General features: G+C 44.9%; 1 protein-coding gene across 2 annotated transcripts; it reads right to left on the bottom strand.

Moving 5' to 3' along the window:
- Positions 1–31518: 31518 nt before the first annotated feature.
- Positions 31519–157172, bottom strand: grb14 (growth factor receptor-bound protein 14; the record flags this gene model as incomplete). Of its 2 annotated transcripts, none has more annotated exons than XM_084311636.1 (13): positions 31519–33344; positions 35836–35929; positions 39072–39159; positions 41453–41522; positions 50874–50990; positions 61307–61369; positions 69786–69881; positions 70671–70781; positions 83928–84065; positions 85132–85206; positions 95635–95756; positions 126240–126396; positions 157110–157172. In XM_084311636.1, 13 exons carry the CDS (start codon positions 157170–157172, stop codon positions 33198–33200), a joined length of 1341 nt encoding a protein of 446 aa, XP_084167762.1. In that variant the 3' UTR covers positions 31519–33197. The 2 variants fall into 2 exon arrangements, with proteins under 2 accessions (XP_084167762.1, XP_084167761.1); XM_084311635.1 differs by lacking the exon at positions 157110–157172 and adding an exon at positions 127613–127810.
- Between the last annotated feature and the right edge of the window lie 131186 nt (positions 157173–288358).

The raw sequence follows: 288358 nt of genomic DNA on the forward strand, positions 1-288358 counted from the left end.
CCGGGTTCCTTGATGTAAATCGAACATTTGCCCAGGCTTCTTGCCAATCAAAATCACTTTCCAGGTCTGGTATATCCCTCCTCCAGACAGAGTCTAGGTGGAGGGTTTCATACGAGGACGTTAGTAATTGATGATAAAAATCTGAAACAAAACCTCTCGATGTCTCTCTTTCATAGAAGAATTTGTGGTATCTGTGGTGTTCAATTGGTATCTTTAATGGAACACCGTGAGACTTCAAACATAACAATAACGCGTAAAAATAATGTGTGGACTCGGTCAGATTACATTTTTTGCATATTTCTTCATAACTACAAAAACCCTGTTTGTTAAAAACATCACCTAATGAGTGTATGCCTTGCTTTTCCCATATAGGGAATCTTATAGGTTGTTTTCCAATCAAGAGTGCATTGTTATTGAATAAGGGAGTATGATTATGCCATTTATGTGGGTTAGAATATTTCTTCTGTGTTTCACGCCATATCCGGATCGCATGAGTAATTATGGGGCCAAATTTCCGTTCGCATTGCTTAATTGATAATTTAGTGTATGCTATGTCCTTCAGTCTATGCGGGGCTACTATATTTTCTTCTAAATTTCTCCAGGATACTAATGCTTGGGGTTCAAACCATGTTGTCAATGGTCTTAAAGTGTACGCCTTAAAATAGTGGAAAAAATCTGGAAATGCCATACCACCATCTGCTTTGTTTCTCTGTGCGGTGGATATTTTTATACGTGGTGGTTTGTTATTCCAAATAAATTTGTATGTGGAGGAGTGTAATTTTTTCCAGTAACCCTCTGGAGGGGGTAACGGTAGCATTGAGCTGAAGAAGTTGATTCTAGGTAGTGGGCTCCAGACTAACTTTTTTCACCACCGTCCCAGAACCGTCCCGAAATACAATTTTAACCGTCCCAAAGTGAATGTAACCGTCCCAAAAATCAAATGTAGTTTCTTTACTTTGGTTTTGTCGTCTATAGTTGTTATTGCCATAAGAAACACCATTCAGAGAAGGGGAGAATAAATTGATTTAGTCAAAAGGCTCCCATGGTGGAAAGATTTCACAAGAATAATTATGATTAAAAATAAATATAAAAAAAAAGTGTTTAACAAGGTGCTAGTATAGGGATATTTGGTCACGGTGCTGTTATAGTCAACCAATTGGAGCCATGTTGATTATTCTTTCCATAGGAAAATATATTTAAATGTATTTTATTTCGTTTTAGTTTTTTTTGTTATTACAAATGTGTGTTTATGGTTGAAAATGTTAGAGATAAATAAAGATCAAATCAAATCTAACTGAATAAGTTATCCCTCTTCTAACAAGAAAGAAAAACGTAGTTTAGCTTTAAACTACATAATGTCATTGCGTCCAGAGATTCCACCTTTGATAACTAAGTGGAGTACAGTGGAGAAAGCCTAGGTAAGAGAGATTTCCCTCACCTGATAACACGTTTTTATTTTTTGGAGCGAGATTCATTTGGGGTGTGATGCTGCTGCTGCTGCAGCGCGACTGGCTGCGGAGAGGTGGGTAGGACCTTGGTTAGGGCTGGGCGATATGGCCTAAATATGATATCACGATATTTTCTGACCTTTCGGCGATACACATCACAATGTTTTTCTTTTTTACCCCAAACGATTCATTATGAGGCTTACCAAGACAGTATTTGAGTTTGCAAGCTAACATTAAAGACAAAATAAAATACCCATGCATTTAGCATTTTTATATTATATATTAGATTTAGATTATTGGATTATTAGATTATAATATATTGCATATATTTAGCAATGATATATTATATGATTTAGATATGAAATATGATGAATTGAAAATGGGGGACCCTGATGTAAACAAGACAAAAGTCTTTCTCTGGTCTGCATCCCCTTAACAATTGTATGTATTGAGCTGTACTGTACCCATTCTGCAATATGTTAATAAAGTTTTAAATCAATCAATCAATCAATCAATAGCATTTTAGCATTTTTATGAAACTACTGTATATTTGTATGTCTCTAAATGTTTTGATGAATTGAAAATGGAGGACCCTTATGTAAAAAAGCCGAAAGTCTTTTTCTGGTCTTCATCCTCCTGTACTGTATTGTACCCATTCTGCAATATGTTAATAAAGTTTTCATTCATTCTGACGGACAACAGAATAATTTTGATTGACAGTCGAGTCTGCCAATTACGTCACACCGCTTGCACCCGCCCTGCTGTTCTTAGCACCAATCGGCAAGCGCCATTCGTTTTTGACTTCCTGAATGTCCGGTGTGCTGACATCAACAAAGCTACTTACATTAGCTCCCCGCAACCGACTAGTAGGAGACTAGTGCACCACAGGATGACTAAATGAGCCATAATGATTTTACCTCAACGAATGTTATAATAAAAGCCTTTCCATACATCTGTCTGATTGAAAACTGTATTAACAGACCGCGGAATGGGCATATCTCAACACAGGCTGAGATATGAACGAGTAACGTGTGGACCAGATTGACGCGACACAATCCTATTGGGCAAAACATCACGATATCCACGATACGTTGAAAAAGTGTATTGTTAATGAACTGTACCCGATATTTATATAATAGTCATATCGCCCAGCCCTAACCTTGGTGTTGCAGCGCGACTGGCTGAGGAGTGGTGGGTAGGAGCTTGATGTTGGATTAGCGTATCGCTGCCTTGGGAGACGGAGATAGACATTGGATTCGGCTAATCATGCAACGTTTAGATTCATCATTTGACAGCAATATATGCGCGCACTGACAGTCGGCTAATTTACATTTCCTGTGAAAAAAAAGAAAAAATCCTCCCCGTCCCGGTTGCGTCCCAAAAAAGATTTCTGTTCGTCCCAAATCAATATTTGATCGTCCCCGGGACGACGGGACATCGTTAGTCTCGAGCCCTGGGTAGTACGTCCATCTTAACTATTGATATCCGTGCCTGTACTGAGTTTTTAAGTTTTGACCACCTGTCAAGGTCGTCTTTGATTTTGTTTTGGATTTTTGTGTAATTGTGCTTCACCGTTTGTCTTATGGTGGGGAATATTTCCACTCCCAAACATCTAAAGTGTTTTACCATAGGTATCTCTACTGGGAGGGTTATATATTTTTTTTGCAGGGGCGTTAAGTGGAAGGAAAGCCGACTTCGGCCAATTTATCTTAAATCCCGATAAATCTCCAAAGTCCTCAATCAAATTGAGCAGATGAGGCAATGTGGTGTTGGGGTTTTGCATGAACAGTATTACGTCGTCCGCATTATAAACAAATTTTATGTTGTGTGCCCTTGATTACGATTTGTTCTATGGATTGGGATTGTCTTATATATTGTGCTAAGGGCTCTAATGATAGATCGAATAGTCCGGGACTAAGAGGGCAACCCTGTCTAGCTGAGCGTGATACTGGAAAGATTCCGGAGGTGATAATACCTGTTGTAATCATGGCCGATGGGTCTTTGTATAATACTTTAATCATATCAATGAAACCTTTACCTAACCCCATCCTTTCTAATACTGCCCATAGATACGACCATTCCAACCTGTCAAAAGCTTTCATTGCATCCAGGGACAGCATCACCTTAGGTGTGGTGTCATCCTTGTCAGCATCTAGTACGTGCAGTAATCGTCTTATGTTATCAGTGATCTGGCGGCCTCTTATGAAGCCAGTTTGGTCCGGATGAACTAAAGACGTCATATGCTTTTGTAGTCTGATGGCTAATACCTTAGAGTACAGTTTGATATCGGTTCCGAGGAGGCTTAAGGGTCTATAACTACCGCACTCGGTGGGGTCTTTGTCTTTTTTAAGGAGGACTGTTATGAGTGCAATATTGTCGTTCTTATGGAAGTTCCCCTCCTTGACTGAGTATAAAATCATATTTAGTAATAAGGGTCCAATTATGTCCCAACAAGAGAGGTACATTTCTGGTGGGATACCGTCTCTTCCAGGAGCCTTACCACTTTGCATTTCGGATATGGCCTTCTTGAGTTCCTCTAGTGTGATCGGTGTTTCTAACTGTTTAGCGTCATCCTCTGAACGTTTAGGGAGGTTAATTTGATTAAGATATGTGTCCATTTTGTTTTGATCGAAGGTCGTTTCTGATTTATACAAGTTGGAGTAGAATTCTTTGAATGCCGCGTTTATTTTTTCAGGGTCTGTAACAAGTACTTGTTGTGCTCTAATGGTAGTTATATCTGCAAATTTTGCATTTTGAAGGAAAAGCTATCAGTGAAATCCTTAATCATTCCCTTTACCGACATCCATAATATTCTGGGTTCCTGCACCCAGTTTGCATTCCTCCGTAGGAATAATGTAAGAGCTTCTTTGAGTTGTGTAATGAATTCTTTGTTATTAAGCAGCATCGAGTTAAATCGCCATCTTGGGGCTCGGGAAGATAGTATACCAAATGTTCCTTTTAGGAGTAAATAACAGTGATCTGATAATGCATTGGGTATCATTTCCACATCATAGTTATCAAATAGTCTCTGGGATGCAAAAACATAATCTATTCTGGATAATGTGTTATGTCTCGCAGATCGACAAGAGTACTTTCGGGTTGTGGGGTTAAGTGATCGCCATAAGTCATTTACACCTGTAATCTTTGACCAATCCTTTAATGCATTAGATGAATTATTTTGTTCGTTGGAAAAGGAGAGGTAAGATTTGTCCATCCTTGGATTCCAAATGGCATTAAAATCCGCACCAATTATAAATGAGTAATCGGGAAGGTCTAAGAAACCCACTTCGTACAAATTTGGGGCGTAAACCGCTACCAACGATATTTTCCTGTTCTTGTGTACAATCTTAGCTATAGTTATCCGACCATCTGCATCAGACCATACTCCCTTCAATTCAATATTCAACGTCCGTCTAATGACTATGGCAACACCCCGAGTTCTCGTTCCAAAGGAAGAGTGACTAATGTTATGATATGTGTTGTCCACTAACGTATTTATGTCTTTCTCTAAAATGTGCGTTTCGCTTAGCAGAGCCACGTCAACCTGTTCTTTTTTCATCAGTGTGAGCACGCTTTTGCGTTTGTGTTGATTATTTATTCCCCCAGTGTTCCAGATCATTATATTCAAACTAGCCATAATCTATACATGTTGTTGTGTAGTTGTTGGTAATGCTTCTGGAGTGCGAAGCTACAATAGATATACATCCAACTATTGAGGTCCCGTTGAGAGCCAAGCTTAAAAACATACATATATACAAATAAAAAAAAACCTAATCCCCCCTCCCACCGAGAGTCGTCCAGGACTGTGTTCCATAGACACATCCTACGCGTATGACTCCCTCCCTTAAGCCACTGGGTTGCCCAAAATGAGCTTTGTAACCCTACTCTTCCTATGCTAATTGCCATAGGATCTAAAACGTTCATTCTAATTCAATAGAATGTCGCTTTTGGTCTTGCGCCTTCCCATTAATGTAATAACAATAGTGTGAAAAATTAAAAATATACCTTCATTGATATATTCATTTGAACCTTCTACTAACTTATGTTGGAACCATCAGAAAAAGGAAAAGAGTGGAGAAAAATACTAACACCATAAAAAAAATTAAAAAAATAGCGAGAATTAAAATAAAACTCATCAGAGAAAAAAAAAATTGAATAAAGAGAAAAACAGAGACTTTTAGAGCTACATTATGCAAATCTCTAAATCAGTGGAGTAATTATTTAAAATATTAGAATAACCTTGTCATGCTTATACCTTTAGATGTGGCTGATGTTTTTTTTTAAAGCCTTATTAAACTTCCGTCATTGGATCATATGCTTATTACACACCGGATGTTAATGTTACAGGCCTTCGTTGTAGGAGTGCATTAATCTAGAAGGTTGTAGAATACCCTTGTAAATTCGTAAACACTGCTGTTATGTTCCAGAATGATCTTCCTACCCAGGAGTCATGACCTAATAGTATTTTCCGGAATATTACATTGTGCCCCTGAGCAGTCGAGAGAGGAGTCCAGAATATTCCAGAATGTTCCCAATGTCAATATTGGATTATTGTCTCCTCAGAGACCAGAAGTCTATAAATATAATGCCTTACGAACCGTATTAAACACCTTGTGCCTTGGTGTTGCCAGCATGCATATCATCTGTTGCTTTTGTTGAGCCATGGTAAAGTCATTCTAATAAAAGTACTAAAATACAAAGAGGAAAAAAATTGAGAAAAAGAGAAAGATGAGTAGGCTTATCTGATTCGAGCCTATGTCGCGTCCGGCCCCGGGGGACCAGATCCATGTTGCTTCATGTAATCCTCAGTGTCTTTAGCAGGGGCGGCGGGGGGGAGGAGCTAGCAGGGTCTTAAGCCCCCTCTGAAAAAGGCTTAGCCCCCTCTAAGCCCCCCCTCCCAGTTATGTTTTTTATTTTATATATATATGAAATACATTACGAATGTATTTTAGCGAAGAACTGAGAAATTTGGCAGAGAGACGGCAACATTATCGTGGGTTTGCGTGATGAGTATCTCCACCTCTTTTATTGTGAAGCTGTATCTATCTACCGGACGTCATCAAAAGCATGTCTGTCACTATAGCCAATTGAAATGCTAGAAATGGTCACGTGGACTGGGAGAACCAATGGAATAGTCCCACCGGGACTACACCAATAGTCCCTAACGCACTTTCACTTCCGCGTTCGAGATGCGTGCGAGTTCAAAAAACAAAACAAACATCTTTGGATATAAATAAGAACGATTCGGGGAAATATAACGCTTCTTTTAATAAACAGGAGCCATACATAAAATACGGGTTTATCGCAACAGGTCGGTGATTCTTGCGTGCCGAGCCGACGTCCTCTCTGCATAATATGTGGCGACAACAACAACAACAACAACGAGGCAAGTTGGCAGATAAAGTAGCTGCTGCATTCAACGCCAATCTGGAATTGGAGGGCGGCGAGTGGATATGTGACATGTTTCAAACATTAGCAGGGATTTTGGAGGACTTAACAACAAACAAGGTAGGGTGAGTCGTGTTTGCATGCATTCTGATCTGTTCGTCACCCGCCGCGGTGATCTGACTGCAACAGCTGATCTGCTGTTCATGAATGAATGAAAAACAGATTGCAGAACGGGTACAATACAGTACGGCGCAATACACACAATTGTTAAGGGGATGCAGACCAGAGAAAAACGTTTTTATTTTTTTTCAATATCAGTATATTAAATTAGCCATTGTTTTTGATCCTGGCCCGCCAAGAAACGGCTTGTGGAAAATATGGCCCGTGGCCAAACCTAATAGCCGACCCCTAGCCTATATTAGCCGGTATTTTGTTTGTTGCATTAAAATTCATTCGCCCCTGCTATAAACAATCCAGCCCCTCCAAAGCTCCCGCGAGGCCAATTATCTGGCGCCGGCGCTGGTCTTTAGGCGTGCGTAATCCGTGCCTAATACCATCTTTCCCCAAGATCGATAGTAGTGCCGGGTACTTAAGGCTTGGTTTAAGACCTCTCTTGTACAATCTCTGCATCACATCCTTGTAGGGGACACGCTGAGCGATGGCCTCCTTGCATAGATCTTCGTAGATAGATATTGAATTATCACCATATTTCAGTTTCCCCCTTTGATTGCGCGCCCCTCTGATGATGGCGTCTCTTATTACTGTCTTGCGCAGAGTAGCAATGATAACCCTCGGACCGTTGCCTCTTTGGTCTCGTGTACCGACTCTGTAACATTGGTCCACTATCGGCGCTGTGGGTAGGGTGTGGTTACCTAGAATATCTGCTAACACAGTTGGAAAACTGTCGTCTGTGCAATTGACTGATTCATCCAGTCCCACAATACGGATATTATTTCGCCGGTATACCTTTGGATCTCGAGCCGCCTCTCCATTGCTTCCTCTTCGATGTCTTGTATTTTCTTCCGAAACGCTTCTTCCACCTGTTTTATCTCCTTCGTTAACTCTGTAAATCCATCGTTAACGGTCTTCTCATTCTCTTGGACCACCAGTGTAATTCCTAGCACCGTATTCTCCACAGCAGTGATTCGCTCGGCCTGTACACTTGGAAATTTTTGAAGAAAAAAATATTCACTGGCATTGTTTTTTTCACAGAGGGAAACATTTCTAATAAAAACAAATATTAAATAATAATAATAATAATACAAATATGTAATAATAAATTTTTTCCCATCTGTATACTAGTGAAGCACTGCCTCACTAGTAGTCATGCAATAACCTCCACTGGTCTACTACTACCTACTATGCTACTATGTCTATATGACTACCTACTATGCTAATGTCTATACTATTACCTACTATGCTAATATGTCTATACTACTACCTATTATGCTAATATGTCTATACTATTACCTACTATGCTAATATGTCTATACTATTACCTGCTATGCTAATGTGTACTACTACCTGCTATGCTAGTATACTAGCTACCTGCTATGCTACTATGTCTATACTACTACCTACTATGCTAATATGTCTAGACTCTATACTACTACCTACTAAGTCTATATTACTACCTACTATGCTAATATGTCTTACTACTACCTACTATGCTAATATGTCTATACTATTACCTACTATGCTAATATGTCTATACTACTACCTGCTATTCTAATATGTCTATACTATTACCTACTATGCTAATATGTCTATACTACTACTATGCTAATATGTCTATAGGCCTACTACTACCTACTATGATAGCATGTCTATAATACTATTACCTACTATGCTAATATGTCTATACTACTACCTACTATGCTAATATGTCTATACTACTACTATGCTAATATGTCTATACTATTACCTACTACCTGCTATGCTAATGTATACTACTACCTGCTATGCTAATATGTCTATACTACTACCTACTATGCTAATATATCTGACTCTATACTACTATCTATAAGTCTATATTACTACCTACTCTGCTACTAAGTCTATTACTATCTACTATGATATGTCTATACTACCTACTATGCTAATATGTCTATACTACTATGCACTCAAGACTGTAGCACTCAAGTTCAACACTGTTTGATGAACAATCTTACTTAGCCTTAGCTGCCAGAGTTGTAACCTTCCTGCTGGCTTGTTGTGCAGAACTTGTAAGTGGCTTTGGATAAAAGCGTTCAGCTAAATGACTAAATGTAAATGCAGGCTACTGACCCAGTGGAGTCAAGTATCTAAAAGTAAAGTCCTCACTCATGTTTATGGATGAAAAGTCTGATTCATTAGACTATTTTTTAACTATGTTGTAGCTCACCACCCACCTCAGGGGAAAAAAGGTTGATTACAAAAGAACTTTGAAGTGTAAAACGTTGAAAACTGAGTCCAAGGTCAAGCTCAAATTGAATAATATAACACATTTAAAAACAACGAGGTTGACCAAAGTGCTGCACAATACAAAGTGCAAAAGTACTGTAAATACAATACTAATAAAAATACAACACAAGGTGCACAATGTACACAAACAGAAAAAGTACTGCAGTACTACACATAACAATAAAAAATACAATATAAAACAGTCAAATAGAAACACAGATGTACGGCTCAACCTGAATGAAGAGCCAGTGAGAAGAGGTGAGTCCAACTCTACATGTTTACATGTTGCTGGTGTTACATTGTCCCTGTCTTGCCTTGTTGTGTCAGCATTTTTCTTTCCTGTATTCTGTATTGTATTCTCTCCCATCCTACTCTGTATTTTCCCCACTTTGCCAATAGCAAATTATGTACTTTATAGCCTTAACCACTACGTGTTCTCAAAATGGCGCTGCACCGAACGCCTGCCTTTCTGATCGCTCCGTCGAGACTGTGCTTTCTTTTGTTAAGTTTTATTTGCACCTACTGTTGGTGCATTATATGTGTATGACCGTCAGTCAATCATTGACATTGGATTAAGGAAAACTTACCGATTGGATTGCTCTCTGGATCGGATTGCTGAACAGCAGCAGTGGCCCGCTGAGATCCTTTGTTGTGGCCGTGGCCAAGGCGACAACGTGGAAGAAGAGCCGGCCCGCCGAGATCCTTTGTTGTGGCCGTGGCCAAGGCGACGACGTGGAAAAAGAGCCGGGGTCCGAAACAGACTGAGGTCCAAACGACACAGAACCACATTGCCCAGCATATTGTTGGCCAATGTGCAATCGATAGGAAATAAACTGGACGACATCAGAGCACGGATCCAATTCCAGAGGGACATTCGGGACTGTAATGTCCTCTGTTTCACAGAAACTTGGCTGTCTCCAGATGTCCCGAATCATGCAATAGAACCGGCAGACCACTTCTTTGTCCTCCGCAAGGACCGGACGGCAGAGTCAGTAAGGACGAAGGGAGGCGGCATTGCCTTCATGATAAACAAGGAGTGGTGCGATATAGGCAACGCAAAGGAATTGTCTAACCACTGCTCCCCAGACCTGGAGTTTATCGCAATCAAATGTCGACCCTTCTTTCTTCCGAGAGAGTTGACGTCCATCATCCTCATCGGAGTGTACATCCCACCACACGCGAACACTGGGACCGCACTTTCAAAACTTCACGACGAGGTAAACAAACAACAGATAGCTAGCGTTGACGCTGCCATTGTGGTTCTGGGCGATTTCAACAGCGCACGTCTTAAAAAGGTGTTGCCGAATTTCTATCAGCATGTGACCTGTCCCACCAGAGGCGAGAACATATTAGACCATGTATACTCGCAATTTAAGAATGGGTAAAAGTCACAGGCTCTTAGTCCATTCGGTAAGTCCGATCACGCCGCCATCTTTCTTTTGCCAAAGTATAAACAAAGTCTCAAGCGAACGCCGGTGGTCTCGCGAGAGGTTAAGCGTTGGACCGTGACGTCAGAGGAGACACTCCAAGCTGCACTTGAATGCACAGACTGGAGTGTATTCCGTGATAACACAGCCAATATTAACGAATACACTGAAACGGTGCTTGACTTTGTCTGTACTCTGGTAGAAGAAACAATCCCCTCTACCACAATTAGAATCTACCCAAATCAAAAGCCCTGGGTAGATAAATCCGTCCGTGAGGCTCTGAAAGTGCGCACATCAGCATACAACACCTGGCTGGTGACAGGCAACATGGAAGAACACAAGACGGCAAGATACAACGTCAGGAGAGCAGTAATAGAGGCAAAACGGCGTTACAGGGATAAAGTTGAACTTCAGTTTGAACAGGCTGACTCTAGAGGCATGTGGCAGGGCCTCACAAAGAGTGACACATTCAGCCGAACGCACAATTGGAGGGGGGCTTCCCACCCTCCAGAACATTTACAACAAGCGGTGCAAGGGGAAGGCTAAGAGAATTATTAAGGACTCGAGCCACCCGAACAACTGCCTCTTTGAACTGCTGCGGTCAGGCAAGCGATACCGGAGTCTTAAGGCGAGCACGGAAAGACTCAGAAGAAGCTTCTATCCCCAGGCCATCAGGCTGCTAAACGAACAATAAACACTATGCAACAACCATCAAATGCACACAGCACACACACCCACACGCACACACTCACTTAAACAAACAACACACTGCAGCACCCATGGCCGCCTAGTTATAGTTGAAAGTGGGGGTGCAAGATTTTTTTGTTTATTTTTATTTTTTTACCTTTCTTTTTATTTTATTTTTATTTTTTTGCAAGGGGTGGTTTGGAGGGGGTCCGGCACGGCAGATTTTTTTACATTTAATGAACAACTGTATGTGCAATTTCCTGCAATATAGAGCCTTCAATCTTGACCAAAATAAAGCTGCTCTTTTCACTATAAAACTCAGTTTATATTGCAGTATGATAGCTATAATAATAATAACTTCACTGCGAGGGCTCTTTTAGCTAACGCTAGCTAGGCACGTATGATAGCCAATTACTATTATAATAATAATAATAATAATAACTTTCCCATCCTCCCAAAGCCCCTCCGGCCCCGTTCTCATCCGCAGCACCAACAACAACAACAACAACTAATTGACGCTATCAATAGCCCCAGTGAGCGCGGCGGCTGAATGAATGAATGAATGAAAACTTTATTTAACAGATTGCAGAATGGGTACAATACAGTACGGCTCAATACACACAATTGTTAAGGGGATGCAGACCAGAGAAAGACGTTTGTCTTGTTTACATCAGGGTCCATACTTTCGTGACTGTGCTCAGCACCGAGTGAATCCACAGTTACTTGCTCCTCAATGGGAAACCAACCTAGATTTACCATGAAGGACTGGTTCTGGCCGAACCGTTCGTTATACAAGTATCACAGAGACATTACAAAAGGTGCTCACAGTTGCACGAGGGGTTCGCACAGAGATACGGGATGGTTTGAAAGCTCGGCGTTGCTAATAAATATTTTTAATATTTTTTTATAAACTGCTCAAAGCGGCATTATTTCCGCCGTTGGGTGATCACAGCGCCTGCGCAGTGCGCACCATCCCGTATCTCTGGATTCACTCGGTGCAGCGCCGAGGCTCACCATACGAGAAATATTCAGTTTCAATCTGTTTGCGCATTTAATATACAGTCACAGTGTTCGACTTACGTGATGATTTGCTCCATTTTGATGTAAACGCCGAAGAATAATCCTCACAATGTTATCCAATATCCAGCCTGAATTTTTCAAGGGCTTTCGAAAAAGCCGCCTCCCCCAACATGTCGTATACGTCATGCCGACGAACCGTGGCCCGTGGGCACTGGATCAAACCATTAAAGTGGGGGGTCACACAATCTTTGGAAACTTAAAAACTTGCTATTAAGTGTCATTGCGTATTATTAATTTGATTGAAATTACGTAGTTATGGTTAGATAATATTTATATATTGGGGGGGGGATATATCAATGATCAAAAAGTGAGGGAGCAAAGAGACAAGTTTGCTCCACCAAGTTCAATACTGGTAGAGCACCCGCTTCGCCTGCTCTTATACGTAGGCGTCTATGGCAGCACCCACTCCACACTTTAGATCACACAAACACACTTTATATTTATTGATAAAGGATTTGCACTACAACTCGTACACCTACTGTAAATTGTACCTAAATTGCACCTCATCCCATTTCTGCCTTGCACTATATAATATTGTATATTAGTACACTGCACAGTATTGTATATTATATGGTAACTCAGTTACGTCTATTCTGCATCGAACATTGTACATATGTCTATACTGAACACTGTGACCTCATTTATTTTTTTTACTTCTAATTTACATGCTATACTATGTTATTTTATTTCATACTTATCTTGTCTTGCACAGTCTCTGGAGCGCAACAGTAAGAAGCATTTTGTATAAAAGTATTCTGTACTTCCGTATGACAACTATTAAAGAAACTTGAAACTTGAACTCTCGGCGAGGACACCAGCAGGCGGAGCTGGAGCAGGGAGGCAGTGCTGGCTGAGAGCGTATGCTGGGCGATGACGACCTCTGCCGGACGGGGCGAACTCCCGTAGGCTGCAAGCAGTCAGGTGTAGATCTGGTCGCAGGCAGCCGGGGCAGACTGGTTGCAGGCAGCCGGAGCAGACTGGTTGTAGGTCCACGCGCGTATCTGGGCCCGCACTCTATACCGTCACACTGTAACTACTATAACCCGACTACTAAGGACTCAGATATGTTGTTAGCCGCACGCTACTTATACCGCCACACTACTACTGTAACCCGATACTATGAACGTTAGTGCTTTGTTCTGTACCGTTTGCTCACACACTATCGCTGGTACTTCTAGGATATCACGTCAACTAGCAAGTACTTCCTATCACCCGTCGCTATCCCACGGGGCCCTTCAACATAACTTCTGCAACAGGGCTCTTCCAGAGCACACGCCCGTTGCGACTGTTCATGGTCAAGTTCACTGCCGAAGAGACTCATCTTCCGTCTCTTGCCTCCATATATCTCCTCCCATCTCTCTCCGACACTCTCTGCCTGCTATCGCCCCCTGCTGGTCCCGCCTACTAGCTCCACAGGGAAAAGGATTGTAGAATAGAATCCAGTAATGCCGTTTATAATCCATATTCCAGCGATAGAAGAAGTAGACGCTTGTGTCATTGTTCGTGCGAACATCAATGAAACTAATTAGAATGTCTTGGTGCAGAAAGGGGAGATAAAAAGGCAAGTCAGCAGTTCTGAATAATAGACAATATTTTCAGGCTGCTACACATACAAGACATACAAATATACAGTACTGTTTAAGAAAAAGAGATCATAAAAAAATAATACATCCAAAGGGGAATAAACTGTACATTAAACTGTACACTAAGCTGCACACCATGGGCGATTGAGCCTTCTGCTCGGCCGCATCCATACTGTGGAATGCTCTCCCCAACCACCTGAGAGCACCATAAACTGTTGACACTTTTAAACATGGACTCAAGACCTACCTTTTTAGAGAGCACCACAAACTGTTGACACTTTTAAACGTGGACCCAAGACCTACCTTTTTAGAAAGGCCTTTTTTGTTTTGTTTTATGTCTTATGTATTTTTTTATATATATATATTTTTTTTTCTTCTTTTAACTCTGTAGCACTCTGACATTCTCAGCAATGTAGGGTGCGTTACAAATTAAATGTATTATTATTATTATTATTATTATTACATTGGAGGGGGTTTTGGGATTTTGACATAAAAAAAAAAAAGCAGCCATTTACCGGGGCTTGTTTCTAATTGCGAAACGTGTTTAGTCCCTTGTTTTTTTTTATTATTATATTTTAGCATTTTTACAGCCTTTTCATGGTCACGCAGGACCGACAGAGGAGAGGGCGAACGGGAGGAGAGGTGGGGAGGACATGCGACAAATAACGTCGGGTGATGGGATCGAACCCGGGTCGGCCGCGTAGGTGCGCGCAGCACTATGGTACGCGCCACAAGGGCGCCCCAGTTTAGTCCCTTGTTTGAGCCGAATCTGGGTTGAACATGATTTGTGGAACTCCCTCTGGTGTTGTGGTCGTGGAGTTCACTGACCTTTGGGAAGTATTTCAACATGTACATGGTTATCTTAGTGGTGTAGTGTATCTTGTAGACCAGGCCCATTGCAAGTTGCTGTACTCTGTTGTCTACTCTAAGCCATCCTAGGTTGTCAAAGTGGGCAGGGGTAAGGTGGGTTTTATGAGTAAGGCCAAGCAGTAGTCTGACCAGTTTGTTTTGTGCTGTTTGTAGCCTTGTTTTTAGGGCCTTTGCGGTGCTTTGGTACCATGAGGTGCAAGCATAGTCGTATAACCCTTGAATGAGTGCTCCTGTTAGAGTCTTCAAGGTATTCTTGTTTACCAGAGGAGATCCTGTACAAGAATCTTGTTCGTTGGTTGACTTTTTTTTATTACATTGGTTGCCATTTTGTCACAGGAAAGATTTGCCTCTAGGATGGAACCCAGGTAGGTAATTTCATATTTCCTTGTGACAATATTGTCACCCTGTAACTGAGAAGCCGTTGGCTTGCTGAGTTTGCTATTTGATCCAAAGAGAATGGATTCCCCAGGTGTAATTGTTAACAGAATTCGGCTATAGGGAGACAATAATGTGGTGAAGAGGCATGGTTTCTATCTTGAGCCTTAACTGGCATGGTTTATTATTCACATGGCAGAGCAGTAACGCTACAGGTCTTCTCTCACTGAGAGACTGGGGGAAAGAGAAAGAAGTGGGAGGAGACACCTCTATTTATACTCGCCACCTGGTGGCGTTCCTGAGTGTCTCCGCCTAGAGCGCCCTCTAGTGGAAACAGTTATATATGCAGTTAGATAGTTACTAGTGTAAACAGTTATATATGCAGTTAGACAGTTACTAACAATCCTACACAGAACCTCTGCCTTCAACAGTAATGCTAGTTTGTTATCCAATGTACAGCCCCACCCAACCCCACCCCACCTACCCAACCTCCTCCAACGTACAGTTTCCATGTCAAATGTATGTCAGTATTCCAATGTACAGTGTGTGTGTCCCCCCCCTACCCAACCCCCCCCCCCCCCCCCCCACCTCCAATGTACAGCCCCACCCCACCTACCCAACCTCCCCCAATGCACAGTTTCTATGTCAAATGTATATACTCTTCTTCTGGATTTTTTTAGTATCACAAACAGTACTGTATTTGAAAATCTGGTATGTCATAAATGTATAGATGTAGCAGTACTATCTATCTGTATGTCATGTGTGTCATATGATGAATTGAAAATGGGGGACCCTGATGGAAACAAGACGAAAGACTTTCTCAGGTCTGCATCCTCTTAACAATTGTATGTATTGAGCTGTACTGTACTGTACCCATTCTGCAATCTGTTAATAAACTTTTCAATCAATCAATCAATCAATCAGCGAGCCAGGTGCAGATTCTGCCGAGTTCAGAGCTGAGGGCTTTTTCAACCTGCAACTTGTCCCTGTCAGAGACCAGCAGGGCTGAGTCCGCGAACAGGAACAAGTTGCAGTCACAAGCTGATGACATGTCATTTGCATAAATTAGGAACAGTAAAGGTCCTAGTATGCTTCCTTGCTTCCTCACTGGGAGGGGGGAGGGGCAGTGTACCGTTCACCTCCATCTGTTCTCTCCCCTCCAGGTAGGATTGCATCCAGCTCACTGAACTATCAAAACCAATTGCTTTTAGCTTATCAATCAAAATGGAGTGATTGACAGTGTCAAAAGCCTTTTGGAGGTCCAGCATGACCATGCCGCAGTATTTGCCCGCATTCACCTCGTGTTTGATGTGGTCGTTCAAAAAGAGAAGGCATGTGTCAGTGGAATGTTCTGAAGCCAGATTGGAATTCGTATTCGCTTTTCCGCAAGGTACTTTTCGACCTGTTCGTAGACTATTTTTTCCATAACTTTCTAGATGGAGGTAAGAATAGAAACAGGGAAGTAGTTGCCTGGGTCTAATTTGCTGTCTTTTTTTGTGCAGGGGGGTCACTCTCGCAATTTTGAAATCTTTGTTTTATAGAGAGGTTTATGTGGGTGATGATTGGGGTGATGGTGGCTGCTGAGTCTCTGAGGAATCTGGAGGGGATATTGTCATGGCCAGTGGCCTTGTTAGGTTGATTGGGAAGAGCAGTTTGAGGAACGATGGTGGATTTTCCAACAAGGGGCCTAGACTCAGAACACAGATGGCCCCTTTCCTCGCCGGGTGAAATCCTGTATCCACGGTCCGTTTTGGGCTGCATGAAGCCGGGATGAATTCATTAAAAGGAAGCGCGGTAGTCGTCTCTCCCAGCTGCCATCCCTCCTCTCCACGCAGGCAAATGCCGATCAATGCGCATGGATACATGGAAGGCAGCGTTTAGCAGAGGCAAACAGGTAGGGCCCCCGACACTTCCTCGAAACACTCGCCTGCATTCAGGGGAGATGCATTCAGGGGAGATGGTTTAACACGAAACGCCTGCGGATAAAACAACCCCGATGTCTGACTGCAGCACGGGGGGGGGATCACAATATATTCTGTTTATAAAAGTAATTTATAATCTATAACACAAATTCCCGCTAAAAGGGTAAGAAAACTGTGAAAACCCCTGTAAAAGGAAAACAAGTTTGACTCGGTCATGTTCATTACTTGCATCCTGTGTTATTGATTTGCACATCAATAGGGTAGGTTTGTATGGATCACTTTTCATGTCATCTGGAAATATATTTACCTATTCCACTGCAAGTGTATTTCTCAGTTAATTCTATTGTTGACGTAATTTTTTCCTCATATTTTTATATTCAGCCTATTTTTATATTTATGTCTTTCTTCTATTACCCTGCCCATACCTGTACCTCCCCTCCCCCATACTGCCATGGCGCTTGCATTTCATTGAATCAATAAAGGAATATCTTATCTTATCTATTATTTACAGACCAAATTACAACAATGATACAAAGAGACCCATTTCTGGAGCGTTTGGCAGTATTATGTGGCTTTTGGTGTTGTCGTTAGTAACAAAGTTCGTTTATGATGGGAGTAGAAAAACAGATAGGAATTTGACAATATTCCCTTTTTTGATTAAATGTACAGTATTCATGTGCTTTAAAACAAAAGTCAGAAGTTGAAGGAACACCAGAGGTCTTGCAGTGCCACCTAGTGGTTAGACTCAAACATGTACTTTCAAGTGACATTAAGACAAACACATTTAATTTGGTAAAGGCATAGGCAGGTGTTCTACTGTTTAGCTAATTAAGCATGACAACATCTCACTGGGTGCAACATCCCACATCAAAAGCATTTCCTTTATAAATGAAAAAAAATGGAACATGGAATAAATGGAATTTAGGGACATCATGTAATAATGGTGTAGTCTGCAGTATTAAAACTATTTTTCATCAGTTTTGTTTAACATATTATGCCATTGTGTTTGCATAGGAACTCAGTGGATGCAAAGAGAAGGCTCAAAGATGTGGTGGCACGATAGTTCAGTCAATTAAGAGTTTATATTATTTATTATAAAATTATATAATTCTTCTATATGCCTACTTATACCTGCATATAACACTGTATGATAGCATGTACAATAGTGCTCTATATACCGTATACATTTATTCTTAATGCATATAATATATATATATATATATATATATATATATATATATATATATATATATAATCCTTTTTACATATCTGTAGATACTATATCTATATCTGTACATATCTCTTACCTACTCTTATAGGCCGGGAGCCAGGTCCACCCCTCAGGATGTTTTTTGCTACCTTTTTCTCATTATTATTTCCTGTTATCCCATACCTTGGGCCATCACAAGTTGATAATGACCACCCCCAAATCAGCCCTGTTTGGCCTCAGGGGCCAAAAAACCCTCTTTTTGGGAAAAGCTTCTGGCGAAATTATGTAATTGCAAATATGAGGGTACTGCAACTGCATAAATGTTCAAATAAGTCTGAAACTTTGCATGGTGTATCCTGACACATAGGGGAAAAGTATCAGAATAATACTCTAGGGCTTACTACCTTTCTATTGTCAAATATCACCCTCAGAATACCCCAAAAGACAAAAAAACGTCTGTCCGCCTGACAAATTGTCATCAAAAGTGATAATTTTCAAGTATTTTATTATACATGTTGCTGCTTCACATGGATATAAAAACTTCCCACATTGATAAGCTTCAATTTAAGTCCAAGATGACCTTTCTATCTAGAATATTACACCTGCTATGAGCAAGGTTCTCCATTGTACCTCAAATCGAGAAAATAGAACATATTTATTCTCTTTTTTTCTCCCTTATTTTTTATATCTAAAAAATATATTAAACAAGAGTTGAGACTTAAGTAATGTAATGCTATACTATCTGGAGTTAATTACATGAAAAGTGAACAATGTTACGCCCCCTGGTGGACCGGGGTATCACAGTGCAACATAAAACAGATTGAGCAAAGGAGGGTTCAGTCACAGAAAACCCGGTAACCAAATATGAAATGTATTGAACAAAGTCCAGACAACACAATGAACAAAATGACTAGTGTGCAGTCTGTTATCAAGAAGTAAATAGAATCAACATGACTAAACTGTAGATAGATATTCTATACAGCCAAATGGAGAAAATAAAATACACCTCAAACAAAAAATAGAATACATTTCTTTGGTTCTTAGACCCCTTTTGCTGCTTACTCTATTTGCTGTGATCCATTTGCTGACTATAAAACTATGATGATAATTTTAATTATAATTGTAATCATCATTTTCCTTCTCTTCTTCCTCCTCATCATCATCATCATCATCCATATTTGTATGGATTTCATCTGCTAAGTCATCTTCATCTGTTTCTTCTTCTGCCAAGACATCGACGAGGGCTTTGGGGATGACATCACCCTCACACCACAGTGGTTCTAGCTTACCAGTCTCTGTGTTAATGTGAAATCCATGGTCGAGAGGGGATGGGATCTCCGGGTAGTGCTCATGAGCCCTCTTCCAGACACATGCCTGGAAGTTGACTCTTCTCATGTGCTGTAAGAGGACCCTCTTGCAAGGTGGGAAGGTGGAGAGGTCAACGGAGATACCCTGTCGAAGCTCAAGGCTTGAGCCACATATCTTGACTTTAATCTCTTTTGCCTCATCAACCTTCTTGATTCGACGACTGAAACCATAGAGGCGACAGGTGAACTCTTCAACATCACTGAGAATCCACTCATCAAGCTCCCAAGAGTTCCCCACTTCAGCAAAGATCTGGATAAACTTTTCTGATTCAGAATCTTCATCGGTCGCACCTTCCCTTTGCCATTGAATGCTGATGTGCAGTCAGCACCAATGAATGCATGCAAGGCCAGGAGAGCTGAAATATGTTCCTCTGAGTAATCTTCAGCCAGCTGGTTGATGTTGATAAGTCTATCTCCCATGTCAAAGAGGATGTTGACAGTTGATGACTTGGCATAATACAGGAGGATGAAGAAAATGTCAGTATTTTGCTCTGACTGTTGTGATGTGAGGCCTTTTGGTTTGGATATACTGCATGTAAATGATTACCCTCACATCCATTTCTTCATGTTTTGAACAGATCTCAGGTAGAAACTCTTTAGACATCACTCCAGTATTGCATGCTTGACCAGCCTCTACGAAAATAACAGGCCTTCAGAGGATGTCTTTCATCATATCTTCAGAGCTCCAGTGATCCAGAAGTAAATGAATGAGGGCCTTCTTGTTTTCATCATTTGTGAGAAAACCATTCCAATCAGTGGGCCGATGAACATTTAGCCCCTTCACCATAAAACATTCACCACAACCTCTGTGATCCCTCTCAGCTGATTTTGGTGAATGAAGACGGTCAAGGTAAGTGTCTGTACTGAATACTGTTTCAGCTGCAGCCGGTAGACTTTTGAAGGTGCGCTCTGATATATTCTTCATTGTTCGTGGCACATCACACATGTAGAATGAGGAGTTTCCATCTTGAATGAGAGCACATTGGCTTGGGGAAGGAAGTTAGGCATTCTTAGCATCTTTGATCATGCAGTTCATTCCGTTTGCTTTGTTGGTTTTTGCGGGAAAAAAAGATCGATTGTTGAGATGGAGTATGGCATCAGAGTTTTTTAAATATAAAAAAATAAGGGAGAAAAAAAAGAGAAGAAATATGTTCTATTTTCTTGATTTGAGGTACAGTGGAGAACTTTGGTCATAGCAGGGGTACTATTCTAGATAGAAAGGTCATCTTGGACTTAAATTGAAGCTTATAAATGTGGGCAGTTTTTATATCCATGTGAGGCAGCAACATGTATAATAAAATACTTGAAAATGATCACTTTTGATGACAATTTGTCAGGCGGACAGAATGTTTTTTGTCTTTTGGGGTATTCTGAGGGTGATATTTGACAATAGAAAGGTAGTAAGGCCCAGAGTATTATTCTGATACTTTTCCCCTATGTGTCAGGATACACCATGCAATGTTTCAGACTTATTTGACCATTTGTGCAGTTGCAGTACCCTCATATTTGCAATTACATAATTTCGCCAGAAGCTTTTCCCAAAAAGAGGGTTTTTTTGGCCCCTGAGGCCAAACAGGGCTGATTTGGGGGTGGTCATTATCAACTCGTGATGGCCCAAGTTATGGGATAACTGGAAATAGTAATGAAAAAAAGGTAGCAAAAAACATCCTGAGGGGTGGACCTGGCTCCCGGCCTATTACTAGTTACGCTGCAGGCCAGTATGACTTACTACTACCATAGTGTCATTATACCTGTATCACTGTTAGGGATGGGTACCGAATTCGGTACTTTTGAGGCACCGAACCGAAACACGTCGGTACTACCGAGTATCGAATCAAGTGAGAAACCAAAAAATAAATAATTTCTTTTCTTTTTTTTTTATTATTCTTTTTTTTTAACTGTTTTTTTTTTTTTTTACTTTTTTCTTTTCATGTCAACGTTCACACGCACAATATATGTTTACCTAGGATTTGACTTGATTCAACAACAAAGCAGTCGGAGCAATGACAAGCCGAAAACTGTCGAAATTGTAGTTATTTGAAGTTTGGATTATTTTTTTTACGACTGAGGTAGGTAAATTAAATTTCTTGAGACTAAAGTACAGAAAAAAGGTACCGTTGGGTACCGGTATCGATTCACAGGTACATGGCAAATATATGCCATCACACACACTGGCATTTAAAGGGTTAGAATTATAAAATTAATATGTGGTGTTATGATCAGGGCTGAAGTTGAATAAAAGATTGTATTATTTTCAATCTGACATTACATAAAAACTGAAAATCCATCAAAATCAGTGTTGTTGCTAATCATATATATGCTAGCCTGTTTTTTAACAATAATTTGTGATGCCATCACAAACACTGACATTTAAAGGGTACAAATAAAAAAAATGCCTGCACCAGAATGCAGGAAATTAAGTCTTTGTAACAAGAAATGTCCTGGTGGGGGACCCCCAGACCCCCTGCTTAAAAAGTGGCCTGACGCTGCAGGCCAGTATGACTTACTACTACCATAGTGTCATTATACCTGTATCAGTTAGGAATGGGTACCGAATTCGGTACTTTTGAGGCACCGAACCGAAACACGTCGGTACTACCGAGTATCGAATCAAGTGAGAAACCAAAAAATAAATTATTTTTTTTATTTTGTTTTTATTATTATTATTATTTTTTTTTTTTACTTTTTTCTTTTCATGTCAACGTTCACACGCACAATATATGCTTACCTAGGATTTGACTTGATTCAACAACAAAGCAGTCGGAGCAATGACAAGCCGAAAACTGTCGAAATTGTAGTTATTTGAAGTTTGGATTATTTTTTTTACGACTGAGGTAGGTAAATTAAATTTCTTGAGACTAAAGTACCGAAAAAAGGTACCGTTGGGTACCGGTATCGATTCACAGGTACCGGTACCGGTATTGGTTCAAATGTGAAAGGTATACCCATCCCTAATCACTGTACATATTAATACTACAACTCTGTACATACTTCTGATTAGTATTATTACTCAGTAGTACTAATTTATTTATTTTATACCCAGTTTAATCACCTGCACATTGTATATTATTATTGCACTTTACTGTTACATTTGCACTCTGGTTGGATGGATGCCAAACTTATTTTTGTTGTACTGTACTTGTGCTGTATATGACAATACATTTAAATCAAATCGAATCGAATATAATCAAATGTGTAATTAATTATACCATGCGCTACGAAGACACATTGCTGTGACAGTAAAGGAAGTCATTAACGCGTTAATCAATGCCCACAATGACAGCAAACAAGAACATAAATGATCATGACTTTATATAACGCTGCGTTCACCCGACAGCTCAATCTACAAAAGTAACAATTACAAAATCATAACAGTGCAAACAGACTTTAGGTTTTCTTTTTCTTTATAAAACATTGCAGTCCATGACATTCATTGTTCAATGCACTGCGTTCTCCCTCCTCCTCCTCAAAACATAACGAAACGTCTCACTGACGCCGCCGTGACTCCATTTAAATGTCAACGCCTGTCACACTTTGTTTCACAATGTCTTCGTTTTGTAAAAGTTGATGAATGCTTTTCAGAAACGAAGTGACACAGGCTGCGTTCACACCACAGCCAAAATGGCACTAATCAGATATTTTTTTCATGGCAGTGTGAACAGAACAAATCACATGGAATCTGATATTTTCAATTCTGATTTGAGCCACTTTCATATGTGGTCCTAAATCAGATACAGGTCCGATTTCTTTGCAATGCGACCTTAGTCTGAACAGAATTCATGTGACTTGTGCGTCACTCTATATTGACATTCATCACAGTTCTGCGCTGGCGAGAGTCACTCTGTGAATACAAACATGGAAGAGAGCTGTAATGGAGGTGGTCAGTGGAGGGACAGGGAGGTGTTTCCCTTATACGTATTTGGGGTGATACTTCTGTACAAGCAAAACTATCATACGTATCATAACTGGTCTGTTTGAAAGCATATAGAAAGAAGAAACATCTCTCTTTCACCTCCTCCTCACCACCATTATCATCTGCTCATGAATTATCTAGCCTCCACTGCGACTTATAGATTAAACCAGGGGTTCTCAAAGTCGGGGGCGCGACCCACAGGAGGGTCGCGAGCCGCCGCGGTGTGTGTGTGTGGGGGGGGGTCGCCAGATGATTTCCAAAAAAATATCTAAAAAGAAATCTAATCTATTAGCTTCTATTATCTATTGTTTTTTTGCAGTCAGGCCACTGAACTTAGAAGCAGGCCAGGACAGTGTTTCTAGTTGCAGCAGCGCAATAGTTAGATAGTTAGAGATAACCTAGTTGGGGAACAACCAGGAGATCACTGCAACTCACACAAGTTGGAGAACTCTCTCTCTCTCTCTCTCTCTCTCTCTCTCACACACACACACAAAAGGAGCCGCATGTGATTGGTGGAGGCGGGACCCTTACAAAAAACTGTTGTTGCTAATCATTGACACATGCTAGCCTGTAATCCCCCCCAGAAAAATCTACTTTGCATTTGATATATTGCAAATATATGCCATCACACACACTGGCATTTAAAGGGTTAGAATTATAAAATTAATATGTGGTGTTATGATCAGGGCTGAAGTTGAATAAAATATTGTATTATTTTCAATCTGACATTACATAAAAACTGAAAATCCATCAAAATCAGTGTTGTTGCTAATCATATATGCTAGCCTGTTTTTTAACAATAATTTGTGATGCCATCACAAACACTGACATTTAAAGGGTACAAATAAAAAAATGCCTGCACCAGAATGCAGGAAATTAAGTCTTTGTAACAAGAAATGTCCTGGTGGGGGACCCCCAGACCCCCTGCTTAAAAAGTGGCCTGACGCTGCAGGCCAGTATGACTTACTACTACCATAGTGTCATTATACCTGTATCACTGTTAGGGATGGGTACCGAATTCGGTACTTTTGAGGCACCGAACCGAAACACGTCGGTACTACCGAGTATCGAATCAAGTGAGAAACCAAAAAATACATTATTTTTTTTATTTTGTTTTTATTATTCTTTTTTTTTTTATTTATTTTATTTATTTTTTTACTTTATTTTTTTCATGTCAACGTTCACACGCACAATATATGCTTACCTAGGATTTGACTTGATTCAACAACAAAGCAGTCGGAGCAATGACAAGCCGAAAACTGTCGAAATTGTAGTTATTTGAAGTTTGGATTATTTTTTTTACGACTGAGGTAGGTAAATTAAATTTCTTGAGACTAAAGTACCGAAAAAAGGTACCGTTGGGTACCGGTATCGATTCACAGGTACCGGTACCGGTATTGGTTCAAATGTGAAAGGTATACCCATCCCTAATCACTGTACATATTAATACTACAACTCTGTACATACTTCTGATTAGTATTATTACTCAGTAGTACTAATTTATTTATTTTATACCCAGTTTAATCACCTGCACATTGTATATTATTATTGCACTTTACTGTTACATTTGCACTCTGGTTGGATGGATGCCAAACTTATTTTTGTTGTACTGTACTTGTGCTGTATATGACAATACATTTAAATCAAATCGAATCGAATATAATCAAATGTGTAATTAATTATACCATGCGCTACGAAGACACATTGCTGTGACAGTAAAGAAAGTCATTAACGCGTTAATCAATGCCCACAATGACGGCAAACAAGAACATAAATGATCATGACTTTATATAACGCTGCGTTCACCCGACAGCTCAATCTACAAAAGTAACAATTACAAAAATCATAACAGTGCAAACAGACTTTAGGTTTTCTTTTTCTTTATAAAACATTGCAGTCCATGACATTCATTGTTCAATGCACTGCGTTCTCCCTCCTCCTCCTCAAAACATAACGAAACGTCTCACTGACGCCGCCGTGACTCCATTTAAATGTCAACGCCTGTCACACTTTGTTTCACAATGTCTTCGTTTTGTAAAAGTTGATGAATGCTTTTCAGAAACGAAGTGACACAGGCTGCGTTCACACCACAGCCAAAATGGCACTAATCAGATATTTTTTTCATGGCAGTGTGAACAGAACAAATCACATGGAATCTGATATTTTCAATTCTGATTTGAGCCACTTTCATATGTGGTCCTAAATCAGATACAGGTCCGATTTCTTTGCAATGCGACCTTAGTCTGAACAGAATTCATGTGACTTGTGCGTCACTCTAGATTGACATTCATCACAGTTCTGCGCTGGCGAGAGTCACTCTGTGAATACAAACATGGAAGAGAGCTGTAATGGAGGTGGTCAGTGGAGGGACAGGGAGGTGTTTCCCTTATACGTATTTGGGGTGATACTTCTGTACAAGCAAAACTATCATACGTATCATAACTGGTCTGTTTGAAAGCATATAGAAAGAAGAAACATCTCTCTTTCACCTCCTCCTCACCACCATTATCATCTGCTCATGAATTATCTAGCCTCCACTGCGACTTATAGATTAAACCAGGGGTTCTCAAAGAGGGGGGCGCGACCCACAGGAGGGTCGCGAGCCGCCACGGTGTGTGTGTGTGGGGGGGGTCGCCAGATGATTTCCAAAAAAAAATCTAAAAAGAAATCTAATCTATTAGCTTCTATTATCTATTGTTTTTTTGCAGTCAGGCCACTGAACTTAGAAGCAGGCCAGGACAGTGTTTCTAGTTGCAGCAGCGCAATAGTTAGATAGTTAGAGATAACCTAGTTGGGGAACAACCAGGAGATCACTGCAACTCACACAAGTTGGAGAACTCTCTCTCTCTCTCTCTCTCTCTCTCTCTCTCACACACACACACAAAAGGAGCCGCATGTGATTGGTGGAGGCGGGACCCTTACAAAAAACTGTTGTTGCTAATCATTGACACATGCTAGCCTGTAATCCCCCCCAGAAAAATCTACTTTGCATTTGATATATTGCAAATATATGCCATCACACACACTGGCATTTAAAGGGTTAGAATTATAAAATTAATATGTGGTGTTATGATCAGGGCTGAAGTTGAATAAAAGATTGTATTATTTTCAATCTGACATTACATAAAAACTGAAAATCCATCAAAATCAGTGTTGTTGCTAATCATATATGCTAGCCTGTTTTTTAACAATAATTTGTGATGCCATCACAAACACTGACATTTAAAGGGTACAAATAAAAAAATGCCTGCACCAGAATGCAGGAAATTAAGTCTTTGTAACAAGAAATGTCCTGGTGGGGGACTCCCAGACCCCCTGCTTAAAAAGTGGCCTGACGCTGCAGGCCAGTATGACTTACTACTACCATAGTGTCATTATACCTGTATCACTGTTAGGGATGGGTACCGAATTTGGTACTTTTGAGGCACCGAACCGAAACACGTCGGTACTACCGAGTATCGAATCAAGTGAGAAACCAAAAAATACATTATTTTTTTTATTTTGTTTTTATTATTATTTTTTTTTTATTTATTTTTTTACTTTTTTCTTTTCATGTCAACGTTCACACGCACAATATATGCTTACCTAGGATTTGACTTGATTCAACAACAAAGCAGTCGGAGCAATGACAAGCCGAAAACTGTCGAAATTGTAGTTATTTGAAGTTTGGATTATTTTTTTTACGACTGAGGTAGGTAAATTAAATTTCTTGAGACTAAAGTACCGAAAAAAGGTACCGTTGGGTACCGGTATCGATTCACAGGTACCGGTACCGGTATTGGTTCAAATGTGAAAGGTATACCCATCCATAATCACTGTACATATTAATACTACAACTCTGTACATACTTCTGATTAGTATTATTACTCAGTAGTACTAATTTATTTATTTTATACCCAGTTTAATCACCTGCACATTGTATATTATTATTGCACTTTACTGTTACATTTGCACTCTGGTTGGATGGATGCCAAACTTATTTTTGTTGTACTGTACTTGTGCTGTATATGACAATACATTTAAATCAAATCGAATCGAATATAATCAAATGTGTAATTAATTATACCATGCGCTACGAAGACACATTGCTGTGACAGTAAAGGAAGTCATTAACGCGTTAATCAATGCCCACAATGACGGCAAACAAGAACATAAATGATCATGACTTTATATAACGCTGCGTTCACCCGACAGCTCAATCTACAAAAGTAACAATTACAAAAATCATAACAGTGCAAACAGACTTTAGGTTTTCTTTTTCTTTATAAAACATTGCAGTCCATGACATTCATTGTTCAATGCACTGCGTTCTCCCTCCTCCTCCTCAAAACATAACGAAGCGTCTCACTGACGCCGCCGTGACTCCATTTAAATGTCAACGCCTGTCACACTTTGTTTCACAATGTCTTCGTTTTGTAAAAGTTGATGAATGCTTTTCAGAAACGAAGTGACACAGGCTGCGTTCACACCACAGCCAAAATGGCACTAATCAGATATTTTTTTCATGGCAGTGTGAACAGAACAAATCACATGGAATCTGATATTTTCAATTCTGATTTGAGCCACTTTCATATGTGGTCCTAAATCAGATACAGGTCCGATTTCTTTGCAATGCGACCTTAGTCTGAACAGAATTCATGTGACTTGTGCGTCACTCTAGATTGACATTCATCACAGTTCTGCGCTGGCGAGAGTCACTCTGTGAATACAAACATGGAAGAGAGCTGTAATGGAGGTGGTCAGTGGAGGGACAGGGAGGTGTTTCCCTTATACGTATTTGGGGTGATACTTCTGTACAAGAAAAACTATCATATGGGTCTGTTTGAAAGCATATAGAAAGAAGAAACATCTCTCTTTCACCTCCTCCTCACCACCATTATCATCTGCTCATGAATTATCTAGCCTCCACTGCGACTTATAGATTAAACCAGGGGTTCCCAAAGTCGGGGGCGCGACCCACAGGAGGGTCGCGAGCCGCCGCGGTGTGTGTGTGTGGGGGGGTCGCCAGATGATTTCCAAAAAAAAATCTAAAAAGAAATCTAATCTATTAGCTTCTATTATCTATTGTTTTTTTGCAGTCAGGCCACTGAACTTAGAAGCAGGCCAGGACAGTGTTTCTAGTTGCAGCAGCGCAATAGTTAGATAGTTAGAGATAACCTAGTTGGGGAACAACCAGGAGATCACTGCAACTCACACAAGTTGGATAACTCTCTCTCTCTCTCTCTCTCTCTCTCTCTCTCTCTCTCTCTCTCTCTCTCTCTCTCTCTCACACACACACACAAAAGGAGCCGCATGTGATTGGTGGAGGCGGGACCCTTACAAAAAACTGTTGTTGCTAATCATTGACACATGCTAGCCTGTAATCCCCCCCAGAAAAATCTACTTTGCATTTGATATATTGCAAATATATGCCATCACACACACTGGCATTTAAAGGGTTAGAATTATAAAATTAATATGTGGTGTTATGATCAGGGCTGAAGTTGAATAAAAGATTGTATTATTTTCAATCTGACATTACATAAAAACTGAAAATCCATCAAAATCAGTGTTGTTGCTAATCATATATATGCTAGCCTGTTTTTTAACAATAATTTGTGATGCCATCACAAACACTGACATTTAAAGGGTACAAATAAAAGAATGCCTGCACCAGAATGCAGGAAATTAAGTCTTTGTAACAAGAAATGTCCTGGTGGGGGACCCCCAGACCCCCTGCTTAAAAAGTGGCCTGACTGGGGCTATATTTTGCACTATATTTCCTGGCCTGAATGATTTCCCCAGTCCGGCCCTGGTTAAAAGCCTCCAATGCTTATTAGTGTGTGTGTGTGTTTGAACGTGTGCATGTTTCAACCATACATTTCCATTAAAAAAATAAAAATAAAAATAAAATCTTTTATTTTTTATATACCTCCTATAATAGTGGGGGTCGCGGCTCTCTGACCCCGTTATTTTTGGGTCGCGGCCTGAAAAGTTTTTTTATTGTATTGCTCATTAGCGTGTGCGCAGCGGGTCAGTTCAGGAGCAGTGACCATATATATATGTGAACAGCCAAACAAAAAAATCTGATCTGAGCAATAAATGAGAATTGAGCACCAATGCTTGCAGTGTGAACGCAGCCATAGCATGTCCGTGGGAGTGCACTGCTAGCATTAAAATACAAACCAACCCAGGTTTTCTGCACATTGTTGTACCTGAATCTTTGGAAATATACTATAAAAACACAAATGTCAATATACAATGATTAAGATATGATCAAAGAAAATCTGTCACAATCGATTACCAATCTTACATCTTATGGTTTAAAAATGTGAAATCGTCAAAAGGCAAATATATGTGACGCTCTGCCTACGGAGCAGAACAGACTTGCTTCACTGAGTACATAGTGAATACATTTCAACTAGTGTACAGTGAAGACCAAGGAAGCTGTGCAAGGTCTCTCTCTCTCTCTCTCTCTCTCTCTCTCTCTCTCTCTCTCTCTCTCTCTCTCTCTCTCTCTCTCTCTCTCTCTCTCTCACACTTCCTCACTGGTCGTCATATCTCTCAAAAAAACTAAACAAAATACAAGAATCGTAATCTTAAAAAATACCTGAATACGTAGAGATATGATAACAGGGGAAAAGCATAGAGTGCTTAGATTTTTACCCAGAGGAAACAGGACAGGAGGTTTTGGGGACACAGGACAGGAGGTTTTGGGGACACAGAACAGGAGGTTTTGGGGACACAGAACAGGAGGTTTTGGAGACACAGAACAGGAGGTTTTGGGGACACAGGACAGGAGGTTTTGGGGACACAGGACAGGAGGTTTTGGGGACACAGGACAGGAGGTTTTGGGGACACAGGACAGGAGGTTTTGGGGACACGGGACAGGAGGTTTTGGGGACACAGGACAGGAGGTTTTGTGGACACAGGACAGGAGGTTTTGGGGACACAGAAAAGGAGATTTGGGGACACAGGACAGGAGGTTTTGGGGACACAGGACAGGAGGTTTTGGGGACACAGGACAGGAGGTTTTGGGGACACAGGACAGGAGGTTTTGGGGACACAGGACAGGAGGTTTTGGGGACACCGATTCCCAGCATGACAAGATTACGATACCCTTTGTCCAGACGTCACCTAACGGGACAAATAGCTACACCACACCAGACATTCTACTGTACTCCCACCTCTTGCAGAGACAAGTCGCATTTCTTTCCTCTCTCCCTAGGCCTTCAAGGCCGTTCCTACCGCCGCCTCTACTGCTCATGGAGCCCGACGCTGCTATGCCCTGCTTCGTGCCGGTGGCCGGACTATACTCAAATCAACTCTAAATGGATCTAATCAGTGGATTGCATATTTTCTTCAAGAAGCAGAATAAGGCTAACCCTCTCTGCCTATTGGGACATCATAATTGGGCTACCAACTTGAAAACGTGGTCATTTTTGGATTATCGAAGCTTTTGGACTGCAATAAGAAGATTTTGGATCTGTTTACCGCGCACAGGATCTACCAAAATGAACTGATAAGACACTTGGACACTTGGACTAATAATGCATTCAGTCATTTAGACGGAGTTGTTAAAACTCACTCCACTCAAATCAATAGAGTTATATTTCACTCTATTCAAATCAAATTTAAAGTGACGTGGCTGGGATAAATTGTGCCAGTCAGTCAGCCAAAACAAATTCCTGACCAAGGTCGAAACGGGGAGCTGCTGGAGTCGAAGGCCTCTGGGAGATAAGAGTGGCGAGCGGCTTCCCCACCCAATCCCTACCTCCCCCACCCAGGACTTGGCTTGTGCTGCCAGTCTGTTTGCGGTGGTGAATATGCATATGTTTGTCTCAAAGCTCTGTACCATTATTACTATCTAAAATGTAATAATTGTGGAATATTACTGTAATGAGCTGTATGTGTATGATCCAAGCGTCCTATGATCCTCATAGGAGCATAACAGAAAAAAGCATTCCATGTGAAGGTATTCTGTATCTTTGCATGTCAACTAATAAAGAAACTTGAAACTTGAACTTGGTTAGGTCAACACATTAAAGCTGCTGTCAGTGGTATTTTCTTAGTTAAAACAAGCGGTCTACGTGTTAAAATAATAGCTCTACATTCCGACAGTCATCACTGATATACAGTAGTGTATGGTCAGTAACATGGGTCTCCCAGTCCCTCTGCTCTGCAATGCATTTTCTGGTATCCCTTCCCACTTTAGCCAATCAGGAGAGAGAACTCCACACTGCAAATATGTGCTTGAAACAAGTAAAATAGTCTGCCAGCAAATTTGGCTTGGCAAGATTTCTTGAAATAAGTACCAAAAAATATATATGTAGGGTTCTCTCTCCTGATTGGATAAAGTGGGAAGGGATACCAGGAAATGTATTTTCTGTTTACTGCAGAGTGGAGGGACTGGGAGACCCATGTTACTGACCAGACTATATCATATCTATATCAGTGATGGCTGTCGGAATGTAGAGCTATTTAACACTTATTTTAACAAAGATATAACACTTACAGCACCTTTAAAACTGTAAGATATCAGAAAAAGACTTCCATTGTGTGTAGAGAGTCTGATCAAATGAGCTGCTTTATATAAAAAAAACAAAAGCGTTCAGCTTTACAATATACGTATACAGTACAACGACTCGGGTTTGGACTTCGTACCTTTTTTCTTCATATCGACCCGCTTGGGGTTAACACTTCATTCTACACCAACCTCTGCGACACCTGCTGTGAATTCTGTTCCGACGGTATTGTACTGCGTTTCTCACAATGGGGCTGTCAAGTCGTGACGTATCGACCTTCCAGTTTCTGGGGCCAAGCTTCCTGCGTTGGTGCTGCATCATAACAACCTGTTTGGGGTATGTGCTCCTAGTATCTCCTGCTGTCTGAAGAGGTATGTGTGCCTAGTATCTCCTGCTGTCTGAAGAGGTATGTGTGCCTAGTATCTCCTGCTGTCTGAAGAGGTATGTGTTCCTAGTATCTCCTGCTGTCTGAAGAGGTATGTGCTCCTAGTATCTCCTGCTGTCTGAAGAGGTATGAGCTCCTAGCATCTCCTGCTGTCTGAAGAGGTATGAGCTCCTAGTATCTCCTGCTGTCTGAAGAGGTATGTGCTCCTAGTATCTCCTGCTGTCTGAAGAGGTATGAGCTCCTAGTATCTCCTGCTGTCTGAAGAGGTATGAGCTCCTAGTATCTCCTGCTGTCTGAAGAGGAGCGTTTGCCCCCCCGGACATGAATATACGTGTGGCATCAGATTTAACAACCGAATTGTGTCATTTTCACCTTTTATTTGGAAGGAAAAGAAGATGGAGGACGGGGCTTTAACTACATTTATATCAAAATGAACAGTAGTGGGCGATAAAGAGTGGTTTTCGATTTAGCATCATGGCTGTTGAGTCTGTGTGATGTTTGTTTTAGTCAAGGCACAGGAACACTAGGGGGGGGGGGGTCTCCAGACGGCTGTGATCGTAAGGTGCATGCTGAGGCCCCTGGGGAGCCGTTGCCGCTCATAGGGTGACCCGGGCACAGTGGTGTTTGAGTTTGCAGGGCAGCACGCCGCGGTTGAGCTGGTAGAACTCCACCAGCTGGAGGAGGTCGGTGAAGCGTGTGTGGCTGTCATCCAGGCTGTAGAACACCTCCCCCGCGTCCTCCACCTGGGGGGGGGGGGCACAGAGAGGTCAGGGTCACCGCCGGGTCAGAGAGACCGCCAGGGTCACCGCAGGCACAGAGAGACCGCACCGTCAGGGTTAGCTTCTCGTTCAGAGCGAGGGCATCAGAGAACGTATAGATAAAGCGCTAATCGACCACAGGAAAAAAACTATAAAAAGTTATAGCCATAAGTAACATATTTACGTCTCACGTTTCGTATCTGCAAAAGTCTTATCAACAATGATTGTGGTCGCAGGCGAGTGCTCTCCCGCCACTAGACTAAGACACATAATTTTCATAAATACATCAATATATTACTTATATAACATAACGTACAATATGTACCTTTTTCCTGTGGTTAATAAGTACTTTATTTACATGTTTTAAGAGGGATCAGGCTGGTTAATAACATCAAGATTTTATACCGTTTCCTTGATTTGATTTCAATTGGACTTTAACACTTTGATTGCCCAACCCGAGTTTTCTCGTATTTTCTATTTTTTTTTTTTTTTCGCGATCTGAAATCATATTTCATCAACCAAGTCTACCGTTGGAAAATCAGCCACTCCAGGCGCTCAGATGTGAAAAAAGCGCCCCCTATCGTCTCCCAGATGGTAATTCACCCTTTTGGATTGGACTCAGTGAAAATGAATGAGAAAAAAAAACCTGCACTCCACATTTTACTTCTCACTCACGCAGCCGGGGTCGATCAGCTCCACTCTGGACCCTCAGAGCAGCGGGGATTATGTGTTTTTACAGTATACTCGTGGGATCAATAAAAGGATTGATTTTTTCGAATGGCGATCAGGAATTCGAATAATCCATTTGGATACCATCTGATCTCAGGTAAGGAATCTATGTTACCAGTCTTAGGATAATCAGACCCGTTTTCACGGAGATATAAGCTTTTATGTGATTATGTAATATGGCTGTTTGACTCTAAAGGGGTCCCCACACTGCAAGCGATTTTAGCCAGGCGACCGATTTTTTTAGCGAGCCGACCGACAGAATTGTATCGCCTCCATTGTTATGAATGAGAGAACACACACGGCAGGAGATTTTGAACCGACGGTCGGCAAGCTATTTCTGTCGCCTCGTGAAATATCGCCTCAATCCTATTTTTTGAGGTGACGGCACACGGACAATGAGGAAATAACATGACTTCTACAGTAGAAGTAGTGCAGAAGTTCTACTGGTGTATCATTTGTACACCTTTAATGTATCAATACATTCATTGATCAATAACCTACGTATTATTACCATGCTACTTATGTTCATTATTATTAACGGGAACAATTTAAATAAATAACGTTAGTTTGAGAAGCTATAGTGGCCGCTTGTCATTAACTAATAAATTAACAATGCGCCACGATGCACCTACTAGTGTTTTAATACTCGGGTAACAAAATAAGTTGTGGATGTTGACAGAGTTTAATGTCCAGGCTGCAGCTGAAGGTTTATTGACAATAAGGTTTATTGTCCAAAGAAAATGATGGTTGAGAACAAAACAGTTTGCGTCTTCCGTGAAAAAAACATTCTCTTTCAGCAGCTGCATAACAATACTTGTCCAATCGGTGGTAATGAACGTATCGTAGCGATCAGGCATGCAGTAATGTCAGGAAGAATGAGGAGAGGTTGTATTCGTATAGTGGTTTAATTCCAGCTCAATATGGGTTTTACAGGTTAATACTCCCTCGTAACGCACAACACAGCTACCTGCTATTAAATACGCTCGCTTCACAACAACATAACGGGTCCGTCCTCCTATATCTCCCGGGGGGAAGCAAATAACCACACCCCCAGCTAGACAGAGCGACGGTCGCCCCTGGTGTGGAGGGGCAAGCGATTGTCGTTGAGCAACAGGCGATCGCATCGCCAGGCGACGTCGGTCGCCCGCCGTGTGCAGACCAAGAGTGATCAGGAACTGCGAGAATCGATTTTCAGCGTGCGGCACTAGCATGCACACGTACACAATATACTATCGATAATCTAGCGTTTATTTGAAAACGATTCATAAATAGGCCGCAAAATGACAACGTTCTATAATATTCCAGTAAAGGGCGATTATCATAGAATGTCTTCTTTTTTCCGTGAAAATTTGTGCTTTTCAAAATGCTATCAAACGGAAATGAACCGATAAAAAAACAATCTGCTTCGACAATGTTGACTGGAAATGGGTCATTGATAATGCGACAAGCAGATTAGACACATAGCCATAATTTAAAACATAGATTAGGCGATATTAACGTTAACATTGGAGTGGATGTGGGCATTTAAGCACTAAATGTGCGCCCCCTGCTGGGCATTCAAAGTGTTAATGTCAAGACACATTATATGAATAAGATGAGTCTTTCATCCAGAGAGCGAGAGCGAGAGCGAGAGAGAGAGAGAGAGAGAGAGAGAGAGAGAGAGAGAGAGAGAGAGAGAGAGAGAGAGAGAGAGAGAGAGAGAGAGAGAGAGAGAGATAAGCCTGTCAAAACAAGGGATTCTACTCACAGGTAGGATCTGGAAGTGTTTGGTTCTCTGTGTGTGGCACAGTGACAGTACAAACGTCTTGGGGTTGCTTTGGCTGTCTCTCAGGAGAAACACTCTGAGAACACATGAGAAAACACCCAGGTAAAAATACTGCCGTGTTTTACCATACAGGAAGATACAGGAAGAGAAAACACAGCTCTCATACTGCTGTGTTTTACCACCAACGAGGAAGATACAGGAAGAGGGAATACGAGCGGGAGAATGAATGGGAGGTGATGATGTTATCACTGAGAACTCATTCACGAAACTTGTGCTGAATAGCCATCAATAATTCCATGTCTCTTGTTTGTGGCTTTAGTTCATTTCAGTTCAGTTATTTTTTATTTCGGGTTTTGGACACATAACAATGGTCATTCCATATACAACACATATATAATGTGATATGAGATATATAGTACATGATATATACAATATTATATAGTACCATAATAGTATATAGTGTAAATATAGTTTAATATAATATAAAAATTATGGCGGCTGAGTGGCGCAGTGGGCAAGGCGCTCGCCACTAATGCAGGAGTTGCTGGTACCGAGCCCAGCTCTCGGTGTTGCTACCAGCTTGGCCGGCCGTCATACTAACACAATTGGCAGTGTTAGAGGGTGGGAAAGCCGGTGGGTGGGGATTGGACGTTGTGGACAGCGACTCCTACAGGTCGGTTGGGTGACGCCGGTACGGCGGAAACAGGAAGTATCGGGGGCAGCGTGAGCCTCCCACGCATTACTCCTCGCCACTGAGAGTTCGAGCTGTTGTGGTGAAAAGATGCGACAGGCTGCCTCCTCGTGTACCGGAGGGGACATGTGATGCAAGGCTTCTATCCTCACTACAGCCGACCAGTGGGAGGCATAGTCTAGCAACGTTCAAGACAGGGGAGGGAAGAATTGGAAACACGAAATTGGGATGGGAGAAAAATAGAAAATGGGGAGAAAAAGTGGATCAAAAAATATATATATAATATACAAATTAATTATATGATTATATAATGTAATATGATATAACATACAATACAGTAACATATGTATTTTTTTTTATTAATATGCAATTAAAGCTCTTCTTCCCTTTTTTTTGTCTAGATTTGAATCGATTGTTTTCACAATATTTTAGTTCATCCTCTAGCCCAGGGGTCTCAAACTCAATGTACCTGGGGGCCGCTGGAGGTAGAGTCTGCGTGAGGCTGGGCCGCATTAAATATTCCACAAAAAAAGGGTTTCAAGTATTCCAATTTTTTTTACAACTGATCCAATCTTCTCAATCGTTAGCAATAACGTTTCAGAACATGAACAGTTCTTCAGAACATGAACGGTTCTTCAGAACATAGGCTTACCTACTCCTTGCTGCCAGAGACTTGGCAGTGCTTCCTCTTATGTCTTCCCCCCTTGTGTGTCCTCTCAGGTTTGTCAGGCGCAATACATCTTCAACAAACTACCCCTTTGCCTCATCATAAAACCTCACAAACACCAGCAACTGAGCATTCTCAATGGTGTCAGTGGACTCATCCACAGCTTCAGTTATTCTGGTTGCTGTGCTATCTGATGGGGATTTGCTTTTGTTTGCCTTCAAACATGGTCTCCATCACTTCAGTCATACATTATTTTATTATGTACGCATCAGAGAATGGCTTCTTGTGTTTAGCCATTTAGCCAACACCAATGTCACTGAGTGAGGACTTGGTTGCTTTTTCTCGTTGTGACATAGATTTAACAATAATTCTGCTTGCAGCTTGATATGATGATTTCATTCGATTTATTTTTGTGGTTCTTAGCACAGAATTTTGAGGAAAGGTTGCATCAAAATAACTGTTTTGTTTCATAGTGGCGTTTCAAATATGCCACTCTTCACAAGAGCTACAGTTTCTTGGCATAATTAGGCACATTGGTTTGGTGCTGGGAGGATGCACGCATATTTTTCAGTCCGTTCACCTTTGAATTGCAGCGATTTTCACTGTCGACTTTTCTTTTACTGGCCATCTTTGAACATGCCACATTTTTCTACTAGCTGCCTGCTGGCGAAACTATGCTACTAGCTACAGTACCTGCAGATTAGACTACCTGTAGATGCGCTGTCAACTCTCGCTCTGACTCGGACCCGTTGAAAGAGACGACATTCGGTGAAGACCCGCCCTACTCTGCCTCTGATTCGCAGACTGTGGGTGGGGGGGAAAACGCTGACGGGATGCTGAATGTGATTGCACCAGAGTAGACAGACACAGACAGTGGAGGTGGAGCAGTGCAGCCGGACAGGCAGATCACTGCTTGCAGAGGAGATAGCGGAGAATTCCGAGGATGCCTCCACTTGGTATCACTCCGGAATCACATTTCAACCAAGTCACTAACGTAACGTTGCTGTCATGAGCCTGCGCTATGGTAGCCTACAAGTGATAAAATAAATAAAACATCCAACTCGCGCAACGATGCGGCAAAAACGATGCCGCACTAACACTAAACTTTGATGTCAAGTAGGGCGCCGCAAAATATCATCTAGCCCATTCCACAGGGTGGCTCCGTAAGAGGAGATACACATTATTTTCAGGTTGGTTTTCATCACAGGTTTTTTGAAGTTCAATAGTCCTCTGAGGTTGTATCCCCGCTCTTTATCCAGAAATTGACTTCTTATATTTACCGGTAATTGATTATTTCTTGCTTTGTACATAACTTGCAGAGTTTTAAAGTTTACCATATCAATGAACTTCAAAATGCGTGATTGTAGAAACAGTGTGTGTGTGTGGTCCCGATATCCTGCATTGTTTATTACTCTTATTGCTCTTTTTTGTAGGATAGTCAATGTATTTATGGTTGTTTTGTATGTGTTACCCCATACCTCTGTGCAGTAATGCAGGTAAGGCAAGCTCATTGCACAGCGTGTGCAATGAGTTGGGATTGAGTACATGTAGGGAGGAGACTTGTTCATAAACCTAGACTGAAATGTTCCAAGGTCACAATAATAACACATTACTTCTGTTGCTGGGTGTATTCTCCCTTTAAAATGTCTCGGGGCTCGTCTCAAGATATCTCAAGTTACTGCAGAGTATAACAACCTACGAAGAAAAATTATGTAGGACATTTAGTCTCTTAAACTATAATCACATGTTCCTCTGCATGTGGAATCCTTACAGTGCAGCGATTGTATTCAGTCTCTGCTATTCTACCCTCTCCAACCGCTTTCACAATCAGTCATGGAGGGGAAAAGGACAGCCTCTCACCCGTCAATAAGACCGTGTTGAGTGATTAGGCGCTGAGCCTCATCTCGAGACAGCTTGCTGTGGAACCAGGGCTGGGCCAAGTGCAGAGCTGGAGCAGAGAGAGAGAGAGAGAGAGAGAGAGAGAGAGAGAGATTCAGGAGTTTGTTCTGAGGTGTGTTCACACTAACACATAAATGGTAAATGGTGCATTTATATAGCAGCTTTTATCCAAAGCGCTTTACAGTTTGTTCCTCACATTTGACCCATTCACTCACACACAGACGGCGGAGGCGACCATGCAAGGTGCCGACCTGCTCATCGGGAGCAGTTAGGGCGTTGAGTGTCTTTGCTCAAGGATACTTCGACGCGCTGCCAGGGAGGAGCTGGAATAGAACCGGGAACCTCCGGATTACCAGACGACTGCTCTACTTCCTGAGCCACTGTCGCACCGCAACACATATAGGTTTGCAGCACATACAGTAGTAAGTATACTTTATTTACATGAACTAGGGCACAGTAAGTAGGGCACTGCACGTTATAGTGTATGAGCAGGGCAAACATGGGCTCCATTTTAATATGTACTTTATTGTTGACTGTATGTGACCTGTGTTGTTAAGACAAATAGCCTTGATGAGGCGTACAGGCAAATGAAGGACTGTGCCCACGTCCCCCACCTCCCTCTAGGGGCCCTGCACCAATGGGAAAAGAGGAAAAATTAAAAGAAGTTCTGAGAAAAGAAAAAAATAATTAATAATGATAATAATAATTCAGCAAGCGAATAAATGAATAATCAACAACCTTCATATTAAAAGGAATATTTGGGTTAAGATAAATCCTGGAGTGGCGACGGGGTTGAGAGGAGAACGAGAAGGAGGACTGGCCTAAATCAGTTCTTACTGTGGCTGCGTTCACACTGTGAGCCTTAGGGCTTAATTCTGACTTATTGCTCAGATCTGATCTATTTTGTTTGGCTGTTCACTTGTGGCCCAGATCAGATTCCAGTGTGAACTGGTCACTGCTCCTGAACTGACCCGCATGCGCAAACGAACAATAAAGAAGATGAACGTAAAAATGTACAGTCAATCTAGAAGAGTGACGTAAAAGTAATGCCTGTTCAGACTGAGGTCACATTACAAAAAAAATAAAAAAATAAAACCTGTATCTGATTTAGGACCACATAAGTCGCCCAAATCAGAATCGAAAAGATCAGATTCCGTGTGATTTGTGTTGTTCACACTGTTAACTCATTCAGCGCCAGGGGTCGCTGTTTACCTTACCGTTGAAATGCCGTCGCCTTTTAACATGGGGATACGCCTCTCCGTGCTTTGATCGCTACCAACGGAACACGCCACACACACACACCAGGAATTTTTGGATCAACGCAATATTGATACCATACAGCCCTTACCTTGACCAGGATCTGTCCCGAAAAGAATATTCCAATTATCTGATCGCCATTCCAAGTACTGATGCCGGTCGTGTTGCCAATGTAATCCAGCAATGAACATGGACCAGGGGGGCCCGGCCCTCGTCGATGCATGCGTTATAAGCGGTTGGCTTGCCCGACTAGTTAGACCCCGCCCGCAGGCCGGCCCACACACCAAGCCACATCGGTTCAAATGGAGTGCAATAGCGGCTGCAAGGTGGCAGGCGGCAGTATTGGACTTTTGCGATCTGAGACCCATCCCGAGTGATAACACAAACTGCCTGCATGTTTTATGAATGGAATTATCGAATAAAAGAAATAACGATGAAATGGGGGTCCTGGCGCTCAACGTTCGGTGAGTTAACCCGACTATAGTCAGGTCCGGCACTCAAAGTGTTAAAGAATCGAAAGAAAATCTGATCCGAGTCACATTATGAGCAAAGAAATCAGATGCGGGCCACTTTCGCCTGCAGTGTGAACGTGTCCTTTAGGGTTTTCCTAAAAGCCAAGGTCTCACTCCGTCAGAACATTCAACCTTCTCACGCGTGATCCCGGATGAGAATTGATTGATTGAACATTTTATTAACAGATTGCAGAATGGGTACAATACAGTACGGCTCAATACACACAATTGTTAAGGGGATGCAGACCAGAGAAAGACTTTCGTCTTGTTTACATGAATTTTCCATTCATCATTAACATTTATGACATACACAACATACAGTACTGTTACATCCATAATATATTTGAGGGGGAAGAAACTGTACATTGGAGGGGGTTGGGTGTGGGGGGGGGGGGGGGGGGGGTTGGACATTTACCAGGGCCAGTTTCGAATTGCAGCCTCCTGTAGGTGCTCTTTGAGAGCGGTTTTGAAGGTTAGGGATTCACATAATTTTACGGCTGTGGGTAGGGCGTTCCACATTGTTGTGGCATAATTGCGAAACGTGTTTAGAAGGAGGAGAAGTGTGTCACGTACCGATGTTTGACGCGAGGCTCTGCGAGGCGGAGGGACTCCCGTGGGCACTCAGGCGATGGCAGCTCTTCTTCTGCAAGACAGAGAGTCACAAGTTGACATAATGCTCACGGAGCCAGAAAACACTTCCTCAAGTCTCCAAGTCAGCAGGTCGTTTAATGGTCGAGTCAAAATGCTCCTCGCTATTAAGGACCGCTGTGTGACGACCGGTTAGATTAAAATGTATTGTCATCATGGAGCACAAGTACAGTACAACTAAAATAAGTTTAGATTAGATTAAAATGTATTGTCATCATGCAGCACAAGGCGGCACGGTGGTGGTTAACACTGTCGCCTCACAGCAAGAAGGTCCAGGGTTCGATTCCCGCTTGGGGACCAGGTTTCCATGATGCCAGTTACCCAGGTGCGGTATCTCCCAGGCCTTTCTGTGTGGAGTTTGCATGTTCTCCCCGTGCTCGCAAGGGTTTCCCCCCCCGATAAGATAAACCCAATGGAAAAACATGCACAACAACAGATCGCTAACGCTGTGGCGTCCTTGACGAAGACGGACAGGAGCACTTGGATTGGTCCCCTGGCGCGGCTCACGTTGACGCCTGTCTGCTCCCGGCTGCCCTTGGGGGGGAAGGACGACGGGATGGGTTAATCGCAGAAACGAATCGCATCGGCGATCCTAAAGAGACAATGCATGCGTGTGTGTTCCGGTGTGTGTGCTAAACTAACCGCTGTGTGTACCGCTAAAACATTGAGTGTCGTTGCATGCCGAATAAAGACCTCTGCAACAGGTCCTGCATTATTATTATTATTATTATTATTATTATTATTATTATTATTATTATTATTATTATTATTATTATTATTATTATTATTATTATTATTATTATTACTACAGTACAACTAAAATAAATTTTGATTAGATTAGATTCAAATGTATTGTCATCATATTGTCATCATCAAGTCAAGTCAAGAGTTGTATTTGTCACGGCATACAAGTATACAATGAAATCATACAGATTAGATTAGATTAAAATGTATTGTCATCATGCAGCACAAGTACAGTACAACTAAAATAAATTTTGATTAGATTCAAATGTATTGTCATCATATTGTCATCATACAGATTAGATTAGATTAAAATGTATTGTCATTATGCAGCACAAGTACAGTACAACCAAAATAAGTTTGGCATCCAACCAGAGTGCACATGGAACAGTAAAGTGCAATAAAATATACAATGTACAGGTGATTAAACTGGGTATAAAATATATAAATGAGTACTACTGAGTAATAGTGCTAATCAGAAGTATGTAGTTGCAGTATTAATATGTACCGTGATACAGGTATAAAGACACTATGATAGTAAAGTCATACTGGCCAGCAGCGTAACTACTGTAGTAAGAGTAGGTAAGGGATATGTACAGATGTAGTATCTTTATCTATAGATAAAATATCCTACAATGTCTGCCATGTGCAATGTAAATATGTCCAAAGAAAATAACCTGCACACTAGATAGTTTGACATTCTTAAAGGGGTGCTTTGACATTCTTAAAGGGATATTTTTCTACATCTGTCCTTCATAACTAACTTATGCCTCAGATTTACTCACACATTCACACCCATATAAGGTGCCAATCTCATTGGGAGCAATTAGGGGTTAGGTTTCTTGCTCAAGGACACTTCGACACGCAGCCCGGGAGGAGCTGGAATCGAACCGTGAACCTTCTGATTACCAGACGACTGTGCAACCTCCTGACCCACTGACACCCTCCTTCAGTTTCTCTAAAATGGCATGTTAGCCTTCCTCATAGGAACTGTGAGGAAGCTAGCTCTACATCATGGTTTCAACAAGGACAGCTAGCATGTTTTTTTTTTTATGCTCTTTTTCTCCGCCTGATTTTCTATGTTTTTCTCCCCATCCCAATTTAGTCGTTATGCCAATTCCCCCCCTCCCCTACCTGGTCGTTGTGCGTATGTTCCCCCTACTGGTCGGTACAAGGGAACCCTGAAGTCTACCACATGCTTCCTCCAACACATGTGGAGATAGCCAGCGGCTCTCTTTTCACCTGGCAGCGAGGACTCTCATTGGTGAAGTGTAACGCGTGGGAGGTCACGCTGCCTTCACCACTTCCTGCCTTTCACTGAGCAGGCACCCAGACCTGACCTGTAGGCGTCGCTGTCCACAACGCCAGATTACCACCCACGACTTCCCTCCCACTAACTCAGCCAAACGAGTTAGTATGACGATCGGTCCAAGCCGCAGGCAATGCTGACTCCGGGAGTCGAGACCGCAGCCTCTTGCATTGGCGACGAGCGCAATCTCCGCTACGCTAGCATGGTATTCTAAGAGAAGAAGTAAGTAACCAACTGACGGAGAGAGAGAGAGAGGTGGTACGTTAGGTTCAGGAGTTTGCTCTGAGGTGTGTTCACACTAATACATAAATGGTAAATGGTGCTTTTATATAACAGCTTTTATCCAAAGCACTTTACAATTTGTTCCTCACATTTTACCCATTCACTCACACATTCATACACCATGCAAGGTGTTTCAATGAGGATAGCTAGCATGGTATTTTTGTTTTCCTTCTTTTTTAACAACATAGACAATACAGTTCAACATTATAAAATTATAAAGACATAGTATCAAAAAAATAATAATGAAAAATAGACTAAAATGAGAAAAGAAAAAATTGTCCTTCGGTCCATTCTATATTTACATTGTTTATTTACATTTACATTTATTTTCTTGTTTCCTTTTCATTCTTCTGTGATGTCGTTCTTTTTCTTCCTATATTCCTCCCACTTTTCCCATTTTGACTCAAATTTCTCCTCTTGCAGCCTCAGCATGTGTGATTCTCTCCATTTCCTGTATCCCCTCTATTATCTCTGTCCATTGTTCCGTCGTCGGTGCTTCTACTCTGTACCACAGTTTAGTCAAAGCTTTCTTGGCTGCTACTAATAGTATCTTAATCAAGTATTTGTCTTCCCCCTGAATTCCTTCCTGTGATAGGTTCCCCAGATACAATACTTGGCCTGCCTGGGGTATTTCGTATCCTACTATTTCATGCTAGCATGGTATTCTAAGAGAAGAAGTAACCAACTAAGCGCCTTGGGTATGTGAAAGGCGCTATATAAATTCAAGCCATTATTATTAACAAAAATTCTAAGCATCCCTTTTTAAACGCTCACAATACATATACTATATTCAGGCTTATCATAAGAGGTCAGGAGGTTGTGTGGAAATGCGAGGTTGAAGCGTTAATGTGACACATCATATCATATGTTTATTGGGAGTGTTTTTAATGTAGCACACCGTTCATCGTTTTGGACTCATTTCCAGAGTCCAAACTGTTTTCTGGGGTAGAGAGGCTTTAATGGGAGAGACCCCTGATATATATGGTCCTAACAATGGGTTTATGCATAACGTTGATCCTTCCTCACTGGTGCAGGCTGAGGATAACATTTCATTTAAAAAGTAAGCCTGCAGACAACATTAGTGATTCATAATTTAAGTTTTACGCATTTGCTTATATACCTGTTGGCTGTATACAAACATACCGTGTTCGAGCCAATCAACAATACCAACTGAGTCACATGACTACAAACATACCGTGTTCAAGGCAATCAGCAATACCAACTCAGACTGAGTCACGTGACTACAAATGCACCATGTTCGAGCCAATCAGCAATACCAACTGAGTCACGTGGCTACAAACACACCGTGTTCGAGCCAATCAGCAATACCAACTGAGTCACGTGACTACAAACACACCGTGTTCGAGCCAATCAGCAATACCAACTCAGACTGAGTCACGTGACTACAAACAGACCGTGTTCGAGCTAATCAGCAATACCAACTGAGTCACGTGACTACAAACACACCGTGTTCGAGCCAATCAGCAATACCAAGTTAGTTGTAATGTTAGTTTAGGTTCGTGTTAACGTTCGATAATGTACAAAATAAACGTATTCCGCTGCTATAGATGTCGCTCTTTTATTTTGAAACCCCCCAGAAAGGAAGTCATTGCTCTCGTTATCTGCTTGAGTGTCCGGTTAGCTCCGTTAGCGTGCAGTAGTTATTAGTATATCAATACCAGCCATTGGATTACTGTTTTCTAAATTGGGGAGGCTTTTAATCATCAAGGTAAGAGGATTTTAAGTCATGGTATCCATAAACTTCAATCGGTTCGGATCCTTTGAATGAATGAGAATGTAAACAAACACGGCTTCACGTAGAAATCACTGACTGCGCTCAGAGAGGAGTCGTTCGGCAAAAAATTGTTCAGAGTATATCTGCTTAGAAAACATAATTGTCGAATTCAATTATTTTTAATTTCTCCACGTGGTAAATACATAGGTCACAACATGTTTACAGGAACGTTTTGGAGTTGTATTTGGAGTGTATTTCGTGACTGTAGGGCACTGTAGGGAACATCAGGCTCAAACCCTCCCCCACTTCCAGTGATGAAGCTAAGCTACGCTAACAGAGCGACTGTTCCCTAAGCTAAATGCACACACAGAGACAAAAAAGGTATGTATCTTCTTGTCTAACTCCAGGGAAGATGTTAAATAAGCTAATTTCCCAAAATGTTGGAGTTTTCCTTTAAGGGGATGCAGTCTGGACTGGGTTCCTTATAACAATAACTTGACAACACATGAGTTTAGTTTAGCCGCAGCTACAGGTTTTACTCTGGTCGGGTCAGGAATGCGCCAACAGACATCAGTCGATCACAACACTCTTCAACAATACATTTCGAACAAAAGTTTGTTACAATCATTTTCATATAACGCTACTTGGGACAGCTCTGCTGTAAACACTGGTGTAGCTGGCTCTGCTCTAATCACTCTAACCCCGTGCTCGGTTGCTAACTTGCTATTGTTTGCGACAGTCTGCCGTGCACATGGGAAATAATTGCGACAGCTCTGCTGTAAACACTGGGAATAACCTCGGTTGCTATGCCTACACGCACCCGCAAAACCGCAGAACTTCACCCTGGACTCCGGTTTTCAAAGACCGCGGTTGCAGTGTAGCAAACCCCCGGTTGTGTGTGCCCAAACAGTGCAACTGCGCACATACAATCATGGTTACATTAAATCCAGCGCGCGTGTGGACGGGGCCTAAGAAACGAATCTCACAGGAGAGAAGAACCATCAGAGACTCTCATCCCTCTCACCCTCGCCGGTGGGGGGGGGGGGGGATGACACATCATCATTAGCTTCGGCTAACGGGAGAAGGGTTCTGGCTAACGACAAGGCCTTAGCCACTATTGGACTGAACAGCAGAAGAGACGATAGCAAGGACAATACAATCTGATAACATCTGATCTGAGGCTTTTGTTTATGTAATAAACAACGTTTTTCAAGAAAAGGTACTACGCGGCTTAGTGTCAAATTCTTATGCTTGCGGATTGCATTAAAGGGGGATGACAAAGATTGTACAGCCAGTATGAGACGTCGGAGAGATAAAACACAATGCAGGGTCAACGGATAAAGAGATAACACGAGCCAACAGATGAAGAGGTGATACTGGCTGATTGATCGGAATCTAACAACACTGTCTCGTAACAAAAGCACTTCCAGAGGGGGGGGGGGGGGGGCTTTCCAGGCAAGCATATAAAGCTGATGATAAAGTTGATTCATTTAACCTGGACACTCGCAATGGATAGGTCTGTTGTCAGAAGTGGCGCGTCACGTGCGTGTGTTCCAAATGCTGGCAAGAGAAAGGCAGGATTTAGTAGTAGCAATACCAGAACTACTATGAAACAGAGTAAAAGAAGTTATGATCCTATATACTTGGCATATGGATTTACTTGGACTGGCCAAGAAGATGACCCGAGACCACAGTGCGTTTTGTGTTACGAGATCCTTTCTAACGAGAGCTTTAAACCAAGTAAATTACAGCGACACTTGGAAACTAAGCATCCTGAATTTAAAACGGTGATTTGAAGCCCATCATCTGTAGCCACATAGAAGGGCTCATTGATACATTTTGGAATTATTTCCCCGAAAGAAAGAGCACGGACAATTTGAACAACTGGATCCAAGATCCGTTCATTGCACATGGCGCTCGCAACAGGCCTCCCTCTGTCTGAGCAGGAGGCGTTGATCGATCTTTCATGTGACGAGCTACTGAAAGTCAAGTTGATAAAGATAAAGAAATGGTTTGATAGGAATAAGTTGTCTCTTAATGAAAACAAAACAACATTTTGTGGTGTTCCTACCGACTGTGAAATTAAACTGAATTTAAATGGAACCGAAATTGAAAGAGTATATGAAACAAAATTCTTAGGTGTGGTTATAGATCACAAACTCTGTTGGAAGCCACATATACAATATATCAAAGGTAAATTAGCCAAATCTGTTGGCATTTTGTACAAAACAAGGGAGCTGTTAAACCAGAAATGTTTGCATATATTGTATTTTTCACTTGTGGTGCCATACATGTCATATTGTGTTGAGGTCTGGGGGAATGTTTATAAAACAAATATAGATCCTATTATTAAACTACAGAAAAGAGCTATTAGAATAATAAATAAAGCTAGTTATCTTGAATCGACAAATCCATTATTCATAAAGTCCTGCACATTAAAATTTGTAGATATGGTTTACATAAAAACCTTGGAGATCATTTTTCGTGCTAAGAGTAAGAACCTACCAGCTTGTATTCAATGTCTCTTTCAGCCAAGAGAAGGAAAGTATTATTTAAGAGGGTTGTGTATTCTTAAAACATATAAAAAGGTAAGAACTAATGTAAAAGCTAGATGTGTTTCAATTTTGGGAGTTAAATTGTGGAATATCTTGCAGCATATTTTAAATTTGTCTTTCTTATATTAAAGTATATTTAGTTTTTAAGAATTGTAAAGGATAGGAAAAAATAAGCATGTGCTTCAGCCTATTCCTTTTTTCGGTCATTGAGTTTGGATTTTGTGTGAGCTTACTTTGAATATGTACATTTGTTATTTTTTTCTTTTTTTCTTTTCCTTTTGAAAGTCCACACATTGTGTTTTTGATTTATCTGTAAACAAAGACAGAAAATAAAACTATTCATCATCAAGTTCACTGGACAGGCCCTCGCAAAGTTTTGGATATCAGTCCGGAACGACTACCCAGTGCTGTGTAATGCTGCGCTGAGAAAGCTTGTCCCGTTTGCATCAACATACCTCTGTGAAGCAGGATTCTCGGCTCTGACATTAATAAAAAATAAATGCAGATCTTGCCTCAGAGTAGAAGCGGATCTGCGCCTCTTTCTCAGCACAACGCAGCCACGTATCATGGAACTATGTTCAAATGTACAAGCACACCCTTCCCATTAAGTCTTGTTTTTGTTTATTCTTGAAAAGCGCATGTGAACGCATAAAAAAATGGCTAAATATGCCTTGATCGTTTTATAAATGTGTATACAGAAACAATTCCATTTGATAATATTCATTAATTTCATTAATAACATTCTTGTCATTCTTGTAATTCCTACACTACACTGTTACAATGATATATAAAATATCATATTATATTATATACTCATTCAATATGCACATGACATGTGCATATTGAATGGGTATTATTAATCTACTATTACTACTAATACTAGCCGAGAGTAGGTCAAATTTGGGCTGGTAGCTCTCGGCTAGGTGGCAAATTAAAAAGTAGATCTTGGTTCAAAAAAGGTTGGGCACCCCTGGCATAGTAGGTAGTATAGACATATTAGCATAGTAGGTAGTAGTATAGATATTTTAGCATAGTAGGTAGTAATATAAGTATAGTAGCATAGTAGTAAGGTACATAATAGTAAAAACACATAATAGAAAAAAAGGAAGATTTTATTATTTTATTATTATTTATTTTTCATTTCAGATATTGTTTGAAGAGGTGTGTTTTAGCTGATTATTCCTCCCTCCCTATCTCTCTCTCTCTTTTCAGCCGACAGAAATGTATATTTTATAAATTATAGTAAGAATGATCAGACTGATCAAGTGTTTCTTTCTCGAAAATATAACTAAATGTATGTTGTAATCTAATATTTTAGACTAGTTTAGATTTTGGGACAGCTCTCTCTCCGTCTCTCTCCCCCCTCCGTTCTCGCTCTCTCTCACACTCATGGTGTTCTCATGGTGCTACAATGAGAATGCCGTCTCTCTGAGATCAAATGAACGATTTAAAATTGATGTAATGTAATTTCATTGAAGCAAATAAAAGCCTGGGATATTAATTTAAGTTGTATGGTATATACATATCTTTGTTTGTTTTAGTCCAGAAACACCTGACAGGCACTCTTCCACAGCCACAGACAAACATTTAATGTTTGCTGTGGATCATTACTGGATCAAGCTTATTTTAAAAGTTGTATAAGGCTTGTTTATATATTTTTTCGTTTTTTAAGATATTAACCAATGAACTTCAAAAAGGCGTGGCTCAGCACATAAATACATGCAAGTCAATAACCATTAGGTCAATCATCACGAAACTTGCAGGATATGTCCATATCAGTACCTGAAATATCCCCTGAATATCTCATTCAAATTTACCACTAGGGGGCGCTACAAATGCACAAGATGTACGTGACATAACACAAATTGGATTATATTTCAACATTTTCTTATCCAAACATTACAGGACTTGCAGGACATGTTTCATAACACTGCTGAACCGTGTGTGTGAACTTATTTTGCAACCCTGATGATCCATATTGGCTTGAACCCCGGGCATTGCCGCTTGTGGCTAGATTTTTTTGTTTGTTTTAGTCCAGACACCCCTGACGTACCCTCCTCCACAGCCACAGACACACAGCCCTGACGTACCTTGCTCCATAGCCACAGACACAAAGCCACAGACAGCCCTGACGTACCCTGCTCCACAGCCAGACAGCCCTGACGTACCCTGCTCCACAGCCACAGACAGCCCTGACGTACCCTCCTCCACAGCCACAGACACACAGACAGCCCTGACGGACCCTTCTCCACAGCCACAGACACACAGCCAAAGACAGCCCTGACATACCCTCCTCCACAGACACACAGCCACAGACAGCCCTGACATACCCTCCTCCACAGCCACAGACAGCCCTGACATACCCTCCTCCACAGCCACAGAGCCACAGACAGCCCTGACGTACCCTCCTCCACAGCCAGACACAGCCACAGACACCCCTGACGTACCCTCCTCCACAGACACCCCTGACGTACCCTCCTCCACAGCCACAGACCCAGCCACAGACAGCCCTGATGGACCCTCCTCCACAGCCACAGACACCCCTGACAGACCCTCCTCCACAACCACAGACAGCCCTGACGTACTCTCCATGATAGACCCTCCTCCACAGCCACAGACAGCCCTGACGTACCCTCCTCCACAGCCACAGACACAGCCACAGACAGCCCTGATGGACCCTCCTCCACAGCCACAGACACACAGCCACAGACAGCCCTGACGTACCCTCCATGACAGACCCTCCTCCACAGCCACAGACAACGCCTCGGACGGGCTCTCGATCACCCTGCTCTTCTGCCCCGAGAAGTCCATGGCCACCAGCGAGTTCTCCGAGATGCTCCTCTGGAAGAACACAAGAAGTTACCGTCAGTTACTTACAGTTACCGTCAGTTACTTACAGTTACAGTCAGTTACTTACAGTTACAGTCAGTTACTTACAGTTACCGTCAGTTACTTAGTTACTTACAGTTACCGTCAGTTATTTACAGTTACCGTCAGTTATTTACAGTTACCGTCAGCTACTTAGTTACTTACAGTTACTGTCAGCTATTTACAGTTACGGTCAGCTATTTAGTTACTTACAGTTACCGTCAGTTATTTACAGTTACCGTCAGCTACTTAGTTACAGTTAGTTACTTAGTTACCATCAGTTAGTTACAGTTACAGTCAGCTACTTAGTTACTTAGTTACCGTCAGTTATTTACAGTTATAGTAGCGTCAGTAGTACCGTTACTTAGTTCTGTATCGTTAGTGGCTTAGCTTGGCATCGCTACTGCACTATCTCGCGTACGTGCACGCGTACTGAATAAACCACAAATGTACCTCTAATACCAGTATTAGTCTGACCACACCCCTCATCAGCTTACCTTCATAAGCAGGTGTGTGGTCACCTGCTCTCCTCCTTCTCGCTTTCACCACAAGGAAGAGGTGCCTCGGTAGATCCCCACACTTGACACCATGATGGAAGAAATTGGATTAGGAACAGCTTGGGAAACAAGGATACGTTGACATCATATCTTTATTTTCTCTCTCACTATTTTCGAGAAAATACGGCGATATTGTCTTCGTACTGGAGTGTCTAGAAGATGATGATCATTCTAAAAACCCTCCACCGGTTTTCGTATTGGGAGCACGCCGCTGCATGCTTCTCAACTGCAGTTCCTTGCTGTGTTTGTTGGGGTGAAACCTGTCAGGCCACAGCTGAACTGTCGGACATGCCGCTGTTGTGAGGAGCGGTGCGTTCCAGGTTGGGTGAGTAGTGTTTGCTGGCGGGCTCCACTTGTCTGTTAGTGCTATGGGGGCTACTTGACAAAGTTTATGGAAACCGGCCCCAGGCTAGGGTCCTTTGTTTAGCCGCCTAGGCGACAGAAGGCCTTGGTCTGGCGACCATTATAGTTTTAACTAGTGGGCCGCGACCATTGACACTGGTGATCCCTATGTGTTCTGGACGAGTGGATTCTCTCTGTCACCGTGTTAAGACCCCATCTTTCATATCCAAATGAGAGTATTCCTTCACGAGGGGATATGTGCATGTAATGTGCGATAGCGGCAGATTCATGTTCAAAGTCAGCTATACAGGCCAGTTGGTACTGTGCTGATTCCGCCGGACGTGGTAATGTCACCGTTGTGAAGCGGTGTTGACGTTTTGTTTTCTCTTTTCTCTTAAAAAGTGAGGAGGGGTTCAGAACGGCGGCCTGTCTGGGTGAGTGTTATGTCATTGTTTACATGTTCATAGCTTAGCGTAGCTTAGCTTCTCGCGCGCCGCCGGGAGCTCGCTTCTGATCGCGTGCGTCGTTAGATCGGCGTCTCGCGAGCGGAAGCAATAGCACCCGAACGGTTGGAGCAGCCGTTAGCTTGATGCTATTCTGTTGAACGTGCTTTGATTTTAACATGTTTTACACTCTTGACCACGACGTCATCCTTGACAGGGGATGTTCGTCGACCCTGCCTGAGCCTAGACGGGGATTGCGTCAACAAAGAGGACTGTAGCGACTGGTGGAGCGGCGACGCTGCCCGGATCGAACAACACAGGACGGCTGTGTTCTACGGTGTCTTGTGACTGCACTTCGCTGATCTGCGTTCCGGGTAGGTACGGGGTTGGCCAGACCTCATAACACGTCTTCTGGTTTTACTTTGCTAAATGTATTGTGAATAACGGTGTTTTTTCCCAAAACGTGTTGTTGCAATGCATTTGGGATACGTTGCGGGTTGTGTGTGAGCTGTTTTTGTCACTGGCAGTTAGCTTCTCCGTGCAGATCGTGATGTATTGATCTGGTTGTTGTGTGAGAAACATCATGGTGTTTATGTGTACCGTGTACTCACTACTAAGGCAACTAACCTATGAAGCTATGCTTGGTGACAAGTGAGTAAAAGAATGTTCTTTCTCAGACTGTAATGACAATGAACAGTGAGTTCACACATTAACGGGTTTTCCTGTTTTAACTGGCCGTATTGAGGGTAAAATAGGAGGATTGTGTTTTTCCCCCCCCGGTTCCCTGGGGACTTTATCACCTCCTATCAGACATGTTGTGCATTAATTGTGTCTTTTGTGTGGTAGGGATACGATGTGACTCTTAGCTTGATTGCTGAGGTTGTGCTAAATCTGCTGGAGAAACTTATTTCCTAAAGGGAAATTGGTTTGGTTGCTGTCATGTGTGCTTAGCAAGGCCTGTGGTCGATACTAATCAAGAATGATGTATTCTCTCATTGTGAAAAAAACGGCGTTCCTCTGTTGAGTGTTTTTGCCATTTTTTGTAGGTGATGATGGGTTGTGTGTGTCATGTGACCTACAACTGGGTTGTACTGGCCACAGAAGCACATGTGTATGTTGGACCGGGGTTCTTAGAGCCTTCTCTATTCTGTGTTTTTCCTTAGTAAAAATCAGATAGCAGGTTAGCTCATGCGCTGTGTGGAGCTGTGAAACGCTTCATAGAGCTGACTATGACTGTCATATTCTCTTTTTGTCGTTACGTCGTATCATGGGTGTGGGGTCGTAAAGGGGTGAACTGGTAACCTTTCCTCTCCCCATTGTTCTGTCGGTCAGGGGTACACCCCCTGTCCTTCAAGGTTCCCGTCACGTGGCGGTTCGGCACGTTACGGGGGGGGGGGGGGGGGAGGGAGTTCCTGGTCCCACGGCCTGGTATATTGGGCGTGTGCACCGCAGGAATTCCCCCGCCATAGAGTACGTCACCGTGCGCGTCTCTGTTGGTAGGACTTCCGTGTGCTGTTCAGGTCCATGTGATGGATCTGTTTTCAGGGGGGGTGGTCAGGGCTCCTCCTCACCAAGCGCCTATTCAGGCCTTCTGTGAGTTCGGACTCCTTCTTCCATGTGAGGAAGCCTCCATCAGAGTACAGAGCCTTCCTCCTCAGATTGTCAAAGTGAGTGGACCCTCTAGAAGGGTCCTTTTCTATTGTATGTATATTCGATTCAATTCGTTTATTGAGTGTGTATGGGTTCAGTGCCTCTTCCCCGGAGGCCCTAAAACCAGTTTTTTACATGGCTCGAGGTGCAATATATTCTTTTCAATCTGTACAGCTCGCGTGGGAAGTCTCTCTGGGGATCCCCGTCTCTTTCCTATGGGAGGGTGGTGGGATGTAAAAATGTGAACATTTTTTACCCCGGCTGTGTAGACTGGGATACATACTGTTGATGCTTCCTTCTTTCTATTCCAGAAGTGTTGGAGTTAGGGAGTGTCACACCCCTCTTGTCGTTCCCCTGGGCGCCTTGGGGATTCAATGACAGGTCTAAATAGCCTGTTCATTGATGGGGGTGTGTCCCGACGCACGTATAGTGCTAGCTCGCTGTAAACAGGCGATTGACTGGCACGCCTTTGTTGCTTGTGGTTGAAACAGCGTTTTTATAAAGCAACTGAGATGGGGGTTTTTCCTCTTCCGGCGACCACATCCCATGACCTGGGTGGGTTGTCGACGGATTCTCGTTCATGTCTGGGGGATGATGACGGGATGGATCTGAACATATGTAGTGGGGTCTCACGCCCTTGGGGTGGGCCACCAGGCGCGGTTCGTCCGAACGTCTGGGTGGCGCCTTCTTTTCATGTTAAGATCAACACGCATATCTGCCCTTCTCCTGGAGTAGGCATGTCGGCGTGGTTAGGGCACGGGACTGGTTCTGGTCACGCTGGTCCAGATCAGTTGAACCCGTTGTCCGCCGGGGATGCAGATCTGCTGTTCTGGTACCCTGAGGGACTTGGGCTTTTTTCAGGGGGAAAAATGCCAGGTCGGTCTGGGTGTCACAGGGTTAAGCGCTATGGAGACCCTGGTTGGGTATGTTTTTACTCAGCACTGTCGTCATGGCTTACAGCCATGCCATTCTGTACGCTCTCGATCTCGTCGGATCTCGGCCGCTACACAGGTTGGTCCTGGTTAGTACTTGGTTGGGAGACCGCCGGGGAATACCAGGTACGGTGTGCTTAGGGGCTGGTTCTCCATTATTTTTCGCTCCTCTCTCACGCATGGCGAAGAGGGGCCTGTGGGGGTGGTTTTTTGACCTCCTCTGGTGACCCTGTGCTTCCCGTACCGCCAGGCCCGGTCCGAAGTGATGTTTGCGACCCGTAGGCCTGGGTTAACCCTTTTTGGAAACTGAAACACTTGTACTGCGGTATAGCCGGTGTATACCCGCAGGTGTGTTTTGGAGTTTTTTCTTGAGGGGTTATAGGAACAACCACCGCATTGGGTAACACCGAGGTGGTTGATTCCCTGGTGTGTTGGAGCAGTGTCAACTCCCGGGTTCACCGTTTGAGGGTGCCCCTGCACGTTCATGACGTCTGCCAATCGTGTCAGCCTTCTCTGCCTCGACCCCTCTGGGTGGGGGTTGTTAAATGGAGGCTTGGTCATGCAACACCGCCAGCTTACGCTCCTTCCGCCGGGGCGGCTGTGTTCAGCTGTCCCCTCTGGCGCCTGTCTCGTCCGCAGTCTCCAGGCTAGGGTTAACAGCCTGTTGCCTGGTTTTTCCCCGGTGCGCTGCCTGCTTCCGTTGGTTAACCTTTTTTGTGTGCTTACGGCCATGCTGACTGCCTATTCTGCAGGGTCAGTGTGCCAGGCGGTGTACTATTGGGGGGACGGGGCCCGCTCGGCTTACGGCCATACCGACCTGAACACGCCCGATCTCGTCCGATCTCGGAAGCTGGGCAGGTTCTGGCCTGGTTGGTTCCGCCTGGGAATACCAGGTGCAGTAACTGAGGGGCCTTTGTCCGAATACGCTGGCGATGTGGGGGGCGGGGCACTACGTGCCCACCTGGTGGGGTCTTGATGCTGGCATCATGGACTTCTCCGGGCCCCCATTCTAGGGAGTCCAGTCCTTTTGGTGGGTCTGGGTCTTCCTTCGTGCTCCGCTGCTACGGCCTTGCCACGGGGTTGGGTTTGCCCTTGACCCCGTGATTCTGGGGGCAGTAACGAGGTTGTTCCTCCGTTCGTTCCCGGGTGGCATGCGGGTTGTGCGTGTGTGTAGTCGTGGGGTCAAGCCACGGTCTGCTCACCCTGTGCGTTGAGTTGCTTGAGTGCCTCTTCGCGCGGTCGGGTCCGTCGCCCTCCCGTGACGTCCCTAATAGGGGGGCTACCCTCCATTAGGGGGGGTCGGGGGGGCTCGGCCCTCCCTGTTCTGATGGTTTTGGGGGGCTGTCAGCGGGGTGTATTTGTCAGCCAAGTGGCTCCGCTTGGCCTCCCTTGTGCAGTAGCGATGCCAAGCTAAGCCACTAACGATACAGAACGTTAGGTTATGACTATAACCAAGTTCTGTTAGTTAGGGGCGATGCTTGGCATCGGACGGCCGCTGCAGCCCTTGTCCTCACCTTGTGGTGAAAGCTTGGGAAGGAGGAGAGCAGGTGACCACACACCTGCTTATGAAGGTAAGCTGATGAGGGGTGTGGTCAGACTAATACTGGTATTAGAGGTACATTTGTGGTTTATTCAGTACGCGTGCACGTACGCGAGATAGTGCAGTAGCGATGCCAAGCATCGCCCCTAACTAACAGAACTTGGTTATAGTCATAACCTAACGTTACAGTCAGTTACTTACAGTTACCATCAATTACAGTCAGTTACTTCCAGTTACAGTCAGTTACATCAGCTACTTAGTTACCGTCAGTTACTTACAGTTACCGTCAGCTACAGTGTGATCTGAATAATCACCTGTGTTAGTTTCATCTACAGTGTTGTATGCCTTCATTTATATTTCGATTGATTGATTATTACATTTTTGGGTCATGCACACAAAGTGCCCAGCCCTCATGGGTTTATAAGACACCAAGAATACTGTAGCAGTGTTCCATTATTACATTTCATTACCTAAATACAGATTACATAAATACAGATTACAGCTCTGTCTTAAACAAAGTATTACGTCTTCCCTCCCAAGCTTGACAAATACAATCTGCTACAAAAAAAGTTCCCTTCCTGAAGCACTGAACTCAAGTTCATTATTCTCAAGAAAATCAACATAAATGGAGGGCATTTGACTAAAAAGTACTTCCCTTACATCCTCGTAGACAGGACAGCAGAACACAAAGTATATATATTACTCATGATACTGTACGTCTTCCTTGTGTTCATGGTGTGGGGGGGGGGGGGGGGGGGGGGTGGGGGGGGGGGGCAATCCCTTGTATTTACTATAAAGTATTATTGAGATATTCAGAAATATTTATGCAAATATCATATCATATTATCATATCATACATTTGTATAGATATAATATACGTTGTGTATTATGTTTAGTCTATAGTTGTTTATAGTTCTAGTTCATAATTTATAGCTATTTATACAGTTAGCATAGCATAGTTTGCATAGATAGAATATATGTTGTGTATGTGTAGTTAGTATAGTATAGTATACTATACTAGTATAGTTTAGTTTGTAGTTTTAGTTTATAGTTTATAGTTTATAGTTATAGCTTATCTAGTTATAGTTATAGTTTATATATATATATATATATATAGCTTATATAGTTGTAGTTTGTATAGATAGAATATATGTTGTGTATTATGTTTACAAATCTACTACGGTTGAGGAACCGGGGAAAAACAAGCATCTCACGTTTTCTGAATGTGTGTACATTTTAAAAGCTGTGACAATAAAAGAATCGGATCAATAAATGTTAATTACACGGTTTCTGTTAACATTATTCAAGTACCACAGGTCTCCTTTTAACCCTTTCATGAGTACATTTCTTGGAAACGTCTCTCAACTCTTCTACCACTGAATTCTAGAGCTTCTGATGGCCAGTTGCCATTGTTACATCATCATTACAACAATGTCCGTTTCTCAAAGTTCTACCTCACTTCACTTCATTTGAATGTAATTTGGGAACTATGGAACCCGTTCTAGTGACTGGCTGGTCCTCAGTTTGCTCAGAACAGGGTGAATCTGCATTTTACTATGATGCCCCTCTAGCTCATGGAATCAACTCCAACAGTCCTTAAAGCTTGAGATTGTCCCCTCTGTTGCAGAGTTTAACCTTGATATTGTTATGACTTTATATGCCGTTTTCTTTGCTTATGTCTGTACAGTATGTACACTCAACGTGACTGTAAATGAGGGAAACCTCAGTTGCCTTTTGAGTTTAAATAAAGGTTTGAAATTACATTTCATGTCGTACAACTTGATTGACAAAGGTCGGGGATCAAGGTTTTAAACTCTGAGGGGAGAATCTCAAGGACTGCTGGGAGTTCATTCCATGAGCTAGAGGGGCATCATAGCGAAAAGCAGATTCTTACATGTGAGAGTGTGCAAGAGAAATGGTTAACCTCCTTGCTATAATGTGAGAAGGGAGTGCACACAGTCACTCTTGCCACAAGGTGGTATTGTATTGCCACCTAGTGTCTGAGCGATGCGATTCCATATCACTGGATGACACCGAACAGAGCATGCTCTATTGAAGCGAGGATTATGGGAGGGTTTTTGAAAATGAATGACACACGTTCACATAGCTCTGATTGTAGTCCTTTAAGCTGTCATAGCGAGTGGCTCTAAATAATTGCGCGCACTCAAGAAAATGCTTCTTACGGGGGGGGGATTACAGGGAAGCCTTTAAACCGCCACACCGGTCCCTCTGCCACCCGCGGGCTTAGTGTCCTTAAGAGCGGTTCTAACAAAGTGACTAGTGTTTACTTTGAGGATAGAGGCATTCCAATCCGTCTTACCCCTCTCCCCGCAGTCCAGCCCCCCACCATTCAGATGATGTAAAGATGTGTAACGGTCCACGAGGTGTCGTTGTTCAAACATGCGTCGCTGATCCCACTCTGTGATTTGACGTGATTGGAAGTGAATTCAATTCCGTGCCCTAGTGGAGAGCCACAGTCTGACCCCCCTCACGAGATCTACTGTCACACGGTGAAGTAGTGTAGCAGTGTTGTAGTTGAGTCACTAAATCTCAAGTACGAGTCGAGTCCCGAGTCCCCAGTCCAAGTATATCAAGGTTGAGTCACCTCCACTCTGGCAGTCAAAGAGCTGACATACAAATAGAAAAAGGTCTACATTTAATATAACATTTAATGACACAGCGGTTACCATTTCAAAGGGAGTTTATTTTTGCTTTGTGACACAATAGCCAAACAAATGCACTAGCCATCAATAACTTATGCCAAATGATTAGGGCATATTAAACATAAAAAAATTAACAAGTCCTCGTCTGCACCTTTCTGAGTCCGAATGCAGTCAATGCTCAAGTCTGAGTCATCAGTGCTCAAGTCCAAGTTGAGTCACGAGTCCTGAAAATCAGTCCAGGACTCAGACTCGAGTACAACAACACTGGCTGACGGCAATCTGAAATTTTCCATTGTTGATTCCACTGTCTAGTGGCGACAGCGGAGGGTAGGGTGAAACCATATTCAGAATATAAAACAGCTGAGTGTATTCTCTTTTTGTACTACATTTACATTTAGTCATTTAGCTGACGCTTTTATCCAAATCGACTTACAAGTTCTGTACGACAAGTCAGCAGGAAGGTTACAACTCTTATTCTGAGTAACAATGTTCATCAAACATGGCCGAAAATAATTACATAAGAGAGAAATAAAAGTGTTAATTCCGCTAGTGAACCCAGGGAGATTCCTTAAGGACCCCCTGGGGCTTTGGGAACTATAAAACAAAACTCCATCTGAACAAAATATCATGTATTGAGTATTCAAATACATATTTTAATAAGTGAGAAGAAATCTGCCAATAGAAAAATGTATATTGAACTTTTTACCATGCAAAGTAACTTTGACTACTTTACTTTTCCAGGGTCTTGACTTGCTGGTTGTTAATATACCACTACACTTTGCTAGCTTCATATCACAGCTGTATATCTACCACTACGCTTTGCTAGCTTCATACCACAGCTGTATGTACCACTACACTTTGCTAGCTTCATATTGCAGCTGTATATGTACCACTACGCTTTGCTAGCTTCATATCACAGCTGTATACAGTATGTACCGCTACGCTTTGCTAGCTTCATATCACAGCTGTATATGTACCACTAGACTTTGCTAGCTTCATATCACAGCTGTATATGTACCACTACGCTTTGCTAGCTTCATATCACAGCTGGTCAAATGAACATTAAACATTCTAGTAAATCTACCTCAAAACTGTACTTACCGGTAAGTAAGTACTTGAGTAAAAGTAAAAAAAAAAAAAAAAAGAGAATATTTTGGTTACTTTCCAGCACTGCTCTCACAGCAGAGTGGAGGTGCTGATGTGTCAGACAGCAGCTGGAAGCAGAGGTTCTTCCAACATGTCAGAGAGCCACAAATAGATAGTGTTTACTACACAGAATACACCCTTATCTGATATGCTATTCTGGGACATGAATCCAGTATCAATACATAGACTATGATTCATTTCTCACACACTAGGTCGTGCCACGCTGCGCTGCATCGCAGTATGCTAGCATCTGTTTCAGTGTTGACAGCTTGTAAACATTTAAAACAGGGAGTTTTATTTGTTTGTTTGGTTTTAATCAAATAAGATGGGAGGGAAATAAGGCAACCTTATCCTGTTTGTTGAAATGGCCGAAATACATTTGGTGAAATTGAGATTAGTCTTGTCCTGGATGTGTGTTAGTTCAAGTTCTTTATTTGTCAAATACACAACAATACAGGGGCATTGCAGTAATGAAATGTAAATTATTTACAGAAAGTGTCTTGCGTAAAAGTGTATGTGCAGGGTGTGTGTGTGTTCAATAACAATAAGTAGTAGTAGTAAGATAAAATATAAAATGAAGTAAGATCAAAATAAAACAAGTGTATGTGCATATAAGGTGCAGTGCAGGGTGCGTGTGTGCGTTTGTGTGTGCGAGCGCACCTCAGGAGTTTTTAAGCGGTGTGTGTGTTCAAGAGTTTTTTAATAGGGCTGTTGCTGTCCTTGTTCAGGAGTCTTGTGGCTTGTGGGAAAAAGCTGTGTGTGTGTGTTTGTGTGTGCGTGTGCATGTATGTGTGTGTGTGTGTGTGTGTGTGTGTGTGTGTGTGTGTGTGTGTGTGTGTGTGTGTGTGTGTGTGTGTGTGTGTGTGCGAGCACTACTGCATTACGTTCAGGTATTCAATGTTGGAATTCTGATACTTTGGTTCATCAGCACAAACAAACACATACTGGCTTCCTGTCACACGTCAAGCAGCATCTCAGGTGCATCACGGGGTCTAGAAGCAGGACCTGTAACGTACCATCGGGGAGGCTTTCTGCTTCTGGTGCGGCTGGATGAAGTTCTGATACAGTTGCATCCCGTACTGAAATACAAAAACACAAGTTATTATTATTATTATTATTATAATATTATTATTAAAAAACAACAACAAATGGTGTGTAATCGAGGTCTCATAGAAGTCAAATATACCACTGTGATGTTTCTGTGGAGCATAACTGAATGTTAAAAGTTACACATTGTATATCATATCATGAATGAAATCTACTGTAAGTACAGTTACTTTTGTATAATGTCCATAGCTCCACCAGATTGTAATGCAGTTTTTTTGGAGACGTTCAAAGAAAGGTAAATAAACAATATACGTTGTATTTTATGGAAATAACGTTCAGTATTTCAGCAATATCTTTTTTTTTACATGCCAGCCGGCTCCAGCTTTGACAGCAGCTGGTGTGAGCTGGGTAGTGTAGTTTTATGAAATTTCAAAGTTCATCGAAAGCCCTTGGTCTCCTCTTTCTTTGGACTACAACTATTTAATTTCCTCGCGTCTAAATCATCTGGTTTCCCATGCAATGTGCTGAGATTTTTATAAACTCATATTTCGCTAATAACACTTAAAATCATTGGTAAACAAAGGTAGTGCTGAAAATATACACTTTGACTGCTGTTTTCAAGTTCAAGTTTCAAGTTTCTTTATTAGTTGTCATACAGAAGTACAGAATACTTTTATACAAAATGCTTCTTTCTGTTACGCTCCAGAGACTGTGCTAGACAAAAATAGATAAGTATAAAATAAAATAAGTATAGCAAGTATAAAATAGAAGTCACGTACGTAGACACAAGTGTTCAGTATGTACATATGTACAATGTTCAATGCAGAGTAGAAGTAACTGAGTTACCATACAATATACTATACAATATACTAATATACAATATACTATATAGTGCAAAGGAGAAATGGGATGAGGTACAATTTAGGTACAATTTACAGTAAGGTGTAATGAGGTATGGGTTGTAGTGCAAATTCTTTACCAATGAATATGAAGTGTGTTTAGGTGTTCTAAAGTGTGTAAAGTGGGCACTGTAGTGAGTTGTTTGTTTAAAGTGAGTGTGTGCGTGTGGATGTGTGTGCTGTGAGTGCATTTGATGGTTGTTACATAGTGTTATTGTTCGTTGAGCATCCTGATGGCCTGGGGATAGAAGCTTCTTCTGAGTCTTTCTGTGCTCGCCTTAAGACTCCGGTATCGCTTGCCTGACCGCAGCAGTTCAAAGAGGCAGTTGTTCGGGTGGCTCGAGTCCTTAATAATTCTCTTAGCCTTCCCCTTGCACCGCTTGTTGTAAATGTTCTGGAGGGTGGGAAGCCCCCCTCCAATTGTGCGTTCGGCTGAACGTGTCACTCTTTGTAGTCTGCTACGGTCTTGTGCAGTGCTATTCCCAAACCAGGAGGTGATGTTGCCGGTCAGGATGCTCTCTATTGTACATGAGTAGAAGTTCCTAAGGATCTTCTGACTGACTTGGAACTTCCTTAGGCGCCTGAGGAAGTAGAGGCGTTGTCGTGCCTTCTTCACAACACTGTCAATGTGTGTGGTCCATGTCAAGTCCTCGGATATGTGGGCTCCGAGGTACTTGAAACTGTTCACTCTCTCAACCGGTGCCCCGTCGATGCTGAGGGGGCTGTAGTCCTTGACCCCCGACCTCCTGAAGTCCACAATCATCTCTTTTGTTTTGCTGACATTCAGGGAGAGGCAGTTCTCCTGACACCACTGTGACAGGTTCTCTACCTCTTCCAGGTAGGCCCTTTCGTCGTTGGCAGAGATCAGGCCCACCACTACTGTGTCATCAGCAAATTTGATGATGGTGTTGTTGTTCCGCTGTGCTACGCAGTCATGTGTGTACAGGGAGTAGAGGAGGGGGCTCAGAACACAGCCCTGGGGGGCCCCTATGTTGAGCGTGATGGATGAGGAGGTGCAGTTGCCGGCTCTTACCACCTGGGGTCTGCCCTTCAGGAAGTCCAAGACCCACTGGCAGAGGTCATAGTTCAAGCCCAGGTCCCTGAGCTTGGCTATGAGTTTGGAGGGGACTATGGTATTGAATGCTGAGCTGTAGTCGATGAACAGCATTCTCACATAGTTCCCCTTCCTCTTGTCCAGGTGTGATGCTGCTGTGTGCAGCACATGGGCTATGGCGTCCTCCGTGGACCTGTTGGGGCGATATGCAAATTGCAGAGGGTCCAGGTTGATGGGGAAGGAGGAACAGATGTAGCCCCTCACTAGCTTCTCAAAGCACTTCATGGCTATGGAGGTGAGGGCTACAGGGCGGTAGTCGTTGAGGCAAGCGGGCGTAGATTTTTTGGGTACAGGGATGATGGTGGACTTCTTCTTCTTCTTTTTGGTTTGTTTTTATTTTTTTTCTATTTTAATATCCTATTCAATGCCAGGGACCCGTATGTTGCCGTTAGAAGGCCTACTGTGACGCTGAGGGTGCAGTACCAGCCAGATTGTCCAAGGTGGCGGTATCGAGCTGCAGTAAACCCTGTTCCAGACCCTGTGTTACACTGAAAGGTCTCCGGGCGCAGATTTTCAGTAGACGGCAAGGCTAGAGGTTCAATCGGTCGCATCCAAACGTCTACGGGACATCCGATGCATATGTTGTGGTGGGTTATGTCGTGGGCAAAATGGACATCGGATGGAGCAGATATCTATCAAACAATTGGAATATTATTTTTGGAATACTCCCGATCAAAGGTAAGGATCATCTGACGTAAATTCTGGCTTGATTGTGCAAGGTTTTCATACCGATCCAGCTGATCAGCGTTTTTAGCGTTCAATACTAATGCCGTTACTGATCAATAATCAGAAACGACCCCCCCCACCCCCCCCCCTTTCATGCATTCATGATGAAACATAATACCTACTGTATAGATTTGATTCAGGAATACTAGCGTGTACAGGCAACAAACGCCAACGCAAATAGTAGAATTGACCTATATGGCTATTACGCAGCCTTTCAGGAATTACCCCATACAGCTGTAAAACCATACTTATATTCACCACGGTATAACACGGGAATGTATGCATGGAAAAATTCTCTCTTTTTTGCATCTTGATATAATATTGTATCCATGGCTATAATATAGAATATAGATTTAGCTCTACAAACAAGGTCACGCAGTCGTATCTTTTAACCCTTGGCCCAGCTACAGCGGTCAGCGTCTAATCCCCGGCATCCAATGTGTTAATAATACATAATAACAATAATAATACATAATAATAATAACAATACAAATAAATAATAATACATAATAATAATAAATACATAATAATAATAATAATACATACTACATATAATAATAATACTAATACATAATACTACATAATAATAACCATAATAACAATACATAATAAAAACAATACTACTACTAATAACAATAATACATAATAAATACATAAATACCTAACCTTGGCGCGACCCGAGTCAGTCGCCATGGGTTTTGCTCAGCAACGAATGTGCACATTTTTAGTTATTATGTTTGTTTTTACTACTTTTTTTATAGAAGCATCACTGGCGGGGACGTCATACGACCGCCAGTCACTTATTGACCTAAACTCCGGACTCAAAGAGGAGTTTAGAGACACTTTATCATGCCAAGAATGGCCAACGGAGATCAGACGAGACAAAGACAACGCGGGAGACAAAGACGGCCGCAAGACAAAGAAGAAACACAGGGGGAAGAGGAGCGGGATCAGATTAACACTTTGAGCGCCACGCCTGGTTTTCCGTTTTACCGGCTGAATGCCACCATCGGCGCCAATGTTAACGTTAATATCGCCTAATCTATGTTTTAAATTATGTGTCTAATCTGCCCATCGCATTATCAAAGACTATTTTCCAGTCAGTGCTGTCAAGGCAGATTGTTTTTTTATCGCGTCGTTTCCGTTTCAGAGCAGTTAGAAAAGCCCCCGTTTTGATATAAAAAACAGCTCATTCTGGAGCATTCTATGAAAATCGTCTTTTAGTGGAATATTCCACAACGTTGATATTCGTCGGCCTTTTTATGAATCGTTGTCAAATAAACGCTAGATGATCAATATTATACATGCACGCAAGCACATTACGGCCGCGCACGGATAATCGCTCCGTTGATTTCCTCACGGACTTTTACAGTGAAACCGAAAGAAGACATTTCACAAAACAGCTTATAACTTCATCAAACTTACTCTGATTATCCTAACACTGATAACATAGAGTCCTTACCTGACATCAGATGGTATCCAACTGGTATATTCCAATTCCTGATCACCATTCGAAAAAATCGATACGTGTATGGATCCAACGCGATACTGTAGATCTCCATGATCAGCGGGGATCTGAGGTTCCAGAATGAACTGTGGTAACCCCGGCTGGATCAGTGAACTGGAAAATGTGGAGTACCGGATTTTTTTCCCCATTCATTTTCACTGAGTCCATTCCAAAATCACTTATGTCATCTGGGAGACGACAGGGGGCGCTTTTTTCCACAGTGATCGCCGGCGCCCCTCGGCTATACTCGGGTAGGCTCGGGTGATGCAATAATTTTTCAGATTGCTAAAAAAAAAAATAAAAAAAAATCTGAGAAATCTCGTGAGTGGCTAGCAACCACCTATAAAAAAACCAGAGAAATCTCGTGAGTGGCACGGAAAGTGTTAAGATTAAGAAAATCTGCTTACCGTCCGGCTATTCCATCTATCTTCCTGGCGAATGCTCGTTCGCTAGAGAGTAAGATGGATGATTTACGAGCGCGGGTCCGATTCCAGCGAGAGATGAAGGAATGCAATATCCTGTACTTCACGGAGACCTGGCTGAAAACAGTGACTCCCGATCACAGCATCTCTCCCTCCAACTCCTTCACCATCTTCAGAGCGGACCGTACAGAAGAGCATCAGCGGGGGGCTATGCCTTATGACCAACAACGGCTGGACTAGCCCTGGGGAGGTGAAGATACTCTCCCGTTCATGCTCTCCCGACATGGAACACCTCACGATCCAATGTCGCCCGTTCCATCTTCCGCGCGAATTCACTGCAGTGATCATGACTGCAGTGTACATCCCCCCCCAGGCGAACGTCGGCAGGGCGCTAGGGGAACTACACGAACATCTGAACACACACCAGATCAAGCATCCGGACGCAGCCATGATCGTAACCGGGGACTTCAATCAGGCGAATCTGAAGAAAGTCATGCCGTCTTTCTTCCAGCACATCGTCTGCTCCACAAGGGGAGGAAATACACTCGACCACTGTTACACCCCGTTCAGAGCCGGATACAAGGCTGTACCGGCTCCACCATTAGCGGGAGCAACAAACACGTCGGATCATGCCGCCATCTTGCTGGTCCCTGCATATAAACAGAGATCACGTGACGCCGTCGTGTCACGTGAGGTAAAAAAATGGGACGACCAATCAGAGGCCACGCTTCAGGACGCACTAGACATCGCCGACTGGGGAATGTTCAGGAGGAGTAACAGTGACGTCAGCGATTACACAGATGCTGTGGTGTCATTCATAACAACACTGGCTGATAGTATCGTCCCCACAAAGAAGGCAAGGGTGTTCCCAAACCAGAAACCATGGGTGGACAGTAGGGATGCTCGATATTGGCTTTTTTACCGATACCGATATTCCGATATTGTCCAACTCTTAATTTCCGATACCGATATCAACCGATATCAACCGATACCGATATATGCAGGGTTTCCCTGTCCAAAAAACTGAATAATTTCAGGTAACTAATAATTTCACTGGATATATATATAACAAATATTGTTATTGTTTTTAATTTTTTTTAAACCGATACCGATATTTTCCGATATCACATTTTACTGCCGATATCGGCCGATAATATCGGTTGGCCGATAATATCGGACATCCCTAGTGGACAGTACCATCAGAGCAGCCCTGAACTCTCGCACCACTGCTTATAACCGGGGCAGAGAGTCAGGAAACATGGAAGAGTACAAGACAACAGTCTACACTCTGTGCAAGGCTGTCAAACTTGCTAAGAGGACGTATGCCGACAAGATGGAGGCACAAATGGCACAGAATGACACAAGAGGCTTATGGCAGGGACTGAGGGCTATAACTGACTACAAAGTCAGCGCCCCCTCAATGGGGAGCGACGATGCCTCCCTTGCGGACCAGCTCAACACCTTCTACGCGCGGTTTGGTGCAAACAGTGGCACTGCTAGCCCAACGGCTAGTGACGTCACTGGTGCGCCGGCTGTTGTGGAGGGGGGGGGGCATCCGCGGGGGGGCGGGGACGCTCTCTCCTTGACGGTACACAGTGTGAGAAGAGCATTTATGCAGGTGAACACCAGGAAGGCTGCTGGCCCAGATGGTATAACAGGACGCATACTTAAGTCCTGTGCCAACCAGCTTGCCCTCGTGTTCACCGCCATATTTAATCAATCCCTGGCGGAGTCAGTGGTCCCTGCCTGCTTCAAGATGTCTACCATCATCCCTGTACCGAAGAAACCCTCCCCAACATGTCCAAATGACTACAGACCGGTGGCACTCACCTCTGTGGTCATGAAATGTTTTGAGAGGCTGGTCAAGGACCACATTTGTGCCTCCCTCCCCAGTGATATGGACCCTATGCAATTTGCATACAGGACAAACAGGTCCACTGACGACGCGGTCTCCCAGGTACTGCACAGCACCCTCTCCCACCTTGACCGTCAGAAGGGGGGCTATGTGAGACTGTTGTTCATTGACTACAGCTCAGCGTTCAACACCATAGTCCCCACCAGACTGGTGGACAAGCTGATCGAGCTGGGTCTGAGCTCCGCCCTGAGCGCCTGGGTAATGGACTTTCTGAGTGAAAGACCCCAGGCGGTCAGGGTGGGGGGTCAGACCTCCAACACCATCACCCTGAGCATCGGGTCCCCCCAGGGCTGTGTTCTGAGCCCCCTGCTGTACTCACTCTACACACACGACTGTGTGGCCAAGTTCAGCTCCAACTCCATAGTGAAGTTCGCAGACGACACGGTGGTGGTGGGGCTGATCTCGGACAACGACGAGAAGGCCTACCGGGAGGAGGTTGAGGTACTGGAACGCTGGTGCCAGGACAACAGCCTGCTCCTGAACATTGGTAAAACCAAGGAGCTGATCGTGGATTATAGGAGAGGACAGCAGGAGACACACACACCACTGATGATTAACGGGGCTACCGTGGACAGGGTGAGCAGCTTTAAGTACCTGGGGGTCCACATCTCAGAGGATCTGACATGGTCAACACACATAGACACAGTAGTAAAGAAGGCGAAACAGCGCCTCTACCACCTGAGACAGTTAAGGAAGTTCAGAGTATCGGGGAAGATACTCCAGTCCTTCTACTCAGGAGCTGTAGAGAGCATCTTGACCGGAAACATCACTGTCTGGTATGGAAACAGCACGGCACAAGACAAGAAGGCCCTACAGAGAGTGGTGCGCTCAGCCGAGCGTACCACGGGTATTGCACTACCTCCCCTGCAGGTTCTATACAACAAGAGTTGCAAATCCAGAGCCTGCAGGATAATGAAAGACCCTCACCACCCCAATAACAGCCTGTTCCAGCTGCTGAGGTCAGGCAGACGCCTGCGAACCCCAGCTACTAGGACAGAGCGGCTTAGGCTCAGCTTCTTCCCCCAGGCCATCAGAGCCCTGAACAATGAACATTGAGTGCCACAGAACACTGAACTATCCACACACAAGCACACATGAACACACACACGACACGCACGCTGTGCACGCTCACACACTAGCAGCCACTTAACACTTTAACATGAGCGGGCACACACTCATGTCGCACACTTATGGCCAAAAGGAAAGGCCACTTTAAATTAGAATAACAGGAACGGTGTATTGCACTACCAAAGCTACCTAGCATGTCCTATATGCTCTGTAAATAACTATGTACAGATACCGAGATGTCACACCATGTTACCTGTTACCTGTTTATTGCACAATGTTGTTTTTTTATTGGATTCTATTATATGTTGTACCACTGTATTGCACATCGTTGCGGGCAAGACCACCCGCATTTCATTGTATACTTGTATGCCGTGACAATTAAAACTCTTGACTTGACTTGAATAATAACAATACATAACAATAATAAACAACAACAATAATAATAATAATAATAACACAATAACAATAATGATAATAACAATACATAATAATAATAACAAATAAAAAGAAATAATATAATATAATAATAAATAATAATAAAGCAGATCACACTACTTCACTACTGTCAATGTACAGTAGTATCACTTGTTTGAAGATAATTATTGAATATTTGCAAGAAAAAGTAAATATGTTATCTATATATTGCAGATCCATCAAAAAAAAGTGCAACAAGTTAATTTGTATTGGAACAAGTGAAACTTGCTTTTAAGAAAATAGGAATTTAAAAGACTCATCACAAGGTTGTAACATGTCAACTATAGAGCCATGTGGAGATGTGTGTTCTGCGCAGCGCTGACCTTAAACAGCCGCATGGCCGTGACCCAACATGCCCGGGTCTGCTCATCGTCCGCACACAGCAGCTTCAGGTCCCGCGCTGAACCACACTTTGTTGACTGCAGGGAGAACAAACAGAGCGGTGGAGTCAGTTCGACATCCTGCAAATGGAGACCGTGGTTCATTTTAGTGCTCCTTTTATTACGCCTTTTATTACAGGCCAGTTGTCTTACCGGCACCAAGCGGTCGTAAATCTTTCCAAAACGCTGTGTCCAATTTGAGACTTCATTTTTATTAACAGCGATCCGATGCTTCAAAATATTTATAATCTGTACCGGGGACAATGATCTTAAAGACAGCTAAATAACTGTGACTTAGTACCAACTGTCTTTATACAACTTCTTAAAATAATTATCACTATATAAATGTATCCACACATGACTGTACATACCTGCATATAACCCTTGTTACATATCTGTATACTACTATATCTGTACATATCCCTTACCTACTACGCTGCTGGCCAGTATGACTTACTACCATAGTGTCTTTATACTTGTATCACTGTATATTAATACTACAACCCTGTACATCTGATTAGCACTATTACTCAGTAGTACTAATTTATATATTTTATACCCAGTTTAATCACCTGTATTGTATATTATTATTGCACTTTTCTGTTACATTTATACTCTGATTGGATGCCAAACTTCTTTTCATTGTACTGTACTTGTGCTGTATGATGACACTACATTTTAATCTAATCTAACTGTATCTAATTTTAGGATTTAATGGATTTTACTTTAACGTCAACCATTCTTTTTGTAAGAGTATGCGTTTCTATTTTCACAAGGTGGCTCTAATATTTGAAATGAGTCAAAAACGCTTGTTGGAGGTGGAGGCACCTTGACGCAGAAGCCGTAGTCTGTCGGAGCGCCGTGAGTCTTCCTGGCGGAGAGCAGCGTGTAGACGTCGCTGTCGCTGAACTCTGCGATAAACTGGAGATGCCTGGGCTCCTGCAAGAGAAAGGTAAACCTCTGTTAAACCTTACACTGCCACACTACCAAAGGGTTAACTCTTTCACTGTGACAATACAAAAGGTTAACCCTTTCACTACCACACTATAGACGGTTAACCGTCTGTAGTGTTTATTTGTTTATTTATGGATCCCCATTAGTCTACACCCATGGGTGAAAGACTATTCATCCTGGGGTCCTAACACACAACCAACAACATTACAATACATTACATTACAGTAACAAAAAAACAATAAAAACATAAGAAACACCTTAGCCTAAGCAAATTCTCAACATCTTCAAAATCTCACAAATAAAACACACAAAGGCTCCAACCTTCAAATACAATATACTAACTAAACTAACAAAATAAATCAGTAACTCAACTTTATTTCACCATTCATAAGTCAAGTCAAGTCAGTTTTATTTGTATAGCACATTTACAAATGACTAAAAGCCAAACCAAAGTGCTTCACATGATAAAAACACATACAATGCAATAAGAATACACTTAAATTACAGAAAAATGTATAGTACAGTACATTTAAGAAAGCAAGGGCAAGCGCAATATAAAAAGAGACAGGAAAATTGGATAAAAAGTCCAGAGTAACAGCGGACGTCATATGCAATAACAGCCTCCTTCAACTTTTTCTTAAAAGTACATTTGTGTGGTAGAGTCTGTAGTGTGGTAGTGAAAGGGTTAACCTTCTGTAGTGTGGTTGTGAAAGGGTTAAGTCTCTCTTTGTGTACAGCATGAATCACGTTGGTTGGGAGGGAAGGAAGGGGTTTTGATTGATTGATTGATTGATTGAAAACTTTATTAACAGATTGCAGAATGGGTACAGTACAGTACAGCTCAATACATACAATTGTTAAGGGGATGCAGACCAACTGTACAAGCAAACCTGTACATTGGAATATTGACAAAACCATACTTGGTCATTTACTGTACATTAGAGGGGGTTGGGTTAGGACATTTACAGGGGCCAGTTTCGAATTGCAGCCTCCTGTAGGTGTTCTTTGAGAGTGGTTTTGAAAGTGGGTAGTGATTCACATTCCTTTACAGCTTTGGGTAGGGCGTTCCACATTGATGTGGCATAATTGCGAAACGTGTTTAGTCCCTTGTTCGAGCCGAATCTGGGTTTAACATGATTTGTGGAGCTCCCTCTGGTGTTGTGATTGTGGTATTCACTGACCTTTGGGAAGTATTTTGACATGTACATGGGTAACTTGGTCGTGTAGTGTATCTTGTAGACCAGGCCCATTGCAAGTTGCTGTACTCTGTCGTCTACTCTAAGCCATCCTAGGTTGTCAAAGTGGGCAGGGGTGAGGTGGGTTCTAGGAGTAAGGCCAAGCAGTAGTCTGACCAGTTTGTTTTGAGATGTTTGTAATTTTGTTTTTAGCGCCTTTGAGGTGCTTTGGTACCATGAGGTGCAAGCATAGTCGTAGTACCCTTGAATGAGTGCTCCTGCCAGAGTCTTCAGGGTATTCTTGTTTACCAGAGAGGAGATCCGGTACAAGAATAGAGTTCGTTGGTTGATTCTTTTTTATTACATTGGATGCCATTTTGTCACAGGAAAGATTTGCCTCTAGGATGGAACCCAGGTAGGTAATTTCATCTTTCCTTGTGACAATATTGTCACCCACTGTAACTGAGAAGCCGTCGGTCTTGCCGAGTTTGTTATTTGAACCGAAAAGAATGGACTCTGTTTTGCCCATGTGTAATGATAGTTCAGCAACAGATAGATCAGCGAGCCATATGCAGATTTTGCCTAGTTCCGAGCTGAGGGTTTTTTCAACCTGTAACTTGTTCTTGTCAGAGACCAGCAGGGCTGAGTCGTCCGCAAACAGGAACAAGTTGCAGTCACAAGCTGACGACATGTCATTTGCATAAATTAGGAACAGTAGCGGTCCTAGTATGCTTCCTTGTGGAACACCACAGCTCACTGTGAGGGGGGGGGGGGGGTAGGGTACCATTTATCTCCACCATCTGTTCTCTCCCCTCCAGGTATCAAAACCAATTGCTTTTAGCTTGTCAATCAGAATGGTGTGATTGACAGTGTCGAAGGCCTTTTGTAGGTCCAGCATGACCATGCCGCAGTATTTGCCCGCGTCCACCTCTTGTTTGATGTGATCGTTTAAATAGAGAAGGCATGTGTCAGTGGAGTGGGATGTTCTGAAGCCAGATTGGAATTCGTAGATTCGATTTTTTTCCGCGAGGTACTTTTCGACCTGTTCGTATAAAAAAATGTCCATGACTTTCGCGATGGAGGTAAGGATAGAAACAGGGCGGTAGTTGCCTGGGGCTAATTTGCTGCCCTTTTTGTGCAGGGGTGTTACTCTCACAATTTTGAAGTCCTTGGGGACATGTCCCTGTTTTATGGAGAGGTTTATTATGTGTGTGATGACTGGGGTGATGGCGGCTGCTGAGTCTCTGAGGAATTTGGAGGGGATGTTGTCATGGCCAGTGGCCTTGTTAGGTTGGAGGGCGCTCAGTTTTTTGAGTACCTCATCTGTTGTTACCATTTCCAGTTTGAAGTCGTCTTTGTGGACCCCTAGGTTCTTGTAGTATGCTACTATGTGTTCTACCCCATAATGCCCTGAGTGGGAGGGTAGTTTGTTTACCAGTGTTGTGGCTATGTTTGTGAAGAAAATTTGTAAGTAATTGGCTACATCCAGCTTGTCTGTGATGAGCGTGTTGTCTGTCTTTATGTTTATGTTTGAGAATCTGGTTTTAAGTTTTTTACTGCAGCCTAGTTGATTATTGAGTAATTTCCAAAGTTCACATGGTTTGTTTTTGTTTTCCTCAGTTTTGTCATTGATGATTTTTTTTTTTGCAGTTTTGATCATGGAGTTTATGTCATTTCTTAGTCTGTTTCTTTCCAGTTTGAGTTCAGTCATTACATTGTCTCTGACAGAGTTTCTGCAGGTTTCAACAAGTTAAATGTAAGACTTTTTAAGACATTTTTAATACCACTTTAGTTTATCAAGGTAGTTTATTATTAGTTTATTTAGCAATTTCACAACCTTACTAGAAATGCCCCCCCCCCCCCCAATGTAATACCTGTGCAAATTAAATGTAAGACTTTTGAATAATTTGTATGGCCTTAAATTGAGAATTATGAATTTAATACGTTAAGACTTTGAATACCCCACAGATACCCTGTCTGAGGTCTTGTCTGTATGTCTGGGAACGAACTCCCCACCACAGCCAGGACAGCTGAAACCATCACAGTCAGAACAGCTGAAACCATCACAGTCAGGACAGCTGAAACCACCAGTCAGGACAGCTGAAACCACCAGTCAGGACAGCTGAAACCATCACAGTCAGGACAGCTGAAACCACCAGTCAGGACAGCTGAAACCACCAGTCAGGACAGCTGAAGCCACCACAGTCAGGACAGCTGAAACCATCACAGTCAGGACAGCTGGAACCATCACAGTCAGGACAGCTGAAGCCACCACAGTCAAGACAGCTGAAACCACCACAGTCAGGAGAGACAGCTGAAACCATCACAGTCAGGACAGATGAAACCATCACAGTCAGGACAGACAGCTGAAACCATCACAGTCAGGACAGCTGAAACCACCAGTCAAGACAGCTGAACCCACCACAGTCAGGACAGCTGAAACCACCACAGTCAGGACAGCTGAAACCACCACAGTCAGGACAGCTGAAACCATCAGTCAGGACAGCTGAAACCATCACAGTCAGGACAGCTGAAACCATCACAGTCAGGACAGCTGAAACCACCACAGTCAGGACAGCTGAAACCATCTCAGTCAGGACGCGTCTATGCCTTCTACAACGCTGTTCGGTTTCCGCGTTGCCGTTTTGCGCTCTGATTGGCCGAGCGTGCGCATGCGCATGAGCCGCGGCGCGGCCCTCAGCCGTGCTGCGATAAGGCTTTCGCCAGCGGGGAGAGGGGCTACCGCGAGCGGGATCGCTGCGCTCATCAACGACCCTCCGTGCTCCGGCTTTCAACAGCGGGGAGAGTATTATGGGGCTTATGCCGCGAAGCAGTAACACACATAGTTGCAATGCATCTGTCAGTCGTACTTAACTATGTGTTCACTGTTGTGTTACTACTTCGCGGCATAAGCCCCATAATACTCTCCCCGCTGTCGAAAGCCGGAGCACGGAGGGTCGTTGATGAGCGCAGCGATGCCGCTCACGGCGCCCCTCTCCCCGCTGGCAAAAGCCTTATCGCAGCACGCTGAGGGGCGGCGATGAAGCCAGAGTCGCGCGATTTTTTATTGGTTTGTCATGACAAACCAATTACATAATCCAACATATGTGTAAAGAAACAACATATTCCAGTTAACGGTATATTTTTTTAATGATTGCTTACGGTATAAATTAGGTTAACTGGAGCTTAGTATTGCTGCCTGGCACGCAACTCGGGCTTCATCGCCGCCCCTTAGCCGTGCTGCGATAAGGCTTTCGCCAGCGGGGAGAGGGGCGCCGTGAGCGGCTTCGCTGCGCTCATCAACGACCCTCCGTGCTCCGGCTTTCGACAGTGGGGAGAGTATTATGGGGCTTATGCCGCGAAGCAGTAACACAACAGTGAACACATAGTTAAGTACGACTGACAGATGCATTGCAACTATGTCTGTTACTGCTTCGTGGCATAAGCCCCATAATACTCTCCCCGCTGTTGAAAGCCGGAGCACGGAGGGTCGTTGATGAGCGCAGCGATCCCGCTCGCGGTAGCCCCTCTCCCCGCTGGCGAAAGCCTTATCGCAGCACGGCTGAGGGCCGCGCCGCGGCTCATGCGCACGCTCGGCCAATCAGAGCGCAAAGCGGCAACGCGGAAACCAAACAGCGTTGTAGAAGGCATAGACGCAGTCAGGACAGCTGAAACCACCAGTCAGGAAAGCTGAAACCCAGCCAATGTTCTGCCGTTGACTAAAAACACACCTCTTCAAACTATATCAGAATTTAAATTATAATAATAATACTAACCCTCTTACATTACTTACTGTATTTTTACTATTATGTACCCTAATACTAGGCTACTATTCATATACTACTACCTCTCTTGCTAATAATGTCTATACTACTATGCACACAGAGTGTAACAATTGTTCAACACAATTTGACAAAAAACATTACTGACCCTCAGCTACCAGAGTTGTACCCTTCCTGCTGACTCATTCAAGATTCAAGATTCAAGAGTTTATTCATCACATACATGCCAGGGCATATAGTGAAATGCGGATGGCCATGCCCGCTGCGATTGTGCAATAAAACAATAGTAATAGTAATAATAATAAAAAGATAACTACGGTAGAATAGACATTGTAAATAGACATGTTAATAAATCGCTTAAAGGCACTGGATCCTATGTACACTCCTATACAATGTGCAGTTTTTCTTCCATGTCCCTATGCTATACTTACTGATTGATTGATTGATTGATTGAAAACTTTATTAACAGATTGCAGAATGGGTACAATACAGTACAGCTCAATACACACAATTGTTAAGGGGATGCAGACCAGAGAAAGACTTTCGTCTTGTTTACATCAGGGTCCCCCATTTTCAATTCATTAGGGATGCTGTTACTAACTATACTATCGCTGCTGGCGGGACAAAACCGCAGATGAAAAAAACGAACACAGATTTGAGGGCGAATAGAGTTACGAGGTTTAGACAGATGATTGGTTTAATGCTTTCCCATTGTGTAGACTTTGTAAAACCACACGCACATGGAGGATGATCTACTGAGTTAATAAAAAATAAAAAAATATGGAGTTAGGAGGTTTTGTCCCACCAGCAGCGCCATGCAACAATCACAACAAGTTATTTTCTTAGTGTCCTTTTTCCTTCCTTAGTGACCTTTTCTTGTGTGTTTAAAGTGACCTACAGTATGGTGCGTTTGTGTGTGTGCGAGTGCAGAATGTTGTGCTTGTGTGTAGAGAGATCAGTGTTCATTGTTCTGATGGCCTCAGGGAAGAAGCCGAGCCTTAGTTGTACACTAACATGGTCGTCTTGTGTTCTTCTTTTGTAACGCAGTACTACTGTGTGTTCTGACACAAAACACATGTCTGTGTCAACAGACAATAAAGAATCATCTTATCTTATGATGTGTCTGTTGTTCATGACCCCCCCCCCCCGCCCCTCCTCCAAACACATGGTGATTCTCTGTCACCCCCTGCACTGTGGGGCTGGCTCTCTGGCATTCCTCTCTGAAGCAGACTTGAGCCAATGTACAAATCCAGCTATGTGAGGGATGGCAGCAAACATGTAAGCAATGTGTGTGTGTGTGTGTGTGTGTGTGTGTGTGTGTGTGTGTGTGTGTGTGTGTGTGTGTGTGTGTGTGTGTGTGTGTGTGTGTGTGTGTGTGTGTGTGTGTGTGTGTGTGTGTGTGTGTGTGTGTGTGTGTGTGTGTGTGTGTGTGTGTGAGTGTGTGTGTGTGTGTGTGTGTGTGTAAATATATCGCGATACGCTGAGTATTGCGGGAATTATTATTATTATTATTTTTTTTAAATCAAATTTAATTTATTACCTTTTTTCAACTGCAAAGTAAAACTTTGTCAACATGTTTTATCTAATAAAATAAAGTTCAGTCTGTTCATCTCACTTCAATAATTTCTATTGCAGAACATGGTATTTTCTCAAGCAGACAGATGTAAACAGTACCTGACAAACTGAACTGTTTGTATTACAGTCATATTCCAACTTAACTGAATGCACGTGTGTGTGTGTGTGTGTGTGTGTGTGTGTGTGTGTGTGTGTGTGTGTGTGTGTGTGTGTGTGTGTGTGTGTGTGTGTGTGTGTGTGTGTGTGTGTGTGTGTGTGTGTGTGTGTGTGTGTGTGTGTGTGTGTGTGGACTACTGTACTATTACAGGTATTGAAATGAACAATGCAACTTCCTTATACAATTTTTTTTATAATTAAATATCGATACTTGGCGTCCCTGTATCGATACAGTATTGCCACGCAAAGTATCGCGATACTACTACGTATCGATATATATATATATATATATATATATAATATACCATATATATATATTTATTCTTACCGTATATATACCGGTGTATATCCACATCTGTCTGTACATACCTGCATATAATCCTTTTACATATCTGTAGATACTATATCTATATATATCGCTTACCTACTCTTACTAGTTACACTGCTGGCCAGTATGACTTACTACCATAGTGTCTTTATACCTGTATCACTGTACATATTAATACTACAACTCTGTACATACATCTGATTAGCACTATTACTCAGTAGTACTAATTTATATATTTTATACCCAGTTTAACCACCTGTACATTGTATATTACTATTGCACTTTAGGTTGGATAACAATCTTCCTTTCCTTGTACTGTACTGTACTTGTGCTGTATGATGACAATACATTAGTGCCTTTATACCTGTATCACTGTACATATTAATACTACAACTCTGTTCATACGTACATCTGATTAGCACTATTACTCAGTAGTACTAATTTATATATTTTATACACAGTTTAATCACCTGTACATTGTATATTATTATTGCACTTTACAGTTACATTTGCTCTCTGGTTGGATGCCAAACTTATTTTAGTTGAACTGTACTTGTGCTGTATGATGGCAATACATTTGAATCTAATCTAATGTAATGTGTAATTAACTATAGCATTGTGCTAACAGTAGTGAAGTCCTTAATGCGTTAATCAACACACACAACGACGGCAAGCAAGAAAAAATTATCATGACTTTATATAATCAAATCTAAAATGTACTTTCAAGTCAATCAATTGAAACGAACAATTGAACATTCCTTCTTATATATCTTATCCATTGTTGGATTAGCGCAACTTTTTCATGCTACAATTTTTTTTTCTCAATATTTGAAAATCCATTTCGTGTCCAGTTCTGTCTGTCTGTCTGTCAGAGACATGTCCTGAAGAGAAGTGTCCAGTCCTGTCTGTCTGTCTGTCTGTCTGTCTGTCTGTCTGTCTGTCTGTCTGTCTGTCTGTCTGTCTGTCTGTCTGTCTGTCTGTCTGTCTGTCTGTCTGTCTGTCTGTCTGTCTGTCTGTCTGTCTGTCTGAGATGTGTCCAGTCCTCCCGCTGTAAAGCACTTTGATTTTCTATAGATTATATTCAAATGTATTGTCATCATGCAGCACAAGTACAGTACAACAAAAATAAGTTTGCCATTCAACCAGAGTGCAAATGTAACAGTAAAGTGCAACAGTAATATACAATGTACAGGTGATTAAACTGTATATAGAATATATAAATTAGTACTACTGAGTAATGGTGCTAATCAGATGTATGTACAGAGTTGTAGTATTAATATGTACAGTGATACAGGTATAAAGACACTATGGTAGTAAGTCATACTGGACAGCAGTGTAACTAGTAAGAGTAGGTAAGAGATATGTACAGACATAGATATAGTATCTACAGATATGTAAAAAGGATTATATGCAGGTATGTACAGACAGATGTGGATGTATATATACATGGTAAGAATACATTTTTTTTTATCCACTTTTTCTCCCATTTTCTATATTTTCCTCCCATCCCAATTTCGTATCGTCCAATTCAACCCTCCCCTGTGTCACGAACGCTGTTTCATGCCTCCCACAAGCCGGCTGCAATGTGGACTAAGTCATACATAGCACAAGTCCCCTCCGGTACTTGAGGTAACAGCAGTCGCATCTTTTCACCTGCGCAGCTCGATCTCTCAGTGGCGAGGAGTAACGCGTGGGAGGCTCACGCTGCCCCCGACACTTCCTGATTCTACTGCGCAGGCGCACCAACCGACCTGTAGGAGTCACTGTCCACAACGCCCGATCCCCACCCATCAGTTTCCCACCCCCTAATACGGCCAATGTGTATTAGTACGGACGACCAGCTAAACTGAAAGCAATGTGGAGCGCTGGGATCGAACAGGCGATCCCAGCGTCTCCGCATTCGTGGCGAGTGCCTTGCCCACTACGCCACGTAGCCGCCCTGGTAAGAATAAATATATTATACATATTTTTATATAAAAGCATTATAGAAAGCGGCTGGCATACCTTCATATATTTGAGCGACGCACATTATCTAAACTGTAAAACACAATCTCGTTAATTACATCACGGTGAGGTGTGGTTATTAGGTAAATATACTCTAAGAGATACGGGCGAATATGTGACACATTTCTAGGAGCTTTATTCAGACAGTATGAACACTGTCACCGAGCCAGAGAGACAGACTGCCAGCCAGGCAGGCAGAGCAGCACAAAGGGTGCCATTGTTCAGCCCTTTAGTGACACAACTTCCTTATTTAAAAGTACAGGTACAGTTGTGTGTGTGTGTGTGTGTGTGTGTGTGTGTGTGTGTGTGTGTGTGTGTGTGTGTGTGTGTGTGTGTGTGTGTGTGTGTGTGTGTGTGTGTGTGTGTGTGTGTGTGTGTGTGTGTGTGTGTGTGTGTGTGTGTGTCCTTATTTTCCTATTCTTGTGAAGACCTGGTTTGGCAACTGCACTGCCCAGGACAGGAAGGCTCTACAGAGAGTGGTGCGCTCTGCAGAGCGTACTACGGGTATTGCACTACCACCCCTGCAGGACTTATACAATAGGAGTTGCAAATCCAGAGCCTGCAGAATAATAAAGGACCCTCACCACCCCAACAATAGCCTGTTCAAGCTGCTGCGGTCAGGCAAGCGCCTCTGCATACATGCAGCAAGAACAGAGACTCAGACTCAGCTTCTTCCCCCAGGCCATCAGAACACTGATCTCTCCACACACAATCGCGCACGCACACACACACACACACACACACACACACACACACACACACACACACACACACACACACACACACACACACACACACACACACACACACACACACACACACACACACACACACACACACACACACACACACACACACACACACACAGATAGGGCTGGGCAATATGACGATATTATATAAATATCGGGTACAGTTCATTAACGATACACTTTTTAAACGTATCGTGGATATCGTGATGTTTTGCCCAAGAGGATTGTGTCGCGTCAATCTGGTCCACACGTTCAAACTTTTGAACAGCACACACACACTACTGCATCAAAGTTACTACTTATGATAACAAAGGCATTCGTTTTGTGGCATTAACGTTATATAGTTACACGTTCAATAACATCAGCGTATTTACATAGCAACGTCCGAGGTCGACCTAGATAGATAGCAGGCATTAATCGTTCATATCTCAGCCCGTGCTGACTCAGTTGTGCCCATTCTGCAGTCTGTTAATAAAGTTTTCAATCAGACAGATGTATGGAAAGGCTTTTATTATAACATTCGTTGCAGTAAAATCATTATGCCTCGTTTAGTAATCCTGCAGAGCTAAAAGCTAAACGTCGGCCGTGGGGAGCTACCACTACCGTTGTTGTTGTCATTGAGCTCTCGTCAAAATCAATGGCGGATATAGCGGAAGTAAAAAATGTATACGCGCTTGCCGATTGGTGCTAAGAACAGCAGGGCGGGTGCAAGCGGTGTGACGTAATTGGCAGACTCGACTGTCAATCAAAATTATTCTGTTTGCCGTCTGAATGAATGAAAACGTTATTAACAGATTGCAGAATGGGTACAATACAGTACAGCTCAATACAACAACAGTGGACTGGAGGATGCAGACCAGAGAAAGACTTTCGTCTTGTTTACATCAGGGTCCCCCATTTTCAATTCATCATATTTCATATCTAAATCATATAATATCTCATTGCTAAATATATGCAATATATAATCTAAATCTAATATATAATATAAAAATGCTAAATGCATGGGTATTTTATGTCTTTAATGTTAGCTTGCAAACTCAAATACTGTCTTGGTAAGCCTCATAATGAACTGTTTGGGGAAAAAAATATAAACATCGTGATGCGTATCGTGTATCGCCGAAAGGTCCGAAAATATCGTGATATCATATTTAGGCCATATCGCCCAGCCCCTACCCCCCCCCCCCCCCCCCCCCCACACACACACACACACACACACACACACACACACACACACACACACACACACACACACACACACCTTTAATTCGTAAGCTTAGCATTGTATTTTATCTTAGTACTTTTTTATCATGTATATATTTTATTATCTATTCTATTTGATTCTATTATTATTTGTATTTTTTTGCATAATCAAGGCGGGCATGGCCACCTTCATTTCACTACATGTCTTGTGTATGTATGTGACGAATACACCTCTTGAATCTTGAATGTCCTCACAAGTAAGGTTAGGGTAAGGGGTCAGGGAATGAATGTAAGTCAATGGAATGTCCCTGTGAGTAATAAAAGGGTGTGTGTGTGTCTCTGTTGCAGTTTAAAACCTTGATCTCCAACCTTCGTCAATCAAGTTGTACATGTTTTAATTGATTTGTTATCCTTGCTCTTTGCCTCGTCTCTTTGTTGTGATTTTATATGCCGTGTGATTTTATATGCTTTTTCCCCCTTCTTATTTCTGTATGTACACTCAAAGTGACTATACATGAGGGAAACCTTGGTTGCCTTTCAAGTTTAAATAAGGTTTGAAATGAAATTAAGTGTGTGTTTGTGTGCATGCATGCATGTGTGTGTAGACTGACTAGCAATGCATCTGACAAACACAGTTGAATGAACTAGAGTAAAGCTACACTCCTAGTACACTTCTAGACAAAGTCTGTCTGTGTCTAAAACAAAAGGTCTTCTGTTTTGCAGAGAATGAAAGCAGCAGAGCAGTGGTTGCTTTGGCTGATCATACCCAGGTACTGTTTAAACATCACCTGTCAGCACGGATCATACCCAGGTACTGTTTAAACATCACCTGTCAGCACGGATCATACTGGGAGAGGGAGAGAGAGAGAGAGAGAGAGAGAGAGAGAGAGAGAGAGAGAGAGAGAGAGAGAGAGAGAGAGAGAGAGAGAGAGAGATAGAGAGAGGTAGAGAGAGGTGAGAGAGAGACAGAGGGAGATAGGTGAGGGAGAGAGATAAAGAGAGAGAGCGAGAGACAGAGAGAGAGTGAGAGAGATAAAGGGGGGGTGAGGGAGAGACATAGAGAGAGGGGGGAGAGATACAGAGGTGAGGGAGATAGAGACAAGAGAGATACAGAGAGAGAGAGAGAGATACACAGAGAGAGGTGAGGGAGAGAGAGAGACATAGAGGTGAGGGAGAGAGAGAGAAAGAGAGACACAGAGAGAGAGAGAGAGAGAGAGAGAGAGAGAGAGAGAGAGAGAGAGAGAGAGAGAGAGAGAGAGAGAGAGAGAGAGAGAGAGGTGAGGGAGAGACAGAGGGAGAGAGGTGAGGGAGAGAGATAAAAAGAGAGAGCGAGAGACAGAGAGAGAGTGAGAGAGAGAAAGGGGGGGTGAGGGAGAGACAGAGAGAGGGGAGAGAGACAGAGGTGAGGGAGATAGAGACGAGAGAGATACAGAGAGAGAGAGAGAGGTGAGGGAGAGAGACAGAGAGGTGAGGGAGAGAGAAAGAGAAAGAGAGAGAGAGAGAGAGAGAGAGAGAGAGAGAGAGAGAGAGAGAGAGAGAGAGAGAGAGAGAGAGAGAGAGAGAGAGAGAAATAGAGACAGGGGTGAGGGAGAGAAAGAGACAGAGAGAGGGAGAGCTAGAGACAGAGACGGAGAGAGATAGAGACAGAGATAGAGACTGAGAGAGACACAGAGAAAAGAGAGACACAGAGAGTGAAAAAAGAGACAAAGAAGAGACAAAGAGATAGCTGTCCCAAAATCTAAACTAAAGTATTTAAATTATTTTCAGAAGATAGATTTTTTTTCTTGAAAAAAACACTTGATCGGCAGCTTACATTTACATTTTACATTTAGTCATTTAGCTGACGCTTTTATCCAAAGCGACTTACAAGTTCTGTACGACAAGCCATCAGGAAGGGCACAACTCTATCAGCTGAGCAACAATGTTCATCAAAGTGTTGAGTGCTACAGTGTAGGTTCGTTTATTAGGACAAGTGCATGACAGTACGGTTAGTTAGGGTTAGATTTTTTTTTTTGTTTTTTTTTTTTTTTATTCAGATAATGGTTGAAGAAGCTTTGTGTCAGCGTTCATGTTCGTGTACATTTTGATGATAACATTTTCTCATGTACTGGAATTGAAACCATAACTATGAGTACGACGACAGAGAAATAGTGTTTACTGACCTTTGAAGTTCCCTTGTTGGAGAAATAAAGCCCTGACCTCCTCAAGACAAAGTAGAACTTCTTCCAGGACTTCCTGCCGTGCTCCTTGGCGTGGAGATGTCCATGGATCTCTGTGCAAGTGCTGGAGTTCAGAAAGGTCTGCATTGGATAAGAGAGATAATTGGAGCCTTGAGACAAAAAAAATACCCTTTAAGTTTACTGGAGTATGTGCAGTTGTAAAGCCCACTCCAAATAATTAGTTGTACATGAATAAACATTTAACCTCGATCCAGCGCCCACTTCTGTATCTTATCGTCCTTTATCTTATAATTTTTATAAGAATTATATGATTCAATTCAAAGCAAATTACCTATCTCGAACCCCCACCCACCCTTCTCTTTTCTTGATCCTCCGGGAAGCAACAGTTGTGATTGGAGGATAAAGCAAGGAGGGGGGGGGGGCTTGAGATAGGTCAATTAAAAGGAATATACATATATATATATATATATATATATATATATATATATATATATATATATATATATATATATATATTTTTTTTTTAAGGCACATTTGTGGGTAATGAGGGGTCTGGATCCAGGCTGAAACAACCTCTACTGTTGAATATACACGACACGTCAAAAACGTCACAGTATTCCATGACCTCATCAGCACAGACATCGTGGTAGGCAAACGATTTGTAAAGCGAATAACAGTTGATTATCCAGGGTATCTGCAGGTTTCAACAAGTGAAATAATTCATTTTAAGACTTTTTAACACCCCGCAGATACGCACAGGACGTCATGGGAACACTATGAGGGCGACAGTGGCTCAGGAGGTAGAGCAGTCGTCTGGTAATCCAGAGGTTCCCGGTTCGATTCCCGCTCCTCCCGGGCAGTGGGTCGAAGTGTCCTTGGGGCAAGACAGTTAACCCCTAATTGCTCCCAATGTGCAGGTTGGCACCTTGCATGGTCGCGGTGAGTGAATGGGTAAAATGTGAGGAACAAATTGTTAAGCGCTTTGGATAAAAGCGCTATAAAAAAGCAGCCATTTACTATGAATAGTCTTTAGAACTTAACATGTCCCATAAAGTTCAAAGTCCAATTGACCATAGAGATCATCTGTAGAGCCTGTGGGCGGAGCTACAAAACCAAAGACAACGTGGAGTTTAAACAGTGGCTGTGATCCCAACTCAAACAGCGCAGGCCGAGTGTAAACAGGTACCTGTATCAGCTGAGAATGATTCATGAGCCCGTTGGTTTCGCTCGAGATGGACACCATGTGATCTGGGAAGAAATCCTAGCAAAATGAAAACATCATCAGTCATAATAATAACTAATGAACAGCATAGTTAAACGTGGTTAACTAAGGCTATAAAATACATAATTTGCTATTGGCAAAGTGGGGAACATACAGGGTAGGATGGGAGAATACAATACAGAATACAGGGGGGGGGGATGCTGAGACAGAACAAGGCAAGACAGGGAGGATGTAACATCAGCAACATGTAGGCATGTAAACAGGCAGACAGACATATATTAACACATTGGGCGCCAATAACGTCGTACAGCGGGTTTCAAGGTCATGCGAATTCTGCCAAACCACGGCGTACGACGTTATTGATATCATATTTCATTTTTTCGCCATGGTATTCATAATTCCCTCACCCAGCTTCGGTGAGGCAATTACAGAGTACTGCACAACTCTGTAACGCTTCAATACTGCCGCCTGGTGGATGATCGGCGAGTTACAACCGGAAATGGATCTCTGGTGATCTCGGTGCATCTGGGAAATGCGTCCGGCACTCACATATTGTTGCGGGACTCTAGACACACATCCGTGTATATGGATTGCTGCCATAACTCAATAATCAATATGATTTGGGCGTTTATTATTGTTGTGAAGGATCAGATTAAACCGAATATGTATATTTATTTATATATATATATTTAATTGTATTTGTATATCGTTTGATATCCCCTGTATATTCCTTGTACAATATGCATCGAATATCCCTTTAGTCTACTAAACAGCCCATAATAGTTTCATTCTACCATTGGACGAGAACCTGGCGCCAGGTTGCCATACCCCTAGGTCCAAGTTCAATCGTGCCGCCTAACATGTCGTGGCAAGCCCCGGTTCCGCGCAGGAATATGTCGGGCGAAATACGAATGGTACTATTTGTTCATAGCGCATATATATATGGCGCAAGTAAAGTAGAACTTTCTTTTAGTCCAGTTCTTTACCCTCCAACAGAGTGACAGACGCAAAGCCTCCCCACGACGCACGTGCGGTGTAGTAAGGCCTACTTGGCCCAGAATAGGCATTGAGATATCGTGTAGATTAATAGTTGAATAGTCATAGTTTGGCACTATACCGTCGAGTTGGACGTATTCTATTAAGCTAATAATAGTCTATTTATGTATGGTGCATCGTTCGGTTAGAGTTCTAAAGTTATCAGTACCCCCATCGTTCCTGACGTTATCTGGACGCTTAACCAGGCTGGTCAGACCCCTAGTGGTGATTGCATCCGAGGAGCTCCGGGCCAAGAGCGACTGGACCTGTATATTGGATTACTCTACCCGGACGACGGCGAGCCTTCCACGGCTTGGATTATGCTTTGTGTGCTTTGATTATTCCATGGATAAAGGCCAACACTGTGGAGTGTTGGAACTACCCCCCGGAGAAGACTCCAGGTGAGACGGCGCTCGACACCAGTGAGGTCGCCTCACGTCTCTCCGTTGTGGACCGGCAGCTACCGTCCACAGAGGGTCCAGCTGTATTCGTCTGCGGTCCGAGGTTCTGTGGGCACCGTGTCCAAGACTTTGGATTCTCCCAAGACACCGTCGGCCAGATGGGATACCGCCAGCGGCTTCTCTAACCCCCCCCTCCTACTGTCTTACAACCAGCGGGACCCCCCCCCCCCTTTAGTGTATCCAGCTATAATCATTTAAGTACCATCGCTATCGTTTTCCTAAATATTCCAGGTTGTATACTTACTCCCTGCGTAACCAGAGATTGGACATTCAATGTTGATTTACCTACGAATACTCATTTGCCATAAAAGTGCATATTTCATATTTCAAATCATAAATGTAATTAAGTGATCGTTGTATACACCCTTTGCTGTATTAAACCTTCGATTTGGTACATTTGTGTGGATTCGTTTCATCAGGTGGGAAAGTGTTCATCATACTTATATCTTGTACTGGGTGGCCAGAAGTTAAAGTACATGAGGTAGTGGTATTAAATATCATATCTAACAATACAGTCAGGGAATTGTACCCCTCAGTTACCATTGGTCCTTCGAGCCGGAGGGTAACTAGTGTAATATTAATATAGTGTTATTAATATCGAAATGGCCTATGATGAACACTCCACGAAACGATCCTCCTAACCTAGAACGCCCACGGCGCAGACGACAGACACCTCAGTACTTAGAGGCTTACACTGTCAGTCAACTACCTAGCCTTCGACAAACGGTAAACGCGGTAAAGGTAGAAAGTAAAATTATGTCTGACCTTAACGACCAGGTTTCCCCGACCACAGAGGCCCTAGTAGGTCCTAATGTAACTGACCAAGCTCACGGTGGGGACCAGGAGGGAATTGACATGCCTTTACCCCCCGCCACTACTCAAGAAGTAGTCCCCGACCAGCCCCGGGAGGAAGACAACCCTACAGAGAGAGAACTCTGCACGGAAGAAGAGGAGGAGAGCGCCGAGGAACTAGAGCTCCAGGACTCCCCAACGAGTACCCCCAGGAGCGGCTCACGCAGGAGCGGCTCACCTCCACAACCGCCTTCCCCCAGCGAAGCGGAGAGGATACTACAACAGGCGTTCCTCGTCAGCCTGACAGCCTCTACCGAACGCGACCGACTCCAAGCGCAGATGCTTAGCGAGCGCGAACACCTCCAAGCACAGCAACGGAGCGAAGAACAGCGCACCCGCCTGGAGATGAGACGCTTCCAGACAGAAGAGAATATGGCAAGAGACCGGGCCGACGCCCAGCGTGCCGCTGCCGGTGCCCAAAGAGACGCAGAGCGCGACAGACTACAAGCGCAACTAATAGAGCAGCTGATCAAAAGGACAACACCCTCTCCCTCCGCTAGGGGTTCAAGGAACTCGTCGAGACAACAGTCAAGGGCAGCGTCACCACAACGAGCAAGCGACCCTGAACTTGACCAACAGACAGAGCCTATACCCCCCGCAGACCCCCTTCACAGACCAGTCCAAGCGAGACCCAGCTACAAGGAAGGAGCGGCATACACTGCGGAGAAGCTAAATAAACGATTACAGGATCTGGAAGATCTGATAGAGGAAGAAGAGGGAGAAGAGGAGAACCAAGCCCGACGACAGCACAGTACTCCACCGGACCAGGAGGTCCCATACAGTCCAGGCTATACCCCCGCGGCGCTGCGCTACAGACCCCCGACTCTATTCACGGGTGAGCACGACGCACGACCAGCCCCGAGGAACAGCACCTGGACCAGCGGGCCATGGTACCCTGCCAGTACCAGCCCACAGCGAGGCACAAGAGGGGACTCGACCAGGAGGTCTCTCCCCCAACGCTCGCCGATGTATCAGCCATCCACGGCGTCATACAATGCCACACCGTCATTCCCAGACTTCGCCTATGAGAGTCGAGCACAGTACACGGAGCTCCGGATGTGCTTAGAGACAATGATGGTGGATGTCGCTGATGAACGCCACAAGTATGCAATATTACTGAAGCACCTGAAAGTACCGCGAGCGCACAATATAGCGCTAGCCTATGCTACCTCTTCGACTCCATACACAGCGGCCCTTGCAGCGCTGGATCAGAGATATGGACGTATATGGGATTACGTAATCCAGGAGATAAGGCATATTGACCGCCTACCCCCAGCCACAGACAATCGCTCACTAGACGACCTGTCAATCAAAGTGCAGTCCCTGGTAGGGATGCTGGGAGCGCAACGGGAGAAGGGCATGCATGAGCTATACGCCAACTCTAACGTCGAGAGGATTTTGGAGAAGCTGCCACCCGCAAGACAGGAGCGCTTTAGGCGGCAGAGGGATTACCAGGATCCCGACGGCCCCGAGCCATCCCTCCTTGATCTGGCCGACTTCCTGGCGAGAGAGGTCAGCAGCTTACGACTGGACACCTTCGGGCGGAGCACGCCAAGCTCCAGAGAGGGACCCAGGAGAATAAATGATGGAAGAAGATCGGTGACTGTCATGCACCAATCAGAGTCAGTACCGAGCAGTAAGAGTCACAGCACCCCCTCGAGAAAAGAGAAGTGGAAGATAGCGTGTCCCTACTGTGAGAAAGAACACTGGCTGGCACAATGTGACCTATTCACAAAGATGAATGCAGAAGAAGTGAGTCAATGGATAAAGTCCAACCGGCGCTGTTATCGATGTGCGCGGCCCCACATGGCAGCCGAATGCCGCCTAAAGAAAAGGTGCAGCCGGTGCGATGGAGCCCATCTAGATATACTACACGAAAGTAACGGAAGACGGCCTATACCTGCACCACGGAGCGGCACCAAGGCAAGTGTCATGTACATTGACCCCGCCAGCAGCAGCGGAGCCCAAGTGCTCTTAAAGGTAGTCCGTGTGACATTGAGCTACCAAGATAAGGTCATGGACACTTACGCCGTCCTTGATGACGGGTCAGAGAAGACCCTTCTGCTCGCCTCCGCTGCGACCCAGTTGGGACTGCGGGGGAGCAAGAACGAAATGACTATTCGGACAATAAGAAGAGATTTAAAGACGATAAAGGGCGAGAATGTCTCCTTCACCATCGCAGCCAACGGGCAGCCAGAGCGACGGTACAAGATCACAAATGCTTTCACCAGCCAAGAAATAGGACTATCGCAGTACACCTACCCCGTCACCAAGTTGATGGATAAATATGTGCACCTGCGCCAATTACCTATCCCGCTCATAGACGGCGCTACCCCGACCCTATTGATAGGCTCCGACCATGCAGAACTCATAGTCCCGATTGACCGGGTCCATACAGGCCCCCGAGGCTGTCCTGCAGCAGTCGAGACCCGCCTAGGGTGGACCCTACAAGGCCCCCTCGCTAAATCTCTCAACCGAACAGCAGCCACTAGCTGCTTCCACTCCAGAACGACAGAAGAAGACACCACTCTCCTGCAGCATGTCGAGAGGCTATGGACCCTAGAGACAATGCCCTTTAAGAACGAAAAGAAAGATATTCGCTCTAAAGAAGACATTTACGCCATCAACCTACTCGAGCAGGGGACAAAGAGAGTCACAGTCGGCGGAGTGATGAGATACGCAACTCCACTCCTGAGGCGAGAGGGAATGCCCACCTTTCACGCAAAGAAAGACGCCACGGAGCGCTATCTACTGAACACAGAGCGGCGCCTAGCCAAAGACCCCGCTCAAGAGAGTGTGTACCGAGCTGAGATTGAGAAGCTAATCACAGCGGGACACGTAACAAAGATTGACATTAAAGAGGCCGATCAGACGACCGAATCATGGTACGTGCCGCATCACAAGGTCCATCACAACGGCAAGGATCGCATTGTGTTTAACTGCAGCTACCAGATCGGATCCCAAAATCTGAATAAAGAGCTCTTGCCCGGCCCCACACTCGGCCCCTCCCTACTAGGCGTGCTACTGCGCTTCCGCCAGGACAAGGTGGCTATAAGCGGGGATATCAAAGGGATGTTCTTGCAGGTGAGACTAGTAGAGGAGGACAAGCCTCTGCTACGGTTCCTATGGAGAGAGAAGATCGGAGATGAGAACCCATCCATCTACCAGTGGGAAGTACTCCCCTTCGGAACCACATGCAGCCCGTGCTGTGCTACATTTGCACTACAGAAACACGTCACAGAGGACCCAGCAGCAGATGAAGAGGTCCAACACAGTGTGAAGAACAGTTTCTACGTGGACAACTGTTTACAAAGCGTCTCGACTCAAGAAGAAGCCGAGGCTCTCCTAATCAAGTTACGCGCCTCCCTAATCAAAGGCGGCTTTGATCTCAGGCAGTGGGCCAGCAGCGACCCGCACGTATTGCGCAGCCTCTCCTCCGCGGACAAGGCTGCCAGCAGCGAGACCTGGATGGCGACAATCCCAGGAGAAGCCCAAGAAATGACACTAGGACTAGTCTGGCGCTTCAAAACAGACTCGCTCCACTATAGACACAAACCCTTGGCTCCAGAGCAGGGAAGGTCGGCGGCGATACCGACCACCAGACGGAGTGTGTACAGAACACTCGCCAGACAATATGACCCGTTGGGATGTATTCTACCTTACACCACCAGGGCAAAGATGATTGTACGAGCACTATGGGACAAGGACCAGGGCTGGGACGACCCAATACCCGCACACCTTGCCTCAACATGGAGAGAGTGGGAGACGGAACTCCGCTCACTCCCAGGCGTCAATATACGCCGCAGCTACTTCCCATCCACAGTGAGGCCAGAGACATGCGAGATTGAGCTACACGTCTTCAGCGACGCCTCCGAAGTAGCCTACGGATCAGTGGCCTACTTGCGTGCCCAAGAGATGGGAGGAAAGATACACACTGCTTTCATCCTGGCCCGCTCAAGAATAGCCCCACGTAAGCAACAATCTATCCCACGTCTAGAGCTCTGCGCAGCCCTCGCAGGAGCGCATCTAGCCACGTTAATCCAACGTGAACTCACCATTCCGGTGCATAGAACAATCTTGTGGTCAGATTCCACGACAGTACTCACATGGATCAAGTCTGATTCATGCAGATACAAGGTCTTCGTGGGAGTCAGAGTCACCGAGATTCAAGAATTAACAGAAGAAGCAAGCTGGCGGTATGTGGACACCAAACACAACCCAGCTGACGTCATCACCCGGGGAATGTCTCTGGATGACCTAACCCGTCGCAACATCTACAGTGACGGACCAGCATTCCTCAAGCTCCCGGAAGGAGATTGGCCTACGCCCACCCCGAGGGAAGCAAGTAACAAGGAGGCTGAGAACAAGAAACCTATGTTCTGTGGACTGAGCACTGTCGCCTCCACAGACCCCAACATAGATGACTGCATTACCCTAGAGAGTGCGCAGCAAAGAACATTCCTGCGGCGCCACCCAGAGATTCAGTCCACCACTGACATGTCAGCAGCTGACTACGAAGAAGCAGAACTTCTTCTACTACAACGAGCCCAGAGAGACTCGTTCCCCGATGAGCTAGACTGTCTACAGGGAGGAAACCCCGTCCCATCAGACAGCAGACTGATTCACCTGGCACCAGAGAGTGACGCCCATAATCTCATCAGAGTGGGTGGTCGCCTGCGGAGAGCCCCCGGTCTACCAGATGACATTAAGCACCCGATCGTCTTGAACAGCCGACACAAGGTCACAGAGCTGATCATAAAGAAATACGACGAGGATGTACACCACGCAGGAGCAGAGAGAGTCTTCGCGGAGATCAGACGTCGTTATTGGATATTGCAAGGGAGAGAAGCAGTACGGCGCTTCCAGCGAACCTGTCTAGACTGCCGTAAGTGGCGCGCGCAGCCCAGCATACCACGGATGGCTGACTTACCCCCCTGTCGCCTCCGAATCGGCGACAAGCCATTCCACTCCACAGGCATGGACTGCTTTGGCCCGTTGTATATAAAGAGAGGAAGAGGCACCGAGAAGCGGTGGGGTATTGTATTCAAATGCATGACCACCAGAGCGATACATATCGAGCTCCTTCCGACCATGAGCACAGACTCATTCCTTATGGCCTTCCGGAGATTCACATCACGGAAAGGAAGACCGTCTGCATTGTTGTCTGATCACGGGACCAACTTCAAAGGCGGAGAAAGAGAGCTGAGAGAGAGCTTCCAAGCTATGGGCCCAGAACTTAAGACCCACCTCGCTCCAGCCCAGATTGACTTCCAGTTTAATCCCCCGAACGCACCCCACTTCGGTGGAACCTGGGAACGAGAAGTACGTTCTATAAAGACAGCCCTGTACGCCGTACTTGGAGCCCAGACTGTGGCGGAGGAAGTCCTAATGACAGTCCTCACGGAGATCGAGGGAGTATTGAACTCAAAGCCCCTCGGTTACGTCTCCAGTGATGTAGCAGATGTCACCCCCAACACACTCCTAATGGGGCGGCTGGACCCCGCGCTACCCCAGACAATGTACAGGCCTGAAGAAGCGAACGGCCGAAGAATGTGGAGGTACAGCCAAGTACTAGCTGACAAGTTTTGGAGCAGCTTCCTACTTCACTACCTACCGTCTCTACAGACCCGCCAGAAGTGGGTAAAAGAGAGAGACAATTTGACAGAAGGAACAGTCGTCATGATTATTGACCAGTCACTACCCAGAGCTATGTGGCCGGCTGGCCGCGTAAGCAAAGTGATCACCGGTGCCGATGGCAAGGTCCGAGCAGCTGAAGTACTCGTCCAAGGGCGCACCTACACACGTCCCGTGGCGAGGCTCATAGAACTGCCCCGACTCCCAGATACTATCGATGATGACCATGACCCCATGACTTTGTGAGTTGACTGACCCTTACAGCGGACCTTGAGTGGTAGACAGTGCGGTTAATCTGTCTCTGCTTAGCTAATTAGGTGGGACTAATTAGGGGGCGGCTGTTGTGAAGGATCAGATTAAACCGAATATGTATATTTATTTATATATATTTAATTGTATTTGTATATCGTTTGATATCCCCTGTATATTCCTTGTACAATATGCATCGAATATCCCTTTAGTCTACTAAACAGCCCATAATAGTTTCATTCTACCATTGGACGAGAACCTGGCGCCAGGTTGCCATACCCCTAGGTCCAAGTTCAATCGTGCCGCCTAACATGTCGTGGCAAGCCCCGGTTCCGCGCAGGAATATGTCGGGCGAAATACGAATGGTACTATTTGTTCATAGCGCATATATATATGGCGCAAGTAAAGTAGAACTTTCTTTTAGTCCAGTTCTTTACCCTCCAACAGAGTGACAGACGCAAAGCCTCCCCACGACGCACGTGCGGTGTAGTAAGGCCTACTTGGCCCAGAATAGGCATTGAGATATCGTGTAGATTAATAGTTGAATAGTCATAGTTTGGCACTATACCGTCGAGTTGGACGTATTCTATTAAGCTAATAATAGTCTATTTATGTATGGTGCATCGTTCGGTTAGAGTTCTAAAGTTATCAGTACCCCCATCGTTCCTGACGTTATCTGGACGCTTAACCAGGCTGGTCAGACCCCTAGTGGTGATTGCATCCGAGGAGCTCCGGGCCAAGAGCGACTGGACCTGTATATTGGATTACTCTACCCGGACGACGGCGAGCCTTCCACGGCTTGGATTATGCTTTGTGTGCTTTGATTATTCCATGGATAAAGGCCAACACTGTGGAGTGTTGGAACTACCCCCCGGAGAAGACTCCAGGTGAGACGGCGCTCGACACCAGTGAGGTCGCCTCACGTCTCTCCGTTGTGGACCGGCAGCTACCGTCCACAGAGGGTCCAGCTGTATTCGTCTGCGGTCCGAGGTTCTGTGGGCACTGTGTCCAAGACTTTGGATTCTCCCAAGACACCGTCGGCCAGATGGGATACCGCCAGCGGCTTCTCTAACCCCCCCCCTCCTACTGTCTTACAACCAGCGGGACCCCCCCCCCCCCTTTAGTGTATCCAGCTATAATCATTTAAGTACCATCGCTATCGTTTTCCTAAATATTCCAGGTTGTATACTTACTCCCTGCGTAACCAGAGATTGGACATTCAATGTTGATTTACCTACGAATACTCATTTGCCATAAAAGTGCATATTTCATATTTCAAATCATAAATGTAATTAAGTGATCGTTGTATACACCCTTTGCTGTATTAAACCTTCGATTTGGTACATTTGTGTGGATTCGTTTCATCAGGTGGGAAAGTGTTCATCATACTTATATCTTGTACTGGGTGGCCAGAAGTTAAAGTACATGAGGTAGTGGTATTAAATATCATATCTAACAATACAGTCAGGGAATTGTACCCCTCAGTTACAATTATTATTATACAAACCGGGAATGGATCTAGTAGATCGCCGTCAAATAAGTGGGATCTTTTTCCTCCAGTCTCATCGGCGAACGGTAAGAGGACAGTAACGTTACTTTCATCGTGAATGTTTATTATTATTAATGCAAACTGCTCTGATCAATATATCACCCATACTACATAAAGCATTTACTTACGATCACGGAATTATAAACAACCCCCCCCCCGTTCATCCGCGCATGATGATACATAACGTTTAGGATCATGTACAGTTGAACATTTTAATATAGCGTGTATCGGCAACAAACGGCAGTTGATAATCTATATATGCGTTTATGCCTATAACTCACGTTCTAGGAATTACTGCAGAAAACGATAAAAACATATTTATATTCTAGACGGTATTTTCGTATGAATCTATGAATGAAAAAGTATAACGTTCCTACATCCTGAACGATAGATAATCGATGTTGAATGGGCCATAGTAATGTCAATTTAGCAATACAATTAAAAAAGTTATAGCCCTGCAAAGAAGGTGAACATCTCCATAGGCTTAGAGTGGTGGCAGAGAGTGGTATGAGACGGGCAAACTCCGTGGCAGTTAATGTGTTAAGTAGCACACGCTTCTAATTAACTACTAACACACACACGAGGTAACACACAGACTAACAGGCACATAGATATCAAGGCTTGAGAGGCTGGACATGGCAGGGCTAGGTGTTATGGTCAAATGCCGCATCTTTGAGTTGGACTCACCAGCGGTCTCTTGAAGAACTCGTATTTAGCGTAGTTCTTCCTGAAGTACAGCCGGCTGTCGTGGTCCAGACTCCATCCTGACAGCACCTCCATGACCGACTCATGGTCCTCGATGGTCCTCTCTGTGGGGAGTCGATCAACGGTTAAACCTTTACTTTACTGCTAAACACCTCTGTCTCTACACCTGTACCTCACAGCCTGCTAAACACCTCTGTCACCTCCATGACCGACTCATGGTCCTTAAACTTAAAGGAACACGCCAACATTTGTGGAAATTTGCTTATAGTCTTCTCCAGAAAGAGACAAGAAGATAGATACCAGTTTCCTCTTTGTGCGTTCAGTAGAAAGCTATTTGGCTGCATGTTAGCCTAGCTTAGCACAATGAATGGAAGCGGACATGTACGAGTAGCCTTCGGGAGAGGTGTTAGTTGGACAATGCGTAGGCTACCCGTAGGCTAACATGCAGCCAGATAGCGTTCTACTGAACACAGAGAGGAAACAGGTATCTCTATCTTCTTGTCTCTCTCTGGAGAAGACGGTAAGCTAATTTCCCAAAATGTTGGCGTGTTCCTTTAAGTACATTTTCGAGCTACTTGTACTTTATGAATATTTTAATTTGAGGGAACTTTATACTTTTACTCCACTACATTTCAAGGAAAATATTGTACTTTTTACTCCACTACATTTATCTGAACCCATCAGTTACTAGTTACTTTGCAGAAAAGGATTTTGCATAGAAAACATAATATATACAAAATAAAATACTAAGAAAAAGATTATATACAGTACTTTCACATTTGAGGCCTGTCAACTTCAAGAGGACGTAATCAGAGCAGCATAACTGGACCACATACCACTTTAACATAACCTATAGAGGTCAATGGATACACAAACATCATGTAGAATGTGTACTTTTACTTTAGATACTTAAGTACATTCAATAGGAAATACTTCTCTACTTTTACTTAAGTCGAATTTTAATGGAGGACTTTTACTTTTACCAGAGTACTCATTTATCTGAGTATTTCTATTTTTACTTAAGTAAAGGAACTGTGTACTTCTTCCACCACTGGGCCTGTGATTAGGGTTAAGAGCAGAGCTCAATCGCATCGGCGACCCTGAGAAAGACAATGCATGTGTGTGTGTATATTCCTGTGTGTGTGCCGCCCATTGCATGTCGTTGTGTCGTTGCATGCCAAATAAAGACATCTCTAAAGAGGTCCTGCATTATTATTATTATATTTGTGCTGGAGGTTGAATGGTGGAGCGGTACCACTTGGTACTGCCAGGTATCAACGGAGGCCAAAGGTACCAACGTGTTTGAAGTACGAGAGTTAGGGAGACACTAAATTACATGGGTTCCCACAGACATTGAAACATTTAATTCAAGGACTTTCAAGTACTTTTCTAAGCACTATTTTCCATTTTAAAAGGGCATTTAAAAGGATACAATTCACTTTTAAATGCTGTTTTTTATTGAAAAGAAAACCGGATCCAATTTTATGGCTTAAAACCAATTTCCGACAATTAGTTTTATTTTATCATGGATGAACAAAACGTTCAATGCGAATGGTTGATTTGAATTTCAAGGACTTTTAAGCACATATTTATACTACATTACAGAACAGTAAATAATTAATAGGAAAAATTAAAGCTGTGCTACAACTAGCAAGAAACTTACTATTGCACTTTACTGTTACATTTGCACTCTGGTTGGATGCTGAACTTCTTGTACTGTACTTGTGCTGAATGAATGATGACAATACATTTTAATCTAATCTAATAAATGATGGTTTGCAACAGTATTGCCTCAGTCTTCCACACACATAGTGAATGTTAAGGTAACAATGTTAAAGGCCATACAGTTTCATTATTAACATTATTTGATGGCTTGTCAATGCGTAACCCATGGAAAGCAAAATGAGCTCCAGGCAACAGGCTTAACGTCACAATGGAACATTCCTCAATTCCTCAAACCCCATAGTGTCTTTATACCTGTATCACCCATATGTTAATACTATATCTATATCTGTACATATCCCTTACCTACTCACACTGCTGGCCAGTATGACTTACTACCATAGTGTCTTTATACCTGTACATAATACTATTATAACACTGTACATACATCTGATTAGCATTATTACTCAGTAGTACTTATAGTAGTACTTATAGTAGTAGTTATATATACACTCCAGTTTAATCACATGTACATTGTATATTACTATTGCACTTTACTGTTACATTTGTTGTACTGTACTTGTGCTGTATGATGACAATACATTTTTTTTATCTAATCAAATTAAATTCATTTAAAAAGGACAATGTAGCAGTGCATGCTTATTAACTTTTCATCAAGATGTCGATTTCTCATTTTCCATTCTATTTTTAATCAAGCACACACCCAATGACACTCTTACGCAGAGCTGTCTCTATACGCCTCTACGTCACAGCCTGCTAAACACCTCCGTCTCTATGCCTGTACGTCACAGGCTGCTAAACACCGCTCTATGCCTGTACGTCACAGCCTGCTAAACACCTCTGTCTCTACACCTGTACGTCACAGCCTGCTAAACACCTCTCTGAGGGGGGTGTTCAGAGGGTGTTGGATCAAAATCCCACTCCAGAAACAGGGGAAGTGTCACTTTTTATCAAAGAAAAGGTTTTACTTTCTGTAACGTTTTTATTTGACCCTACCCATTGTTAGAAGCCTTCATTTGACACACAACACTGACAGGCTTAGTGTCAGATATGGGGGGGGGGGGCGTTAATGGAACATGGATGTCAGATATGGGGGGGGGGGGGTTATGGAACATGGACGTCATGTAGGGGGGCATTGTTGACCCAAAAAAGGTTGAGAACCACTGATCTGATGTGACATGGTGATGAGTCTGAGTCTGATGGCTTAAAAAAGAGAAGGTTAATCTTCATCTCAGTGTAACTCCAGGGAAGGACAGGGATGTTATTATTAGACAGAGAGGCCTATAGGCTGCGTTCACACTGCAGGCGAGAGTGGCCCAAATGTGATTTATTTGCTCATAGTTACAATTATTTTTCCACAATAGTGTGAATAGCACAAATCACATGGAACAGGATCTCTTCAATTCTTATTTGAATTAAAAATATAATTAAATGGTGCATTTATATAGCGCTTTTATCCATTATCCATTCACTCACACATTCACACACCAACCTGGTCATCTGGAGCAATTAGGGGTTAAGTGTCTTGCTCAAGGACACTTCGATATGCTGCCCGGGAGGAGCAGGAATCGAACCTCTGGATTACCAGATGACTGCTCTACCTCCTGGGCCACTTTCATAATGTGGTCTTAAATCAGGTCTGATGTTTCCTGGAGCTCTTTATTGAATGGTGTTTCCTGTAGCTCTTTATTGCATGATGTTTATTGAATGGTGTTTTCTGGAGCTCTTTATTGAATGGTGTTTTCTGGAGCTCTTTATTAAATGGTGTTTCCTCCCTGCCATGCTATTTTCACAATGTTCTATCTGTATATTTTTAGTAACACTTAAAATAAAACACAGGAAAAAGGTACATATTTTACGTTATGTTATAGTCATAAGTAATATATTGATGTATTTACGAAAATGTACAATGTGTACATATTACAAATAAGTACATATATTACATAATTTGTTCTACACTAAAGAGAAGAAGAGAAGACATTTATTAGAAGGATAAACCCCTTGAGATATGCCATCTCGTTTTCGAGGGGGTCCCACATTGACCGCCAGCACCGGTCAGAATGGTGCTGATACCCCATTCATCGCCAGGTCTTTATTCAATGGATATAGTTTTTTTTTTTTTTTTTTACTTTGGCCATTTCCCTGGCTCTTTTATACGTTTATCGCATTTTTATACTTGGTCAAGTTCGACCGACAGAAGCAGGCTGAAAGGGTTCAGATGGGGGGGAAGACACTCTGGGAAAGGCACGGCTGCAGTCCGGGATTCAAACTCGCTCAGCCCCAGATCCGTGACGAGCACGGTTGTCCACGGCGCTGAAATAGCACTCGCGGATATAGTTTTAGACTGTGACATTTGCGAGTGCTTAAAATATATCTTATATTATATCTATGGGTCTAATAATACTGTCGGGTCTCAGTGAGTTGCTTCTAGTCAACATGTCCGAGATAGATTGTTCTGTTCCGTTAGGGGCTCTGCTTGGCATCACTACTGCACTCCCTCGCGTACGTGCACGCGTACTGAATAAACTTCCACAAATATACCTTTAATACCAGTATTAGTCTGACCACACCCCTCATCAGCTTACCTTCATAAGCAGGTGTGTGGTCACCTGCTCTCCTCCTTCTCGCTTTCACCACAAGGAAGTGCCTCGGTAGTACCCCACTTGACGTGTTGTTAGTTGAAAAGAGTTGTGACTGGTTTACATTGTGCTTAATCTTTTCTTCTCTCACATTCGTTGTACAAGAAAAGGTTTGGGTCATAATGTATTCCGCGGAGAGTAGACCCGCTAGACCTACTCTTCACCACCGGTTCTCCATTCCCGCCTCCGTTGTGCGCCTCGGTGCTGGGCTGTTGCCACTCTCGTGGTTGCCGACCCAGCCCGGGAGACTGCCGGTGGATAGTTTTCCTCACCGAAGAGCCGAGGGGTCGGTGCCGTCGCTCCGGCGATGGCCTGATCTCGACTCTGGTTCCTCTGGTTCTGGGGAATCGCCCGTTGGTGAACGGGGGGTTGTTCTGGAGCCGGAGGATTTGCGACGCAAACTTTTCGCGTCTGCTCGCTCGCGTCGCAAGATGGTGGCGTGCAGACGCGAACGGCCTGGGTTTGGGGAGCTGCTGGAGACCAGCGAAGATGCGTCCGGCTCGGGATTTCCGATGGAGACTGAGGACTTCATGGACGAGGCGGACGGATTTTTGTTTGAAGGCCCCGTGGAGGAGAGTATCCCTCCTCAGGAGACCCCGGAGGGGGGGGAAATGGCTCCATGGGGCGCCCTGTTCGAGGATGTCGAGGAACCACCTTGGCCTCAGCGGCAGGATGCCCTATTGTCGGCCGCATCGGATTGTGGCTCCTTGACCAGTCGCAGCCTGCTGTATGTGAGGGATGCGGGGTCGGTGGAGGAAGGTTCGCAGGGGGAACTGCGGGCCTTGTTTCCCGAGCTCATGGCGGTAGCCGCTACCGCAAACGGTGTGCCGCTGCCGCTGCCATTGCCTGCACCTGTCCCTGATGACCTCATAGGCCATCCCTGGCAGCGTCCCCCAGTGAGAGGGGTGGACGTTGTCTACCCATTTTTCCCATCGATGGGGGCCTATGTTCGTCGGGGTCAGGCGGTGGCCAACATCATGGGACTAACTCCTACCTATGTACCAGTTACGCGGGTAGCAGGGTTGGTCAAAGGTATAGGGGAGGGCGTGCCTCGGCTTGACAGTCCGATGGCCGCGCTCCTCTGTCCGGATATGGTGTGGGAGCCACTGTGCAAGCCGGTCCTCCAGGGGAAATCGGCTAGGCAATTGGCTTATTGGGGTGACCAGTCATTTATCGCTGGTACACAATCGCTGGCTGCGGCGTCTAACATCGCCCACCTGGCTAGATTTGTATCGGGGATAATGACGGGCGGCACGGATCTGACCGAGGTGAAATGCGATCAGATCACCCAGGCTGCGGGAGCTGTCCTGCATCTTTCCCAGGTGCTGGCCATAGCCATGGGGAAAGTGCGTGCCCTGGCCACCCTGGGCCAGCGTCACCTTTGGCTGGAGCAGGCCCGTGTGCCAGAGAGGAAGAGAGCTCCTCTTCTGACGGTCGCCCTCTCCGACGCTGGCCTGTTCGGGAAGGCCCTGCGGTTGATGACCTCAACGTGCAGAGAGATGGCAGAGGAGAGATCCATCCTCCAACCCCATTTTCCGCCTCCCGTCCTTGCCGGTGGAGGCAGAAGGCTTCCGCGACGTCGAGCTGTCTCCGTCACCGCTACCACTGCCTCCGCCGCCGCTGCTGGCCCTGCCAAGAGGGCCAGGGGACGAAACGGCGCTTCTGCCACTGCCGGCCCATCCCAGACCGGAGGAGACGGTAGGGAACGTCGTGTCCAGCAGACTGTAACCTACCGTCCCTCCGGGGCTCCCCGGGGTGGCAAGACTCGAGCGGCGCGAGGTGGCAGACGCCGTTAGGAGTGACTTTTTCCCCTCTGTGTCCCCTCTCCTACACCCTCCCCGGCCCCTCTGTGATTTTGTGCCTTAACATTATTTAATTAGTAATAATAAAAAAAGTTCCCCGACGGAGGGGGACTGTGTTTTGGCCGAACAAACTGTGTGTTTCTTCAAACGAATCATATGGTGGGGCTGTGTATATATGAATCTGCCCTTTTTTACGTTGTGGGGTGAGTTGTGTTGTGATTACGAGGTTAAGCAAGGTCTGCAACGTACACTCGGTAATAGGTTCTATTTAGCTTGATGCTCCACATGCAGCTAGAACTGGTGTTATTCCATTGCTTTGACTAAGTATATGTGTTTTCACAATGCTGTGTTGTTTAGTTGCAGTAATACTCGTACGCACACATTTCACGGCCTAGCCGCTTACTCTCGTTCAGCGTTTTTTCCTATGTATGACATAGGCAACGGGTATAGGATTCACGCACAGGCGACTTGTGTTTTGTTGTAAAACCTTTTACACTTTTTGTGGGTAGCGGGCATTGTATTAGCTTCGCTATGCTTTGTTTTCTACCAGAGGTTTTTCAAGATGGCTACGGTTGTTTTTCTGTGTGTAGGGATAAAGGGTGTGTTTTCGGGAGGGGGTGTCGAATAAACCCCTCCTTCCCCACTTGATTGGTTTAGGGTATTTTTGATCTTTTCTGCTGAGCCAGTCGGGGCCAAGCCAGTGCTTGACAGGGGGGGGGGGGGGGGGGGGGGGGGGAAGGGGTATTCTACCGACTCCTGTTACATGACAGGATCCGGTGGGTTTTCCCCGCCCGTTGTAGCGTTGTTGCTATGGCGACGCCTTCCATGAGCTGGTGTCTTAAAGATGTCGAGGTTGGGCGCAGGGCTCACAGGCCTGCTGCGCCCGGTTTATGTGTCAAACTTGAGTCTATTGGTCACGTGTCTCACAGTTTACATATCTTTTTTCTTGACCGTGGTCTCATGTGGGAAGGTGTTTCTGGGAGGGTCTGGTCTTACACTCTGATTAAAAGGAGTGACTGGATTGAAATCATGTGAAAAACAGGGTTTTTACTCCCAGCTGTGCAGATTGGGTCATACGGGTGATGCCTTTTCTTTATTTATATAAAGAGTTGAATGTGTTTTGATGGATTGGAAATGAGGGTCCCTGATGGTAACAAGACTAAACGTCTTTCTCAGGTCTGCCTCCCCTTAACCTATTGTGTGTATTGCCGTACTGGGTTGTACCCTTTTCTGCAGTCTGTTGGGTACATTTTTTCATTCATTCATTCATGGAGTTGATTGCATCTCGCCCCTCTTGTCGTTTCCCTGGGCGTCTTGGGGATTCAATATGGTGGTCTAAACGGCCTATTGTTGATGTGGGTATGTCCAAACGCACACATAGTGCTGGCTCAGGATGTGCTTTTGGGCCATTGGCTGACTAGCGCGCCTTGATTGCTTGGGTGAAACAGCGTTTTTATGGAGCAATTGGGATGGGTTTTTTTTCCTCTTCCGACACCCTGTGTGTTGTCGATGGGTTCCCGTTCATGTCAGGGGATGATGACGGAATGGGTCTGGACATATGGGGAAGGGTCTCACGCCCTAGGGGTGGGCCACCGGGCGCGGTTCATACCGACACGTCTGGGTGGCGCCTTCTTTTTTATGTTGGGATCAAACACGCATATCTGCCCCTTCTCCTGGGGTTGGCAGGTCGGCGTGATTAGGGCACGGGACTGGTTCTGGTCGCGCTGGTCCAGACCAGTTGCACCCGTTGTCCGCTGGGGATGCAGATCTGCTGTTCTGGTACCCTGAGGGACTTGGGTTTTTTTCAGGGGGAAAAATGCTAGGTCGATCCGGGTGTCACAGGGTTGAGCGTTATGGGACCCTTGTTAGGTGCGTTGTATTCTGCACTGTCGTAATGGCTTACGGCCGTGCCGACCTGTACGCGTCCGATCTCGTCGGATCTCGGCCGCTGTGCGGGTTGGTCTTGGTTGGTACTTGGTTGGGTGACCTCCTGGGAATACCGAGTGCGGGGTGCTGGGGCTGGTCTTCCATTTTTACGCTCTTCTCTTGCGTTTGGCACTGAGGGGCCTGTTGGGGTGGTTTTAACCTCCTCGGGGGACCCTGTGCTCCCCGTATCACCGGGCCCGGTCCGGGGTGATGCTCGTTGACCCGTAGGCCCGGGATAGCCCTGTTGGAAACCAGAACGCGGGCTGCGGCGGTGCCGCAGATGTGTTTTGGGGTTTCTTTCCTGGGGGTTATGGGACCAACCATTGCATGGGGTGATGCCTGGGTGGTTGGTTCTCTGGTGTGTTGCTGCAGTGTCAACTCCCGGTTCTCCGGTTGAGGGTGCCCCTGCACGTTCATGACGTCTGCCGATCGTATGGGCTTTTTCTGTGGGCAGCTGTCAGGGGTTGAGTGGTCTAAGGATCCCACTTCTGACATGCTGTTTAAAGGCTTGGTTATGCGACAACGCCAGTTTACGCCCCTTCCGCCGGGGCGGCTGTTTTCAGCTGTCCTTTTTGGCGCCTGCCTCGTCCGCAGTTTCCAGGCTTGGGTTGACAGCCTGTTGCCTGGTCTTTTTCCCCGGTGCGCTGCCTGCTTCCTTGGTTAACTCTTGTGTGTTATGACCATGCTGTCTGCCTGTTGCAGGGCCTGTGTTCCAGGCGGTGTGCTGTTGGGGAGGACAGGGCCCGCTCGGCTGAGGGGCCTTTGTCCGAATGCGCTGGCGATGTGGGGGGCGGGGTCACTAGGTGCCCACCTGGTGGGGTCTTGATGCTGGCATCATGGACTTCTCCGGGCCCCCATTCCAGGGAGTCCAGTCCTTTTGGTGGGTCTGGGTCTTCCTTCGCGCTCCGCTGCTACGGCCTTGCCACGGGGTTGGGTTTGCCCTTGACCCCGTGATTCTGGGGGCAGTGACGAGGTTGTTTCCTACGTTCGTTCCCGGGTGGCATGCGGGTTGTGCGTGGGTGTAGTCGTGGGGTCAAGCCACGGTCTGCTCACCCTGTGCGTTGGGTTGCTTGAGTGCCTCTTCGCACGGTCGGGTCCGTCGCCCTCCCGTGAAGCCCCTAATAGGGGGATGCCCTCCATTAGGGGGGGTCGGGGGGGCTCGGCCCTCCCTGTTCTGATGGTTGTGGGGGGCTGTCAGCGGGGTGTATTTGTCAGCCAGCGGCTCCGCTTGGCCTCCCTTTGTGCAGTAGTGATGTCAAGCAGAGCCCCTAACGGAACAGAACGTTAGGTTATGGCTATAACCAAGTTCTGTTAGTTAGGGGTGACGCTTGGCATCAGACGGCCGCTGCAGCCCTTGACCTCACCTTGTGGTGAAAGCTTGGGTAGGAGGAGAGCAGGTGACCACACACCTGCTTATGAAGGTAAGCTGATGAGGGGTGTGGTCAGACTAATACTGGTATTAAAGGTATATTTGTGGAAGTTTATTCAGTACGCATGCACGTACGCGAGGGAGTGCAGTAGTGATGCCAAGCGTCACCCCTAACTAACAGAACTTGGTTATAGCCATAACCTAACGTTTTCATCGGTACATTTCCGTTTTATACCGTTTTGAATAGAGTATGGTTTGGGTGTTTTTCAGTAATTCCAGGAAAAAGGCGAGAAAAAGGCGTTTTACTGTAATCCAGTCATTACGTTGTAATTTTTCAGCTGATTATCGAATCATCCTGAAATCAACGCTAGATTATCATTAGTATGTCTCCTCGTCCATACATGAAATGACCGTCATAGCGGGGCGCTCCCCCCCCCACCGCAGTCAACAGTAAACAGCCATACATGGTCCACACATATAGCTGTTATCGCGGTAGAAATAAATGTCAGATCAACGATCAAATTTATATATAATCTTCTTACCTTGTATCTGATGTAATGCAAAAGAGAGAATCCAAATATCTGATCGCAATTCCAAATAATGCTTGTGGAGGTCCGCACCACACTACCAACCGGGTTTTAGATCGCCTCCTAAAACACACCAACCCATTTTCAATGAGATGCAATAGCTCCGCCTGGCAGTAGAGGGCGGTGTTGACCGTCTGCCAGCTCAGACAGGCTCTGAAGAGGATACCAGAGGCTGCAGCTATGAATTATGAATAGATATAGCGAATAAATGAAATAACGATCCCAAAAACGGGTTAACGCGTTTCTGGCGCTCAGCGCATGGCGGCCAATAACGAGTTAACTCGTTTATGGCGCAGAATGTGTTAACATAGGATACAAAACATACAATACAATACATAACTAAACAAAACACAGGACAACAAATACACTTATACACTAAACCTGGGATGCTCACATGGGAGGCAAGTGCCTTTACCTCAAGACTACCAAGACACACTTTTCTGATAGCTTTGCCCAAACCCCAACTTTAACCACACTGTTACCTTAAACGAACCATTACCTTAACCCCAACTTTATATCTTAACCATAACTGTTAAACATTCAAATGAACCATGAGAGCACTATGTGTCTTAGTCTAGTGGTGAGAGCACTATGTGTTTTAGTCTAGTGGTGAGAGCACTATGTGTCTTAGTCTAGTGATGGGAGCACTATGTGTCTTAGTCTAGTGGTGAGAGCACTATGTGTCTTAGTCTAGTGGTGAGAGCACTATGTGTCTTAGTCTAGTGGTGAGAGCACTATGTGTTGTTAGAATGTAACAATGTAGGCTTTGTGTTATAATGTAACAATGTAGGCTATGTTTTTATAATGTAACAATGTAGGCTATGTTGTTATAATGTAACAATGTAGGCTACAGTATGTTGTTATACTGTAACAATGTAGGCTTTGTGTTATAATGTAACTGTTACAAAGGGTCAGATTAAACTGAATATATATATTTATTGCCTGAGATCCCATGTATAATATTTGTATATCGTTTGATATCCCTTGTATATTCTTTGTACATATACACGGAATATCCCTTTACCTGGTACAGCAGGGCTGTACGTTAACTTTTTTTGCACATAGCACTGGTGCTACAGAGGTTGATAGTTTTGTAGCACAGGCCAAAATCTTGTAGCACAAGTATAAAACGTGTTATATTTGTAACAGTCACAAATGTGCCTATTGCATTTGTGTTATTTAGTTGCAGTGCCATGTTTGGCTGTCATTTAGTATATCGCCATGTGTTATTATTACTATGATACTCTCATATGCTATTTTCAATTAATATCATAAACAACATAAGGAATATTAGCATAATTTTGAGTGGACTGAAGGAATGAGTCAGCGTTAATAGTTTTAAATGCAAATAATTTATTGAAACATAGAAGTGGGGTCGGTTGGGACACACACACACACACACAATGGGGGACCCTGATGTAAACAAGACAAACGTCTTTCTCTGGTCTGCATCCCCTTAACAATTGTGTGTATTGAGCCATACTGTACTGTACCCATTCTGCAATCTGTTAAAGTTTTCATTCATTCACACACACTGTTTCAACTCACCACCCCCGCATCATATTGTAGTCTAGTCTGTCTTCAAACTTCCACTCCTCTCGAAACGTGTTTATATTTGAATATCAACATTATCTGTCCATCCTCAGTTTACTATAATGTACTCCTGTCCTGAGTCCTGACTAGTGACTTCATCGTCTTTCCAAACGCACGCACACACACACACACAGGGAAGGGGAGAGAGTGCCCCCCCATTTCCCTTTCCCCAGTCCACACTGTGTCTGCTGGCTCTGCCTCTGATCAGGATTAGCTTGTTAGCTTGCTAACGTTGTAGTGATTGTAATGGTACATAAACGTTAATTTCGGGCGATGTGCGCATAAAGGAATGGCGACGGTGCAAAGCATGTAGATGCATTTGACCCGTTGCGAGAAGAAAAAAAACACCACGGACTTATTTCGGGACGTGTAGGTGCACTGCTGTGTTAACGCAGCAGTGCGCACCAACCTCTGCTTGCAAAAGCACGGATAGGGCGGATATGACTCGTCGAGTTGTCACAAGAGTTTTTTTCAAAATAAGAGTATCATATGCACCTGAACGTTGCTAGCTTTCGGAGCCTAGCTGGAGCTGCGCGTGGGCAGAAATGAGACCCGCTACAGGATTTTCAAAATAAGAGTATCTATATGAACCGAATCCCTATCGCACCAGTGCTATTGAAGTAAATCCATCCATCGCACAGACCGCTGTTGCTGTAGCACGTGCGATATATATGTCGCACTGTACTGCCCTGTGGTACAGGACAGACCATAATATTCGTTCTCCTATTGGAAGCGATCCCCTAGGCGCCACGGCCATACCCCCAATGCCGAGTTCAAAGCCACCGCCAAGGCTTGTCTCAACATGCCCAGTTTTGCGCAGGAATACGAGACAGAAATGAGGTTGGCACTAGATTATTCACCGTACGTATAAATACGTCGCAGGTGGATACAGCAGTAGTCTTGTCTTATCCTAAAACGTTCGTTCAACGTATCGTTCGTTCCTTACTAGTAAAGCCTTCATCACGAGTCAACGACCAAGTGAAGTGAGCAACCTTGCGTCTAAATAGAGCACTTAGAACCGCGTGCGAATAGGATAGTAAAAGTGTCAGAGCTTAGTGAAATAACGTCAAGTTCGACCTAGTTAATGTGAAGTACCGTGCACAGGAGAATCTACACCGGTGAATGCAGAGCCTTTTCCGGCTGGATTATATTGATTTTGGTACTGTGGCTGCTGGACCAAGAGAACCGTCTACCCGCTGCTGTGTGGGATTTACCCGTGAGGAGCATCACTCGAGCCCGTCTCTAGGAGAGGCTGGCTGGCTTTCACCTATGCTGTCGCGCATACTTGGATTATAGCTGCTGCTTTCGTCTGCCGATCAAGGGAGTAATGTACCGCCTCCCGTAGCTGGAGCTTGTTGATTCCCCGTTGATCCAGACTTTTGCATTCGAACCTTCCTCCCCCCTGCTGGCTTACAACCGGAGGGAACCCCCTTAGTATCTCCAGCTGACCTACTAGTGTACCATATATAATTCTTATGCTACCGGTGGTATTAATTATCTCCTGCGTAATATGCTCATGGACTTACGCTCTTGACCTATTCATGCACATTCTTCGCCTTACAAGCGCAACTCTCAATCTTGATAAGTAATGTAAGATAATCTTCGTGCTCTTCTAATAAATATTCTTCTAAACAGTATTTCTTGTGAAGCCGTGTTATTGTGGGGGTGTTCATCACATATACCTGTGTACTGTATGGCCAGTAGTAATGTACATAACGCAGTAGTGGTTTAATGATACCATACTTATTCAATACAGTCAGGGAATTGTACCCCTCAGTTACAATTGGTCCTTCGAGCCGGAGGGTAATTAGCGTAATATTAATATAATATTAATATTGACATGGCCAGCGGTGAACACTCCACAAACGGCTCTCCTAAGCTAGAACGCCCGACGCGTAGACGGCAGCCACCTTCTTACCTAGAGGACTACGCCGCCAGTCTACTACCTAGCTTTATACAGACGTTAAAGGCGGATAAAATAAGTAAAGCGGATAGCCAAAGTATGTCAAACCCTACCGACCAGGCGACCCTGCCAGTAGAGACCCTAGTGGGTTCTAACGTAACTGACCAAGCTCACGGGGGGGACCAGGAGGGACATGACATGACTTTACCCCCCGACAACGCCAACGGGACAGCCCCCGGAGAGCTCCAGGATAAAGAAAGCGCTCCAGGGACGGAACCCGACCCACTACCAGAAGAGAAGCGCGCCCAGGAGACGGACCTCGAGGCGCGCCCAGAGAACAGATCTCCAACGAGCACTGCCAGAAGCCGATCACCTCCGTCGGTGTCTTCCCCCAGCGAAGCGGACAAGATGCTGGCGCAGGCATTCATCGCCACCCTGGCAGCCTCCACCGAACGCGATCGACTTCAAGCGCAACAGACGAGCGAGCGCGAACAAGCTGCAGACCAACGAGAGCGCCTTCACGCTCTCCAAGCGCAAGCCCTCAGTGAACGCGAACATTCTGCAACCGAGCGAGAGCGCTTCCAGGCGCAACAAAGGAGTGAAGACGACCGCATAAGACTGGAGACCAGACGCCTTCAGACGGAAGAGAACATTGAAAGAAGCCGCGCCGATGCACAGCACGCCGCCGCCAATGCACAGCGCGACGCCGCAAATGCACAGCTCCACGCCGCCCATGCCAGCGCCAATGCACAGCGCGACGCCGCCAATGCCCAGCGCGAAGCAGTGCGCGACGCTGCCCATGCCCAGCGCGAGGCAGAGCGCGACCGGCTGCAGGCGCAGATGATGGATAAATTGATTGCCATGGCGACACCCCCTCTCTCCGCACAGAGCTCCCGGAGATCATCACGACAAGGGTCTAGGACACATTCCCCTACCCGACCAAGCGACCCGGGACCCCGCCAACAGGAGGATCCTGTCCATGTCTCCGAACCCCCTTCCCGGCCGGTCCATACGAGACCCAGCAACCGGGAAGAACCGGCCTACGTCGCCGAGAGACTAAACAGAAGACTCCAGGACCTAGCAGAGGAAAAGGAAGAGGAAGAGGAGGAATGTCAAGCCGACCAGCAGCAACGTACTCTGGACCAGGAGGCCCAGTACAGCCCCGACCAGCAGCAACGTACTCTGGACCAGGAGGCCCAGTACAGCCCAGACGTCAGCCCCGAGTCACTGCGCTACAAACCCCCGACTCAACTCACGGGTGAGTTTGACACACCGCCAGCCCCGAGGAACAGCACCTGGGTACCCGGGCTTCGGTACCCACCAAGTACCAGCCCACGACGACACGTACGGGGAGACTCGCCCAGGAGGCCTCTCCCCCAACGCTCACCGATGTGTCAGCCATCCATGGCATCGTACCTTGGCACACCGACGTTCCCGGATTTTACACGCGAGGACAGAGCACAGTACACGGAGCTACGGATGTGCTTGGAGACTATGCTGTCCGACGTCCCAGACGAGACGTACAAATATGCTATCCTCCTCAAGCACCTGAAGGTGCCCAGAACGCATAATATAGCGCTGGCATATTCCAACTCAAGTACCCCATACACCGCGGCTCTAGTAGCCCTCGACCAACGTTATGGACGCATATGGGACTACGTGATACAAGAGATAAGAGACATCGACCGTCTCCCCCCAGCCAGAGACAACAGAGCATTAGATGACCTCTCTATCAAGGTACAGTCCCTGGTAGGGATGCTGGGGTCCCAAAAGGAAAAAGGGATATACGAACTGTACGCTAACTCTAATGTAGAAAGGATATTAGAGAAGCTCCCTCCCGCCCGACCAGAGCGTTTTCGGCGGCAGAGAGACCACCGTGACCCCAACGGCCCAGAGGCATCCCTCCTAGACCTATCTGAGTTCCTCGCCAGGGAGGTCAGCAGCCTACGACTGGATACGTTCGTATGGAGTGGACCAAGCCCAAGACTAGGACCTCGGGGATCAAATGATAACCGCCGGTCGGTGACCGTTATGCACCAAGCCGAATCAGTACCGCAGCACAAGAACCACAACACCCCCTCGACGAAAGAGGAGTGGAAGATTGAATGCCAGTACTGTGAAGGGGAACATCGGCTGTATCAATGCGACACTTTCGGGAAGCTGACCACGGACGAGGTGAGTCAGTGGATCAAGGACCACCGCCGCTGCTTCCGCTGCGCGCGCAGCCATATGGCAGCTGAGTGCCGTTTGAAGAAGAAGTGCAGCAGGTGCGGCGGCGCCCACCTGGAGGTCCTGCATGACACCAACAGGCGTCCGCCAGGACAACAAAGTGGGCCCGTCGTGGTAATGTACCAGGCCGAGGCGGTGGCACCAGTACCGAAGATCCACCAGACCGCCCCCTGGTGTCCCGACTGCTACAGCAGACACTGGAAGTCACGGTGCTACTCGGACGACCGCGAGTCGGCACCACTCCAGAAGATCCAAAGCAACCGACTAACAGGAGTGCTCCACATTGACCAGCATAGCGGGACCCCCCGAGTGCTCATCAAAGTGGTCAGAGTGCTCCTGAGCTACGAGGACAAGGTCCTGGACACTTACGCCGTCCTGGACGATGGGTCTGAAAAGACTCTCCTCCTCGCTTCCGCCGCAGCCCAGTTGGGCCTACGGGGTGCCAAAGGTACCATGACCATACGCACCATCAGAAGGGACCAGAAGACCATAAAAGGTGAAAAGGTCTCCTTCAAGATAGCAGCGGTGGACCAGCCCGAGAAGCAGTATAGTATTACCAACGTCTTCACCAGCCACGACATAGGCCTATCACAGTACACCTACCCCATCCCACAGCTGATGGCGAAGTATGTGCACCTACGTCAACTACCTATACCGCTTATCGACGGCGCCACACCGACCCTGCTCATCGGCTCCGACCACGCGGACCTCATTCTCCCAATTGAGGCGGCCCACATCGGACCCAAAGGATGCCCAGTCGCGGTTCAGACCCGACTGGGGTGGACGCTCCAGGGCCCCCTCTACGGACTTGACAGTCAACCCACGTCTACACGCTGCCTACACACAAAGGCGAGCGACACCGGCCACTCCCTTGTACAGCCCGTTGAGAGGCTATTGACATTAAGCGAGAGGCCTGTGAGAGAACCGTGGGCACAAGAGGGAGTTCGGAACTCCACCCCCCTCAGCTGCGCTCCAGACGTAGCTGACCTCGAACCCAGCACCCCAAGCGACTCCTTGATGGGGCGGCCGGAACCGGCCCCTCCTCAGACGGGGTACAGAGCAAACAAGAGAAACAGACGGAGGAGGTGGAGGCGCAGCCAAGCACCGATCAAAGCAGTCTCAGGCCCGCTTCCTCCTAATCCCCCTACCATCCCTTCCAGCCCGTCAGAAGCGGGTCAAGGACGGGGACAACTTAAAAGTGGACACAGTCGTCGTGATCATAGACCAGTCACTACCCCGAGCTGCGTGGCCGGCCGGCCGCGTAAGCAAAGTGATCACTGGTGCCGACGGAAAGGTCAGAGCGGCAGAAGTGCTCGTCCAGGGGCGGACATACACCCGACCCGTGGCGAGGCTGATAGAGTTGCCAAGGCTCTCCGACTCTCCTAATGACGACCATGACCCACTGACTTTGTGAATTGCCCTACTCCTCACAACGGACATTGAGTAGTGGACAAGACGGTTAATCTGTCTCTGCTTATCTAATTAGGTGCGGACTAATTAGGAGGCGGCTGTTACAAAGGGTCAGATTAAACCGAATATATATATTTATTGCCTGAGATCCCATGTATAATATTTGTATATCGTTTGATATCCCTTGTATATTCTTTGTACATATACACGGAATATCCCTTTACCTGGTACAGGACAGACCATAATATTCGTTCTCCTATTGGAAGCGATCCCCTAGGCGCTACGGCCATACCCCCAATGCCGAGTTCAAAGCCACCGCCAAGGCTTGTCTCAACATGCCCAGTTTTGCGCAGGAATACAAGACAGAAATGAGGTTGGCACTAGATTATTCACTGTACGTATAAATACGTTGCAGGTGGATACAGCAGTAGTCTTGTCTTATCCTAAAACGTTCGTTCAACGTATCGTTCGTTCCTTACTAGTAAAGCCTTCATCACGAGTCAACGACCAAGTGAAGTGAGCAACCTTGCGTCTAAATTAGAGCTGGGCCGTTAACGGCGTTAACGTGCTGCGTTAACGCTATACTAGTATCGCGCGATAATATAATTAACGCATTAATCTAAAAAAGAAAAAAAAAAAAAAAAAAAATTTACATATTTTTTTTTTACCTTTATTTACCCAGGGTAGGTTCGCTGAGCACAGATGCTCTTTTTCAGGAACGCCCTGCTTCACATTCACACAGTTCCATTCACACCTGGGAGCTGCCCAGTACAACCACAGTTGACACCATTGGCCACTGAGCAACTCCACTGGAGCAGTTGATTCAAGCCATGTCACATAGTTCAAGTTTGAAATGATTCTTTCTGTTTTGCTCCTGAGAGTGCTCGATACTGTACTGTACTGGTAATATTATTTATTTGTGTTAACTTCTGAATAAAACAACTTATTAAACACAAGTACATCTTATTGAACATTATTTTGATATTTCATTACCAATTATCATAGCAAAAGAGCTTTTTCAAACAGTCTGTAATGCATTTTGGAAACGGGAGATGGGCTCATGGTGTAATGGGCCACCTGGCCTGAGAAACATAAGGAGGAAAGAAAAAGTAAGGACTTACTTCTGGTCATTATTTGGGTAGAACACACATATTTTGAATGCCTTCGGCAGGTTTTTTTTTTTTTTTTTGAGTCATTTTAATCTAGATTAATCTAGATTAAATCCAGGATTGCAGATAGATTAATCTAGATTAAAAAAAATTATCTATGCCCACCTCTAGTCTAAATAGAGCACTTAGAACCGCGTGCGAATAGGATAGTAAAAGTGTCAGAGCTTAGTGAAATAACGTCAAGTTCGACCTAGTTAATGTGAAGTACCGTGCACAGGAGAATCTACACCGGTGAATGCAGAGCCTTTTCCGGCTGGATTATATTGATTTTGGTACTGTGGCTGCTGGACCAAGAGAACCGTCTACCCGCTGCTGTGTGGGATTTACCCGTGAGGAGCATCACTCGAGCCCGTCTCTAGGAGAGGCTGGCTGGCTTTCACCTATGCTGTCGCGCATACTTGGATTATAGCTGCTGCTTTCGTCTGCCGATCAAGGGAGTAATGTACCGCCTCCCGTAGCTGGAGCTTATTGATTCCCCGTTGATCCAGACTTTTGCATTCGAACCTTCCTCCCCCCTGCTGGCTTACAACCGGAGGGAACCCCCTTAGTATCTCCAGCTGACCTACTAGTGTACCATATATAATTCTTATGCTACCAGTGGTATTAATTATCTCCTGCGTAATATGCTCATGGACTTACGCTCTTGACCTATTCATGCACATTCTTCGCCTTACAAGCGCAACTCTCAATCTTGATAAGTAATGTAAGATAATCTTCGTGCTCTTCTAATAAATATTCTTCTAAACAGTATTTCTTGTGAAGCCGTGTTATTGTGGGGGTGTTCATCACATATACCTGTGTACTGTATGGCCAGTAGTAATGTACATAATGCAGTAGTGGTTTAATGATACCATACTTATTCAATACAGTCAGGGAATTGTACCCCTCAGTTACAGTAACAATGTAGGTTGTGTTGTTATAATGTAACGATGTAGGCTTTGTTGTTATAATGTAACAATGTAGGATGTGTTGTTATAATGTAACAGTGTAGGCTGTGTTATAATGTAACAATGTAGGCTGTGTTGTTATAATGTAACAATGGAGGCTTTTGTCACACTGTTTAAAAGTATTAGCGTCTTTGTTAGCAAAAACACAGGAAGTGCTAGAAAACCGAAGCGTTTTAGGTGATACTATGTCTTAAATAAAGGTTTATGGTTGTTGGTACTAACGCCAGCAATACTGTTCCTCTTGATAGCATGATTCCAAGGTTTCTTGCTGCTAGTTATCAAGATTAGATTCAAATGTATTGTCATCATATAGCACAAGTACAGTACAACGAAAAGAGGTTTGGCATCCAACCAGAGTGCAAATGTAGCGGTAAAGTGCAACAGCAATATACAATGTACAGGTGATTAAACTGGCTATACAATATATAAATTAGTACTACTGAGTAATAGTGTCATCATGTCAAGATCAAGGTAAACATGTAAAAGGAAATAATATTATTTATTAAATAATATAGAAGCCACTCAGTTTGCACTGATGGACCGGATTACTGTCTTTGGACAGGAAAGGATACGGTAAGTTATCGTACGTCATCAGGACATTCGATAATGTGTAAAACCCAAAGGAGTCCCGCATGTGCAAGCAAAGTAATAATACGTTGAATTACATACAACCACATGCTGCGCTGTATATCATCAGGAGGACACTTGATAACGCGCAAAGCTGAGCAGGATCTTATGAGCACGGCAAGGTATTCAACCATGAATTAGGCTACATACTGTATATGATAACATGGTATTATATGAATGTGTCTTGAGGACACTGGATAAAGTGTAAAGCTGAAAAGAGATCCGACAAGTAAGTGCATTGGAAGGCAATGGCAACTTTTAATTACATACGGCACGCTGTACTGCACAATACTATACGTATTGCACAGCACTCTGTTAAAAGCCCCATGAAATCAAAATAGATGTTCATGTTCTTTTATCACATAATGTCTTATACGTCAGTAATAGTGACTCAGTATCTGTCCCAACAATGACAAACAAGTGGTTGTGTAGGTTTTCTTAATGGTATTTTAGAGTTTGTAATTTCCTGGAAAACTACAGTATAATAAAATAATGTTGTTGAGTCATCCTGCACACTGGGGCGTATATTAATTTAGCGTCCAGTGAAATGCTTTCTAGAATGCGCTATTGGTTACTATAAACGGCAGTCAACATCCATGACATGTCCCTCCTTAGCTTCGTGTTTTTTCAAATGTATTGTCATCATACAGCACAAGTACAGTACAACAAAGATAAGTGTGGCATCCAACCAGAGTGCAAATTTAACAGTAAAGTGCAACAGTAATATACAATATATATATATATATATATATATATATATATATATATATATATATATATATATATATATATATATATATATATATATATATATATATATATATATATATATATATATATATATATATATATATATATATATATATATATATACATTTAGTATGTATATAATCCATATCTGTCTGAATATACCTGATTGATTGATTGAAAACGTTATTAACAGATTGCAGAATGGGTACAATACAGTACAGCTCAATACACACAATTGTTAAGGGGATGCAGACCAGAGAAAGACTTTCATCTTGTTTACATCAGGGTCCCCCATTTTCAATTCATCAGGACATATATGACATACATGACATACAGATAGACAGTACTGCTACATCTATACATTTATGACATACCAGATTTGCAAATACAGTAATGTTTGTGATACAAAAAGAGTCCAGAAAAGGGAGTATATACATTTGATGTAAAAACTGTACATTGGAGGAGGTTGGGTGGGGTTGGGTGGGTAGGAGGGGTTGGGGGGGAAAACACTGTACAACTGTACAAGCAAAACTGTACATTGGAATATTGACAACCATACTATTTTTTTTTCTTTTTTTGATTGAATACTTTATTTTGACACAAATCGTAGGACAAAAACATTTTAAAAAGACAAGACAATAACAGTGTCAACAACGCTGGTCAAAAATGGATAAAACACAATAAAGCCAAGGCTTGTTTCCATTGTGGTCCATACATGGAACATAAAAAGGCACAGAAACACAAATGGACATGTACACTAGACAGGATACATCCTAAAAATGTGTATAAAAACACCTAACCTGACAACTCATACTTAACTAATGTTAAAAGAAAATCCGTAACCCTTAAAAGCAACTCATGATAAAAGAAATAAAAGCCAAGTTATGATAAAAGAGATAAAAAACATTTTAAGACCAATTTGAGTTGCTGCTGAGCCATGTTTTTAGGGCGGATTTAAATCCGAGAGGGGAGTTCAGGAGTTTTATGAATGTTGGCAGGGCATTCCACATTACCGTAACCGAGTAAAAAATGCATCTTTCCCCATGCATGTCCTGAATCTCGGCGGGACCAGGTCCGTGGGGCTCCCTCTTGTGGCGTGTTTGTGGACATCTCCTACTTTATTAAAATAATTTACTAGGTACTTGGGGACCGTTTCTTTCAGTACTTTAAAAACCAGTAGCATTTTAAGCTGGTGTACCCTTTCTTCAACCCTAAGCCATCCCAGACTGCTAAAGTGGGCTGGCGTTAGGTGAGTCCTAAAGTGAAGGTTGTGCAGAAGTCTCACTAGTTTGTTTTGAGAGGTCTGGAGCTTTGTCTTCATTTGTTTTGATATGTTGCTGTACCATGAAGTGCAAGCATAGTCAAAGTGACATTGGATGAGGGCTCCAGCTAGGGTCCTCAGAGCGTTTCTATTTATGAACGAGGAAATTCTAAATAAAAATTTGTTTTTTTGATTGACCTTAGTAATAACTTTTTGTGCAATTTTTTCATTAGAAAGTTTGTTATTTAAAATAAAGCCCAGGTAGGTGACCTCCTCTTTATCCTCAATAATGTTTTCACCTACTCTAATTTTAAAACCCTGGGATTTCTTTAGGTTGGCGTTTGACCCAAAGAGTATGGCCTCTGTTTTTCCCAGATGTAGAGACAATTTATTGTCACTGAGCCAAGAGCAGATCTTTTTCATTTCATTGCTCAGGACACTTTCCACTTTAGTCTTATCCCTGTCAGAGACCAGGGCCCTCATTCATCAATTGTGTGCGTAGAAATGTTCTATTTCCACACGTAAGCACGGAATGTAGAACTAGTGTACGCACAGGGAAGTCGGGATTCATCACACGGTGCGTACACAGGCTCTATGCCCCTCCGTGTTGATGAATACCACTTTGTTCTACCGTCAATGCTCGTGCATGATTATCCATATATGGTCATGAAAATTAGGAAACACCCCCCATGGGATGTGAAATAATGGACTGACCCGAGCGGAACCCTGAGAAACTCCACGAAGATTGTTCACTGCTGTCGAACCAAGAAGACACTATCGCGTATTATGGGATAAATAAAAGGCGGACTTGTAAACGGTGATGTCAGATATCAACGGCTCCCTAAGACCATTGCTGCAATTCTGCCTGGACAGCTCAAAATACTAATAAAGACCGTTCGTTGACCACTGTTTGGCGTTGGTTGTGTGTCATTATAACCGTGCTGTAATATGAATGCCTTTATTAGTTGTGTTCGATTGGCTATATGATTTTTAGAGGCATATATTTTGTTGTCGGCTAATAAAGACCGCGCTGGAATATGACTGCCTTTTCCCGTGTTGTTTGATTAATACCCAGGGATTAAAATTCTCCTCAATTTTATTCCAAATCGCGATGGATCTCCCGTCAATTTTCTACCTGCTGCATATGATTTCTAGAGGCATACTACAATCTATTTTGATGTCAGTATTGGGTAGCCTATATAAACAATAATAGAGAGCATATACAAGAACAATGAATCTCACTGCATGTATGATGTAGCCTGCCTTTCAATACATGAACTTGAATTCCATCATGTTTGTGTGCGGGACTCACAAGGCTGTTGTCACAATGGGTGGTACCGGACCGGTACAGTAATAATTACAGTCCACACAATATCACGATCCATGCCATAGCCTATGTTCTATTAGGACATGATCTGTGACGACAAATGTTCTAGAATGTTTGAAGATATCATACTCTGACAGCATGCCTATGATCAACAAAAACGCGAACTTGAATCCCATCATATACATAGTCTGTCCACTATAGTGTCATTGCAATGCGTTTTCTATTCTTTCTTATACAGTAGAAAGGGGGAAGAACACTATATTCATATGACTTGTATTCTGCTTACAGCTTCGAAATTCCACTTGTTTCGTTTAACGTAAAGCCTTTTAAATATAATCAAAACGTTCCCGTGTTTCTGCGGTCTGCGCAAAATAATAACGAGTTGAGCTTTATGATTTATGATGAATTGAAAATGGGGGACCCTGATGTAAACAAGACGAAAGTTGGTCTGCATCCCCAATTAACAATTGTATGTACTGAGCTGTACTGTACTGTACCCATTCTGCAATCTGTTAATAAACTTTTCAATCAATCAATCAATCAAGCTACGCGGAGCGCAGTCAGTCAGTAGCCTACACCCCGTATATTCCGATAACGCTATATAAACCATGCTGCATTCATTCTGAGAGAAAGATCTATTATTCCAAATGCTATTTATAGGGTTTTGACCATAATTACACTACTGTTGCTATTTTACAATGAACTATAATGAACTACGGTTCGTACAGAACATGCCGTGTTATTATGCACAGAAGCTCATTTCCTTGTTGTAATAATATATTCTACCACTGGGCGCCAGGTACGCCTGGTCTGACCTGTGCGTAGATGTAAGCACGGAGTCAAGTTCAAATCGAAATTGATGTATCCCACTCTTTGCTTAGAAATGATCGTACGCACAGGGTAAGCACAGATCTGTGCGTAGAACACGTTGATGAATGAGGGCCCAGGAGTGCCGAGTCGTCAGCAAACAGGAACAGGTTGCAATCGCATGCCGATTTCATGTCATTAATATATATTAAAAACAGTTGAGGCCCCAAAATGCTTCCTTGGGGGACCCCACATGTCACTGGAAGGGACGAGGACAAGGTGCCATTGATGTCTACCACCTGTTCTCTTCCCTCCAGGTAGGACTTGACCCATTTGGCTGACTTGCTATCAAAGCCTATCGCTCTCAATTTTTCTAGTAGGATGGAGTGGTTGACCGTGTCAAACGCCTTTTGCAGGTCCAACATTACCATCCCGCAGTAGTTCCCCTTGTCCATCTCCCGTTTTATATAATCGGTCAGGTACAGTAAACAGGTGTCAGTGGAGTGTGATTTTCTGAAACCTGATTGGAACTGGTACAGTAGTCTATGTTCAGTCAGGTAGTTGTCTATCTGCTCATATACCAGCCTCTCAATTACCTTTGATATGGAACAAAGGATAGAAACGGGGCGGTAGTTACCTGGATCTAGTTTGTTTCCTTTTTTAAATAGATTCAGATTCAGATTCAGATGGGGGGGGTACCGAGGGGGGGGGGGGGGGGGGCCTGAGGCATTGATCAGCCTGGCGGCTGAGGGGAAGAAGCTCAGTCTGTGTCGAGCTTTCACAGCCTTTAGGGGTTACCCTAGCAAGCTTGAGTTCTTGCGGGATGTGACCCTGGTTGATGGAGAGGTTGGTGATATGGGCTACAATGGGAGCTATGATGGAAGCAGAGTCTCTGAGAAATCTGGTGGGAATATTGTCATGGCCTGTGGCTTTTGTTGGCTGCAGCATACTGAGCTTTTTCATAACCTCTAGGTAATTAGGTAATTTACTGTACATTGGAGGGGGTTGGGGGGGGGGGAAACACTGTACAAACAAGCAAAACTGTACATTGGAATATTGACAAAACCATACTAGGTAAATTACTGTACATTGGAGGGGCCTTTACAGGGGCCAGTTTCGAATTGCCGTCTCCCGTAGGTGTTCTTTGAGAGTGGTTTTGAAAGTGGGTAGTGATTCACATTCCTTTACAGCTTTAGGTAGGGCGTTCCACATTGATGTTGCATAATTGCGAAACGTGTTTAGTCCCTTGTTTGAGCCGAATCTGGGTTTAATATGATTTGTGGAGCTCCCTCTGGTGTTGTGATCGTGGTATTCACTGACCTTTGGGAAGTATTTTGACATGTACATGGGTACCTTGGTCGTGTAGTGTATCTTGTAGACCAGGCCCATTGCAACTTGCTGTACTCTGTCGTCTACTCTAAGCCATCCTAGGTTGTCAAAGTGGGCAGGGGTGAGGTGGGTTCTAGGAGTAAGGTCAAGCAGTAGTCTGACCAGTTTGTTTTGAGATGTTTGTTTTTTTTATTTTGTTTTTAGCGCCTTTGATGTGCTTTGGTACCATGAGGTGCAAGCATAGTCATAGTACCCTTGAATGAGTGCTCCTGCCAGAGTCTTCAGGGTATTCTTGTTTACCAGAGAGGAGATCCGGTACAAGAATCGAGTTTGTTGGTTGACTTTTTTTATTATATTGGATGCCATTTTGTCACAGGAGAGATTAGCCTCTAGGATGGAACCCAGGTAGGTAATTTCATTTTTCCTTGTGACAATATTGTCACCCACTGTAACTGAGAAGCCGTCGGTCTTGCTGAGTTTGTTATTTGAACCGAAGAGAATGGACTCTGTTTTGCCCATGTGTAATGATAGTTTGTTATCAGCGAGCCATATGCAGATTCTGCCTCGTTCCGAGCTGAGGGTTTTTTCAACCTGTAACTTGTTCTTGTCAGAGACCAGCAAGGCTGAGTCGTCCGCAAACAGGAACAAGTTGCAGTCACAAGCTGACGACATGTCATTTGCATAAATTAGGAACAGTAGCGGTCCTAGTATGCTTCCTTGTGGAACACCACAGCTCACTGTGAGGGGGGGGGATAGGGTACCGTTTACCTCCACCATCTGTTCCCTCCCCTCAAGGTAGGATTGCATCCAGCTCACTGATAGACTATCAAAACCAATTGCTTTTAGCTTGTCAATCAGAATGGTGTGATTGACAGTGTCGAAGGCCTTTTGTAGGTCCAGCATGACCATGCTGCAGTATTTGCCCGCGTCCACCTCTTGTTCTATATACCTACTTATATGCCTGCCTACAGTATAACCGATATAACTGTATGATAGCATGTATAATAATTAGGGATGTCTGATATTATTGGCCTACCGATATTGGCATTACAATGTGATATCGGAAAGTATCGGTATCGGTTTTCAAAAAAATTAAATAAAAAATAAAAAATATTTTTTTTTTTACATTTTTACAACCTTTATTTACCCAGGCAAGCAAGTAAGAACAAATTCTGATTTTATTTATTGTCAAAAGTATGCATAATGTTGTGTTAATTCCACAACAAGAGATATGTAATGTTAATTACCTGAAATTATTCTGTTTTTTGGGGGGGGGGGGGGGGGGGGGGGGGACCCTGCATATATCGGTATCGGTTGATATCGGTATCGGAAATTAAGAGTTGGACAATATCGGTATCAGTATATCGGTATATATATATATACACATCTGTCTGAATATACCTGCATATAATCCTTTTTACATATCTGTAGATACTATATCTATATCTGTACATATCCCTTACCTACTATTACTAGTTACACTGCTGGCCAGTATGACTTACTACCATAGTGTCTTTATACTTGTATCACTGTACATAATAATACTACAACTCTGTACATACATCTGATTAGCACCATTACTCAGTAGTACTCATTTATATATTTTATACCCGGTTTAATCACCTGTATATTGTATACTACAATTGCACTTTACTGTTACATTTGCACTCTGGTTGGATGCCAAACTTTTCATTGTACTGTACTTGTGCTGAATGATGACAATACATTTGAATCTAATCTAATCTAAATATCTATATGTCACTCCATTTTAAAAGCCCCTCCAGCTACTTTTCAAACAACCTCGCTGTTAAATAGGTTTTACAGATCAGAGAAATACGTCATAAAAAAGAAAAATAACAGCTATTTTGGTCCACTTTGATATTACATATGACCCAACAACACCCACCCAACCAGGCACCCTTTCACACACACACATCCACATACACACACCCACACACATACACACACCCACACACACACATCCATGTGTGCTTACACACACACACACGTGAAAACAAACACACCGTGCCCACATGGGGACGATGACATCAGCGTCACATGATTAATACCTTAATACTTGGAACGGGGCCGACTTTCAAGAAGGCAGTGTGTTTCATGTACGCACTGTCGAGACTAAAGCCTTCCAGCCAGGCTCTCGAGGTACAGGGACACTTCTGATCTGGGGCACAAGCATTTATACGTGAAACTGAAAACTTATTTTTTTCTTTATCTTTTTCCCCCTTCTTTTTCCGTTTTTCTCCCCTCCCAATGTTAGTCGTTATGCCAATTCCCAATCCCCTTCCTGGTCGCGTGAATACTTTCCCCAAGGTGGTTGTCCTTCCGCGTTCGGTTTGCGCGGCCTGATTGGCCACTGACGCTTCTCTCAGCGCCCAATCGCGTTGCGCCTAGCTTTCAGTTCCACAGCCCAAGTCCTTCAGTTCCACAGCCCATGTCCTCGTATTGTTTTCATCTCTCTATATCAGCGGTTCCCAAACTTTTTTGGCCGTGCACCCCCTGTCACCTCCCGACCTAGCTGACGCACCCCCCAATGGGTTTCTGTTGTTAGAAAAAATTGTTGCTGGTCTCAGTGCACAGATGAAGCACACCTGTGTCAGACACGCCAGAGACATTATTGTTTATTATTATTATTAAAACGTATGTTTTTTATTAAAACGTTTCTTGAATTTCATGATTTACACAGTGAAAATCCCCATTTGAAATAATGTATATTAGTTATATTTATTTGGCATAAAAAATATATATATAGTTTGGTTCCTGTTGGTTGTCAGTTAATGCCATGAGTAGGTAGGGAATTTATTTTATTTTATTTTATTTTTTATCTCCTCCCACGGCTATGGATAGGGAATTTCTTTATTTAATTAAAATGTTCACGACAACATGGATACATGTACTCTGCCAGCATGTTTAATATCCATAATACTAAAAGTTTGACTAAGATTTTTTTAGAAATTGTATTGTAAAAAAAAAAAGAAAAAAAATGTACCACCATGGTACATTTACCGCCTTTTCATGCGCGCACCACAGTTTGGGAACCACTGCTCTATATTAACGTAGCCCATTTCCTCGTATTGTTTTCATCTCTCTATATTAACGTAACGCGCTATTCATATCAATCGACATCACACCAATATAAATAACGTATTGTTTATCTTTACATATCCTACTCTTACGTTGCTGGCCAGTATGACTACTACCATACTGTCTTTACACCTGTACCACTGTACATATTATACTACAACTCTGTACATATATCTGATCAGTAGAGAGATGAAAACAATACGTTATTTATATTGATGAGATGTCGATTGATATGAATAGCGTGTTACGTTAATATAGAGAGATGAAAACAATATGTTATTTATATTGATGTTATGTCGATTGATATGAATAGCGCGTTACGTTAATATAGAGAGATGAAAACAATACGTTATTTATATTGATGTGATGTCGATTGATATGAATAGCGCATTACGTTAATATAGAGAGATGAAAACAATACAAGGAAATGGGCTACGTTAATATAGATAGATGAAAACAATACGTTATTTATATTGATGTGATGTCGATTGATATGAATAGCACGTTACGTTAATATAGAGAGATGAAAACAATACGAGGAAATGGGCTACGTTAGAGAGATGAAAACAATACGAGGAAATGGGCTGTGGAACTGAAGGACTTGGGCTGTGGAACTGAAAGCTAGGCGCAACGCGATTGGGCGCTGAGAGAAGCGTCAGTGGCCAATCAGGCCGCGCAAACCGAACGCAGAAGGACAACCACATTGGGGAAAGTATTCACGCTTCCTGGTCTTTGCGCACTCTACCCCCTACCGTCGGTCTGGGAGGGCGGAGACTATCACATGCTTCCTCCGACACATGTGTACCCAGCCCACCACTTCTTTTCACCTGGCAGTGCGGACTCTCACTCAGAGAGAGTGGAACATGTGGAAGGTCACGCTACCTCTCTTAGATCCTTCCCTTGCTGTGCAGGCGCCCCGACCGAACTGTAGGAGTCACTGTCCACAATGACCCAGACCCACCCACCGGCTTCCCTCCCGCTGACTCTGCCAATCGAGCCAGTATGACGGCCGGCCAAGCCGGAAGCAACGCTGACAGCTGGATTCGATACCAGTGTCTCTTGCGTTGGTGACGAGCGCCTTGTCCGCTGCGCCACCCAGCCGCCTAAACTTCTTTAATGAAATCTATATTTTAACCGAGAGCACAGTGCTAGGATCATGAGCGAAAACTGAACAGGGGAAAGGCTTATTCTGACTTTAGTTTAGTTTAGAGACACTTTCTTCCCCAAAGCAATTTGCACACTCAATATTTATTTAAATGTAATTGATTCAATTATGAATATGAAAGGACAAGAACCATAGCTGCCTGCTATCTACCTGGCACTTTACAATCTTGTGCAATATTTCAATAAAGATTTGTGTACAATCTCACATAACGAGATTAGAATATTTGAACACCGTAATAATGACGAGGACAGGTTTATGAGAAAACGTTCTAAAAAAGGGTTTAAGTCAAGAGGCAATTGTATGCCTTTTAATCACAGGCCATGTTGATGACTGTTCCGGTCCCCTCCCCCCTTTATATACACTACAATTATCATAGGCTAGGTTAACACTAGGACAGCCATGGAGAAAATGTCACTGATTCCCGCCAGGAACGGGTCAGATGACCCGACAGCTTATATGAGAAATATGAGAAAAATAAACAGTGTAAACTATATAATTACCTCTGAATATAAAAATATGAGGTTTACCACAATGAAATGTAGGTTTGAGTGACATAAAAAACTTTATTAAAAGAAAAATATTATAATTCTTTTTTATTTATTTTTTGGATGGAAGAGCCACACATTGACGGGCAAAGAGCCACATGCGGCTCGCAAGCCATGGGTTGGCCACCCCTGCGCTAGACGCTCGCAAAGTGCTGTGACTTTCGTCAGTTCTAACGGCCCATAATGTGGAATAACGTTCTAATTACATTTTCCTGAAGTCATTTAGAAATTTCAGAAACCGTGCCAGATAAAACGGGTACTTTTAGGAAAAGTCATTGAGTGACAGAGCTGGAGCTCGACCGAGTGACGAGGATACATTTATTGAAAATGCCTAGGGGTCATTTGACCCCTTGTCGGCTGTGCTAGTGTTAAGCGATATGAATACAGATAATATTACAACAAGAACTAAACACATCTTACCGATGCCTAGATGGGAAAGGTGTTCAGAAAGAGTCCAGCTGTGGTCATCGATGTAATGGTTCTTCAAGACAAAGAGTTGGCATATGTCCCTGGTAGTGATGTCACTGGGCACCTCCACGGCCCTGCTAGTGTTGTCCTCATTGTACACTTTGATTACCTGCAACAGACACATTCATATCATTAGTACGCTTGTATTACCTGCAACAGATACATTCATATTGTTCATATATATACAGTATACTCAATACACTTTGTGCTTTTAGGCATGTACTCCAGGTAGTGTACAACACTTTAACTTTCAGAACATTCTTTCAATGAATTTAGAACGAGATCACGAGAAAATATGACCCAGGTGTTGTTTGGCTTGCAGCATGCTCTGTACAGAAGTAGAACACCAACTAATTGACCCACATAATCAAGGAGCCCCTATCCAGCACAGCAGCACCGGCATTCCAGCAGAATACTGCCCAAGTCACTGAGTAAGTCAATACCCCACGCAAAGAAAAACACTGAACAATGCCACTGAATAAGACAATGCTCCATGCAAATTAAGCACTGAACAATGCCACTGAATAAGTCAATATCTCAAATAAAGTAAACACTGAACAATGCCACTGAATAAGACAATGCTCCATGCAAATTAAGCACTGAACAATGCCGCTGAATAAGTCAATATCTCAAATAAAGTAAACACTGAACAATGCCACTGAATAAGTCAATACCCCACACAAAGTAAGCACTGAACAATGTCACTGGGTAAGTCAATGCCCATGCAAAGTAAGCACTGAACAATGTCACATAGTAAGTCCATACATCACGCAAAGTAAGCACTGAACAATGGCACATGGTAAGTCAGTACCCCACGCAAAGCAAACACTGAACAATGCCCATGCAAAGTAAGCACTGAACAATGTCACATAGTAAGTCCATACATCACGCAAAGTAAGCACTGAACAATGGCACATAGTAAGTCAGTACCCCACGCAAAGCAAACACTGAACAATGTCACTGAGTAAGTCAACTCCATGAAAAGTAAGCACTGAACAATGTCACATAGTAAGTCAGTACCCCACGCAAAGCAAACACTGAACAATGTCACTGAGTAAGTCAACTCCATGCAAAGTAAGCACTGAACAATGTCACATAGTAAGTCAGTACCCCACGCAAAGCAAACACTGAACAATGTCACTGAGAAAGTCAACTCCATGCAAAGTAAGCACTGAACAATGTGCAAATCCTTGTTACAGGTTTACAACCAAGACTCCTGTAGCCCTTTAAAAAGAAATAGCGTAGCTCTGGTAAATCCTGCAAACACAACACACACAAAAAAGACATGAAAAGAATTAAACTAACTGGCTAACAGTCCAACTTACCCCCCTATTTGGTGCCAAGCAGACCTGTGAACGTGGGCCGGTTCTGCAGCCTATATAGGGCTGAGTGCACAGCATTGCAAAAACGGGGCTTGGGTGAGGAACATAGAAATGTGCATCAGACAAGCACAGCAAGTGTCCGCTGAGAGCAGATGAGTCTCCCTCTCTCTCTTTCTTCTCCTACACACTCTCTCTCACTCTCTCACCCTCTCTCTCTCTCCTCTCTGTGCTGCAGCAGAGCTGAAATGAGGTAATTAGACAGAGCTGCCTCTTAGCACAGCGTTTTCCTGACTCCACAGATCTGTGTCACAGAGGCGCTACCCAATCACCTGCCACCCCCCCCCCCCCATCCCTCCACCCCTCCCACCACCGAGTCAGAAAGCCTAGGATCAGTCTCCTCCGCTAGCGTGGAGGAAGGGAAAGGAGAGAGAGATAGACAGAGGGGGGGGGGGGGGGGGGGTAGGGAGAGAGAGAGAGAGAGAGAGAGAGAGAGAGAGAGAGAGAGAGAGAGAGAGAGAGAGAGAGAGAGAGTCACAAGGCTCCCTGCTCTCCCCCCCTCTCCTATTCACATTCACACACCCATGGCAAGTAGAACTCCTGGTATAAAGCCTCTGCAAAAGGCCCTGAGAGCAGCTTACAAAGGTAACACTGGTTACAAAGGTGCTACATGTAACGCTGGTTACAAAGGTGCTGGCTACATGTAACGCTGGTTACAAAGGTACTGGCTACATGTAACACTGGTTACAAAGGTACTGGCTACATGTAACACTGGTTACAAAAGTGCTGGCTACATGTAACACTGGTTACAAATGTGCTGGCTACATGTAACGCTGGTTACAAAGGTGCTGGCTACATGTAACACTGGTTACAAAGGTGCTACATGTAACGCTGGTTACAAAGGTGCTGGCTACATGTAACGCTGGTTACAAAGGTACTGGCTACATGTAACACTGGTTACAAAGGTACTGGCTACATGTAACACTGGTTACAAAGGTGCTACATGTAACGCTGGTTACAAAGGTGCTGGCTACATGTAACGCTGGTTACAAAGGTGCTGGCTACATGTAACGCTGGTTACAAAGGTACTGGCTACATGTAACACTCGTTACAAAGGTGCTGGCTACATGTAACACTGGTTACAAAGGTGCTGGCTACATGTAACACTGGTTACAAAGGTGCTACATGTAACACTGGTTACAAAAGTGCTGGCTACATGTAACGCTGGTTACAAAAGTGCTACATGTAACGCTGGTTACAAAAGTGCTGGCTACATGTAACGCTGGTTACAAAGGTACTGGCTACATGTAACGCTGGTTACAAAGGTACTGGCTACATGTAACGCTGGTTACAAAAGTGCTGGCTACATGTAACACTGGTTACAAAGGTGCTGGCTACATGTAACGCTGGTTACAAAAGTGCTGGCTACATGTAACGCTGGCTGGGTCAACTCTGCTTAAAGCTGACAGAGGTGGGCGGGGGCAGCCGGTGGCGGTGGAAAGGTGGGGGGCCTGGCTCCCTGTGTCTCTCTCGTGGTGGTTTAAGGTGGGTCGACTGGGAGATAAAAGAGGTCAGAGCACTCAAACAGAGTCCTATGTTACAGCCCGGGGTTAGAGCCCTATGTTACAGCCTGGGGTTAGAGCCCTATGTTACAGCCCGGGGTTAGAGCCCTATGTTAGAGTCCTATGTTAGAGTCCTATGTTAGAGCCCTATGGTAGAGCCCTATGTTAGAGTCCTATGTTAGAGTCCTGTGTTAGAGCCCTATGTTAGAGCCCTATGTTAGAGCCATATGTTAGCGCCTGTTAGAGCCTGCAAGGAGCCAACAGCAAATGAGAGCCTCCGGCTATGACATCACCCCTCAATGAAATCACCTGCCCTGTGTTTAATCAGCCCGTGTGGAGGCAGCCGGGGAGCTCCTCCTCCGCTCCTAACAAAAGGCACAGGGCTGCATTACACAGATGACTTCAGCAGGCCAGTGCTCCCGAGTCTAATGCTGCATCTAATACTGCATCTAAATAATACTGAATCTAATACTGCATCTAATACTGCATCTAAATAATACTGAATCTAATACTGTATCTAATACTGCATCTAAATAATACTGAATCTAATACTGCATCTAATACTGCATCTAAATAATACTGAATGCATGCGTGTGTGTTCCGGTGTGTGTGTGTGTGTAACCGTGTGTGCTAACCGCTAAACATTGAGGATAGTTGCATGCCAATTAAAGACCTCTGAACAGGTCCTGCATTATATTATTATTATTATCTAATACTGCATCTAATACTGCATCTAAATAATACTGAATCTAATACTGCATCTACTACTGCATCTACTACTGAATCTAATACTGCATCCCCCTTGGTCACATCATCCGTAAATACCACCTCAACTTCCACTGCTACGCTGATGACACCCAAATCTACATCAGTACACAATCCCCCCACAGCCCACCCCTCAGTCACATCGAATCCTGCATTACCAAACTCCAAACTTGGATAACTCACAACTTCCTCAAATTGAACAGTGACAAGACGGAACTTCTCATTATTGGCACCAAAACCACCCTCACCAGATCCGGACCCATCACACTCACCATCAATGACTCCACCATCACCCCCTCCCCCCTAGTCCGAAACCTTGGTGTCCTCCTTGACCCCACCCTCTCATTTGACCCCCACGTCCGCTCCATCGTAAAAATATCTTACTTTCACCTCCGCAACATTGCAAAAATCCGTCACTGCCTCTCCCCCCTGCTGCTGAATCCCTCATTCACGCCTTCATCTCCTCCCGCCTGGACTATTGCAACTCCCTCCTCACTGGCATCACCTCCCGCTCCCTCCATAAACTGCAAATGGTCCAAAACTCAGCCGCCCGCCTCCTCACTAACACCCGGTCCCGTGAACACATCACTCCTGTCCTCCACTCTCTCCACTGGCTCCCGATCAAACACAGCATAAACTTCAAAACACTACTCCTCACCTTCAAAGCCCTCCACAGCCTGGCCCCCCCCTACCTGACTGATCTCCTTCTTCCCTACCGCCCCACCCGTTCCCTCCGGTCCTCCTCCACTGCCTCCCTCACTGTCCCGACATCTAAACTCAAAAACTTTGGAGATCGGGCCTTCTCCCGCACTGCACCCCGACTCTGGAACTCCCTCCCTCAGTCCATCAGAGACTCCCCTACACTCTCCACCTTCAAAGCTCACCTCAAAACCCACCTGTTCTCCCTTGCCTTTAACCCCCCACACCCATAACCCCCCCCCCCCCCCCCCCCCTCCAACCTGACTGATGTCTCTCTCCTGTCTTTTTGTGCTATCATGCTGTCTTCCCTGTTCCCCCCATGGTCTCATGTTCCTTTTGTTTTTGTTTCTTTGCTGTTTTTGTTTTTGTCTCTTTGCTTTTGTTTCTTTGTTTTTACTTTGTTCCCGACTATTGTCAGCGACTTCGGGTTATTGAGAAGCGCTATATAAATAAAATTAATTATTATTATTATTATTATTATTATTATTATTATTATTATTATTATTATTATTATTATTATTATTATTATTATTATTATTATCTAATACTGCATCTAATACTGCATCTAGTACTGCATCTAATACTGCATCTACTACTGAATCTAATACTGCATCTAATACTGCATCTACTACTGCATCTACTACTGTATCTACTACTGCATCTACTACTGAATCTAATACTGAATCCAATACTGAATCTAATGCTGCATCTAATACTGAATCTAATACTGCATCTAATACTGCATCTAATAGCCTACTGAATCTAATACTGCAACTAATACTGCATCTAATAACCTACTGAATCTAATACTGCATCTAATACTGCATCTAATAGCCTACTGTAACGGTTCCAGGGAGGACAATGGAAACAGTGGCCACAATGTAAATTGTGGTCACAGTGGGACCAGTGGTCTCCTACCTCCCTCTAGTGGCCAGATGACCCAAATGGTGCAGGCAATCATCACACCATATTGACTATATTGATGAATATAATTAATGTTATTTCATGGTGTGTGTTATTGAATGTCCCTTCCCTTGTGTGATGTGTTTCCCCTGTCTGCTTGTGGTTTTGTAATTGCTTTTGTGTTTAGTTGGTTGTTGTGTGTTTTAGACTGGCCTGGCCAGGTGTGGCCACTTGTAATTAGTCTGTGTATATATGTGTGTTCGGTCTGCTTCTCTGTGTGGTGACATTCCTCCGTTAACCCTGTTCCTGTCAACGTCGTCCTTGCCCTGTAGTGTTGTACTGTCTAAGTAAGTGTATATTAGTGTTCCGTTTTGTTGCTTGTTTATTTTCGAGTTCTCAGTTCGATCTTTACTCTGTTTGTTTATTCAGCTTCTTTACTTTTGTTTTGGTCTTGTGACCTATTATCGCTCTCGTGGTTCTTATAATAAAAAGAACACAGTGTTTGAGAAGAGCAAACTGCCGTCTCAGTTTCCTCCTTCCACTCCATTCCGCATATTGGGTTCTCCTCTCCTTCCCTCGCCACCCCATCGTAACAGAATGTCACCACCAACCAAGAACCCAGCGGACAGAGTGACAGAGACATTGAGCATCATAGTGGGCATGCTGAATGGGGATCTTGCTACCTACGCCCCTGCTAAATGGGTGTTCCTACTGAAGCTGATCCAATCCGTCGCGGATGAGAGTCCGGAACAGGTCCCACGGATGACGGTTTTTGCCGGCCAGGTCGCAGACCTCATGGAGGGGTGGTTTTTTCCTGCTCCACCCTCTACAACTAGGAAGGCTCTTATTGCTAGTACTGTCCCTATGGCTAGCGTAGCATGTACAGCTAGCAAGCCTCAGAAGGCTAGCAAGCCTAAGAAGGCTATCATGGCAGGAGCTGCTAGTCTTTCCCCGACAGCTAGCTTAGCCTCTGCAGTTAGCCAGGCCTCCCCAGCTAGCACAGTCCCCACTGCTAGCTTAGGCTATATATAAATATATAAATTAGTACTACTGAGTAATAGTGCCAATCAGACGTGTAACTGAGGGGTTACAAAACCCTGACTGTATTAAAGATTGTGATAGATTAAACCACTGCTAGTTATGTACTTTAATTACTGGCCAGACAGTACATCAAATATAGATGGTGAACACCCACAAGAACACGGCATTGACACAGAAATAGTATTTGAGGGTAATTTATTATTATTAGGCAACGTTAGGTTACAGAATGAGAATTAGGGTCGTGCTTGTATGGCGAAGAATATACGTAAAGTCAGTCAAGAGCATGAGTCACTAAGAATAGCAGGAATCCTACGATGGGTCTAAGTTGACACCACCTGTCGTATAGTAGCAATTATATAGGGCAACACTGGTACCGACTGGAGACAATGGGTTCCCTCCGGGGGTGTAAGGCCTGGAGGGTAGAGGAATGTTCGGGTACTCCGTCTGATTCAATGAGGAATAAAGAGACTCCAGGTACAGGAATCGGTCCTTGTAAACTCCCTTGATCAGCAGCAAAAGCAATAATTGTAATCCAAATGCCCGACAGCATTGATGCCAGCTAGCCAGCCCCGTCCACGAGGCAGGCCCGAGTTGTAATCCTCACAAGGTTGAATCCCAAACGATAGTGGAAATCAACGATGCTCTTCTCCGGGTACCACGTTCCAAATCAATATAATCCAACCAGTAATGGTTCTGCAATCGCCGACGCCGATTCTCCTGTGTACATGTCCAACGGTTCTCCGCCTAGGACTCCTCGGGTGTGGGCGACGTATTTAGGCCACACAGCCTGGTTAAGTGCACTAGCTAAAGACACGACGAACCGCTGGGTAATGCTACACACGAAAGAACTGTGGCCGCACGATATACAATAAATGATCGACTATTTACTTCACATTAGATTAAGTCGAACTCAACGTTACTTCATTAAACTCTGACACGTTTACCATTCTATTCGCACGCGGTTCTCAATGCTCTGTTAGACGCAAGGTTGCTCACTTCACTGCACGTTGACTCGTGGTGAAGGTGGGTAAGGTACTGAACGTAACTGAACTGAACTAAGCACGGTGTGCGCACCTTGCGCTGTATTTATACTTAAGTGAATATCTAGTCCCAACCTCAGTCCTTGTCTGGTATCACTACGCTGACTCCGGGCATGTTCCGACATGCCTGCAGTTGTCTTTGAACTTGCCGTTGGGGGCTTGCGCGCTGGCGCCTGGGGGCGCTGTCCAATAGGAGAGCGAATATTACTCTGGTCTGAACGCAGGTAAAGGGATATTCCGTGTATATATATAAATAATATACAAAGTATATCAAACAATAAAGGTAGACTCTCAGTTTAATCTGGCCCTTCACAACAAGATGTGTGTACAGAGTTTTTTTTTTTTATATATTTTATTTTTTTATTATTTTTTAAACAAACACATAAACATAAACATAACATAAAATTAGATATACAAGCATTAATTAACAGTGCACATCCAATGAAATCACCATTTAAATAAATGTATTATACAAGATATACACCTAATACTTGCTATCTAATACCCTACACACATATGCTCTCGCTTGCTCACCCCCCCCCAGGCCCCCCCTTGGATAATCCATCCATTATCATTCGCTCCTAACCAGGCACTACAATTCATATGCTAGCTTTTATTCTCTCCACCACTTCTAGCCACATTGTAATTTTGGATTCACTGAGACCCAAAATTCTTGCTGTAGATATTTCTAGATAAATCACATCGAGATATGTAAGAATCCAGACGTTCCGGCACATTTTTTCCGGTTGAAACCATCATGATGCTATCAGCTTTTTAGCCGCTGTGATACCAGATAAAACCAATCTCTTTAGCTGTATAGGGACTGCAAACTCAAAAACATCATTCAACAGTAATACAGAGAGGTGTACAGGTATATTCAGAGTTAAGAGATTTGATAATTGCTGGGTCACTTCTTTCCAGAATATCTTAACTGGTGGGCAGTCCCAATACATGTGCATAAATGTACCCTCATCCCCATTTGTACATAAGGTGCATCTGGAGTCTTGTTTAAGACCCATTCTGTTCAGTCTTATAGGAGTCAGGTATGTCCTATGAATATAGTTAAGATTGATTTGTTGATGGTCCGGGTTACGTGACGCAAGTCGAACATTTGCCCAGGCTTCTTGCCAATCAAAATTTATTTCCAGATCTGGTATATCCCTCCTCCAGACTGAGTCTAGGTGGAGGATTTCATACGAGGACGTTAGTAATTGATGATACAAATCTGATACAAAACCTCTCGATGTCTCTCTTTCATAGAAGAATTTGTGGTATCTGTGGTGTACAATTGGTATCCTTAATGGGACACCATGAGCCTTCAAACATAACAATAACTGTGCGTAAAAATAATATGTGGAACTGGTGAGATAATTTTTTTTTTGTATTTCCTCATAACTACAAAAACCCTGTTTGTTGAAAACATCTCCTAATGTGTGTATGCCCTGCTTTTCCCATTTAGGGTATCTTATAGGTCGTTTTCCAATCAGGAGTGCATTGTTATTGAATAAGGGAGTATGATTATGCCATTTATGTGGGTTCGAATATTTTTTTTGTGTTTCACGCCATATCCGGATTGCATGAGTAATAATGGGGCCAAATTTCAGTTCGCATTGCTTAATTGATAATTTGGTGTATACTATGTCCTGCAGTCTATGTGGTGCTACTATATTTACTTCTAAATTTCTCCAGGATACTGATGCTTGGGGATCAAACCAGGTTGTCAGTGGTTTTAAAGTGTACGCCTTAAAATTGTGTAAAAAATCGGGAAATGCCATACCTCCGTCGGCTTTGTTTCTCTGTGCGGTGGATCTTTTTATACGTGGTGGTTTGTTATTCCAAATAAATCTGTATGCGGAAGAGTGTAATTTTTTCCAGTAACCATCTGGAGGGGGTAACGGTAGCATTGAGCTGATGAAGTTGATTCTAGGTAGGACATCAATCTTAACTATTGATACCCGTGCCTGTACTGAGTTTTTAAGTTTTGACCACCTGTCAAAGTCGTATTTGATTTTACTTTGGATTTTTATGTAATTGTGCTTCACCGTTTGGCTTATGGTAGGGAATACTTCAACTCCCAAACATCTAAAGTGTTTAACCATTGGTATTTCTTCTGGAAGGAGTATATCTTTTTTTGCAGGGGCGTTAAGTGGAAGAAAAGCCGACTTTGGCCAATTTATCTTAAATCCCGATAGATCGCCAAAGTCATCAATCAACTTGAGAAGATGAGGCATTGCGGTGTTAGGGTTTTGCATGAACTGTATTACGTCGTCCGCATATAAACTAATTGTATGTTGTGTGCCCTTGATTACGATTGGTTCTATGGATTGGGATTGTCTTATATATTGTGCTAAAGGCTCTAATGATAAATCGAATAGTCCGGGACTAAGAGGGCAACCCTGTCTAGAAGAGCGTGATACCGGAAAGATTTCGGAGGTGATTATACCTGTTGTAATCATGGCCGATGGGTCTTTGTATAATACTTTAATCATATCAATGAATCCTTTTCCTAACCCCATCCTTTCTAATACTGCCCATAGATACGACCATTCCAACCTATCAAATGCTTTCATCGCATCCAGGGACAGCATCGCCTTAGGTGTGGTGTCGTCCTTGCTGGCATCTAGTACGTGTAGTAATCGTCTTATGTTATCCGTGATCAAGCGGCCTCTTATGAAGCCAGTCTGATCCGGATGAACTAAAGATGTCATATGCTTTTGAAGTCTGATGGCTAATACCTTAGAGTACAGTTTGATATCGGTTCCGAGGAGGCTTAAGGGTCTATAACTACCGCACTCGGTGGGGTCTTTGTCTTTTTTAAGGAGGACTGTTATGAGTGCAATATTGTCGTTCTTATGGAAGTTCCCCTCCTTGACTGAGTATAAAATCATATTAAGTAATAGGGGTCCAATTATGTCCCAACATGAGAGGTACATTTCTGGTGGGATACCATCTCTTCCTGGAGCCCTACCACTTTGAATTTCGGATATGGCCTTCCTGAGTTCATCTAGTGCAGGGGTGGGCAACTTTGTATATGGTGAGGGCCACAAAATGTCCACAATCAATCTGGGGGGCCGCATTGTTTATCGGCAGTCCCGCCAGTAGTACCCCATCACTCAAATAGCCCATAATAGTCACAGATGTGATAAATAAGGTATATAAACAATTATAATTTGTTGTAACTTTGTTTTTATTCCATTTCAAATGCATTTAGTAATGCAATTTCAACTTTATGAATTTATAAACAGCTGAATTTAAAAGTATTGCTGTAACCCCAAATATATACAAAAATGATCAATTATCTTTGTATATCTTCTAATAAAATAAATGTATGAACTTAAAGCCCACTGCTCAACAAACACAAAGCAGCATTCCTGCTGCATTTCACTACAACAGTAAATCAAAAGTGCAATAATAAATGATTTTGTTAAATGTATAAACTTTTATCCTGCTACTAAACAAAACATTATAACACTGAAATGCATGTTATGGATATGAAGCACTCAGGAATGTTTTGTTTAGTAGCAGGATACAAGTTTATACATTTAACAAAATCATTTATTATTGCACTTTTGATTTACTGTTGTAGTGAAATGCAGCAGGAATGCTGCTTTGTGTTTGTGTTATTAGTGTTATCTGAACACTACAAAAGTAAACAAGTAAAGTGCAAGTAAAGTAAAGTGCAATACTACATGCCTCCCATTGACCCTTAATCAAACTGGCATGACATTCACCCTCGCCCCACAGTGGGTCAATAATGGTTATAATAATAATAATAATGGTCCCCTCTCTACACCTCTCCATCATCCCCCCCCCCCCTCTCTACACCTCTTCATCATCTCTCCCCCCCCTCTCTACACCTCTTCATCATCTCCTTCCCCCCCTCTACACCTCTTCATCATCTCCTCCCCCCCCTGTCTTTAATGAGACACTTGTGGTCTCTCCATTTGGCGCACAATAGCAGGAATGTCAACTTCAATGTTTGTGCATGCAATCTGTATCAGATGAAATAATGTTTCATCCGACAGCCTGTTTCTCTCCTTTGACTTGATGTGCTTCATGTTTGAGAAATTGCTCTCACGTATGTATGTGCTCCCAAACATACTGGCCATAGAGAGGGCAAAGTCCCTGAGGAGTGGGAAGCGGGGCTCAGGTAGCAGTTTCCAAAACGAAATTGCCCTCTCATTTCTCTTTGCTTGAAAAAAAGGATCTGACTGTAGCTCGCACAGTTCAAGCTGCAACGGTGGGGGCTGCTCTGACACCGTAGCGGTGAGGGGGCCGGCAAACAGCGCTATCCGTGACTGCATGCCGTTGAAATCTTCAAACCGATCATTGAATTGCATTTGCAGTGTTTCAATGTCGCTCCTGTACTTTCCGACGGCTCAGCCATCGGATTTCTGTGTGTAGCTGCAAGTCGCCATAATCAGTGTCCATCTCTTCCAAAAAGGAGACAAACTTTCTATGGTTTAGTGACCTGTTGCCTCCACGAATTAGATTGGTAACCTTGGTAACCAAATCCATAACATGGCTGTATTCAAGCTTCTTGGCACAGAGAGCCTCCTATATCAGATACAAAAAAAGAAGAAACGATTTAACGACTCTCGCATATAATTTTACTACACTCGACTCGCATTGGTCATTATAGTGACGCACAATAGATGGAAATTATGTTAGCGAACTTACCTGATGTATAATGCAGTGCAGCATTGGACACTCAATGCCACTCTGCCTTAGAAGCCCGGCGAATCCATCGGTAACAACAGCCGACAGTTTATCAAAACCCCCATATTGCTGCACGGCACTTTCAACAGCGTTGAATATGTGCACACTAGGGCTGACCCCTATTAGTCAAATAGTCGACTAATCGATCGAAAGGAGTCATAGTTGACTGCCAACTCTTCTTAGTCGAATACAATACAAAAAAATACAAAAATAAAAAAAAATAAAAAAATATTATAATTTTTTTTTTTTTTTTTTAATATTGGCCTGGGGCCGCATGGAACGTCGGTGAGGGCCGCATGCGGCCCGCGGGCCGCCAGTTGCCCCTCCCTGATCTAGTGTGATGGGTGTTTCTAACTGTTTAGCGTCATCCTCTGATAGTTTGGGGAGGTTAATTTAATTAAGATATGTGTCCATTTTGTTTTGATCAAAGGTCGTTTCTGATTTATACAAGTTGGAGTAGAACTCTTTGAATGTCGCGTTTATTTTTTTAGGGTCTGTAACAAGTCCTTGTTGTGCTTTAATGGTAGTTATATCTGCAAATTTTGCGTTGACTCTTAATCGCATAGCTAGTAGGTGACTTGGTTTAGAACCTTGAGAGTAATGCTGTTGTCTTGTGCTACGTATTTGTACTTCAGATTGTTGTTTATAAATGGCGTTAATCTCTTTTTTTAGCACATTCATTTGAGTTTCCAGTCGAACCGAGTCGTTGTATTGTAAAGAAGTAAATAACGTAGAGTAAAGCGCTTCCAGTTCCGCCAGTTTTGAGCAACGATTCTTGCGTATTTTGGAGGAAAAGCACCCGGTAAAATCCTTGATCAATCCCTTTACCGACATCCATAACATTCTGGGGTCCTGCACCGAATTCGCATTCTCCAATAGGAATACAGAGAGAGCTTCTTTGAGTTGTGAAATGAATTCCTTGTTATTAAGCAGCATCGAGTTAAATCGCCATCTTGGGGCTCGGGATGACAGTATACCGAATGATCCTTTTAGGAGTAAATCATTTTTCTTTTTTTGATCTGTCAGTGATCTGATAATGCATTGGGTACCATTTCCACATCTGTGTGTACAGAGTTGTAGTATTAATATGTACAGTGATACAGGTATAAATACACTATGGTAGTAAGCAGGGCTTGACATTAACACCCGCCCACCCGCCCAATGCGGATAACTTGTTCATTCTTCCCGCCAACGTGGCGGATGGCTTTTTTTTCTATGAAAAAAAAACATTGTAGTCTACAAAAGGCATCTGCAATAATTAAGTCAATCCAGGTGATATAATACTACAACTCCCACAAGGACTGGGTGCGCACAGTGTGCTCTGCTCACTCATTGGTCCATCCACTTCGCCCTATCGCGCGCGTCGTGTTGCTTCCGTGTGGTGTGTGTGACAGCTGACAGCTGAACGACCGCTGTTAACATTAATAGCTCAACTGGTTAGTACAGACAGTTAGCTAACTTAACGTTACAATGTGGCGGCATATTGAGGGTGTGAAAAGACCGGGTGAACCAAACCATCAACAAACAAAAAATAGAAAAGAGAATGAGACCGAGACCGAAAACACGAACAAAGTACGAGAGGAGGCGAATACAAAAAAACTATTGTTCATTGAAAAGTGGCGCTCAGGTCGCGAGTGGCTAGGATATGATCCACAGCAGAAGTGCATGTTCTGCATTGATTGTCATATGTATGGCACTGACGAGTCCAAAAGCTTGTCGTTATTGGCACAACCAATTTCAAATTAGAAACGATAAAGGATCATGAAATATCAAACGGCCACATACATACTCTAGCTACCAAGCGGGCGAAGACTGGTCTGTTAGAGGAGACTGGAGAGTGTTGCGGTGAGGTCCCTGGTCTCAATGAAATCGGCTCAAGTCAGTTGGACAAGTTGAAGCTGCTGTTCCGCAACGTTCACGCAATCGGGAAGAAAGGCAGACCATTCACCGACTATTTGTGGATGTGCGAGTAAGTATTAAACAAACTAACATGTATTATGTAACGTGTATTATTAAACTAATATTACGGTGTTTTGTTAGCTAGCTAGCCACATTCATTTAACATTAAGAAGCATAAGGGCTCGACTCTCGATATTCAGCACCATGGACAGCTGCCCCAGATCTCTCTCTCTCTCTCTCTCTCTCTCTCTCTCTCTCTCTCTCTCTCTCTCTCTCTCTCTCTCTCTCTCTCTCTCTCTCTCTCTCTCTCTCTCTCTCTCTCTCTCTCTCTCTCATCACGGTGGTGAAGAAAGTTAGTCTGGAGCCCATTTTCACATGACCATTTTAATAATCACATTATTACCATTGTTGGGTTATGATCGGCGTATAGTGTGCATGTAAACGCACTCAGTGTTAACGTTATATGAAAAATACATAGCTAAGTCATACTGTTTTTTCTTCAGGGTAGATGAGCAGAAAGGCTTGCATGTTGGCAATACATACCAAAACATAAACAGAGCCAAGGAATTTATGTTCTACATTGCTGAGGCTGAAAGGAATAAACTTAAAACAAACTATTGCCACCACAAAGTTCCTCTCAGTCATGACTTTGGATTAGATGTTATTTTAGCACACACCACACTACTGACATTTTGGATTAGATGTTATTTTAGATGTTTCTGTTCAAATAAAATCGTATGTCCAAACAAATGCTTGCAGTTACATTGTCCAATTACCTATATTTATTACTTTTTGGGTGGGGGTGCGAGTGTGGGGATTTTTGGAACTGTGGCTAGTGAGCCAAAAAGTTAATGTCAAGCCCTGGTAGTAAGTCATACTGGCCAGCAGTGTAACTAGTAAGAGTAGCTAAGGGATATGTACAGATATAGATGTAGTATCTACAGATGTAACAGATGTAACAATGGTTATATGCAGGTATGTACAGACAGATGTAATCACAGTTCTGCACAAAAACTCTCGATTCAAAAACTTCAGCGCATCATTAACAAGGCCTCCAAAATCATAGGATGTGACTGCACAACCACCCGCTCCAGAAGAATTGCTACGGACCCCTCACACCCAGCACACACCCTGTTTCAGCCCCTGCCCTCAGGTAGGCGCTTCAAGTCCATCTTTTCAAAAACCACCCGCTTCAAGGACAGCTTCTTCCCTACCGCCATTCGGACCCTGAACTCCCTTGGCCCCCCTCTCCCCCTTCCGCCCCTACACTAGATTCAAGATTCAAGATTCAAGATTGTTTATTGTCATATGCACAGTTAAAACGACAGTTTGCCATACAATGAAAATCTTACTTTGCTAGTCCACCCTTCACAAAAAAGGCATTCAAGAGTCTGATGGCCTGTGGGTAGAAACTGTTTGTCAGTCTCGTAGTTCTGGCTTTCAGACTCCTATATCGCCTGCCTGATGGCAGGAGTTTGGAGAGTCTGTGTTGGGGGTGTGTGCTAACCAAGCTCCTGACCTGATGGACTAGACTCTTCCGTGTGTTTATGTTGTGATGTGTCGTGTCGTGCTGTGCTCTATTTATGTATTTATTGTGTCATGTTGTGCTGTATTAAGTATCCATTTGTATCTATGTTCCAGTTTCATGTATTGTAGAGCTATTACACTCTGTACCGATCAAGAATACCACCAACCTGGTTGTGTGGCAATAAAGGAATCTTGTTGTATCTTGTACCGCTCTAAAAACAAACAGCACTGTACAATCAACGCAGTAATTTTTGGGTTTGCGTTTGGAAGTGAATTGAGAGACATTAGTGGGATGATGAGACCCGTGCGCTCCTATACCCTGCACTGGATGTGCAAAATGCATCAAGAGTGGATTCCAAGTTAACAGGGAGCCAAGTAGGGTAATATAGGACTAGTGAGCCTATGTTGTGGTTTACTTTCTGTTTGGGGAGGGTATGGGGATGAAAAGGGTGGGGGGGGACCTAGTACAAATACATATTATCTTCACAAACTCAATGCATGTGATCTTGTGAACCATGATAGATTGTATGACATAACTGAAGTGACTAATGGTAGGCATATGCACTGCGAACATGTGTGTGTGTGTGTGTGCAAAAACACACGCACGCGCTCATGTTCAAATGGAATGCTGCAATCTCTATAACAAAACCACAATTAAACCCCTATTAAAGTCGATATTGAAAATGATCCTAGATGACTAGCACTCTGACATTTATGTCCTTCAATGTTAAGGGCATCAATAATCCCATTAAAAGGAAAAAGATTCTCAACTATTTAAAGAATCAAGATTGCGGCATTGCATTTATTCAGGAAAGCCACTTGACTGATGCAGAGCATGTGAAGTTGCAAAGAGATTGGGTTGGGTCAGTATTTTATTCCTCATTTAATTCCAGATCAAGAGGAGTGGCCATACTATGTCACAAACAGTTAAACCTAAAAATACGTTCTCAAGAAAAAGACACTGCAGGTAGATGGATAATCCTCAAATGTGACATAAATCACGAACCATTTACACTTATTAATCTATATGGCCCCAACAAAGACGATGCACCCTTTTTTAGGAATATTCTATTATCCTCTGCACAAAACTATGGCACATGTATCCTTGGAGGTGACTATAATTTAACACTGAGCACATCAGATAGATCTAATAGGATCCCCCAGCCATTAAGTGCCGCAGCCAAAGTAGTAAGGGATGGTATGTCTGAAATGGGTTTGGTCGATGTTTGGAGAATACTTAACCCACTGGAGAGGGAATACTCATTTCATTCTGCGGTACATGACACTTATTCCAGATTAGACTTGTTTTTAACAACTAAATCACTACTTCATAATGTAATTGAATGTAAATATCTAGCCTCTACAATATCGGATCACTGTCCTTTGAAATTGAAGGTGAAACAATATTTGGACAAACCTAAAACTAAGCGTTGGAGATTCAAGCCATATCTCCTTAACGACCCAGATTTTGTTAACTTCCTAGAAAATCAAATCGATGACTTTTTAATAATTAATGTAAACTCTGCCTCCCCAAGCATAATCTGGGAGACACTGAAAGCTTTCCTAAGAGGTCAGATAACGTCTTTTGGAGCTTCTAAACAAAGAAAAAGTAGACAGTATCTAAACACACTAGACAAAGAAATTCATGAACTAGAGAAAAAACATGCAGAATCCAATAGAGCAGAAACTCTGCACATACTAGTAAAAAAGCGGCTTGAATATAGCAACTTAACTACTAGCCAAGTAGAAGCAGACATGGCCAGAACTAAATACCACTACTATGAAAAGGGGGACAAAACCGGCAAGCTACTCAGCTGGCAAATAAGAAAAGAAGAGATGGCAAAAACAAAAGACTCAATCAAATCTAAGGATGGTGATGTATTACATAAACCTGAAGAGATAAACCAGCGTTTTGAAATGTTCTACCACAATCTATATAAGTCTGAAAACCAAGACTCAACTGCTACAAAATGCGAGGAATTCTTGGGAAACTTACCGATTACTAAGCTTCCTGTAGAAGTGAGAACTACCCTTGAAACAGAAATATCAAAGGAAGAAATCACCAAGGCTATTAACTCATTGCAAACGGGCAAAGCACCCGGTCCCGACGGCCTACCTGCTGAATTTTACAAACTGTTCATAAATAAATTAATCCGCCCTTATATGGACATGCTCAAAGACAGTCTCAATAATGGTAAATTACCACCAAGTCTAGAATTAGCAACAATCAATGTACTTCCTAAGCCCTCTAAGGATAAACAACTTTGTGACTCCTATAGGCCCCTGTCAATGTTAAATGTGGATTATAAAATATTTTCTAAAGCACTCGCACTAAGAATGGACCCTGTGATGTCTCTCTTAATCCACGAGGATCAGACAGGTTTTATTCAGCAGCAACAGGGATCTGACAATATCAGAAAACTTTTTCATATCATTGAGCTCTCTAAACAAACGAATGACTCAAGACTTGTAATCTCGATGGATGCTCGAAAAGCTTTTGATACAATAGAATTTGAATATCTTTTTTATACTCTGAAACAGATGAATTTTGGTGATGTTTTCATTAATTATATTAAGATGCTTTATTGCTCTCCGAAGGCACAAGTGTTGACAAATGGTATACTTTCCAAACCCTTCCAATTGGGACGTGGAGTACGACAGGGCTGCCCACTCTCCGTATATCTGTTCGCCGCAGCCATTGAACCGTTGGCGGTGGCAATACGGAACAACAACAATGTATGTGGCATAAAGACTGGAGCAAACGAATCCAAACGCTCACTATATTGTGATGATTTACTAATTTATATTACCCAACCAGATAAATCCTTGCCGCAATTACTCAGCATACTAGAGGCATACAGTGCCATATCTGGTTACACGATAAATTATGACAAGAGTGAAATAATGCCACTAAATAGTGTTACCACCCACAATACCCACCCAATGATTTCCCATTTCAAATGGGCACCAAAAAGCTTCAAATACCTGGGAATCCAAATATCTAATGACCTGAACCAAATATACCAAAATAACTATCTACCTATTATGGAAAAAATCAAAACAGACCTATACAAATGGAAGGTCTATTTCTTTAATTGGACGTGTTAATGTGGTCAAGATGAATGTTCTGCCTAAATTAATTTATTTGTTCCAGTCAATTCCACTCAGCTGTCCACCAAGCTTGTTTACATCACTGAATAAAATCATTTCAATGTTTTTGTGGTCCCAGAAAAAACGGGCTAGGATCAGATTAAAAGCACTACAGGCTCCCCTGAATAAAGGGGGCTTAAACCTCCCCAACTTCAGACTGTACTACCTAGTCTGTCAATCACGTGTTATTTGGTGTTTGCTCAACAGTGAGAGGCTGCCCACACCAGCATGGGTTAAACTGGAAGAGAACATAATCCATCCTACTCCACTACAGGTAATCCCCTATATAGACACGCAAAAAACTCTTAACTCTATCACTAAAAACCAGATTATACATCATACCTTTGCATGTTGGAAAGAAACTATTAAACTAATGGGAAATCAAAATACCTTGTTAATGAGCATGCCCCTGTGGAACAACCCTTGTGTCCCCAAAATTATTAGTGGTGGAATATCTGAAAATTGGAGAACCAAGGGAATCAGCGAAAAAGAGACTTGTATAACCAAAGCATCTTTTCTGATTTTAATTCCCTGAGAGCGAAATATAATTTACCTTCATCCATCTTTTTTAAATACCTACAGATACGGAACTGGGTAAAAAATAACAGTTATAGCTATCCCCATATGTCTGAAACACCAATAGAGAAACTGTTTAACACTACAAAAACATCAAAGGGCCTGATATCTAAAATCTACACACTGATGAACGCTGAACAGAAAGATGATAAGATGCTACAACAAAAGGATAAATGGGAAAAAGACATTAAACACAAATATACCATGAAAGAATGGCAGTCATTGCTCCAGAACTCCCAAACAACTTTAACAAATACCAACCATAGGTTAACTCAATTTAATATACTACACAGAATTTATTATACACCTCACAGATTATATCAATTTAGCCACGAGACATCACCCAATTGTCTTCGATGTCAACATGCTAAAGGGGACCTAATCCACACGTTCTGGAATTGCCGGAAGTTAAATTATTACTGGACATTTATATCTGAACAACTTTCAAAAATTATTGGAAAAACGATGACTCCTGACGCACGAATAGCTATTTTGGGTGATATCTCTATGCTGAGTAACTTTGACAACTTTGAAAAGAAATGTATCCTGTTAGCAATGTCTGCTGCAAATTTTTTTATTCTTTGTCATTGGAAATCTGAACCCCCCCCCCCCCCCCCCCCCCCGACTAAACAATGGTGGGCAGAGCTCCTATCCTATTGCACACCTGAAAAAATCATGTATAATGTGAAAGGAAGAATAATACACTTTCAGAAGATCTGGGGTCGGGCAATGGATTACATACCAAATATGGGTATAGAACTGGAGAGAGCTAATTGAAGCATAACAGAGATTGTGGATGTTGTCTTTTTATATTCTATATTTGTCTGCCTGTTTTTATTTTCCTTTTTTCTTTTTTTGTTTGTTTTGTTGTCATGTTTATTGTTTTATTCAGGTAGTAGCACAGACAATCATGATCTTAAAGTAAATCAGATAGTTTTTTTTGTACTACGAAGGGTCGGGGAAGGGTTAGTAATTGTTTAGTTAGGAAATGTAATTTATATATTTATAACTTGCATTTTACAACTGTATGTAAATGAAATGTTAAAAGCAAATAAAAGATAATAATAAAAAAATAGTGGATTCCAGTTGCATCCCTGTGTAAAAGGAACTCACTTCCAGGAGAATTGGCCAAATCAAATCACTTGAGGTTTCAGGTTTCAGCAGGAACAGGGCCGGGTCTGTCAGTCGGTCCTGGGCTAACGTTACGGTCCTGGGCTAATGTTAAGGTCCTGGGCTAACGTTAAGGTCCTGGGCTAATGTTAAGGTCCTGGGCTAACCTTAAGGTCCTGGGCTAACGTTATGGTCCTGGGCTAATGTTAAGGTCCTGGGCTAACATTAAGGTCCTGGGCTAACGTTATGGTCCTGGGCTAATGTTAAGGTCCTGGGCTAATGTTACGGTCCTGGGCTAACGTTATGGTCCTGGGCTAACATTAAGGTCCTGGGCTAACGTTACGGCCCTGGGCTACCATTACGGCCCTGGGCTAACATAATAGCCCTGGTCCTAGGCTAACTTTGCGGTTCTGGGCTAACGTTATGGTCCTGGGCTAATGTTACGGTCCTGGGCTAACTTTATGGTCCTGGTCTAACGTTATGGTCCTGGGCTAACGTTATGGTCCTGGGCTAACTTTAAGGTCCTGGGCTAACTTTACGGTCCTGGGCTAACTTTACGGTCCTGGGCTAACTTTACGGTCCTGGGCTAACTTTACGGTCCTGGGCTACAGTCCTGGGCTAGCATTACGGTCCTGGGCTAACGTTACGGTCCTGGGCTAACTTTGCGGTTCTGGGCTAACTTTGCGGTTCTGGGCTAACGTTACAGTCCTGGGCTAACATTACGGTCCTGGGCTAAAGTTATGGTCCTGGGCTAATGTTATGGTCCTGGGCTAACTTTATGGTCCTGGGCTAACATTACGGTCCTGGGCTAACTTTATGGTCCTGGGCTAACGTTATGGTCCTGGGCTAACATTACGGTCCTGGGCTAACTTTATGGTCCTGGGCTAACTTTACGGTCCTGGGCTACAGTCCTGGGCTAGCATTACGGTCCTGGGCTAACGTTGCTGTCCTGGGCTAACTTTGCGGTTCTGGGTTAACTTTGCGGTTCTGGGCTAACTTTGCGGTTCTGGGCTAACGTTACAGCCCTGGGCTAACATTACGGTCCTGGGCTAACGTTACGGTCCTGGGCTAACTTTATGGGCCTGGGCTAACATTACGGCCCTGGGCTAACGTTACGGTCCTGGGCTAATGTTAAGGTCCTGGGCTAATGTTAAGGTCCTGGGCTAATGTTAAGGTCCTGGGCTAACGTTAAGGTCCTGGGCTAATGTTATGGTCCTGGGCTAACGTTATGGTCCTGGGCTAACTTTAAGGTCCTGGGCTAACTTTACGGTCCTGGGCTAACTTTACGGTCCTGGGCTAACTTTACGGTCCTGGGCTACAGTCCTGGGCTAGCATTACGGTCCTGGGCTAACGTTACGGTCCTGGGCTAACTTTGCGGTTCTGGGCTAACTTTGCGGTTCTGGGCTAACGTTACAGTCCTGGGCTAACATTACGGTCCTGGGCTAAAGTTATGGTCCTGGGCTAATGTTATGGTCCTGGGCTAACTTTATGGTCCTGGGCTAACATTACGGTCCTGGGCTAACTTTATGGTCCTGGGCTAACGTTATGGTCCTGGGCTAACATTACGGTCCTGGGCTAACTTTATGGTCCTGGGCTAACTTTACGGTCCTGGGCTACAGTCCTGGGCTAGCATTACGGTCCTGGGCTAACGTTGCTGTCCTGGGCTAACTTTGCGGTTCTGGGTTAACTTTGCGGTTCTGGGCTAACTTTGCGGTTCTGGGCTAACGTTACAGCCCTGGGCTAACATTACGGTCCTGGGCTAACGTTACGGTCCTGGGCTAACTTTATGGGCCTGGGCTAACATTACGGCCCTGGGCTAACGTTACGGTCCTGGGCTAATGTTAAGGTCCTGGGCTAATGTTAAGGTCCTGGGCTAATGTTAAGGTCCTGGGCTAACGTTAAGGTCCTGGGCTAATGTTATGGTCCTGGGCTAATGTTAAGGTCCTGGGCTAACGTTAACCCTTTATCTGCCAGGGATTATTCTGATCTTATACAGTCCTCTGCCAGCTCTATTTGTCTATGGAGATGTTCCCCTTCTTTGCAGGGCTATAACCTTTTTAAATTGTATTGCTAAATTGACATTACTATGGCCCATTCAACATCAAGTATCTATCGTTTAGGATGTAGCAACGTTCTACTTTTTCATTCACACATTCATACTAAAATATGGTCTAAAGTATAAATATGTTTTTATCGTTTTCTGCAGCATTCCATAGAACGTGAGTTATAGCCACAAATACATATAGATCATCAAATGTAGTTTGATACTGATTGACGTCAGATAAAAAATGTCAATTGTACAAGGTCCTAAACGTCATGCCTCATCATCTGCTGGTGACCGGAGGGGGGGGGGTTTATAAGTCCGTGGCCGACGTTAAATGATTCATGTAGTATGGGCGATATATATATCAGAGCAGATTATACGGTTAATAATAATCAAACACGCTGAAACTCACCGCGGCTTCCTCTGACCGTTGGGTGATCAGCGTGGAGCATTATGGGATGTTGATATATGCGATCCATTTCCAGGTTGTATAATACTATATGCGTCCAAATCATGTTGTTTATCGAGTTATTTGCAACCGATCGATGTCCAGTGTATCAAGCTGGAGTCCCGCTAGCGATAGCGAGTGGCCGGACGAAATATGGGTGAGGACCACTTCCGGTGCATCACTTCCGGTTTTGGCGATTCGCCGATCGGCCACCAGATGGCGGTCTTGAACCGTTGGAGAGTTGAGAGGAGATCTACAGGAGATCGCAAGTCTCCGTGGGTGAAATCTGATTGCCATGACAGATTTTAGAAATATTGATCTCAAAGACGCTGTACGACGTCATTGGCAGATTACGCATGGCGGAGAATGACGTGTTAAGTCGTCCTTGGCGATTAAAGGGTTAAAGTCCTGGGCTAACGTTATGGTCCTGGGCTAACGTTAAGGTCCTGGGCTAATGTTACGGTCCTGGGCTAACGTTATGGTCCTGGGCTAATGTTACAGTCCTGGGCTAACATTACGGCCCTGGGATAACATAATGGTCCTGGTCCTAGGCTAACTTTGCGGTTCTGGGCTAACGTTATGGTCCTGGGCTAATGTTACGGTCCTGGGCTAACTTTATGGTCCTGGGCTAACATTACGGTCCTGGGATAACTTTATGGTCCTGGGCTAACGTTATGGTGCTGGGCTAACATTACAGTCCTGGGCTAACTTTATGGTCCTGGGCTAACTTTATGGTCCTGGGCTACAGTCCTGGGCTAGCATTACGGTCCTGGGCTAACGTTACGGTCCTGGGCTAACTTTGCGGTTCTGGGCTAACGTTATGGTCCTGGGCTAACGTTGCGGTCCTGGGCCAAATTTTACGGTGCTGGGCTAACGTTACGTTCCTGGGCTAATGTTACAGTCCTGGGCTAACATTACGGTCCTGGGCTAACATTACGGTCCTGGGCTAACTTTATGGTCCTGGGCAAAATGTATGGTGCTGGGCTAACTTTACGGTCCTGGGCTAACTTTATGGTCCTGGGCTAACTTTATGGTCCTGGGCTAACGTTACGGTCCTGGGCCAACGTTACGGCCCTGGGCTAACGGTCCTGGGCTAACGGGAGGAGACGGAATAGAACCGGGAACCTTCTGATTACCAATCAATAATGTTCTGTAATGAAACATTTGCTAATAAGGATACCATACAGTTATATTCAATCTACCCCAACAGCAACTGACCAAACTGTGATCACATGTAAATGCAGCCTTATAATACAAACGACTGAGTTGACTCTTTATTCTAAATGGAAGAGAAAACTGAAACAATTCATCAGAGTGACCAGAGTGACCACATTGTAAAACTAAGACTGCCGCCATGTTCCTCGTCAAAAAGTGCAGAACCACCTGCTGATCAGAGGCTACATCCTTTACAGCTGCTGGTGCCTCTGGGCGTCTGGGGAAAACCTTTTTCCACGGGTGCATGAACTGGAAAAGTGATGCAGAGTTTTGCTTTATCTTCATTTTATTCATTTCATTTTTGCTAATTTCTCCAAAGTCACCTACTGCAACTTTAAGCTTGATTACTTTACTTAACTCTAATAAGCTTTTGTGCATTTCTTTTTTGGTTTATTTTTATCATATAGTTAATTATATCGTTTACACCGTTTAATTTTCTCATATTCTTTATATGCAGATAACACATACTTGTACCACCCCTCCCCCATGCTGCTATGACACCCACATTTCCCTAAGACCCTTGATAAAGGAATATCTCATCTTATCTTATCTTGCAGCAATAGAATCATATAACACCACGACATGTCGCCCGGTTGGGTCGGAGACACGAGCATTCAACTCGCAACCTGCATGTAAACACAGTGAGCGTTTTACACAGTGAGCGCTTTACACAGTGAGCGTTTTACAGAGTGAGCGCTTTACACAGTGAGAGCGTTTTACACAGTGAGCGTTTTACACAGTGAGCGTTTTACACAGTGAGCATTTTACACAGTGAGCGTTTTACACAGTGAGCGTTTTACAGAGTGAGCGCTTTACACAGTGAGCGCTTTACACAGTGAGCATTTTACACAGTGAGCATTTTACACAGTGAGCGTTTTACACAGTGAGCGCTTTACACAGTGAGCGTTTTACACAGTGAGCGTTTTGATTTACAGTGTGAACTACTGTGGATCATTGGTGGAGGGTTTGTAAGGAATGACCAGGTGACACTGATCCAGTGTAGACATGTCACTATTTGAACAGGCTCCATGCCCCCATGCCGTCTATCAGTCAAATGCACCTTCTTTGTCACAAATACTGTGCAGCGGTTTGGGTCATCAAGCCAAGCTGCAAAAGATTAGATGCAAACAGACAGAGTTTGGTGCCAGAGGAGCAAATTATGAACACACCCGATGACACATACTGTAGCAAAACAGTAATGTCAGACAAGGACACTGATTAGATTAGATTCGATTACATTAGATTCAAATATATTGTCATCATACAGAACAAGTACATGACTATCATCTGTATTATTTATATACATATATAATTGCTCCATATTGATTTTAATATATCATGCTTTTAAGTACTGTAGTTTTAATGTAGTTGGTGTTTTTATAGTGGCGAGTGTCTATGTATTCTTTGTATTGTGACACAGTACAGCCAGATGTGGATAGATATATACACACAGTAAGAATAAATATACTGTATATATGGTATATGCAGCATTATAGTACATGCTATTATACAGAGTTATATGCAGGTGTATGAGTAGGTAGAAGGATACCTACCTGCAGATATATTCAGACAGATAAACAAATAATGAGTAGGTAGATGGTGTAAACATATACTAACATGGTATTCATATATATGTATAATACAATATAGATGTAATAACTATGATCAGGTAGATGGTGTGAGTATACTAACATACACATGGTGTTCATATTTTGCATAATACATGTAATTGCACATACATAAAAAGCATTTAGTCAGAAAAACAGCAATCGATAATGTAAGGATAGATCTCTTGATCTTTGGATAAGGAGATGCTTGACCATACGACTGCCGGTAGGGTCATAGAATCTAAGTATGTTGTAACTGGCTTTAACCCTTTCACTGCGACAATACACAGAAGGTTAACCCTTTCACTGCGACAATACACAGAAGGTTAACCCTTGCACTGCCACACGACGTCGGTTGTGTGATAGTAAAGGGTTAACCTTCTGTCGTGTGGCAGTAAAAGGGTTAAACACCTCTGTGGTCACTAGACGCCACACAGGAAGCATGGTGATAACCAAGTCCTGTGAGGAGCAGGGAAACATGTCTGTTTCGGAGAAACCTAAAACAGCGGCCATATTGTTGTGTCACAAATTGATATCGATGATATAAATAGCTCCTTTTATCAACTAGAGAATGAAAACACGTCTCGATTCCTATTTTTCAGGCCTACCCATTTGCTTATATTTGGATCACAGATTGGGCCTTTAAGGATGAACTCCTTATCTCAAGGGCAGCATTGCGTCGGTCGTTTTGACAGTTAAGAGTGTTCTGCCTTTACCTTGAACCGTGACTCCCACAGATGGAAGACTATCAAGCGAAGGGGTGGAGATGCGGCCTCAGGCCTCCCCCGTCTGAAAAACAAACCAAACCTCCTCCACGGCCTTCAGTGAAACAGCTCTGGGTGACATTTATGGCTCTAGACTTTATGGCTTTAGATTTAGATGCAATAAAACCATTAATCTAACTATAAAAGAAGGAATCTCAGTCCGTCTGTGTCTGTCTGCGTGTCTGTCTCTGTCTGTCTGTCTGTCTGCGTGTCTGTGTGTCTCGCATGTGTCGAGAAGCATTCATTCAACCGACTTCACACTTGGCGGGTGTATCGCTGAGGACCCAAGGGAGTGCAGTGTCGAATGTGGTGCCATTTGGCCAAATGGTGGCGCTATAGCAATGAACTATGTTTTGGCTTCGGTCTAGGGGGGGATGGGAACAGGGAGAGCTGTGTGGCTGCAAGCAGCACTTCTGAGGGCCAAGCGATCGGCCAGTTCTGAACAGACACGCATTACAAAATGGCTACGTCTTGAATGGACACTAGTAGTTTAAATAACATCCTGCCCCGAAAATAATATGACCCTTATTATAAGATGCCTTTTGCTTGTTTTTAGTTTTTAAATTGTAGTATTTCTAACATAATTTAAAGGAACACGCCAAGAAGATATATACCAGTTTCCTCTATGTGCGTTCAGTAGAAAGCTATCTGGCTGACGATAAGCTAATTTCCCAAAATGTTGGCGTGTTCCTTTAACCATCTCAAAGCGAAAAGATAAAACCATAGGTTATATTTCAGTCAGGCTCTGCTCCATTGGTCATGGTGATGATCTTAAAACTCTTGTCCTGGGTTAACTTGGCCCACTTTACACCCTCTAAGACCTGATGATGATCACCACCCTGTATATTTTATATCATCATCATCATCATTTATTTATTCGTACATGGAATTGCCACAGTCCAACAGTACATATTCATATAATTCACCAAATCCCATGGCCGAAAGGAACAGGAAGAAGAAAGATTCTTATATATACATGCCCCGCCCCCTACACACACACAACACACCGATAGACTTATTGCGTAAAACCAAACAGAATATACCCATTTTTCAAAAATGGAAACATCAACACAACCAAATTAAATCAACATAAATAAACCCATTTTGTGTATCCATCAGTCAAACTACATATTTAGGTTCATTCATTTACACACACACACACACACACACACACACACACACACACACACACACACACACACACACACACACACACACACACACACACACACACACACACACACACACACACACACACACACACACACACACACACACACACACACACACACACACACACACACACACACACACACACACACACACACACACACACACACACACAGCTATACATTTATATAATGTATTGTTCTGTATTATACTATATACTATATAATTTCTATTTTATTATAATATAACTAAATCACACTATTTATACTACACCATATTGGTACAGTATTATACAATATTTTAATATATTATTATTCTATGTTATGCTGCAATATACTATATTACTCATACTGGCCTACACTGCAACTCTATGCTACGTCATCCTGACACGCTAAACTGCAATATTATACTAAACTGTGCTATACTGTCTATGTATCTTTTCTTTGCACAACCTTTTGAAGTGAAATATATTAGTAGAACTCTTTTCATCATTCTGCAAAGAGTTCCATAGTTTGATACCTACTGTATAACTGAGGTGCACCTTTGTTTTAAGGTTGTTCGGGCAAATTGGTATATGTATATCACTATTGCATTTTACTGTTACATTTGCACCCTGGTTGGATGCCAAACTTATTTTAGTTGTACTGTACTTGTGCTGTATGATGACAATACATTTTAATCTAATCTAATCTAATCTGTGTCCTTGTCTGACATTATTGTTTTGCAATAAAGTGTCATTGGGTGTGTTCATAAATTGCTACTCTGGCACCAAACTGGACCGTTCCTATATTATATATATTCATCACTCTGTCCGTTACAGAGCTAACCTCTTCATGGAGGGAGCGATGAGACAACGTTCTCTGGGTCATTCTCTGACTTGAGAGGAGATCCAGTAGGGTGTTGAATGTTTACAGCAGTTGTCAAATGGGATACAGCTAACTGGATACGGTTGCTATTGTAGCAGGGAAGCTGCCACTCCAGTCAGTAAGAATAACTCCTCCTCAGATCACAATTCAACACCTGATTTTGAATCCACCCACCAAGCTGCAAGGGTTATTATCTTCTTTTTCACATTCCCAACGCTATTCGTTTTATTTTATTTATATCCCTGTTAGCTTTTACATAGAACATTTACATTTAGCTGACGCTTTTATCCAAAGCGACTTACAAGTTCTGTATGACAAGTCAGCAGGAAGGGTACAACTCTTTCAGCTGAGTAATAAATGTTCATCAAACAGTGCTGAAACTTGCGTGCTGCAGTGTAGTAAAGACATATTAGTATAGTAGGTAGAGTGCATGATACAGTAGTCTAAGACAGTAAGAAGGTTAGTGTTTTAAAAAGAAATGTATACTGCATACTGTAGAAGAAGCTATTCTTCTTGGGGTCCAATGACTTACATGTTGACAGCACAAAAATATACACTCATCACAATAAATAACACACCTAAACAAACCAAACACACTGCAATTAGACAAAGAAAATAGACACTGTTATACTGTATGTGCGTCTAAACCCGTTTTATATCTTCCAGTGAAAACGGACGAATCAGATTGGATTTATGAACGCATGGTTAACATGGCGCATAAACTCTGTCTATTATTCAAATGATTAAAATAAATAAATAAATACAATAGCTTTTCTATTGTGGGCCCTTAGAGGTGTCAAGTTCCTCATAAATAACATATACATGGTTCACAAGCAGCTGTCATATTTGTCACTCAGGTTTACAGACCATTATAGACACATATCTCAACTTGTCAGATGGTTTGCATGCCAGGTAACTCAGTGACTTCATCGTGAGTGAACGGTCACTGCAAGTAGAACTTGTAGGGCAACACTGTTAAAAAAGTATTGCATTACAGTAATCGGCCATGTAATGTAATTGATTTATATCGTATTGCAAAGTGTACATATCAATACTACAACTCTGTACATATTGATAAGCACCATTACTCAGTACTAATTTATATATTGTATACCAAGTTTAATCACCTGTATATTGTATATTACTATTTCACTTTATTGTTACATTTGCACTCTGGTTGGATGGCAAACTTATTTTCATTGTACTGTACTTGTGCTGCATGATGACAATACATTTCAATCTAATTGGACTGAATCATAACAGAAGGTGTGACACTAAAACAAATGTTACATTCTCAAATGTTTTAGAAGTAATTTTGTAAGTAATAATTGCTTTTTAATGTTGATGTAGACAAAACTATTTTGTATCACAATTTAAGATATATAAAAAAAAAACATGACACAATAACACTGATAGGATGATTAACAATAAGTATTGATTATTGCTCAGCCCTGCCGGTAACCGTGTGTCACATGTAGAACAGTGGATGAGTGGAGAGGAAAGTGAGCTGTATAACTGCATCATAAAATGTGCTTCAGGAATCACTGAGCGTCTGAAAGAGGAAAACCATTCATTTCAATCATCCACACGTCTCCCAGGCCCAGGACGCCGCAATCAGTACTGTAAAAATAAACACCTCTCTGTCAAAGCTAGGAATAGACCAATAGTCTTATCTGTGGTGTGTTATACCGACGTGTTCTGCAGCGTGGAGATTTGAGAGGTGCTCGAAAACCAAATAACTACTCCCTTTGAAAACACTATGTTCCTAAGACTCATATTTCATCCATCATAATGGAAGCACTGAAACGGGTTAAAGTGCTTTCACACTACATTTCAAGTACATTTCAGCTACACACACACACACACACAATGAAAACGTACTATAGCAAATTCAGATGGAGCAATTTATGAATGTAACATTAGATATTAAACATTATAATATGGCTTCAGGAGACGTCATGCCATGCAGAGTTCATGCCAGCTACACAAACACAGAGCCCTTCAACAGTTGGCTCAGAAATCCAGCCAATTGTAGGCTACAGCAATTCTTAACTCTTCAAGGTGTTGGTTTTTGTGAGCCAACTTTTCTAAGTGTTAACCTCCAGAGTCTATCTCGTAATTCTATAACTCTCGAGGCTTCCAACGACCCACTAGTAGCCAGAGCCATTTATTCCCGCGAAGAGCTCTGCTAGTCGCCACGTCGTCGTTAGATCGTACGTTTAGATTCTTAAAAGTTCCAAATCGATGCTGGTTTCATTAAACGCCAAAAAGAAAAAGGGTTAATCGCCGAGTTCAAGACGACTTGCACTCAGAACTATATCACTGAAACAAAAAGAACAAAAAGACTTCGCCGAACACAAGGAAAACCCATCACGTGAAAGCAAAGAGCTTTTCCTACCCGATTCTGCAGACTGAGCGAAGTGATCGCAGGCAAGGTGGCTCTTCTCGCATGCAAATACATGCTTCTCCAACAAATAAAGATATATGTTGCTAACTGTAGAGACTGACTTGTCTAGGAATTAAGGCTTTGGTGGTGATAACTAAACACTACCATATGTCATGTAATTCACATGGCAGGCTTTGCAGCTGTAAGCCTCACCATACTACTGTACGTTACTCAGCAGTGAGACACAGTGAGAGAGGGAGAGCCAGACAAAGACATGTCAACGTCTTCAGCCCCGAGAACGCAAACTCCTCCTTCGTCCTTGAAAATGTAAGAGAAAAAAAAGATTTGATAAAAATAGTTCCCATGGGGGAAAAGACGTGTAACAGACGAGGTCAGAGGAAGTCAGAATGACTCGTTATCAAGGCTATACGTTCTGTACACAGCAGTGTGAAATGTAAAATAAATGGTAAATGAATTTTACCAGCTTTTGTCCAAAGCGCTTTACAATTGGTTCACTCACATTTTTAGGAGGAGCGGGATTCAAACCGGGAACCTCCGGATTACCAGACGACCGCTCTACCTCCCGAGCCACTGTCGCCCCCAATGTAGGGCAGAACATGAACTTGGAGAAAATGGCAATATTCCGATGGGGCAGCGCTCCGCTTGTGAAAAGAGCTGTGGTTATGATATTACCTACAAGCTGAACCCCCACAGAATTAACCATAAAAAAATCTAACCCTAACTAACCTTACTGTCATGCACTTAATAAACTAACCTACACTGTAGCACGCAACACTTTGATGAACATTGTTACTCAGCTGATAGTTGTACCCTTCCTGATGACTTGTCGGACAGAACTTTTAAGTCGCTTTGGATAAAAGCGTTAGCTAAATGACTAAATGTAAAATGTTTAATGTTAACCACATCATCAAAACCTCACACCCCTGTCCCACGACGCCGGCCGGTCCCATTCACACAGACACTGGGGGCCAAACCACCCTGGCTGTTTTTCACCAAACCTGAAGACGGCATAATGCCGCATAGACTTTCACCCTGTATGTTTTAAAAAGAAATGAAGAACAGCAATTATTCAGAAAGAAATCAGTTTGGACTATAGTTTGTGATGTTCTCTGAGGTGATGGCTGACTATAATTGTGGTGCTTAAGCATTAAATGTTATTCTGGTGAGAAAACGTCCTATATTATTTGTTTTATTATTATTATTATTATTAACTCTTTGACTGCCACCGACTTTCCCCATCTGTACTGGCTGGCGCCAGCGTTATTGACCATTTTAGCGATGTTTGCAGACCCATTGTGTGTTCTGTATTATGGCTATGGAGACAATAATATGGCTCATTTTACAGGCATTGTTCATAGTCAGTTCATTTCTACACACTGTAGTTTGTTACACGCTAAACATCGCCCCTTTCCAAAATAATCCAGTCTTTTTCCATAGATTGCGAGATATGACGCGTTATATGCAATAAGCCCAAATCGTTCTGGTTGATTCCCTGAAACCCCAAATACTCCCAAAGGGGGGGGGGGGGGGGGGGGGGTAGTCATACCCTGAAAATGCGATAGTTACAAAAAGCTTGGTTTAGGCCCGGTAAAATATGACACTGTGATCGTTACAGAAACATGTTTCAGGTTTGGTAAAATAGACATAGAATTGGCGGCCGGGTAGCGCAGCGGACTAAGTGTCTGTCTACCACCACAGAGACAGTGGGATCGAATCCAGCTGTGGTGCCTCCGGCTTGGCCGACCGTCCATACTAACACAATTGGCAGTGTTAGAGGGTGGGAAACCCGGCGAGGGTGGGTCCTGGTCGTTGTAAAAACAGCGACTCCTACAGATCGGTCGGGGTGCCTGCACAGCAAGGTCGGGTCCTGGGAGAGGTAGTGTGATCCTTCCACACGTTACACTCCCCCAGTGAGAGTCCGCGCTGCCAGGTGAAAAAAAGTGGGGATTGGCTACACATGTGTCGGAGGAAGCATGTGATAGTCTCCGCCCTCCCAGACCGACGGTAGGGGGAAGAGCACGCAACAACCAGGTAGGGGATTGGGAATTGGCATAACGACTAACATTGGGATGGGAGAAAGATGGAAAAAGAAAGGGGGGAAAAGAGAAAGTAAAAAAAATAAAAATAAAATAAAAATAGACATACAATATACCTTACCGTAGCCAGAAGGTACTCCAAAAAGAATAATTCCAATGATCCCATCAGCGATCACGATTACTCGTTTATATGTAATTACTTGTGTATACAGGAAACTATAGGTTTTGAGGCGAGAAGATCTCCTAGTGATTGCTCTGTAAGAGATCCTCCCCCTCAGAGCGAGTCAGGACAGAAAGGGATCAGGACAGACACTGTCTGAATCAGAGTTCAAAAGGTAGGCGATACTGCCACTTGGTGAGATTTGATCGTCATTGCAATTCCAACGTAGGCAGATGAATCAGGGACACCTAGAGGGCTCCGGCTGACCGTATAGAACGGGGATAAAAGGAAAAGATCAAAAGATCAAAACCGGAGTATACTTGGTTTTGGCGCTCAACGGTTGGCAAGATAACTCGACTATACTTGGGTATGGCGCTGAATGAGTTAATCATTTTTTATTTTTTTTATTGATAATTGTAACTGTGTGAATGTACATCATGTGTTTGTTATATAGTATTGTGTGGACCCCAGGAAGAACAGCTGTTTCTAAGGCAATGACTACTGAGGATCCTAAATAAACAGAAACCTAAACATGATGAGGTAAGATTCCCGGCTTGAATGGCCAGTGTGAACAGGACCAGAAACCAATGTTGTAGTACTCGAGTCCAGGACTGATTTGCAGGACTCGTGACTCGACTTGGACTTGAGCACTGATGACTCAGACTTGGACTTGAGCATTGACTGCATTCGGACTCGGAAGGTGCAGACAAGGACTCAGACTTGTTAATTGATAAATACAGTTATTTATTTTCTTTGTAATCATTTGGCATAAGATATTGATGGCTAGTGCATTTGTTTGGCTTACTTAGTAATTTACAGAGGGATCTTTCAAAAGGTATTTAAAGAATACTATGTACAGTACAGGGTGAAAATGTATTTTTTCACATAAAATACACCATAAAATGTATGTAAGTTAAGGTGAAGAAACGTGTTTTTAGTAAAGGAAACATGTCATTTTGAGAAAATTATCATTAAAATTGCTCTTACAAAAACGAAATATTTATAGTTGCTTTTGATAATTGTTTTAAATTATGAAACTACAGTAGTTGTAGTCATAATATTATATATAAAAAGTAATGTCCAATGCAGCCAAAAATCACCATTTCAGTGATAGTGCCTCGGCCTAATAAAGCTTTGTTGATAAATTCATCTTTAAACATATTCATAAGTTGCGGTTCCGAAGGTAGGTATTTTGTTAAGCTGGAAAAAAATTCCTACAGTAGAAAATGTTGCTGTCCCCTGTCCTAGGGGGGGGGTTTGTTCTTGTTGACCCAAGAACAGCAGCAGATCGTTAACCTCTTAAGCATCGGGTAAAAATAGGGCTTTTAATTAGCGATTTATTATACTTTATACTTATAGCACATGCATGGTCTCTTTTGAAAGGTAACATTCTGAAGTTATTTACACAATAAAGAAAAATCACTTTGAGTGCTAATGAAATAGAGTAACAGAGGTTTGAACACACTGAAACGTTTTGTGTGCTCACATTAATTTGTACTGGTTGCCAGAGGCCTGTTTTTAAGTTCCAGCTGAGAGGTAGGAGGTGGAAAACATAATGGTTCCATAGCCTGAAGTCCTATGTAGTAGAGGTCCAATGTTTATAAGAATCCCACGGAAAATGAACGTTTTACAAAGGTTTTTGTAATGTGTGTACCAGTAAAGGTTCAGCATGATTATCCAAATGGCCGTCCAATGCAATTCATTTTGAGGATCTCGTCAAAACAATGGACTTCTTCGTCTTCTTGTGTCACCTTCCCCCACTGTCAGCACCCGTCTGGGATCGCTTTCGGAGCAGACACTCCTTGGCTACAACGGTGGTCAATCATTTTCGCCATCAGTGGTGACTGGTCAGTTCAGTTACCGTTCAACACCAGACGTGGTCACTCGTCCGAACGGCTTGTCACATGACGCTCGCCGGATGTTTCATTTTGTAACTCGAGAATGGAATCACGCAATAGGTTGAGTGTGGTGATGATCGAAAGGCGGCAAATTCAACTTTCCAACAATGTATTGGTTGATAGGCAAAAACGCAGCCAGGAACCGACTGACGAGAGCAAAGTGCAGCGACGTGCGTGCGAGTGAGTGACGGCCCGACGGCCGACCGATGCTTGATTGATTGATTGGATTGATTGAAAACTTTATTAACAGATTGCAGAATGGGTACAATACAGTACAGCTCAATACACACAATTGTTAAGGGAATGCAGACCAGAGAAAGACTTTCGTCTTGTTTACATCAGGGTCCCCCATTTTCAATTCATCATAACATATATGACATACACGACATACAGATAGACAGTACTGCTACATCTATACATTTATGACATACCAGATTTACAAATACAGTACTGTTTGTGATACCAAAAGTGTAAAAAAAGAGAGTATATACATTTGACGTAGAAACTGTACATTAGAGGAGGTTGGGTAGGTGGGGTGGTGGGGGGACTGGTTAGGTGGGGTGGGGGAACTGTACATTGGAGGTGGTTGGGGGGGGGGGGGGGGGGGGTTGGGAGGGGGGGTGGAGCGGGGTGGGGTGGGTGGTGGTGGGGGAGGAAACTGTACAACTGTACAAGCAAAACTGTACATTGGGATATCGACAACCTTACTTTGTCCCAAGAAGAGGGTCTCGTGTATTATTGGGTTAGGACATTTACTGTACATTTACAGGGGCCAGTTTCGAATTGCAGTCTCCCGTAGGTGCTCTTTGAGAGTGGTTTTGAAAGTGGGTAGTGATTCACATTCCTTTACAGCTTTGGGTAGGGCGTTCCACATTGATGTGGCATAATTGCGAAATGTGTTTAGTCCCTTGTTTGAGCCGAATCTGGGTTTAACATGATTTGTTGAGCTCCCTCCCTTGTGGTGTTGTGGTCATGGTATTCACTGACCTTTGGGAAGTATTTTGACATGTACATGGGTACCTTATGTACATGGGTAGCTAGCTAACGCTTACAGCTCTGAAATGTATTCTACAAGTTGTCCCAGCTGATCAGTTATCTTCAGAGCATCTGCCGGTTTCAATAAGTTCAATTTACCTTTTTAAAACCACTTAGAGCTAAATGTAATACCAATTTCATGACCATACTGGCAAAAAAACCACATAGCGACACTGAACTGGCGACTGCACTTGTGCGCCAATTTAAATTCTCACGCGTTCCATACAAGCTCTCGCCAGACGCACCAAGCCCCGCAAAAAACAATGACAATACAAAAACATTTCATATAATTCATATTATTTAATCTCCCCCAACATTTCTTTTTACCTGTGCAAAGTAAATGTAAGACTTTTCAATACCGTTTAAGGCCTTAAATTGAGAATTATGAATGTAATACTTTTTAATACCCTTTAAGGCTTTAAAAAGTCTTAATTGATAATCCTCAATTTAAGACTTTTTTATACCCTGCAGATACCCTGTATCTTGCTTTGCCATCTCTCTGGCCCTCAGTGAGGAAGGGTCCCACTAGAGCAAACCACAACAATTATGGTATCGTTTTAACGTCTGCGTTATAGCAGTTCCTAAAGTCACCGTTTATTTCCAAAAGAGCAGAGTTGATTTATTTATTTTTATTTCCAAAATATTAAAGAGTAGCCTACTTGATAGAGACTAGAGAATCAGCTACTACATTACTGTACAGTATATGGAGATATCGGGGGAGGGGTGGCTGTGTGTGTGTTGAACAGAACACAGCCACATTATCCCCATGTGTTTCACAGTAAGGCCAGACAAAGAGGCCTTGTGACAGTGAGCGTCTTTACAGGAGATAGTCATGTTGTAGCTGCAGTCATCATCAGGCTGATAGCGTTAACTATAAGTAAAATATACACGTTGAGTAGAACTCCTTTAAAAAGGATCTGGTCTAAATATGAGGTTTAGTCTGTTTACTAATCAGCACATGTTTACTTTAGCCATAGCTTACTTTGTTTACATATAGCTTACTTTGCTTTGTTAAAAGGAGCTGTATGTGGTATTTTGTGTGTTGAGTAGCTCTACATTCTGACTGATAGTGTTGCCTAGTTTGACAGGAAGTTAGCCAAAATGCTGACTCACTTACAGCACCTTTAACTTTTTCTGTCCCCCATTCGAACGTTATCAAAAGGTTTCACAAATTGAAACTGAACCATAGAATTACATGGAAGAAACCTACCCAGAACATACCTGGTCAGAACCTACCCAAACCTGGCCAGAACCTAACCAAACCTACCCAGGAAGGTCTGAGGAAGCTTGTCGAGGAGATGTTACCAACAGTATTCACAAAGAACAATGTCAAACTGCACTCAGAGAAAGGTGTTTGCTGGCTGAGAGAGAGAAAGAGAGAGAGGGCGGGGGAGAGAGAGAGAGTTCACAAATGGAAACAGAGCTGTAAAACTTCATGAAACAGAGCTGTAAAACATCATGAAACGGCTGTACAACATCATGAAACAGCTGTACAACATCATGAAACAGTTGTACATCATGAAACAGCTGTACATCATGAAACAGTTGTACAACATCATACAGTTGTACAACATCATGAAACAGCTGTACAACATCATGAAACAGAGCTGTACAACATGGAAATCACACGTCCGATTACTACTTTCGGGTGGAATTTTCCTATTTAAGTTCAGTTGCGGGACAGCGAGCGGGGACAGCGAGGACACGTCCTTGCGCTCCAAAGACCAGAGGCGCTCTGTGTACATGATAGAAGTCCTTTCATAAAACCCACAAATGCATTTAGGAGCAGCGGACGGTCACAGTCCAGGAGGAGGCTGAAATGCTTTGTCTGACGCAGACCACACACGTCCTGCTGGGTCCTGCCAGGCGAGACATCCGCTTCTAGATACGATTCAAACCATGATTGATGTTGATTCCATGATGATTAATCATAGTGTCAATCTTATCCGCATGCAAAGGCTTAAAGGGATATTTCACTTTAGTTTCAGTAGTCTCACGTCAATCTTTAAGTGCATCTATATCGGGTCAAGTGTTTCTTTATTAATCCCCTTGGGGGAAATTCAAGTGGCATAGCCAGATTGGAGGGGGGGGGGGGGGTAGGTACATAGATAATAGAATAATAGAACATGGAACAAAGTGCAAGTAGTAATGATAATAGTGATAGTGATATTAGTAGTAGTAGTGAACAGTAGTGTCAGGATTCAATCAGACAGTAGTAATAGTGACGATGGTATACATGGTCCAAACCATAGTAAGACAGTAAACACACTGCACCAGAGTCCTAACAGTGTTTATTATTAAGAGTCAGATGGTCCCAACAGTGTTTATTATCAAGAGTCAGATAGTCCTAACAGTTCTCAAGTTCACCAGCCGTTAGCTCTCCAGCAATTGGCAGCAGTCCGAGCCCACGGTAGTGGAGCCTGACGGCTACTGGCACGAAGGCATCTATACAGTAAGTAAGCTAGCGACCACTGCTGTCCCTGTTGTCAACACCACCATTCCTCACAAGTGCCAGGCTCCTCATTCACTTCCATTAATTTTGGGGACCTAGTCTAAATAGTAGAAAGACATAACGATAGGTTATGAATATAACCGTAGTTCTATGAATACTAGTGACGCTCAGCGTCATCTGCACTAACCTTACTTTGTGCATATGCACTGAATAAAAACTCACAATGTACCTTTACATACCAACATTCGTCTGGCCACACCCCTATCCGCTACCTTCATAAGCAGGTGTGTGGCCCCACACTCTCCTCCTTCCCAATCTTTCACCACAAGGCAAGATCAAAGGCCGCAGTGGCGTCCAGATGCTGAGCGTCACTAGTATTCATAGAACTATGTTATATTCATAACCTATCGTTCTATATCATACTAGCTTCCGCTCAGCATCATCTGCACAACGGGAGCTGAGCGGGAGCTTGAAGCTCGACAAATGTACCCCACTGAGGCCCCCCACAACCATCAGAACCGGGGAGGACCGAGCCCCCCGACCCTCCCTAATGGAGGATAACCTCCCTATTGGAGGATGGGAGGGAGACGGATCCGACCGTGCGAAGAGGAACTCGAGCAACTCAATGCACAGGGTGAGCAGACCGTGGCTTGACCCCACGACTATGCACACGCACAACCCGCATGCCACCAGGGAACAAACGGAAGGAACAAACCTCGTTACCGCCCCCAAAATCACGGGGTCAAGAGCAAACTCAACCCTGTGGCAAGGCCGTAGCAGCGGAGCGCGAAGGAAGACCCAGACCCACTGAAGGGACTGGATCCCCCGGAAAAAGGGGGCCCGGAGAGGTCAACGACGCCACAGCATCAAGACCTCACCAGGCGGTCACTAGTGACACCGCCCCCCACATCGCCAGCGTATTCGGACAGGGCCCATCCAAGAGCGGGCCCTTCCCCCCACTAGCACGCCGCCTGGCACACTGACCCTGGCACACTCAGGCAGTCAGCATGGCTGTAACTCGAAGCACTCAAGAGGCTACACTACAGCGGGAGCAGGCAGCGCAGCGGGGAGACGACCTCCAGAAGGGGTCGAACCCTCAATCCAGGCAGCAGGCATTTGACCCGAGCCTGGAGCACTGCGGACGAGACAGGCGCCAAAGGGGTCAACTGAAAACAGCACCCCGGCGGAAGGGGTGTATGCTGGCATTGTTGCGCACCATGACAAAGCCTCCACCAAAAAATCCCGACCCAGAGGGGCTGAGGCAGAGAAGGCTGGAATCAACCACCCTCTTGGTACCACATGCGGTGGTTGTTCTTATAACCCCTCAAGAAAAAACTCCAAAACACACCTGCGGGTATACACTGGCTATACCGCAGTACAAGTGTTTCAGTTTTCAAAACGGGATTATCCCAGGCCTACGGGTCGACGAAACACAACTTCGGACCGGGCCCGGCAGACCGGGAAGCACACAGGGATGCCAGAGGAGGTCCATAAGACCACCCCAACAGCCCCCTCTTCGCCATGCGTAAGAGCGGGGCGAAAAGAATGGAGAACCAGCCCCTTCATGATAGCGCAGGGTACAACATGTACCCAACAAAGGGTCTCCATAACGCCCAACCCTGTGACACCCGGGCCGACCCGGCATTTTTCCCCCTGAAAAAAGCACAAGTCCCTCAGGGTACCAGAACAGCAGATCTGCGTCCCCGGCGGACAACGGGTTAACTGACCTGGACCAGCGTGACCAGAACCAGTCCCGTGCCCTAATCACGCCGACATCCCCACTCCAAGAGATGAAAACATGAAAAGAGGGCGCCACCCAGACGGTCCCATCCGTACCGCGCTCAGTGGCCCACCCCAAGGGTGTGAGACCCCTCTACCTATGTTTTGATCTATTCTGTTAACATCCCCCAGATATGAAGAAGAATTCGTCGAGACCTAGCAACAGGCGCTCGGAAGAGAAAACCTCCATCCCAGTTGCCCTATAAAAACACTGTTTTAATAACGAGCAACCAAGGCGTCGAGTACGCGTCGAGACCCAAACACATCAATGGATAGTCTAACAAGACACCAGACATTGTTCCTCCAAGTCGCCTGGGAGAACGACAAGGAGCCGTCGTGCTTCACGTTCTTTCCTCTTTTTATTAAAAAAGAAAGAAACACAGACTGACATGAATCCCACGTGACGCGGCTGAGGGTAATTTTTTTTTTCATTTTTACATCCCGCCACCCTCACCACAGGGAGGAGACGGGAATCCTCAGAGAGACTTCCCACGTGAGCCATGAATTGAAAAGTCACGGTAACATTGAGCCATGTGACCAACAGACTCAAGTTACACGTATATCGAGCGTAGCAGAACACCAAGTTCCTACGCTCTGCCCCGACAACTTGACAATGACAGAACCACACATGGGTCTGAAAAAACTCACGGAAGCCGTCGTCCAATAGAAACGTGCCCAGTGACGTATTCTATGACGGGGGGAAACCCATGACTCAACTGCCCGTGATAGATGCGGAGTCAGGGAAACCCCCCCCCCGTGCCAAGCTGCCTAACAGCTTGGCCGGACCGAATGAAAAAGAGGGTCAAAAAAAAAAGACCAATCAGAAGAGGGAAGGAGGGGTTTATCCGGTACCCCCTCGCAAGCCCAACAGGGTTTATAACAAGGCCAAAGTTATATATGTGTGAACCCGACACCCGTGTTTATGTTGCAAGACACAGAAGATTTGATAGAGAGAGAGAGAGAGCGGCCTGAAAAACCGCGGTACCTTTACACACACGAGCATTACTCAAGTTCAAGTTTCAAGTTTCTTTATTAGTTGACATGCAAAGATACAGAATACCTTCACATGGAATGCTTTTTTCTGTTATGCTCCTATGAGGATCATAGGACGCTTGGATCATACACATACAGCTCATTACAGTAATATTCCACAATTATTACATTTTAGATAGTAATAATGGTACAGAGCCTTGAGACAAACATATGCATATTCACCACCGCAAACAGACTGGCAGCCGTCATAGGCAGCGCCATTTACGGAAGGAGGGGGGAGTGGGTTGGGGTTGTTACAGGGCTGTAGGGGGGGGGGGGGGGAGTGGGAGGGGGCGGGAAGGTGGGGGGAGTGCACAAGCCAAGTCCTGGGTGGGGGAGGTCTCCCTCACATGAGGCAGCCGACAGTGCAGCGCCAATGCAGAGGAAGGGGGGGGGGGGTAGGACTAGGGATTGGGGGTGTGGGAAGCCGCTCGCCACTCTTATCTCCCAGAGGGCCTTCGACTCCAGAGCTCTCGGTTCGACCTTGGTCCAGGAATTTGTTTTGGCTGACTGACTGGCACAATTTATCCCAGCCACGTCCCTTTAAATTTGATTTGAATAGAGTGGAATATAACTCTATTGATTTGAGTGGAGTGAGTTTTAACAACTCCGTCCAAATGACTGAATGCATTATTAGTCCAAGTGTCCAAGTGTCTTATCAGTTCATTTTGGTAGATCCTGTGCGTGGTAAACAGATCCAAAATCTTCTTATTGCAGTCCAAAAGCTTCGATAATCCAAAAATGACCACGTCTTCAAGTTGGTAACCCGATTATGATGTCCCAATAGGCAGAGAGGGTTAGCCTTATTCTGCTTCTTGAAGAAAATATGCAATCCACTGATTAGATCCATTTAGAGTTGATTTGAGTATAGTCCGGCCACCGGCACGAAGCAGGGCATAGCAGCGTCGGGCTCCATGGAGCAGTAGAGGCGGCGGTAGGAACGGCCTTGAAGGTGTTGCGGCTCAATATCACTGTTTAAGCAACAGAGCACACAACTAACCTCTACCTTTATGTGAAGACCTAATCTTCAGGTCGAGGCAGGGGAAAAAACTTTTTCAACCGAGTGTAAGCTGCAGGCCTTGCTTAAGCTCTATAACATGAAAATGTAGCGACCAACAAGACTATAAGTCTAGCCCTCCTATCAAACCCACACTAGCGAAAGGTTCACACATCGTATCCCCATCATATGTAGTGAATAAACACACAGTTTGTAACAAAAACAGTCCCTCCCAGGAGGGACCTTTTATTTAACAAAAATCATATGGTGGGCCGGGAAGGGAACATGGGGGACCAACAGAGGGAAAAAGTCACGCCTGCCACGAGCCGCTCGGGACTTGCCACCCCGGGGAGCCCCGGAGGGACGGTAAAGGACTGAAGGCTGGTCACGATGATCCCTACCGTCACCTCCGAGCGTGGATGGGCCGGCTGCAGTGGCCGAAGTGCCCTCTCTCCTCCTGGCCTTCTTCGCTGAAGGGCCAGCAGTGGCGGTGGTAGCAGCGGCGGCTTCGGCGGCGGAACCTCAACGACGAGCCTTCCGTCTGACTCCACCGGCGACATCGGGCGGGGGGAAATGAGGCTGGAGCACGGAACGCTCCTCCTGCATTTCCCTGCAGGTTGAGGTCATCAGCTGCAACGCCGACCCGAAGAGCCCAGCATCGGAGAGGGGTGCCGTCAGAAGTGGAGTCCTCTTCCTCTCCGGCACACGCGCCTGCTCCAGCCAAAGGTGGCGCTGGGCTAGAGTGGCCAGGGCGCGTACTTTCCCAGCGGCGACGGCCTGCAGCTGGATCAGATGCAGCATGGCTCCTGCCACCTGGGCGAGCTGATCACGTTGCACTTCGGTCAGCTCCGCACCGCCCGTCATTATCCCGGACATGAATCTCGCCAGCTGCGCGATGTTAGACGTGGCAGCCAGAGATTGAGTCGCGGAGATATGACTGGTCACTCCAGTAAGCCAACCGCCTCGCCGATTTCCCGTGGGGAACCGGCTTCCGTAACGGCTCCCACACCACCTCAGGACAAAGGAGAGCTGCCATCGGCCTATCAAGCCGAGGCACCCCCTCCTTCATACCTTCTACCAAACCCACCACCCTCGTGACTCGCACGTAGGCGGGGGTGAGGCCCGTGATCTGGGAGACCACCGGTCCCTGACGGACGTAGGCCTCCATCGAGGGGAAAAATGGGCAGACAACGCCCGTCTCTCTCACAGGACAACGTTGCCATAGATGACCTATGTGATCATCAGGGACAGGAACAGGCAGTGGCTGCGGCAGCGGCACGCCGTTTGCGACTGCCGCCGCCGCCATGAGCTCGGGGAAAAAAGCACGCAGTTCCCCCTGCATACTTTCCCCCACCGAGCTTGTGTCCCTCACATGCGGCAGACTACTGGTTGCAGAGCCACATTCCGATGTGGCTGATAGCAGGGCATCCCGCCGCTGAGTCGGAGGTTCTAACCCAACATCAGCGTACGAGGGACCCCAAGGAGACCTATCACCCCCCGCCAGTGTAACCTGGACGGGAGGCGGACATGTCTCCACCGGGGCGTCAAACAAGAACCCATCTGCCTCTACCATGTAGTCCTCAGTTTCCATCGGCCACGGAGAAGCAGACGCATCCTCATCCGGCTCCAGCAACTCCCCAAAAACAGGCCGTTCGCGTCTACAAGCCACCATCTTACGACGGGAGCGAGCAGACGCAAAAAGTTTGCGTCGCAAATCCTCCGACACCAGAGGAGCCGGCCGCCCAACAGCGGACGACTCTCCGGCGGCAAAGGAACCAGAGCAGGAACCAGGCCATCTCACAGGAGACTGCGCTGGTGCACCAGCTCCTTGGAGAGGCAAACTACCTACCGGACGCCTACCGGGCGCGGATGCCGTCCACGACAGTGGCGTCAACCCCGCTCCAAGACGTACGGCAGAGGAGGAAATGAAGAACCGCTGGTGAAGGGTAACGTTGCTAGCGTGACCCTCCGAGGTAAACATTATGACTTAGCTTTTTTCTTTGTAAAAGTATGAGAGAAAGAAAAAAGCAAGAAAAAATTTAAACACGTAACTCAACTTTCTTCAGCTTAATATCCTTGTCAAGTGATTGGTATACAGGCACTTTCTTGTGGTGAAAGTGAAGAAGGAGGCGAGTGTGGGGCCACACACCTGCTTAAGAAGGTAGCGGATAGGGGTGTGGCCAGATGAATGTTGGTATGTAAAGGTACATTGTGTTTTTATTCAGTGCATATGCACAAAGTGATGTTAGTGCAGATGACGCTGAGCGGAAGCTAGTATGATATAGAACTATAGGCAATGAAATATATGAATATACAAATATGAGAAAAAAATAAACAGTGTAAACAATGTAATTAACTCTGAATATAAAAATAAGAGGAAAAATAAACAATGTAAACAAAGGTGCAGATGAGGATCTGTATGCCCTTTCGGTAATATTATATGTTACTCTAAAATGAACACTAGAATATAAATATATACTGTGAGTAAGTAAGTATATATACACAGGTTCAGTATACATAAGGTACCCTAACTGGCGTGATATACGTCATTCGTTATGCGTTGTAGTCCGTGCGGTTTAGGTGGGAGTCAGACACTCATTGATCAGACATTCCTAGTAGTTCTCGAGTTCTGCTGCAGTTTCTCTCTCTCCACGTCGCCCTGTGAGAATCACAGACACACAGACTCTGCTGGTTAGAATCACAGACTCTGCTGTTTAGAATCACAGACTCTGCTGTTTAGAATCACTGACAGACTATACTGGTTAGAATCACAGACTCTGCTGGTTAGAATCAGACAGACACAGACTCTGCTGGTTAGAATCAGACAGACACACAGACTGCTGGTTGGTTAGAATCACAGACTTTGCTGGTTAGAATCACAGACACACAGACTTTGCTGGTTAGAATCACATACTCTGCTGGTTAGAATCACTGACAGACTCCGCTGGTTAGAATCACAGACAGACTCTGCTGGTTAGAATCACAGACAGACTCTGCTGGTTAGAATCACAGAGACTCTGCTGGTTAGAATCACAGACAGACTCTGCTGGTTAGAATCACAGACAGACTCTGCTGGTTAGAATCACAGACATACTCTGCTGGTTAGAATCACAGACACGCAGACTCCGCTGGTTAGAATCACAGACACGCAGACTCCGCTGGTTAGAATCACAGACAGACTCTGCTGGTTAGAATCACAGACACACAGACTCTGCTGGTTAGAATCACAGACAGACTCTGCTCGTTATCACACGGCTAAAATGAACTGGAATCAATGGAGCCAGATTTGATAACAGAGAGGCACTGCGACTCCCATAACAAACGCTGGCTCCAGACACACTGTCCTTGACAAGGCGTCAGGCGGGACCCCCCTCCACACACACAGGCGCCGTCGGGACCCACAAGCCTGAGGCCCGTGGGGGGGGGGGGGGTCACATATATATATTTTTTTTAATACTCAAAACTATTTGAGGAAGAGTCTGATTCACTTCACAAGACACCTGAACGATCTCACATTTCAATCAATTGCACAGCCCTGTTAAATATTCGATCCCACTGTATATATACTTGACCACATCGTGCACAATTGTACAGCCCTGGCCTATTTTATTTAATAATTCTATTCTATTGTGCTTCTATTTGAATTTATATTATATTCCATTTTATTTTATTCTACCGTAATTGTCTGTCCGTTAATGTCGCACCAAATGACCAAATCAAATTCCTTGTAGCTATGTGTAAACTACTTGGCAATACAGACCTTTGATTTGATTTTTTTTTTTTTATTATTCAAGATTCAGAGTCAGAGTCCAAAATTGTATTTGCCATGTATGGACGAATCCACATTGGAATACAGTTACAGATCATAGTAAAGTGCATCATGCATAGAGGCACAATTTACAGTAAAAGTGCATATAATCAAAGTGCGTAATACACAGACACATAGAAACAGCAATTCCACAACCTAACTAGTAACACACCAAATTTAAAATAAGATAATAACTATACAAATCTAGCCTTTGGAGTTATTCAGGCTGCGCACAGCACTGGGGAAGAAACTCTAAACCTAGAGGTAGAGCATGTGATAGAGCGGTAGCGTCTGTTTGAGGGGAGGGGGACAAAGAGGCCTGCGGCTGGGTGACCAGAGGGGTCGTTGATTATGCCAGAGGCACAGGAAAGCGGCCTGGCACCATAGATCTCTTCTAGAGCTGGCAGACTAACCCTGATTGTCTTGCGTGCAAGACGCACAATTCTGTTCAGAGATTTCTTCTCCTGGTCTGTAATGTTACCAAACCATACAGTACAGGTGGAAGTAAGAATGCTCTCAATCACACAGCGATATAAGTTATGTAGAATCACCTTGTTATTCAAGTTTCAATTTAATAGTTGTCATACAGAAGTACAGAATACTTTCATACAAAATGCTTCTTACTGTTACGCTCCAGAGACTGTGCTAGACAAGATAGTATCAAATAACATAGTATAGCATGTAATTTAGAAGTAGAAAATGAGGTCACAGTGTTCAGTATAGACATATGTACAATGTTCGATGCAGAATAGACGTAACTGAGTTACCATATAATATACAATACTATGCAGTGTACTAATGTACAGTACTATATAGTGCAAAGCAGAAATGGGATGAGGTACAATTTAGGTACAATTTACAGTAAGGTGTACGAGTTGTAGTGCAATCCTTCATCAATAAATATAAAGTGTGGGGAGTGGGTGCTACAGTGTGTTTGTTTAAAGTGAGTGTGTGCTATAAAGTGTGTGGAGTGGGTGCTACAGTGTGTCTGTTTAAAGTGAGTGTGTGCGTGTGGATGTGTGTGCTATGTGCGTTTGATGGTTGTTGTTGTGTAGTGTTCATTGTTCGTTTAGCAGCCTGATGGCCTGGGGATAGAAGCTTCTTCTGAGTCTTTCTGTGCTCGCCTTGAGACTCCGGTATCGCTTGCCTGACCGCAGCAGTTCAAAGAGGCAGTTGTTCGGGTGACTGGAGTCTTTAATGATTCTCTTAGCCTTGCCCCTGCAACGCTTGTTGTAAATGTTCTGGAGGGTGGGGAGCCCCCCTCCAATTGTGCGTTCGGCTGAACGTGTCACTCTTTGTAGTCTGCTTCGGTCTTGTGCAGTGCTATTCCCAAACCAGGAGGTGATGTTGCCAGTCAAGATGCTCTCTATTGTACATGAGTAGAAGTTCTTAAGGATCTTCTGACTGACTTGGAACTTCCTTAGTCGCCTGAGGAAGTAGAGGCGTTGTCGTGCCTTCTTCACAACACTGTCAATGTGTGTGGTCCATGTCAAGTCCTCGGATATGTAGGCTCCGAGGTACTTAAAGCTGTTGACTCTCTCAACCGGTGCCCCGTCGATGCTGAGGGGGCTGTAGTCCTTGACCCCCGACCTCCTGAAGTCCACAATCATCTCCTTTGTTTTGCTGACGTTCAGGGAGAGGCTGTTTTCCTGGCACCATCCCGCCAGGACCTTGACCTCTTCCAGGTAGGCCCTCTCGTCGTTGGCAGAGATCAGGCCCACCACCACTGTGTCGTCAGCAAATTTGATGATTGTATTGCTACTCCGCTGAGCCACACAGTCGTGTGTGTACAGGGAGTAGAGGAGGGGACTCAGAACACAGCCCTGGGGGGCCCCTATGTTGAGGGTGATGGATGAGGAGGTGCAGTTGCCTGCTCTCACCACCTGGGGTCTGCCCGTCAGGAAGTCCAAGACCCACTGGCAGAGGTCATAGTTCAAGCCCAGGTCCCTGAGCTTGGCTATGAGTATGGAGGGGACTATGGTATTGAATGCCGAGCTGTAGTCGATGAATAGCATTCTCACATAGTTCCCCTGCCTCTTGTCCAGGTGTGATGCTGCTGTGTGCAGCACATGGGCTATGGCGTCCTCCGTGGACCTGTTGGGGCGGTATGCAAATTGCAGGGGGTCCATGTTGATGGGGAGGGAGGAGCAGATGTAGCCCTTTACTAGCTTCTCAAAGCACTTCATGGCTATGGAGGTGAGAGCTACAGGGCGGTAGTCATTGAGGCAAGCAGGCTTGGATTTTTTGGGTACAGGGATAATAGTGGACTTCTTCAGGCAGGTGGGGATGACAGCCTGTTCTAAGTGAATGACAGCCTGTTCTATGTCAGTGAATACCGGGGCCAGTTGGTCGGCACAGACTTTTAGGACGCGGCCGGGGATGCCGTCCGGACCTGCTGCCTTCCTGATATTCACTTTTTCAAAGGTCCGCCTCACCTCATGCTCTGTTACCTTGAACACTGAGTCTCCATCAGCAGCAGACCCCCCCCCCCCATTGCCGTGGCTTGTGGGCTGGTGTTGTTATTACCAGCATCAAACCTGGTAATCCACATTGGAATACAGTTACAGATCATAGTAAAGTGCATCATGCATAGAGGCACAATTTACAGTAAAAGTGCATATAATCAAAGTGCGTAATACACAGACACATAGAAACAGCAATTCCACAACCTAACTAGTAACACACCAAATTTAAAATAAGATAATAAGACTATACAAATCTAGCCTTTGGAGTTATTCAGGCTGCGCACAGCACTGGGGAAGAAACTCTAAACCTAGAGGTAGAGCATGTGATAGAGCGGTAGCGTCTGTTTGAGGGGAGGGGGACAAAGAGGCCTGCGGCTGGGTGACCAGAGGGGTCGTTGATCATGCCAGAGGCACAGGAAAGCGGCCTGGCACCATAGATCTCTTCTAGAGCTGGCAGACTAACCCTGATTGTCTTGCGTGCAAGACGCACAATTCTGTTCAGAGATTTCTTCTCCTGGTCTGTAATGTTACCAAACCATACAGTACAGGTGGAAGTAAGAATGCTCTCAATCACACAGCGATATAAGTTATGTAGAATCACCCTGTTATTCAAGTTTCAAGTTTCTTTAATAGTTGTCATACAGAAGTACAGAATACTTTCATACAAAATGCTTCTTACTGTTACGCTCCAGAGACTGTGCTAGACAAGATAGTATCAAATAACATAGTATAGCATGTAATTTAGAAGTAGAAAATGAGGTCACAGTGTTCAGTATAGACATATGTACAATGTTCGATGCAGAATAGACGTAACTGAGTTACCATATAATATAGTTCAAGTTCTTTAATAGTTGTCATACAGAAGTACAGAATACTTTCATACAAAATGCTTCTTACTGTTACGCTCCAGAGACTGTGCTAGACAAGATAGTATCAAATAACATAATAACATAATATAGCATGAATTTAGAAGAAGAATGAGGTCACAGTTGTTCGGTATAGACATATGTACAATGTTCTGAGTTACCATATAATATACAATACACAATACTATGCAGTGTACTAATGTACAGTACTATCTAGTGCAAAGCAGAAATGGGATGAGGTACAATTTTAGGTACAATTTACAGTAAGGTGTACGAGTTGTAGTGCAATCCTTCATCCATAAATATAAAGTGTGGGGAGTGGGTGCTACAGTGTGTTTGTTTAAAGTGGGTGTGTGCTATAAAGTGTGTGTAGTGGGTGCTACAGTGTGTTTGTTTAAAGTGAGTGTGTGCGTGTGGATGTGTGTGCTATGTGTGTTTGGTGGTTGTTGTTGTGTAGTGTTCATTCATTGTTCGTTTAGCAGCCTGATGGCCTGGGGATAGAAGCTACTTCTGAGTCTTTCTGTGCTCGCCTTGAGACTCCTGTGTCGCTTGCCTGACGGCAGCAGTTCAAAGAGGCAGTTGTTCGGGTGGCTCGAGTCCTTAATAATTCTCTTAGCCTTCCCCTTGCAACGCTTGTTGTAAATGTTCTGGAGGGTGGGGAGCCCCCCTCCAATTGTGCGTTCGGCTGAACGTGTCACTCTTTGTAGTCTGCTTTGGTCTTTTGCAGTGCTATTCCCAAACCAGGAGGTGATGTTGCCGGTCAAGATGCTCTCTATTGTACATGAGTAGAAGTTCTTAAGGATCTTCTGGCTGACTTGGAACTTCCTTAGGCGCCTGAGGAAGTAGAGGCGTTGTCGTGCCTTCTTCACCACACTGTTAATGTGTATGGTCCATTTCAAGTCCTCGGATATGTGGGCTCCGAGGTACTTGAAGCTGTTGACTCTCTCAACCGGTGCCCCGTCGATGCTGAGGGGGCTGTAGTCCTTGACCCCCGACCTCCTGAAGTCCACAATCATCTCCTTTGTTTTGCTGACGTTCAGCATATACAATACTATGCAGTGTACTAATGTACAGTACTATATAGTGCAAAGCAGAAATGGGATGAGGTACAATTTAGGTACAATTTACAGTAAGGTGTACGAGTTGTAGTGCAATCCTTCATCAATAAATATAAAGTGTGGGGAGTGGGTGCTACAGTGTGTTTGTGAGACTGCAATTCGAAACTGCAAATGTCCTAACCTAGTTGTACAGTAAATTACCAAGTAAGGCTTTGTCAATATTCCAATGTACAGTGTAAAATGTGTGTGTCCCCCCTTCCCAACCCCCCCCCCCCCCCCCCCCCCCCCCCACCTCCAATGTACAGCCCTCACCCAACCCACCCAACCCCACCCCACCCAACCAACCTCCTCCAATGTACAGTTTCTATGCCAAATGTATATACACTCCTTTTCTGGACACTTTTGTATCACAAACAGTACTGTATTTGCAAATCTGATATGTCATAAATGTATAGATGTAGCAGTACTGTCTATCTGTATGTCATGTATGTCATATATGTTATGATGAATTGAAAATGGGGGACCCTGATGTAAACAAGACGAAAGTCTTTCTCTGGTCTGCATCCCCTTAACAATTGTATGTATTGAGCTGTACTGTACTGTACCCATTCTGCAATCTGTTAATAAACTTTTCAATCAAGTGGGTGTGTGCTATAAAGCGTGTGGAGTGGGTGCTACAGTGTGTTTGTTTAAAGTGAGTGTGTGCGTGTGGATGTACCAAGAACAGATGGCATAGTCAAAACAATAAGAAACGAGTGAAATTGCCAGAATGTGAAGACTTTCTGGGTCTAATAAATATGCTTTTCAAGCCAGAAATGTTGTTCTGCCATTCACCTTGCTCATCATTTTGAGAGCCATGGATTCCCGCTCAGGCTGCTGTCTAGGTGGCAACCTAGATAGCTTATAGACTTTTTTGCCGCAAAAAGCTGGTTCCGATTCCGATTCTACAATCATAAGAATCCTGTACAATCAATGAGCAGCTTTACTTAAGCTTAAAAATTGACCTTTCTAAACTGAGAGAGAGACAGAGAGAGAGGGGGAGGGAGAGAGAGAGGGGGAGGGAGAGAGAGAGGGGGGGACATAAAGATAGGGGGAGGGAGAGAGAGAGGGAGAGAGAGAGGGAGATAGGGTGAGGGAGAGAGAGAGAGAGAGGGCGAGGGAGGGAGGGAGAGAGAGGGGGGGGGGGGGGGGAAGAGAGAATGGGTGTGTGTACCTAACCCCAGATGACTGACCACAAATGACACAAACTCTCTCAGCAAACAGCAGTGAATGGAAGGCTTGTCTGGAGGCAGCAGAGGAGAACTGGACCTATTCTTTCATGCGACCACTTCAGCTAATTACATATTCTCAGTTCCCCCGCTGCCGTGCGTCACGTGTCCCGGTCACTTAAACTTAAGTCCTACTGCTGTGACACTGTATTCTCCACGGCAACCAGGGGTGCAGGGGGCGAGACACACTGTAGGCCGTCGAGAGAGGGATGTGTCAGCCTTCCAGGCCTGTCCGTTTTGAATGAGAAAACACCAGGCCCCTTAGTCCATTACTTTATATGCATCTTTGTTACAAGGATAATGGGGGAGACAGTGGTTCGGGAGGTAGAGCAGTCGTCTGGTAATCCGGAGGTTCCCGGTTCGATTACCGCTCCTCCCGGGCAGCGTGTCGAAGGGTCCTTGAGCAAGACACGTAATAACCCCTAACTGCTCCTGATGAGCAGATTGGCACCTTGCATTGTCACCTCCACCGTTGGTGTGTGAATGTGTGAGTGAACGGGTAAAATGTGAGGAACAAATTGTAAAGAGCTTTGGATAAAAGCGTTATATAAATGCACCATTTAACATTTACCATTTATGAGCTAGCTAGCTCAGAAATAAGTGGGCAGGCTTATAAGAAGACATAGCATGAAGCATACAGGCCAGTGGGGACTGCAAAAATATATACAAACACTTAAAATTAAATTAAATTATGAATCGTTTTTTAAGTCTAAAGGCCCCCACCATAAGATACGATTCCTTTATTGATCCTTTATTGGGAGGGGAGGTACGGGTATGGGCAGGGTAATAGTAGAAAGACATAAATATAGGCAATACAATTCGATCTGAATATAAAGATATGAGAAAAACAGTGAGTGTAAACAAAGGTGCAGATGAGGGGTCTGTATGCCCTATTGGTTATATGTTACATTTACACTGTATGCATCAAGGTTACTGATGTTAAATTCTCTAAAAAGATATATATCATAAATTGTGGCCCAGTAGCTCAATGGGTAGAGCATGGGTTAGGGGTTCAATTCCCTCTGGGACAACCCATGCTAAAAGTAAATACATAAATAATGTAATCTAATGTCTAATATAGTTTACATTATAAAAGATATGCACATCAGACTTGAATGGATTTAGTTAGATTTAGAACTCAAATCATGTTTAAAGCCAGAAACAATTGCCAGGTAATGTACATGGACAGATATTTAAGGAGGAAACTTAACTTGAAATATCCCACTGTTCGCACCACTCTTAAAAACATGTGCGTTTCAGTTTGTGGGGCAGCTTTATGGAACGGACTACAAGTGGAAATTAAACAGAGCAACACTGTTGCATTTCACAAATAGATACAAATACAGAACTGAGGACCTATTTGCTCTCAGGGAATGTTTTGATTTCTTCAAAACAAAAAATAATGGTTGTCTTGTTGTTTGTTAACCTTATTTTATGTATTATTATTTCTTCTCTCTATCAGGTAGTAAGAGAGTTGTATTTTAAATGTCATGATATTGTAAGAAAGGGGCAGGACTAGATAAGCTGTGCTTCCTTCTGCCTCTTCTCCAACTCATCCTTGTTGCTTTTTCTACAGATGAAGACGGACTCATTAGTTTACGTTTACATGTTGACTTTACTGTGATTTGTACATGTGGTGCTGGAGGTACATACAGATCTTGGTACGTTGAGGCCCGTTGGAGAAGCCCGTCCACCAGGCAGCACATGCGTGTCTGTTATGGTTCTGGTATGAGTTGCTTCTGAAATCACAGCCACGGACAGACATTCCCTGCGAGTCATGCGGCTCAACTGAACACCAGCACTGTCTGGAAGCAGAGAGTCTGTCTGGAAGCAGATAGTCTGTCTGGAAGAAGCAGAGTGTCTGTCTGGAAGAAGCAGAGCGTCTGTCTGGAAGAAGCAGAGAGTCTGTCTGGAAGCAGAGAGTCTGTCTGGAAGAAGCAGAGCGTCTGTCTGGAAGAAGCAGAGCGTCTGTCTGGAAGAAGCAGAGCGACTGTCTGGTAGAAGCAGAGCGTCTGTCTGGAAGAAGCAGAGAGTCTGTCTGGAAGAAGCAGAGCGTCTGTCTGGAAGAAGCAGAGCGTCTGTCTGGAAGCAGAGAGTCTGTCTGGAAGAAGCAGAGAGTCTGTCTGGAAGAAGAAGAACGTCTGTCTGGAAGAAGCGCGTCTGTCTGGAAGAAGCAGAGCGTCTGTCTGGAAGAAGCAGAGCGTCTGTCTGGAAGAAGAAGAGCGTCTGTCTGGAAGAAGAAGAGTGTCTGTCTGGAAGAAGCAGAGCGTCTGTCTGGAAGAAGCAGAGCGTCTGTCTGGAAGCAGAGAGTCTGTCTGGAAGAAGCAGATGCGTCTATCTGGAAAAAGCAGAGCGTCTGTCTGGAAGAAGCAGAGCATCTGTCTGGAAGAAGCAGAGCGTCTGTCTGGAAGCAGAGCGTCTGTCTGGAAGCAGAGCGTCTGTCTGGAAGCAGAGCGTCTGTCTGGAAGAAGCAGAGAGTCTGTCTGGAAGCAGAGCGTCTGTCTGGAAGAAGCAGAACGTCTGTCTGGAAGAAGCAGAGCGTATGTCTGGAAGAAGCAGAGCGTCTGTCTGGAAGCAGAGAGTCTGTCTGGAAGAAGCAGAGCGTCTGTCTGGAAGAAGCAGAGAGTCTGGAAGCAGAGTGTCTGTCTGGAAGAAGCAGAGAGTCTGTCTGGAAGAAGCAGAGCATCTGTCTGGAAGAAGCAGAGCGTCTGGAAGCAGAGTGTCTGTCTGGAAGAAGCAGAGAGTCTGTCTGGAAGAAGCAGAGCGTCTGTCTGGAAGAAGCAGAGAGTCTGTCTGGAAGAAGCAGAGCGTCTGTCTGGAAGAAGCAGAGCGTCTGTCTGGAAGAAGCAGAGCGTCTGTCTGGAAGCAGAGCGTCTGTCTGGAAGAAGCAGAGCGTCTGTCTGGAAGGAGCAGAGCGTCTGTCTGGAAGAAGCAGAGCATCTGTCTGGAAGAAGCAGAGCGTCTGTCTGGAAGAAGCAGAGCGTCTGTCTGGAAGAAGCAGAGCGTCTGTCTGGAAGAAGCAGAGCGTCTGTCTGGAAGAAGCAGAGCGTATGTCTGGAAGAAGCAGAGCATCTGTCTGGAAGGAGCAGAGCGTCTGTCTGGAAGAAGCAGAGCGTCTGTCTGGAAGGAGCAGAGCGTCTGTCTGGAAGAAGCAGAGCGTCTGTCTGGAAGAAGCAGAGCGTCTGTCTGGAAGAAGCAGAGCGTCTGTCTGGAAGAAGCAGAGCGTCTGTCTGGAAGAAGAGCGTCTGTCTGGAAGAAGCAGAGCGTCTGTCTGGAAGAAGCAGAGCATCTGTCTGGAAGAAGCAGAGCATCTGTCTGGAAGCAGAGCATCTGTCTGGAAGCAGAGCGTCTGTCTGGAAGGAGCAGAGCGTCTGTCTGGAAGGAGCAGAGCATCTGTCTGGAAGGAGCAGAGCGTCTGTCTGGAAGGAGCAGAGCGTCTGTCTGGAAGAAGCAGAGCGTCTGTCTGGAAGAAGCAGAGCGTCTGTCTGGAAGAAGCAGAGCATCTGTCTGGAAGAAGCAGAGCATCTGTCTGGAAGAAGCAGAGCGTCTGTCTGGAAGAAGCAGAGCGTCTGTCTGGAAGCAGAGCGTCTGTCTGGAAGCAGAGCGTCTGTCTGGAAGAAGCAGAGCGTCTGTCTGGAAGAAGCAGAGCATCTGTCTGGAAGAAGAAGAGCGTCTGTCTGGAAGAAGCAGAGCGTCTGTCTGGAAGAAGCAGAGCGTCTGTCTGGAAGCATAGCGTCTGTCTGGAAGAAGCAGAGCGTCTGTCTGGAAGAAGCAGAGCGTCTGTCTGGAAGAAGAAGAGCGTCTGTCTGGAAGAAGCAGAGCGTCTGTCTGGAAGAAGCAGAGCGTCTGTCTGGAAGAAGAAGAGCGTCTGTCTGGAAGAAGAAGAGCGTCTGTCTGGAAGAAGCAGAGCGTCTGTCTGGAAGAAGCAGAGCGTCTGTCTGGAAGAAGCAGAGCGTCTGTCTGGAAGAAGCAGATGCGTCTATCTGGAAGAAGCAGAGCGTCTGTCTGGAAGAAGCAGAGCATCTGTCTGGAAGAAGCAGAGCGTCTGTCTGGAAGAAGCAGAGCATCTGTCTGGAAGCAGAGCGTCTGTCTGGAAGCAGAGCGTCTGTCTGGAAGCAGAGTGTCTGTCTGGAAGCAGAGAGTCTGTCTGGAAGCAGAGCGTCTGTCTGGAAGAAGCAGAGCGTCTGTCTGGAAGAAGCAGAGCGTCTGTCTGGAAGAAGAAGAGCGTCTGTCTGGAAGAAGCAGAGCATCTGTCTGGAAGAAGCAGAGCGTCTGTCTGGAAGAAGAAGAGCGTCTGTCTGGAAGAAGAAGAGCGTCTGTCTGGAAGAAGCAGAGCGTCTGTCTGGAAGAAGCAGAGCGTCTGTCTGGAAGCAGAGAGTCTGTCTGGAAGAAGCAGATGCGTCTATCTGGAAGAAGCAGAGCGTCTGTCTGGAAGAAGCAGAGCATCTGTCTGGAAGAAGCAGAGCGTCTGTCTGGAAGAAGCAGAGCATCTGTCTGGAAGCAGAGCGTCTGTCTGGAAGCAGAGCGTCTGTCTGGAAGCAGAGCGTCTGTCTGGAAGAAGCAGAGAGTCTGTCTGGAAGCAGAGCGTCTGTCTGGAAGAAGCAGAACGTCTGTCTGGAAGAAGCAGAGCGTATGTCTGGAAGAAGCAGAGCGTCTGTCTGGAAGAAGCAGAGAGTCTGTCTGGAAGAAGCAGAGAGTCTGTCTGGAAGCAGCAGAGCGTCTGTCTGGAAGAAGCAGAACGTCTGTCTGGAAGAAGCAGAGCGTCTGTCTGGAAGCAGAGCGTCTGTCTGGAAGAAGCAGAGCGTCTGTCTGGAAGCAGAGCATCTGTCTGGAAGAAGCAGAGCGTCTGGAAGCAGAGTGTCTGTCTGGAAGAAGCAGAGAGTCTGTCTGGAAGAAGCAGAGCGTCTGTCTGGAAGAAGCAGAGAGTCTGTCTGGAAGAAGCAGAGCGTCTGTCTGGAAGAAGCAGAGCGTCTGTCTGGAAGAAGCAGAGCGTCTGTCTGGAAGCAGAGCGTCTGTCTGGAAGAAGCAGAGCGTCTGTCTGGAAGGAGCAGAGCGTCTGTCTGGAAGGAGCAGAGCGTCTGTCTGGAAGAAGCAGAGCGTCTGTCTGGAAGAAGCAGAGCGTCTGTCTGGAAGAAGCAGAGCGTATGTCTGGGAGAAGCAGAGCGTTTGTCTGGAAGGAGCAGAGCGTCTGTCTGGAAGAAGCAGAGCGTCTGTCTGGAAGAAGCAGAGCGTCTGTCTGGAAGAAGCAGAGCGTCTGTCTGGAAGAAGAGCGTCTGTCTGGAAGAAGCAGAGCGTCTGTCTGGAAGAAGCAGAGCGTCTGTCTGGAAGAAGAGCGTCTGTCTAGAAGAAGCAGAGCGTCTGTCTGGAAGAAGCAGAGCGTCTGTCTGGAAGCAGAGCATCTGTCTGGAAGCAGAGCGTCTGTCTGGAAGCAGAGCATCTGTCTGGAAGGAGCAGAGCGTCTGTCTGGAAGGAGCAGAGCGTCTGTCTGGAAGAAGCAGAGCGTCTGTCTGGAAGAAGCAGAGCGTCTGTCTGGAAGCAGCAGAGCGTCTGTCTGGAAGCAGCAGAGCGTCTGTCTGGAAGAAGCAGAGCGTCTGTCTGGAAGAAGCAGAGCGTCTGTCTGGAAGAAGCAGAGCGTCTGTCTGGAAGAAACAGAGCATCTGTCTGGAAGCAGAGCGTCTGTCTGGAAGCAGAGTGTCTGTCTGGAAGCAGAGAGTCTGTCTGGAAGCAGAGCGTCTGTCTGGAAGAAGCAGAGCGTCTGTCTGGAAGAAGCAGAACGTCTGTCTGGAAGAAGAAGAGCGTCTGTCTGGAAGAAGCAGAGCGTCTGTCTGGAAGAAGCAGAGCGTCTGTCTGGAAGCATAGCGTCTGTCTGGAAGAAGCAGAGCGTCTGTCTGGAAGGAGCAGAGCGTCTGTCTGGAAGGAGCAGAGCGTCTGTCTGGAAGAAGCAGAGCGTCTGTCTGGAAGAAGCAGAGCGTCTGTCTGGAAGAAGCAGAGCGTCTGTCTGGAAGAAGCAGAGCGTCTGTCTGGGAGAAGCAGAGCGTTTGTCTGGAAGGAGCAGAGCGTCTGTCTGGAAGAAGCAGAGCGTCTGTCTGGAAGAAGCAGAGCGTCTGTCTGGAAGAAGCAGAGCGTCTGTCTGGAAGAAGAGCGTCTGTCTGGAAGAAGCAGAGCGTCTGTCTGGAAGAAGCAGAGCGTCTGTCTGGAAGAAGAGCGTCTGTCTAGAAGAAGCAGAGCGTCTGTCTGGAAGAAGCAGAGCGTCTGTCTGGAAGCAGAGCATCTGTCTGGAAGCAGAGCGTCTGTCTGGAAGGAGCAGAGCGTCTGTCTGGAAGGAGCAGAGCGTCTGTCTGGAAGGAGCAGAGCGTCTGTCTGGAAGAAGCAGAGTGTCTGTCTGGAAGAAGCAGAGCGTCTGTCTGGAAGCAGCAGAGCGTCTGTCTGGAAGCAGCAGAGCGTCTGTCTGGAAGAAGCAGAGCGTCTGTCTGGAAGAAGCAGAGCGTCTGTCTGGAAGAAGCAGAGCGTCTGTCTGGAAGAAGCAGAGCGTCTGTCTGGAAGAAACAGAGCATCTGTCTGGAAGCAGAGCGTCTGTCTGGAAGCAGAGTGTCTGTCTGGAAGCAGAGAGTCTGTCTGGAAGCAGAGCGTCTGTCTGGAAGAAGCAGAGCGTCTGTCTGGAAGAAGCAGAACGTCTGTCTGGAAGAAGAAGAGCGTCTGTCTGGAAGAAGCAGAGCGTCTGTCTGGAAGAAGCAGAGCGTCTGTCTGGAAGCATAGCGTCTGTCTGGAAGAAGCAGAGCGTCTGTCTGGAAGAAGCAGAGCGTCTGTCTGGAAGAAGAAGAGCGTCTGTCTGGAAGAAGCAGAGCGTCTGTCTGGAAGAAGCAGAGCGTCTGTCTGGAAGAAGAAGAGCATCTGTCTGGAAGAAGCAGAGCGTCTGTCTGGAAGAAGCAGAGAGTCTGTCTGGAAGCATAGCGTCTGTCTGGAAAAAGCAGAGCGTCTGTCTGGAAGCATAGCGTCTGTCTGGAAGAAGCAGAGCGTCTGTCTGGAAGAAGCAGAGTGTCTGTCTGGAAGAAGCAGAGCGGCTGTCTGGAAGAAGCAGAGCGTCTGTCTGGAAGAAGCAGAGCATCTGTCTGGAAGAAGCAGAGCGTCTGTCTGGAAGAAACAGAGAATCTGTCTGGAAGAAGAGCGTCTGTCTGGAAGCAGAGCGTCTGTCTGGAAGCAGAGCGTCTGTCTGGAAGCAGCAGAGCGTCTGTCTGGAAGAAGCAGAGCGTCTGTCTGGAAGAAGCAGAGCGTCTGTCTGGAAGAAGCAGAGCGTCTGTCTGGAAGAAGCAGAGCGTCTGTCTGGAAGAAACAGAGCATCTGTCTGGAAGCAGAGCGTCTGTCTGGAAGCAGAGTGTCTGTCTGGAAGCAGAGAGTCTGTCTGGAAGCAGAGCGTCTGTCTGGAAGAAGCAGAGCGTCTGTCTGGAAGAAGCAGAACGTCTGTCTGGAAGAAGAAGAGCGTCTGTCTGGAAGAAGCAGAGCGTCTGTCTGGAAGAAGCAGAGCGTCTGTCTGGAAGCATAGCGTCTGTCTGGAAGAAGCAGAGCGTCTGTCTGGAAGGAGCAGAGCGTCTGTCTGGAAGGAGCAGAGCGTCTGTCTGGAAGAAGCAGAGCGTCTGTCTGGAAGAAGCAGAGCGTCTGTCTGGAAGAAGCAGAGCGTCTGTCTGGAAGAAGCAGAGCGTCTGTCTGGGAGAAGCAGAGCGTTTGTCTGGAAGGAGCAGAGCGTCTGTCTGGAAGAAGCAGAGCGTCTGTCTGGAAGAAGCAGAGCGTCTGTCTGGAAGAAGCAGAGCGTCTGTCTGGAAGAAGAGCGTCTGTCTGGAAGAAGCAGAGCGTCTGTCTGGAAGAAGCAGAGCGTCTGTCTGGAAGAAGCAGAGCGTCTGTCTGGAAGAAGAGCGTCTGTCTAGAAGAAGCAGAGCGTCTGTCTGGAAGAAGCAGAGCGTCTGTCTGGAAGCAGAGCATCTGTCTGGAAGCAGAGCGTCTGTCTGGAAGGAGCAGAGCGTCTGTCTGGAAGGAGCAGCGCGTCTGTCTGGAAGGAGCAGAGCGTCTGTCTGGAAGAAGCAGAGCGTCTGTCTGGAAGAAGCAGAGCGTCTGTCTGGAAGCAGCAGAGCGTCTGTCTGGAAGCAGCAGAGCGTCTGTCTGGAAGAAGCAGAGCGTCTGTCTGGAAGAAGCAGAGCGTCTGTCTGGAAGAAGCAGAGCGTCTGTCTGGAAGAAGCAGAGCGTCTGTCTGGAAGAAACAGAGCATCTGTCTGGAAGCAGAGCGTCTGTCTGGAAGCAGAGTGTCTGTCTGGAAGCAGAGAGTCTGTCTGGAAGCAGAGCGTCTGTCTGGAAGAAGCAGAGCGTCTGTCTGGAAGAAGCAGAACGTCTGTCTGGAAGAAGAAGAGCGTCTGTCTGGAAGAAGCAGAGCGTCTGTCTGGAAGAAGCAGAGCGTCTGTCTGGAAGCATAGCGTCTGTCTGGAAGAAGCAGAGCGTCTGTCTGGAAGAAGCAGAGCGTCTGTCTGGAAGAAGAAGAGCGTCTGTCTGGAAGAAGCAGAGCGTCTGTCTGGAAGAAGCAGAGCGTCTGTCTGGAAGAAGAAGAGCATCTGTCTGGAAGAAGCAGAGCGTCTGTCTGGAAGAAGCAGAGAGTCTGTCTGGAAGCATAGCGTCTGTCTGGAAAAAGCAGAGCGTCTGTCTGGAAGCATAGCGTCTGTCTGGAAGAAGCAGAGCGTCTGTCTGGAAGAAGCAGAGTGTCTGTCTGGAAGAAGCAGAGCGGCTGTCTGGAAGAAGCAGAGCGTCTGTCTGGAAGAAGCAGAGCATCTGTCTGGAAGAAGCAGAGCGTCTGTCTGGAAGAAACAGAGAATCTGTCTGGAAGAAGAGCGTCTGTCTGGAAGCAGAGCGTCTGTCTGGAAGCAGAGCGTCTGTCTGGAAGCAGAGTGTCTGTCTGGAAGAAGCAGAGCGTCTGTGTGGAAGAAGCAGAGCGTCTGTCTGGAAGAAGCAGAACGTCTGTCTGGAAGCAGAGCGTCTGGAAGAAACAGAGCGTCTGGAAGAAGCAGAGCGTCTGGAAGCAGAGCGTCTGGAAGCAGAGCGTCTGGAAGCAGAGCGTCTGGAAGCAGAGCGTCTGTCTGGAAGCAGAGCGTCTGGAAGCGGAGCGTCTGGAAGCAAACCGTCTGGAAGCAGAGCGTCTGTCTGGAAGCAGAGCGTCTGTCTAGAAGCAGAGCGTCTGGAAGCAGAGCGTCTGGAAGCAGAGCGTCTGGAAGCAGAGCGTCTGGAAGCAGAGCGTCCATACTGTCCCTGTCCCCACATACTGTCCCTGTCCCCCCATACTGTCACTGTCCCCCCATACTGTCACTGTCATACTGTATTGTATAATTTTTCAACCCTCACTTGCACCTTGTTTACACTGTGCATCTTTCTCATATTTTTATATTCAGTTAATTATATTGTTTACACCATTTATTTTTATAATATTTATATATTCAGATTTTACCCTGCCCATACCTGTACATCCCCTCCCCATGCTGCTATGACGCCCGAATTTCCCCAAGGGATCAATAAAGGAATTTCTTATCTCATCTTATTAAACATCAATTAACCTCTTAACAGTCCTGCAAATTTTGCATAAAACGCCTGTCGATTGCATACTGAAAGTAAATTGGGACAGTATTCTGGAACTATTTGTAGTCTGGCCTCTTTTGAAAGGAAACACTCTGAAATTACTTGAGTATTATTGTCACAGAGTTACAGAGGTTTGAACACACTTTTTAATTTCCGTCTGAATTATTTTGCAAACAGATAGATGCCTGCAGATATATCTACTCTTGCTGGGGCCATAGCCTGAAGTCTTACTTAACACACTTTTTTTGTAATATTGACTTAGAACATGTCCAAACTCAATATCTTCATGTATCTTTATGTAATGGTATGTTTAGGCGTTTTTTTTTTATTGTGAGAGGAGTCAACACTACCTCAGTCCCCTCTCCCTCTCCCCCATCCCCACTAATCTCTTGTCACATACACCACCCCACCCCTTCCCTACACAAACAAACCCTCAACCCCAGAGGAGCGACAACAATAGATCAGCACAATTTGCGCTCCGGAGAGGGAGGCGCACGTTCATTCTCTTGTGTACGGTATGTTTTACACACTTTTACTTCAGTGTGTTCAAACCTCTGTTACTCTATTTCATTAGCACTCAAAGTGATTTTTCTTTATTCCGTAAGAAACCTCAGAATGTTACCTTTAAAAAAAATTACCAGACTCATGCATGTGCTATACGTATAAAGTATAATAAATGGCTAATTACTTTGTGTATGCAATCGTAAAAATAAAAACAATAAAAAGAAAAAAAAGATTGCCCAATGCTTAAAGCCCAACTTGCAGGTTAAACCCTACTCTGCAATTATGGGTAGTTTACATCATTGGTATCTAATTTAATTATATATTTTTTTCCATTTGACGCCGGAAATTTCACTCAGAAATGGTTAAAAAGGTCCACGCACGAATAACATGCACGAGCAAATCTAAAAGCTTATCAGACGCTAGCACGGCCGTGACGTCACTTCAGGAAACGTATGCCTTATGCCCGTCCGGGTCATAGTACTACTGGATATATGGCGCTGGCTAACGTTAGCATTATGTCTACTGTCGTGAACCATTTTAGATCGGGGCATGTAGAGGAGTTTGGGGAACGAGTAAAATCATGTGCAGGTCCTCTTCTCAGACCTGTGTGGCAAAGCACTGCACACGCATCATGCAAGCTACACGTCGCTGCATGTTGATCAATGGTGGCCCACTCGGTGCATCACAGTCAGTGACTGTGATGCACCGAGTGGGCTACTATTGTGCTAACAACGTGCTGCGGCGTCTGGCTTGTTGGCCGGCATGAGTGCCCGATTTCGGGTGGTTCTCTCCTCTTTGTGTGCCTTTGTCCTCGCGGGTGTTCTGCCGGGGAGCTTGTGGACGCGACAATAGTGGTGGTTGTGTGTTTGAGCTTGTAGCGTTAGTTAGCTCATAGCTATCGTGTACCACTAGCGTTACGGGCTCGAGCACCTTATGGCTGCTGCTGTTGTCGTGTCCATGGGCTCCCTGGCAGGGTACTTGTGGGGACAGGGGGTGTACAGAGAGGAGAGAACCATTTTGGGTCGGGCGTTTATGCCGGCTAGCGAGCTGGACGTCGGGATATGTTGTTAGCACAATAGCTACCAAGCTAAGCTATGTTAGCTTCTAACGGTGTATACACAATATGTACAACGACACAATGATTTACATTATTACAAATATGGTAACATGGTTGTGGCTTTTACAAATAGTGGTTAGCTTTAGAGATGGATGGCTATGATCACGGAGCAATAGTGTTGTTAGGTGAAACAGATACATTTTCATTCGGCTAGTAGTAGCAAGGCTCTCTGCCTGCAGTGCCTGCCACTAGCTGTGTGTGACTCTCAGAGCCCCCTGGTGCCCTGCACCTGTTGTGACGACATAATTTCGATTACACGCGCACGTTATGAACCATTGATTAAAATATCCACGTGCGTGGTGATTGTGTTGGGCAGACAAAATGTTTGATAAAAACGCTAAAACTGGGTCAATTTCAATAATTTTTTTTTCCTTCTTCATGAAAGTCACCGTTGGCCTAGTCCACATTGTTTATTGAACAAAAATACAACATGCAAGTTGGCCTTTAAGTGGTTAAAGGTGCTATAGTTTACTTTCAGGCACTAGATGTCGCACTAGAGCACCAGCATGTAATTGATCAAATCAGGTGCATTCCACGTGGGGAAATGGGAAGTAGGGAGGGGATACATGTAAACAACATTTTGGACCGGCCAACATTTTTAAAATTATACATTCATTAATCAATAATTTTTCGAGGGGAAAAGCAATACTTGTTTGATCTTTTTTTTATATGATTACTCTACATAAAATGTTTATCTATAGCACCTTTAATTCATTATGTAATAGAAAAATTACATATTGTCGCTTTAAGATAAAAAAGGAAGCCAGGTTGACATAAACGTGCTTCACGTGTCGTTTTACCTGTAGATCGGAAATCAGGATTTCATATCCAAGGAAAACGCATCTTTAAAAAGCAGACAGTGTCGTCACTCGTCAGGTAACCTGGGGTATTATGTTACCAGTATACCCTATTACATTGTTATTTAGGGGGGTGGGTTCTATAAATTATGGAAACCACAATCGTGAGGACAGATCTCTGGACGTGGTGAATCAATCAGGCCGGGTCCTCCACTACCTCGGCCCCTCTCACTCCCGGCTACATTACAGCCACTGATGTGACTACCTTGTGAAATAGAATCCTCCTGCTCTTTGGAGGGTGAACTAAGGAAACATCCCATTGGCCGTGCCAGGGGCTCTGCTCCGGAGGCTCCCGGCCTAGGGCCACGGATGGCGCTGCGTCATTGTGGTTCTGATGCCGCGCCAGGGCCGGCCCGTGGGTCTGTTGGGCCCTAGGCGAGATCCTGAAAATGCCCCCCTCTCGTAGTAAAAAAATTATAATCGCCATGTCCCTCAACTGTAACTGGTGAAATTGATTCACCAGACTACATTCATCATCTCTGCAGATGCCTCATTTCACCAGTCAATGTTTCTCTCTTTTTATTTATTTAAATTTTTTACTATGAGTAAAAAAGTACTTACAGTATACCCAGTTTAATATCCCGTCCTAAAAGTCTGTGCCGACCAACTGGCCCCGGTATTCACTGATATATTTAACCTGTCCTTAGAACAGGCTGTCATCCCCACCTGTCTGAAGAAGTCCACCATTATCCCTGTACCCAAAAAATCTACGCCCGCTTGCCTCAACGATTACCGCCCTGTAGCTCTCACCTCCATAGCCATGAAGTGCTTTGAGAAGCTAGTGAAGGGCTACATCTGTTGCTCCCTCCCAATCAACCTGGACCCCCTGCAATTTGCATATCGCCCCAACAGGTCCACGGAGGACGCCATAGCCCATGTGCTGCACACAGCAGCATCACACCTGGACAAGAGGCAGGGGAACTATGTGAGAATGCTGTTCATCGACTACAGCTCAGCATTCAATACCATAGTCCCCTCCAAACGCATAGCCAAGCTCAGGGACCTGAGCTTGAACTATGACCTCTGCCAGTGGGTCTTGGACTTCCTGACGGGTAGACCCCAGGTGGTGAGAGCAGGCAACTGCACCTCCTCATCCATCACGCTCAACATAGGGGCCCCCCAGGGCTGTGTTCTGAGTCCTCTCCTCTACTCCCTGTACACACATGACTGTGTGGCACAGCGGAACAACACAATCATCAAATTTGCTGATGACACAGTAGTGGTGGGCCTGATCTCTGCCAACGACGAGAGGCCTACCTGGAAGAGGTAGAGAATCTGTTGCAGTGGTGTCAGGAGAACTGCCTCTCCCTGAACATCAGCAAAACAAAATAGATGATTGTGGACTTCAGGAGGTCGGGGGTCAGGGACTACAGCCCCCTCAGCATCGACGGGGCACCGGTTGAGAGAGTGAACAGTTTCAAGTACCTCGGAGTCCACATATCCGAGGACTTGACATGGACGGACCACACACATTGACAGTGTTGTGAAGAAGGCACGGCAACCCTCTACTTCCTCAGGCGCCTAAGGAAGTTCCAAGTCAGTCAGAATATCCTTAAGAACTTCTACTCATGCACAATAGAGAGCATCCTGACTGGCAATATCACCTCCTGGTTTGGGAATAGCACCGCACAAGACCGTAGCAGACTACAGAGAGTGGCCCGTTCAGCCGAACGCACAATTGAAGGGGGGCTTCCCACTCTCCAGGGCCCTCATTTATCAACGTTGCGTACGCACAGATATGTGCGTAACCCGTGCGTACGATCATTTCTAAGCAAAGTGTGGGACTTTGTCAACTTGAACTTGTGATCAAATTGAACTTGTGCTTGACTTTGTACGTATTAGAATTATTGCAGTCTGCAACGCGGAAATAAGCTTCCGTGCATTACTTCCAACACTGGCGTGTTCAACTTCTGTATGACCCGTAATTCATTATAGTTCATTGTAAAATAGCGACAGTAGTGTAATTATAACGGGCTCACACGCGAACAAGAGGTTGGCTTGCTTGTTTGGCACGGGGGGCAGACGCAGAACACCCACCTCCAAACGCGATTAAATATTGTTTCAAATAAAAAGCGACATACTATTATTTTGTGTCATGTTTCCTAATAAGATTGGCCACAACGAAATGCTTTCTACTTCAATTTGTTGGTTAGAATAGATTCCCTCGCTCCGTTGAAACTTCACTGAGACTGAAAGTAAAAGACAGTATTTTAATTTTTTGTGAGCTCCGCGCACAGACGTGATAATAATAATAATAACAACAATAATAATAATAGCTTCATTTTATATAGCGCCTTTCAAGAGACCCATGCAAGGTCGCTTTACATAGATAGGGGGGGGGATAACAAAGTAATAAACATAGTGGACAGACACACAACATATAAATATGATGATGGGATTCAAGTTCGCGTTTTTATTGATCACATAGGCAGGCTATACATAGGCTACATGGCACGGTCCATCGTGATATTGTAGATGGATCGAGTAATAGACTGTTATTACTGTACCACCCATGTAGCTGTCAAAGCTCCATCACAAATGCAGTTATGTGAATAGAAAGGGATTCCACTGTCGTTGCTGCCGGGAGGAAAGGCATGCTGCATGTTTTCAATTCATTAAATAAAACGGATACTTTTTGCAAGGGTTTAGGACTGTCATACAAATAATCAACCAACTACATACTGTAACTTTTCAGTGCACGTTCTTATTTACATTGTGACAACAGCCTTGTGAGCTCCCGCACACAGACATGATGGAATTCAAGTTCATGTTTGTATTGATCACATAGGCAGGCTACACATGGCGTATAGGCTACATCATACATGGCAGTGAGATTCATTGTTCTTGTATATGCTCTCGTATTATTGTTTATATAGGCTACCCAATACCGACATCAAAATAGATTGTATGCATCTAGAAATCATATGCAGCAGGTAGAAAATTGACGGAAAATCCATCGCGATTTGGAATAAAATTGAGGAGAACTTTAATCCCTGGGTATTAATCGAACAAAACGGAAAAAGGCAGTCATATTCCAGCACGGTCTTTATTAGTTAATATGGTCTTTAAGAGATATCATATCCGACATCACCGTACGTGTACATGTCTGTCAGCCTGTCTCGTATTTCTCCATAACACGCTTCCCTCGGGTCAGTCCATTATTTCACATCCCATGGGGGTGTTTCATTACCATATATGGATAATCGGGGCGGTTCTGGTATGCAAATTCGTAAAACCGTGCACAAGCTGCAGCGTAGGATCAAAGTGATATTTATCAAGACAGGTGTGCGTACGACCTGTGTACGCACATGTGATAAATCCAGTTATTTTTGTGCGTACACACATTCTAAATTATGTGCTTAAGAACAAAGATAGAACACTTTCTAAGAATTGTTGATAAATGAGGGCCCAGGACATTTACAACAAGCGGTGCATGGGTAAGGCTAAGAGAATTATCAAAGACTCCAGCCACCCAAACAACTGCCTCTTTGAACTGCTGCGGTCAGGCAAGAGATACCGGAGTCTCATGGCAAGCACAGAGAGACTCAGAAGAAGCTTCTATCCTCAAGCCATCAGAATGCAAAATGACAATAACACTATGTAACAACCATCAAATGCACTCACAGCACACACATCCACACGCACACACTCACTTTAAACAAACAACTCACTGCAGCACCCACTTTACCCACTTTACATACAGAAGTTGAACACGCCAGTGTTGGAAGTAATGCACGGAAGCTTATTTCCGCGTTGCAGACTGCAATAATTCTAATACGTACAAAGTCAAGCACAAGTTCAATTTGATCACAAGTTCAAGTTGACAAAGTCCCACACTTTGCTTAGAAATGATCGTACGCACGGGTTACGCACATATCTGTGCGTACGCAACGTTGATAAATGAGGGCCCTGGAGAGTGGGAAGCCCCCCTTCAATTGTGCGTTCGGCTGAACGGGCCACTCTCTGTAGTCTGCTACGGTCTTGTGCGGTGCTATTCCCAAACCAGGAGGTGATATTGCCAGTCAGGATGCTCTCTATTGTGCATGAGTAGAAGTTCTTAAGGATATTCTGACTGACTTGGAACTTCCTTAGGCGCCTGAGGAAGTAGAGGGTTGCCGTGCCTTCTTCACAACACTGTCAATGTGTGTGGTCCGTCCATGTCAAGTCCTCGGATATGTGGACTCCGAGGTACTTGAAACTGTTCACTCTCTCAACCGGTGCCCCGTCGATGCTGAGGGGGCTGTAGTCCCTGACCCCCGACCTCCTGAAGTCCACAATCATCTATTTTGTTTTGCTGATGTTCAGGGAGAGGCAGTTCTCCTGACACCACTGCAACAGATTCTCTACCTCTTCCAGGTAGGCCTCTCGTCGTTGGCAGAGATCAGGCCCACCACTACTGTGTCATCAGCAAATTTGATGATTGTGTTGTTCCGCTGTGCCACACAGTCATGTGTGTACAGGGAGTAGAGGAGAGGACTCAGAACACAGCCCTGGGGGGCCCCTATGTTGAGCGTGATGGATGAGGAGGTGCAGTTGCCTGCTCTCACCACCTGGGGTCTACCCGTCAGGAAGTCCAAGACCCACTGGCAGAGGTCATAGTTCAAGCTCAGGTCCCTGAGCTTGGCTATGCGTTTGGAGGGGACTATGGTATTGAATGCTGAGCTGTAGTCGATGAACAGCATTCTCACATAGTTCCCCTGCCTCTTGTCCAGGTGTGATGCTGCTGTGTGCAGCACATGGGCTATGGCGTCCTCCGTGGACCTGTTGGGGCGATATGCAAATTGCAGGGGGTCCAGGTTGATTGGGAGGGAGCAACAGATGTAGCCCTTCACTAGCTTCTCAAAGCACTTCATGGCTATGGAGGTGAGAGCTACAGGGCGGTAATCGTTGAGGCAAGCGGGCGTAGATTTTTTGGGTACAGGGATAATGGTGGACTTCTTCAGACAGGTGGGGATGACAGCCTGTTCTAAGGACAGGTTAAATATATCAGTGAATACCGGGGCCAGTTGGTCGGCACAGACTTTTAGGACGGGATATTAAACTGGGTATACTGTAAGTACTTTTTTACTCATAGTAAAAAATTTAAATAAATAAAAAGAGAGAAACATTGACTGGTGAAATGAGGCATCTGCAGAGATGATGAATGTAGTCTGGTGAATCAATTTCACCAGTTACAGTTGAGGGACATGGCGATTATAATTTTTTTACTACGAGAGGGGGGCATTTTCAGGATCTCGCCTAGGGCCCAACAGACCCACGGGCCGGCCCTGGCGCGGCATCAGAACCACAATGACGCAGCGCCATCCGTGGCCCTAGGCCGGGAGCCTCCGGAGCAGAGCCCCTGGCACGGCCAATGGGATGTTTCCTTAGTTCACCCTCCAAAGAGCAGGAGGATTCTATTTCACAAGGTAGTCACATCAGTGGCTGTAATGTAGCCGGGAGTGAGAGGGGCCGAGGTAGTGGAGGACCCGGCCTGATTGATTCACCACGTCCAGAGATCTGTCCTCACGATTGTGGTTTCCATAATTTATAGAACCCACCCCCCTAAATAACAATGTAATAGGGTATACTGGTAACATAATACCCCAGGTTACCTGACGAGTGACGACACTGTCTGCTTTTTAAAGATGCGTTTTCCTTGGATATGAAATCCTGATTTCCGATCTACAGGTAAAACGACACGTGAAGCACGTTTATGTCAACCTGGCTTCCTTTTTTATCTTAAAGCGACAATATGTAATTTTTCTATTACATAATGAATTAAAGGTGCTATAGATAAACATTTTATGTAGAGTAATCATATAAAAAAAAGATCAAACAAGTATTGCTTTTCCCCTCGAAAAATTATTGATTAATGAATGTATAATTTTAAAAATGTTGGCCGGTCCAAAATGTTGTTTACATGTATCCCCTCCCTACTTCCCATTTCCCCACGTGGAATGCACCTGATTTGATCAATTACATGCTGGTGCTCTAGTGCGACATCTAGTGCCTGAAAGTAATCTATAGCACCTTTAACCACTTAAAGGCCAACTTGCATGTTGTATTTTTGTTCAATAAACAATGTGGACTAGGCCAACGGTGACTTTCATGAAGAAGGAAAAAAAAATTATTGAAATTGACCCAGTTTTAGCGTTTTTATCAAACATTTTGTCTGCCCAACACAATCACCACGCACGTGGATATTTTAATCAATGGTTCATAACGTGCGCGTGTAATCGAAATTATGTCGTCACAACAGGTGCAGGGCACCAGGGGGCTCTGAGAGTCACACACAGCTAGTGGCAGGCACTGCAGGCAGAGAGCCTTGCTACTACTAGCCGAATGAAAATGTATCTGTTTCACCTAACAACACTATTGCTCCGTGATCATAGCCATCCATCTCTAAAGCTAACCACTATTTGTAAAAGCCACAACCATGTTACCATATTTGTAATAATGTAAATCATTGTGTCGTTGTACATATTGTGTATACACCGTTAGAAGCTAACATAGCTTAGCTTGGTAGCTATTGTGCTAACAACATATCCCGACGTCCAGCTCGCTAGCCGGCATAAACGCCCGACCCAAAATGGTTCTCTCCTCTCTGTACACCCCCTGTCCCCACAAGTACCCTGCCAGGGAGCCCATGGACACGACAACAGCAGCAGCCATAAGGTGCTCGAGCCCGTAACGCTAGTGGTACACGATAGCTATGAGCTAACTAACGCTACAAGCTCAAACACACAACCACCACTATTGTCGCGTCCACAAGCTCCCCGGCAGAACACCCGCGAGGACAAAGGCACACAAAGAGGAGAGAACCACCCGAAATCGGGCACTCATGCCGGCCAACAAGCCAGACGCCGCAGCACGTTGTTAGCACAATAGTAGCCCACTCGGTGCATCACAGTCACTGACTGTGATGCACCGAGTGGGCCACCATTGATCAACATGCAGCGACGTGTAGCTTGCATGATGCGTGTGCAGTGCTTTGCCACACAGGTCTGAGAAGAGGACCTGCACATGATTTTACTCGTTCCCCAAACTCCTCTACATGCCCCGATCTAAAATGGTTCACGACAGTAGACATAATGCTAACGTTAGCCAGCGCCATATATCCAGTAGTACTATGACCCGGACGGGCATAAGGCATACGTTTCCTGAAGTGACGTCACGGCCGTGCTAGCGTCTGATAAGCTTTTAGATTTGCTCGTGCATGTTATTCGTGCGTGGACCTTTTTAACCATTTCTGAGTGAAATTTCCGGCGGAAATTCGTAAAACCGTGCACAAGCTGCAGCGTAGGATCAAAGTGATATTTATCAAGACAGGTGTGCGTACGACCTGTGTACGCACATGTGATAAATCCAGTTATTTTTGTGCGTACACACATTCTAAATTATGTGCTTAAGAACAAAGATAGAACACTTTCTAAGAATTGTTGATAAATGAGGGCCCAGGACATTTACAACAAGCGGTGCATGGGTAAGGCTAAGAGAATTATCAAAGACTCCAGCCACCCAAACAACTGCCTCTTTGAACTGCTGCGGTCAGGCAAGAGATACCGGAGTCTCATGGCAAGCACAGAGAGACTCAGAAGAAGCTTCTATCCTCAAGCCATCAGAATGCTAAATGACAATAACACTATGTAACAACCATCAAATGCACTCACAGCACACACATCCACACGCACACACTCACTTTAAACAAACAACTCACTGCAGCACCCACTTTACCCACTTTAGAACACCTAAACACACTTTATATTTATTGGTAAAGAATTTTCACTACAACCCATACCGCATTACACCTTACTGTAAATTGTACCTCATCCCATTTCTGCTTTGTACTGTATAGTATATTGTATTGTAACTCAGTTACTTCTACTCTGCATTGTACATATGTATATACTGAACACTTTTGTCTACGTACTTGACTTCTATTTTATACTTGCTATACTTATTTTATACTTATCTATTTTTGTCTAGCACAGTCCCTGGAGCGTAACAGAAAGAAGCATTTTGTATAAAAGTATTCTGTACTTCTGTTTGACAACTAATAAAGAAACTTGAAACTTGAACGTTGTATATTACTATTGCACTTTGCTGTTACATTTGTACTCTAGTTGGATGCCAAACTTATTTTCATTGTACTGTAGCGACCCATCCGAGGGTCGCTACAGTACTGTACTTGTACTGTATGATGACAATACATTTGAATCTAATCTAATACAACTATGAATATGGGAACTATAGAAATGTACTGTAGATAACTGGTGTTTTTTGACCACACATCACAATACCTAAGATTGTACTTTTTAAGTTGTGGTAAAACTATTATGGGAAATACAGCATTATGGACTGCAATTTTGTCTTTTTTTGTAAGAATTTACATTTCTTGCTGGCACAATGCCAAAATAGATATTAAGAGTTCAGTGAAACACAACATATATAGTGATTGTTGTTTCAGGGGACTAGCTTGTGGAGCTGTAGTGATTGTTGTTTCAGGGGACTAACTTGTGGATCTGTAGTGATTGTTGTTTCAGGGGACTAGCTTGTGGAGCTGTAGTGGCCAACAGCACACCCAGAGTCTGCTTTGCCTACAGACATAAGTGGCAGTCGTGACTTGGCGTCCTTTGTTATGGAAATGAACTATGACACTGCAAATGCGAGGCTGACAGGGTGCTCGGGGCAAACAGGTTTCTCACGACTGGAATAGCTTTTAAGCATGCGTAAAACAAAGCAATGTCAAGCAAAGGGCCTGGCGACAATTCAAAAGGAGCCCATTCAAATCAAACCACAGTAAAACCAAAAACCTAGTCAACTGAAGCAGTCCGGGGTGCCCTGTATTACCACGGCAACTGAGGACCCTTAGCCCCGCCCCTCTACATCTAAGATCTACGTGGAACATTAAAGCATCATGCTATAGTCTACCCATATAACTCTGTATGATAGCATGTACAATACTGCTGTATATACTATATACATTTATATATTTACCACATATATATATATCCATATCTGTCTGAATAAACCTGCATATAATCCTTCTATATACCTACATACATCTGCATATAACATTTAAAAGCTGACGCTTTTAACCAAAGCAATTTAAAAGGTCTGTACAAGTCAGCAGGAAGGGTACAACTCTTTCAGCTGAGTAACAATGTTCATTAAATAGTGTTGAAACTTGTGTGCTGCAGTGTTGAGTGCATAGTAGTAAAGACATATTAGTGTAGTAGGTGGTAATATAGGCATGGAAGATTATTTAGTAGAAGAGTGCATGCTAGTAGAAGACAGTAAGAAGGTTATATACTGTATATAACCCATATATCTCTGTATGATAGTATGTACTTGTACAATAATGCTGTATACAGTATATATACATTTATTTTTACCGTATACATCTATCCACATCTGTCTGTACATACCTGCATATAATCCATTTTACATATCTGTAGATACTATATCTATATCTTAGGGATGCTCGATATTGGCTTTTTTACCGATACCGATATTCCGATATTGTCCAACTCTTAATTTCCGATACCGATATCAACCGATATCAACCGATACCGATATATGCAGGGTTTCCCCGTCCAAAAAACTGAATAATTTCAGGTAACTAATAATTTCACTGGATATATATATAACAAATATTGTTATTGTTTTTTTTTGTTTTTAAACCGATACAGATATTTTCCGATATCACATTTTACTGCCGATAATATCGGTCGGTCGATAATATCGGACATCCCTACTATATCTGTACATATCCCTTACCTACTCTTAATAGTTACACTGCTGCCCAGTATGACTTACTACTAGGGATGTTCGATATTGGCTTTTTTACCGATACCGATATTGTCCAACTCTTAATTTCCGATACCGATATCAACCGATATCAACCGATACCGATATATGCAGGGTTTCCCCACCCAAAAAACGGAATAATTTCAGGTAATTAACATTACATATCTCTTGTCGTGGAATTAACACAACATTATGCATACTTTTGATAATAAAAAAAAATCTGAATGTGTTCTTACTTGCTTGCCTGGGTAAATAAAGGTTAGATAAATGAAAAACCGTTACCGATAATTTCACATTTTAATGCCAATATCGGCCGATAATATCAGCCATCCCTACTTACTACCATAGTGTCCTTATACGAACATGTATCACTGTACATAGTAATACTACAACTCTGTACATAAATCTGATTAGTACTATTACTCAGTAGTACTCATTTATATATTTTATTACCCAGTTAATTCACCTGGGCCCAGTAGTTCAAAACCTTTCATCCCTATTTGATCGGATCAGATTTGGATTTTGGGTAGTGCAAACCAAAAAAACAGGATTAGGATCATTGTGATATCCAATCAGATCAGTAAATCTAATCCAAGCTTTAATCTGGATCAAATCTTCAAAATGTGTATTATCTTGATCCCACCAGAGGGGTGGATTTCCAGTGGATTACCAGAGCAAAATGTACTACAAAATTTATAAAAAAATATGTTTCAATATAAATAAGATGGCAAAGTTTGTTAACTGAAATAATACAACATTTTAGCCTTCATGGCAAATACATTTTATTTAAACATTTGTAGTGTAGTTTTCAACAAAATGTTGATGACATAAATGTTTATGCTCATAAAGGTATCACAACAAAGATTGTCAATCACAAATGTAATTTAGATTACAGAAAAAATATCTTCAACAAAAGAAGTCCATCAACTGTCGTCACCTTCAGCAAACTGAAACCTCACTTAGAATTCAGCTCCTCAAAGCATGCCTGGATGATCCAGCTGCCTTTTAATAAATGTTTTTGTTGTTGTTACCCTAATTGGAGTATTTTTTTAAATTACAATTCCATTATGATTTTATGTCCTTTATGTATTTAAAAATAGAATTAGACATTATAGATGTCTCTGCAATTATGGTCTCTTGTCTTGCTTGTAATATTTTTCATATCCACTAGATGGAGATTGGTAGGAATAAAGCACTGATATTCAGGATCTAGTCATCTTGAAAAGTCTGGATGTGGATCAGGGTGATCCTATCCTGAATTGCTTTGAAATACCGGGACAAAATCTGGCAGAGTTGTCCGATCCTGGATCACAAAAAGATCGGATTTCAAAAGCTGATCGGATCAATACAATACATTTTAATGTAAATTGTGAACTTTTTGCCAATTTTACATAATTCCTGTGAGTCTATGGAACCTATTTGTAAATAAAAATTGAAATAATAATAATTGTTTGGTATTTTTAATCAAGTACTACATACAGTGCATCTCTCTCTATCCTTCAAGCTATTTTGGGAACAGGTTCCGCCCATGGTCATTAATATTCATAAGCTGTTCATGGACAGAGAGGCTAGTTATGATTTTATGCTCTTAAAAGCATGTGCACTTCAGTTTGTGGGGCAGCTTTATGGAACAGACTGGAAGTGGAAATGAAACAGAGCAACAACAACACAGTTCAGAAATAGATACACAAAAGCACTGATAGACAAAATACAGAACTGAGGAACTATAGATAGTTGCTCTCAGGGAATGTTTTGATTTCTTCAAAATAAAAATAATGGTTGTCTTGTTGTTTTTTAACCTTATTTTATTTATTAGAATTATTTCTCTCTTAGTAAGAGAGTTGTATTTTAAATGTTGTGATATTGTAAGAAAGGGGCAGGACTATATACGCTGTGCTTCCTTCTGCCTCTTCTCCAACTCATCCTTGTTGGCTTTTCTACGGATGAAGACAAACTCATTTGTTTACGTTTACATTTTGTCTTTGTCTACTGTGATTTGTATGTTTGTTGTGTTCGAGATGAATAAAGAGCAAATCAAAGCAATGTAATCTACAATGAATTGATATCCAACACAAGCAACTGATTGTTAAGTGTATGACGATGCTAAGTCAATGTTGCATTAGCTGACAACTGATTGTTAAGTGTACGATGATGCTAAGTCAATGTAGCATTAGCTAACAACTGATTGTTGTGTACGACGATGCTAAGTCAATGTAGCGTTAAATAAGAACTGATTGTCTTAAGTGTACGACGATGCTCAGTCAATGTAGCGTTAGCTAAAGTCAGAAATGTGCTACACTTCTAGACAGGGGACCGTTAACACATTGGACGCCAGACCCGACATAAATTGGGTTAACTCGCCGAACGTTGGGCGCCAAACCCGAGAAAAGTCGGGGGTCTAACTACTCGGGCAGGGCAAGCGGTTATAACGGATGCATCGACGAGGGTCACCCCCCCCGTTCATGTTCAATGCTGGATTACGTTGGAAACACGATCGCGATCAGTACTTGGAATGGCGATCAGATAATTGGATTATTCTTTTTGCAGTACATCATAGACAAGGTAATCAATATGTTATCAATCTTGCGTTGATCCGATAATTCTTTCCCCGCGATCGGAGCGTGTCTGTAATGTACTGTGTAACGTATTCCGTTGGTGACGATCGAAGCATAGAAAGCCCCCCCCCCCACCCTTTCATGCATGCATGATGAAACATAATACAGATAATCTAGCGTTGATTTCAGATCGATTATTGATCCAGGCGAGGAATGGCACGATTTATAGTGAAATGCAGTAAAGCGCTGTTTGGCGGAGTTTCCTGGGATTACACAGAATTACTCTAAGACTATACTCATATTCACCATGGTATAAAACGGAAATGTATGGATGAAAGAATTATCAGTTTTTTTGCATCTTGACCGGAAGAAACTCAATGACAATCGACTATATTATTAGATCCATAGCTATAATATGTAATATAGTTTTAGCACTGTAAACACCGGCATGTATCCCCATTGAACAAAGCGCTGGCACACACGGCCATACGCCCACAGCGACCTCTGGTGCTGAACCTGTTAAGACAGGGGACCTCTAAGACAGGTGGAGTGGATTTGCACAGCCTTAAGAGTTTAATTCGCTAGATGAGAGAGAAGTCCTGCTAGCGTAGCCTCCCTGGTTAGCGAGCCTCCATGCGGTCGTTACGTAACAGGCCTCTGAGGCCAGACGCTTCACTCCTACTGCCTCCTACAGGCCTCTGAGGCCAGACGCGTCACTCCCCCTGCCTCCTACAGGCCTCTGAGGTCCAGGCTCTTCACTCCTGCGTCCTACAGGCCTCTGGGGTCCCAGTGCTTCACTCCTGCCTCTTCACTCCTGCCTCCTACAACACTTCACTCCTGCGTCCTCCAGGCCTCTGAGGTCCCAGCGCTTCACCCCTACTGCCTCCTACAGGCCTCTGAGGTCCTGGCGCTTCACTCCTGCCTCCTACAGGCATCTGAGGCCAGGCTCTTCACTCCCCCTGCCTCCTACAGACCTCCGAGGTCCCAGCGCTTCACTCCTGCCTCCTACAGACCTCCGAGGTCCCAGCGCTTCACTCCTGCCTCCTACAGGCCTCTGAGGTCCCAGCGCTTCACTCATGCCTCCTACAGGCCTCTGAAGCCAGACTCTTCACTCCTGCCTCCTACAGGCCTCTGAGGCCAGGCTCTTCACTCCCCCTGCCTCCTACAGACCTCTGAGGTCCCAGCGCTTCACTCCTGCCTCCTACAGGCCTCTGAGGTCCCAGCGCTTCACTCCTGCCTCCTACAGGCCTCTGAGGTCCCAGCGCTTCACTCCTGCGTCCTACAGGCCTCTGAGGCCAGGCTCTTCACTCCCCATGCCTCCTACAGACCTCTGAGGTCCCAGCGCTTCACTCCTGCCTCCTACAGGCCTCTGAGGTCCCAGCGCTTCACTCCTGCATCCTACAGGCCTCTGAGGCCAGGCTCTTCACTCCCCCTGCCTCCTACAGACCTCTGAGGTCCCAGCGCTTCACTCCTGCCTCCTACAGATCTCTGAGGTCCCAGCGCTTACCTCCTGCCTCCTACAGGCCTCTGAGGCCAGATGCTTCACTCCTGCGTCCTACAGGCCTCTGAGGTCCCGGCGCTTCACTCCTGCCTCCTACAGGCCTCTGAGAGCAGGCTCTTCACTCCTGCCTCCTACAGGCCTCTGAGACCAGGCTCTTCACTCCTGCCTCCTACAGGCCTCCGAGAGCAGGCTCTTCACTCCTGCCTCCTACAGGCCTCTGAGGCCAGACGCTTCACTCCTGCCTCCTACAGGCCTCTGAGACCAGGCTCTTCACTCCTGCCTCCTACAGGCCTCTGAGACCAGGCTCTTCAATCCTGCCTCCTACAGGCCTCTGAGACCAGGCTCTTCACTCCTGCCTCCTACAGGCCTCCGAGACCAGGCTCTTCACTCCTGCCTCCTACAGGCCTCCGAGACCAGGCTCTTCACTCCTGCCTCTTACAGGCCTCTGAGACCAGGCTCTTCACTCCTGCCTCCTACAGGCCTCTGAGGCCAGGCTCTTCACTCCCCCTGCCTCCTACAGACCTCTGAGGTCCCAGCGCTTCACTCCTGCCTCCTACAGGTCTCTGAGGCCAGACGCTTCACTCCTGCGTCCTACAGGCCTCTGAGACCAGGCTCTTCACTCCTGCCTCCTACAGGCCTCCGAGACCAGGCTCTTCACTCCTGCCTCCTACAGGCCTCTGAGGCCAGACGCTTCACTCCTGCCTCCTACAGGCCTCTGAGACCAGGCTCTTCACTCCTGCCTCCTACAGGCCTCTGAGACCAGGCTCTTCACTCCTGCCTCCTACAGGCCTCCGAGACCAGGCTCTTCACTCCCGCCTCCTACAGGCCTCTGAGGCCAGACGCTTCACTCCTGCCTCCTACAGGCCTCTGATACCAGGCTCTTCACTCCTGCCTCCTACAGGCCTCTGAGACCAGGCTCTTCACTCCTGCCTCCTACAGGCCTCTGAGGCCAGACGCTTCACTCCTGCCTCCTACAGGCCTCTGAGACCAGGCTCTTCACTCCTGCCTCCTACAGGCCTCTGAGACCAGGCTCTTCACTCCTGCCTCCTACAGGCCTTTCACTGCGTCCTTTGAGCCGAGGCAGCGGGGGACACAAAGGGAATATGTCAAGACTGAACAGCCGTTTGTGTCTCACAATCCTGGTGTCATAGGGTTACGACCCAGCCTCAGTAGCACTCAAGAAATGAATGACATCATTGTTCCCAGCTAATAAAGAACCTGTCCCCCCTCCCCCTGTCCCCCCTACCCCCCCCCCACCCATCTCTCCTATAAATGAAACCTCAATCTATTGAGCCCAATGTGTCTTTGGGAGAAGTCCTTTTTGTCCACCAGCCATGGAAAATCTCCAGTCTGTATCAACAGTGTTCTTCTACAAACTATTTATCTGAACTATTATTGATCGATTTATTAACACATTAATAAATATCTGAATATACCTGCATATAATCCTTCTATATACCTACTTATAGACCTGCATATAACCCATATACAGTACCTCTGCATGATAGCATGTACAATAATGCTGTATATACAGAATATATTTATTCTTACCGTATATATATTATACTAGGGATGCACCGAATGGGAAATTCTTGGCCGAAACCGATACCGAAAATAGGAAACAGTTGGCCGAAAACCGAATGCCGAAAGGCCGAAAGGCCGAAAATGATTCATAGAATAGAATTATTTTTTACCAATGTTACCTGATTATGGAAAAATATATGATTATGGCAAAACTTAACTTAAATAATAAATAATCACTATTATGGGTCTATAAAACATTTATTCAGCACTTCTGAATGCATACAGTACATTAATTCCAAGTCAAGTGCATTTTCTTTTCTCTGTAGGATAACTACAAAGTGCATTCAGAACAAAGCCAATGTGCTTTAAAACTGCATAAAGATCTGTACACATGAGAGGGAGAATAGCTTATAGCAGACTTAATGATGTTACTGTAGTGGCTACAGTAAGCATTTTATATAAAAGTACCCCCTCCAATGTACAGTAAATTACCTAGTATGGTTGTCAATATTCCAATGTACAGCTTTGCTTGTACAGTTGTACAGTGTTCCCCCCCCCCCCCCCCCCCCCCCAACCCCTCCTACCCAACCCCCCCACCTCCTCCAATGTACAGTTTATACGTCAAATGTATATACTCCCTTTTCTGGACTCTTTTTGTATCACAAACAGTACTGTATTTGCAAATCTGGTATGTCATAAATGTATCGATGTAGCAGTACTGTCTATCTGTATGTCATGTATGTCATATATGTCCTGATGAATTGAAAATGGGGGACCCTGGTGTAAACAAGACGAAAGTCTTTCTCTGGTCTGCATCCCCTTAATAATTGTGTGTATTGAGCTGTACTGTATTGTACCCATTCTGCAATCTGTTAATACAGTTTTCAATCAATCAATCAATCAGAGAGAGAGAGAGAGAGAGAGAAAGAAAGAGAGAGAGAGGTAGATAGATAGATAGAGAGAAGACATGTGTGGCTGACATCTGTGCTCTACTGAGCGCACCTTTCTAGTCCGCAGATGAATGTGCTCTCTTGACTTTGGCACAGTAGACGCGCGACGTGTATTCTCGAGAATGATAATAATAATAATGCTCTTCAGATTATATTATCAACGACAGACAGCGTCAATGTGAGAAACACAATCCCCCCCTTCTTAAATTAACCGCGACGGGCATATAGTAAATAAGGATATAAAGCATGTTAAAGACGCATTTATTGGACGCGTTGCGCGCAGAGTTTACATAGAAACAGCGCGACTTACATAGAAACAGCGCGCATGTAATGACTGAAGCCACGTTTTGATGACATCATCACAACAACACGCGTTAGATTACAGGTTGTTTCGAAAAGTACCTAGCGGAAAAAAATCTAATCTACGAATTCCAATCTGGCTTCAGAACATCCCACTCCACTGACACATGCCTTCTCTATTTGAATGACCACATCAAACAAGAGGTGGACGCAGGCAAATACTGCGGCATGGTCATGCTGGACCTACAAAAGGCCTTTGACACGGTCAATCACTCCATTCTGATTGACAAGCTAAAAGCAATTGGTTTTGATAGTCTATCAGTGAGCTGGATGCAATCCTACCTTGAGGGGAGGGAACAGATGGTGGAGGTAAATGGTACCCTATCCCCCCCCCTCACAGTGAGCTGTGGTGTTCCACAAGGAAGCATACTAGGACCGCTACTGTTCCTAATTTATGCAAATGACATGTCGTCAGCTTGTGACTGCAACTTGTTCCTGTTTGCGGACGACTCAGCCCTGCTGGTCTCTGACAAGAACAAGTTACAGGTTGAAAAAACCCTCAGCTCGGAACTAGGCAGAATCTGCATATGGCTCGCTGATAACAAACTATCATTACACATGGGCAAAACAGAGTCCATTCTCTTCGGTTCAAATAACAAACTCAGCAAGACCGACGGCTTCTCAGTTACAGTGGGTGACAATATTGTCACAAGGAAAGATGAAATTACCTACCTGGGTTCCATCCTAGAGGCTAATCTCTCCTGTGACAAAATGGCATCCAATGTAATAAAAAAAGTCAACCAACGAACTCGATTCTTGTACCGGATCTCCTCTCTGGTAAACAAGAATACCCTGAAGACTCTGGCAGGAGCACTCATTCAGGGGTACTACGACTATGCTTGCACCTCATGGTACCAAAGCACCTCAAAGGCGCTAAAAACAAAATTACAAACATCTCAAAACAAACTGGTCAGACTACTGCTTGACCTTACTCCTAGAACCCACCTCACCCCTGCCCACTTTGACAACCTAGGATGGCTTAGAGTAGACGACAGAGTACAGCAACTTGCAATGGGCCTGGTCTACAAGATACACTACACGACCAAGGTACCCATGTACATGTCAAAATACTTCCCAAAGGTCAGTGAATACCACGATCACAACACCAGAGGGAGCTCCACAAATCATGTTAAACCCAGATTCGGCTCAAATAAGGGACTAAACACGTTTCGCAATTATGCCACATCAATGTGGAACGCCCTACCCAAAGCTGTAAAGGAATGTGGATCACTACCCACTTTCAAAACCTCTCTCAAGGGACACCTACGGGAGACTGCAATTCAACACTGGCCCCTGTAAATATCCTAACCCAACCCCCTCCAATGTACAGTCATTTACCTAGTATGGTTTTGTCAATAGTCCAATGTACAATTTTGTTTGTTTGTACAGTGTCTCCCCCCCCCCCCCTCAATGTACAGTTTTGCTTGGTTATACAGTGTGCCCCCCCCCCCAACCACCTCCAATGTAGATTACCCAGTATGGTTGTCAATATCCCAGTGTACCCAACCCCCCCCACCCAACCTCCTCCAATGTACAGTTTCTACGTCAAATGTATATACTCCCTTTTCCTGACTCCTTCTGTATCACAAACAGTACTGTATTTGCAAATCTGGTATGTCATAAATGTATAGATGTAGCAGTACTGACTATCTGTATGTCATGTATGTCATATATGTCCTGATGAATTGAAAATGGGGGACCCTGATGTAAACAAGACGAAAGTCTTTCTCTGGTCTGCATCCCCTTAACAATTGTGTGTATTGAGCTGTACTGTATTGTACCCATTCTGCAATCTGTTAATAAAGTTTTCAATCAATCAATCAATCAATCTGTTTCGGTGATATATTTTCGGTGAAAATTTTCGACCGAAAACCTTTGGTGGCCGAAATTTCTGTGCATCCCTATATTATACATCATTATATATAATATCTGTCTGTACATACTTGCATATAACCCTTGTTACATATCTGTAGATACTATATCTATACATATCCCTTACCTACTCTTACTAGTTACGCTGCTGGTCAGTATGACTTACAACCATAGTGTCTTTATACCTGTATCACTGTACATATTAATACTACAACTCTGTACATACATCTGATTAGCACTATTACTCAGTAGTACTCATTTATATATTTTATACCAAGTTTAATCACCTGTACATTGAATATTACCATTTACTATTGCACTTTACCCTTTCCAATGGCAGAGTTCAATCTGGATTTAGTACCACCAGGCGTGATTCACAAACCGTGAATGAAATCTACTGTAAGTACAGTTACTTTTTTATAATGTAAGTTTCGCCACCATTTTTCATCAGATTGCAACAGCATTTTTTGCTAGACGTTCACAGAAAGGTAGAGAAACTAACTGCATTGTTTTATGGCAATAAAGTTCAGGTTTGTGGGAGATAATCCTGAAAAAGAAATAAAAAAGTAAATCCAGAAGTCAGATGATTAACTCATTCCCCGCCAACAACGAGTTTACTCGTTATTGGGAGCCGACGCTTGAACGCCAACAACGATATTTTCATTCATTATTCATCCGGGGACCTCGTGTTACCATAGGGAATGAGTCTGAGATCGCCAAAGTGCAATACCGGCCGCATTCAGCTAGACGGCGGTATCGAGCACCCTTTGAGCCTTGTATCTTGGCCTGTGCAATGGTCAAATGTCACCGGGCTCACTTTTCTTAGTCGGGCGAATGGAGCGGTTATAACGATCGGATTGAGAAGCGTTGAATGCTCCCGATGCATGATGTGTGGTGGATTATGTTGGTGACACGATCGACACCAATACTGGGACTCACAATCAGATAATTGGAATATTCTTTTTGGGGTACATCCTAGTGAAGGTAAGGGCTATATGATATCAATCCTGCGTTGATCCAACCATGTCTTCACCCCGATCGCAACATATGTGTGTAACGTTACTCCACAACGTATATGCCGCTGGTGACAATCAAAGCATCAAAAAAATACCCCCCCCCCCCCTTTCATGCATTCATGATGAAACATAATACCTATGATATAGATTTGATTTGGGAATAATAGCGTGTACAGGCAAGAAACAGCAACGTTTATAGTAGAATTGATGTGTAAGGCTATTACTCAGCCTTTCGGGAATTACCCCAGACATCGCTATAACCATACTTATATTTACGGGAATGTATAGATGGAAAAAGTTATCCTTTTTCACATATTGAACGATAGATAGATGTCAAATGGGCCATAGTATTAACAGGGGCTGGCGTGAGCTGGGTAGTGTAGTTCTTCGGAATTTGAAAGCCCATTGAAAGCCATGGGTCTCTTCCTTCAAAAGACTACACTCACTTTTGGTTGCGCCACTTCCTCCCGTCAATATGCGCCGGTTTCCGACTCAATGCCCTGAGATTTCTATAATCTTATATTTCACTAATAACAGTTAAAATCATTGGTAAACAAACGTAATGCTGAAAATATACACTTTGACTGCTGTTTTGACACGTTTAGGGGCTTTACTCTTGGCTAGATTTGAAAAGAAAACGCAATGCAACATTAATTCATACATTCTGTAGAGCAGGGGCGGAGCTAGGGGGTGGCTACCTGGGCTCAAGCCCCGGATGTATTCTGAAAAGCCCCGAATCTATTTAAAATTTTTTTTTTTTTTTTTTTTTTTTTACAATTCATCATTGTTACATGAAAATATGTTTGCACCAGATTTAGCAGAAGCTCATTTCCATCTGTGGTCTATCCAGCTGCTAACTGTATTTGAGTGAGTTAAGTCTTGGTGTTATGGTAGACTCAGACCTAAGCTTTAAATCACAATCAACAAGTTGACAAAAACTTAATTCTTCCACCTTAGAAACATAGCTAAAGTACGGCCATTTATAAATCAAAAGGATGCTGAAAACCAGATCCATGCCTTTATCTCAAGCCAACTCGACTACTGTAATGCACTCCTTACCGGCCTCCCGATTAAATACGATGATAACTATTTTATTGCAATGCACTATTGCATTATTTTATTCTATTTTACTAACTATTTTAATGCACTGCACTATTTTACTTTGTATCAGTGAATCATAGACGCCTGGCCATAAGAGCATTCGGAGCATCTCTGCTCTCCCACTATTGAACTTGGGGGAGCAAAGGTATAATCTTGCTCCACCACTTTTTGATTATATGGAAAATATGATATATCCCCCCCCAATATATAAAAAGGGGGCCCATCTGGGCTAAGCCCCGGATCTCCTACAATCCTAAATCCGCCCCTGCTGTAGAGATGGATTTATGGCGTGATGTCATTTGCGGTCCAGTACCGGACCGCTCAGGCTTAAGAGATTAACCCTGTGAGAACTTCAGACGTCAGAGGGTGGGACCTATAAACACATGAAGGGTGCCGTGACTGAAAAAAAGGTTGAGAAATGCTGGTATACAGATGCAGCCATGAATTGTCGTTGGACCAACGTTTGGGCACCGTATTAACGGTAACAATGACCAGCAGGGACGCTCGAATACAGCTGGTGACAACGGCCCAACGAACGCGCCGGCTTTTTGTTCATTCATTGGAGGAGCTCCGCGCTCGACAAAGCTCGAGTTACATTCAGTTCGATTACAGCTGGTGACTTCATTCATAGGACCCTATGTCTACAGACTGTATAAATTAATGTTGCTGAATTAAAGAATGAATAAGTAAAACGTGTCAAATCAGCAGTCAGTGTATTAAAACGTGTCAAATCTAACTTCATTAGACGGCCGACGCACGGCTCTCTTGTCCATTCATTTTATCAGAAGAAAGCGATCACAATGCTGTTAGTGTAATGCTTTTTGGTAACAATACGTTTGTTTAAACACGCAATGTTGCTGAATAAAATAATTAAACAGTTAAAACCTGTCAAATCAGCAGTCAATGTGTATATTTTCAGCATTTTCACGCTTGTTTACCAACGATTTTGTTATAGTGTACTAGGGCTGACCCCTATTAGTCGATTAGTCGACTAATCGGTCGAAAGGAGCCGTAGTCGACTGCCAACCTCTTAGTCGAATACAATTTATTTATTTTTTATTTATTTATTATTATTATTATTATTTTTTTATCATTCTTTCCAAAAGAAAAAAGGCCTCTAACGCTAATGGCACGCATACCAGAGGCTAACTGCCTACGAAAACAGGCACAGAGGCACTGAAAGAGGATTTCACCCATCTCATGAACACACTAGACTAGACAAATATCAAGATGTATCCATCAGTGGACCAATTGCATGCTTTTGCAGAGGACAAGAAGCCTTCAGTCGACTCCTTCAGACATTAAGCACCCCCACAGCCCAAATGGAATGATAAAAAAATATATATATTATACTTTTTTTTTTTATTTTTAATTTTTTTGTCGACTAATAGTCGACTAACGGCAAATGTTGGCCAATCATAGTCGACTATCCAAATCCTTAGTCGGGGACAGCCCTATAGTGTACTATGAGATGAAAAGATTCAAGCTGTGTTTTGTGTGTGAGACTGTGTCACAGCAGCAATATCCCCGTCTCCGAAACACTAAGGCTTGCCAAAAAGCTAGTTCAAATCCTTTTTTATATATATATATATATATATATATATATATATATATATATATATATATATATATATATATATATATATATATATATATATATATATATATATAATTCATTTATAAAATGAAATGGTGTTCTGCCAACGTGTTTTGGCTAAATACATTATTGTACATGTACTGCATGTCGTTTTATTAATCTCTTCCTCCCATGCGGTCCATCTGCGGACCGCAAATGACATCACAAATCAGACAAAAGTATCGTTTTATCTTTCAAACGTATTCAAAACATCATATGTCACAACAGCAGTTATAATGTATATTATCATCAATACGTTAGTTTACCAATAGGTTAAAGTGTTATTAGATATAGTTATTCCTTTTTCCAGACATATTCTCTCCGTGAAATTGCAGTTATCCATCGCTGTTTTCTTTTAATTTGAAAAAAATTGCCACTTCCGCCTCTGTAGCTCACTTTCGGTCACTTTCAGTACCTCAAAGGCGCTAAAAACAAAATTACAAACATCGCAAAACAAACTGGTCAGACTACTGCTTGACATTACTCCTAGAACCCACCTAACCCCTGCCCACTTTGACAACCTAGGATGGCTTAGATTAGACGACAGAGTACAGCAACTTGCAATGGGCCTGGTCTACAAGATACACTACACGACTAAGGTACCCATGTACATGTCAAAATACTTCCCTAATGTCAGTGAATACCACGACCACAACACACCAGAGGGAGCTCCACAAATCATGTTAGGGGGCTTTCACACTAGCCATTCAGGGTCGAATCAGAGCACGATCGCACCAAAATAGAGTGTGATGAGAACGCTCCCCCCGTCACCGGGGATGCTGATTCGGTCCAAGACGGGACCGCTGGAATAGGTGGTCTCGGGTGCGTGCCAGTGTCCCAGACGACGGAGCGGGGCGTGGTGTGCAAGCAAACCTGTAATGCTTTCATGCTTGCTTGAATTTTGGGCAGATAAAAACATACAGCAACAACTGGACAATACCCACAAAAACTATATTTATGGGCAATTTGGCGAGTTCAGACTAGGGCTGGGCGATAAAACGATAACGATAACTATCGCAATAAATTATTTCCCCGAAATAAACATGAAACGTGGTCGCAAAGTTTCAATATATCGATTTTCCAAGCTTGGATATGAGCACACGCACTAACAACCAATCAGTGAAGTAGATGGCCGACAGTGAAGGAGACCCGCGCTGTACCTCTGGGTAGAGAGATAGGACTCCAGTAGTAAACAAGGCTGGCTAGGATAATTAGCTTGCACGCCGCTATTTTATAGTTTACGTGCCGAGTGGGTGTGTGGCGTGAATTCTGAGGCCACGGTTAGAGTAGTGTGGGGTATGCGGTGGACGTCGTTGCAATGTATTGGGGCGGAACAGAGTATTTTAGGGTGATATTTAGTACATTGGAAACAAGGCTGGCTAGGATCATTAGCTTGCACGCCGCTACTTTATAGTTTACGTGCCGAGTGGGTGTGTGGCGTGAATTCTGAGGCCACGGTTAGAGTAGTGTGGGGTATGCGGTGGACGTCTTTGCAATGTATTGGGGCTGAACGGAGTATTTTAGGGTGATAGTTAGTACATTGTCATGGGATACACCGCTTGCTCTGGCTAACTGCTAACGTGCGCGGACTGATGACGACATCAACTCGAGACATTCGCAGCAGCAAAACAAGTCTATTAATAGCCCGTCCATCGGCGCCGGGCATAAGAAGTTAATTAAACTTGACAGAAATTATATCGACGATAATTATCGATATCAAGTTATATGAAAATAATTTTATAATTTTATCGCGATAACGTTTTTGGCCATATCGCCCAGCCCTAGTTCAGACCTCAACTGATCAGTGGATCAATGAAAACTTCGAGATGAAGCCACGTTACAAGCCCAAGCAGTTTGGAAGCAATTTTGCCATTGCTATACATTAGTTTCTTGTTCGAATGCATTTATTTAGACTCTTCCACGAAAAATGGAGCCTCTAAATAATTATTGCCCAAAACGTAAGCTGTAAAAGATAAGCTAAAACACGCTTACAAAGCCACTTATTCTGAGATGATAATTCATGTATCTGGATAACCAATGCACGGATTCTGTCAAGGCAGGTAGCGTTATTTCGGGAAAATTGTTATATACTCGTACTGGCATCGCGTCCCGCTCTTACGCCATACCGAGATATACCTCATCTCATGTACCTAGTGTACTCCATCAACGAATAAAAAACAAATACACCCAGCACCTGCCAGGCCCGCCCTAGTAGGGCGGGCCATATTTTTTTTTTTTGGAAAATCAATCGAGTGGGGTGTCTAAAATATGTGTTTTTTTGTGGGGAATTCAAATATGGGATTCTTTTTCTAATCGGATAACTCCTACCTACATTGTTTTGGATTTCAAAATGGCCGATTTGACCATTTTTCACCCCTTGGCCATACATGGATGCCAACATGAATCTGAAGGAAATCCTAACATGCAAGGTGTCTAAATGATGTGTTTCTTAATGGGGAATTCAAATATGAGTTCATTTTTGGGATAGGATAACTCTAACCTACATCATTTTGGATTTCAAAATGGCCGATTTTACCATTTTTCACCCCTTGGCCATACATGGATGCCAACATGAATCTGAAGGAAATCCTAACATGCAAGGTGTCTAAATGATGTGTTTCTTAATGGGGAATTCAAATATGAGGTAATTTTGGGGATAGGATAAATATAACCTGCATAATTTTGGATTTCAAAATGGCTGATTTTACCATTTGAACCCATTGGTATTGTATTACAAAATTGCAAAGATAAAAAATATATGGGAAATCATTTATAATGACAAAGCCATCAAATTTATTAACAAGTGAACTGTATATAACTGGATACAACTCCAAATATCAATAATAATAATAATAATACTAACAATAATAAATTGTATTTGTAATGCACACAAACACCTAAGTGCTAAATCTCGATCTCCTGACTTCTTGAACTTTGCCAGGTTCCAATATCTTGATTGGACTCATTCTTGGATGGCAAGATCTCCTACTGTACTGCTTTAGCCACCAACCTACAAACACACTTAAAGTCAACGTCAGCCATAAATAGGTGAGCTCTTTCCAGAACTACTCAGCAGAAACCTCTGTAACCATTTAAACAAGCGTCTCAATGTATTGAGAAAATCCATGGGGCTCCATCAATCCTCTATCTTCTTAAATTTGATCAGGTTGCACAAGTCCTGCTTGGATTAATTCTTGGACATCAGCCTCCTGCTGGTCTCCTGAGCCCTGATCCCTCCATCCCTTTTTTCTTGTGAAAAGTACTTAGCAGAGGCCTCAGTCACCATTTTAACAACCCTCTCGATGCTTTATGTGTGGCAAGGCCAGTCGAGAACCTCCATGGGGGTGTTGATTAAGTTCTTCACCTCGGAGGTGCTTAGGGAGCAGGTGAGAGGTGGCTCTGACAAATCTTCTGACCAGCTGATTAAGCCACCAATGCTGGAAGCATCACTATTGATGTGAGGTGTTCTTCTGATCCTGACACAGGAGTCTCCCAGCTGAGTGTCTGGATCCCCCTCTCCCCTGATGGCCATGATTCTCTCCACCCCCTCAATTCTCTCTTTTTGATCCTCAGAGCACAGCAGTGTTTGGAGGATGGCTTCACTGTGGGCATACCAAGCAGATCTTCTCACAGTTGGCATCACAACATCCAGCACCTCCTTCCTCTGAGACTTGAGGCAGTCCAGCTGAAACAGGATGTGCCTAGGCCCTTCGATCCAGGAGTGCTTGACCTTCATGTTGAACCAACATGGATAATACACTCCAATGATGAATTCCACAATGCATTGTAGATTATTCAGGTTCTTTCTTTTAAGTTGATGCTTTGACACCCAGAGCCTGAGGAGTCTGTTTGCTGTGGTGAGCCAGCGGCTGTGGTTTACCGGTCCAATCTCCAGCAGAGCCAGCCTTGCAGAAAGCACTCCATCCCTGATTGCACAGACCCGCTTATAGCCATAGTGTTGATCAGTTGAGAGATCTTGAATGATCTTCTCAGGCAGCTTGATCAGCGGAGGGCCAAGAAAGATCCTGGTGAAGTTAGGATTGATCTCCAAGTCTGTAACAGAATCAAGGAGCTGTCCTATTGGCCCAGACAATTTGTTGTCTGACAGAGTAGCCCCATCAACTTCAACAATGAGACAGCGCAGTGGAAGTTCACCAGTGTGCAGGTTGCACACCAACCAGACCAGCTTTCTCCCCAGGTGCAGCTCCAGCTTCCGCATTACACCTGCCTTCACTCCAGTGTTGACATTGGTCGAGTCTCCTCCAATGGCCCACAAGGTCTTATCAGAACCTCTCTCTTTCAGCCAGGCAAACAGGACCTTAGCAATCTTCTCTGCATGGGACTCCTCTTTAGTTGCTTTCTCTGGTGTAAAGTGGAACAGATAGTTGCTGCCAGGCTCACTAGCAACACTATAGTGTTCTTCCTTGATCTTTGCAGGAAAAGATTGGTCACTGCCCTCAGCTTCCATCATCACATTGGTCATGTCAATCCGCCCATCAAAGAGGATACAGGAGATCCCCCCCTCCTCCCTGCACTTCTCCTCAAACTCTTCCCCCAGCTCTTGCATCAACTTTTCTTGTGCTCTCTTAACCTTGTTCTTATCAATCACTTTACTTGTGTCATCTTCTAAGATGAGTCCTGCATCAATCAGAGCTGCAGTTGCTATAGCTGCAGTTGGCCTTAGACCTATGCCATACCTTACACTAGCAAGGGCGATGTTTGGAATCTCATCATAATTTTTCCGTAGCTTTGCTGAAGCTGCAGGGTCAGTTTCAGGAATGAGCTCAACTTCAGGGACTGTAAGGAAGCTCTCAACATCCTTCCTGGCAACCTTGTCTGCTGCTGCAAAGCTTTCTTCTTTGCCCCTTCTCCTTTTCTCTGCCTTCTTTTCCATCCCCTGCCTTTCCAATGTTTTAAGAAGATAGAGGATTGATGGAGCCCCATGGATTTTCTTAATACATTGAGACGTTTGTTAAAATGGTTACAGAGGTTTCTGCTGAGTAGTTCTGGAAAGAGCTCACCTATTTATGGCTGACGTTGACTTTAAGTTTGTGTTTGTAGGTTGGTGGCTAAAGCAGTACAGTAGGAGATCTTGCCATCCAAGAATGAGTCCAATCAAGATATTGGAACCTGGCAAAGTTCAAGAAGTCAGGAGATCGAGATTTAGCACTTAGGTGTTTGTGTGCATTACAAATACAATTTATTATTGTTAGTATTATTATTATTGATCTTTGGAGTTGTATCCAGTTATATACAGTTCACTTGTTAATACATTTGATGGCTTTGTCATTACAAATGATTTCCCATATATTTTTTATCTTTGCAATTTTGTAATACAATACCAATGGGTTCAAATGGTAAAATCAGCCATTTTGAAATCCAAAATTATGCAGGTTATATTTATCCTATCCCAAAAATGACCTCATATTTGAATTCCCCATTAAGAAACACATCATTTAGACACCTTGCATGTTAGGATTTCCTTCAGATACATGTTGGCATCCATGTATGGCCAAGGGGTGAAAAATGGTAAAATCGGCCATTTTGAAATCCAAAATGATGTAGGTTCGAGTTATCCTATCCCAAAAATTAACTCATATTTGAATTCCCCATTAAGAAACACATCATTTAGACACCTTGCATGTTAGGATTTCCTTCAGATTCATGTTGGCATCTATGTATGGCCAAGGGGTGAAAAATGGTCAAATCGGCCATTTTGAAATCCAAAACAATGTAGGTAGGAGTTATCCGATTAGAAAAATAATCCCATATTTGAATTCCCTACAAAAAAACACATATTTTAGACACCCCACTCGATTGATTTTCCAAAAAAAAAAAGTATGGCCCGCCCTACCGCCCTAGTGACGTACTATATAGGACTAGGCGTGGTCACCACTCGCTCTTCCTCTATTTTCGTTTCCATCATAGCGGATGACTAGTTGTTATGAAAAGTTTAGAGAAATTGCGTAATATTGAGTGCTTACCGGAGATTTGCTTACCCCTGGAATCTTCGGGGCATGTTCCAACGACACATCAGGTCTATTCTGATGTTTCCTCGTCTTGTGGCAGCAGATCGAGGGACAGCGTGCAAGGTTTGACTATCGAGCCGGCTCGTACACAGGTAGGCCCTGTGTCATCAGGCATTAATGCTAGTGTTAGTAATTCTGGTTGTTTTGTTACACAACCGAGTTGTGTGTCGGCACCAGGGGCGGGATGTTTTGGTGAACGTTCCCCTGAAGTGGACGGTTTCTAAGCAATCCTGGAGCGCGCTGCTAACACTAATGCTAACGCTAATGCTAACGCTAATGCTGAAATGCTGGGTCACTGTTCTAATGTTCAACGCCGTGGGATGTTGCCGCTTTTCCCTCCTCTTAACCGGTTCATTGATGAAGGTCAGTCGGTAGCTAATGTGGGGGGTTTTTCTGAGTCCTATTTACCCTTTTTAAGGGTGAATGGGTTGACAACAGGGTGCAGGGCGGGTGTGCCGTGGCTAAGTAGCCAGGTGGCATCGATCCTGTGCCGCGGCGGGATTGGACGGTGTCCCACCCGGAAGCCGACGCTTGAGAGCGAGTTGGCCCGGCGGGTGGCAGTATGGACTGATGAGAGCTATACTGCTGCAGGATGGAATTTAGCGGCGGCCAGTGTTGTGGCTCAGCTGACATTAGCGTTGGGTAGTGGGGCTACAGGACCAGCCGACGCTGAAAACATTTTGCATGTTTTTGGTGTTATAGAGATCTTGACTCAGTCGCAAGCTATAACTGCGGGGAGGATTAGGATGCTATCAACGCTTTAATAGGCATTTCTGGTTGGAGCAATCTCCTCTTGGGGAAGAAGAAAGGTTTTCTCTCCTCACGGCTCCTTTTTCCACAGAGGGACTCTTTGGTCGTTCTGCGGAGACGCAGGCGGTTGTTGATCTAGGTCCCACACCGCCTCACACTATGCAGCCAGAGGTTGGAGCACGGCCTCGTCATCGACTGTGGCGAGGCCCTCGACAGGTGGCCATGTTTCCCCCGCCAGTGGTACCCTGGGCGGAGAGTCAACAGGGGTCCACAAGGCCGACAGCCTTGGCGGCCGAGGGATCGGCCATGTTGGATGTACTTGGCTTTGAAGATACAAGCCGTCGTCATTCTGCCGCGAACAGCCCGCTCCCCGATCACTCCTCTCCCAGTCACCAACGGAAGAGGGGCTGTGATAGTTTTCCTTTGGCTTCGGGCCGCGAACCTTCTTTGAAGTGCATGCGGCCCCACGTTTCGCTTCTCATGGGGACAGGGGCTGACACCCAGTTGATGGCTGAGCCTGGGTCTGTCCGTGAGAATGTTGTGCTGTCATGTGGCTCCCGTGCCACACGTTGTGTGATTGGTGAGCCTGGTGTTACGGCTGCCACTATTTACAGTGGTCAGCAGGGGGACTCGAGGCCTCTTCGTATGAATGCTCAGGACGGGTTACCCCGACCTCGCCTTCGCCAGGCGGGGTATCACGTTGATGCCTCCCACTCCTGCGAGATCGGCAGTGGTCTGCAAAGAAGAGGCGGGCGTGATTTGGGTGGTAGCAATATCACTGCAGGGCTACGGGGTGTAGGAACCCATGGAGTCCTCACGCCTTGCTTGTCTAGCTGTAGAACAACTCCTCAGCATGCGCTAGAGGGGTGTTCAGGGGGGGAGCGTGTGTCAACCAGTTTGATGGCAGCTTCTCCCGTATCAAACCGGCCCTTTCTGTTGGGGTCCCCCCTTGGGTGCGACCACCCTGTCCGCTTTGGCGGGTTCAGAGGCTACGCACAGCGGGAGGGACCGGGCCACCTATCTACTGTTCCTTGCGGCCCAGCGTCAGTTGACGGCGGGTGCGCTCTGGGATTATTATCACATATGGCGACAAGAATGCCGTTTGGTGGGGTGGTTGGAGAGAACGTTGAGGCTGGGGCTTGTTTTGCAGTTCGCACAACCCCACCCTCCGTTCTCAGGTTTGGTGCAGACCCTATTATCAGGGTCAGCAGCAGTGACACCTCTGGCCGACGAGATCCAATCTCTGTTGGCGAAGCAGGCCGTAGTCGTAGTCCCGAGAGAGGACGCGATGTCAGGCATCTACTCCCGTTATTTTCTGGTGCCCAAAAAAACGGGAGGGGTCAGACCTATATTGGATCTGTCCGCGTTCAATCGTCTGATTGTGGCGAGACCATTCAGAATGTTGACCGTCAAACATCTGCTACTTGCTGTCAGAGTGGGAGACTGGTTCACCTCCATAGACCTGAAGGATGCGTATTTTCACATCCCGATTTTCCCTCCTCACAGGAAGTTCTTACGGTTCCTGTTTCAGGGGGGCGTAGCATACAAATACCAGAGGTTGCCGTTCGGCTATTCTCTGGCTCCCAGCACATTCACCAAGTGCGTAGAGACTGCGCTGGAGCCTCTACGTCGTCAGGGAATACGAATTCTATTCTATCTCGACGACATTCTGCTCCTCAGCCGGTCGGAGGAGGTCGCCAGGTCTCATACCAGGCTGGTGGTGGAATTCCTCACCAAGCTGGGTTTTGGTCTGAACTGGAAGAAGAGTACGCCTCTTCCCAGTCAACAGGTGGAGTACTTGACATTGAGGTCGAGGCCCATGATTGTAATCCTCTCGGAGCAACGGAGGGTGTCTATCCTCCACGCGCTCGGGGGTTTCCGTCCTGGGAAGACGGTTGCGGCGCTGCAAGTGATGCGCCTGCTCGGTATGATGGCATTTGCTCAAACGGTGGTCCCTCTTGGCCTCCTCTTCATGAGGAGGATACAGAGGTGGTTTTCCAGTATGAGAATAGACTCGGTGAGGGACAAACGGAAACGGTTGACGGTTCCTTTGTCGATATGGGGGGATCTCGCCCCCATTGGAGGAGGCCTGGTATCCTCACCAATGGGGTCCCCATGGGCAGCAGGCGCTCACACGTCACTGTCTTCACCGACGCTTCCCTCACGGGTTGGGGAGGGATGTGTCGGACCAACGCAGTGGGGGGCAGCTGGACGATCCATGCTGCCCGGTCTACCCTGCACATCAATGTGTTGGAATTGAGGGCGGTCCTCCTGGTCCTCAGACGGTTCGCCCACCTGGTGGTAGGCGAGCACGTTCTGGTCAGAACGAACAGTATGACGGCAGCGGCGTATATCAACAGGCAGGGTGGAACACGATCCATCCGCCTGCACCGGGCGGCAGTTGAACTCTGGCTATGGGCAGCTCTAAACAGGCTGCGCAGTCTGAAGGCGCTCCACATCCCTGGCCATATTCCTTGGTCGGCAGGGGCCCTCTCTCAAGCACACGGGTCGCTGTTTCAGCCCCCGGTGATATGCCAACCCCTGATGGTTTGGCTGGTGAGAGGGTAAGTCTGGAGAGGATGGTCCCTTCTATGATTGACACCATCCGGAATGCGCATGCTCCCTCCACTGTCGCGCTTTACGCGGGTAGGTGGCGTATGTTCCAAGAGTGGTGTAAGGCGGGGGGCAGGGACCCGGTGTCCTGCCCCCTGGATGCTGTCCTTATTTACCTTCAGTCTCTCCTTGATAGACTGTCGGCCTCGACGGTGAGGGTATATGCAGCAGCTATATCCTCTTATCATGAGCGATTTGAGGGTGTTGTTTTGTTCAGCCACCCTCTTGTGAGGCGTTTCCTGCTTGGCGCTCGACGCGTTAAGCCGGTAAAACGCTCTTTGGCTCCGAGCTGGGATCTTCAATTGGTCCTCGGTCGGTTGTCCTTGGCCCCGTTTGAGCCTCTTGAGCAAGCGCCGTTGGAACAGCTGTCGTTCAAGACCGCGTTCTTGCTGGCCGTCACCTCCGCTAAACGCGTGGGTGAGCTTTGTGCTCTCTCGGTACGGCCAGAGTGCCTGTCTTTTCGTTCCGATTGCGGTGCCACTCTGCGGCCTAATCCTGCCTTCGTGCCTAAAAATATCTGGAGTTCTTTCCGCTCCAGGGATATTGTGGTTCAGGCGTTTCATCCGCCTCCTCACGCTATTGAGTTGGAGGCGGGCCTTCACCTGTCATGTCCGGTCCGGGCTTTGGGGGTTTACCTCAGCCGTACTCAGGGCCTCAGGGCTACCGATCAGCTCTTTGTCTGTTACGGTGGCTCTCGTGCTGGTAAGGCACTGTCGAAACAGCGCCTGTCCCATTGGTTGTGCGAGGGCATTGTCCTTTGCTACACGTTGGCCGGGCTGGCTCCCCCTGGGGGCGTCAGAACGCACTCCACTCGTGGGGTGGCGGCCTCTGCCACTCTACTGGGTGGGGCCTCGGTGGAGGACATCTGTGCTGCGGCTTCATGGTCGTCACCGGGTCCCTTCGTAAGGTTTTACCTCATGGACATGACCGGGTTCCGTCTCCCAGGCGGTTCTGAGGTCCGTGACCTCTCCTGCTTCCTGTCCTTTGGTGGGGTAGCAGGAGTGTGTGGGTGTGGGCCACAGTGTGTTGTGTCACACGTGGTTCCGCCTGTGCTGTGCGTTCAAGAGGTTCTAGTTCCCTCTTGTTCACACTCGGGTGGAGTTGACTGCCGCCCCCTCTTCATTAGGAAGAGTGGGGTGACGGGACTCCCCTCCCCCCTGATGTGGGCTTACGGGTCCTCAGGGGGTGCATTTGTCGGGCCTCGCGTCCGCTCTACCCCATATCTCGGTATGGCGTAAGAGCGGGACGCGATGCGGGCGGCTACGTGGCGTAGTGGGCAAGGCGCTCGCCACGAATGCGGAGACCGCTGGGCTTGCCTGTTCGAGCCCAGCGCTCCACATTGCTTTCAGTTTAGCTGGTCGTTCATACTAATACACATTGGCCGTATTAGGGGGTGGGAAACTGATGGGTGGGGATCGGGCGTTGTGGACAGCGACTCCTACAGGTCGGTTGGTGCGCCTGCGCAGTAGAATCAGGAAGTGTTGGGGGCAGCGTGAGCCTCCCACGCGTTACTCCTCGCCACTGAGAGATCGAGCTGCGCAGGTGAAAAGATGCGACTGCTGTTACCTCAAGTACCGGAGGGGACTTGTGCTATGTATGACTTAGTCCACATTGCAGCCGGCTTGTGGGAGGCAAGAAACAGCGTTCGTGACAGGGGAGGGTTGAATTGGATGATAGGAAAATTGGGATGGGAGAAAATATATAGAAAATGGGAGAAAAAGTGGATCAAAAAATAAAAGAGCGGGACGCGATGCCAGTACGAGTATATAACGATAGCTTATGTATATAACCTAGTTATATGAGTACTGGCTAAGCGTCCCGCTCTTAGCGTGCCCCGAGTTCCCTTGGGGAAACTTTTCTTTGGAAACGATTTTCCGAGGAAGAGCGAGTGGTGACCACGCCTAGTACTATATAGTACATCACTAGGGCGGGGCCTGGCAGGTGTTGGGTGTATTTGTTTTTTATTCGTTGATGGAGTACACTAGGTACATGAGATGAGGTATATCTCAGTATGGCGTAAGAGCGGGACGCTTAGCCAGTACTCATATAACTAGGTTATATACATAACCTATCGATATCTATAGTCTGGTATATTTTTCGTCCACGAAAAATGGAGGCTGCAATAATTATTATTGCTCGAGAGTCTCTATAAATAATAATAATTAGAGCCTCCATTTTTCGTTGACGAAAAATATACCAGACTATAGATAATTTCCCCGAAATAACGCTACCTGCCTCGACAAAATCCGTTCATTGGTTATCCAGATACAGATGAATTAGCATCTTAGAATAACAAATAACGCGTAAAAGACAAACGCAACATCTTTTCTTTTCTTTTCTCCAGCGCGACCAGCACGTCTTTCGTTGGATTGGCATGTCTAATAATGCTGTTATTAGAAAATTTGCGTGCATGGGTACAACAGGTCAACAATGTCGAGCTAAAAGTGAAGAAGATGAGGCTTCAATATATTTTCCATGGTTTGATGCAGTGGACAGCATAATCGGCCAAAACCAACCAGTGATCCCTCCGTTGTTTAATCACTACCCACAGTAATGTGGCCGGTTAGCCCATCCAAAGGAAGGGAGCCCGACGTTGTGAATAGTTGTGTTCAGCAGGACTATAGCGATCAAGTATATATGCAATTATCTTTTACGTTGTTCGTTATATGTTTTGTCTGTCTGTAATCTATGTGGTTAGCGCACGGCATGGCCATAATGTTTTTAGTGTTTACGCTTGTATCTAACCCATCGTGTAGGTTTAGCTGGTACATTACTTCCCGAGGTACAGCGAAAATGTCCTGTGTAACTGTTTTGGTTAATTCAGAAATATATAGACTATAGAGAGTTGCTCTCCTCAATTGTGCCTGGCTGGGAGCGAACCAAGATGCAGTGTGAACGCAAACCAGAGGGGGGAGAGGGAGGGGGGGAGTTTGCACTCAAGGATGGAGTGAGGATGGAGCGGAGCACCCGCTTCTAATAAGACACCCTTAAACCCAGATTCGGCTCAAACAAGGGACTAAACACGTTTCGCAATTATGCCACATCAATGTGGAACGCCCTACCCACAGCTGTAAAGGAATGTGAATCACTACCCACTTTCAAAACCACTCTCAAGGAGCACCTACGGGAGACTGCAATTCGAAACTGGCCCCTGTAAATGTCCTAACCCAACCCCCTCCAATGTACAGTAAATGTCCTAACCCAATAATACACGAGACCCTCTTCTTGGGACGAAGTAAGGTTTCGTCGATAATCCAATATACAGTTACCCCCGCCTATCCAAATAGATTTGTGCGAACTGGAAAAATTATTTAGGAGCACAGTGTGCGAGTAATAGCTTTGCATAGTGGTCATGTCAACACGCAATTGTCATTTCATAAGAGCAGCGTGGACCTTACATTTTAGAAGCTATGACATCTAGCTATTCAGCCCTGCGTTCAACAGCCCAGTGACAACTCCTCTTGCGAGTTGCGCTGTTATGCTCACATCGCGCTAAAAGCTTAACTAATGTTAGCAGCTAACGCTAACTAAGCTATCCCTGGGAACGCTCAGAGGCTGTCCGTAAAGGTCCAACCCCCCCCTCCCCCCCAAATAGACAGTCTCCTCCCCACTGTATGTATATTTTTTCATATAATCTCTAAATAAAGTTTTCAAGTTTTCAGGATCTATGGGTAACAGGACTGTATATTTGCATATCGTATATGTCACAAATGTAACAGTACTATATACCTGTATGTCATGTATGTCCCTATGCCATAAATGTCATGATGTCATGTATGTTGTGTATGTCATAAATGTCACTATGAATTGAAAATGGGGGACCCTGATGTAAACAAGACAAACGTCTTTCTCTGGTCTGCATCCCCTTAACAATTGTGTGTATTGAGCCGTACTGTATTGTACCCATTCTGCAATTTGTTAAATAGTTTTCATTCATTCATTCATTCATTCAGGCATCCAATAGTGAGAACTATCTCGCTCTCTCTCTCAAAGTTCTCTAACAAACGGCTAACAATCCTGATTCCTGAACCTATTTCATTCAAAAGGAAGATATTGATGGACATTAGCTATCATAATAGCAAATTATTTTCCATATTCTGTCATCATGATGGAGATTCAGTGTTCAGGATAACAGAACATGAGGTGAGGAGGACCTTTAAGAAAGTGAATAGCAGGAAGGCAGCAGGACCGGACGGCATCCCCGGCCGCGTCCTAAAAGTCTGTGCCGACCAACTGGCCCCGGTATTCCCTGACATATTTAACCTGTCCTTAAAACAGGCTGTCATCCCCACCTGTCTGAAGAAGTCCACCATTATCCCTGTACCCAAAAAATATACGCCCGCTTGCCTCAACGACTACCGCCCTGTAGCTCTCACCTCCATAGCCATGAAGTGCTTTGAGAAGCTAGTGAAAGGCTACATCTGTTCCTCCCTCCCCATCAACCTGGACCCCCTGCAATTTGCATATCGCCCCAACAGGTCCACGGAGGACGCCATAGCCCATGTGCTGCACACAGCAGCATCACACCTGGACGCGTGTATGTTTTCTACAATGCAGTTGGGCGATTTGCGATTCTGATTGGCCACTGACGTTTCTGGTCATGTGACATGTGCGCCCAATAGCGTGACGAGCTGTGTCTTTGCCCATTTCCGTGTCGAACAGCCTGCAAAGCACCTGGCGTTCTATCGCCATGCTCTAAGACAAACTCTAACCAACTTCGAACGAGCGCCTAAGCTTAACCAGTGTAGACACTTGCGGTCCCACGATTGGGCGTACATGTCACATGACCAGAAATGACCTGGCCAATCAGAATCGCAAATCGCCCAACTGCGTTGTAGAAAGCATACAAGCCACCTGAACAAGAGGCAGGGGAACTATGTGAGAATGCTGTTCATCGACTACAGCTCAGCATTCAATACCATAGTCCCCTCCAAACCCATAGCCAAGCTCAGGGACCTGGGCTTGAACTATGACCTCTGCCAGTGGGTCTTGGACTTCCTGACGGGTAGACCCCAGGTGGTGAGAGCAGGCAACTGCACCTCCTCATCCATCACGCTCAACATAGGGGCCCCCCAGGGCTGTGTTCTGAGTCCCCTCCTCTACTCCCTGTACACACATGACTGTGTGGCACAGCGGAACAACAACACAATCATCAAATTTGCTGATGACACAGTAGTGGTGGGCCTGATCTCTGCCACTGCCACCAAGCCTCTTCAACTCATTCAAAACGCAGCGGCCCGCCTGATCTCAAACCTACCGAAGTCGGCCCATGTCACCCCACTTCTTAGGGACCTGCACTGGCTCCCCATTGCTGCACGTATCCGCTTCAAGGCCCTCGACCTAGCATACCGTGCGGCAAAGGGAACCGCTCCCGCCTACCTCCGGTCAATGGTCTCTAACTACACACCCTCAAGACCCCTACGCTCTGCATCTTCTGGCCGCCTCAGACCTACTGTACTCCTATCCAAGCTCCGGGAGGGTCATCAAAGAGAAGTCGCCTATTCTCAGTCCTTGCCCCACAATGGTGGAATGAACTACCCACCCCAGTTAGGACAGCCGAATCCCGTCCAATCTTTTGCCGTCGACTAAAGACGCACTTCTTTTTTTTTATCCACTTTTTCTCCCATTTTCTATTTTCCTCCCATCCCAATTTCGTAGCATCCAATTCAACCCTCCCCTGTCTCGAACGCTGTTTCTTGCCTCCCACAAGCCGGCTGCAATGTGGACTAAGTCATACATAGCACAAGTCCCCTCCGATACTCGAGGTAACAGCAGTCGCATCTTTTCACCTGCGCGGCACGATCTTTCAGCGTCAGGGGTCTGCGCTTTGGAGGGGCACCGCCCCCATCGCTTCCTGATTCTACTGCGCAGGCGCACCAACCGACCTGTAGGAGTCGCTGTCCACAACGATCCCCACCCATCAGTTTCCCACCCCCTAATACTGCCAATGTGTATTAGTACGGACGACCAGCTAAACTGAAAGCAATGTGGAGCGCTGGGCTCGAACAGGCGAACCCAGCATCTCCAGTATTCGTGGTGAGCGCCTTGTCCACTGCACCACGTAGCCGCCCTCTAAAGACGCACTTCTTCAACCATTATCAGAAATAATAAAAAAAAAAAAAAAAAAAAGATCTAACCCAAACTAACCTTACTGTCATGCACTTGTCCTAATAAACTAACCTACACTGTAACACACACCACTTTGATGAATATTGTTACTCAGTTGTACCCTTCCTGATGACCTGTCGTACAGAACTTGTAAGTCGCTTTGGATAAAAGCGTCAGCTAAATGACTAAATGTAAATGTAAACGACGAGAGGGCCTACCTGGAAGAGGTAGAGAATCTGTCGCAGTGGTGTCAGGAGAACTGCCTCTCCCTGAACGTCAGCAAAACAAAAGAGATGATTGTGGACTTCAGGAGGTCGGGGGTCAGGGACTACAGCCCCCTCAGCATCGACGGGGCACCGGTTGAGAGAGTGAACAGTTTCAAGTACCTCGGAGTCCACATGTCCGAGGACTTGACATGGACCACACACATTGACAGTGTTGTGAAGAAGGTACGGCAGGCAACGCCTCTACTTCCTCAGGCGCCTAAGGAAGTTCCAAGTCAGTCAGAAGAACCTTAAGAACTTCTACTCATGCACAATAGAGAGCATCCTGACTGGCAATATCACCTCCTGGTTTGGGAATAGCACCGCACAAGACCGTAGCAGACTACAGAGAGTGGCCCGTTCAGCCGAACGCACAATTGGAGGGGGGCTTCCCACTCTCCAGGACATTTACAACAAGCGGTGCATGGGTAAGGCTAAGAGAATTATCAAAGACTCCAGCCACCTAAACAACTGCCTCTTTGAATTGCTGCGGTCAGGCAAGCGATACCGGAGTCTCATGGCAAGCACTCACTGCAGCACCCACTTTACCCACTTTAGAACACCTAAACACACTTTATATTTATTGGTAAAGAATTTGCACTACAACCCATACCTCATTACACCTTACTGTAAATTGTACCTCATCCCATTTCTGCTTTGTACTGTATAGTATATTGTATTGCAACTCAGTTACTTCTACTCTGCATTGTACATTGTATATATGTATATACTGAACACTTTTGTCTACGTACTTGACTTCTATTTTATACTTGCTATACTTATTTTATACTTATCTATTTTTGTCTAGCACAGTCCCTGGAGCGTAACAGAAAGAAACATTTTGTATACAAGTATTCTGTACTTCTGTATGACAACTAATAAAGAAACTTGAACTTGAGAAACTTGAACTAATAATTTATTCCATTACCTTTCCTATCGGTATCGAAGTCAAAATGTTGGTATCGTGACAACACCACAACATACAAAAGCAGCTGGACAACCGATATCCTTTGCGTCTAGTAGGCATGGGCCAATGTGTGATTTTGGTGGTATGTGCTATTGCACAGATGTTTGTCCCTTAGTATGCACACACACGCACACACAGTATAATATGCATGTAATAGTTTGTTAATAAACTGTTACTTGAAAATGTTTCATTGTGCTCCTGCACACATTTATTTGTGTGCTCCTAAATTCTTTCATTTATGAGCACATGTGCTCCTTGGGAAAAAAGTTAGCGTAGAGCCCTGTTTCTACTATTACCCATACCTTTATCTCCCTCCCCCATGCTGCTATGATGCCCAAATTTCCCCAAGGGGATCAATAAAGGAATATTTTATCTAATCTTATCGCCCTTCTTCTGGAAATCATTAAAGGCTCCCGAACAGAGGAGCTAAGAGCAGAGACTGTAGAAATCCATGCTGAAACTTTTGTATTTATTATTCTGAAAGCAACTAATTAAAAGCTGAGGGAGGTCTAATGCTACAGATAGTCTTCTGGTTTGTGCTGAGCTCTGTAATTTAGAGCTTTCCTACAGTATGAGTCATGAGTTTGAGCTACTGCACACACACACACACACACACACACACACACACACACACACACACACACACACACACACACACACACACACACACACACACACACACACACACACACACACACACACACACACACACACACACACACACACACACACACACACACACACACACACACACACACACACACACACACACACACACAAAGTAGCTTCAACTTCAGCAAAACTTCGCCATGGATTTTGTCAGTGGTTGATGAACCTGACAGACTTAACGTATAGAAAAATACTGCGTTTCAAAATCCATCCAAATTTTAAGCATGACCATAATTGTTAGCTTTCCAACATAATGAAAGTGCTCCCATTTTAGACTGTGGCATTGAGTTCAGCATATGCTCGTAAATCATAAGACTACAGATCACACGTTGGCACTGGTCTAATCAAATTAGTTTGCGCAGGAAAGTGCACATTCCTGATGAGCACGAAGCTAGAGAAGAGCCAATGAAGAACGCGATCAGTGGTACTTTTTCAATTCAATTCAACAAACTGTCTGGTGTTTAGTGGTTTGAATGACAGAAGATTTTGTAATGTCACTCAGGTGTTTACTGGTTTGAGTGACAGACCGAAGCTATTGTGATGTCATTCAGGTGTTTAGTGGTTTGAGTGACAGACAGAAGCTATTGTGAGGTCACTCAGGTGTTTAGTGGTTTGAGTGACAGACAGAAGCTAATGTGATGTCACTCAGGTGTGTAGTGGTTTGAGTGACAGACCGAAGCTATTGTGATGTCACTCAGGTGTTTAGTGGTTTGAGTGACAGACAGAAGCTATTGCGATGTCACTCAGGTGTTTAGTGGTTTGAGTGACAGACAGAAGCTATTGTGATGTCACTCAGGTGTTTAGTGGTTTGAGTGACAGACCGAAGCTATTGTCTGTATTGTCTCTAAAGCTATTGACAGACAGCTTTATGTCTCTCTGAAACCTAACAACCGGTCTTTACTTAACAGTCTCATGTCCTGCCTTGATGATGTTAAATGTTGGATGGCACAAAACATTTTACAACTAAATGTAAACAAATGTGAAATAATCCTCTTCGGTCCCCCAGACGCTGTCACCACCCTTACCAATAGTCTTGGCAACCTGTCCTCCCTGCTCAAGCCTTATGTCAAGAACCATAGGTGTCATTTTTGATCCCCAATTTAAATTCGACAGACAAGTGAACTCAGTGGTGAAGGCATGTTTTTTCCAATTACGCACCATTGCTAAACTCAAAGCCCTTCTCTCCCCTGCAGACCTTCAGAGAGTAATCCACGGTTTCATTTCATCTAGATTAGACTACTGCAACTCCCTCTATATAGGGAGGTGTAGTGGTTACGTCATTGCCGTTTTTCGTGTTCCACCCTCTGTCCAACGCAATGTATTTCCCCATTGCCCATTTCTAAATCGCCTTGTTTAAAACAAATAAAGCATTTGCATAGTGTACCTTTCTGTGCTTATTCATCCACAATCTATAGCTCAACGTGAAAATATTCGCAATTAATCATAAAAAAATTATTGCAGAATTTTATTTCAACCAAAAATGTTTAAACAATAATGTTAGTGATAGAAGGGAATTCATTTTGTGCAAAAATTTTAAGATTTTCAATTTCCATGCGGCAGAATTGTTACAATAGCCGATAATCCATTTTCCCAATGATAAATCCCTATACGGGTGGAACAACCAGTGACGTCAGACTACACCTCCCTATAGGCATCAACCAGTCTTCCCTGTCCCGCCTACAGCTACAGTAGTACAGAATGCCGCTGCCAGACTGTTGACCGGAACCCGCAAGAGAGACCACATCACCCCTGTCCTTGCCTCCCTTCATTGGCTTCCAGTACGCTACAGGATAGATTTTAAGGTTCTCCTATTCGTTTTTAAAGCCCTTAATGGTCAACCCCCCTCCTACATCTCAGACCTCCTATCCCCCTATTCCAACACCAGGTCCCTCAGGTCAGCCGATCAGAGGCTCCTGACAGTCCGGAGGTCTAACCTTAAGCTCAGGGGGGTGGTGCCTTTGCTGTCGCAGCCCCTGAACTGTGGAACAGCATCCCCACCTCCATTAGGCTTGCCCCCTCGATAGATGCCTTCAAATCTAGGCTCAAAACCCACTTCTACCCATTAGCTTTTCCCGATGTTCACTGACTCATGCCCTGTTTTCCTGTGTGCTTGCCTGTGTGCCCTCCCGTAAAACGGAGTTTGATTGTTGTCTATATGTATCTATGTATTTACCCTCTGTACAGCACTTTGGTTGACATGTGTCATGTTAAATGTGCTATATATATATAAAGTATAAGACATAGCTAGATGTTTAGATGTTAACATTCTATAAAACTAACAATTATAAGACAAAGCTAGAGGTTTAGATGTTAACATTCTGTAAAACTAACAATTATAAGACATACAGTAGATAGAGGTTTAGAATCTAAACCTCTAGCTATGTCTTATAATTGTTAGTTTTACAGAATGTTAACATCTAAACATCTAGTTATATAGCGTACTGGCCTCGCGTCTCGCTCTTCGCCATACCGAGATATATCCTCATCTCCAGTACCTACTGTACTTCATTAACGAAAACAATGCACCCATGCACTTGACCAGGCCCTGCCCCAGTGTCCCCCTATAAGACACCGGACATGGTCATACTCGTCCTTCCTCTTTTTTTTCGTTTCCATCATGGACGTTGCAGTGCATTCCATGAACTAGTTGTTATGAAATGCAGAGAGAAATTGAACAATGTTGGGTTTTCGCCGGAGATCTGCCAGCCCCTGGAATCTTTTCGGCACGTTCTGACAGCGCATCGGGCCTGTCCTGGGGTTTCCTCGTCTTCTGACAGCGGATCGAGGGACGTCGCGCGGCGGCTAGCTGTCGTGGCTAGGTCGCGCCCAGTTAGGGCCAGCGCCACCAGGCATAACGCAGGGTTATGTATATAACCCAGTTCTATGAGTTATGGTGCGCTCAGCACCTGTCTGCATATATCTCGCTTCAGCGTATATACACTGAATAAAAAATTCCACCATGTACCTTTACATGCCAGCATTCATCTGGCCACACCCCCATCCGCTTACCTACATAACATTAACACTGAGGACGCGACCCTGGTCAGACGCCTCTGGTTTTAGCTCCGCAACGATGTACTCACTTTTAGCTATTATGTTTGTTTTTTCTACTTTTTTATTTAAAGCAACACTGGCGGGTACGTCATACGACCGTCAGACACTTATGGACCTGAACCCCGGGCTCAAAGAGGAGTTTGGAGACACTTTTGACCTAGAATGGCCAGCAGAAATCAGACAGGAGAATGGCGGCAAGGAAAAGAACAAAGGCGACGGCAGGAGGAGACACAGAGGGAGACGTGGAGGTATCAGATTGAGACTAAAAAGAGCTGCTTACCGCCCAGCAATTCCATCCATCTTTCTGGCGAATGCCCGTTCGTTGGAGGGTAGGATGGATGACCTGAGAGCGAGGGTCCGGTTCCAACGGGAGATGAGAGACATAAACATTATGTGTCTCACAGAGACATGGCTCACGTCGACGACTCCGGACAAAAGCGTATCTCCCTCGGATGCCTTCACAGTCTTACGTGCAGATCGTACCGCTGCCTCAGGAAAGACCATCGGCGGCGGAGTCTGCCTCATCACGAACAATTCCTGGGTTAATCCCGAGGGGGTGCAGGTTCTCTCAAACTCGTGTTCGCCGGACTTGGAACATCTTTCTATCCTGTGTCGTCCGTTTCACCTCCCGAGGGAGTTCACCGCGGTCGTCATGACTGCCGTGTATATCCCCCCACACGCGAATACGGGCAAAGCGCTGGGCGAACTACACGATCATCTCAACAGTCACCAGATAAAACACCCAGACGCAGTGATGGTAGTGGCCGGCGATTTCAACCAGGCCAACCTGAAGAAAGTGATGCCGTCCTTTTTTCAGCACATCGCTTGCTCCACCAGAGGGAAAAACACACTCGACCACTGTTATTCCCCGTTCAAAGCCGGTTACAAGGCAGTAGCCGCTCCGCCATTAACGGGGTCCACAAGCTCGAGCGATCACGACTCCATCTTGCTATTTCCGGCATATCAACAGAGATCACGTGACGCCGTCGTGTCACGTGAGACAAAGAAGTGGACCGACGAATCAGAGGCCACGCTCCAGGACGTGCTTGCAGACACGGATTGGGATATGTTCAAAGGAAGCGCCAGTGACGTCAGTGAGCTAGCAGACACAGTGGTGAGTTATATCACAACAATAGCCGATGGTATTGTCCCCAGGAAAACGGTGCGGATTTTCCCAAACCAGAAACCGTGGGTGGATAGCACTATTAGAGCAGCTCTGAACTCTTGTACCACCGCCTACAACCTGGGTAGAGAGTCAGGAAACATGGAGGAGTATAAGGCTTCAGTCTATACTCTACGCAAGGCTGTCAAACTTGCTAAGAGGACATATGCTGATAAACTGGAGACACAAATGGCACAAAACGACACAAGAGGATTATGGCAGGGACTGAAGACAATAACTGACTATAAAGTCAGCGCCCCCTCAATGGGGAGCGACGACGCCTCCCTCGCGGACAAGCTCAACATCTTCTACGCTCGGTTTGGTGTAGACAGTGGCGCTGCTGGCTCTCTGGCTAGTGACGTCACTGGCGCGCCGGCTGTTGTGGAGGGGGGGGGGCAACCGCGAGGGGGGGGGATGCTCTCTCATTGTCGGAACACAGTGTGAGAAGAGCATTTATGCAGGTGAACACCAGGAAGGCTGCTGGCCCAGATGGCATAACAGGACGTATACTCAAGACCTGTGCCAACCAGCTGGCCCCTGTGTTCACCGCCATATTTAATCAATCACTGGCGGAGTCAGTGGTCCCTGCCTGCTTCAAGATGTCTACCATCATCCCTGTGCCGAAGAAACCCTCCCCAGCATGTCCAAATGACTACAGACCGGTGGCACTCACCTCTGTGGTCATGAAATGTTTCGAGAGGCTGGTCAAGGACCACATTTGTGCCTCCCTCCCCAGTGATATGGACCCTATGCAATTTGCATACAGGACAAACAGGTCCACCGACGACGCGGTCTCCCAGGTACTGCACAGCACCCTCTCGCACCTTGACCGTCAGAAGGGGGGCTATGTGAGACTGTTGTTCATTGACTACAGCTCAGCGTTCAACACCATAGTCCCCACCAGACTGGTGGACAAGCTGATCGAGCTAGGTCTGAGCTCCGCCCTGAGCGCCTGGGTACTGGACTTTCTGAGCGAAAGACCCCAGGCGGTCAGGGTGGGGGGTCAGACCTCCAACACCATCACCCTGAGCATCGGGTCCCCCCAGGGCTGTGTTCTGAGCCCCCTGCTGTACTCACTCTACACACACGACTGTGTGGCCAAGTTCAGCTCCAACTCCATAGTGAAGTTCGCAGATGACACAGTGGTGGTGGGGCTGATCTCGGACAACGACGAGAAGGCCTACCGGGAGGAGGTTGAGGTACTGGAACGCTGGTGCCAGGACAACAGCCTGCTCCTGAACATTGGTAAAACCAAGGAGCTGATCGTGGATTATAGGAGAGGACAGCAGGAGACGCACACACCACTGATGATTAACGGGGCTACCGTGGACAGGGTGAGCAGCTTCAAGTACCTGGGGGTCCACATCTCAGAGGACCTGACATGGTCAACACACATAGACACAGTAGTAAAGAAGGCGAAACAGCGTCTCTACCACCTGAGACAGTTAAGGAAGTTCAGAGTATCGGGAAAGATACTCCAGTCCTTCTACTCAGGAGCTGTAGAGAGCATCCTGACCGGAAACATCACTGCCTGGTATGGAAACAGCACGGCACAGGACAAGAAGGCCCTACAGAGAGTGGTGCGCTCAGCCGAGCGTACCACGGGTATTGCACTACCCCCCCTGCAGGTTCTATACAACAAGAGGTGCAAATCCAGAGCCTGCAGGATAATGAAAGACCCTCACCACCCCAATAACAGCCTGTTCCAGCTGCTGAGGTCAGGCAGACGCCTGCGAACCCCAGCTACTAGGACAGAGCGGCTTAGGCTCAGCTTCTTCCCCCAGGCCATCAGAGCCATGAACAATGAACATTGAGTGCTCAGAACATTGAACTGTCCACACACAAGCACACATGAACACACACACGACACGCACACTGTGCACACCCACACACGAGCAGCCACTTAACACTTTAACATGAGCGGGCACACACTCATGTCGCACACACGCACACTTATGGCCAAAGGAAAGGACACTTTAAATTAGAATAACAGGAACAGTGTATTGCACTACCAAAGCTAACTAGCATGTCCCATATGCTCTGTAAATAACTATGTACAGATACCGAGATGTCACTCCATGTTACCTGCTACCTGTTACTGCACAATGTTGTTTCCTTCTTTTGATTCTATTATATGTACCACTGTATTGCACATCGTTGCGGGCAAGACCACCCGCATTTCATTGTATACCTGTATGCCGTGACAATTAAAACTCTTGACTTGACTTGACATAAGCAGGGGTGGGGCCACACACTCATCTCCTTCCCAACAAATTTCACCACAATGAAAACTCAAGGGCCGCAGCGGCGTCCAGGTGCTGAGCGCACCATAACTCATAGAACTGGGTTATATAGATAACCCTTCGTTCTATAGCGTTATGGCTTCGCTCAGCACCTGCATAACTGCATAACAGGGGATGAGCGGGAGCCATAGCCCGACCAATGTACCCCGATGAGGCCCCCCACAACCATCAGACCGGGGAGGACCGAGCCCCCCGACCCTCCCTAATGGAGGATACCCCCCCTATTGGAGGTTCACGGGAGGGCGACGGATCCGACCGTGCGAAGAGGCACTCAAGCAACTCAACGCATAGGGTGAGCAGACCGTGGCTTGACCCCACGACTACACACACGCACAACCCGCATGCCACCCGGGAACGAACGGAAGGAACAACCTCGTTACTGCCCCCAGAAATCACGGGGTTAAGAGCAAACCCAACCCCGTGGCAAGGCCGTAGCAGCGGAGCGCGAAGGAAGACCCAGACTGGATCCCCTGGAAAACGGGGGCCCGGAGAGGTCAATGACGCCAGGCATCAAGACCCCACCAGGTGGTCACTTAGTGACACCGCCCCCCACATCGCCAGCGTATTCGGATAAGGCCCCTCCAAGAGCGGGCCCTTTCCCCCCAATAGCACACCGCCTGGCACACTGACCCTGCAGAACAGGCAGTCAGCATGGCCGTAAGCACACAAAAAAGGTTAACCAACGGAAGCAGGCAGCGCACCGGGGAAACCAGGCAACAGGCTGTAACCTGAGCCTGGAGCACTGCGGACGAGACAGGCGCCAAAGGAGTCAGCTGAAAACAGCCCCCCCGGCGGAAGGGGCGTATGCTGGCGTTGTTGCATGACAAAGCCTCCATTAAAAAAAAAACACCCAGAGGGGTCGAGGCAGAGAAGGCTGACATGATTGGCAGACGTCATGAACGTGCAGGGGCACACTCAACCGGGTAACCCGGGAGTTGACACTGCTCCAACACACCAGGGAATCAACCACCCTCTTGGTACCGACGGTGGTTGTTCCTATAACCCCTCAAGAAAAAAACTCCAAAACACACCTGCGGGCATACACTGGCTATACCGCAGTACAAGTGTTTCAGTTTTCAAAAAAGGGTTATCCCAGGCCTACGGTATCAACAAAACTTTACTTCGGACGGGGCCCGGCGGCACGGGAAGCACAGGGTTACCAGAGGAGGTCCAAGACCACTCCAACAGCCCCCTCTTCGCCACGCGTGAGAGAGGAGCGAAAATAATGGAGAACCAGCCCTAAGCACACCGCACTTGGTATTCCCAGGCGGTCTCCCAACCAAGTACTAACCAGAACCGAACCTGCGTAGCGTCCGAGATCGGGCGTGTACAGGTTGGCATGGCCGTAAGCCATTACGATAGTGCAGAGTACAATATGTACCCAACAAAGGGTCTCCATAGCGCCTAACCCTGTGACACCCGGACCGACCCGGCATTTTCCCCCCCGAAAAAAGCACAAGTCCCTCAGGGTACCAGAACAGCAGATCTGCATCCCCGGCAGACAACGGGTTAACTGACCTGGACCAGCGCGACCAGACCAGTCCCGTGTCCTAACCACGCCGACATGCCCACTCCAGAAAAGGGGGTAGGTATGCGTGTTGATCTAAAATAATGAAAAGAGGGCGCCACCCAGACGGTCCCCATTTGGACCGTGCTCAGTGGCCCACCCCAAGGGCGTGAGACCCCTCTACCTATGTTCTGATCTATTCCGTTAACATCCCCCAGATATGAACGAGAATCCATCGAGACAACCTAGTAAACTGGCGCTCGGAAGAGACAAAACTCCATCCCAGTTGCCCTATAAAAAAACGCTGTTTCAACAAGCAACCAAGGCGCACTTAGCCCCTGTGTGATTCTTTAACAGAAACACACCTGAGCCAGCACTATGTATGCGTCGAGACCCAAACACATCAATGGATAGTCTAGCAAGACACCAAACATTGTTCCTCCAAGTCGCCTGGGAGAACGACACGGAGCCATCGTGCTTCATGTACCTTCCTCTTTTTATTCAAAAAAGAAAGAACACAGACTGACATGAATCCCTCGTGACGCAGCTGAGGGTAATTTTTTTTTTACATTTTTACATCCCACCACCCTCCCATAGGGAGGAGACGGAAATCCCCAGAGAGACTTCCCACGCGAGCTGTATAGATTGAAAAGAATATATTGCAACATTGAGCTATGTAAAATTTGGGTTAGGGCTCTCCGAGGAGGAGGCACTGAACCAATACACACTCAATAATCGAATTGAATCGAATACACACACAATAGAGCAGGACTCCTTTTTGAAGTTCTACTCACCTTGACAATCTGAGGAGGAGGCTCTGAACTCTGAGGAGGCTCCCTCACAGGGAAGGAGAGTCCTAACTCACAGAAGGCCGAGTAGGAGCTTCGTGAGGAGGAGCTCTGACAACTCCCTGAAACAGATCCATCATATGGACCTGAACAACTCACGGAAGTCTTACCAACAGAGACGCGCACAGTGACGTACTCTATGGCGGGGGAATTTCTGCTGTGCACATGCCCAATCTTCCAGGGCGTGGGACCAGGAAACTCCCCCCCCCCCTCTTACCCTGTAACGTGCTGAACAGCAACGTGACAGGAACCTTGAAGGACAGGAGGTTGTAACCCCTGCCCATCAAAAAGGGGAGGAAAGGATTACCAGTGCACCCCTTTACGACCCCACACCCATGATACGATGTAATGACAAAAAAGAGCATGACATAGTCACAGTCAGCTACATGAAGTGTCTAACAGCTTCACACAGCTCATGTGCTAACCTGCTATCTGATTTTTACTAAGGAAAAAACACAGAATAGAGAGGGCCCCCTTAAGAGCCCCGGTACCAGACTTACACATGTGCTTCTGTGGCCAACCTAACCCAGTTTCACACATACAACCCTTTATCACAAAAAAAAATGGCAAGTACACTCTTGCTACAGAGGAACGCCATTTTTCATAACGAGAGAATACAGAATCCTCGATTATGTATCGGCCACAGGCCTTGCTAAGCACACACGATAAGCGACCAAACAATCTTTTCTTTAGGAAAATATAGTTTCTCAAGCGATTAGCACAACCCCAGCAATTAAGCTGAGGGTTACATCGTATCCCCACAAACACAGTGACACAATATATTGTAAACAACATGTCTGAAAGGAGGGTGGGGAAGCCCCGGGGAAACCGGGGGGGATCACCCCTCCTACCTTACCCTTGATACGGCCAAGTTGAACAGGTAACCCTGTTAATATGTGAACACACTGTTCATTGTCATTACAGGCTGAGAAAAGAATTCATTCTTCACTCATATGTCACTAAGCATAGCTTTATAGGTTAATTAACCCCCTTAGTTGTGAGTTCACGGTACCTGAACACACATGATGTTCTCAACACAACTAACCAGATAATTTTTACATATGTAAAACAACAACCCGATTTGTATGGAGAGAGAAGCTATACCAGTGACAAGACAATTCACACACAACACGCGTCGTATCCTAAATGTATTGCAGCAACACCCGTTTTGGAAAACATTGTTATTACAAAACATTTAGAAGGGAAGGAAGAAGAAGTGTTTAAGGTCCGGTCGGGACCTTTCCTACCCTGAGCGCAGGCCAAGCGAACTGCAGTCTGGCTAACGGGGCACCGACGTTGAACACAGCATTCCTGTGTTGACGACGAGGGCAGCGTCGCTGCACCACCCAGCCGCTACGGTTCTCCATGTTGACGCAGTCCTCGCTGGCAGGGCTCCCGGTGTAGGTCCGACTAACATCCTCTGTCAAAGATGACGTCGTAGTCAGAGTGTTTTAATGCATGTTATAGTCATAGCAATGTTCAACAGTGTAGCATCAAGCTAACAGCCGCTCTCGACTGATAGCACCAAGCTAACGTTTCCTAGCCTAGTGACACAACGGGCTAGCGCCGCAGCTAACAGCTGACTGGCTAACAGGTAGGCCACAACTAGCACGCAAGCTAAGCATCTATCACCTGAACTGTACAAACGACATAACAAGCCACACTTCAGACAGGCCACCGTCTGAAACCCTCCTCATCCTTTAAGAGAGAAGAGAAAAAGAGATGTCAACACAGTTTACAACAGTGATTTTACCAGACATCCGGCAGAGCCAGCACAAGTCCCATCTGGGCTGCAGCCGACTTGAACATGGATCTTCCGATAACGAACATCCATGCCCACATTTCCTCGTTAGGGTATACTCTCATTTGTTTATGAAAGATGGGGCCTACACGGTGACAGAGAAGCATCCGTTCGTCCAGAGAATCCTGGAACCACCAGTTCCTGGTCGCGGCCCACTAGTTGACTATAATGGGCTTCAGACCAAGATCCTCCGCCGTTGCCTAAGAGGCTGAACAGAGGACCCTAATCTGGGGCCGGCTTTCGTAAAAATTGTCAGCTAGCCCCCATAGCACTAACAGACAAGTGGTGCTCGCAAGCAAACATTACTCACCCAGGCTTGAAAACCAGTCCCTCACAACAGACTTCCACAGTCCAGCTGCATAGCAGGAGGGTCAAATTAGCCGCGGAGCTATCGCTAGCTAACGTGAGCTAACGCTATTTAATCAAGCTCACAAAGAGAGATAAACAGCTGACAGCGGATAGTACAGGTACAAATACAATAAAACAGCAGGTGGGGACTGTTGTGTAAACCTTGTACTCTTTAGTTCACATATAATAAGAGACTGGAGTGTTTGTTTACTAAGTCTCTACTCTGAGTCTGTCAGACAGGAAGTACCATGGTGCAACATACAAATGTGTCCGTGTAGCAACACAAGCCAATACCTTACAGGACAGGGGCCCGGGGAGGGAGCTCTCTGTGTGTGTGTGTGTGTGTGTGTGTGTGTGTGTGTGTGTGTGTGTGTGTGTGTGTGTGTGTGTGTGTGTGTGTGTGTGTGTGTGTGTGTGTGTGTGTGTGTGTGTGAGACAGAAGTCAGAGGAATAACGACCTGTTATTCAATAGATTAAATTAGTTTAAGAATAAAAAAATAAATACATTTTAAGAGAATCTCAAATACATTATTTTATTTAAGTGTAGGCTATAGTTAATGTTTTATTTTTTACAGTTTTTGTATTTTTCGGACATGGTAAATGGCTGCTTTTTTATATAGCGCTTTTATCCAAAGCGCTTTACAATTTGTTCCTTACATTTTACCCAATCACTCACACATTCACACAACGACGGCGGAGGCAACCATGCAAGGTGCCAACCTGCTCATCGGGAGCAGTTAGGGGTTAAGTGTCTTGCTCAAGGACACATCGACACGCTGCCCGGGAGGAGCGGGAATCGAACCGGGAACCTCCGGATTGCCAGACGACTGCTCTACCTCCCGAGCCACTGTCGCCCCTGACATGGGGGCTCAACAATAAATGACAATCATAAATGTCAAGTTGCATGTTGTTATTCTAACCAGCTTAGTTCTGTTGCATTTCCAATTTATTTATTTAAATTATAAATTGAGCAGGTATCGATAAGAGAATCGATAAAGAATCGAATCGATAAGCAGAATCGATAATGGAATCGTATCGATAAAATCCTATCAATTCCCATCCCTAGTGTATATACGCTGAAGCGAGATATATGCAGACAGGTGCTGAGCGAAGCCATAACGCTATAGAACAATGCTGGCGTTAGTGATACTGCTCGTTGTCCCGTGAGACAATAGAGTTGTGTATTGGCGCAAGGGGCAGGATATCTGGGTAAACGTCGTTTTCCCGGCTATCCTGGAGCGCGCGGCTAATGCTATGCTACGATGCTGGGTTACTGTTCTTTTGATTCCCCGCAGAGGGATGTCTTTTTAAAAAGGTCTTCCCTCCTCTTAACCATTCATGCTGACGGTCAATCGGTGTCTACTGTTGCGAGTTTTGATGGGGGCTTGTTTACCTTTTTCATGGGTGAATGGGCTGAGGCCTAAGGCTGGTGTGCTTTTTGTGAATCTATGAATTGTGTGCGGGACTGGTGTTTCTCTGGTCTGCATCCCCTTAACATTGTGTGTATGGGCTAGCCCATTCTGCAGTGTGTTGGAGTTTTAGTTCATTTATTCATTTACCCCTTCATGGGTGCACACCACAGTGGAGGTTGCAACCACCACTGGTGCTCCGTGCTTGTGAAGCAGGTGGCATCAGTCCTTTGCCTCTGGCATGTTGGAACGGTGCCCCGCCCGGCCGACGCCATGAGGTGAGTCGGCCCGGCAGGTGGCTGGTGGGCTGTTAAGTCTGTACCGCCACGGTATAGAATTAGCAGCGATTAGTAATTTTGTTCGAATTGCTGTTTTTTCTGTAAAAAAGGGTGTCGGGTGGCGGGGTCTTGAAGGCCAGCCGACGTCGAAACATCGCGCAAGGTTTTGACGTTATTAGCTTTGACCTAGCCGCAAGCTATAACCGCAGGGAGGGCTAGGATGCTGTTAACGCTTGTTTACAGACATCTTGGTTGGATCAGTCTCCCTTTGAGGGGGTGAGAAGTTTTTTCCCTCCTCAGGGCTCCCCTCTCCGCAGAGGGACTTTGGTCTTTCAGCAGGAGCGCGAGCGGTATTTGACCTAGGCCCCACACCGCCTCACACCGTGCAGCCAGAGGTGAGAGCATGGCCTCGCCAGCGGCTGTGGTGAGGCCCTCAACCGGCGGCCATGTTTCCCCCGTCTGAGGTACCCTGGGCACAACTTCAACAGGTGACCGCAAGGCCGACAGCCTTGGCGGTCGAGGGATCGGCTACATTAGATGAGCACGCCCTAAAAAACCGTTGCCATCTAGCTGTGTGCAGCTCGCTCTCCGGTCACTCCCCCCCCCCAACACCAGCGGGATAAGGGCTCTGATTTGTTTCCTTTGGTTGCGGGTTGCGTGTCTTCAATGAAGCGCAAGCGGCCCCACGTTTCGCTTCTCATGGGGACAGGGGCTGACACCCAGTTGATGGCTGAAACTGGGTCTGTCCGTGAGAATGTTGTGCTGTCAAGCGGCTCCCACGCCACACGTTCTGCGTCTGTGTTTGGTTGAGCCTGGTGTTACGTCTGTTAACTACAAAGGTTGTCACCAGGGGGGCTCGAGACCTCTTGAGGCAAACCGTGCGGGTTCCCCCGACCTCGCCTTCGCCAGGCCAGGTATCACGTTAGTGCCTCCCACTCTCGGAAGACCGGCAGTGGTCTGGCAGGCGCGCGTGATTTGGGTGGTAGTAATATCACTGCAGGGCTACGGTGTGTAGGAACCCACCCTATCGGGCAGTGTGGGGGCCTCACACCTTGCATGTCCAGCTGTAGAACAATTCCTCAGCAGTCCATGCTGGAGGGGTGTTCAGTGGGGGAGCTTTTGTCACCTAGCATGATGTCAGCTTCTCCCGTATCAAACCGGCCCTTTCTGTCGGGGTCCCCCCCTTGGGTGCGATTGCCTCGTGGGTAGTGTCAGGGTCCGATGTCCCGACTCCACGGAACGCTCTGCTCGAGCGGTTAGCGGGTCCAGGGTTGGCTACGCTCAGCGGGCGGGACCGGGCCGCCTATCTACGGTGTCTGGCGGACCAGCGCCAAGTGGCGGCGGGTGCGCTTGGGATTATCATCACATATGGCTACAGCAGTGCCATATGTCGAGGTGGATGGAGAGAACGCTGAGGCGGGGACTTGTGTTTACACAACCCCACCCGTTTTCAGGTTTGGTACAGACCCTATTGTCAGGGTCACCAGCAGTGACAGCTCTGGCCAACGAGATCCAATCTATGTGGGCGAAGCAAGCCATCGTCGTGGTCCCAACGGAGGACGCGATGTGTGGCATTTCCTCCCGGTATTCTCTGGTGCCCGAGAAATCGGGAGGGGGGGTGTCAGACCCATGCTGGACCTGTCCCATGGAAGGTTCAGCATTTTGACCGTCTCCCACCTGTTGAACGCTGTCAGGTGGGGGCCTGGTTCTCCTCCATAGACCTGTAGGATGCGTATTCGCATCCCCGATCTTCCATCCTAGGGCTTACCTACGCTTCCTTTGCAGGGTTTAGCATATGAGTACCAGAGGCTGCCGTTCGGCTATTCTCTGGCTCCCCGCATCTTCACCAAGTGCGTGGAGACCGCACTGGGGCCTCTGCGTCGTCGGGGGTTACGAAGTGTATTCTTCCCTGGACGACGTTCTGGTCCTTGGCGGTCAGGGTAGATAGTCAGGTCTCATACCAGGCAGGTGGTGGAATTCCTCACCAGCCTGGGTTTTGCTGTAGACTGGAAGTAGAGTACTCCTCTTCCCAGTCAACGGGTGGAGTACTTGGGCTTATTCTAAGCTCAAGGTCTATATGGGCATCCCTCTCCGAGCGGCGGCAAGTGGGTGTTCTCGGCACGCTCGGGAGGTTCCGTCCTAGGACGGTTACGGCGCTGTCCGTGATGCGCCTGCTCTGTATGATGGCATCTGCTCATTCCGTGGTCCCTCTTGGCCTCCTCTTCACCTCATGAAGAGGTTACAGAGGTGGTTTTCCAGTATGGAAATAGACCCGGTGAGAGGCAAGTTGAAGCGGCTAAGGTTCCCATGTCAGTACTGGGGGACCTCACCCTCTGGGGAGGGCCCTGGGCCCTCACCAATGGGGTCCCCATGGGCAGCAGGCGGTCACACGTCACGGTCTTCACCGACGCCTCCCTCATTTGGGGGGGGGGGGGTGTCGGGCCAACGCAGTAGGGGGCAGCTGGCAAGACCATGCTGCCCGGTCTGCGCTACATTCAATGTGTTGGAATTGAAGGCAGTCCTTCTGGTCCTCAAACGGTGTTTTGATCAGGACGGACAACACGACGTCAGCGTCGTATATCGACAGACAGGGAGGAGTACGCTCCCCCCGTCTGCACCGGGTGGCGGTCGGCTGGCTATAGGCGTTTCTCCATCTGCGCAGCCTGAGGGCTCTCCACATCCCCGGCAGGGTGAATGTGGGTGCAGGTGTGATGTCGCGGGGCAGTCCTCCGCGGGGATTACGTCCGGGTACGTCGGGAGCACGGGACTTGGTCCTGATCATGCCGGGCCGGGGCTCAGCTGTTTGGTCCCCGGCCCTGATTCAGCTCTGTGTGGCCCCGCCATGGCCTGTTCCGTGGTCACCGCGGGCCCTCTCTCAGGCACGCGGAACTCTGTTCTGCCTTCCCGTTCTGGGGCAGCCTCTAGGCTTGGCTGCCGTCAGTGTGAATCTGGTGTGGATGCGTCTTGGCTATTCTGTGGTTAACGCTATCCGGCACGCGCACGCTCCGTCCTCTACCGCGGCTTACGCAGGTAGGTGGCGTATTTCCAAGAGTGGTGTAGAGTGGGGGGCTTGGACCCGGTGTCCTGCCCCCTGGACGCTGTCGTTTCATTCCCTCAGTCTATTTTGGGTAGACTGTCGGCTTCGGCGGTGAGGGTATATACCGCGGCTATGTCCTCTTGTCATGTGGGGTTTGAGGGCATTATGTTGTTCAGCCACCCTCTTGTGACGCGTTTCCTGCTTGGCGCTCGGCGTCTTAAGCCGGTGGAACGTTCTCTGTCTCTGAGTTGGGACCTCCAACTGATCCTCGGCCGGTTGTCTGAGGCCCCGTTTGAGCCTCTTGAGCAGGCGTCTTGGAACAGCTGTCTTCAAGACTGCATTCCTGCCGGCCATCACCTCCGCTAAGCGCGTGGGTCGCCTGTGTGCTCTCTCGGTGCGGCCTGAGTGCTTGTCTATTCGTGTCAATAGCGGTGCGACTCTGAGGCCTACTCCAGTCTTCGTGCCAATAAATATCCGGAGCTCTTTTCGCGTCAGGGATATTGTGGTTCAGGCGTTTCATCCGCCTCCTTACGCTGGTGAGTTAGAGGCAAGCCTTCACCTGTCGTGTGCCGTCCGGGCTTTGGGGGTTTACCTCAGTCGGACTCAGGACTTCAGGGCTACCGATCACCTCTTTGATTGTTACGGTGGCTCTCGCGCTTGTAAGGCACTGTCCAAACAGCACCTGTCACATTGGTTGTGCGAGGGCATTGCCCTTTGCTACACGTTGGCTGGACTGGCCCCCCCTGGGGGTGTCAGGGCGCACTCCACTCGTGGAGTGGCGGCCTCTGCCACCTTGTTAGGGGGGGCCTCGGTGGAGGACATCTGTGCTGCGGCCTCCTGGTCCTCCCCGGGTCCCTTCGTTAGGTTTTACCTCATGGACATGACTGGGGGTTCTGTCTCCCAGGCGGTTCTGATGTCTGGGACCTCCCCTGCGTCCCGCCCTTCAGTGGGTTAGCGGGGGTGTGTGTGTGTGTGCCACGGGGTGATGTGTCACACGTGGTCCCGCCTGTGCTGTGCGTTTTTAGGGGTCTCTAGTTCCCTCTTTTTTCACACTTTGGTGGAGTTGACTGCCGCACCCTCTTCACTAGGAAGGGCGGGTGGACGGGACTCCCCTCCCCCCTGGTGGTAGGGCTTGCGGGTCCTCAGGGGATACATTTGTCGGGCCACGCGTCTGCTCTGCCCCATATCTTGGTATGGCGAAGAGCGAGACGCGAGGCCAGTACGCTATATAACGAAAGGTTATGACTATAACCTAGTTATATGAGTACTGGCTGAGCGTCTCACTCTTAGCGCGCCCTGAGGTCCCTTGGTTGGGTTTTCTATGATGGAAACTTTTTCCCGAGAAAGGGCGAGTATGACCATGTCCGGTGTCTTATAGGGGGACACTGGGGCGGGGCCTGGTCAAGTGCATGGGTGCATTGTTTTCGTTAATGAAGTACAGTAGGTACTGGAGATGAGGATATATCTCGGTATGGCGAAGAGCGAGACGCTCAGCCAGTACTCATAACTAGGTTATAGTCATAACCTTTCGTTATATTATCGTATAGCTTACGCTCTGCTCTCTAGTGGAACTATCCCTTTATCCAATCTAATAATGAATAATTTTTCTCCACATGTACACACCCATCCGCCTGGCCACACCCACATCCGCTCCTCTACATAAGCGGGGTCGTGGCCACACTAACAGCTCCTTCCCAAGTCTTTCACCACCGAAGGCGAAGACCACGGGGTCCTCAGTGAGTCAGAGCAGAGCGCTCGCTATACTCATATAACTATGGTTATAGGATAACCGTATGCTGTCTTATAATTGTTCGTTTTACAGAATGTTAACATTCTCTAAAGTTTAGATGTTAACGTTAGGTTATGACTATAACCAAGTTCTGTTAGTATAGCGATGCTCGGCATCGCTCTCTGCACTATCTCGCATACGTGCACGCGCACTGAATAAAGACCACAATGTACCTTTAATCCCAATATTCGTCTGACCACACCCCTATCAGCTTACCCATATAAGCAGGGGTGGGGCCACCCACTCTCCTCCTTCCCAAGCTTTCGCCACAAGGCGAGGTCAAAGGCTGCAGCGGCGTCGGATGCCGAGCGTCGCTATACTAACAGAACTTGGTTATAGTCATAACCTAACGTTCTGTATCGTATCGCTCTTGCTCGGCATCGCTCTCTGCACAAGGGAGGCCGAGCGAGAGCCAACGGCCGACAAATACACCCCGCTGACAGCCCCCCACAAACCATCAGAACAGGGAGGGCCGAGCCCCCCCGACCCACCCTAATGGCGGGCACCCCCCTATTAGGGGCTTCACGGGAGGGCGACGGACCCGACCGTGCGAAGAGGCACTCAAGCAACTCAACGCACAGGGTGAGCAGACCGTGGCTTGACCCCACGACTACACACACGCACAACCCGCATGCCACCCGGGAACGAACGGAGGAACAACCTCGTTACTGCCCCCAGAATCACGGGGTCAAGGGCAAACCCAACCCCGTGGCAAGGCCGTAGCAGCGGAGCACGAAGGAAGACCCAGACCCACCAAAAGGACTGGACTCCCTAGAATGGGGGCCCGGAGAAGTCCATGATGCCAGCATCAAGACCCCACCAGGTGGGCACGTAGTGCCCCGCCCCCCACATCGCCAGCGTATTCGGACAAAGGCCCCTCAGTTACTGCACCTGGTATTCCCAGGCGGAATCCCATCCAAGTACTAACCAGGCCAGAACCTGCTTAGCTTCCGAGATCGGACGAGATCGGGCGTGTTCAGGTTGGTATGGCCGTAAGCCGAGCGGGCCCTGTCCCCCCAATAGTACACCGCCTGGCACACTGACCCTGCAGAACAGGCAGTCAGCATGGCCGTAAGCACACAAAAAAGGTTAACCAACGGAAGCAGGCAGCGCACCGGGGAAAAACCAGGCAACAGGCTGTTAACCCTAGCCTGGAGACTGCGGACGAGACAGGCGCCAGAGGGGACAGCTGAACACAGCCGCCCCGGCGGAAGGAGCGTAAGCTGGCGGTGTTGCATGACCAAGCCTCCATTTAAAAACCCCCACCCAGAGGGGTCGAGGCAGAGAAGGCTGACACGATTGGCAGACGTCATGAACGTGCAGGGGCACCCTCAAACGGTGAACCCGGGAGTTGACACTGCTCCAACACACCAGGGAATCAACCACCTCGGTGTTACCCAATGCGGTGGTTGTTCCTATAACCCCTCAAGAAAAAACTCCAAAACACACCTGCGGGTATACACCGGCTATACCGCAGTACAAGTGTTTCAGTTACCAAAAAGGGTTAACCCAGGCCTACGGGTCGCAAACATCACTTCGGACCGGGCCTGGCGGTACGGGAAGCACAGGGTCACCAGAGGAGGTCAAAAAACCACCCCCACAGGCCCCTCTTCGCCATGCGTGAGAGAGGAGCGAAAAATAATGGAGAACCAGCCCCTAAGCACACCGTACCTGGTATTCCCCGGCGGTCTCCCAACCAAGTACTAACCAGGACCAACCTGTGTAGCGGCCGAGATCCGACGAGATCGAGCGCGTACAGAATGGCATGGCTGTAAGCCATGACGACAGTGCTGAGTAAAAACATACCCAACCAGGGTCTCCATAGCGCTTAACCCTGTGACACCCAGACCGACCTGGCATTTTTCCCCCTGAAAAAAGCCCAAGTCCCTCAGGGTACCAGAACAGCAGATCTGCATCCCCGGCGGACAACGGGTTCAACTGATCTGGACCAGCGTGACCAGAACCAGTCCCGTGCCCTAACCACGCCGACATGCCTACTCCAGGAGAAGGGCAGATATGCGTGTTGATCTTAACATGAAAAGAAGGCGCCACCCAGACGTTCGGACGAACCGCGCCTGGTGGCCCACCCCAAGGGCGTGAGACCCCACCACATATGTTCAGATCCATCCCGTCATCATCCCCCAGACATGAACGAGAATCCGTCGACGTGCGTCGGGACACACCCCCATCAATGAACAGGCTATTTAGACCTGTCATTGAATCCCCAAGGCGCCCAGGGGAACGACAAGAGGGGTGTGACACTCCCTAACTCCAACACTTCTGGAATAGAAAGAAGGAAGCATCAACAGTATGTATCCCAGTCTACACAGCCGGGGTAACATTTTTTTCACATTTTTACATCCCACCACCCTCCCATAGGAAAGAGACGGGGATCCCCAGAGAGACTTCCCACGCGAGCTGTACAGATTGAAAAGAATATATTGCACCTTGAGCCATGTAAAAAACTGGTTTTAGGGCCTCCGGGGAAGAGGCACTGAACCCATACACACTCAATAAACGAATTGAATCGAATATACATACAATAGAAAAGGACCCTTCTAGAGGGTCCACTCACTTTGACAATCTGAGGAGGAAGGCTCTGTACTCTGATGGAGGCTTCCTCACATGGAAGAAGGAGTCCGAACTCACAGAAGGCCTGAATAGGCGCTTGGTGAGGAGGAGCCCTGACCACCCCCCCTGAAAACAGATCCATCACATGGACCTGAACAGCACACGGAAGTCCTACCAACAGAGACGCGCACGGTGACGTACTCTATGGCGGGGGAATTCCTGCGGTGCACACGCCCAATATACCAGGCCGTGGGACAGAGGAACGCCGTTTTTTTCACAATGAGAGAATACATCATTCTTGATTAGTATCGACCACAGGCCTTGCTAAGCACACATGACAGCAACCAAACCAATTTCCCTTTAGGAAATAAGTTTCTCCAGCTGATTTAGCACAACCTCAGCAATCAAGCTAAGAGTTACATCGTATCTCTACCACACAAAAGACACAATTAATGCACAACATGTCTGATAGGAGGATGAAAAAGTCCCCAGGGAACCGGGGGGGAAACACAATCCTCCTATTTTACCCTCAATACGGCCAGTTAAAACAGGAAAACCTGTTAATGTGTGAACACACTGTTCATTGTCATTACAGTCTGAGAAAGAACATTCTTTTACTCACTTGTCACCAAGCATAGCTTCATAGGTTAGTTACCTTAGTTGTGAGTACACAGCCGTGTTTCTCACACAACAACCAGATCATTACATCCCGTTTGCACGGAGAAGCGAACTGCCAGTGACAAAAACAGCTCACACATAACCCGCAACGTATCCTAAATGCATTGTAGCAACACACGTTTTGGGAAAAACACCGTTATTCACAATACATTTAGCAAAGTAAAACCAGAAGACGTGTTATGAGGTCTGGTCAACCCCGTTCCTACCCGGAACGCAGATCAGCGAAGTGCAGTCACAGACACCGTAGGAACACAGCCGCTCCTGTGTTGTCCGAACTGGGCAGCGTCACCGCCCCAACCCGCACTACAGTCCCCTGTTGATGCAACCTTGCCGTCCTGGCTCAGGGCAGGGTCGACGAAAACATCCCCTGTCAAGGATGACGTCGTGGTCAAGAGTGTAAAACATGTTAAAATCAAAGCACGTTCAACAGAATAGCATCAAGCTAACGGCCGCTCCAACCGTTCGGGTGCTACTGCTTCTGCTCGCGAGACGCCGATCTAACGACGCACGCGATCAGAAGCGAGCTCACGGCGGCGCGCGAGAAGCTAAGCTACCCCGCGCCAGGCCATGGCCATAGCAGCAAGCTAACGTTACCTAGCGACCACGACATGCTAGCCCCGCAGCTAACAGCTGACTGGCTAATAGTAGGCCCTAAGCAGGCCATGCAGCGATCCAGCAGGCTAACGCAGCAGTTAACAGCTGACTGGCTAACCGTAAGCTATGAACATGTAAACAATGACATAACACTCACCCAGACAGGCCGCCGTTCTGAACCTCTCCTCACTTTTTAAGAGAAAAGAGAAAACAAGATGTCAACACCGCTTCACAACGGTGACTTTACCACATCCGACGGAATCAGCACAGTACCAACTGGCCTGTGTAGCTGACTTTGAACATGAATCTGCCGCTATCGCACATTACATGCACATATCCCCTCGTGAAGGAATACTCTCATTTGGATATGAAAGATGGGGCCTTAACACGGTGACAGAGAGAATCCACTCGTCCAGAACACACAGGGATCACCAGTGTCAATGGTCGCGGCCCACTAGTTAAAACTATAATGGTCTTCAGACCAAGGCCTTCTGTCGCCTAGGTGGCTGAACAAAGGACCCTAGCCTGGGGCCGGTTTCCATAAACTTTGTCAAGTAGCCCCCATAGCACTAACAGACAAGTGGAGCCCGCCAGCAAACACTACTCACCCAACCTGGAACGCACCGCTTCTCACAACAGCGGCATGTCCGACAGTTCAGCTGTGGCCTGACAGGTTTCACCCCAACAAACACAGCAAGGAACTGCAGTTGAGAAGCATGCAGCGGCGTGCTCCCAATACGAAAACCGGTGGAGGGTTTTTAGAATGATCATCATCTTCCAGACACTCCAGTACGAAGACAATATCGCCGTATTTTCTCGAAAATAGTGAGAGAGAAAATAAAGATATGATGTCAACGTATCCTTGTTTCCCAAAGCTGCTCCTAAACCTTTCTTCCATCATGGTGTCAAGTGTGGGGATCTACCGAGGCACTTCTTCCTTGTGGTGAAAGCGAGAAGGAGGAGAGTGGGTGGCCCCACCCCTGCTTATATGGGTAAGCTGATAGGGGTGTGGTCAGACGAATATTGGGATTAAAGGTACATTGTGGTCTTTATTCAGTGCGCGTGCACGTATGCGAGATAGTGCAGAGAGCGATGCCGAGCGAGAGCGATACGATACAGAACATTCTGTAAAACAAACACTTATAAGACATAGCTAGATGTTTAGATGTTAACATTCTGTAAAACTAACAATTATAAGACAGAGATAAGAGGTTTAGATGTTAACATTCTGTAAAACTAACAATTATAAGATATAGATAGAGGTTTACATGTTAACATTCTGTAAAACTAACAATTATAAGACATGACTTTTCTTTGCTTCAGTCATTAAAACACAACCGGTCTATATTTGGGGGGTGGCTTCTATTTAGGACAGGCCGTTAATTCCCTTCACATAAAACTCTTGCTCAGAAATCTTATATGTTATTGTTTATTTAAACCAGTATAGTTACTTATTATTATGTAAGTACTAAGACCATAATTGACAAATATCAGGTTCTGGCCTTCCGTAGCTTGACTGAGGAGGGTATAGTTTGTCTGAGGAAAGGGGCAGTTGTGATTGGAGGGTCAAGAAAAGAGGGCGGGCTGGAGATAGGTAAATTTCCCTGCAGAAGAAAGACAGCTCACAGCGCCCTCTGCTGAACGGCACTGGATGTGTTAACACCGGTGGTCAAAAGTTCACATCACCGCGGCAACCCTACCCTACGTTTGACACTAGGGATGTCCCGATCGCATTTTTTTGCTCCCGATCCGATCCCGATCATGTGATTTTGAGTATCTGCCGATACCGATCTTTCCCGATCCGATCTTTCACATTAGTAACCAATTTGACGCATTTTTGTCAGAAACTGGCGAAGCGAGACAAGCCCCTCTGTTGCCTCAATAGCCCCAGTCGAGCGCGGCGGCTCACATTACATTCACCCTGAGCCCCTGAGAATGTGCTTCATACGAGAAATATTCAAAGTTTCAATCTGTTTGCACATTAGTAATGTATACATTCACAGTGTTCGACTTATGTAATGATTTGCTCCATTTTAGTCTGAAACGCCGGCAATAATCCTCACAAAGCGAATGTTAACGTTATCCACGTGACGTGAACATTCTTCATTCAAGCGAGGCATTGCAATCAATACAGCTGTTTGGCAAAGCACCAGCCGCCGAGTCCCCCATTCCTTTGCTCGCTCTAGTCACATAACGTGACGTATTAGATTGGTTGTGTTGAACGCAGCTCTGTTCTTTCCTCCACGCGGAACGTCCGCCTAGCAAACATTGCAACTGGCTATTGGACTGGCTTCGGTTTCAATTTTAAAATGCTTCCAAACTTCTGACATTGTGTCTAGCTGCTCCAAGTCATCAGGTGGACATAACCTGCCGGTGTTGCGGGAGCAACACGTTGTGAGGTCTGCTATTTTCGGCATACGTCACTGTCGTGCGACGGTGTATATCAAAGGAAATGCGTTTGTTTTGGCAAATTCTTCTGCTCTGTGCGACAATAAATTAATGATGATATGTAATTTAAAACCAAAACGAAGGCCTCGGTATGAGTTTAAGACGTGAACATGGTCATGTTTGTTGAATAATTTTTTTTTTTTTTTTTTTTTTTTATCTTTTACTCAAGATTTTCCCTCTTGATCCCGATCTTCTGAAAATGATGTGATCGGCCCCCGATCCCGATCACGTGATCGGATCGGGACATCCCTATTTGACACCATCAGAAACAGTGACACACATCAGGATTTGATCATGTGCTGCTGGCCCCTCAGGCGTGTCATGTTGTGACATCACAAGAACCACATGGAGTGTGTGTGGGTCGTCCTGAACATGTTGTGACATCACAACAACCACATGGAGTGTGTGTGGGTCGTCCTGAACATGTTGTGACATCACAACAATCACATGGAGTGTGTGTGTGGGTCGTCCTGAACATGCTGCTGACATGTTTTGACATCACAACAACCATGGCATGGCATCTCTTCTTTCAGCCTCACACTCACACAAGTGGTTCCCCCTCCCCTCCCAGTGCCCTGCAGCTTCAGACACATCACACACTGAACACAGCAGCTGTGCATAGTGTGTTGTGTTGTGCGTGTATGTGTGTGTGTGTGTGTGTGTGTGTGTGTGTGTTACTTTAGCTCCTCTTTTTATCACAAACGCTGGGCGGTAAATGGAACAAACTCTCACCTGAGTTGAGTTGCTTTTGGTCCATACACACTCAGAGACGCAGGAGGGAAGGAGCTCGGGAAAAGGGTTCGGAACAGAGAAAGACAGAGAGTCCTCTCCTTCTTTATTACTCCTAGAGGACAGAGAGTGAGAGAGAGAGTGAGAGTGAGAGTGCGAGTGAGAGTGAGAGTGAGATAGAGAGAAAAAGAAAAAGAGAGAGAGAATGAGAACATAAAACATTCATTGACAGTGGCCACTGGGCGAGAGCTGGACTCTTAAGTGGTCCGCACATGGCGAGCGACCAACGTCGCCTGGCGATGCGATCGTCTGTCGCTCAACGACAATCGCTTGGCCCCCCACACCAGAGGCGACCGTCTGTCGCTCTGTCTAAGTTAGCTGGGAGTGTTTCCCCCCGGGAGATATAGGAGGACGGACCGCCGGGACCGGACGTTAGGTTGCGTATTAGCAGGTAGCTGTGTTGTGCATTGCGAGGGAATATTAACCTGTAAAACCCATTAGGGCTGTCTTAAATACTTCGAAGCTTCGTTCGATGGCACGAGCTTCGAACATAAAAAAAATAAATCGAAGTTAAAATTAAACATTTTTGTCTCCAAAATCTTGAGCCTCCATTCCAATTAAACGAAAGTAAGCGGCGCCTTCCCGCCTCCATTCCAATGAAACGAAAGTAAGCGGCGCCTTGACTCCACCTCTCTACAACAAGCACGTGGAGATTATCTGTGTTGAAAACAACAAGGACATGTGCAGCAGACATGTCGACGAAGAAGTCATCAGACATGTGGTTACACTTTAAAATATGCAAAGACAATGCCCAAAAAGCCAAGTGCCAGATATACCAGAAGAAAATGGCATATCACAACTCTACAACAACTTTGTCAAATCACCTAAAAAACGTTTAAGTATCGTTGTACACAACGGCAACGCCACTCAAGACATTAATAAGGCTATGCCTATGCTGCTATGACTAATGTGTTACCAAGTTGGCTAATTTAATTGTAATCATCTGCTTTTGTAGGTGCATTGTCTGATATAATTATAAATTATAAATTAAATATAATATAATTTTTAGCTTGATAGACGAATGTTGCAACATAATTATGCAATGTCATGTCGTTGGCTGTGAGAGCAGCCCCACTGCACCCAGGCAGCGCAGCCGAGTGAAACCTTGTTGGCTGCGTCACAGTCACGAAAGGGGCTACTTAATTAATTAATCGAATCCACTTTATTTATAGAGCACATTTAAAAACACCAAAGTTTACCAAAGTGCTGTACAAGTCCCACAACATAAGATAAAAAAATATATATATATTAAAAAAATATATTATAATTAATATTATTTTTTTTTCTCGAAGCTTCGAATTAAAATCGAAGCTCGGCCCCGAAGCTTCGATTGCCAAAAAAAACTTCGAAGGTCAGCCCTAAAACCCATATTGAGCTGGAATTAAACCACCTATACGAATACAACCTCTCCTCATTCTTCCTGACATTACTGCATGCCTGATCGCTACAATACGTTCATTACCACCGATTGGACAAGTAATGTTATGCAGCTGAGAGGATGTTTTTTCACTGAAGACGCAAACTGTTTTGTTCTCAACCATCATTTCTTTGGACAATAAACCTTATAAACTACATCAGCTGCAGCCTGGACATTAAACTCTGTCAACATCCACAACTTATTTTGTTACCCGAGTATAAAAACACTAGTAGGTGCATCGTGGCGCATTGTTCATTTATTAGTTAATGACAAGCGGCCACTATAGCTTCTCCAACTAACATTATTTATTTAAATTGTTCCTGTTAATAATAATGAACATAAGTAGCATGGTACTTGGTACCCGGTCAGGCAAACGCCTGCGAGCACCAGTAACGAGGACAGAGAGACTTAGGCTCAGCTTCTTCCCCCAGGCCATCAGAGCCAACACTGAACTCTCCACGCACAAGCACACATGAGCACACACACAACACACACACACTGTACACGCTCACACACTAGCAGCCACTTTAACATGAGCACACACTCACTCATGCTGCACATGCTCACACTATGGACACTTTACAGAAGGAAAGATCACTTTAAGAATAGTCGTATAATAGAGCATTGTATTGCAGTGTATATAAAGACCAATGCCTCATCCGTAGCTAACAGTGTACTGCACTGCCACAGGACCTAGCATGTCCTACCATGCTCTGTAAATAGCTCATGTACAGATACCGATATGCCTACTTTGTTTACTTGTTTATTGCACTGTCGCTCTATTGGTTGGACTCTTATTATTATTACTTGTACTATTGCACATCGTTGCGGGCGAGACCCCCCGCATTTCACTGTATACCTGTATGCTGTGACAAATAAAACGCTTGTATCTTGTATGGTAATAATACGTAGGTTATTGATCAATTAATGTATTGATAAATTAATGGTGTACAAATGATACACCAGTAGAACTTCTGTACTACTTTTTTTTTTTTTAAACTTTATTTTTTAGCGTTCATCGCTTTTCTGGTCAAGCATGACCGACAGAAACAGGTTGAAACGGGATGTAGAGCAGGGGAAGACATTCTGATAAATGACGGCGGGTCCGGGAATCGAACTCGTGTCCACCAGATCCGTGACGAGCACGGTTTTCCCCGACGCAGAAATAGCGCAGAGATATGCGGTGAGCTACTGGAGCTCCCTCTGTACTACTTCTACTGTAGAAGTCATGTTATTTCCTCATTGTCCTTGCTGTGTCGCCTGCCGTTGCCTCAAAAAATAGGATCGAGGCGATTTTTTGCCAGGCGACAGAAATAGCTACGCGACCGTTGCTTCAAAATCTCCTGCCGTGTGGGCTGTCTCATTCATAACAATGGAGGCGATAGAATTCTGTCGGTCGCCTCACTTAAAAAATCGGTCGCCTGGCAAAAAACGCCCGCCGTGTGCGGAGCACTTTAGCACAAACAATATGACCGTCTGTCTGTCCGTCTCATCCATGGAAGGCAGCTCAGGCTGAGTAATTGGGATGATGTATTACAGCGGGACACACTGCCAAACTGCTGCCTCTCTGAACTGCTGCCTGGCTGAACTGCTGCCTGGCTGAACTGCTGCCTCACTGAACTGCTGCATCTCTGAACTGCTGCCTGGATGAACTGCTGCCTCACTGAACTGCTGCCTGGCTGAACTGCTGCCTCACTGAACTGCTGCCTCGCTGAACTGCTGCCTCGCTGAACTGCTGCCTCTCTGAACTGCTGCCTCTCTGAACTGCTGCCTGGCTGAACTGCTGTCTCTCTGAACTGCTGCCTGGCTGAACTGCTGTCTCTCTGAACTGCTGCCTGGCTGAACTGCTGCCTCACTGAACTGCTGCCTCTCTGAACTGCTGCCTCTCTGAACTGCTGCCTGGCTGAACTGCTGTCTCTCTGAACTGCTGCCTGGCTGAACTGCTGTCTCTCTGAACTGCTGCCTGGCTGAACTGCTGCCTCTCTGACCTGCTGCTTTTCTGAACTGCTGCCTCTCTGAACAGTTGCCTCGCTGAGCTGCTGCCTCACTGAACTGCTGCCTCACTGAACTGCTGCCTGGATTAACTGCTGCCTGGATGAACTGCTGCCTGGCTGAACTGCTGCCTGGCTGAGCTGCTGCCTGGCTGAACTGCTGCCTCGCTGAACTGCTGCCTCACTGAACTGCTGTCTCTCTGAACTGCTGCCTGGCTGAACTGCTGCCTCACTGAACTGCTGCCCCTCTGAGCTGCTGCCTGGCTGAACTGCTGCCTGGCTGAACTGCTGCCTCTATGAACTGCTGCCTGGATGAACTGCTGCCTGGATGAACTGCTGCCTGGATGAACTGCTGCCTAGATTAACTGCTGCCTCTCTGAACTGATGCCTTAACACTTTCAGTGCCACTCACAAGTTTTCTCTGATTTATTAATATCTCGTTGAAAGCCACTCACGAGATTTCTCGTATTTTTTTATTTTCTTTTGCGATCTGAAATCATATTGCATCACGCGAGCCTACCGTAGTCTACCCGAGCGCCGCCGGTGATCAGATGTGGAAAAAAGCGCCCCCATAGTCTCCCAAATGACATAAGGGATTTTGGAATGGACTCAATGAAAATGGATGGGGGAAAAAATCCTGTACTCCACATTTTCCAGTCCACTGATGCAGCCGGGGTTATCAGAGTTCATTCTGGAGCCTCTGAGCCCCGCGGAATCATGTGTTCTACTGTATCACGTTGGATCTATACACTTATCGATTTTTTCGAATGGTGATCAGGAATTGGAATATACCAGTTGGATACCATCTGATGTCAGGTAAGGAATCTATGTTATCAGTGTTAGGATAATCAGACTCATTTTGATGAAGACATAAGCTGTTTTGTGAAATGTCCTCTATTGGTTTCACTGTAAAAATCCAAGAGGAAATGAACACGGCGATTATCCGTGCGCGGCTCGAATGGGCGTGCGTGTACGTATAATATAGATCATCTAGCGTTTATTTGAAAACGATTCATAAATAGGCCGACAAATATCAACGTTCTGGAATATTCCAGTAAAAGACGATTATCATAGAATGGCCCAGAATGGACTGTTTTTTACCTCAAAACGGGTGCTTTTCAAAATGCTCTCAAACGGAAATGAAGCGATAAAAAACCAATCTGCCTTGACAGCACTGACTGGAAAAGGATTATTTGATAAGCGACGGGCAGATTAGACACATAGCCATAATTTAAAACATAGATTAGGCGATATTAACGATAACATTGGCGCCAATGGTGGCATTCAAGTGCTAACTCTGGTGCCACCTCGTGACACTGAAAGTGTTAATGAAGTACTGGAATGGAGTACTACAACACTGCCAGGAGCACATCCGGCGTGTCCGCTTCAATCCGCTCACGTAGAGACCAGGCGGAGGGGTCGTCCCGGTACGTGGGAACGAACGGGCGGGCCGCGGAGAGCGTCGACCTTTCCCTCGTCATGTGAACACATGGGAAACGGGGGTTCTCACGCGGGTCACGGCGAGGAGGAGGCCTTCGGAGTTTCTAAAACAGGCGGTCGCTCCGAGGACATGTCCTCACCGCTCTGTAAACACGACGCGGTTTACTGAGTCACTCATTAACCGCCCGCAGAGTAACAGGTGTCTGATTGGAGTCCCGGCTCCCGCGCCGTACCGTGCGGGACCGCTCCGCCGACAGCTGTGACCGGGGGGGGGTTCACAGGTACAAAGTCTTCCACCAGATCCGCGACCCGGCTCCCCGTCAAACACAATGAGCTTATTCTTCTGCCCGGAGACACGTCGTATGCGCTCTCGCCGATCAGCCGTGTTAAAGATTAACCTTAAAAAGTAGCAGGGTAACAGTATGAAATAAATAACATATTCAGTTGTCTAAGGGGGTCCGGTAGAAAGACCCACCATTTTAGGTGTGAGCTCAGGTGACCCCGATCAAAGGGACAAAGCGTTGGGAGACGAGTTCCTACCTGTTCCCCGTGCAGAACGCCGTCCCGGTCCTCTGGCCGTCTGGCAGTGAGGAGGGAGCATGCGGAGCGGCGATGAGGGCAGGGCAGGAGAAGCCGATCTGGAAGAGCTCCGCTTTCTCTCCGAGGCTCCCAGAGGTGTGTATGTCGTCCAGCGCGTTATTCATGTCACCCGCGTGGAGCCGGCCACGTCAAAGGCATCATCTTCTGGAGCGGAGAGAGACGTTCAGACTGTGGAGAGAGAGAGGAGAGAGCAGAGAGTGTGTGTAGAGAGAGATCACAGTTAGAGCTAGCTAGCTAACTGGCTGGCTGGGTTCCTCTCTCTCTCTCACACCCACACACGCACACAGACGTCTCTCCTAGGCTCATCTGCTGCCCATGAGGCCCAGTGGGGCAAAGTGATCCCTCCTGCCCCAACATGATCCACCACAATAAAGTTATTTTTAAACACGATGACTGCCAAACGAGCCCTCCCTCTCGCTCAGACACAGTGGCAGAATAAATTATAATCCACACATTTGTTTGCCACCCCCGTCTCTCTCTCGTAAAGCTCCCAGAATGTCCTGTCTTTGCTTAAAATGTTCCCACTTTTGCTTTTATGCTTTGTGTTCCTCCTCACACCACCAGGAAGGCAGGAAACACAAAGCAGAGCGACACTGAAGGCAGGAAACACAAAGCAGAGCGACACTGAAGGCAGAAAACACAAAGCAGAGCGACACTGAAGGCAGGAAACATAAAGCAGAGCGACACTGAAGGCTGGAAACACAAAGCAGAGCGACACTGAAGACGGGAAACACAAAGCAGAGCGACACTGAAGGCAGGAAACACAAAGCAGAGCGACACTGAAGGCAGGAAACACAAAGCAGAGCGACACTGAAGGCAGAAAACACAAAGCAGAGCGACACTGAAGGCAGGAAACATAAAGCAGAGCGACACTGAAGGCTGGAAACACAAAGCAGAGCGATACTGAAGGCAGGAAACATAAAGCAGAGCGACACTGAAGGCTGGAAACACAAAGCAGAGCGACACTGAAGACGGGAAACACAAAGCAGAGCGACACTGAAGGCAGGAAACACAAAGCAGAGCGACACTGAAGACGGGAAACACAAAGCAGAGCGACACTGAAGGCAGGAAACACAAAGCAGAGCGACACTGAAGACGGGAAACAGAGCAGGGCGACACTGAAGGCAGGAAACACAGAGCAGGGCGACACTGAAGTAGGGCTGTACCCAAAGCCTGTTTTTGGGGTTCGATCTTCGTCAGGGTTTTTCGAACGGACGTTCGAACCTTCGTTTTTAATAAATAAAATTAAAATAATAAAAATTCAAATTGTTTTATTATAAATATCCTCAAACTAAATCCTCAATTTGAATAAAGTGATTAATCTGATTAAATTAGTATTTTTTCTTTATTAAATCAACTTTCTTTAATGAATATAACTCATCAGTTTTAATACTATAATATTAGTGTAGCCTAATCTGTATCTGCAACTGTGAAGAAAAACCCCATTGGTTTAAACAGAATGAATAGATAAAATATATAATAAATAAGAAATTGATTAAAAAAAATATTCAAATGTTGATTTAGAATTCGAATGCCAACGTAACGAATGAAGGTCCGAACGTTCAAACGTTTGGGCTCAGCCCCACACTGAAGGCAGGAAACACAAAGCAGAGCGACACTGAAGACAGGAAACAGAGCGGAGAGACATTGAAGGCTGGAAACACAGAGCAGAGCGACACTGAAAGCTGGAAACACAAAGCAGAGCGACACTGAAGACAGGAAACACTGAGCAGAGCGACACTGAAGACAGGAAACAGAGCGGAGAGACACTGAAGGCAGGAAACACAGAGCAGAGCAACACTGAAGACAGGAAACAGAGCAGAGCGACACTGAAAGCTGGAAACACAAAGCAGAGCGACACTGAAGACAGGAAACACTGAGCAGAGCGACACTGAAGACAGGAAACACAAAGCAGAGCAACACTAAAGGCTGGAAACACAAAGCAGAGCGACACTGAAGACAGGAAATAGAGCAGAGCGACACTGAAGGCTGGTCTTTGTGCCGCTGGCAGTACTGAGACCTGCAGAGCTGCTATAAAACCAACGGCTCCTTTGCACAGGGATCCCGGCTGCACTTTAAACTCTGCTGCGTACGAGAAGCTGGGGCTGGTGGAGAGGAGCCAGCCAGGAGTGGGGGGGGTGTGTGTGTGTGTGTGTGGTGTATCACTGGGTGATAAGAGTGAAACATCTATCTGAGGTAATGTGTAACAGAGGCAGAGCAGAAGCTGAGAGACTACTGGAGATAGGGACTAGCTGGCTGACTGGCTGGCTGGCTGTCTGTCTGGCTGACTGGCTGGCTAACTAGCTGGCTGTCTGGCTGGCTGGCTGTCTGACTGACTGGCTGACTCGCTGGCTGGCTGACTGGCTGGCTGACTGACTGGCTGGCTGACTGGCTGGCTGGCTGGCTGACTGAATAGCTGGCCGGCTGGCTGGATGACAGGCTGGATGACTGACTGACTGGCTGACTGACTGGCTGACTGACTGACTGGCTGACTGGCTGGATGGCTGACAGACTGACTGGCTGGCTGGCTGGCTGACTGACTGACTGGATGACTGGCTGGCTGGATGACTGACTGGCTGGCTGACTGGATGACTGACTGACTGGCTGGCTGGCTGGCTGGCTGACTGGCTGGCTGGCTGGCTGGATGGATGACTGGCTGACTGGCTGGCTGACTGACTGACTGGATGACTGACTGGCTGACTGAGAGGCAACATCTGCTTTAACAGCTGAATCCTGGGCCCTCATTCATCAACGTGTCTTACGCACAGATTTGTGCTTACCCTGTGCGTACGATAATTTCTAAGCAAAGAGTGGGATTCATCAATTTCAACTTGAACTTGACTCCGTGCTTACGTGTACGCACAGGTCAGAGCACACTTAGCTGACGCCCAGTGGTAGAATATATTATTACAACAAGGAAATGAGCTTCTGTGCATAATAACACTGGCATGTTCTGTATGAACCGTAATTCATTATAGTTCATTGTAAAATAGCAACAGTAGTGTAATTATGGTCAAAACCCTATAAATAGCATTTGGAATAATAGATCTTTCTCTCAGAATGAATGCAGCATGGTTTATATAGCGCTATCGGAATATACGGGGTGTAGGCTACTGACTGACTGCGCTCCGCGTAGCTTGATTGATTGATTGATTGAAAAGTTTATTAACAGATTGCAGAATGGGTACAGTACAGTACAGCTCAGTACATACAATTGTTAAGGGGATGCAGACCAGAGAAAGACTTTCGTCTTGTTTACATCAGGGTCCCCCATTTTCAATTCATCATAAATCATAAAGCTCAACTCGTTATTATTTTGCGCACAGACCACAGAAACACGAGAACGTTTTGATTATATTTAAAAGGCTTTACGTTAAACGAAACAAGTGGAATTTCGAAGCTGTAAGCAGAATACAAGTCATATGAACACCCACGATATAGTGTTCTTCCCCCTTTTTACTGTATAAGAAAGAATAGAAAACGCATTGCAATGACACCAGATAGTGGACAGACTATGTATATGATGGGATTCAAGTTCGCGTTTATGTTGATCATAGGCATGCTGTCAGAGTATGATATCTTAATCAAACATTCTAGAACATTTGTCGTCACAGATCATGTCCTAATAGAACATAGGCTATGGCATGGTCCATCGTGATATTGTGTGGACTGTTATTACTGTACCGGTACCACCCATTGTGACAACAGCCTTGTGAGTCCCGCACACAAACATGATGGAATTCAAGTTCATTTATTGAAAGGCAGGCTACATCATACATGCAGTGAGATTCATTGTTCTTGTATATGCTCTCGTATTATTGTTTATATAGGCTACCCAATACTGACATCAAAATAGATTGTAGTATGCCTCTAGAAATCATATGCAGCAGGTAGAAAATTGACGGGAGATCCATCGCGATTTGGAATAAAAATGAGGAGAACTTTAATCCCTGGGTATTAATCAAACAACACGGGAAAAGGCAGTCATATTCCAGCGCGGTCTTTATTAGTGTTTGCGCTGCCCAGGCAGCAATGGTTAATAGATATCATATCCGACATCACCGTTCTCATAACACGCTTCCCTCGGCTTAGTCCATTTTTCCACATTTCATGGGGGTATACCATTACCGTATATGGTTAATCGGGGCGGTTCTGGTATGCAAATACTTAAAACAGTGCACGAGCTCAAACGTAGGATCAAAGTCATATTCATCATGACAGGTGTGCGTAGAACCTGCGTACGCACGTGTGATGAATCCCGATTTTCCTGTGCGTACACTGATTCTACATTCTGTGCTTACATGTGAAAATAGAACATATTCTACGCACACGTTGATGAATGAGGGCCCTGGCCTCCAGTAACGATGGCTCTCTTTGGTAAAAAGAAAAAAAATAAAGGAAAGCGGACGTCTCTGGAAACAAACAAATAACATAAAACAAGAGCCTTTTAAAAACCCTTTTCTACTCAGTTGTTTATTCTGTATACAGCCCTGTCTTTTCCAATAGCATCGATTAGATTACTGTAGATTCGATTCAAATGTTGTCATCATACAGCACAATTACAGTACAACTAAATAAGTTCGGCATCCAACCAGAGTGCAAATGTAGCAGTAAAGTGCAATAGTAATTTACAATGTACAGGTGATTAAACTGGGTATAAAATATATAAATTAGTACTACTGAGTAATAGTGCTAATCAGATTTATGTACAGAGTTGTAGTATTAATATGTACAGTGATACAGGTATAAACAGATCCGATACTCTGTAGGAGTGTAGGGTACTCAAGGGTACTATGACTATGCGTGCACCTCATGGTACCAAAGCACCTCAAAGGCGCTTAAAACAAAATTACAAACATCACAAAACAAACTGGTCAGACTACTACTTGACCTGAACCCCAGAACCCACCTCACCCCTGCCCACTTTGACAACCTAGGATGGCTTAGAGTAGACGACAGAGTACAGCAACTTGCAATGGGCCTGGTCTACAAGATACACTATACGACCGGGGTGCCCATGTACATGTCAAAATACTTCCCAAAGGTCAGTGAATACCACAACCACTACACCAGAGGAAGCTCAACAAATCATGTTAAACCCAGATTCGGCTCAAACAAGGGACTAAACACGTTTCGCAATTATGCCACAACAATGTGGAATGCCCTACCCAAAGCTGTAAAGGAATGTGAATCCCTGCCCACATTCAAAACTGCTCTTAAAGAGCACCTACGGGAGGCTGCAATTCGAAACTGGCCACCGTAAATGCCCAAAACCCCCACCACCTCCTAATAGACAGTCTCCTCCCCACCGCATGTATATATTCCCTCCCCGCCGTATGTATATTTCTCTCCCACCCACCCACCCACCCCCTCCTAATGTACAGTCCCCTCCCCATCATATGTATATACTCTGTCAGGATCTAGGGGTAACAGTACTGTATATTTGAATACCGTTTATGTCACAAATGTATCAGTACTAAATACCTATATGTCCCTATGCCATAAATGTCATGTATGTTGGGTATGTCATAAATGTCTATATGAATTGAAAATGGGGGACCCTGATGGAAACAAGACAAACGTCTTTCTCAGGTCTGCATCCCCTTAACAATTGTATGTATTGAGCCGTACTGTATTGTACCCATTCTGCAATCTGTTAAATAAAGTTTTCATTCATTCATTCATGTATCGGTACGATACTGGCCAAATTCAAGGATCGGATATCGGAAAAACATGCTGTAAAGCGCGACATCACGTGAACAGTAGTAGCACAACTTGAAAAAGACCGGAAGGGTCGAAACGTTGAATCTGCTGCTATTATTTGTCACAATTAAAAACACCCCGGAGCAATGTGGAGCATCAAACGTGAGTTGCGAGCCCCACTTTGTTTTATGTACTACTGTTTCTACAGTTTGGCTCAGCACCAAGGAACGGAGGATGTGCATTATTTATTGTTTCAGTAATAATAATAATAATAATAATAATAATAATAATAATAATAATAATAATAATAATAATAATAATAATAATAATAATAATAATAATAATAATAATAATAATAATAATAATAATAATAATAATAATAATAATAATAATAATAATAATAATAATAATAATAATACACTTTATTTGTATAGCACCTTTCATACAGACACTGCAGCTCAAAGTACTTCACAACAGAAAAAAGACAGGGATAAAATGAGCACATAAAGTGCAGACATATAAAATCACAGTTTTTTACATTAGGATCTAACATCCCAACAGGCCACCTTGTTTATGGTTTGATTCAGTTTTAAATAGACAATAAAAAGAGTAAGATAAAAATAGACAGAGTAAAATAGTGCAATAGTGCAGTACAATACAATTGTAGAATAGAATAGATAATTTTTTTTTAAATAATACAGTGCAATAATAGAATAGTAGAATAGAATAGATAGTAAAATTATGCAATAGAATGGACAGAGTAAAATAGTGCTACAGTACAATCAACAGCGGGGTGTATTAGAAGGCTATGGCGAAGAGGTACGTTTTTAGCTTATTTTTGAAAATATTAAGAGATCTAGCTTCCCTAATGTCTATAGGTAGTGTGTTCCATAACTTAGTGCATAGTTTGCAAAGGCTGCATCCCCGATTTTCCTTAGGGTGCTTTCTCACTGCCATTCAGGGTCGAATCAGCTCTGCTCTGTCCTCGCTCCGTCCTTGGGTGCGAACTTCCCCCCCCCCCCTTATTGAGGTACTCAATAAACTGAGCGCCCTCCAACCGAACAAGGCCACTGGCCATGACAACATCCCCTCCAAATTCCACCTACGGGAGACTGCAATTCAAAACTGGCCCCTACAAATGTCCTAACCCAGTTGTACAATAAAGACCAAGCATGGCTTTGTCAGTATTCCAATGTACAGCCCCACCCAACCCAACACCTACCCAACCTCCTCCAATGTACAGTTTCCATGTCAAATGTATGTCAGTATTCCAATGTACAGTGTCCCCCCCCCTACCCAACCCTCCCCCCCCCCCCCCCCCCCCCCCCCACCTCCAATGTACAGCCCCACCCCACCTACCCAACCTCCCCCAATGCACAGTTTCTATGTCAAATGTATATACTCTTCTTCTGGATTTTTTTAGTATCACAAACAGTACTGTATTTGAAAATCTGGTATGGCATAAATGTATAGATGTAGCAGTACTGTCTATCTGTATGTCATGTGTGTCATATGATGAATTGAAAATGGGGGACCCTGATGGAAACAAGACGAAAGTCTTTCTCAGGTCTGCATCCTCTTAACAATTGTATGTATTGAGCTGTACTGTACTGTACCCATTCTGCAATCTGTTAATAAACTTTTCAATCAATCAATCAATCAATCCCTCTCCCCCCTCTAGTTTGCGTACACACTGCAGTATTGGTGCGCTACGGGTTTTGTTTACGGTTTGCGTTTTGAGCGTGTAAGCTGCCGTAGCGATGATGTCACGCTCTAACGTCAACACAGGAAGAGTTTTAACACACGGTGGTGGAAACTGGATGCTGATATAAAGAAACAAATAACCAATAAATATGAAGTTATATTTGAATCTCTGTTGTCAAGCGTCGTCAATATAACCCACCCCCTTTTCTCACGAATGGAACTGGTGTCGTGGAGTCCGCTTTGAGCGTTTTCCAGGGTTACCGCTAAGCTAACGCTAATTAGCTTAGCCTATTTATTACTAGTTAGCAACTAACATTAGCCCATCGCTCGCGTCAATTATATTGCATGTCATTGATCTACCGGTCGATCACGGCTGACTGGTTGGGCACCACTGGTCTATATAGACAGGGTACATTTTCAGAAAATCATAACCCTGAAGGCATTTCGTGTTTATTCTTGGTACACAACATTTCTAGGGGTATTAAGGGGTGCTGAATCCAAATCTGCTGTATACAAAGCTCAAAAATGTCAAATAAGGCCAAAAAAATTTAGAAATCCAACATGGCCGCCAGCGCCAGGCTGAAATCTATTTAAGTGCATATATTTTTGACTAAACAAGGTAGAAACATGAATGAAATGTGTTTTTATATGTTTGCATACATGATGCATTTAAAATCATATCCTGATTTTAGATCAGTTGAGAAAATGTTGCTTGAAACTCATATTTATAGCAGAAACAGTGGTCGTTATTGATGCATAACTCATCAACCAAATAAGAAAGAAAAGCAGGATGATCCCAGGCCATGGATTTATTCATCAAACTCTTTTCTCTTGAATTTTTTTAATCAACATGCCATTTATGCATATTAGATAGTCCTTAATATGCGTACAGTAGCTTAGGTACAGTCATTTATTGTCAGTCATCAATCGTATTCAGGCAGGTGTCGCAGGTGTCTTGCGGTTGCATGATTCATCCAATGCTGAATAGAATAGAATAGATTATAATATAATAAAATAAAAATATTATTTTACCATATCAATATAAGTGAATGTTCAAGTTTCTTTATTAGTTGTCATACAGAATACAGAATACTTTGCATGAAATGTTTCTTTCTGTGTTGCTCTTGAGAGTGTGCTAGATAATAATTAACAAGATAGTATAAAATAAGTATAATAAGTATAAAATAGAAAGTCAAGAAGTCAAGTACGTAAACAAGTGTAAACAACAAAATTGTTCAGTGTATCTATATATACAGTATGTACAGCTGGTACAACAATGGTGAGGTATAGCTTAGCTTGTGGTGCCACCTTGTACTGGTGAGGTGCAATAAGGAATGAGAATGATGTGCAATTTCCTTACCAATAATATAAATATAAATATAGTGTAAAGTGTAAAGTGTGTCTAAAGTGGTAAAGTGGGTGCTACAGTGTGTTGTTTATTTAAGTGAGTGTATGTGCGCTGTAGGTGTGTTGATGGTTTGCTTATTGTTCATTGTTCATTCATTGAGCATCCTGATGGCCTGGGGATAGAAGCTCCTTCTGAGTCTCTCTGTGCTTGCCATGAGACTCCGGTATCGCTTGCCTGACCGCAGCAGTTCAAAGAGGCAGTTGTTTGAGTGGCTGGAGTCTTTGATTATTCTCTTAGCCTTGCCCATGCACTGCTTGTTGTAAATGTCTTGGAGAGTGGGAAGCCCACCTTCAATTGTGCGTTCGGCTGAACGGGCCACTCTGTAGTATTTTTTTAGTCTTTTTTATCCTTTTTTATCCTTTATTTATCCAGGAATGTCCCATTGAGATACAAGATCTCTTCTTCCAGGGAGTCTGCTGCGGTCTTGTGCAGTGCTATTCCCAAACCAGGAGGTGATATTGCCAGTCAGGATGCTCTCTATTGTGCATGAGTAGAAGTTCTTGAGGATCTTCTGACTCACGTTGAACTTCCTTAAGCGCCTAAGGAAGTAGAGGCGTTGTCGTGCCTTCTTGATAACACTGTCAATGTGTGTGGTCCATGTCAAGTCCTCGGATATGTGGACTCCGAGGTACTTAAAACTGTTCACTCTCTCAACCGGTGCCCCGTCGATGCTGAGGGGGCTGTAGACCCTGACCCCGACCTCCTAAAGTCCACAATCATCTCCTTTGTTTTGCTGACGTTCAGGGAGAGGCTGTTCTCTTGACACCATCCCGCTAGAACCTTAACCTCTTCCAGGTAGGCCCTCTCGTCGTTTGCAGAGATCAGGCCCACCACTACTTTGTCGTCAGCAAATTTGATGATTGTGTTGTTGTTCCGCTGTGCCACACAGTCATGTGTGTACAGGGAGTAGAGGAGGGGACTCAGGACACAGCCCTGGGGGGCCCCTATGTTGAGAGTGATGGATGAGGAGGTGCAGTTGCCTGCTCTCACCACCTGGGGTCTGCCCGTCAGGAAGTCCAAGACCCACTGGCAGAGGTCATAGTTCAAGCCCAGGTCCCTGAGCTTGGCTATGAGTTTGGAGGGGACTATGGTATTGAATGCTGAGCTGTAGTCGATGAATAGCATTCTCACATAGTTCCTCTGCCTCTTGTCCAGGTGTGATGCTGCTGTGTGCAGCACATGGGCTATGGCGTCCTCCGTGGACCTGTTGGGGCGGTATGCAAATTGCAGGGGGTCCAGGTTGATGGGGAGGGAGGAACAGATGTAGCCCTTCACTAGCTTCTCAAAGCACTTCATGGCTATGGAGTTGAGAGCTACAGGGCGGTAGTCGTTGAGGCAAGCAGGCTTGGATTTTTTGGGTACAGGGATAATGGTGGACTTCTTCAGACAGGCGGGGAAGACAGCCTGTTCTAAGGATATGTCAGTGAAATATGTCAGTGAATACCGGGGCCAGTTGGTCGGCACAGACTTTTAGGACGCGGCCGGGGATACCATCCGGTCCTGCTGCCTTCCTGATATTCACTTTCTTAAACGTCCTCCTCACCTCATGTTCTGTTATCCTGAACACTGATTCTCCATCAGCAGTGCCCCCCCCCCCTCCATTGCAGTGGTTTGTAGGCTGGTGCTGTTATTCCCAGCCTCAAACCTCGCATAGAAGGTATTGAGATCATTTGCCAGTTGGATGTCACTGTTCAGTTTGAGGGAGGTGCCTTTGTAATCTGTCATCGTTCTGAGGCCCTGCCACATAGCTCTAGAGTCAGCCTGTTCATATTGAAGTTTAACACGATTTCACGACGTACTGGTCTGTGGCGCTGTTTGCGTTTCACCCTTGTGCCTGTTTTGATGGATTGGTCATGGTATCTGTCAAAGACGACATCTACCCTCTGGTATTTTGCTCCCATCTTCAACATGGTGTCAGTCAACTTGTTGGCATAGTCACCAAATGTTGTAGTGTCAGGTGGCTTTCCGAGTGCCATTACCAGAGCTTGGCCATCAATGACCAGGCAGCTGGGTCCCTGAAGGGTAAGATCTGCAGGGGTTTTAACTTGTTTCCTCAGTATATTTGCGAACACAGACTTGTTGGTGGAATGTAGACTCCCGTTAGTTGTGGCCAGAGATGGCGGGATGGGCATGAGCTCATGCTGGAGGATATTGTCAAGGTCTACCTTACGACCTGCTCTGTAAGCTGTGATGAGCCTGTCCACTTTGATGGTGTTTTGCTTGTTCTTGGAAAGTTGCACAACTTCATACAAAGAGCCAATGTCTTGGCTTTGTTCTTTCGAATGGGTGATTTCAGGTTCAGGTGCTGGTCACTATCTGGAGGTTCACACAAACATTTGTCCACAAACATGTTCAGTTGTGCCTGTCCAAGGTGTTCTGCGCCAAGTATGGATTCTTGAATCTCCGGTGTGACTACGTCCTTGTCGATGTATGTAAGAAAACTTACAAAAGCACATTTAATTCAGGTTTGTACCTTGTGTAGTCACACTTAACTCATTAAGCCCCACCATTTATTTTTAGAAAATTCGCCTAAAACAGCATGCTTACATTAAAATGCTTATATATCCAGATTTATAAGAGCTACTTGCATAAACTTGGTACCTGAAGAAAGCTAAGACTTGGAGGATTCTAATGTTGCTGTCCAACACTGTACAGTTATTACCAAATTGCTGTAGTATTCCTGCAAACACTGAAGAAATGTCATTTCTTTTATCCTTGCCTATACAAAGATTACAGTTAGACAGTCAAAAACACCCCGTTACTCATGGTTGCACCCCAGCTGTATTCCTACTTTCTTCCTCCATAGGTGCAGATGTTCTGTGCAAAGTTGCATGTCAGTAGAATAAAAACTGTGGGTTTAGCACCTGTTTTTGTGGAGAGAGGGCCTGGTGCTGGCGGCCATGTTGGATTTCTCAATTCTGAGGCCTTATTTGACGTTTTTTGAGCTTGGTATACAGCAGATTTAGATTCAGCACCCCTTAATACCCCTAGAAATGTTGTGTACCAAAAATAAACACGAAATGCCTTCAGCACTTTATACAAGCACATTTTCTGAAATTCTGCCTAGTCTAATAGAAATAAATGCATTCGAACAAGAAACCAATGTATAGTAGACATAGCAATGGCAAAAAAATTGCCAGGCCTAATGCAAGCCAGGGAAGTCTTGTGCTTGTAACATGGCTTCATGTTTTCATCCACTGAGCCGTGGCCCGTGAGGCTCAACATGCTTGTTTGGTTGAGTTCTGAACTCGCCAATTGCCCATAAATATCGTTTTTGTGGGTATTGTCCAGTTGTTGCTGTATGTTTTTATCTGCCCAAAATGCAAGCAAGCATGAAAGCATTACAGTAATGACGTTGTGTGTGTCAGCAAGTTGATACAGCAAGCCTCTTCCGTGTTTTGGTACAAGCATTGCACACCACGCCCCCCGCTCAAACTGGCGCGCACCCGGAACCACCTATTCCAGCGGTCCAGGTTTGGAGCGAATCAGCGTCCCCGGGGATGGGGGGGAGTGTTCTCAGTAGGACATTCACACCCTATTTGGGTGCGATCGGGCTGTGATTCGACCCCGAATGGTTAGTGAGAAAGCCCCCTCAGACTGTGGCTTGGAACCTTCAATAGACCAGTAGTAGATGATCACAATGTTCTAGGAGGCACATAGTTGACTAGAGAATTTGCAATGTAGCTTGGTCCTGTTCCATTTAGTGCTTTGTATATAAGGAGGAGGACCTTGAAATACATTCTAAATGTTACCGGAAGCCAGTGTAGGTTAGCTAATACAGGACTGATGTGGTCTCTCCTCTTGGTTCTAGTTAGTAGCCTAGCTGCCAAGTTTTGAATGAGTTGGAGTGGTTCTGTGTTTTTTTTTGGGAGGCCAGTGAGGAGTGCATTACAGTAGTCAAGTCGGCTTGAGATAAAGGCATGGATCCGTTTTTCAGCGTCTTTTTTATTTATAAACGGCCGTACCTTAGCTATGTTTCTAAGGTGGAAAAATTTATGTTTTTGTCACCTTGTTGATGTGTGATTTAAAGCTTTGGTCTGAGTCTATTATAACACCAAGACTTGTAACTTTGGGTTTGATCCAAGGAGTAAGTTGCCCCATATTGCTCTGTAACATTTCTCTTTTTGTTATAGGACCAACTAGTAGGATTTTAGTTTTGCCCTCATTTAATTTTAGGAAGTTGTTCGTCATCCATTTGTTTATTGCTAAGAGACAGGCGGAAATAGAGTTTATAGCTGTGTGATCATTTGGTTCAGCGGAGATGTACAATTGTGTGTCATCTGCGTAACTATGGAAACATACATTGTGCTTTCTAATGATGTCTCCGAGTGGCAGCATGTATAGTGAGAATAATAATGGACCAAGGCAGCTCCCCTGTGGAACTCCGAAGTAGGTGTCATGTTTCTCAGAAGAATGATCTCCAAGCCTGACGTAATATTTTCTCCCTTTGTTCTGAACCAGTTTAATAAATAGTCAGAAAGACCAACTAACTTTTCTAGACGATTTATTAGGATATCATGGTCGATCGTGTGAAACGCTGCGCTTAGATCTAATAGGACGAGAATTGAGACTTTGTTTGCATCAGAGTTTATTCTGAGGTCACTAATTATTTTTGTAAGAGCAGTTTCAGTGCTATGGTGCGTTCTGAAGCCTGATTGAAATTCCTCCATGATGTTGTTTTCTTTGAGAAAGGAGTTTATTTGTATCGAGACAATTTTTTCAAGTATCTTGCTGATGAATGGGAGGTTGGATATTGGCCTATAGTTGGTTAGTACATTACTGTCTAGTTTGGGTTTCTTTAGTAAGGGTCTTACGACAGCTGTTTTGAATGCGTCTGGGAAAATACCTGTCAGAAGCGATGTATTTATAATATTTAGGACATGACTTGCAATACTCTCGAATATTCGCTTAAAAATGCTGTGGGTATAGGGTCAATACAGGACGTGGAGGAGTTACATTCCATGACAGTTTTAGTTTGAGTGACAGTAGTAGTGTGACAACAACGTTATCATTAGCTAAACATGAGTCTCGTTAGCTCTTGTTGTTACAGAGTTGTAGTATTAATATGTACAGTGATCCCTCCAGAACATTTACAACAAGCGGTGCAGGGGCAAGGCTAAGAGAATCATTAAAGTGAGTGTGTGCCAGCGTTTCCGTTAGCCGGTAATTACCGGTATTTGACCGGCAAAATCTGTTGAAGTCCGACATATTTAATCTCTCCGGTCTTAATGTCCGGTGAAAATAATTCCCTGAGTCTAAGCACAATTTGATTATTTGAATTGTATTAAAATAGGCTCAAATTAAATAGCCTATGCGATGAACGAAACAATCATTACATTTGTTTCATCGTTGCTTCTAATAATGACAACGACGTTGTCAGCGAGAGCTTAGTGCTGGGTGTGCAAACTTTTGTGAAGCTGCAGAGCCGGAGCAGCAGCAGCACAATGCAGTACTCCAGCAGTACTCCAATTCAGCCATTTTCAATTCAATGTTGGGTGGGGGGCGCTGCTGTGCGGTCCCCAGAAAAGAGCCAATAACAGCTGAATCTGCTACTCTGCATCGACATACTCTCGCAAATAAGTCATTGGGAGGTGGAGAGAGAGAGAGTCGTCACGCAAACCCACGATAATGTTGCCGTCTCTCTCTGCCAAATTTCTCAGTTCTTCGCTTGATATAATTAATACAAATGTCCAATATAACGGAATTCGTTAGCTCATAAAAATGTGATTATAACAGACTGTTGTTTATTAATGTCGGGCGACTGCCCACAGACACCTATTTGATTTAAAGTCGGCAGCAGCACGAGTCTCGGGACTTATTTTATTTGGAATATAATGACTTTATACGCAAAAGTAGCCTAGTTTTAAGTAAAAATATTATAAATCTACATGCCTTGATGATGTCATTCTTTTGTTTTGTTGTCATTCTTTTGCCTATCAATTGTTTTTAAGCTCAATAAACTCTGACCGGAATTTCTCTCATTTGACCGGTAGATTGAAATCTACCGGACACTGAGGCTGGCAACAATTTTTTCTAACGGAAACCCTGGTGTGTGCGTGTGGATGTGTGTGCTATGTGCATTTGATGGTTGTTGTGTAGTGTTTATTGTTCGTTGAGCAGCCTGATGGCCTGGGGATAGAAGCTTCTTCTGAGTCTTTCTGTGCTCGCCTTGAGACTGTTATGGTTTGTAACCGACCCCAATCGCACAACACAAGACAGGTATGAGAGTAAGCCAAGAACAGGGCATTTATTGAATACAAACAAAAAGCGGCACTGTCCCTTTAAGGGAGAACACAAAATACTGGAAACAAGAAAATAGGGAAAAATGAGGCACTGTGCCTTTAAGAGGCGAGCAGGCTAAGGGGAAGGCTAAGGGACTGGGCCAGGGCAAAGGACAGGGCAGGAAACAGGGGCACTGGAGAGGGGAACAGGGACAGAGGCCCACGGAGGCGGGCTGGAGACAGGGACAGAAAAAACAGGGTTAAGGCCTTGGACAGGGCGAGGGCCAGAGCTGCTTACAGGGATGGAGTAGGAGCGCGCAGGCTAGAAGAGCGCGCCGGCTCGGGGGTCTGGAGTGGAGCGCGTCTGGAGAAGAGCGCGCCGGCTAGAAGAGCGCGCCGGCTTGGGGGTCTGGAGTGGAGCGCGTCTGGAGAAGAGCGCGCCGGCTCGGAGAGCGCGCCGGCTCGGAGAGACGCATCCTCCCGTAGAGGATTAGGAAGCGATGCGCGTCTGGAGTAGTAGCGCGCCGGCTAGACGTCTGGAGTGGGGCGCGTCGGCTTGAAGAGCGCGCATCCCCCCGTAGGATAGGGAGCGATGTGCGTCTGGAGTAGTAGCGCGCCAGCTAGACGTCTGGAGTGGGGCGCGTCGGCTTGAAGAGCGCGCATCCCCCCGTAGGATAGGGAGCGATGTGCGTCTGGAGTAGTAGCGTGCCAGCTAGACGTCTGGAGTGGGGCGCGTCGGCTTGAAGAGCGCGCATCCCCCCGTAGGATAGGGAGCGATGTGCGTCTGGAGTAGTAGCGCGCCAGCTAGACGTCTGGAGTGGGGCGCGTCGGCTTGAAGAGCGCGCATCCCCCCGTAGGATAGGGAGCGATGTGCGTCTGGAGTAGTAGCGCGCCAGCTAGACGTCTGGAGTGGTACACTGGAAAACCTCCCGTAGAGAATTAGAGAGCGCACCGGCTGTGTCCCACTCCAGGCAAACGGTGACAGGTGGCGATGGCTGGCACCTCGTCTCACGCCGGAGACGAACCAGCATACAGATACAGATAAGATACGGATAAAGAATAGAGAATAAAGAACAACCCGACAAGGACTGGAGGGGAAGTCCAGGTATTTAAAGCCCTCTGGGGCGCTAATTAGAACACACATCAGGTGCGTGATGGTAATTGATACTTGACTTAGAAGTGTGTGTTCGGCACGGACCAATCAACACAGAATCCTCCCAGTACCTTAAAGGAACGGAGCGAGGCAGGGAATGCAATAAATCAACAAAGTACCTTAAAGGAACGGAGCGAGTGGGTGGGGAGACAGGGAATTAAAGGTCCAGGGAACAGGCAAAACCTCACAGAGACTCCGGTATCGCTTGCCTGACCGCAGCAGTTCAAAGAGGCAGTTGTTCGGGTGGCTGGAGTCCTTAAACAAACACACTGCAGCACCCACTCTCCACACTTTATATTTATTGATAAAGGATTTGCACTACAACTCGTACACCTTACTGTAAATTGTACCTAAATTGTACCTCATCCCATTTCTGCTTTGCACTATATAGTATTATATATTAGTACACTGCATAGTATATTGTATATTATATGGTAACTCAGTTACGTCTATTCTGCATCGAACATTGTACATATGTCTATACTGAACAATGTGACCTCATTTTTTTACTTCTAATTTACATGCTATACTATGTTATTTCATACTTATCTTGTCTAGCACAGTCTCTGGAGCGTAACAGTAAGAAGCATTTTGTATAAAAGTATTCTGTACTTCTGTATGACAACTATTAAAGAAACTTGAAACTTGAACTTGAAACAGGTATAAAGATGAGCATTCTAAAAGCAATTCTTAAAAATATTCAATTTTAAAAACAATCTTAAATTGTATTTAACACTGTATTTTGTTTTGTTTTGTTTTTTTGTTTTCTGTTTCTTTGCTTGCATGTAATTTTAGCCCTCTTAATTGTTAGTTTCATTGTGTATTGTATGTTGAGTACTGGCTTTTAATCATTCTGTTTTGCAATAATTGTTTTTGTATGTTTTTTTGTGTGGACCCCAGGAAGACTAGCTGGTTGCCATGGCACCAGCTAATGGGGATCCGTAATAAAATCAAAATCAAAGACACTATGGTAGTAAGTAGGCTTGGGTGGTATGACGGTATTACGGTATACCAGGGTATTTAGAAATCCCGACGGTATTGAAAATCAATACCGTCCGTCACCGTCAAAATCACAGATGCGCTTCAGTTTCTTTTACAGTGAAACTGAGTTTTGAGTGTAGTGCACACACGCGCCAGCAGAGGGCGAGACCAGTCCTCACTAGTGAAGCGAGTGGGTCACAACGGTGTTCACGTTTTACGGTAATGTTGCGACAGTGCTGTGAAAATACCGTAAAGCGTTGTGACGAGAGTTGGTGTGTGTTGTTGTAGTGCACTAGTGCAGTGGTTCCCAAAGTCGGGGTCGCGACCCAAAGGTGGGCCGCGAGAAGCCACGGATGGGCCGCGAGATGATTAAAAAAAAAAAAAAATTTATTTAATTTTTTTTGTCAGGCCACTGAACTTAGAAGCAGGCCAGGACAGTGTTTCTAGTTGTATTCTAAAATTCTATTCTAAAATGTGACTATATGGTTTTATATTAACTTAATATATAAACAAAAACGAAAAATCTACTTATTTCAACGAACATTTCAAACTAAATAACAGATTATGCACATAAAACGCTGAAAACAACCGAAGCAACAATAGTATTTTAATGAGGCTATTATTATTATCATTATTATTTTGCAACAAGTTCGCCCTCTCATAAATAGCACATATAAATGAATAACTAACTTGAACTAACTTAATAGGATTGAAGTGATATTTGGCTTAAAAAATCGGTCGCCTGGCAAAAAAAAAAAAAAAAAAGCCAGACGATGTGCATTGGGCCGCGGCTCTCTGACGCCTTATTTTCTGGGCCCCGGCCTGAAAAGTTTGGGAACCCCTGCACTAGTGGAGCAAGCAAATAATCCGTCTCTTATTATATGTGAACTAAAGAGTACAAGGTTTACACAACAGCCCCCACCCGCTTTTTTATTGTATTTGTACCGTCCTGTACTATCCGCTGTCAGCTGTTTATCTCTCTCTGTGCGCTTGATTAGCTCACGTTAACTAGCGTTAGCTCTGCGGCTAATCTTAGATTACCCTGAACTAAATCAATGACTAGGTTATAAAGCATTAGAGTAGTTTTCACTGCACATAGAAGTAGCCAAACAGTGCGAGCATTTCGGGAGCATATGGCCAAAACCCAGGCAATTTCGAGTCCTTAAAGGGGAACTATTTTACTATTCCTAGCACTATTTGGGCAACTTTACACAATTCCTGTGAGTCTATTGAAGACATCTGTACGTTTAAAAAAAAAAAATGCATTGGTTTATATTTCTAATCAAGTACTCAAAACCATCATTTTTCAGCCTCCGGATTTCAGGCTGTTATGGCCTGGCTCCGCCCATAAGCACTTTGAGTGACAGTCAGTCCACACAGTATGAGAGAGAGAGAGAGAGAGAGAGAGAGAGAGAGAGAGAGAGAGAGAGAGAGAGAGAGAGCGAGAGAGAGAGAGAGAGAGAGAGAGAGAGAGAGAGAGAGAGAGAGAGAGAGAGAGAGAGAGAGAGAGAGAAAAAAAGAACTGTGTAAACACTCTGCATGTCTCCCGGGAGAGGGAGCCGGGAGTGGGCTGTGGCGCAGCGCGATGGTGGACTATGAGGCGCCGTTTGGGACAAAAGCCTGGCTAATACAGGACACAGCCTATCCAGTTATCCTGCGCGACCCAGTTGGTCCGCGAGAGAGGGCCAGTTGGTGCGCCGATTGGGACAAAAGCATGTCGAATACAGACACCGAGGTCCAGTTGGTCCGCGCGCGCCGACATGTTTTGTCGAATACAGACACCGAGGTCCAGTTGGTCCACCACCGTGGGTCTATCTCTCTCTCGCTCGCTCTCGCTTGGCTGGCAGCTAGAGGGGGGCGGGCGTTATTATGCAAATGAGGACCACCTGACATCCCAAATACGCTAATTTTCAGATGACTCACTTGAGGGAGGGACATTATTGTGAGATGAGAATTGGAAGAATACGCCAAATCGAGAATTAGAGACATAGATCCTATTACTATAAGTCCACATAGCTAGAAAATTACCCTAAGCACTGGAAAAGGTCATTTATAAGATAGTTCCCCTTTAAGGAATCAAATAGTCTGCCATGGCTAGGCTACATGCTAACGGTGCGGGCTTCCGACTACCATTCTGAGACTGAGAGCTGACGATGATTTGTTTAAAATGAATGTCATACCGTCATATACCGTATACCGGGGTATTATGTCATCAAAATATGACGGTGTAAAAAAAATGATACCGCCCAAGCCTAGTAGTAAGTCATACTGGCCAGCAGCAAAACTAGTAAGAGTAGGTAAGGGATATGTACAGATATAGATATAGTATCTACATATATGTAAAAAGGATTATATGCAGGTATGTACAGATAGATGTGGATATATATATATATATATATATGGTAAGAATAATTTATATATACAGTATAGACAGCATTATTGTACATGCTATCATACAGAGTTATATGGGTTATATGCAGGTGTATAAGTAGGTATATAGAAGGATTATATGCAGGACAGAACAGTGCTGTTTTTTGCCAATAGCACTGACTAAATGAAATAAACAGTTGATCAAGTAAAACTAAATACAAATCTGAAAGTCTCTCTATGTCCCTCTGAGCTGCTTTGCACCAGAACAATGTAATTATATGGAGCGGAAATGTGACATTTGAATGCAAAGAGGATCATAACGCGCCCCACTGACTGCAGGTCACACTCCAGAGGACTTTCACAGCATAATCCTGAAGGGTTTTGAAGCCATTTGTAACAGGGTTGGTCTGTAACTAGGGCTGTCGCGGTATGACATTTTCTCACCGCGGTTGTGTGTGGCTAATCACAGCAGGATGCGGTGGTACCGCACTTCTATTAAAAGAAAAAAATATGTTTTAATTTTAATTTTTAATTTTTTTATATACCTGTATATATATTTTTTATTATTAAGACATGCAAGTTTACCCACAATCGTGATTAGACAAAAATTCTAAGGTCGTTGGAGTCCCGAAACTATTTTATACTAATTTTTTATTAACATTTATAGACAAACAACACTTACAGCATACCTACAATGACATCAACAACACAACAGTACATCCACTTGGGCCCCTTGAATTCGTCCACCTTCAGCCTCCCAGACCTCCATGAGAGGGCCACCCCCCCCCCCTCCCGCCATCTACCCCCAGAAACAGGGCTCCTTCACATCCCAGGGCCGTCCCACGCGTGGTAGAGTATTCAGCGATACGGGTACCTTGAATTTGGTTGGGCCAGGCCCAGTAGAGGGGCGAGGGGTGGTATTCCCCCCCCACCGAGCCAAGCCAGCTACCTCCCATGCCCCCCAGCACCCCACCCCACGACCGACAACCCCACAACATCCAAGACCCCACTCTCCCGGGCCAAACCGCAGAAACGATGGTCCCCCTCCCCCTACGCCCCCCCCCCCCCACCCCCCCCCCCCCCCACCCCCCGAGCTAAGCCCATAGGAGCCCCCCATATCCCAGGCCAATGCGCGCGCAACACAGGTCCCTTGAATCCATTGGGCCAGCCCAGTAGAGGAAAGGATAGAAGACGCCCCCCCCCCACCGAGCCAAGCCCACCATTTCCCATGTCACAGAGAGCCCCACCCCATGCCCACCAACCCCCCAACACACAGGACCCCGCCGGGCAGAGCCCAGCCGCTCTGATCCCCCTGAGAGAAACCCCTCCCTCCCGCTCTCCTCCCCGAGAAACAGAACACCCCCATATCCTGGTCCACCATGCGCGGAGCCGAGCACCTAGAGCTCCAACCCGCCCCCGCCCGACCGCCAGGCCCCCGGCCCACGAGGACCCCAAGCCCAGACCCGCAGAAGGCCAAAGCACCACGCCTCAATGATCCCGCGACCCCAAGCCCGGTGCCCCCCCGGCCCGGTGACCAAACCGTCTGTAACAGGGTTGGTCTGTCCGTCTGTAACAGGGTTGGTCTGTAACAGTGTTGGTCTGTAACAGGGTTGGTCTGTCCGTCTGTAACAGGGTTGGTCTGTAACAGGGTTGGTCTGTAACAGTGTTGGTCTGTAACAGTGTTGGTCGGTCCGTCTGTCAGTCTGTAAAGTAAAGCACATTCTGGATAAAAAAATCACTCTACATTCTCTACCGTTCACTAGTTTTACCATATTTAAATTACTGTGCTGAAGTCTGGGGAAACACTTATAATTCTACAATACAACCACTTTTTATACTCCAAAAAAGGGCCATAAGGATAGTTCACATTGCAAGTTATCGTGATCACACAAACATATTATTTTTAAAGTCAAAAACATTAAAGTTAAATGATCTTGTGGAATTTAAAACGGCACAATTAATGTATAAATCAAAAGGTCATGTACTTCCAGGAAACATTCAAGAACTGTTCTTTGATAGGGTTAGGGTTAGGGTCAGGGTTCGAAATTAACGGGGGCTTGGGGCATTAATGCCCTTGAAAATGGACAAAATGCCCTCGAAAATCAGTTAAGGGGGGCACAAAATGCCCCCGACAGTTTACTAATTATATATATATATTTATCCGGTAATGGAGCGTCTGTGTATCGTACGGTTCAGATGACGTGCAAATAAAAAAAATTGGCGGAGCCGGGAGAGGTGAGCACTGGCTGCAGGCAGCAGCAGCAGCACTGCAGCCAGGTGCTAGTCAGTTTGTGTAAAAATGGCAAGCACAATATATATCAATCTTCATTACGACTTTAAAAACATAGCCATTAACATTACATAGGCCTACACACATCTTGCCATAGCGTTAGCAGTTTGTACAACACAACGCACGTTTTAACTATGGTAGCCCGACGCAGCCCGCAAGCTAATACTGTACAGTCAATGAAATGTCACCGTAGCTACTAGCTACTGTAGCAGAGGAGGAAATGGGAGTCTGAGAGGCGGGGTGTTTAAAGACAATGATAGGCGTTTATTCAACATCCAAGAAGGCTAACATACAACTGTGTTTTACTAACTCCAATCGGGACTATTGCCGCTGTCCCACTGCATGTTGATGTTATGAACTCCTCCGGAGCTGATAACATTGCCCGAGCTGGCGGTCCGTGACGCTAAAATGTCCGTGGGGACCCGGCACCAACCCATAGATAGTTCCAACTCACCGAATTACGTAATCCACCACAGTTGCACTCAATATTTAAATAATGTTAGTCTAAATAAATGTAGACAGATACATAATAATTTCAAGCAGAAAACGAATCTTTCCATTAAGAACTGACAATCAGGGAATTTAAACGTTTTTTTGTGTTTATATTAAAGAAAGGAAAGTCTAGTGCTGGCTGAGCATATTGTTTGTTTGCACAAAGTTAATACTTTGACAAATGTAGCCTATATTTTTCAGTCAGTTCGGTCTTTGTGTGCCAAACATTATTTAAGGCTGTAAACACTGTAACACTGTAAACCTTTAAAAAAAAAATTATAAATGAGAAGCATGTTTAGATTTTTGAGTGTTAAATTTTTTTTTAATAAAAATTAACGTATATCGAACCGAACCGAAAACCGTGACACCAAAAACCGTGATACGAACCGAACTGTCCATTTTGTGAACCGTCCCACCCCTACCGTTTATCATAAAAATTCAGTGCCCCATGAAATACAAAAAAAAGCCCACGAAAATCAATTAAGGGGGCAAAAAAAGCCCTTGAAAAAAATGTTAATTTCTAACCCTGGTTAGGGTTATAATCTGAGGGGAGAACTCAATTTAAATGTTCTTAGTGTACGCTCTACCATGAGAAGACACTGCATCTCAATATGGAGTGAAACTGTGGAACAGTCTGAATGTGGTGCTAAAGCAATGTCCAAATATGAGACAATTCAAACAGATTTATAAGGAAATGATGTTCACGAGGTACAGGGATGAGGAAGGGACTTGATATTCACGGGTGTTTACATTTTTATTTTATTTCCTTCATGTTTTACATATATAGTTTTAGTTTTTTTGGTTTTGCATATATATATTTGTTTTGAAATGTTTTAAATTAGTACAGTAATTTGAGTAGTGGAAAAGGGGTAGGATTAAATAAGTGTATACTTCTTCCTACTCCTTTGAGAGAGAGAGAGAGAGAGAGAGAGAGAGAGAGAGAGAGAGAGAGAGAGAGAGAGAGAGAGAGAGAGAGAGAGAGAGAGAGAGAGATAGATCAAATCATCCATCTCCTACAGTAGTCTGACACAAAGACACATACGGGTCAACGCGAGAGCTCCAGAAATAACCCAGAGCTCGGTTGGAACACATTCATGTGGTATCAGGGTATCAGTCAATGTAAATGCTTTCTAATTGCATTAGTATAAGATGAAAGCCAAATCTATGTAAATTGAGTTATGTTTTGCTTTTGTTTAGTTATTTATTTTGTTTGTATTCATTTACATAAATCGAAATAAAGATAAAAAAAAAATCAAATCAACAGGGTTGGTCTGTAACAGGGTTGGTCGGTCCGTCTGTAACAGTGTTGGTCTGTCTGTAACAGTATTGGTCTGTAACAGTGTTGGTCTGTAACATGGTTGGTCTGTCTGTAACAGTGTTGGTCTGTAACATGGTTGGTCTGTCTGTAACAGTGTTGGTCTGTAACAGGGTCGGTCTGTCCATCTGTAACAGGGTTGGTCTGTCCGTCTGTAACAGGGTTGGTCTGTAACAGGGTTGGTCTATAACAGGGTTGGTCTGTCCGTCTGTAACAGGGTTGGTCTGTCCATCTGTAACAGGGTTGGTATGTCCAACTGTAACAGGGTTGGTCTGTAACAGGGTTGGTCTGTAACAGGGTTGGTCTGTCCATCTGTAACAGGGTTGGTATGTCCAACTGTAACAGGGTTGGTCTGTAACAGGGTTGGTAATTCCGTCTGTAACAGGGTTGGTCTGTAACAGGGTTGGTCTGTCCGTCTGTAACAGGGTTGTTCTGTCCATCTGTGGGAGAGACTACATGCCCTCGTTGTCATTTTAACCTTAGAGGTAGTTTACACACTGGACAGAATGGAAGTGAAACGTCCAACTCTCTGCATATATAGATAGATAGATAGATAGATAGATAGATAGATAGATAGATAGATAGATAGATAGATAGATAGATAGATAGATAGATAGATAGATAGATAGATAGATAGATAGATAGATAGATAGATAGAGATAGATAGAGATAGATAGAGATAGATAGAGATAGATAGAGATAGATAGAGATAGATAGAGATAGATAGAGATAGATAGAGATAGATAGAGATAGATAGAGATAGATAGATAGATAGATAGATAGATAGATAGATAGATGGATGGATGGATGGATGGATGGATGGATGGATGGATGGATGGATGGATGGATGGATGGATGGATGGATGGATGGATGGATGGATGGATGGATGGATGGATGGATGGATGGATGGATGGATGGATGGATGGATGGATGGATGGATGGATGGATGGATGGATGGATGGATGGATGGATGGATGGATGGATGGATGGATGGATGGATGGATGGATGGATGGATGGATGGATGGATGGATGGATGGATGGATAGATAGATAGATAGATAGATAGATAGATAGATAGATAGATAGATAGATAGATAGATAGATAGATAGATAGATAGATACTTTATTGCCATTTCAACACATGGTTGATTGGGATTTGTCTCGGTGCAATGCTTATTTCAGCATAAAACTGTGGAAAAAACACAAGAATACATACAATCAGGGAACAAACTTAACTTTTTGACTTACCAGCCATCTGGCTGGTAGATTTAAAAAACTACCAGCCAGGCAGATTTATTTACCAGCCAAAAATTATAAATAGCTTTTTAGTATATCGCCATGTGTTATTATTACTATAATACTCTCATATGCTATTTTCAATTAATATCATAAACAACATAAGGAATATTAGCATAATTTTGAGTGGACTGAAGGAATGAGTCAGCGTTAATAGTTTTAAATGCAAATAATTTATTGAAACATAGAAGTGGGGTCGGTTGGGACACACACACACACACAATGGGGGACCCTGATGTAAACAAGACAAACGTCTTTCTCTGGTCTGCATCCCCTTAACAATTGTGTGTATTGAGCCGTACTGTATTGTACCCATTCTGCAATCTGTTAAATAAAGTTTTCATTCATTCACACTGTTTCAACTCACCACCCCTGCATCATATTGTAGTCTAGTCTGTCTTCAAACTTCAATATTTCAATCAATATTTGGAATAGCAATCAGGAATTGGATTCATCTTTTTGCAGAACATCTGATCTGAGGTAAGGAATCTATGTTACCAGTTTTGGGTTAATCAGAGTTGTTTTTCACAGATTTCACAACGTGTGTGTGTGTGTGTGTGTGTGTGGCGTTAGGCGCTGAGCGCGGCACGATTAAATTATTTTTCAGCTCGCTTTTGTATCGTGCATAAGAACACAAATACTCTTGATAATCTAGCGTTTATTTGAAACTATTCATAAATCAGCCGGAAAATGACGTGTTTTGTGTATTCCAGTAAATGGCTATTTTCGCGGAATTTCTCTGAAATTACTAGAATTCTCCGAAACTATACTCGTATTCAAAACGGTATAAAACGGAAATGTACTGATGAAAAAACAATCATTTCGTACATGTTGACTGCAAGCAAGTCATTGATAAGCGACGGGTGTATTAGACACTGATATATGCCACGCTAAATCTCAGGTCAGATTGATAACTCCATAACTCATTGGTCTGCTCATCTTGACATCAAGCAGGGCCCTGCGATGTGGTTGACATTCAGAATACAATGCGTCTACAAAATGTTGTTGTTACACCTAACCGACAGAGATAGCGAATGCATCGTTCCGACCCCCTCCGTCATTGACCAGGTCAAGTGATAGAAGTTGCGAAATCTCTTATTTTATTTGATCACCGGGAAGGATTTATCTGACCAGTATGACCCTGTCGTTAATCAGATGATATCCATTTCCCTAATCCGTCACACGGCAACTTGGAGAGAGTTACTCTACGAAGTCACAATGCAACGCTTACTATCCAGAGTCAAAATTCTATATAATTTTTAATAAGCCCATATTATCTACTTCTTTTTTTAGGTCTCTGTAGTGAGAAGAAAGACATATGTGATCATTACCACTAGAGTTTTTACATCATAAATAATGTGTGGACGGGGCAGTGTTTCTGCCGATTCTCCTTTATCATGCAAAAATGGGTAAGGTTACAAGTGCAACATATTTTAAAGCTTACCAGGATGGTCAGAAGGATTTACACGAAGTAGTTTCCAAAAGGTTTTAATTAAAAAATACAAGAGTAGGGGGGGCAGGTGGCGCACGGAGATTACGTGCGTCACCAACACCGGGAGACACTAGGATTCGCCTGTTCGAATCCAGCTCCCGGCGTTGCTATCAGCTTGGCTGGCCTCTCACACTGATACAATTGGCTGTATCAGGGGGTGGGAAAGCTGAAGGGTGGGTCCTGGGCGTTGTGGACAGCGACCCCTACAGTTCGGTCGGGGCGCCTGCTCAGCAAGGGTTGGAACTGAGGAGAGATAGTGTGGCCTCCCACACGCTACACTCTCCCCGGTGAGAACCTGCGCGGCCAGGTTTGCCTGCCCCAGGCTGCACATGCGTCGGAGGAAAGCATGTGACAGTCTCCGGTCTCCCGGACCAACAGTAGGGGAAAGTACGCAACAACCAGGAAGGGTGGGATGGGAGAAAAATCGGGAAAAAGGAGGGGAAGAAAGATAAAGATAAAAAAAATAAAAAATAAAATACAAGAGTATAAAGAAATGCAAAAGTAGGTTACAAAGTACAAAAAGTTCCTCTAAAACATGTCCAAATGCAAAATCAAAAATCCCTGTCTGTCTTCTAGCGAGCCGGCCTTTTTATAAGGTCCGTCACGTCACGCCATCATCAGTACATAGCTTCCAATCACTGTACAGTACGTGTCATATCCCTCCTTCAGTTATTTGTTACTTTGCCGTTACATATCAAATCAAGTAATTCATAAGAATACAATGCCCCTCTGACTAGGGCTGCCTTCTCTTGGCCTTGGCATTCCCGCCGTTACCTCCCCTGGCCTGGGGCCTCTCGTTCTGACTCACACTATCAGTAAGAGAAACAGACGGATCAGTACGGAACAGGCAGTAAAAATGCAGGCAGGACAGGCAAGGCCTTCTGTAGGTATCATCGCCAAGCATATCATTATTTTTAAGCAGAAAATTATGAAACATAATTAATATAGCATTATATATATATATACCTTTATACCAACAGTATATATGTTTCCATAATTATTACATGTGAAAAATAGTTTATACGGCTATAGTGGCCCCTCCCTTCTCCATGGCCTCACATTTATTACATACACAAAATGGTAGAACAGGAATCACTGTTCACACAACAATGTAATCATGTAATCACTGTCTTCCAACCAGAGTTAGAAACCAGGGCGTTGCTTTTGATTATATTTTTACCAACATTTCTTTTATTGATAAGGCTTGCTGTTTTTGTAACTGGCTGTAACATAACATTAACATTTAACTGTAGTATAGTTTTAAAAGTGTATAAAGAATATACAGGTTATATGTTTACACATCACACATTGTAGTTAAATGTTGTATAATAGCTTTCCCCTCGGTATGGTGATAGGAGGTCAGACACATGGGGGGAAGCACACATTCTTACAGCATCCTCTCTTATATACATGTTAAATGCTCAATATACATTGGTGGATATGTTCTGCACATCATTCTCCCCATCATTCTCCCTCTGCTTCATAAAGACAAGGGCTAACTCTGCAGGATAGATAGATCTATGCATTATGCATTCCATTCCGCGTTTCTGCCGTGTTTCTTCTCAACTCCTTTCTGACTGGGCATTACCAGCCAGAATACATATCACATCTAGACACCTACAGTAACATATGCCTAGATTTAAAACAAATATATACAATAAACTAGGGATGTCCGATATTATCGGCCGACCGATATTATCGGCCGATATCGGCAGTAAAATGTGATATCGGAAAATATCGGTATCGGTTTAAAAACAAAAAAAAACAATAACAATATTTGTTATATATATATCCAGTGAAATTATTAGTTACCTGAAATTATTCCGTTTTTTGGACGGGGAAACCCTGCATATATCGGTATCGGTTGATATCGGTTGATATCGGTATCGGAAATTAAGAGTTGGACAATATCGGAATATCGGTATCGGTAAAAAAGCCAATATCGAGCATCCCTACAATAAACCTATTAAATCATACAAGGGACAGAGAGAACAGGATGTCATTATACAGAGTGACACTCGTTGACTGTGACTCTCAACAGACACATAGCCATAATTTAAGATATAGTTTATGCGTTCGCAAATGTGCTCGTCCTCCCATTGATTA

Source organism: Notolepis coatsorum, assembly GCF_963971535.1.
Source record: "Notolepis coatsorum genome assembly, chromosome: 3".
NCBI classification, from domain to species: domain Eukaryota; kingdom Metazoa; phylum Chordata; class Actinopteri; order Aulopiformes; family Paralepididae; genus Notolepis; species Notolepis coatsorum.